Source organism: Misgurnus anguillicaudatus, chromosome 9 (assembly GCF_027580225.2).
Source record: "Misgurnus anguillicaudatus chromosome 9, ASM2758022v2, whole genome shotgun sequence".
Taxonomy (NCBI): Eukaryota; Metazoa; Chordata; class Actinopteri; order Cypriniformes; family Cobitidae; genus Misgurnus; species Misgurnus anguillicaudatus.
Window position 1 is genome coordinate 28,682,923 of NC_073345.2, and position 264,838 is coordinate 28,947,760.

The 264,838-nt window shown below is 36.4% G+C and overlaps 8 protein-coding genes and 1 long non-coding RNA gene across 26 annotated transcripts; 3 read left to right on the plus strand and 6 right to left on the minus strand.

Annotated features, from left to right (window-relative positions):
- The first annotated feature begins 842 nt into the window (after positions 1 to 842).
- On the plus strand, positions 843 to 122,826 carry nedd4l (NEDD4 like E3 ubiquitin protein ligase). 9 transcript variants are annotated; one of them, XM_073871455.1, is made up of 32 exons: positions 843 to 1,204; positions 23,852 to 23,925; positions 35,696 to 35,777; positions 41,878 to 41,916; positions 44,120 to 44,173; positions 62,622 to 62,672; positions 63,215 to 63,265; positions 65,548 to 65,609; positions 66,493 to 66,595; positions 68,522 to 68,682; positions 68,826 to 68,961; positions 71,351 to 71,536; positions 74,337 to 74,417; positions 81,589 to 81,648; positions 83,693 to 83,827; positions 85,328 to 85,493; positions 92,777 to 92,976; positions 96,368 to 96,445; positions 98,880 to 98,934; positions 106,148 to 106,206; positions 106,565 to 106,630; positions 106,924 to 107,153; positions 109,188 to 109,309; positions 109,409 to 109,479; positions 112,979 to 113,072; positions 113,172 to 113,247; positions 113,423 to 113,483; positions 113,628 to 113,687; positions 114,050 to 114,157; positions 116,151 to 116,247; positions 118,106 to 118,178; positions 121,010 to 122,826. In XM_073871455.1, the coding sequence occupies exons 1-32, from the start codon at positions 1,160 to 1,162 to the stop codon at positions 121,110 to 121,112; spliced, it is 3,039 nt and encodes a 1,012-aa protein (XP_073727556.1). In that variant the 5' UTR covers positions 843 to 1,159; the 3' UTR covers positions 121,113 to 122,826. The 9 variants fall into 9 exon arrangements, with proteins under 9 accessions (XP_073727556.1, XP_073727557.1, XP_073727558.1 ...); XM_073871456.1 differs by lacking the exon at positions 62,622 to 62,672; XM_073871457.1 differs by lacking the exon at positions 62,622 to 62,672 and having other exon boundaries at positions 81,592 to 81,648.
- Positions 122,827 to 128,180: 5,354 nt separating this feature from the next.
- On the plus strand, positions 128,181 to 130,293 carry LOC129423822 (uncharacterized). The gene is made up of 2 exons (XR_008637874.2): positions 128,181 to 128,384; positions 129,397 to 130,293. It is a non-coding gene; the product is annotated as an uncharacterized lncRNA (long non-coding RNA).
- Positions 130,294 to 132,799: 2,506 nt separating this feature from the next.
- On the minus strand, positions 132,800 to 149,481 carry alpk2 (alpha-kinase 2). Its single transcript, XM_073871459.1, has 11 exons — positions 149,349 to 149,481; positions 144,872 to 146,440; positions 140,096 to 142,487; positions 139,857 to 140,010; positions 137,883 to 138,013; positions 136,277 to 136,315; positions 135,107 to 135,405; positions 134,944 to 135,033; positions 134,562 to 134,778; positions 133,462 to 133,510; positions 132,800 to 133,368 (listed from the first exon to the last, which is right to left on the minus strand). The coding sequence occupies exons 2-11, from the start codon at positions 146,384 to 146,386 to the stop codon at positions 133,170 to 133,172; spliced, it is 5,085 nt and encodes a 1,694-aa protein (XP_073727560.1). The 5' UTR covers positions 146,387 to 146,440; positions 149,349 to 149,481; the 3' UTR covers positions 132,800 to 133,169.
- Positions 149,482 to 161,498: 12,017 nt separating this feature from the next.
- On the minus strand, positions 161,499 to 177,425 carry oacyl (O-acyltransferase like). Of its 2 annotated transcripts, XM_055180303.2 has the most exons (15): positions 177,176 to 177,424; positions 176,705 to 176,838; positions 174,549 to 174,627; positions 171,849 to 171,984; positions 171,325 to 171,569; positions 170,877 to 171,044; positions 170,702 to 170,804; positions 168,431 to 168,532; positions 168,179 to 168,344; positions 167,991 to 168,070; positions 167,802 to 167,912; positions 166,585 to 166,708; positions 166,296 to 166,482; positions 166,027 to 166,169; positions 161,499 to 161,789 (listed from the first exon to the last, which is right to left on the minus strand). In XM_055180303.2, the coding sequence occupies exons 1-15, from the start codon at positions 177,327 to 177,329 to the stop codon at positions 161,688 to 161,690; spliced, it is 2,034 nt and encodes a 677-aa protein (XP_055036278.2). In that variant the 5' UTR covers positions 177,330 to 177,424; the 3' UTR covers positions 161,499 to 161,687. The 2 variants fall into 2 exon arrangements, with proteins under 2 accessions (XP_055036278.2, XP_055036277.2); XM_055180302.2 differs by having other exon boundaries at positions 170,702 to 171,044; positions 177,176 to 177,425.
- A 1,518-nt stretch (positions 177,426 to 178,943) lies between these two features.
- znf532 (zinc finger protein 532) lies at positions 178,944 to 204,190 on the minus strand. Of its 7 annotated transcripts, XM_055180281.2 has the most exons (10): positions 203,968 to 204,190; positions 203,133 to 203,286; positions 190,105 to 192,396; positions 189,604 to 189,788; positions 189,089 to 189,265; positions 186,288 to 186,450; positions 184,159 to 184,458; positions 181,346 to 181,458; positions 181,122 to 181,263; positions 178,944 to 181,009 (listed from the first exon to the last, which is right to left on the minus strand). In XM_055180281.2, exons 3-10 carry the CDS (start codon positions 192,370 to 192,372, stop codon positions 180,488 to 180,490), a joined length of 3,870 nt encoding a protein of 1,289 aa, XP_055036256.2. In that variant the 5' UTR covers positions 192,373 to 192,396; positions 203,133 to 203,286; positions 203,968 to 204,190; the 3' UTR covers positions 178,944 to 180,487. The 7 variants fall into 7 exon arrangements, with proteins under 7 accessions (XP_055036256.2, XP_073727561.1, XP_055036257.2 ...); XM_073871460.1 differs by lacking the exon at positions 203,968 to 204,190 and having other exon boundaries at positions 203,133 to 203,606; XM_055180282.2 differs by lacking the exon at positions 203,968 to 204,190 and having other exon boundaries at positions 203,129 to 203,606.
- A 3,576-nt stretch (positions 204,191 to 207,766) lies between these two features.
- On the plus strand, positions 207,767 to 211,954 carry grp (gastrin-releasing peptide). The gene is made up of 3 exons (XM_055181195.2): positions 207,767 to 208,335; positions 209,501 to 209,781; positions 211,480 to 211,954. The coding sequence occupies exons 1-3, from the start codon at positions 208,197 to 208,199 to the stop codon at positions 211,528 to 211,530; spliced, it is 471 nt and encodes a 156-aa protein (XP_055037170.2). The 5' UTR covers positions 207,767 to 208,196; the 3' UTR covers positions 211,531 to 211,954.
- A 3,464-nt stretch (positions 211,955 to 215,418) lies between these two features.
- rx3 (retinal homeobox gene 3) lies at positions 215,419 to 219,076 on the minus strand. The gene is made up of 3 exons (XM_055180492.2): positions 217,592 to 219,076; positions 217,075 to 217,301; positions 215,419 to 216,366 (listed from the first exon to the last, which is right to left on the minus strand). Exons 1-3 carry the CDS (start codon positions 217,833 to 217,835, stop codon positions 215,932 to 215,934), a joined length of 906 nt encoding a protein of 301 aa, XP_055036467.1. The 5' UTR covers positions 217,836 to 219,076; the 3' UTR covers positions 215,419 to 215,931.
- Positions 219,077 to 219,275: 199 nt separating this feature from the next.
- Positions 219,276 to 228,378, minus strand: cplx4a (complexin 4a). 2 transcript variants are annotated; one of them, XM_055181257.2, is made up of 4 exons: positions 226,848 to 228,378; positions 224,809 to 224,952; positions 223,009 to 223,096; positions 219,276 to 221,413 (listed from the first exon to the last, which is right to left on the minus strand). In XM_055181257.2, the coding sequence occupies exons 2-4, from the start codon at positions 224,949 to 224,951 to the stop codon at positions 221,186 to 221,188; spliced, it is 459 nt and encodes a 152-aa protein (XP_055037232.1). In that variant the 5' UTR covers position 224,952; positions 226,848 to 228,378; the 3' UTR covers positions 219,276 to 221,185. The 2 variants fall into 2 exon arrangements, with proteins under 2 accessions (XP_055037232.1, XP_055037231.1); XM_055181256.2 differs by lacking the exon at positions 226,848 to 228,378 and having other exon boundaries at positions 224,809 to 225,787.
- A 5,384-nt stretch (positions 228,379 to 233,762) lies between these two features.
- Positions 233,763 to 254,087, minus strand: lman1 (lectin, mannose-binding, 1). 2 transcript variants are annotated; one of them, XM_073871462.1, is made up of 14 exons: positions 253,848 to 254,087; positions 252,731 to 252,885; positions 251,078 to 251,185; positions 249,068 to 249,129; positions 248,536 to 248,635; positions 248,262 to 248,385; positions 246,110 to 246,168; positions 245,793 to 245,929; positions 245,098 to 245,281; positions 242,508 to 242,578; positions 236,493 to 236,652; positions 234,597 to 234,724; positions 234,287 to 234,333; positions 233,763 to 234,153 (listed from the first exon to the last, which is right to left on the minus strand). In XM_073871462.1, the coding sequence occupies exons 1-13, from the start codon at positions 254,038 to 254,040 to the stop codon at positions 234,303 to 234,305; spliced, it is 1,512 nt and encodes a 503-aa protein (XP_073727563.1). In that variant the 5' UTR covers positions 254,041 to 254,087; the 3' UTR covers positions 233,763 to 234,153; positions 234,287 to 234,302. The 2 variants fall into 2 exon arrangements, with proteins under 2 accessions (XP_073727563.1, XP_073727562.1); XM_073871461.1 differs by having other exon boundaries at positions 233,763 to 234,333.
- Between the last annotated feature and the right edge of the window lie 10,751 nt (positions 254,088 to 264,838).

The following is a 264,838-nucleotide window of genomic DNA, read 5'->3' on the forward strand; positions in this document are numbered from 1 at the left end:
TATTTTTAATTACTCAAATCCTGGTATGAAGCAATGAAAGTGCATTGCCCTACTGTAAGATAAAGCAAAAAAGAACTGAATGTAAATGGTGTTCTCCTTTCACAATGCTGTTGTTTTAGCATTATATTGGTTTAGATTAGAAGATTGGTAATTTCTTACATCTTTATACTTACTTTATTATTTAGTTTATGGCTTGGGGAACGTTTTACAATAAGGATGTTTTTTTCAATCAACATGTGGAATAGTGGTCGTTAAATCCCTCCTAAAATATGCCGGGGTTTGTGAGTTTTAAGCAGGATTTAAAAAAAAAATCCTGATCCAAATTGAAACCTCATTTTCTGTAGAACAACACTTTAGTGTTAAAAAGTCAAGAAAAGTTCTGTTGCCCTGGGCTATTTTAAATGTGCAGTAAATCACGGTTTAACAAAACATTTAGATTTTGCTCATTGCGGAATGTTAATTTAAAATAAACACATTGGTAGTACCGATCCAATGACAGTAGAGGATGCCAAAGCACCAAAAATTCCAGTTATTAAGTTCAAGATTTTTTCACAGGAATCCCGCTATCAGGTTAAAAATGTATAAATGTTTTTTTTTTAAGAGCTTACATCATCAAAACTAACATTAATAAACATTTTTGCGTATAAATATACAGACATATATATTAATCAAAATAATGGATCCATATTGTGATTCAGGAAATTACCCATCCCTGATTACTCCAAAAAGTGCAATTGCCTTGCACCGCCCTTAAACCATACCGATTGGCTCTTTTGTCATTCCCGGTGTTCCAGAGAACTATCTGATTGGACAACTAAGCTGTCATTCATTTCTGCGGGGTGTGTTTCGGATCCTGAAAGGAAGTGAATGATTCGCGTATGCACTTGACGAGGGGAATCGTATTGTTGGGGATATTACGCTCGTATTCACCGACTTTCAGCCATTAAGTGAAATTAAACCGGATGACTTACATCTTTTGTTCATCTCGTCGCGATATGGTTTAAAAGGATAATCATTTTTGCCACATACTTCGGTGTTTTGGATCAACTTGTATTGGCAGGAGGCAGGGAGAGGACGCACTTTGCTATTGTTCCAGCTTTGACACGAGCGCGCGTGTGTGTGTTTTGTGTATGTGTGTATTAAATTGCCATTTGGCTTTATGGCTACGAATTATGAACCAATTTATGGACTCTCAGAGGATGAAGTAAGTGTCTTCGCTTTAAATTCATCTGCCTATAGATTATTCAATGTACATACCACCCACTAGATTACAGTTGTTTGGCATACTGTATTTAATCACATGCTTCATATTTTTGTAAGGGTGTCATTTTATAATGTGTCTGGGACAAAACTGAAGGTAGATGTAAAGGTATTAGTTTTGTAATTTTTATTGAATTAACAGTTTTCAGGTATGTATCATCACAACTACACGTTTTCCTGTCTATTTCTATTACGTGCCGGTGATATTAGTGTAACTGTTATATCTGCTGATGTTTATGATTGACAGCTCACATGTTTGTGAGTTGAACAGCATGTTCTTTTCTGTTTTCTTAGGTGAAAAATTATTAATTTTATTATAATTGACATTGCCACCATTGACTACTGTATATATTGTGAATTATGAATATATACATGTATGTATATTATAATATAGTATACCATAGTAATAGTCTTATCACTGTGAGAGCAATTATTTTATGTCATTGTTGTTGATAAATCACATGGGTGAAATCAAACAGGGAAACAGGATAATCTAGGTATTTGTTCATAGTAATGATGTTTAAATGGGCGTTAGATCACCACTTTAATAACCACAACACCATGTTATTAATCATAACATGACCCCGGTGTATTCACAGCAAATTTAGGCCAACTGTCTTGAGAGGATGAGGACCACCTTAGAAAACATGTGTTGGTTACGCTTGAGCCATGATAATGCAATGATAAATGATTGCATTTAATTGGTCTGTTCTGTTGGTGATGTAGTTTAACGAAACTTACTTTTTGTTGGTGTAAATATATTATTGGCTGTGATATTTGAGTCCAAAGGAAAGGCCTGAGTCATGTTCGAAGTACAAGTTGGCAATATTTTGGACATATTTATGGCTGTATCAAATCAATTGGCCACTCAGCAGTTTCTGGAAAGATTCGGCATGCAATGCTTTCCGAGTTTTTGTTGGAAAAGTACTGGAGTATTTTAGTAGAAACCTTACAAAGAGTCACTTAAATGTACTAAAAGTTAATAATTTATTTGTCTTCTTGATATGTTTAACGTAAACAAAGAGAGGTATTTTACTAGCTATAGTCGTTCATCAACAGGTTAAACGGCAGCTTCGACAAGTTTGGAATCGGTTAGGTGTTTAAAATTACTGGTGTTCTGCTGGAAAATTACTTGACATCCGTTGATTAACTTTAAAGGGACACTTCATTTTTTTTTAAATATGCTCATTTTCCAGCTCCCCTAAAGTTAAACATTTTATTTTTACCGGTTTGGTATCCATTCAGCCGATCTTCAGGTCTGGCGATACCACTTTTAGCATAGCTTAGCATAATCCATTGAATCTGATTAGACCATTTAGGATCGCGCTCAAAAATAACCAAATAGTTTTGATATTTTTCCTATTTAAAACTTGACTTTTCAAAATAACTGGAGTGTCCCTTTAAGATTTTTTTTCTTTGAGAAACTCTTAAAGATCCTTATAAAAGATCTGCACCGATTATTTATTATTGATCGATTATTCATTATTGACCGATTAATCATCCAGCGCATAGTTTGGACCCATAACTGTGTCTGCTTAGTCTATTCACAAAAGTGGTACTACCAAAGTGTAGGGCTGTATAATATTGAAGAAAAATACGATATGCAATAATTTTCTAAATAAATAATGCAATATTTGATAATGTTTTAAATTTGTAAAATCCATTTCAAGTATAATACTTAAAATTAATAAAATATATACCTTGCAATGCGCTCTAAATGGCTTTGGATTAAAGCGTCTGCTAAACGCATAAATGTACAGTAAAAGCAAAAAGTTACATATCCAACATGCATATTATTAAAGCAATATACCCCAAGAAGCAGTGGGTTAGCGAAGCGGAGTGCCTAAACCCCCTTAGCTGTTATAATATGCACTGTAACCTCACTGCTTTGCGGGGTTTATTGCGTTTATAAAACGGTTACATCATATGCATAGCAGGGTTTCACAAAATAAAACACAAATAAGTTGTAATTATATTAGTACAAATATTACTCTTCCGCCAAACAAAGTAGTTCCTCAGAATCAAGTGTGGCTGCAACAGAGTGCAGTTCACAACCAACACAGACGCAGCAAAGACACAATGAAAATATGATTTAAGACTGTGGTGTTTATTTTATAAATCAAAATTCATCTAATTTAATTTATACATTAACATTTATATCGTGCAACTGTTGAAGTGATGATCAAATATGCATGGAAGCATGTTTAACTCTTTCCTCGTCAGCGTTTTTTTAAGTTGCCGCCCAGTTTTAGTTTAATGCCTTACAGAAAAATGATCTTCTTTAAATAAACATAAAATATCAAATGAAAGAACAGTACATCCGCTTTCCAACAACAACAAAAAAACGTTCCTCCTACCTTCATTTGTTCTCTTATCAGTTATCACCTCTCAAATTTTCAGCTTAAAGTGGAGATAATTCCATTTTTGTGAAGAACTTTTGTAAGAGATCAGATTCAACGCTGTTATGTCAAGTGAATGCGTCAGTGTTTAAGTTGGGTAAGATTGCCATCTAGTGGATAATAGCGGAAATATCAAAAAGACAAAAACAACTCAGAGAACGTTTTCTCTTTATTGACGAAATGACTCAACAATATTTATTGACATTTATCTGGATATCGCCATAATTGTGCAAAGGTAGAAAAATTAAAATATGATTAAAGACTGTGGTGTTTATTTTCATAAATCAGTACGCAGCAACAGTGGCGCAGTGATACTTGTGATGCGGTCTGAACCGTGGGTTTACCGGGGTATTTTATCACAGCTTGGAACGCGTTTCAACCAATCAGAATGAAGAACCAGAACGAGCCGTTTTATAAAAATGCTTTTTGATCGTCGATCATCTTCACGTCAGAGAATGCAAATGGAATTATAAACACACAAATATTAACATTGCAGTCTGCTATCTGCATAGACAAAACTTTCACATTACATAACTTTGTTTGAAATAATAAAAGGAGCATTCAGTTTTTTAAATCCATTGCGATATGCATACTGTTCTGATATGCGCATTCGCAATATTTTGATGTTCCGATATATTGTCCGGCCCTTATAACAATAAACAATTTCTGTTGCCACCAACAAATCTATTAAGGTCAACTAAAAGTATTTTTTTAAGTTCTTGCTTTTCACAATACACACAGTTTCTCTCCAAATTTCAAAATTTGTATTTCCACCGAGTCCCAATAAACAAAGCGTGCACAGCAGACGGCGCACACATCACTTCAAACAGCATCACTTCATTAGTATTCGACAAACATCTATCAAGCTGGCAGGGGGCCGATGCTGTCAACGGCTCTGTGTACCACAGAACATTTTCTCAATCTTTTGCGACCCCATCATTTGGTCCCTTAGTTTCTGGCCTGAAAATGCCTTTACATTCCTGTTGTGTACAAAGGAATGACAGGCACAACATCTCACGCCCTCAACATTAATTAATTCAAGAAGTCTTGCTGAATTTTAGCAGTCTTGTTAAGTTGCACCTTAAAATTCTGCTTAGCCTACTATGTTTTGCATCTAGCTACAGTATGTCAGTGGCCGTACTGGTATGTATGTGGCAGCATACTTCATATAGCTACATTTCTTTATGTTATCATCATCATAATGTGACGATTTGGCTAGTTGGTGGGTTAAAATTGGTCAGTTTTGCACACATGTTAAGGACATGCAAAAGCATTCTCGCTTACGCACTCACACGCCCAATATCATGCGTATATGAAATGTGATACATGCACATGCTGTCGCGTCTTCATTAAAAATACATGAACTTTAGTTACAGCTTAATCATCCGTTATCCAGCTAACATTCCTCTGTGATGATGTACTGAGCTGGATTTAGAAAACATCACGCCTTTGCAGACTTCATGAAATTTACTGTTACTGTGTCAAATGTAAAAGCATTTGCTCTTGCACTTCTCTTAGTGAAAATAAACATTAATAAGCAGAAGGCAGACAAATGCAATAATGTGCAGTACCAGTTTGAGTCATAACTCTGTACATTCTTCAAAAGGTTTATTGCTTTATTTATACCTGAGGGGAAATTCAAATACACAAACTCTTGTACATAGTTTTCCCACAATCTAGATTGCTTTACTGTAATATGTTCTTTCTTATTGATTTTGATGGCAACCTGATTTTCTTTAGTCTTGGTATTAAAATTGAATGATAGAAAGTAGGGATGGGCGATATGGCCTAAAATCCATATTGCGTTATACATTGCAGCCTCTTGCGATAGCGATATGTATTGCGATATAATAATTTCAATAGACTAGTTTCAGAACAGGTTATATAGACCCTTAGAAAAGCCAAACTGCTAAAAAAGTAAGTAAAAGTAAACCGTTATGGCCAGATTAGTCTTGTTACCTCTCTTAGCTGGAACTTTTCCCTGACACACTCTACAGGGGTGTCCAGACTTTTTTGTGTGGTGATCTACTTTTAAAATGATAAAGCCGACAAGATCTATCTGCTAAAAAACACAGTTAATTATTTTTATAACACTAAACACTTTAAATGCTTGTGGGGACTATACTGCATATATATACTGCATGTTTCACAATTACTAGACCATAATGCCAATTTCGCGCGTGGAGCAGCAGTTAACTTATGTAACTTATGGCTTAAATCCAAAAAATAGATGTTGCATCGGTCTTTTTCACGAGTTCCTCTGTTTCGCTAACACTTTCATCCATGTTTATTCGGCTGCAGCTCGTGGCTCTAAAGTTCGCGAGTAAATTGTGTCATCAACACGCATTATCGCGATAGTGCAATAGACTTAAAATCTCTATTGTATGCCAATTTTCTATCGTTTATATTGCATATCGTTTATATTGCCCATCCCTAATAGAAAGCATTTGCTTACAATAATACTCATCTTTTGCTTTAGTTACAACTGATATAAAGTTGTCCCTGTATAAGTTTTCTTGTGGGAACCAAGTGCAAAAATATAGAAGGTTTGTTCGTAAAGTTTGGGAATGTGGCCTTTGTTTTGCACCGGTTGTGTGATACAATAAAGGTTTTTTTTGGAATTCTGGGCATGGAATGTGTTAGTAGAGGCTCGGCTTCTGTTTGCAACTTGACCGACAGTACAGGAAAATAATGGGATGTAATTAAGCATTCTTTACACGGCAGCACGGTTACAAAGGTTCAGGGGAGCTACGTGCAAGATCTGGGCTTCCCCCATCCCGTGTTCTTTTGAGTTAGTGGGCTATATGTTTTACAGCAGGGAGAGACGGCATGAAGCAACCTGAGATAAAGTTTGCTGTTTAATAGCATTCTTCAAGATAATCTTTTGTAACTTCCCTGTTCATAGTTAACTTATCCCTGTGATTGCAACTTTGTGTCACAAGATCAGATCCTAAAACATACGACCACCACCACCACCTAAACTATTACATCTATAAACTTAGGTTTAAAATATCTTACAGCTGAAACTAAGATTTAAAGGGGCAGTTTTGATTGAACTATTCCTCTAAAGTCCGGGATACACTGCACAATTTTTGGCTGTCCCAGATGAAAGATTACCATCGTGAAAAAACCATACCGATTTTCCTCTTCATCGGTGGTCCTTTTGTCGTACAAACAAGTGGTTTTGGGACGCCCGTTTTCGTAGTCTTGCATCCAAAGATGGCTACGATAGTTTTCTGGCAGTGTCAGAAATTCAGCATGATCAACGCTGTGTTTGCTGCTATAACCTGCGTACAGGTATTTGTTTACCACTACGTAATGCTGATGACGTTGCGCTAACGTGTCGCAGTCGTCAAAGTCTCACCCCCCATTCAGACAGCCAGCGACCAGCAGTAGCAGAGCGACGCGATCTTATTCATTTCAGTGGAAACCGGGCGACTTCCGGCGGCACGAGCGAAAGTGACCGTTGGCGACCGTATGGGCGTGTCCAGCGACGCGAGAAAGTTAAGAAAAGTTTAACTTTATGCAAATGTCGAGCGAATTTTGTGAGCGACTACCAATGAGAACGAGGTAGTGGAGTTCACGTCATCCTTCTCTCGTCAGTTATTGGCGTGAATGGTACTCATTTGTGTATGACAAGCAGATTTAGAAACGCCTCATTGAAAGGGACGAGCGACACACAGCGATAACGTCGCTGTCTGTGTGAATGAGGCGTCAGATGCAATAAGTGTCATCATCCTACAGTCTTCACGCTTGTCGTACCAGAGTTTAAACATTTTATGTCGCACAGTGTAATAAGGTAATGTTCTTACAGGATAGCAAAAATCCTGCAATGTATCCCAGGTTTAAGGGGCTGTTTACACTCTTAGAACGAATGTGTTAAAAACAGCACATTTGTGTTGATTGTGGGACGACACACTAAATGCGTTGTCCCAGAATTCACCCATCACTGTGCTATTATTGAAACAACACATTTTGTGTTACTTTTAACACAACTTGTTATATTTTAACACAAAATCAACACAAAATGACACATAATGTGTTAAAATTACACTGGCGTCCTACAGGACTGTGTTTGTGCTGCTCAAGTTACTACGTTTATTAATGCTTCTCCAACCAGTTTACAAAATGTTAGCGGTTTATAGTCCAGGGTCTCTTGTACTAGTAAACCTAACTCATCGTCTGTCTAAACAAAGTTGCTTGTTGCTGTCTTGATTGTTTGTGTTTATCGCTCTGTAGAAGAATGCATATGTGCGCAGGCATGTAGCGTTTCTTTACAAGGTAACATTGCCATCTACTGGTCTGGCACTATGAAACAGATTATTTAGTGAGGGGGCAACCTTCTGATCTCTCTGATGAAGCCAACACGGAAGTGATGTAAACTGTAATCCATCGACGGGCCGCTAGAGGCTGGCTCCAAAAGAGAGTCAATTCCCATAGACCCCCATGTTAAAATGCCCAACTTAACAGCAAAAAAATATGTTTACAGCCATGTACAAAACGTGTTTGTGGTCTATATAGCTAATTTGCCCTTCATAACAACTGTGAGGGGGGTGAATTTTTTGTAACTAATCTGTTTAAATTAGTGATGCACCGATGTATCGGCCGCCGATATTTATCGGCCGATTTTTGATGAATTTGAAACCATCGGCATATCGGAAATAGCACGAGAAAGGCCGATACCGATTGTTTATTAATTAACTGCAGAAAGAAATCTATTATATGTACAAAACGAGTTAATGTTGTTAATGCTGAATAGCAAAACCCACCTTTGAAGGTTGTCATGCTGTCTTATTATATTTGTTTTAGCTTAATTTGTGCCTCTCTTATTATGTTGGTCAGTTGAATGTTAATTAGATCCAATCCATGTTCAGTAAAAATAATTTGATGCAGAAATAAGCTAGCAAATAGACCAACTGTATAGTATTGTATACAAGTGTTTAATATTGGTATCGGTATCGGCCAGAAGTTGTCTGTTTAAATCTGTATCGGTATCGGCCCAAAAAAACCCTATCGGTGCATCCCTAGTTTAAATTATATTAAGCCTTAAAGGCGGAGTCCACGATGTTTGAAGGCCAATGTTAACATTTGAAATCACCTAAACAAACACGCCCCTACCCCAATAGAATCTGGACCTTCTGTTGATAGACCCGCCCCACACATACGCAACCCAGGCAACGATGACGGTTAGTAGACATGCTCCTTACTGCTGATTGGCTATAAGTGTGTTTTGGTAGTCGGCCCGTCTCCTTTTCCAAAGCGTTTTTCAAACATCGTGGACTCCACCTTTAAAGTTCTGCAAAATTAAGGGCGTGGCCACTTGAGTGACAGGTGAACTGCCACTGCTGTCAATATAGTCGAGCAAGGCGGGCGTAGTTTCAGCAACGAGCCACCTCAGCTTTACCCATTTTCGGTTATCCGCAAGTGATGCACGGCCAAGATGGCGACGGCAGGCTCCGCCACTATTGGCTTTAAAAAAGCTCGTCAAAAACCTATGGGTGACGTCACTAAGACTATGGGGCTGGACACACCAAAACTTTTAAACGCGGCTGAAAACGCCTTGAGGACGCCGAATGCCAGCTGTTTTTCAGCTGAGTACCAGCTTTCTTCAGCTGAGCGCTTTGGTAGCTGTGATACGTCAGCTGCGAGCCGGTTGGTTGCTGTGGTAATGTCCCGCCCCTCCTCCACTGTGATTGGGCAGCCGTGTGAAAACTGACATTGACGAGCGGAGCTTTTCTTCCAAAGTTGAACATTTCTCAACTCTCTGCGCCGGTTTTCAGCGCGGAAAAAACCGCTAGCGGCTGGCTTATTTGAAATACGCCGAGTTTCCATTGAAATGAATTGAAAACATGCGCCGGCCGCGGGCGTAAAAGCGTTGGTGTGCACGCCCCCTAAGTCCATTTTTTACAGTCTATGGTATTTATTCATCTTCGTGGATCCATGTAAACATGGATCTTTTTTGAAATTTTTTAAAATGCAGTGAAAAAACTTTTCAGTTTTTTCACTTCATAGTAGTTGTGTAAACATAGCCTAAGACTTGAGCATGGTACAATACCTATGCAAAACTGGTGGTTCAGCAGGGCGTTGGTATGTGGTTGGATGATTGTTAGTCATTGCTTTGTGAATGCTAGGATGTTCCGGGTGGCTGCTTACTGCCCAAATTGAATTGAATGTAATATTTTGCACCAAGATATGTCTCATGCCTTTCCAACAATTCAAGTCGGTGAGGTCTTACATTTACATAAATACATTTGGCAGTCGCTTTTACCCGAAGAGACATAAATAAATCCAGTCTTCAGAAAAGGATTTACTAATGTTATTATATTAGTGATATAAAGCACGATCATGTTGCATACGCTAGGCTAGATGGTCGTCTAGACCAGTTGTTTTCAAACTGGGGGGCGCGAGATGGTGCCAGGGGGGCCCCAGTTTTATGACATTTTATAAAATACATTAATTTATCATGAATTCTGTGTAATTAAACATAAAAATTAAGGCTACTAACCAAAAGCACTACTTTTTTGTATAATTTAATTTTGTAAAATGTTGAGTTTAGAACAGTTTTTTGTCACAAATTTTCTTTGGGGGGCCGCAAAGGAATGCACCATACATTAGGGTGGCCGCATGCTGAAAAAGCTTGGGAACCACTGGTCTAGACCATACGAGATGACACATGGAGATGTATTAATAGGAACCACCATCATGGCTTCCCTGTCCAGAAACTATCATGGCCTCAAATGCATGTTTCAATGTATTACCTAATTATTGTACTTTTCTTGTACATGCGGTTAAAAATGAGCAAATGAAATAAATGTCAATTCAATGTTACTTGATATGCATTCAAGATATACACTCACCTAAAGGATTATTAGGAACACCATACTAATACTGTGTTTGTGTCTTAATTCTACGTGGCATTGATTCAACAAGGTGCTGAAAGCATTCTGTAGAAATGTTGGCCCATATTGATAGAAAATCATCTGGCAGTGGATGGAGATTTGTGAGATGCACGAAGCTCCCGTTCCACCACATCCTAAAGATGCTCTATTGGGTTGAGATCTGGGGACTGTGGGAGCCTTTTCAGTACAGTGAACTCATTGTCATGTTCAAGAAACCAATTTAAAATGATTCGAGCTTTGTGACATGGTGCATTATGCTGCTGGAAGTAGCCATCAGAGGATGAGTACATGGCGGTCATAAAAGGATGGACATGGTCAGAAACCAGGGCTCTAGACTAACTTTTTGCACTGGTTGCACTGGTGCGCCTAACATTTTTTCTTAGGTGCACCAGCACAAAAGTTAGGTGCACCCTAATTTTTGACCGCATCGTAGGGCTGGGCGGTATAAGCAAAAATTCATATCCCAGTATTTTTTTTAGGAATGCCGGTATCCGATATATATCCGGTATTTTTTACAAAAAGGATAAAAATGTTACTTGAAAGTCAAAGCCTTTATAATCTTTGTGGCTGAAGTTGTTGTACCATAAAGTTGTAAACACTCCCTAATAAACTATCTATTCCACTTCATATCAAAACAAAAATTATATACCATGCAGTACCATATAAAAAATCCTCTTTGATAGAGCCTTTATCTTACCCGAAATGACTGTATGTCCTTGATGGGTGGTAAATGTTTGTCATACCAAAGTTGTTTAGCTGGGTTTAGTTAACTTTATATACAAACCAGTGAAGTTCTTAATCATTTCTCTTTTTTTTACTTTGTTTTGTGCATTATCATGTAATATGATCTTTAATCTATAATGTAATTATGGAAAAGTGTCCTGCCCATACTATTGAAATTATTATTCATAAAATTAGAAACACACAATTCTCATTAATATACTTAACTGTCTGTAGCATTATGATTTGTGTTCACAGAATTTACTAAAGTAGTCAAACCTCTTCATTAGAAGGGGGTGTCACAGTCCTTTTGTCCATACAGTGTATTCCAGTCACAAAAACGGACAAAACTTAAAAACATATGATCCAAAATAATTAAGTTTATAGAACAGATGTGGTTCTGGAATCTGATTGGCTACGTGCAAACTGAAACTATAACGCGCACACATTCAGCACATTTAAAGTGTCTGTGTTTCATTCACACACATCCTCCCTTATTATTTCTTAATAATAATCTCATTAATTCACACTAATAGCTTCACTGAACAGCACAATCATTCGTTACTAATTCTAAAGTGACTTTTAAAATTAAATAACGGAGACTTGTATGTGGCTGTTATACTGGGCTTTGAATCTGAGGAAAAAGTTCACCACACAATAAAACTCCTTCGGAGTTTCTGTTTTACTTGTCCCGTCGAACTAAATTATAAACGCAGTATCACTCACCTGATATTGCTATAATAGTGATGAGAAATAACTGCAATAGCGTATTAGATAAATAGGTGTTGTGATGGAGCGTCAGACATGTTGTTGGGATGATAGCACACACATGCAGCGGTAACTTAATTCCAATGATCTCTCTGTAAAAGCAGGTTGAGGAGACATTTTATTTTAGTCTTGAACTCAATAATTGTAATCCTCCGAGTGCACGCAGCCGCAGTTTTTGAATGTCCACATTCATGAGGCGCATCCAAGCGTCACAGAGTTTCTGCGTGTTTCTCCATGTCGCGTATTTGCTGTGACGGGCGGGCTCGCGCAGAGCGCGTGTATGTGCGCTTGAGTTGTATTAAACCATATCGATATGAACGGTATGGGCTAATTCCGCATCGCGTCGGGAACCCATATCGATATATCCCCTAAATCCGATATACCGCCCAGCCCTACCGCATCGGATTTATATTTCACCCAAATATGAAACTTCTGTCATGGTTTGCTCACTCTCATGTTGTTACAAACCTGTGTACATGTCTTTGTTCTGGTGAACATGAATGGAACTATTTTGGGGAGTGTTGGTGGCCGGGCCGTTCATGAGCCCCATTCACTTCCATAGTATTTTTTTCCTGGGAGTGAGTGGGGCTCGTGCTTGGTTTGGTTATTAACATTCCTCAAGGTATCTTGCTTCGTGTTTATCAGAACGGGGAGATTTGTACAGGTTTGTGGCGAAGTGGGGGAGAGTTAATGGTGACAGAGTTGTCATTTTTGGGTGAACTGTCCCTTTAACACCGCAAGTTTGGTGCCCATGGTGGTTTAATGCAGAATATAAACATGTAGGCTATTTTATAATTTTCCTTATATGAGTCATGCACAGTCCTGTTTGATAACCCGCATCCGCGCGATTGAAATAACACTTGACCCGTTATCCGACATCAGCATCAATTTATTTCATACCCGCCCGTTTTACATAAAGACTGTGACCGGCAGGCACCGCAAATCGCAAAGTAGAAACCTTTAAAGATTTTCATGCAGAACATTGACAGAAATAAGCACAGGACCATGACTGGACAAATATATTAACATTTAATGTGAAACTTTGTGAGGGTCGGCAGATTGACAGCTGAGCGGTCAGCAGTGTTTGAACACTCATAAGCGCTGCGCTTATATTTATACCTTTTAAGTTGATGATATGATTGCAGTGATTCCAAAGAGATGTCCAAAAAAAACTCAAGTAGAATGTTAATGTTTAAAGTTTAATGTATTTTTCTCGCTGCCCTGCGTAAACCCGTGCCGGTGATGGCATGAAACGCGTGATGAGATTGCATAAAAAAGTTTTTTTGTGCTGCATCGGATTTGGAGCGCGTCACACAATATATAAACTCATATAGGCTATATGCTACTTTTGAATTCGTTTTGTTAATTTGCTAATATTTAAGTTAAACACATTTCATGTAGGCTTATTTATTTTATTATTTTTTCACAAAAGAAAGATGTAATCATCATGTTCTATTCATTTTAATGCTTTTTGCGCATAAACTAAACCCTTGGGGGAATTATTTATAAATGAATCAACAACGCAAATCAAGGAATTAACTTATTTCTCTATTTAAGACAGTCTGGCATAATTGTAATAATAAGTCTGGCGATTTGGAAGTAAGGTTATGAAGAAAACAGCGGTCCTGACTCCTGGCTTTTTTCTATAAATTTGGCGCACGGCACGCGACATTGCTGTTCGGGGTTACGTTCAAATAATTTTCTTCAAAAGAATTATGCTTTGGCTCTGACTCGATTGTAAGAGGCTCATTACCTAATTCCATCTTCGGGTTGGGACCTGATGTGACGGGAGGTTGATGTCAGAGCATTGGTTTTGATCTTCGGACGGATCAGGCAACTTAACATTCTTAACGAAAAAGTTGTCAATCGTTCTTTTCCTCTTCTCTTATAATCCGCGGCTACATCCACTCTGTTTATTTGACGGACTCACCTCTCTCTCTCTCTCTCTCTCTCTCTCTCTCTCTCTCTCTCTCTCTCTCTCTCTCTCTCTCTCGAGCGCACACGCATTTTTAAACGTACATACACGTAGATCTGGACCATGGCTTTTTCCCTCGAACTCCTGGTCGCAACAGTGCGACCTGATATTTTTTTAAGTCGCACCAATGAGAAATTAGGTCGCATGTGCGACCAAATTGGTCGCACTCTAGAGCCCTGGAAACAATGCTCAGGTAGGCTGTGGCATTTAAACGATGGCACACTTTAGGCCCCTTAGTGCCAATTGGGCAAGTAAACATCCCCACACCATTACATTGAGAAATTGAACAGGTGTTCCTAATAATCCTTTAGATGAGTGTACATTTATATTATTTGAAAATGTAGACGTCATGATAAAGTCTGGTCATTTTAAAAAGCAAAATAAAAAGAAAAGCTACGATATAATATAAAGTTATCATATCTGTAGCACAAATTGTACAGGGAGCGTTACAAAGTGTTGTCACGCTTGTTGTAATAGCAACTAATATATTTCTATACAGTATGGTTCCCGAAGGTGTTGAATGATGATCAGATAATGTTATTGTTAATGGCCTGCTAGGCAAAATATTTCAAATTCTTTCTCCTGCGACATGCAGACGTTTCACTTTTTGTTGGTTGCAGTGTTATTTAACATACCTTAGGGCCACTAAAAATGTATTGCAAAATGAGCGAGATGACATGCTTAAATGCACTGAAACCCGTCACGAGTCAGTACTAAGACAGACTGTAGTTCTGATGAAACCAGGTGTCATCCATCATAAAGGAAATGTTTTCTCTGAGCTCTTTAAAAGCTGTTTGTTTAGGATCAGCATTCAAATTATGTAACTGCTAACGTTAGCTGGAGTAGCCTCTATACAAATGCTTTGGAAATCGGTACGTTTGGCCGGGTTAAAAGCGATGAGAATGTAACCTGAGATGTGCATTCGCAATAACTCCAGCGTATTGACGTGCAGTAAGAGGCTGCAGCTTTGAAGTGGATTGCACTTGTGAATCCCATTCACGGGTCATCTAAGAATAGGGAGATCTGACTGTGAATTAAAACGTAGTTCATTTAATTTTATACAAATTTGTAATTTCCATTTGGGCTACAATATAAATGAATTATAATACTAAAATCATTTCCCACCGGTATAAGCATGCATATATGGAATGAAATGTTATTTCTTTCTCATGAGAAGTGGTGGTGTTATGCGCTGTTGTCTTTAAATGATATTTAAGTGGAGATCCCATTGCAGGAAATTGAAATTGACCTTCCACTTCAGAGTCCCCAGCAAAGCATGCTTTCCCAATTCGGAGCTAACATGATGATGTATAACTTGGAAATACCAAACCTGTCATGGATTTAATCACTGGGGGTGCGCAGGAAGCTGGTCAGAGCTCAAACAATCTTAATCCTAATTATCTAGCCTGTTCGCCACAGCCTGAGTAATACTTTCCTTCCATCTTCTGTTAAAGCCCTGTTGCTCCGAGACCTCTTATATCAGTCAAGCATGTTAATAGGGTTGTAGAAAAGCCATTTGACTTTATAAATAGAAAAGATGAATGCAGCTGGTAACGTCTTGCTGACGTAGTACACACAGCACTTGATTTTGATTGGATGAGTCACTTGCTGATGTTTACAGTAAATATCATTTGTTAGGGGTGGTGTAGCTTAGTGGATAAAAGACCCTATTAAAATCAAAATCTGCCTTATTCAATAGACAGATTTTGACGTTGCTAGACTGTTTAGGCTGGTTTCCATTATTATTTTTATTTTTTTATATGGAGTGAATGTTAAAGGAATAGTCTACTCATTTTCAATATTAAACTCGACTTGCCTGAAAAGTCCGCTCCCCTTCTCACTCTCATAATGGGAGAGGGAGGGAGTTACTGCGCCGAGTCGAAGTACTCCCAAAAGTGCTATTATGCCATAAAATATAGTTCCTCTTTTAAATCCGCTTAGAAAAGCGCTACGTTTTATTTTGTACCACCAAACTTGCTCGTATAACTACTCGTCTTAAATAGGAAAAACGTTGATGTGTTTGGTCACTTCTAACTTTATCTCTGATTGGTAGCATTGAATGAATGGGGCTAAGCTAAATGCTATCGAAGCGTCGCAGCGCGCTCCAGCGCTTACGTGCACGCACACAGATGATAGAGGGATGTATCAACAATTCTTAGTTAAGGTAATAACATATTTTAATATTGAAAATGAGTAGACTATTCCTTTAAGATCGAATAAAGGGGTTTAGGGGGTGAGAGAGGGGTCGTGGGGCATGACATAATCGAATAAGCATACACTGAATGTTCGGCAACTGAAACTATTCATCCAAAATAGCAAAAAACATCTTCCTCACTGCTGTCATGTTTGCTGCGCATGTGCCTCTCACATTTAATCGCATAATCAAAACGTTACTCTTTGGTAAAATGTATCCAGTCTTTTCATTCATCAAAACGCTGAAAATTATTTTTTTGCCATTTTTGTCCAAATAGTTTCAGTTGCCAGACATTCTGTGCATCCTCATGTAGGGTTCACACTAGATGCGGTAGAGGTGGCAAGCACAAGTTATTTACATGTTAAGTCAATGCAAAGATGCGATTAGGCATCATGCATCGCGGTACGCGTGGTATGCGCGGATGGCGCGTTCCGCACGAATTAAGCATTGTCGCGGGAAACGGGCGACTTGAAAAATCTGAACTTTTGCGGATTTCCGTGCCGCGTTAACCAATCAGGACCTTGCTGTAGTAGTGACGTGATTACAGGAAGAGAGCAGAGTCTCAGCGGAGTCGCAGAAGTCCCTCCCATGACGCGAATTTCCGCGTGAAGGTCTCGAATGACTACAATTTCACGCGTGGCTTTCACGCACGAATAAAGCGAGTAAACTCAAATGTTCAAGCGTCTAACTACGCACGAATAGCACAGAGTTATGCTACGTACACACCAAACCTGGGTCATCGCGTTACTCGCTGGATTTACCTTCGTGTCATGTGAATTTTTCCCTCGACTTGAATATTTTTAACTTGGGCGAAAACGCGTTTGAGGCGAATAGCGCGTGTTTTTGTGGCAAACACAACGCCCATATCGCGTCATTCGCATCGCCCCATGCGAGGATGTGTCTGATCTTTGCATTGACTTTGTATGTAATCTACTCACGCAAATCGTTGAACTCGCATCTGGTGTGAACCCACAGTTAGACTCGAACCTGGGTCCCCATGACCCAACAGCTCTTATATGTCCAGCTCATGTGCACAAACCCACTAGTGTATGCACAACATGTTAATTGGGTGAAGCTATGATGTTGATATACTATCATCATGAAAGCCCACTATCTGCCATATTTCTGACTATCGTTGGTTCACGATAGTATCGTCTATCAGCACAACCCACTGTGCTACAGCTTCGACCTTAGCTGTTTCATTTTTTTATTTCCTTTTTCCAATTTCCTTTTTTAAACACATTTGCACAATAACTCAGCCATCAATTAAAGTTAGCAATGCCTGCCCTCTGATTAGTCGTTCACATTTCTCCACCCGAGGCAGTTCCTTATGTCTTCCCTAGCCCTGGCCTCCATCAGTATTACTGATAAGTTATTATTAGCTCTGCTAGTGGACCAAATCCAGCCGTCATCTCTTTCTGACCAATTTATCTGCCTGCTTGTCTGGAGTCTGTAAAGTAGACAATTTAATGGATTAGGTGAAAATAAAGAGTAAAAACGTAACTCCGGTCTTGGTTGGCTGCTTGGTATAGGGAAGTGATGATAAATGCCGATATGGACTAATAATACCTGGTTGATAACTATTCTGAATTGCCCAGTCAATATTATGCACAGCTATTTCATGTACTACGGCTTTTGATCAGTAAGTCCTTATCGATCTGAAATCACTGTTAGTTTGAGTCATTTATAACATGCATTTGAAAAAGCAACACTCGTCAAACATAAACATTATACATATTCTTTATTATCATGAAAATACCTGAAAAGGTTTGAAGAACAGCAATATAAATATATGCTTAAGCCATTTCCTGGAGCTGCGTGTTTTTTTTTTTTTGCTGCACATATTGAGTTTCTGCACGAGAGCGCCCTCTGGCTTTTTGATGTAGCGGCATTTCACCGTAACCCATTGAGAATCATAGCAAGCATCATTAGCAATATATCGGTGCAACCCTACTGCTTGGTGTTTTCTGTACAAGTGTTTGCTGCTGGAGGTCTTTTAGGCCTTAAATGTCATCGGAGAATCACATGTCAAGTTTTTATTTATTGAATAATTCATATAATTATTAATTTTATATTATTAATTTATGTAAGGACACATTTTTAGATTAGTTCAGCCTGATCTCGTATTTATAACTATTTTACGAGGGTGGCTAATTCATAGGAAGTTGTAAGTTGTAATACACACTAGGCTTGCCGCGATAATCGGTGAAACGGTGATAACCGGTGCTTCAGCCTGTCACCGGTTATATCACTTGCCCACCGCGACACCGTCTTTCACCGTCGTTTTGATATTTTCGTGTAATTAAATCATTTAGTTTCGTTAGAGAGAGCAAACACTTACAACTGAATGTGTCTGTTGTCTGAATTCAGCGGGGCTGAACGCGCGTCACGTCACAGAGCAGCCGGTGTCAGATTTCATTTATTTCTGTCAGAGTTTGCAAGGCGAGCTGACTGACCAGATGATGACAGAAGCTGCGTGCTTTGCTCGTTTTTGTTATAATATACATATATGATGTTTAATATAAGCGAGATTGTTTTGTTGTTGTGTTTTTCATCAAGAAAAATATTAAACCCATCATTCAAGCAGCGCTTTTATGGAGAAGTAGCCGGTTGCTCTGGTTGGGACTGGCGGGTTCTTTGAGAATTACCTGCGCACATTGACTCAAGCACTTAAGTAAACCAGCTGTTGCCCTCACATTGCACGCAAATTCATAGGCGATTTAACGCAGCTTACGCAAGCGATGCATTTAAACAGTTGCGTAATTCAAAAGTGAAAGTAAAATGTGCACGTCTGCATGCGCATTTATAAGCCACTCCCACTCGGTGATACCGGGATCACCGAGTTTGTGACGCGCTGATTAACCGGTGGGAAAATTTGAAACATTTTTCCGAATTAGCCAACTCCGATTGCCATGACAGTGTTCGTCATTTTCATTTATGTTTCGATATATAGAGCACGCTTTTATCCAAAGCGACTTACAAAAGTGAGAAAAATAGCTAGGGATGTACCGAAATTTCGGCTGAAAGAAACAATGGCAATGATTAATCGCGATTAATCGCATACAAAATAAAAGTTTTTGCATAATATTTGTATGTTTTTTGTGTGTAATTATTATATTTAAATAGAATATATATATACACATCATAATTACACACACAGGACACCTTCATATATTATGCAAAAACTCACTTTTGTATGCGATTAATCGCAATTAATCGTTGCCCACCATAAATAACCGACACTCTGCTGCAGCCATTATATTAATGCTACACAGCAAAGTGTGATCATGATGTGTGCAAATAACTTAAAATGACACACAAGTTCTGTGTAATGCTCCACTGCTTGTGATCATGTTTATGTGATTACGCACATTGACTCACAGGTTTTTTAAGGGAACTTCATGTCCTCCTCTGAAAAGCAACAGGCAGATATAGTAGTTAATCGGGTTTGTCAGTAACTGATGATGAAGTACACAGTTTTGAGTAACTCATGCTGGACTCTTATGCGGCAGGTGCTGATGTCACTGAAGCTTATTTCAAGCCTTTTGACATAAGCAGAACAAAAGCTCACTGTCAGGCTGTTTCTTGCCTGTTGTTTTTATTAAAATGATTGTGTATCTTAATTAAACCAGGGCTCAAAATTAACTTTTTTATTTGGTAGCACTGGTGCTCCCAACTTTAAAGAGTTAGGAGCACCAGCAAAAATTTAGGCGCATCCATCCAAAAATTAAAAAGCACCACAACTACAATGTAAATGTTAATAGATTTATTTTATTAAAAATAAACCACCACCACCGGGCTTTACACATCCTATGGCCAGCATTTAAAAGTTGGTCTTCTTTTTTATTTTATTTTTTGCGGCATAAATTCCTAAATTAATACCCAAATGCTGTTGAAATAGTATAGCAGCAATAATAATTTAACAATTACAGGTAACATGATATTAAGATTACATAGAAAATCTAGCAAACACGTAAAACACTGATTAATTGTGATATTACAAAAGTGACCCTAATATAGAAGGCTAATATATATTGGTATTGATAACTGCATTACCAGGATGCTTTTACTACTAAATAGGCAATGTTTTAAAAAATACAACAAAAACATACCATCCGCATTGTCGTATTCCACAGCAACATGGACCACAAGGATGTTTGTCGAATGCCCATTCACCAGCGCATGCGCACATACACCATCAAACACACTTTGACAGACAGGTCGGTGTCTCCATCGTGTCAATAAACACATTGTCATGACACGTCTTGTGTTTTTGGCACTTTCGCCATGTTTAAGCAAGGTACGTCTGGCGCTTAAAATGTTTTGATTCCGCCATTAACGCCGTTTTACAGGATTTACAGTAAACACAGTAAGTTACATTTTCATAGCGGAGACACTCGAAATCTTTAAGCCACTCTCTCTGAAAGGTTTAACGTCAACTCGTATTTTCCGGTGGTGGAGTTACATTTGAATCCGGAGTCGTCTGCTGTCTGGGTTGGCTGTAATCGGCTCGCTCTCGTCATGCTCGCGACGCGTTCGTCTTTTCACATGTCCGCGTTTCACGGCAACAAGGAATGACTGACACTCATATTAGCCAATCTGCAGTCTTCATTAAACGCAAGAACTTAATGGTGATATTTTATTGGTTATGTATCGTTGGAGAGAACACTGAACCTGGGACAGCGCCAGCACGCAGGATCACAGTCAACTCGCTTCACAACAAAATGGGCAGTCGCACAAATGCTCCCAAATATATTTTAAGGTCGCACAGACTAAATTTCGGTTGCATATGCGACCAAAATGGTCGCAATTTCGAGCCCTGAATTAAACGTAGGATTTAACAAGGCGGCCGAGTTGCTGCATTAATGTACTGTTTTGCATATATAAGTTTTCTAGAACTTTACATTATTTCGATAAAAAGCTGTTAAATTGAGGAATATTTATTTTCAAAAAAGGTTAATTTTATTTGTTTGCAGTTATTGGTTTGTAGTCCAACTCAGGTTCATTAAATTAATGAAACTAACAAGTCTAATATTAATACAATGATAAAAAACTAAAACTAAAATAAAGGGCACCTATTTCTTTGATAAAAAACACTATTTTGTGTATTTGGTATAATACATTGTGTTTGCATGGTTTATGGTTCAAAAAACACATTCTTTTCCACATACCGTACATTTTTGTAGCCCCAGATATCATTCCTTCCTCAAAGCATTGATTTTGTACAAAACTCATCAATTTTGAAAGCGCTGTGTCCCTGATTGGCCAGCTAATCTGTACGTTGTGATTGGCCTGAATACCTCTGACGTCAGCAGGAAATGTGACGCTCCTTACCATGTTTGAAAGATTTGCTCACAATGCAATGCTGACAGGAGTTAACTTACAGGCCTGAGTCCGAAGCGGGAGGAATTATGATATTGTCGGTCTTTTCTACATCACCAATCACAGGAAGTTAACGTTGCCTACAATCCGTGTGTTTGTTGTAGTCCAAGAAAAGAGATTTACGTTGGAGACGATAACTCGCGTCATTGTTCTTTGGGGTTTGTACCTTTTGCATTTGGTTAACATGTACTTATACACACTTACACACCAAAAGAAATGTAAAATCGTGAATCGGACCATAGGAGCTCTTTAATTTTCAGCCAAGCGCATCCATCATTTTCTGAATCAGTTTCGGCCCAGAATTTTAATTTTGTTGCATTACTAAAAATAGCAATACATCATAGTTACAATTTACTACAAATGATTGTAAAGCAACCAAAAGCAAGACTTGGAATTGGGTTATTTTTTAGTTATTTATAGACAGTTTCATCGGACGCACGTGTGGTGATGCGATGCACGTCTCCGAACTTTACTTTTGGTTTCAGGGTTTGTTTAATGGTCTGACTCATTGCTAAACTAAACTCTTAAACAAATACCTTGTTGAAAATAACAAATGTTTTGGTTTCGTAGATATTCTGCGTGTTGTTAATTTTGCTTGTTATATAAATAAACTACGTTTAAAATACTTTGTTGTTAATTTTTCTTAGCGGAGTTTACCGGAAGTTACGTGTTGACCACGAAAGCCGCTTGTTTATGTTGTTACTGCTGAAACCGTCTATAATTTTTATGGACTTATTTTTATAGGACAGAATATAGACAAGCAAGAACAGAATAAAGACCGGGAAAAGGGTCAGCTAAAGACCTCAAGCCGTAATTCGAACTTTGTTTAAACGGAGGCACAGTTGTGCTTCATGACAATTTGGGTGCAGAAATGGGTGCAGAACACGGCTGATTTTATTTTTGGTGAATACAAACACGAACAATCTGATTATTTAAATAAACAGCTGATTCTGTTTGCTCTAAAGGTAACTCGTGTATTGATATAAAACTGCAAAGTTCCAGCATAGTAACAGTGTGATGATAAGTCTTTGTGGTGATCACCGAAAGTTGTTCACCATGAAGATTTTGTGGCGATGTTGCGGTTCCTGTTGTTATGTTACTTTTCATAGGAAGTAAACAGTCTGTACTCTTCTTTCAGTTTAATCAGGGTGTATTTTGTAAAGTTGTGTTGTAACATGTTTTAAAGGAGTGATTGGGGTGAGAATGAAGACATTTTTTGGCAAAGATAAAGGAGTGTCTTTAGTGTTGGGCGAGGGAGCTTTGCCTTCAAGTTCCTTTCCTGCAGAGTTGGTTTATAAAGTGTGGATTTTAATTTCCTAGATTCAAAATAGTTGCTTACAGCAGGGAATCTCGTCTCTGTGCATTTCATATTCAAAAACATCCACTGGCGCATCTTATTACACTAAAGTACTTGACATTGATTCTCATCCGAGCTTTTGGCTTTGTACAGGTCAAAAATTGCAGGAAGACTTGTGGCTGGTAGCTGTTTACTTGGGCTAGAAAACTGATGCATATCTTCTAGTTATGCAGAATCACAGGCAAATATAGAAGAGGAATTTCGGAAATGCATGAAGCAGAAGTGGGTAAAATTGGTAAAAGAAAGCCTTTCCCACCCTCTTGTTGCCCTCTGCAGTGGCTCTTTTCAAGGCTAGTTTGGTATAAATGCAGATAGAGCGAATAAGATGTTCATTGTGTAATCTGGACTGGAATGAATGAGCTATTGAGCGGGGGTGATGTCGTGGGTGTGACGCATTTATGCAGAGTGGGTGTTGGGAAATGGTTGTATCTACAGCTAGAGAGTTTATTTATGGGTTGCCAAACTAGTGCAATGAAGTTCGGACGAGTGGTTCTCTCCAAACTTTATATTGGAGAATAAAACGACCAAAAGATTTACGAAATTCAACAAAATTTATGTAGCAGATAACGTGAAGCCAGCTGGATGTTATCGCAGAATAAATCCTGACAGGGTGATCAGGTACCTGACGTGAAGCCGCATACATGAAATATTGATTTCGTATATTGAATCAGCTAATTTATAAGAAAACCTTTATGCAAGGAAATTCTGCTGCAAGTTTCTTTATTTTATTGACCTTTTTCTTCCTCTAGTGAAAAGTGAAGTGAAAAATGCAGATGCTCTTACGAATAAGAACCGATTCTAAATTTAGGCCAACAGACAGGTTTTTGCTTCTAGACTCTTACAAAAGGTATTGATTTATTCATAATGGTGTGTTTGTGTGTGTATCGTGTTTTGCAGAACGAATCTCGAGTTCTTCGTGTCAAGGTCATTGCCGGCATTGATCTGGCGAAGAAGGACATCATTGGTGCCAGGTAAGGAAGAACTACAGGAGGTTTCCAGAGAGATGATGCAGTATCGCACATTTTCAGTATGTTTCTTTATACATTAGCTAATGCATATGTTGAATGTGTATGTGCACCATGTGATCTCACTGGGAAAATTGTTTTATGTGGCGGCGTTTTGTTTGATAAATTTCATACGAAAAAGCATAAATGAGACTCCATCTCCAACCCCACTGTCCCAAAGCAAAGTGCACTTAAACACAAATTATATTATATAAATTCATACAAACTAGCCAAGTCATTAAATAGATACGTATTGCCATGAGATTGTGTTGGTCTATGTGTGTGTTACTTCCTTAAGCTGTGTGCTGGACCGAACGGAGCTGGACTCTGGGGATCTCTTTTATTCTCGATTTAGACAATAGACTTAACCAAACAAATGATCTGTCTGCCACAGGAAAGTAGCACAAAGACACATTCTTGGCTGATTGCTTTTGTGCAATGTTGGCAGTTGTATTTATTTAACTTTGAGGTTTTCAGTGTCAAAAGTCAAAGGTCAGAGAGGGCATTAAATGAATTTTAAGATCGTTCATGCATAAACTTTGTGATGTCTAGCGTCATTAACATATATTTGCGCAAGTTATTTCAATAATTTCAAACTTGTATTAGATTTAATATTGTGTATTTGGGTGATTCTCACGAAAAATGTCAAGCATGAAAATGTAAAAATTGCTTAAATTTACATTTTTTCCCACCAGACATTGAAAAACAAAGTCTGGAGTACATGGGAACATTAATTTAAAAACTTTTACTTATCATTTAACACTTTTTGTAACATAATTTAAAAAATTAGTCCTAAAAAATCTCATTACCGCAACAGTCAGAAAACATCAACACTGACATATTTTCAAAATGACATGACAAACCTGAAAGAACATAATTTGGAGATTCTGCACATGCATTTAAAATCAAAGTATTATGCTTCTATTAATTAAATTAACATTTAATAAGCATCTGTTGCGGTAATGATAATCAAAATGTCGTGTAAGCATTCTGACAAGACAATATTTCAAATTAACTGTAAAAAAATGATCTTACCTGGTAGCCATCTTGAAGTAACTGGTCCATGTGCTTGGTCGCTCAAAATCAAACTTTATTAAAATTCTGTATGTGTGCTTAAACTGTTCTCAAAAAGTGTTGCGGAGGATGAGAACATCAGGCATGGACACATCATTTTCCTAATTTTTCTTCATTATTATTATACATGAATATTCAGTAAATATTTTTTCTGTCATCTAAAGTAGTCTAGCAAAACATTCATTTATTTTTTTTCTTAATATTTTTGTGTTAATTTGATTAAATTACAACATAACGCATGTTCAAACACAGCCGGACACATTGCGGTAATGAGAATTTCAGCAGAAAATGAGATAAAATTTCCAATTCTAAATTCTTATGTTGAAATCACACATTGTGCAAGATAGAACACAGTATTGTGTTAATTCTGATGCTTTTTAATGTTACTATATTACACATTTTAAAGCTAAAATCATTAGTGCCGTGGTGTTTCAATGGTTTCGTGAGAATCACCCATTTACTGTGTGACGTTTTACTACTTAAACATCAGCATATTCACAGAATTATATCTGCAACTTTGTATATTTTAGTCTTTCTCATGTTGGGTTAAAGTTTTACTTTTAGCTCAGTCTTTATGCACCCATTGTAGCCACAATCAGTGGTTAATGTTGTTGTTGTATTTATACCACCAATATATGACATTTAATAACATTAAAAATTCAATCCAGAATTTGATTTTCAAAATGCAATAAATCCATGACAAGTTTTTTTTCAAAATGCTATAAATCTGTTGAATTAATATAAATGTTCATTCATCTTTGCCATGTTATATTCATTTAGTTGACTAGTGGTATACACTGATTTAAAAAAAACATTAATGGAATTAATCAAAACACTTACTTTGTCATATTAAGAACACTTTGTTGTTGCTGTCATCCTTGGGACGTCGTCGCTGAACTTTTTTGACAGCGATCTACTGTAAAATGTTTTGGTCCTGCTCGATTTTCGTTGACTTTGAGAAAAATAATGTAAAGTTTTTCATAAGATCCCCTGGAGTCAATGTGTTAGCATGATAGAAGCTTCATGCTGTCAGGAGAACAAGCAACAGCCGGCATTTTTCCTTTGCCCAAGTGCCTCTTGCGTAAATTATTCGATTTTGACCGCTTGCGTTTCTTTCCCGCCACAGAAAACCACCACAGGTTTATCAATGCTATCAAAAGTATTTGTTTTTGTTTGTTTGTTGATCATGGAGTACAAAGTAGATGAGGAAAAGTAGAATTCCGTGTGTATTCAACGGACCGCCATTATTGTTTACAGTACGTGGAATGGTGTGCTGTGATTTGTTGAGCGGATTTATTGCATCTGCAGAGAAGGAGGGATGGCGTTTATCGCGTTTTGGAAAAAAGGAAGAAGGGGTGACAGAATAATAGGGCGGATACCGGATTTGGCGTAAAATTAAGAATTTACTTTTTAATACTGACCTGATACAATACTGATTTTGGCGGTAACAATTTTTTAAAATAGCGTTGATCGTGTATTGGAACCAAACTCTTCATATAGTTTTGGGATAATATACAAACAAATTGTGATAACATTTGAAGTCATCGCTCATATCGCTCATCCCTCTGCAAGATAAAGAAATAGAAGGAAGTGTATGAATTGGGAAAACAGTTTTTGATGTTTTTTAGATGTCTAACAGCAGTATCAAGTATATCAAGTAAACGCTGAACTACTAGTCTTATTGTATTACATTACATGGTACAATAAATGTGTCAAAACAACATTCAAAGATGTATCAGCCTTTAAATCACCTACAACAGTCATGAACGTTGAAAAGGCTAACAATGCCTTTTGTCTGTGAGTGTACTCATTCAAACCCTTTAAATTACATGCTGCTAAAAACAAGATATGGGATAAACGCTGAAAAAGACAATTAATTGGCATAGTGCTTTTTGTCATACAACATTTTAAGTGTGAATAAAATATTGTTACGCGTTTTAAACATTGACTTATTGACTTGATATTTCCTTATCTCGATGCACTTTCTCGATGATCACGCGATGAGTCGGACTTATACTCGACTTTGTAAAATAAGTAATTTTGCAGTGTTTCCCACAGATATGAAATGTACCTGTGGTGGTAGGTAGTAAAAAAGCAAATCATTACCCACTGACAAAAATTGGATATTTTCATTGTGTCTTTGCTGCGTCTGTGTTGGTTGGGAACTACACTTTGTATCAGCCACACTTTATTCTGAGGAACTACTTTGTTTGGCGGAAGAGTAATAATTGTACTAATATAATTACAGCTTATTTGTGTTTTGTTTTATTTTATGGAATCCTGCTATGCATATGAAGTAACCGTTTTATAAAAGCAATAAGCCCCGCAAAGCAGTGGGGTTACAGTGCATTTTATAACAGCTAAGGGGGTTTTAGGCACTCCACTTCGCGTCGTGCCTAACAACGCCCCTTAGCTGTTATAAAATGCACTGGTAAACCACTGCTTCTGGGGGTTTATTGCTTTATTTTCATATGCAGATCAATATCATTATTGTCAGATATACTTGTGTAGGTGTAAATATACCTGGGCGGTCTGCACAAGAATAAAGTGTTGAAAACACTGTTTTGGCATCTAAAAAATAAAAATGTAAATGTTTTATTGCGATGTACGATTGTTATACATCTGCACAGCCTAATAAATTGCTTGGACAAATAAGTAATCTTGTAATAAGTAATGCTTGTAAATTTATTACTGTTGTATCTGCTTGTAAGGGCCTCCAGGCAGGTATATTAACCTTTGATACCAACCATTTAAAATTCCAAGGAAGCTTAACTATTGACACCTAGTTACAAATCTCTCTAAGAGATTGAACTTCAACTTCAAAGTTGAGGGGTATTGAGTTTGGCTCTTTGTAATGTGCAATGATTATACCCCTTAGAAAAATACGGTCTTATCAGCTGTTGCCTGTTTCTCCCCATAGTGGCCCTGTATTTGTTTTTGTAGCTTAGCTGTGAAATGCGTGCATTTCCTCCCTTTCTCCTCTCGGTCAGCTATGGGTAGAATAGCACCATCACTTACTATGTTTCTGTTTGTTAGGAGAGATGTGATTAGAAAATGATTGACTGTCGTTTTGCAGCTAAGTTAGAAAACAACAATAGCACTATGGCACTTAAACGTTGAGCAGCGTTTCCTTTAGTTTAGCCCGTGTATATGTTTGAAGTTCGGTTATGGTAGGCATAGTTTCTGTCAAAATCCCATTGTTTTTACAGTTATTAGTACTGTGGTAACTTACCATTTGCAACCAGTGTCTGGGTGGGTGCCAGGGCTTTGCTGTTTTGAGGTTTTTGTGCATTGCTATTCTGTTATTATTCTGGGTGTTTGTTAAAGCCACAGCATATAAGATTTTTGTAATAAAATATCCTAACACTACATTCACAGTGTGATATATTTCATGAAACTGTGTACTTGCATTATGCAAAGTTCACAAGGATTTGTAAATCCAGAGAAGTTCCTATTTTAAATAATGGCTCTTCCCTTGTCATTGTTACCTATAAATGAAGTAATATCCAGGGTTCCCATGGGTCCTTAAAATCCTTGAAAGTTTGTGAATCTAGGGGAAAAAATTCAAGGCCCTGGGAAGTTTTTGAAAATATCCATACATAGATACAGGTCATTGAAAGTGCTTGTTTATATTATTATTATCTGTGTAGTGAAGGATAATATCATAAAAATTCTAGACTTTTTAAACACATGTGCTAAACTGTTCACTTGGAATGCTTATATCTTCTGTATGCGAATGTTGATTCATACCAAAATGCTTTTTTGCATAGTTGTGTTTGACACATGAAAACGTCTCTAGTTATGTATGTAACTCTTGTTCCCTGAGAAGGGAACGAGACGCTGCGTCTCTCTTGCCATACTTCCTGCGTCCCTGTAACACCGTCTTTGGCAATATTTCAGATAGCGATATACTTCCTGTCTCCCGTGTCACCTTGTCTTTGTCGTTAAGCCTCACCATTGGTTGAATTTGATATACACTTTCAGACGCACTTACCCCTGGAGGCGTCCCCAAAGTGTCATCGCAGTGACACAGCGCAAGTTCCCTTGAAAGGGAACTGTAACAATGTATCTTAAAAGGTAACGCAATGTAACCTTGATCTCACTTGAAATGTGTCCCCACATTTACTCCTTGAATTTGAGGGTATTGGACCTGGAAGTCCATGAAAGGTCCTTGAAATTGAAGTTAACTAAGCTGTGAGAACCCTGAATATCCATGCTGTCCTCGGACATCCGCTTTTTAGGAACTATGACCAATCACGAGTGGACGCATTTGTTGCCTTAAACCAAGGCATTTTTCAAACCATGGTCTTTGGAAAACTCCTTTTTTATGGAGAAAATACTCAGCAATGGTGTTGAATGATGAATAGACATATAAACAACAATAAAAACTTGATTTTCAACACAGGGATTTATTTGATCTGTTTTGACCTGAGATAACCCACTCACATCATGTAGTGAACCAAGCATGTTGATCTTCATGGGTGGCGGTAAGCATCATGAAGTTTCCCCTTTCTCGTGTTGTTTCAAATTGTGATGGGTTTAGTGAATTAATGGTGATGTTTATAACAAAACTTTTTTTTTTAAAATGGGTTGGCCTTTGTTTACTTTGAGTCTTTGACTCGACTGGTAGAAGTTTTCACATCCTTCCTATGTAGAAAATTGCAATATCAGCCTTTTGTTAAAGAAATAAACCTAACCGGAAGGAACTTGACATCCTGCAGCCTGCAGATTTAAACCTGTTATGAAGCGTGTTTTATTCATTTGTTTTGGCAGAGAGAGCAACAGTTTAAACACAAGTGTGAGTTGTCTAAAGTAGTTTTGCCTGGAAGAACAATTTTATTGTGTAAGTGGTTCAGAAATCCATAAATGTTTAAATTTGATTCGAATTGGATGTGAAAATTTTTTATGTACATTACACAAAACACAGTAACACTTTAGTATCGTGACCTATTCTCACTTTTAATAAGTTGCCTATTAGCTTGCATATTCTTAGCATATTGGCTGTTTATTGAAGCTTTCATAAGACCCATGCGCGTTTTCATGGTTAGTCGTCTGGCCTGTTTGTTACAATTAGCCTCACCTATGGCACTTCTGTCACTTTGGTGTAATTGTACGATAACAGTAAGTCCCACAAACAAACTTTAAGTGTTTATTTGTAGCAGAGATGCGTGTGTTGATTTTGTAAAAAAATATCGCTGTGCGAAGAGAGGTTTGGCAGCCGATAGTCTACTCATTTTCAATATTAAAATATGTTATTACCTTAACTAAGAATTGTTGATACATCCCTCTATCATCTGTGTGCGTGCACGTAAGCGCTGGAGCGCGCTGCGATGCTTCGATAGCATTTAGCTTAGCCCCATTCATTCAATGGTACCATTTAGAGATAAAGTTAGAAGTGACCAAACACATCAACGTTTTTCCTATTTAAGACGAGTAGTTATACGAGCAAGTTTGGTGGTACAAAATAAAACGTAGCGCTTTTCTAAGCGGATTTAAAAGAGGAACTATATTTTATGGCGTAATAGCACTTTTGGGAGTACTTCGACTCGGCGCAGTAACACCCTCCCTCTCCAATTATGAGAGTGAGAAGGGGAGCGGACTTTTCAGGCGAGTCGAAGTACTCCCAAAAGTGCTATTACGCCATAAAATGTAGCTCCTCTTTTAAATCCGCTTAGAAAAGCACTACGTTTTAAAATCGGCCAATTAATCGGCCAGCCGATAAATCGGTCGACCTCTAATCCACAAGATGCATAATTATAAATAATAATAAAAAAGTGAAGCAAAAACAAATGTAAAACTTGTTAAACTTCGAGTATGTTTTGATAATCGTTCTGAATCTGATCTCTAACAAAATTCCTTTACAAAAATGTTAATACTTCAGCCTTTTGCTCAAAATGTGGTCTTTTTGAAGAAACCTTTCCATATTTAAGAGGTTATAGACTGATTCATCGGACACACGTGCGGTGACGTGATTACGCGTCTGAGCGGAACTTAACTTACGGACCGGTCTCTGTTTGTTTAATAAACAAATACCTTGTCGAAAATAACAAATGATTGCTATAATAAATAGAGATCATGGATTACTGCTATTTGAATGGAGGTTTGGCAGCCGATCTATAGTAAACATATAGTACACATTTTACACAGTAACGTTAGCTAAGTGTAGTTTTTGATACGCTTTAGCTATGATTTGAATTGAGGTAATCTATGTGTTTACCGGAAGTTACGTGTATTCCACGAAAGCTGTTTGTTTATGTTGTTACTGCTGAAACGGTGAATGAAGATAGGATGAAACGTTTTTTTTTTCCTTGTTTTGTTTGTTTGAAAGCAGAGGGTATTTTCTTTCATTTGATATTATATTTGTATGTTTATATATTTATAGAAGAAAATTTTCCTGGAAGGCATTTTGTGAAAGAACATTTGTGAAAAAGGCTGGCAGGGAATGAGTACCCCATACCTAAACATTACAACAACAATACGCAGTAAATTATGAGTTTATGGTGGCAAAATCTATAGTTAATAGTAAATATGTGTTTCCTATACTGAAGTATTACCCAAAACATTTATTTTGCTTGTTTTTAATAAAGGCCTAAAACCAGTAAAGACGATGAAAAGTCAAATTGCGTTTGGTTTTTTATTTGCAACAACAGAAAGTTACTTTATTGCATTGCACTAGTCAGAATAAATATTTTGTGGTTGTGAAACAAACAACATGCAGTTGTCTGGTTTTGTTTAGGCTCATTATATTCATATGTTTGTTTCAGCAACTCTCTGGTAATTCAATCGCCTTTACTGCTTTAAATGCAAGCAAGACGTTTTTTTACTGGGATCTGCTACCGTATGTTGTCATTTCACAGCAGATTCCTATCAGCCTTAAAACGTCCTTGAAAATGTCTTCATGTGCAAAAAATTGCATCTTTATTGACCGCAAAGCCTGTAATCTTGATAACCTATAGTTTACCTCACTTTGCAGCATTTAGCTGAAGGTCGGATCAGTTCTCGGATGAGAAATCTCCGAATCTCAGAATTCCCCTTTTGTTTTGAAATTCCCGTGCTTTCCTCTGAAGTTTCTGGTTATTGCACACAATGGAGCACTCAACCAATTCCCTCGTGACATAGAGTCGCCCATCTCTATGGTAACAGTGTGCAGTATTAGTGTCCATGTGACACCTGAGCGGCTCTGTGGCATTTAAGGCGGTAAAAATGGGTCTGTCATACCAACACAGTCTCATGGCAGTTCGTAACTGTTTTGATCGTATACATTTGTACGATCTCATTTGCAATAGTGAGTTGAATTTAGAGATGTGTCTTCATTATTTTTTTGTAATAATCACTTTTTTAAAATTCACATAATATACAAATCACCTATAAAATAGAGATGCCTTTAGCTGCTGTTGAAAATACTCCAGCAAACAGCAGGTTTATGAGTCTTGTCCCATCACGATATTACTAGTCAGATACTGACGTATCTGTTAACTCATATCTTTTTTTCATCTTTTACTATGATTCACTCTTTTACCTTGAGATCATCCATTTCTAATTTGACATTTGCATTGATGCATTCAATGTATGAATTATATAAGTTTGTGTGTTCCCGAATCATTGCTAGCCCTAAACCACTTATGGTACAGGAAAACTAAGATATGTAATGTGCATATATTGTATAAGTTTAAAATACCTTTTGCAAAATCTGCAAAGTGTTAGTATTTAGCAAAAAAAGGAAGGTGTTGTTGTGCATATTATAGTATTTAATCATATTTAGAAAACTGGCTCTTGTTTTTACCCAAGCGTGGGTAGTTTTGTTGTCTGTAAACTTGAGCCGTTGAACGTTCAGGATCGATCGGTTGGAGCGGCTGGTGTTTGTTAGTATTGTAAACCAGCATAAAGCAGCACTAGACCCTTACGGAGAGAGTAAAGCCACCTGGGATTCAGGCAAATCAGCAGTTCTCACACGCAAACAAGGAGTTTTCCGTGTGAGCTTTTGTTTTGAGTAATTTAGTTTCCATCGAGCTCTTACAGTTGACTATGACCAATATGTCGTGTGACATTTTCACGAGCCTTGATGCTTGTCTTGTAAAATCACATGTGAAAAGTATGTTTAAAGTAAACAAGATTTTGGGGTTCTTAGGATTGTCTGTGTTAACTAGATTATCATTATCTCACTTTTAAAGGAGGTGGTGTTTAACGGCTTTTGCATCTGAACTCCTCAAATGTGTATTCTTAAAAAAAAATACACAGGAAAAACACAGTTGACAATACGTTTTATTTAAAATAGTTTGTAACGTTTCTTTTATAAGTGTAATACTAGACCGTTTTCATGGGTCAACTTAAAAAAAAGGGCTGACCTGAGCCCCGAGCGGGTTTGGGTCTAAGGGGTTGTGCACGCCAAAGCTTTCACGCCCGCGGCCGGCACATGTTTTTAATCGTTTTCAATGGAAGCTTGGCGTTTTTCAAATAAGCCAGCAGCTAGAGTTTTTTTTTGTAGCACTGAAAACCAGCGCCCGGCAGTTTTTCCGCGCTGAGCGCAGAGAGTTTAAAAATATTCAACTTTGGGTGAAAAGCTCCGCTCGTCAATGTCAGTTGTCAAACAGCCGTCCAATCACAGTGGAGGAGGGGCGGGACATTACCACAGCAACCAACCGGCTCACAGCTGAAGTATCAGAGCTACCAAAGCGCTCAGCTGAAGAAAGCTGGCATTCAGCTGGATAACTGCTGGCATTCAGCGTCCTCCAGGCGTTTTCAGCCGCGTTTAAAAGTTTTGGTGTGCACAACCACTAAAAGTTTCACGTGTGCCTTGTACACGGGTCGGGTATAATAATAGCGGTGTTGGGTTTTTTGCCAAACGGACCCAAGGCGACCCAAACTATCTCGCATGTGTGCATCGAGTCATTTTCCAACTCTGTTTGCCATGAGCACTCGTGACATCATGTGGTTGGTGGTAGGATAAAGGGAACCTGTGGACCGATTCACGATTTTACATTTCCTTAGGTGTGTATTAGTACATGTTAACGATATGCAAAAGGTACAAACCCCAAAGTAAACGTTGACACAAGTTATCGCCTCCAACGTAAATCTCTTTTCTTGGACTACAACAAACACACGGATGGTAGGCAACAGTTTACTTCCTTGGATTGGTGATGTAGGGAAGACGGACATTATCATAATTCCTCCCGCTTCAGACTTATGCTGTACGTAAACTCCTGCATTGCATAGTGAGCGAATCTTTCAAACATGGTAAGGAGCGTTACATTTCCAGCTGAAGTCAGAGGTATTTAGGCCAGTCACAACATACAGATTAGCTGGCCAATCAGGGACACAGCGCTTTTAAAATCAATGAGTTTTGTACAAAATCCATGCGTTTTATGAAGAGCGTGAAATCTGGAGCTACAAAAACGTACGGTATCTGGACAATAATGTGTTTTTTTACCATAAACCACGCGGTTTTCGTTGAGACAGACCTGTCAATCAATTTTGACTGCACATTTTAGCAGTTACCTTGGTCTTGTCGTCAGATAACGAAGAAAAATAAATGGAGCAGCTAGCCAAATTGGATGCAAGGCTAACGGGGTTTCTTTCTGTCTGTCTGGTGCGTGCGGGGATGCAGACTGCACACAATTCGGTGCTGTTCCGGGTCCAGTCGGGTTAAAAAAAATGCCACTAGTTTGGGTTGGATTTGGGTGTCATTTTCTCGGGTTGGTCTTGGTTTTATGATTTATGCACGTTGGGTTCGGGTAAAAAGGGATTCAGGCCATTTCGGGTCGGGTACATTACTTTGGACCCAAGAAGACCTCTAGACCAGGGGTCTCCAACCTTTTTGTGACCAAGGGCTATCAAAACAATCTAGAGGGCTACTTTTTTATATAGTCTACTTAAAACCTTTTTGTTTTACTTTTTGATTTGATTTGATTTTAATTGTTGATATGTTTAATTGTTTAAAATGTTAATGTGCATAAAAGAAACCAAGCTAATGTAAAAAATATGTAATTAATAAATATTAAAATTGAGTGTGCTTTGTCGGGCAACTCACAGACTCTGTCCGGGCAACCTGGTGCCCGCGGGCACCACGTTGGAGGCCACTGCTCTAGAGCATTCTTACTTTACATATTGTATGGGCCTATCTTATATTCAGATACTAGCAGAATGTATATAAATTTGCATTACGTTGTGGTTCAGGTTGAATATGACTGGGCATTACACACTGCCTATTTGACCTATTGTTCAATTCATTTCCTGGTTGTGTGTTAAATTCTTCCTGTTTAAGATAATGAGTGCTACCACAATAATCCCTTCACGTTTAGGCATGTGAAACTTTTTCAAATTCATTAATGGCTTCCTTTCATTGTCTTTCTCTCATTTCCTTACTCTTTTTACAACTTCACCTTGTTTAACCAATTATAGCACTCTCTCTTTCTCTCTCTCTGTGGTTGGCATCTGTGCCCTTTACCTGCTTGCTTCTCTTCTTAGTCACATTGTTTCCCAATGGCAAGCCTTGACATGAGTTATTAGTACATTTTCAAAGGTTTAACATGAATGAATGAGAAAGAATTTATGTATCTATTTATGAATATTGTTGAATTTCTCTAGTTTGGACTATTTATACTTAATTTGTACATTTATATTCTACAAGTGGCATAAAAGTTTCTGTCTCTTTGTTTCTCTTTAGTGACCCTTATGTCAAACTTTCCCTCTATGTTGCTGATGAGAACCGCGAGCTTGCCTTAATTCAAACAAAAACCATCAAAAAGGTAAGTTTGACTTTTTAAATGTTTTTTTTTTTTTTTTTTTTGGAGGTGTTAGAATTTAAAAAATGAACTAAAAACAATAAACAAAAATTTATTATAAAATAATGAAGGGGAAATTATTATTTAAAAGTTTCTAGAACCACTAGGAGGCGTAGTTCCTTAAATCTGTGCAACATTGTGTGGGCTTTCAAAGTGAAATATCAGTCACTAAATAATACAAAACACTCAGTCATAAAAATTCAGGACTGTTTGAAAGTGAGAAAAATACATTAAATTGTTTTTTGGCAGTGATGCACATCAAGCAAACTGCCTCATGAGTAATGGGTGAATCAGGTCACATTTCACCCAAAGTTCAATAGAATAAATTATATTTGAAAGCCACATTTTTTAGGACTGTTGTAATTTTTTTTTGCTTTGTGACAATTAAGTAGTTTTAATAAATAGGCTATGAAAATATAATTTCATATTTTCTTTTTGATTTTGAGTTAAATATGACCTGGAACCCTTTTTGGCTTTCATCCATTGGTACAGTATGGTCTACCTCAGGCCATAGAAACAGATTGACTCGGCAAAGCGGTCAGCATTAGAGTCATTGAGTGAATAATCAGTAAAGACCTAAGTCTGGAATCTCCTATGCTGGGACTGCAGACTCTTCAGGATATTAATAGCTGACAATGCACTGCTGTGTGCAACATAAGCCTCATTGCTCAGCTTTCAGTGTTGAGGGATGCTTGAGAAGTCCTGCTTTGATAAAACACTCTGAGAACTTCACAGCCTGCGACAAATCACAATACTGAGCATCAAAGGACACAGATATCACATGTTTGACTTAGATTTTCCACTGATAATATTACAAGCTTATGCTATCACTGTCATGAATGTTAATGGATTTGTTTGTATATATGAAAAGCTCAGAAGCATAACCCTCTAATGCTGCGTAGTACACACCAGAAGCTAATTTAATTATTTGCGGAAGTAGATTGCATACACGGTCAATACAAAGACGCAATGCGAATGATGCAATGTGATTGCCGCAAACATGCGCTATTTGCCTCAAACGCGTCTTCAGGTCAATTTGAAAGTATGAAAATTTGCATGACATTTTGTTAAATCCTGTAAGTAATCTAGATTTGTAGGGTGCATAAGTGTGTCTGACATATTTATGCGCATGCACATAACATTTTAACTTAATATTAAGAATCTTATCTTCTATCATTTGTTACTTTGTGTTCTTCCTTTGTACATGTAATTTACACCTAGGTGTGTTTTGATAACTTGAGGTATTTTTACAAGCTTTGGCACATGGGTCACAGACCAATAAATCAAAAGGTTTAACAGCGGCTTGTATGTGTGTGTGCACGAGGGTCATGTTAATAGAGTTCAGCAGGGTACAAAAGTCTGAGACCACTTAAATATGTAGGATTTAAATTCGTATCTAAACCTAGAAATTAAGATTTCCAAAATTGAATGCAAAGTAACATCATTACGAAATGAGAAATGTGTAAGATTCTGTTGTCTCATCCAAGTTATTCATATTAAATCTTTACAACAGTGCAGGGCTGCATAACAACTAATCGCAACTAATTGTTTGCAGAATAAAAGTTTTTGTTTATATAATATATTTGTATTGTGTATAATAATTATGTATATATAAATACACACATATGCATGTATAATTTTAAAAAGAAAAAAATAGATGTATATATCAAGTATTCATATTTATATTTAATATAAATTCTATATAAATATACAGGGTTCCCACGGGTCCTTGAAATCCTTGAAAGTTTGTGAATCTGGCGGAAAAAAAATGTAAGGCTCTGGGAAGCTTTTGAAAATATACACACAAAGATACAGGTCATTGAAAGTACTTAAATCTATTTTATGCAAGAATTTTTCTGGAAAAAAATCCATATTATTCCCTGTGTAGTGTAGGATAATATCATAAAAATTCTAGATTTTTTAAACACACGTGCTAAACTGTTCGCTTTAAATGCTTTATCTTCTGTATGTGAATGTTGATTCATATCAAAATGCTTTTTTTGCATAGTTGTGTTTGACAAATGAAAACGTCTCGGGTTACGTGTAACTGTTGTTCCCTGAGAAGGGAACGAGACGCTGCGTCGCCCTTGCCATACTTCCTCGTCCCTGTAACGCCGTCTTTGGCAATATTTCAGATAGCGAAATACTTCCTGGCTCCGGCATCACCCTGTCTTTGTCGTTAAGCCTCACCATTGGTTAAATTTGATATACACATTCAGAAGCACTTACCACTGGAGGCGTCCCCAAAGTGTCACTGCAGTGACGCAGCGCGAGTTCCCTCGAAAAAGAACTGTAAAAATGTATCTTTAAAGGTAACACAGTGTAACCTTGCTGTCACTTGAAATGTGTCCCCACATTTAGTTCTTGAATTTGAGGGTATTGGACCTGGAAAGTCCTTGAAAGGTCCTTGAATTTAAAGTTAACAAAGGTGTGGGAACCCTGAATATAAAAATGTATATACACATGTAAATATTTCTTAAATATAGCATGTGTGTGTATTTATATATATATATATATATATATATATATATATATATATATATATATATATATATATATATATATATATATATATATATATATATATATATATATATATATATATATATATATATATATATATATATATATATAAATATATATATATATATATATATATATATATATATATAAATATATAAATATATATATATATACAGTCTTGTTCAAAATAATAGCAGTACAATGTGACTAACCAGAATAATCAAGGTTTTTAGTATATTTTTTTATTGCTACGTGGCAAACAAGTTACCAGTAGGTTCAGTAGATTCTCAGAAAACAAATGAGACCCAGCATTCATGATATGCACGCTCTTAAGGCTGTGCAATTGGGCAATTAGTTGAAAGGGGTGTGTTCAAAAAAATAGCAGTGTGGCATTCAATCACTGAGGTCATCAATTTTGTGAAGAAACAGGTGTAAATCAGGTGGCCCCTATTTAAGGATGAAGCCAACACTTGTTGAACATGCATTTGAAAGCTGAGAAAATGGTCGTTCAAGACATTGTTCAGAAGAACAGCGTACTTTGATTAAAAAGTTGATTGGAGAGGGGAAAACCTATAAAGAGGTGCAAAAAATGATAGGCTGTTCAGCTAAAATGATCTCCAATGCCTTAAAATTGAGAGCAAAACCAGAGAGACGTGGAAGAAAACGGAAGACACCATCAAAATGGATAGAAGAATAACCAGAATGGCAAAGGCTCAGCCAATGATCACCTCCAGGATGATCAAAGACAGTCTGGAGTTACCTGTAAGTACTGTGACAGTTAGAAGACGTCTGTGTGAAGCTAATCTATTTTCAAGAATCCCCCGCAAAGTCCCTCTGTTAAAAAAAGGCATGTGCAGAAGAGGTTACAATTTGCCAAAGAACACATCAACTGGCCTAAAGAGAAATGGAGGAACATTTTGTGGACTGATGAGAGTAAAATTGTTCTTTTTGGGTCCAAGGGCCACAGGCAGTTTGTGAGACGAACCCCAAACTCTGAATTCAAGCCACAGTACACAGTGAAGACAGTGAAGCATGGAGGTGCAAGCATCATGATATGGGCATGTTTCTCCTTCTATGGTGTTGGGCCTATTTATCGCATACCAGGGATCATGGATCAGTTTGCATATGTTAAAATACTTGAAGAGGTCATGTTGCCCTATGCTGAAGAGGACATGCCCTTGAAATGATTGTTTCAACAAGACAATGACCCAAAACACACTAGTAAACGGGCAAAGTCTTGGTTCCAAACCAACAAAATGAATGTTATGGAGTGGCCAGCCCAATCTCCAGACCTTAATCCAATTGAGAACTTGTGGGGTGATATCAAAAATGCTGTAAAACCAAGAAATGTGAATGAATTGTGGAATGTTGTTAAAGAATCATGGAGTGGAACAGCTGAGAGGTGCCACAAGTTGGTTGACTCCATGCCACACAGATGTCAAGCAGTTTTAAAAAACTGTGGTCATACAACTAAATATTAGTTTAGTGATTCACAGGATTGCTAAATCTTAGAAAAAAAAATGTTTGTACAAAATAGTTTTGAGTTTGTACAGTCAAAGGTAGACACTGCTATTTTTTTGAACACACCCCTTTCAACTAATTGCCCAATTGCACAGCCTTAAGAGCGTGCATATCATGAATGCTGGGTCTTGTTTGTTTTCTGAGAATCTACTGAACCTACTGGTAACTTGTTTGCCACGTAGCAATAAAAAATATACTAAAAACCTTGATAATTCTGGTTAGTCACATTGTACTGCTATTATTTTGAACAAGACTGTATATATATATGATATATATAATATATATATATGAGAAGAGTTTGGTTCCAAAACGCAATAAATCCATTTTGACAAATTTTGGTAAAAACGTGTTTTCTATACCAAGAAAGTGACAAGATGAAAACAACTATTTTCTGTTACAAACTTTCACACAGCATCTTTAGGTTATAAAAACATAAAAAATTCAAATCCATAAGTTGATTTTCAAAGATTTATTATAAAAACTGATTCTTTTTTCCACAAAATGCAATAAATACATGACAAGTTTTTATTCAAAATGCTATAAATCTATTGAATCAATAGCCTATATAAATGTGCATTCATCTTTGCCATGTTATATTCATTTAGTTGACTAGTTGTACACACTAATTAAAAATATAAACATTAATGTTATTAATCAAAACACTTACTTTGTCATATTAAGATCACTGTCATTGCGGTTACTTGACGTCTTCGCTTAACGTCTTTCACAGAGATCAGCTGTAAAATGTTTTTGGTCCTGCTCGATTTTGGTTGACTTTGAGTAAAATTATGGAAAGTTTTTCATAAGATCCTCTGGGGTCAATGTTTTAGAATGAGAAGCTTGATGCTGTCGGGAGAACAAGCACGCACCCGTCTCCCGAGTGCCTTTCAGGGAAATTATTAGATGTTGATGGCTTACGTTTCTTTCTCATCACAGAAAACCATCACAGGTTTATCAATGCAATTAAATTATTATTTTGTTTTGTTTGTTGATCACAAAGTAGTTGAGGAAAACTAGGACTCCGTGTACTCAGCGCGCCGCCATGTTTGTTTACATTGCGTGAAAGGTGCGCTGTGGGATTCATTGTGTTCTGTAAAAAAGGGGGAGTGGCGTTTATCGCATTTTGGGAAAAAAGGGAGAAAAGATGACAGAATAACACGGCGGATATTGGATTTTGCGTAAAATTAAGAATTTAAAGTTTTTTATATCATATGTGTGTGTATTGTGTATAATAATTATGTATATATATATATATATATATATATATATATATATATATATATATATATATATATATATATATATATATATATATATATATATATATATATATATATATACATACATAATTATTATACACAATACACACACATATGATATAAAAAACTTTTATTATGCAAATGATTAGTTGCGATTAGTTGCTATGCAGCCCTACAACAGTGAAGATATGCTTTTCATATTTCAGATAAAATGCCATTGTTGATGGTATCGCCATATTCTTGTTAAATTTCTACCTAAACTCTTTTTATTAAAAAGTATGCAGTTAGAAAAATGCTAATTTTAAACATTTTCACTTGCTCTCTCAGACTTTTAGACCCGCTGCATGTCTCTTTTGCATTACCTTAAATCAATTAAGGTTCTCTCCTGAGAACATTTAAATTAAACTGTCGGCCAAACAGTCATGTTGACCAAATGATTAAGTTCCTCTACCACTTAACAAGATCAATAGAGTCAAGGGCTTCCACAGTACACTATCAGTCTCTCTCTCTCTCTCTTTTTCTCTCTCTCTTTCTCTCTGATACGGCATACTTGTCGTCTAATAGCTCAATTTCCTACAATTGAATTGTCACTACACAACTGCTGTATTAATCTCACCCACACTACTTAAATGTACTGTCATGCTTGTGTCAGGTGAATCAGAGGGATTGATGCCAAGTTTTATTTTCGTCTGTGCTCATGTTTACTATTGTGCAAGGTTAATTTTGGAAATCGTAAATAATTGTGTTTGTTTCCATTTCAGACTCTTAATCCCAAATGGAACGAGGAATTCTTTTTCAGAGTAAGTTCACTTTTTCCAGTTTTCATGGACACAAACCAAACCTGGCTTGCATAATTCATAAATTCGCCCACTATAGAGACTGAAAAAGCTTTTTATGCCATCTGAATATAGCACCTATATCATTTTTATCTCTGTTTTTTCTTTCCTGAGTATTATTAATGTGTAACTCTGTTCAGGGCTTTTAACCCCTTAAAGGGTTAGTTCACACAAAAATGAAAACAATGTCATTAATGACTCACCCTCATGTTGTTCCAAACTCGTAAAACCTCCGTTCATCTTTAGAAAAACAGTTGTTACAAGATGTTTTATATTTAGTCCCAGAGCTTGTTGACCCTTCACTGAAAATCTATGTACGATATGCTGTACATGTCCAGAAAGGTGGTAAAAAACATCATCAAAATAGTCCTTGTGACATCAGTGGGAATTTGTTAAATCTCTACCCAGATTTTGTTAAGGAATCGAAATTTGTTAAGGCATTGAGACATTTTGGTCCAAAAATGACAACTTTATTCAGCATTGTCTTCTGTCCCGCGTCTGTTGTGAATATATGTTTGCGAAGATTTTCTTTTCAAACTTACAGCTTGCATCTCCCTCAAACTGTAAATGAAGCTTGGGTGCAAAAAAAACTGGGGCGCACCAGATAACACGTCAGCAGCGTCACTGCAATCTCGTGCATGCGGTTCACAACAGACCCGGAAGAGAAGACAATGTTGAAAAAGTCGTGTTTTTTGTTATTTTTGGACCAACATGTATTTTCGATGCTTTAACAAATTCTAACTGACCCACTGATGTCACATGGACTGCTTTGATGATGTTTTTATTACCTTTTTGGACATGGACAGTATACCGTACATAGATTTTCAATGAAGATTTTCAAGCTCTCGGACTTTATATAAAACATCTTAAACTGTGTTTCCAAAGATGTCTTACGAGTTTGGAATGACATGAGGGTGAGTCATTAATGACATTATTTTCATTTTTGGGTTAACTATCCATTTAACTGGTGCTGTACCATGAGTGGGACATTACCTAAATATATCTATCATGACAAACTATATATTGTTGGAAATGTCTTAGAATGCAGTTTTCATATTTGAAAACCTTTTGGCAGTAATAATAATGCAGTGACAGTAATTTATTAATTTGTGACAAGAGTATGCAGCTAAATGTTGACACCTAGTGGCTGTTGTTGGTAAAACCACTAAAACTGTAACACATAAAAATGTTTGTGATTAATTTTATTTATAACACGGGCCTGTTGAATGCTTCATTCTGATTGGCTGAGGAATGTTCCATGAGTGTTTATTATTTTTCAGTAAACCGCACGCGTAACCTTTCAAATGTCTTTGGTCACCATAGTATATAAGGAATAATTGACTCTGGTCCTTTGAATTATTTGAAAAAATGCACACCCATGATGTAACATGCATTACCACATTAGGTGTGCATTATTTTCGAAAAATTCAACGGCCCGTCTTCATTTATTCCTTATGTTTATTTCATTATTTTTTATTTATTGCAGTAAATTTAAACAGTATTTTTTTCACCTCCAGACTCTGAAAGCTTCTGTAAGCGTCGCTTTAAAACAAGATCAAGATTAGGCTTCTAACCCAAACAATGCTAGTTATATTAATTTAAAGGTGTACATCACCTTTCCACCCCCACACTCAAAAATAGCTGTGCCAGTTAAAAACCAGCGCTCTACAATTTATCTTACACATCTGTTATTATACAGCGGCTGGACATACGGTACCCCCACTTTTATAATAATCGGCGCAATCTGTTATGGGTAACAGCGCGTAATATTGCATGTTTCAGTGAATAAGTGTGTTCTCGTTTCGCAGACTACTTTATTTACACTAATGTGATTTATGAGTGCTATTCCAAGCCCAAATAATAAAATCTGTGTTCATTAGTGTGCATTCGCTCGCATTCACAACAGAACCAGGTTTGGCACCTGATTTGCAAAAAACATTGTCGGCAATAAAACGGTTTTATATTGCAGATTGCATGTGCGTGCTTGAGCGCTTGGACAGCTTGCGTGTGTCTGCGAATAGGCACATTCTTGTTTTTTAGCTTAAGTGCGTTTGCTTATTAGTGGTTTCTATTTTCGGTTTATTAACTGCATTGCATTGGTTTTTCTGGTACGTTTGCTAATAATAAGTCGTATAACTTTGCTTTCTGTCTTTTGTCGTATTTGCAGGTCTGCCCGCAAAACCACAGGCTTCTTTTTGAGGTGTTTGATGAAAACCGTCTGGTAAGATCTGTCTTTTCACCTAACGTGTCAATCAGCATTCAAGCAGAGCTGTAACATCACTGTACATTTAACCTTCTTTTCTAAAATGTGTGACTGGAACAGCTTCTGCTAGTTTAATCTGCATGTTACAATGAGTTATTTTATCAAGCTTTTACAGTCTAGTTTTACAGTCTTGCTGTCTAATGCCCACTATTAAGACAAAACCTTATGTGTGATTCTGAGCATCCTTCATATGCAGCAAGTTTTTCTGTGATGTGTGTCATATATTAAGTTTGATTTTAACTTACTATTACCCTAAAGATCTTGGGCAATTTTGTTAGAAAAAACAAAGAGTGTTATTTGGGACTTCCTTTTTTGCAAAGGATATGTGATGTTGTAATAGATTTTGCAGTATGAGATGGCATAGGAAGGGAGTGTGGTTTTAAAGTTCACATAACACACGCTGTTTCTGCATATTTGATGTTAATCTAATCTTAGTTGCATCAGATTTATAAAAGACAGATCCACTGTATCGATTCTTTCCAATAACGTACAAAACAATTCGTAAAAAGGAGTTACGAGCTGCGGGAGGAGCGAGTCACGAGCAAAGCAACACACTGGATGATTCACTATATGTTCTTGTCGTTTACATTATATGCACTTACGCGCCGATTTCCAACATAACACAAAAGTCTTTCTTACCACATGTAACTCATGACCCGGTTGAGACTTTTCAGCGAAATCCAGCGTTAAACAAACACACATCCACAACTCCGCTGCTACCCCGGATGAACAAACTATATCCGTTGTTTCCGTAATGCTGTTTTTCCCCTTGCATCCAAAAACACACTTCTTTTGTGCCATATAAAACAAAACTTTCGCCTGAAGTGATGCCTGTAACTTCTAGCGTCCTCGGTTCTCGCTCTTCCTCTGATTGACATGTGGGCGTGGTTTTCCGGGGGAAATGCTCATAAAAATCAATGATACGTACGGCTTACCACTGATACGTTAGCTGTACCTGCATTTGAAAAAAACTTTTCAAAACTTGTATGAACCCTGACGAAGTGCATTCGGCACAGAAATACTCGATAACACGTCTGACTGCGTTTTTGACACTTTGCCTATGTTTTGCATGAGGAAACCAACTCTTAAACTGTGTTTATAGGTCAGAATGCACGAAATACTGTTGATCCCCCTTTATAGACTGTCTATGTAGACCGCTCATTAGATTATGGAACAGAGCTTGTGTGCGCTCTGGTGGTCCAATTTCTACTGGGTTGAAGATTTACAAAACCTTGTTCTAAATAGCTTGATGTCTTGAAGCTGTCTGGGTTGGGAAGCTTAGTAGCGCTGCATCAAAAATCGTGTACTGCGACAGTACGTACTGAATTATATAAAGCATGTACTGCTATATAGTTAAAAGAAGTAAGTGTTTGTTGGTAAAGTATGACAATTAAATAACAAGGAGTGCATGTCTTGGTACCCAAATCATTTAAAGAGTCACCCAGTTTTTAGATTTCTGGTATTTGTTTATTGAATTTGGTGCACCAACCATTACCAGCTTATTTATTTAAGTGACATTGTTCAGAAGAGTTCAGAATCTGTTTTGTTATTAATGTTTTATTTTAGCACTGCTGTAGCTGTAAAATTTGCTGTAGAAGTAGGTCATCTGGGTACTTTTTCTTACTGTTTTTCATATACTATAAATTCGGACATAGTACTCGCCTCACATACTGTTTTCGCTTATGGAAGTGGGTTATTTTGGAGGCAGTGCAGGTTTTGGAATGAAATGGGTTCTCTTGTGTTTTAGTTTTTATTGGAGCACATTCTCATTAGGAACATCAGAGGAGACCTTACACTTCACACTAATGTTCTTGGTGAATTGGTAGATTAGTTGGAGAAATGACTGAAGAAAAGGTAATTTGATTGTTTTGCATCCCAGAACATTTTGGAGCTATGCTTTAGAGTGAATTGTTTGAAATTGAAAGGTAATGAAAGATAAAAAAAATTTAATGTAATTGTAAAAACAAAAATTCCGCTGTTAGCTAACTTTTTTATTATTATTATTATTTGGTTTATTATTAATTAATTATTTCAACTTCAACAAAACAAACAAGGCATATGATGACAACAATGAATATTTAAGTAACAATCTTGAGCATACCAGTCATTGGAAATTACAAAAATACAAAATAAGAGCACAAGCGCAACATTGATGTAATTGTAAAAACAAAAAAATTCACTGTTAGGTTACTTTTATTGTTATTATTAATAACTTAAACTTTACAAACAATCAAGGCATATGATTACAACAATAAATATATAATAACGATCCACCTAAGGTTGAGCATATCAGTCATTGGAAGTTACAAATATACAAAAAAAGAGCACAAACCCAACATTGAACAAATTATAATAAAAAAAGGAATACTAATATAATATAATAAAATATAATAATAATAATAATAATAATATAATGAATTATAATACATTTATAATTAAAATAGTAAAATATAATAATAACATCACAAAAACACTAAGCGAGGCTTACTCAAATTAGCTTGTATTCATCGAAAAGTAGAATAAATTTAAGGAAACCGCTGAAACATTTTTGTCCTCATTGCAGTGCAGATCAGTTGCATGGCTTTTTATTAGGGATGCACCGATATGGAAATTTTGGCGAATACCGATAACCGATAACTCTTTATATTTGGGGGCCGATAACGATATATATATATAGGCCGATAAATATTCATATTAATTTCACAATGAAAAACTCCCAGACCGCGGACATCTTGTCTTTGCGCTAGACTAGCATACTCTTCTCAAGCCCTACTATAAACAATGCTTGCATTTCTGAGAGAGAGTTACATTTGCATATTATGAATTTAGTATGTTTCTGACTGTCACAATTTTTATTGAACATTATATAAGGAGTTTTTTTTTAGATCAGGGGTTTTCAAACTGAGGACCCCCAGTGGCCTTCCGAAGGTTCTTCGGGGTCCACAGAAAATTGAAGAGAAAGACAAAAACATAAATAAAGACAAAGACATATTCACTTACTGGGGTTTGCAAGGAAAAATTCCTTATAAAGCTGCTATGAAACAAGATTTACATTTACATAACATTACATTTATGCATTTGTCACTTTTATCCAAAGCTTCAGGTTTATACATCCACTCTTAGTATATTCAGTTATATTTTTTATTCATAAAAATCTACCAATGAATATATATATATATTAGGTAGGGGGTCCCTCACAAAAGGTTCATCATATTTGGGGGTCATTGGTAGCTTGAAATCCCCTGTTTTCCTCATGAACTACCCCTTGTAAAGGTACATAAAAATTCACACAAAAATGTTATAACTCATTGAAACAGCTTTTCTTTTCCAGTGATGCAAGTTATTGGATAATGTCAACAATAAATAAACTCTCAAAGTCAATGTACAAAAACTGTCATTGTGTGTTACACTTTCAAAAAATATGCCTTTGTACCAAAAGACTGCATAGACTTAAAAAATGCCTCGTCAGTTGAATGTATTTTAATAACGTTGCAAATTTCCATGTAAAATTATTGGATTAGGTAAACATAAAAAGAGTTTAGTTGTATCCAATAAACATGATTAGATACAGCTATATAAATGTAATGATTTTATGTGGAAATTTGCCACATAATTAAAATGCCTTTAACTGATTAGTGTAATATTAACACATATTAGTACCAAATGTTTAAGTATCTGTACTAAAATGGTACATATTAGGACCTTTTTCAAAAGTACCATCGATTGACAGCTTTGTACCTTTTTTCTGAGATAACTATTCCCACATAAAAATACCATTATCCAATCCATTTGTGATGTATAATATCAAGTCCCGCTCTACAGACTTTACTTTCTTATTTAAATACTGTTTCCCTTAAAAATGCATCACATTCTGGATGCAGACTGTCATGAATGGCATTTATGTTGACCCCTTGTGTGTTTTAAAGCTCTTGATTTTTCTCTGTGTATAGCAGACAGATGTCAGTTAATACCGGTGATGATAGCAAGCCTTGAGCAGTGCAGAGTAAATCTTGTTGTGCGTGTCTGTTTGTGCATGAGTTGTTGCGGCCCATGATAGTGAATATGTTGCTGTTTTCCCTCCCTGATGGATTTTGGCAGCGTTTCAATGCAAAGCTCAACAGAACATGAGCGTCTTCCTTATATGACTGAGCGAGAGCAAGGATCGTACCAATGACCGGACACTGATTTAATTAATGAATTTCACGCTCTCTCGCATACATGTGCTTTCTGTCTATTTTAATTCTTGTTTTCTCTTTGTGTTTCTTGGTTTGTTTTTCCATTGATTCATTTTCTTGCCATCTCTGTTTTCATTGGAAATGCATTGATTTAAATTCAGTCCCATATCAATTAGTTATCAATATTTCCTTAAAAATATTGGTTTTGCAGACATGGAATTTATTTTATGTAATGAACGGATTCAATATACTGTTACATATACGTTTATTTTCGGAATTGCTCACATTTACACTAGGGGTGGGCAATACGGGAAAATATCATGATTGGTTTAGGCAAACTCACGGTTTCACGATTTTATCATGGTTCTTTTTCATGTTGTTTTTTAAAGACAATTTTTGCCATTACTGAGCCGTAATGCAGCCATCCTAATGCCCCCATTAAAAAATGCAGTCCTACAAGGGAGCAAATATATGCGCGGAAAGTGCACAGACAGTACGCGTACAACAGCGTACTTGATGTTTGTTCTAAACTTTGTTTGCAATGGTTACTTTTCTTCACTTATCTTAAATTTTATAATTTACTGTAAATGTTGAATATCAGTGATGCCTTGGCGGCCTGGTAGAGTAATAATTTGAATAAGAAATCATTTGTATTGCTTATGTGTCGGAGCACGCCATCCGCGCGTAGCCGCGGTCAGTATACTTTAAACAAGGTATACCTTGTCCCTTGTCACGTACTTGATGTAGGCACGAATCACGATACAACGATGTTTCTGAAAAAGTGGCTCGTGAAGACATTTTTATCGTCCACGGCCAAATATCGTCATATCGCACACCCCTAATTTACACAACAGACTAAAGGGCAATTTATAGTCGTGCGTAGGTTCTAAGCCGTAGCTACGGCGTAGGCTATCCGTAGCCTATGCGTAGCTCTGCATAGCCTGACGTGCACCTCGCAAATTTTTTAACAGCGCGTCAGTTCTACGCAGACCGCAAGCCCTGTGATTGGTCTACCAGAACCCCTCCCGTCTGGTAAAAAAAATCTACGTCATTGGTATTTCCGTTTGTGACGGTGAGAACAAAGATGAGCCAAATTGAGGAGTGATTTAACTCAAACTGCAGCAAAAGTCGCTGTTTATTTACTTCCATCATTGCTGGTCTTCTCAAATTATACACAACAAGTTGCTGTTTCTTCTTCGTTTGTGGGTTAACGTGCCCGGTTTCTTCTTCTCTGACGGTCGCGCTGCTACTGTGGTTACACGCGTGGATACTGCCCACCAGCGGTCGCGCGTGTGTTTGCACGTCGACGCGGACGACGACGCAAAAGTATAAATAAAAACCGACGCGGAACCTACGCCGTCGCTGCTACGCCGTGGGACCTACGCACGACTACAACGAGCCCTCTAGTTTATGAGTATTATCGTGGCATTTTTAAATAATTTAGTGTAAATATTTTCATTCAAGCACAAGGAAACATGAATGCTGTCTCTGGCTTTCAGATGTGTTTCCCCGGGTGCTCGCTTCAAATGCGCGCATATATAATGTTAACAGCGCTAAGTAGCCCATTGAAATGTGTTTTGCGTCTTCTTTGCTTAAGTATTTAAATTGGCAAGGCACGTGCAAAAAAAGAAAAAAAACTTTTGTAACATTGTAGCACTGGCCCATGTTGACAAGTGACTTTCCCGAGCATCGTTCACGCTTGCCTCGCTCCATTGGACTAACGTTGCAAGCTGTGCTTGAAGTAAAGCATCCACATGAGGAATATATTCCGGGATTTCTGAATTTATATTGTTTTATCAAAATCAGAGAATCAATATTTGCCCATCCCTATAAAAGTACAAATCAGACATAAAATTACATTTCCGCCTCAGAAATGGTTTTGTCTGCCGAGACTTCCTGGTCTTCACCAGTCGGCACCTAACTGACTGAGGTCTGTGGTAAATAGATAATGGCTTTTTTATACTTAAGTCGATCAATGGACCAACAATTTATGTCAACTTTTGCAATTTGGTTTTCTTCTTCAAACCACTGTCATGGAGACACAAAGTCTTTGAGTCTTATGGGTGCACAAACAAATTTACGTTCACCATTGTTAAGCCAAGTGTTTGATTTTTGGGGTATTTAGGCTTATGTCATGTTATGTGCTCATTTTGATTTAAATGTAAATGTAAACACAGTTGACATTTATATATTAATGTATAAATGTTGAATAGAAATGTTGTGTTTTAGTAAATCTTATAAAGTCTGATTGGTTCAGTGTACTGTAGATAGTGTTGTGAAAGCCCCCTTTTTATTCCTAAAATTCCTGTTGACTTAAATCTACCCTTACGTTTATGCATTTGTCATATGCGTTTTTCCAAATCGAATGCAGTGCATTCAATCTTTACATTTTTATGAGATACAACCCATGACCTTTTGCGCTGCCAATGCAATGCTTTACCAATTGAGCTATAGAAACATAACAAACGAATGCTAACGCCATGATGTCTCCATTAATTGTGCCTAGGTCACCCACTACAGGGCATGGGTGCCCTCCAAAACAATACCCCCTTACAGAGCACTCACACATTCACAATCAAGAGCTTTTATTCAGTGTATAAAAGTCAATTGTTGATCTGCTGTTGCTATGGCTAATCATTTGTTGAATGACTTATCTCTGTTCATTGTGTTTCTTCTTATAAGCACCTCATAATATTTTCTGAAGTTTTACAAGTGATGTTACAGATTGATTTTGTTGCTGTAGTTCATTTATTCATTATTCAGTATTATTATTAACTTTATAATGTTGTGTTACATGGTTACATGGTTGTTAGTCTATATTTGATTACTGTGTTAAACACAAGACACATTCATGATTGTTCATCCATGCGGTCCAACTCCAGGCAAGTGAGTCGCCTTTGTCCTTTATTTCTCTCTAGACAAAGTTCTTTTTGTGTCCACTCCAGGCGTGCATACAGATAATGTGGCGTCTTCTCGCTGGATTGTCACTTTGGCCTTAGCAACTTGCTACGCCTGTCATCAGTCTGCCTCAAATTGATTATAATACTTGCACGCCTGTCAGCAGAAGAGGTTTGGGGTTATTGATCGAAAGACTATTTTCCAAATTGTGTTCGATTGGCAAAAGCAAATGTCAGCACAAAAACTTCAGGTGTTACCCTCAAAAGCTTTTGGCAAAGGAATCTGGCTTTTCTTATACAGTAAATAAGGCCAAAGTTTGCCAGCGATTGATCATGTTACTAGACTTTTTAGGGAAAATCCTTTTTATTTATTTTATTTTCAGTTTAGGCAGGGTTTAAAGCTGTGCAAAGTAAGATAAATGACCGTACATGGTTTTATTTTGTTTTGGGAGTGGTCATGATTGTGGATTTATTTTCTCAGCTCTTTTGAAATGGCTCCTGGGCTTCATCCTGAGTCATTGTTATAGTGTTGAAGGGCTTGTGGTTTAAAACATTTCATAAGTACTTTAAATGCAGATGGAACATTTTAACCACGCCAGCCCTGAAGAGGCTTGATGGGAAATTTTGAATGTCTTTACAGATTCCTCAACATACAATATGGTGGTGTTTCTATTTCTATTTTTTAACAGTTGTATTTTCTTATACTTAAATTTTGTCTTTTAAGTCTGTAATGTAGCCTTAAACTTCTTGAGATCTTCTTTTAACTTTTAGCTCCGATAAGTTTACATGTACCACCTTTAAGGTGCTGTTTATCAAAGTTTTAAGAGATGGCTAACACTATGTCCCAACTTGGCTTGACACAGTGTCCACATTGTGTGGGATGAGCACAAAGAATTACGAGCTTATGAAGTGTGCGTTTCCTGAGTCAGCTGTGATCCGTCTCTTTCTCATCCCACCCCCGGCGGTCTACTGGCTTCTGACAGATCAGTAGCAGCTGAGAAAGTTTGGTTCTGACCGGGTGGTGGGGGTGGTTACCATCCGGTCATGTGACTGGGGCCACCCTACCCTCACCTTTGCTTGCGAAGAGCGCCAGGCGTCCTTATCCAATCATGTCTGGAATGCAGCTTGCCACTTGGGCTATTTCTGCTTTCTGTCGCTATCAGACTGCAGCTCTAACAGTTTGACACATGGGTTACGTTTTTTTCTTTTTTATTACCCCACCTCACTCCTCTTTCTAGCATTTACTCGCTCACTCTCTTGCTGAAGTTTGTGGGTTGAACTTTTAAGCTGTCTGGCAGAGCTTCACTGGTAGCTGTGAAACAAAACACAGCCTCTGTCTGTGAGTAAGGAAAACAGAGGAAAAAAGGAAAGAGAGTGGATGAGCAAGAGAGAGAGAGGGAGAGCAAAAGGGGATCAGGCGAACGAATAAGTGGGCGAGACAGATCCAGCAGGAGCTGGACAGAGACAGATCAAGGCAGACAGGAGAATGTCTCACCGGTTGCGGTTGTATTTTGGCTCTGGTCGCAGCAACACTGCGCCCGAGTTGGAGCAGCTGAATTGGGCGGCAGAGAACAGAGATGTGAATGCTACCAGTAACTGGAGAAGCTACAACGGCGCTGGAGCCATGATGTTCCGTACACAGTCGCAAAATGGAGGACATGCTGAGAACCCAGAGTCGGAAACGGCTGACGTTTCTGATGCCTCTCTGAAACGAAGTTCTTCCATGTTTATCCCACAGCTCCAGGGTCAAACTGAACCACGGACAACCAAGAGCACTTCTATGCAGATATCTCTCCAACGTTCATCTGGACCGCAAGATGACGCATCATCCCTCGATCCACCTCCAGGGTATCCCCAGGACCCAGCTCCAGCCTACTCTGAACCTGAAGATGACTGGCTTTTACCTCCACCTCCATCTTACCACAGAGCAGTTAACCCATCCTACCACAGCGTTGAACAAAGTCAACCAGGCACTGATGCCTTCCAACCTAAAAGACGAGTGTTTTGCGTACGACCATGTGATGGGCAAAATGGTTTTGCCAGAATGGGTGCACACAATGAAAATCCACAAGGGATTACCATCAATGGTTTCAGTATTCAAAGAAGATCTGCAGATGGCTCAGATGTCCAACAGTTAAGGATTATGCCATACAGCAAGGATGGTCAAAACGGCCCATGCCACCGCTGGTCTGTCCAGCAAAGCGCAGAAGGAGGTCCTGGCACCCAGAGACTTGTTTTCCAGCTTCAACAAGACCAAGGAAACCACGCAAACACTAAGTCTCAGGCTGAAGGGGCTGAATCGGGCTCTAAAGGTGGTCGTATGATGCGATACCCTCAGATCCGACTGGAGAGGAGTACTTCGCAGCCGTTACAACCCAGAGGGGTTCCTGCGCGCCTCGGTTCCATGCCGGACCTTCATGCCCCAATCTCAGAAATGGAAACCGAGAGTGAGATCGTTCAGAATAGAGCTCAAGGCTGCACATTCAAGATTAAAAAGGAACAGAACTCCCGACAGCCCAGATTTAAGATATATGTCAGCCAGGGAGGTGAAAACGGCCCCATTACTAACCGGGATATTAGCTTTGGAAAGGTGCCTACCTGCATCAGTCCACAGGTAATTACAGCAGGGAAAGCATTCCCCTGAATATGAAGCTATCTATCTTTTTGACCAACTTTTATTAGTGAAAGAATTATAAGAATACATTGCAGTTCTGTAGTGTAACCAATATCAAATGATCATACAGGTTGTAAACAAGACCTAACAAAGTATACGTTTTTGGTTTGCAAGTGGTTGGAAAATGGGAAAATCAGATGAGGAAAACTTAGCGGGATTTGGTGGAAAAAGAGGAGGTGGGTTCGGGAATGACTTATCCACATTCTGGGAAGTAAAAATTCAGAGAAAAGGGGGCCAGAGACCAGACTTAACCACATTGCGTATGATTTCCCAATAACAACCATGCAAACATTCAGTATAATATTCTGAAATATAGGGAATGTATAGAAACTAGCAGCGTTTTCGGATGTAATCTCATTCATGGGATGTGTTCTTGTCTTTCACCCCCTCTCTTAAAGAGGAGCCTGTTCTATCTTTAGTTGTTGTTGGTTTTGAAAACGGCCTTTCTCTTTTGGCCTGGGTCACTGTTTAGCAGCTGTTCTGTGGTGATTGAAGTCTAATATATAGTTACAATCACACTTCTCATAGAAAACTCAGTAACTTGTGTGTAAACAAAGTCTTTACAGGATTGTACCAATGTGTCGGTATTACTCAAAATCAGCAACTTTGAGTTTCAAGGAGTTTCTTCTCCGTCTGGATGTTTTTATTTGTGCCAGATGTAATTGATCAAATTTACTACAGGTTGCCTTTTCTCTAAAGACTTTGCACGAGTGTATGTCAGACCTACTACTATAAATGTTTGGAATTTGCAAATGAACCCTTTTATCACACGTCATAACTGCATCTTGAAGGAGGACTCGGCTTTCACAGCGATCGGCGGTAGAGGAATTTCTGAGCCATTCACATTCTAGAATTTTCTGATTCTTTAAACTGGAATGTCATGCAAATACCTTCCCAATATCCACGTCTGGTAAAAGAGACCCTCGTATTTCCAGTATTCTGTACCTGCTTGTAAGACATTACTGGAAATGAGTCAGTGTCCCAGCTCACTTCAACTCGCACATTATATTTACATTTAGGAACTTGGCAGACTCCAATCTGACTTACAGTGCATTCAATCTATACATTTTATCAGTATGTGTTCCCTGGGATCAAACCCCTGACATTACGTTGGTAGCTCAATGCTTTATCAAGCGAGCTACAGGAACTAACCTGCTAATTTACCTCTAATTAGGATTGCATCTTAGCATTCTACCTTAACCTGCTAAGACCCGAGCATTGGTTTGTCTTTTTTCAGATTTCTTCCAGCTATTTGGGGTTAGGAAGAAGGATTTTGTGTACAACAGGTTCACGTTACACAGAATTAAGTATAATGGTGCAGACAACAAAAAAATTTGATGTCCACGTATGTTTTTTTGATGTCCAAGGTTTTAGGAGGTTAAAGCTAAATTGATACTCTTCACGTTCAGTTAAATTTCCCCTCTTGTATATTAAATTTCATCCGTCATTTACTGCATTCGATTCCTGTGATGTGTATGACATCTGTCGCACAGCATGGATTTTCGGTAGACTTGCGAATGCTCTCAGGTTAATTCATGTGACTGTTTGCCGTCTCGGTTTCAGGGAGCGTGATGAGAACCATGTCGGGGGAAATCTCACTTAATGCTGCAGTGCCAGCGTTTTTATCCAGATGTCAAGATTTATAGCTTTAGAAAGCCTGCGCATGCTCATACTGTGGGCATGAAGATTTTGAACGACTATAAATATGATTACTAGAGTCATTCTTCTCTTAAAAAAGCATTGGCTGTCAATTGATGTTCTGTTGCTAAATTTGTATAGGCTCCCATCTTATTTTAGTGTCTCTGCATGTTGCGGAAGTGTTGTCGCAAGTATTTTTTCAGGCTTAGTTGTTTTAACCCCAAACCGTGACCTCGCAGTCGCTGAAGGTATCTACATGACCCAGATTCCAGTAATGAGCCCCATTTTTCTCTCTTGTTTTTGATGTGTTGGTTTATTTAACTTATGATATTTCCTCTTTGTGTTTACATTTAAACATGGCCTCTGGCTTCTCACTTCCCGGTTTTTATTTTCTGCTGGTGTCTTTTTGTTTCTGAACTTTTTACCCTGTTAAACTGGTTTAAGTTGTGTGCTAACTCATCTCTTTAATGGACAATGACTAAGCAAATATTTATTTTTATCACTCAGGGCATTGTGTGAGAATGGGACGTTTCAGAGTCATAAAGATTATATTAAAGATAATATAATATTTTAATGGTTGTAAAGTCCCTTTGAAGTTGAAGGATGTATGATAAATAATTTATATGACTTTGTGGTTAACTTTTATTGCAAAAATATAGTAAAGTAGTTTCCCAGATGACCGTTGTCTTTGCCAAGACATAAGGGACACCATTTTAAGCTTCTATTTCTTTCTATTACTCTTTATTTTTTTCCAACCATAAAGGGCCGTTCACATTATAGACGGTAAGGATCACTATAATAGTTTAAAAAATTTAAATTAACGAGATGTAATGACAAAGATACAAGGTACGATATTATTGGGATCACTTTCGGAACAATTTTTTCCAACGTGTAAACAATAAACTAACAGCATATCAAATCTATTCGATTTGCTTGCGTATTTAAAATCTGTGCAGGGGTCCATAACATTAAATCACATTAATTTACCTCAAGTATCCAGCGCTGTTGCAGTAAAATTGATTGTTTAATGTTTTCATTCTACTACATTGACTAGTAAATCCAACGAACAGTATATTTACACGTTCAATGACGTAAACAATTGCATAAGGTTTTATTAAAGGTGCATTATGTAACTTTTAGAAGGATCTCTTGACAGAAATGCAATATAATATAATATATAACTATTTTATCAGTGGTGTATAAAGACCTTACATAATGAAGTGTATTGTTTTAATTACCTTAGAATGAGCTGTTTTATCTACATACACCATGGGTCCCCTTACATAGATATCACCATCATTTTTCGACAGTAGCCCTTAACGTACCAACAGCTCTATTGAAGGTGTTTTGTGTCTATGTTGTCTCAGACAATGACGTTTTTGTCCTGTGGTGGCTACCATATTCATTTTGAAATTAACTCTTTCCCCGCAGTTTTAAAAAAGTTCCCAGCGCAAAAATATAAAATTTTGAGCAAAAATCTAAGATTTTGCGTTTTTGTGTAGGACTTTTAATAGAGATCAGATTCAGAGCAGTGATCAAAACATACACAGAGTTTAAAGAGGTTGCTTCTGGGTCTTATAAGTTGGGTAAGAGCGCTACCTGGTGGATAATAGTGGAAATACGGATTGACGGAAAAACTCGTCATTGGCAGGGAAGCGTTTTCTCTTAATTGATGAGTTAACTCCGAGAAAGAGTTAAGAAGTGAGCTTTTGGTTGCAATTCGCCATCTCACCCCTACTAAAATTACCACTCGCTGCTAAAATTTACACACACCACCTTTAAAGGAAGTCTATAGTATTAGTTAATGCCATTAAAGGTGCGAGTACTGCGGCACACCAGCAAATTAACATAGTTATCGTGCAGTGGTGTGGACAGTAATAAAGTTATTGTTACACTGTACAAAATTTCTGTAGAAATTACAGTATTACTGGGTATTACTGGCAACTAGCTGCCAGTAACTTACTGTAGATTTTACATTCATGTTATTTACTGGCAAAAGTTTGTTCAAAGTTAAATGAACATGAAACATTTTCAGTCTTTATCTTCTACAGTAAGTTACTGGCAACCAGCGGCATAATTACAGCAGCAATTTTTTTTACAGTGTATGGTTATCGTAAAAGTGTGAATTGCCTTTAATTCTTATTATTACACGGCTCATTAGATTCTGATTGGCCGGTTGTGACATTTGCTATTGAATATTAAATTGAATATAAATATGCCTTTTAATAACACACTACAAAAATGATTTTCAAGAAAAAATTCTTAGTATTTTTTTCTTGTTTTTAGTAAAAATATCTAAAAATTCTTAAATAAGATGCTTTTTCTTGATGAGCAAAACACCCAAGAAAATAAGTCTAGTTTTTAGACCAAAAATATCAAATTTAAGTGATTTTGTGCATAAAACAAGCAAAAAAAAATCTGCCAATGGGGTAAGCAAACATTTTTCTTAAACACTTAATTAAAAAAAATTGCTTACCAATTGGCAGATTTTTTTTGCTTGTTTTATGCACTAAATCACTTACTGTAAATTTGATATTTTTGTTCTAAAAACTAGACTTATTTTCTTGGGTCGTTTGCTCATCAAGAAAAAGCATCTAAATGTAAGAATTTTTTGATATTTTTACTGAAAACAAGACAAAAATACTAAAAAATGTTTTTCTTGAAAATCATTTTTTGCAGTGCATATATATATATATATATATATATATATATATATATATATATATATATATATATATATATATATATATATATATATATATATATATATATATATATATATATATATATATATATATATATATATATATATGGGTCTTAAAACCCTAAAGTAAACAGGTTTTCCTCACGGAAGGTCTGCATTTGTTAAAAATGCGCAAAACAAATATTTCAAATCAATTTTTAATGTTCCTTACCTTACTTGAGGTAAATAACCGGGATAATGTACAGGCAGCAGGTTGTTATCGCGACATATGCCAAAATAAGACACGTGCTTCACGATGGGTTCTGATCACACTGTCAGGGCTTATTTCTGCGATAACAACCGGCTCTACACTATCCATTACTCCTTGTCCTGTATCATCTGTGCTGTATCATGCATCATGAATGGTACTTCAAATAGAGATTGCTAGAGAGAGATGTACTATTACTTTTGTAAGTGATTAGACCCTTTCCTTTCGGCTTTAGGATAATGCAAACCTGTACAACCTGTGCCCCATCTAAGGAACCTGAATACCATAGGAACAGCAATCAAGAATGTCATGGTTAACATTACCATTACAATAACCCTTAACACTTACTAATAACTTATATAACTTATAGAAACTTTATAGCAATGCCCAGGCAACCTACCTTTAACATTTTTTGGCAATGCCCTAAAATCTGACTAATCTTATTTGTTTCATAATTTCCAGTTCATAAAGCTGCCGTGGTTTACGGTTTAGTTGTTAAAAGTTTGGTGGTCATAACATTCTTCGGCTCAGAAATGTTGAGCAGCTTTTCCGTCATGAGTAGACGCTTGAGAATGTATTTGTGGTCCTGCCATGCACTTGCCACCACTAACCGTGACTCACACTTAACCTTTAGGCGATAAATGAGTGTTGTTATCCGAAGCTTGTGCCCAGTATCGAGTTATGCTACTGGTGTCACTAACTGAGTGTCGGAAGTCTCCTGATATGAAAAGAATTTAAGGCTCCCTAAAAATTTTGTTGCAAAAAAACGATTTATTTTGGTTGCATGTTGAGTTGATGTATGTATGACCGTTGCTGGATACAGATTTCACATTTCTACTTAATTTCTGTACATTTTGTTGGTGGTTGTTGGTCTTGAACAAGGTCTGCATCTAAAGTTTGCAAGGGTATTTTTGGATTGATTGAACAGTTTTGAGATCCTGTTGAGATCTCTGTGTGTCTGTTAAAGGGAAATTCCGCCTTGAAATGATCCTAGGGTTAATAACAAACGTGTACCGAGTTCGACCGTTCACTGGAGTTTGTTTTCATGCTAGTCTAACGTGACCAGTGTTATTGCTAAACGCAAATTAGCATGTTATGGTAGCCTTCGGGGCATCAGTGCATTAAAAACGAAATCGCTATGTCTATACTACTAATAATGCTCAAAATAACCCCACACTTACACTGTAGCACAATGAGGGTCTCTATATGTAAACCGAAGCATTGAGAACTTTGCAAGTGTACAGGCAGTTTATTGGAAACAAGCACTTGCCGTTCGCGTCTGGATCGCGTGTCCGTGCGGGCGCCATCTTGGGAAGGCTAAACTCTCGCGTGAAACGTTGTTGCCCGTTGTTGTGGAACAGGTGTTGTGCTTTCACGCGAGAGTTCAGTTTTCCCAAGATGGCGCCCGCATGGATATGTGATCCAGACGTGAACGGTAAGTGTTTGTTTTTAATAAACTGCCTGTACACTTGCAAAGTTCTCAATGCTTCGGTTTACATATAGAGACCCTCATTGTGCTGCAGTGTGAGTGTGGGGTTGTTTTGAGCATTATTAGTAGTATAGACATAGCGATTTCGTTTTTAATGCACTGATGCCCCGAAGGCTACCATAACATGCTAATTTGCGTTTAGCAATAACACTGGTCACGTTAGACTAGCATGAAAACAAACTCCAGTGAACGGTCGAACTCGGTACACGTTTGTTATTAACCCTAGGATCATTTCAAGGCGGAATTTCCCTTTAACATTTTTATTGTTGTGTCTTATCGCATAATGTCCCCCAATTGTGGTTTAGTAGACCTGTGCGTGTTACTAAAATACAAATTTAAATGCAAAGTAAAATATAATAAAAATAATAGTTTTAAAAGCCATGCCCTAATTTATTGTGTTAACATTTCATTGTAATGTTGTATAATCTTTCACAAACATTAATAAACTGTAACTCATCTTTAAAGTTAAATGCATGGGTTTATTCTTAAAGGATTAGTAAAAAAAAAATCCAGATAATTTACTCACCACCATGTCATCCAAAATGTTGATGTCTTTCTTTGTTCAGTCAAGAAGAAATTATGTTTTTTGAGGAAAACATTCCAGGATTTTTCTAAGTTTAATGGACTTTAATGGACCCCAACACTTAACAGTTTTAATGCAGTTTAAAATTGCAATGGTTTCGCTAGATAAGACCCTTATGCCTCGTTTGGGAGTGTTTAGAGTCCTTTGAAACTGCAATTTTAAACTGCATTAAAACTGTTAAGTGTTGGGGTCCATTAAAGTCCATTAAAATTAGAAAAATCCTGGAATGTTTTCCTCAAAAAACATAATTTCTTCTCGATTGAACAAAGAAAGACATCAACATTTTGGATGACATGGTGGTGAGCAGTGTTGGGCAAGTTACTGAAAATTAGTAATTAGTTACAGTTACTAGTTACTTCTTTTAAAAGTAATTGAGTTACTTTACCAGTTACTGTATATCAAAAGTAATTAATTACTAGGGAAAGTAACTTATAAGTTACTTTTATGTCTGCTTTTTAAATGTAAATATGAACAGTACTCAACAGTCAAACAATAAAATGATATGGATTGGTTATTTTACACGTAAGACTCTAATATATCACATACTGTAGGAGTCTATTTTGATTTAGATTCAGCCGTTGAATATTTTTGTTAGAAATTATCTTAATATGTAAGTTTTATTATGTATATAATTTAGACAAATATTCTGTATGTTTACATTGAAAATATATAGTGTGTTAAAATTGTGTATTGTCTCTTTAAGAATTTGGAGACAATTGTGTCAACATGTCATATTTTCTCAAATAAATTATAATTTTTCTGATTCCATATTTATTTGAATAAGCCAGAAACGTCTCTGATGTGTCCTGCTGACAGGCGCGGTGTGCGCTTGCAGCAGCTGACGCAAATTATGGGTCCTCCAAAGGTTAGACCGTCTTATTTCAGTTCTCTTCGCGAACTTCTGAGGCTTCCACCTTGAAAGACCGAGTGCTCAATTTTTTAGGTCGCATGCTTAGTAGGGTGCAGCCCTTGAATTGGAACACAGCTTGTGAACCTAGTGCGCTCTTTGGTCATATATTGTTTGTATATGTTTTCTGTTGGATTTAAATGATACACAGGATTAAAGGTAGATATTTAATCAGGAAACGGAGTACGTGAATGGTTTTGTCCGACGGATTGTTTTGTCGGATATGGAGCGAGTGAAACTGAAACTGAAACTGCGCACGCACACATATGGAGTTTTAACACGTTTTAACAGTTGTACAGCGCATATTTTTCTGGAAACAACAATCACGGATCGTTCTCTTCCATGAAGGCCGATGTAAACATTTAATATATATATATTAACATTTCTCAGATTTATTGCTTTTGTGGACTACACATGCAAGTTAATGTCATACTGGGATTGCTTGGCAAAGATAATTTACAAACATGAGACCGGATGGATTATGACTTGCGCACAATTAAACAAAGGTATGTTGTCCCGTTTAGATTTTTCACGTTCATTCTATATGCACTGTCAGCCATGATGAAGTTTAATTCATTGCGCCGCCCACCACGGTCATGCGACGTTAAATCAGAAATGTCTTGTCTGTAAGTGTTATTTTTTTTACAAAATAGAGTAACGAACTCATTTAAATTTCAGTAATTGTAATTGCGTTACTTGATTTAAAAAAATACTACGTTACATACTCGTTACTGATAAAAGTAGTGGAATTACAGTAACACGTTACTCCCATCACTGGTGGTGAATAAAATTATTATTTTTTTTAAGAAAATGTACTAATCATTTAAGAATAAACCCACTAATGCATTTAACTTTAAAGATGAGTCACAGTTTATTAATGTTACATGGTGGTGAGTAAATTATCTGGATTTTTTAAGAAAATGGACTAATCCTTTAAGGGTTTTTATACGTTTGATCGAATGTCTGAAAGTATTAGTGCCAATTTTTCACTTTCACACATTTTACCCGCAAATCCTGCGCTAAACATTGTGCGTCCAAGACTGGGATTGTGCACTGGACGTTGTTGTTTTAATACGTTTATTCCACACACAGGCTCACATTGGTCATGATCATTCCAAGAATGGGCTTTTCAACCTGGGTCAGGTAATTCAATGGTCTAGTGTGACCCAACCGCATGACTATCACAGCTGACAATCTCACAGTTTTCCTTATGGGGTTTGATGGGTGGATTTTGAGTGGAATTGGAGGCTTGTGATTGGCGCGTCATGCATTAACACACTCCATCTGACGTTGACCTTTGATCCTCACTTACTGTACAGCTCGTCTGTTGCTCTTCACTGGTTGGTTGTTTTGTTTCCCCTTCTAAATTGACACCTTTTGGAATTAATGTCACCCTTATTTCCTCTCTCGCTCTTTCTCTCTCTCTCACGCAAACACATTTGTTTATTTTTCTTGGGTGACGCAGGTGTGTATTTGTTCTCATTATGGTGGTTTTCCAGCTAAGGCTCCATTATTTGTATTTTTTTATTAAACCTTAATCTAATTTTAAACGTTAATCTAATTTTCAAATCTCAACTGATACATTATTATAACATTATCTCTCTCTCTCTCTCTCTCTCTCTCTCTCTCTCTCTCTCTCTCTCTCTCTCTCCTTCTCTCTCTGTTTCTCTCCTTTTTCAATACAGACCAGAGATGACTTCCTTGGGCAGGTGGATGTACCTCTCACCCATTTACCGGTAAGATTATGTGTTCTTGTGTTGTCTGATTTGCTATCTTTAGGATACTGTACTGAAAGATGGGGAAAGTTATTGGTCGATGATGTCTGCAAATATTGTACCACATGTCCCTGTACGGAGTGGAAAGGGAATCACTTGGAATGTAAACACACATCCTTTGAGATGGCTAAAACAAACAAAAAACACTCACTTCCAGGTCCAATTTTATTTCCAAATAAATATTTAAGTACAAATACATAATTTAAAATGTCTTTTATAAAGCTTCAGGTCTAGTCCTGAATGATATCTGGTCAAAAGCGTTTTAGCCGTGCTAAAATACAAAACATGATATAGAATTTATTATCATGTAAGTTGGTTTGTTTTGATTTAAAACCTTAATAACTTAAAAAATACAGCTAAGTAGCACCATAAAACAAAATAGTAACATGATAACATAATAATAAACATGTTTTGACAAAAATGTTAAAAAATGGATTTATCTCGTTTTGCAACGAAACTCTTCATATATATATATCAATGATATATCAATCACTTCTATATATTATAACTATTAGTGATGCACCGAATATTCGGCCACCGAAAGACTTTTATCACAAACAATACGGCCGAAATGTTGTGATGATGCAAACAGAAACCCTGACCTGCACGTCCTAGTCTGAAGCAACATGTCTGTGGTGTGGACGTATTAACCGCAAAAAGGCGCTAAAGTGAGCAGCTTTCTTTGCGTACATGCGGTTGCATGTGTCCGGTCGAGCTCCGGTCAGATGTGATCATCACTCTTCCCTTCAGAGTCTAGAACTCTTGATCTTGAGAACTTTAGAAAGAGTTGCGCTGTTGTGTCTCATACTGTAGTTCATTAACATACATTTGGCTAATAGAGCAATGAAAAACAACGTATTGTTTTTATGTGGAGCGACTGTATATGTTGCACCATTTGAAATTCGCCCTCCGTCTCTGTGTGCGCTCGCGTTTAAGTGCACTCAGTAGTGCACACACGGAGAGACGCATTTCAAAAATCAAGCGAACATAAAATCTTTCTGTTCTTGACAGGGCACATACAAACAAAATTATATTTTCTAATAAAAACATTTGTTTATGTCTTAAGTGTATGTTTAGATTACAATCAGAAACCAGTCTGTGCTTATTTGGTCTTAAAGAGACAGTAACCTCAATTAACCTATTTAAAAGAAAATAACTTTCGGCACGTATTACAAGTTCATTAAATGATTTTGCTTCAAATCTGCTTAATCCCAGCCTCAGGCCTTTTCGAAATACAGTTTTTTCAGGCAAAATCCGTTGAGAGTTGGATAAAAATTAGCTCCTTTACAAGAAAACATGGCAGACACACTTAGAAGGGTTTGCATCTGAGCTCTTCACACATTTTAATGAAACCTGTGCCCTTAATATTTTAATTATGCATTTTAAAACACTCAAGGCAATGAATTGTGAATGTATTCATGGCAAGCTTTAAAGCTTTAAGATCATTGGTTTTCAATATGGTATTTTGTTCCAGTTAGCTTCTGAGGAAGCAAACGTTTTCCTGAAGTGGTCTTTTATAGGAAATTATTTGAAATGGAAGAATTTTTATGTTTGTCTAAACTATTTCCAGTGGCTATGTGAGAGCTGGATTGCACATTAAGGCGCACACAGACTGTCTGTTTTTCTTGTGGCCGCCTACATATCCAGCGCTCGGTTCTGTGCGGTTTCAGTCCTGACCACGCATTCTTTCTCTGCCTGCTCTTATTTATACGCTTAATATTTAAAAATGTTTTCTATACGTGGATTGTACAGATAGACATTTGCCTATCGATCAAGAGCTCCCCAAAACTTTCCGCTTTCAAAGTTGAACGTTTCTGCCTCTGGTTTGATTCAGACTTGCTTAACAAAAAAAAAAACTTTTTCCTTCGGGGCTTCCAGTCTTTCCTTGCATAGTCTTTGTGTCAGGCCCCAGCTGAGGTGCCAATTTTCATCAATTTCCACCGAATGTTGCCACTAATGACAAGTCATGCTTTGCCATGAGTATCCAACCAGGCCTGTTAAGATGTAAGAGGAGAACAGTGTTATGTAAGACCGATTTGATCACTTTCGCTTGCACCCCCCACCTAAACCAAGACTGTTTAATATGTGACCCTGCCTGTTAAAAACCTTGTGATTTACATAAAATCATTCTACATAATGTAAAGATCATTATGTGAAAATATAACACGTCAAAGATTACAAAAATCTAACTTTGATGCTCCAAATCTCATGTTTGTTTATTCTCCACATTTTGTCTGTTTTAGACGGAGGACCCTGCGATGGAGCGTCCGTACACGTTTAAAGACTTCCTGCTGCGTCCAAGAAGGTCAGTGGTAAGGTAGCACAGAAACGCTAGCTGTTATACGCTTTGCTGTGACCCCTTTCGCAGGACTTGTTGTTAATATGATACAGCACTTCTGAGGCTGAATCCATTCCAGGAGATTTATTTTTTAGAACGAAATGTTCGCCTACCACATCAACACCAACAAATGATCTTTGTACAAGTGCACGTAGGCTGCTCTGTCATATTTAAAGGGGCCATGACACAATCATTTTTTAAGATGTCAAATAAATTTTGGGTGTCACCAGAGCACATATGCTCACATATGTGAAGTTTTAGCTCAAAATATCATATAGATCATTTATTATAGCATGTTAAAATTGCCACTTTGTATGTGTGAGCAAAAATGTGCCGTTTTGGGTGTGTCCTTTAAAATGCAAATGAGCGGATGAACACGATGATGGAGGTTTGTTGCAATTGAAACTCAATTGTGCTGTGAATTATTTTCTCTCTCCTTTTCTCTGCACTAAATGGCAGTTCTGTGATTGGATAGTGCAGATTAAGGGGCTGTATTATAATAATAAGAGCTCCTTATGACATCATAAGGATGGCCAAATTTCAACGACCTATTTTTTCATGTGCTTGTAGAGAATGGTTTACCAAAACTAAGTTACTGGGTTGATCTTTTTCACATTTTTTAGGTTGATAGAAGCACTGGGGACCCAATCATAGCACTTAAACATGAAAAAAGTCAGATTTTCGTGCCATTGCCCCTTTAAAGTATAATGTAATGGTGCTTTTATTATATCTACTATGCTTCTGTATAATACTGTGATGTGGTATAGTAATGTGATTATACTTCACTCTTATCTCTTACTGTACTCGTACTCTGTCATGACATACTTCGCATTTCACATGTCTCTCGCAGTCATAAGTCTCGGGTGAAAGGTTACCTGAGGTTGAAGATGGCCTACCTGCCAAAAAATGGAGGTCACGAGGAAGAGACCACTGAGATGAGGGAAGAGGCTGAGGTGGGTTAGTTTTACTATTGCTGAACCCTGCTTGGTGTTTTTTTTGACTGAGTAAACATACTGGATGTGGTGCCCAGTCTCTCTCTCTCTCTCTCTCTCTCTCTCTCTCTGTATGTAGATGTGTAGAAAGTTTCAACCAAAGTTTTTAACCATACTGATATCTCGGATGTCAATACTTGGTGGCTGAAATACCAATAAAAGGTCTCTCTTTAAAGGGTCACTACACTTTTTAAAAAAAAATAGGCTAAATTTTCAGCTCGCCTAGAGTGGAACATTTGATTTTTACCGTTTTGGAATACATTCAGAAGATCCCCGGGTCTGGCGTTACCAATTTTAGCATAGCTTAGCATAATCCATTAAATCTGATTAGACCATTAGCATCATGTTTTAAAATGACCAAAAGGTTTTGATATTTTTCCTATTTAAAACTTAATGATATTACACAGCACTGAAAATAGTCCCCTTGGTTACTTTTATTAGCAGGGGACTATTTTCGGGCAGTGCGTTATATCATTGCGCCTGCTGCAGCCATGGTACGGCAGCAGGGTCTTTGATTATTACCCCAGAATGAGAGTATAGTTCCTAGCCATTTCGGCCTAGAAAATCGCAACTTTTAATTTTCTGTCAGTCTTGGTACATGATGTAACAACAGAATAGTCAAGTTTTAAATAGGAAAAATATCCAAACTCTTTAGTTTTTTTGAGCGCAATGCTAATGGTCTAATCCGATTCAATGGATTATGCCAAGCCATGCCAAAAGTGGCAGCGCCAGACCCGGAGATCGGCCGAATGGACTCCAAAACAGCAAAAATCAAGTGTTTAACTCGAGGAGCTGGAAATTTTAGCTTATTTTTATTTAAAAGTGGAGTGTCACTTTAAGTTTTCAAAAAAAATATATATATATATATTTTCCATAGTTATATAAGTGCAGCTGTCAGAATTGTCACACCTATAATGGAGAAATGTCACATCCATAACGTTTTTTCATAAATGCACACACAAAATAAAATAAATATTATTTGTTCTTTGAAAAGCTGGCCCTTCTCTATTTGTTTGGTGTTTTTGCTACTGGTTTTTCATTTTAATTCACAAAATTCCTACAAAGTATGTTGCCGCCTAAGAACCAATTTTGTCACACCCATAAAATGTTTATTTCCCTTATCTGAAATAGAAAACATTAGTATAGACTGATATTTTTCTGATGTCTGGATATTTAGGAAAATATAAATGGATGATTTAGTATATTGGTAATAAATATTCTCTGAGAAATTATATGTAATTTTTTTACTGAAAATGTCTGGAATTACTCAAATGTTTCGTCTCTGTTTTTGTTTTTCGCTCTCATACTTCAGTGATTCATAGACGGTCTTTTCATTTTGAAAGGGCTGTTTTATTCTCTCGTCCCTAAAGACTTTTTAACATTTTTGCTTTAAAGTAGATGGCATTTGATTTGAACGGATGACCGTCTGGCATTTCCTCCTTCGGCTCTCCTCTTCCTGTTTTTTGTTCTCTATGTTGAGCTTTAAATTCAGTATGATTATTAATAGTTTTTCTATCTGTGCTACTGGACAGTGAGATTATAGCATATATACTCATCTCCCTGTGTGATGCCTTTATGACTTTATTTTCAAAATGTTATGGCATTTGAATCTTATCATAAATAATTTAAGAGTACCGCAATTAAATCAAATAAATAATCAAATAAAAGTTTGTGGATTTGATCTTAGGAAACACACGTACTGTGTACCCTAAATGGCAACTTTGGATAAAGGCGTCTGCCAAATTAATACATGTAATTTATTGTAATTAATGTTCCTAAACTTGTCCCATGACCTGGTGTCAAAGTTTTATGTTGGTGAGATAGTGTGGTATGTGTTTTGGTGACTAGATAATTTTCTGTCTTTTAATATCTGTGTGTTTATCTGAGGGCTGGGAGGTGACAGATTCCACAGATCCAGGATCACAGAGACCACAGCAGCTCCTGCCTCCTATGCCTCCCGGTTGGGAAGAAAAGGTGGATAACCTGGGTCGCACCTACTACGTCAACCACAACAACCGCACCACGCAGTGGAAGAGACCCAGTAGTGTGGATGTCATCTCAATTATATAAATAAAAAAGAGATCCAGTTGCATGTGAAAAGTTTTATTAAATTTCTCGAGATCTTTAGACGGCCGTGTCCAGACTCAGACTGCAGTGTGGAACAAATTCTTTCTCCCCGTCTGTGCTTTAGGGATGTGGTCTCGGAGACGGAAAATGATAATAACTTGCGGCAGATTAACCAGGAAGCCCACAGAGTTTTCCGCTCGCGACGGCACATCAGCGAAGACCTGGAAAATGAGCAGCTGGACATCAGAGACATAGACGACGTTAGTATTTAAAACCCTGACATCGGCTGAAAGCTTTATGGAAGTTGCTTTATGAAGCTGTTTGCATTAAGTGCCTAACATAAACCGTTCATTTAGGGAAACTGAAGTCATTTCCAGTGATTATATAATCATATTCGTGAGTTTTATATAGTGATTTTAAGTTTATGAGTATGTGTGGTGCTCATTAGTTTACCCACTCATCTTGTCAAAAAAAAGTATTGCCAAGAAACAGAATAATGTTTATTAATATTTATTACATTTATTTAGCATAACTGAAGTCAATACAGCTTAACTGTACTAATTATTTAAAAGATTTTGGTTAAACAGCTTCATAAGGGATCTAAATGATAAACATTTGGCAAATGCTGCAATTGTTTCTTTTGTCTATTGATCTTAAATCAAAATTTTGTTTAATTTTTACGGTAAACTTACAGACACTTAAGGGGGTCGCACACCGGACGCGTAGCTCAGCCCTGCGCCATTCTAAAAAATCGAAAACATTGTTTTCTATGAGTATACGCATACTGGCGCCGTCAGGTGGCCCAGCTATGACTCAGGAAGTTGCTCAAATCCCTGTCGTGCCATAGAGCGCCACTCACATAGTTTAACATTGAATAACATAATATTTGTCCCAAATCATTAACGATTAACATTGGCTGCTAACGTATATTTTGCATTTTGTAGTAGACGCTATCTGACGAAGCTCGCGCTATTTAATGTGCACTTCCGGTTTACAATTCTTCCGAGTTGTCCTAGACGCGGCATGGCGCTGAGCTGCGCGTCCGGTGTGCGACCCCCTTTACGGTATTTTTACAGTTACATGTAGTATCGCTAATGTATAGTACTGCCCAAAAGTCTTATGTAGGGTTCAAACCAGCCCCGGAAGAGGTGGCAAGCGAAAGTGATTTACATGTTAAAGTTAATACAAAGACGCATTCCTTGGCGCGGAAAGAGTGGATGGCGCTTTCCGCGCGAATTAATCGGTACCATGTGACAGAATGCCTATTCGTGTCTTTGCATTGACTTAACATGTAAATCACTGGCGCTTGTCACCTCTTCCGCGGCTGGTGTGAACGCTAAATAAGACTTATGTGATGCCGAAAAATCTGAACTTTGTTGGATATTCGCGTCGTGTGAACCAATCAGGAGCTTGCTCTAGTAGTGACGTGGTTATAGGAAGCGAGCGGAAGCAGAAGAAGCCCCTCCCATGATGCAAATTTCTACATGAATGTCTCGAATGACTATGCAAATTTGAAAAATCGGAACTTTGGCGGATATTCACGCAGTGTTATCCAATCGGGAGCTTGCTCTAGTAGTGACGTGATTACAGGAAGCGAGCGAAAGCAGAAGCCCCTCACATGATGCGAATATCCGCGTGAATGTCTCGAATGACTAGAATTTCGAATGAAAACTCAAAATGTTCAAACGTCCAACTACGCGCGAATGCCGCGTTTTTGCCGCCTTTTCCACGTCTGGTGTGAACGCACAGTTAGGCCACCATGCCACAATTAGATTTGTTGTTTTTGCAGTCGTATAAATACCAAATATAGTTATTTATAAGACATTTTGTGTATATATTTCCTTGGTTTGTATCTTAATAAATATGGATGATCATTAAAACTTTGCTAAAACAACACAACCCAGGCTTGGCTCCACAGGGGGGCCAGAGTGGGCCCACCCAATTAGAGGCTTGGCCCACTCTGGCCCCACACCACATAACAGCCAATCTTTTGACAAAAATCTGTAATGTTATACTATATACTACATGAGAATAATTCTTAAGAAAAACAGCGTTTTAGATAAAATTAACATTTTTAATTTGTAACAAGTTTGTTTTAGTTGATGTAAATGGTTATTTTAAAAGAACTGCTCCTTTTTATAAAGTAACTTAATTGATACAAGATTTGTTAAGAGGTCAAAAAATATTACAAATGCTATATATATATTTATAGTTCCTAAATAGTTCCAAAATAAATTAAAAAAAAATTTAAATTAAGAAAACACAACAATAACAAACAACCATAATTGTCTTAAATATATTTAAAACTATAGACATGTGAGATTAAAGCATTAAAGAACCCCCACAATCCGACCGGCCCACCTGGAATATCCCTTGGGCCACCTTTCATCTCGTATCTGGAGCCGGGCCTGACACAACCCGGTGGTGGCCTAAAATATTTGCACAATACTGCACATCGTTTAAAAAAAAAAGAAATAATACGATGTATTTGATAAATTTTCAGATTTTTTGTTTTAAATATGCTTCTGGTGTCTTTACTAATATGTATATATTGGAAAGCTGTTTTGCAACGATGTCAAATTTTGAAAGCGCTAAACAAATACAAACTTTGAGTTGATTTAATGCACTTGTTATTCTTGCCTCTTTCAGTCATGGGAACCCATATCAGAAGAGGATCCTGCTTTACTGAGCGAAGGACTGAATCACTCTCTGTCCGGTCCTCCTTCACTGGCCATGCCCCTGTCCAGCGCTCCAGAATTCTCCGATGAGATCAGCCTTAGATTATCTCTCACTCCAGACACGAACGGAGAGATCCCTGGACCCAGCTCTGCTGTGGTAAGACACAGATGAATTACAATATTCAATGACAATGATATAGATTTTTCATTGGCCCCAAACAGCATTTGGACATCAGCTGTGCTTTTAAAAATGTATGAATGTTATTGCACGAAAACAAAATACTGTATCACACCAAGTGGCCTTTATTTTAAAATTAAGTGAACGAGCACACTTTTCAACCCAAACATTTTGCTAAAACAAAGTTTAAAATTATAAAATGATAGATGTACTGTTAACAGAAATGACAGAAAAGCATTATTTTGGTGTCATACTTAGTTAAACATATTTATACAGTAGTTGATGTGATGAACTACACATGTGGTTACTGTGCTGGGACAACTGCGTGTCTTTATACATCCACTATCAAAAAACCATGAGACCAGCTGGTTAATAGGCTGTGCATCATGCAGATATCACTTTGCTATTTAATGCAATGACATTCACACATAGTTTTTTTTCCACATTCTTGCGTGTCTATAACAAATTAGCAGGTGCTTTCCAATGATTCTAGTCGTCCAGTAGCAGACTGGTTTTCCTGTAAGTGTTTTAATGAAAGCCACATTGGCGTTAAGTGTGTGAATCTTGTCTTGGTCAGGAAAGTTTTGTTTTTGCAAAGTGTCAAACTAATACTGACTCTCTGACCCATATCCACACGTACACCGCGGTCATTCTGAATCATTCGGTGAGTCATTGTGGAGGCAACACACAAACTCCCTTTCAACTTCTGCTGCCGCTTCAATTTTGAAAAACAACTTACATACTTCGGGTTTGGTCTCACCCAACATCATGCAATTTTCCAATATGATCTTTAGGATTGACTGTTTTGTTTTGCAAGTGATTAAAGTAGATCTGTTTGTTCAGACGTGTAATTGATATCTTGCACATCTACATGTGTTGCAATAGTGATGCAGTATGACCATTTTTTATTCTTTATCTTTATCTAATGGCCCTGATTCACTCTACGACACTCATTTGTGGGTAATAGAAATAAACAGAGCGCCGTAAATTTAATCCTGCATGTCGCCATATCGTCTTCCCGTATAAAATGGCTATTTTTTCCTCTTCCGAAGGATTTATCATTAAGCATGTTAAAGTTTCCCTGTCAGTTCATTAAGTAGCAGACTGTTTCCTCACAAAAGCAGTTTATTTGGTGCTTTCCAGTGCATTAAGATTTGTTTTGCTAACCCCGAAGAAAGAGGTTGTGATCAGGACATTGCCAAACTACATAAGAGAGAAGCTGACATTATGGAAAGACGGAAAGCAAACGTGGAAATTTTTCCTCTCCGCCCATGTCCATCAAACATTTCTTTATAACAACCATGCTGAACTCGCAAGTCACATTAGACAGCATGTGTCAGAAGGTTTTACTGTAGTATTATTTGCACGTAAAAGCAGATGCCGAGTTGGAAACTGCTCTTGCATGACTAAATACACAGTGAGTAAAAATAAGTGAATAGACAGGCATAGACACTAATGCATCATGAGTACAGTAAAAAGCAAATAGTAATACTTGAAATGACCAGTATTGGGGGTAACGCGTTACAAGTAACGTGCATTACGTAATAATATTACTTTTCTGAAGTAACGAGTAAAGTAACGGATTACTTTATAAAGTACACATTAATATTTGAGTTACTTTTTTAAAAAAGTAATGCGAGTTACTTTTCAAATTAATTAACTAAATTTAAAAATAAAATAACGTACTGAATTTAAAGAGACATTCCACTTTTTTTGACAATATCATTTTCCAGCTCCTCTAGAGTTAAACATTTGATTCTTACCGTTTTGGAATCCATTCAGCCGATCTCTGGGTCTGGTGCTAGCACTTTTAGCATAGCTTAGCACAATCCATTGAATCTGAATAGACCATTAGCATTGTGCTAAAAAATAACCAAAAAGTTTGAATATTTTCCTATTTAAAACTTGACTCTTCTGTAGTTACATTGCGTACTAAGACCAACGAAAAATTAAAATTTGTGATTTTCTAGGCAGATATGGCTATATCTTTATATTTAATTATATATTTAATTTTCTGTCGGTCTTAGTACACAATGTAACTACAGAAGAGTCAAGTTTTAAATAGAAAAAATATTGAAACTCTTTGGTTAGTTTTTAGCGCAATGCTAATGGTCTAATCAGATTCAATGGATTATGCTAAGCTATGCTAAAAGTGCTAGCGCCAGACCCGGAGATCAGCTGAATGGATTCCAAAACGGTAAAACTCAAATGGGAGCTGGAAAATTAGCATATTTTCAAAAAAGTGAAGCGTCCCTTTAACTGAACATATTAACGTAGAATTACGCACTCTATGGGCCTGAGCAGGAACAGTTTGAGTCAGAAATAGAGATGGCAGGCCAGAGCTTGACATTTTTGCGATCATAAAAAACACCTTCAAGGCCTGAAAGAGATCAAGCCTCAGCCAAGTAAGAAAAAGTAACGGAAAAGTAACGTAAGCATTACTTTCCAGGAAAAGTAACGCAATTAGTAACTTTTTGGGGAGTAACTTAATATTGTAATCCATTACTTTTAAAAGTAACTTTTCCCAACACTGGCAATGACTTTTGTTATGGTCGCATTACATCATAAATGTAACAACTATACAGTAAATAATGTAATTATTTGTAACACTCGATTTATTCTGATTTGAAATTACATACTTGGTTGTTTGGGTTTCATTTCATGTTCATGTGTGTTTGCTGAATTCAGAAAAGCACTCAGAAAATGGCCACTGAGAAACATTTATGTCTTTATTTATTCATAGCAACATCTCAGGCTTTTTTATCTCTTTTTCTCACAGCAGGGTCATCTCTCCTCACGTCTTCGCTCATCAAGCATGACCGATGGAGTCAGTGATCCAGCTCAACCTCCAACACCAACGGTACTCCTGCTCTTTTTCTCCTCGCCCCTCCTTTACTCTGCGTGTGCTCATTTCTGTCTCTGTCTCTCAGTACTGTTGGTCTATCACTACTGCGGTTCAAATCACTTTAAAACATTCTTAAGATTTCCCAGTATTTCTGTTATTTGTTTCTAATAATTTTGACCTTTTTTAAGAATGTGGTGAAGGGTTATTGGGAATCACTTTATAATTCTTTAAAATCAACTCGAAATCAAATATTAACTAATCTAATTGTGAACTATCTATGCATGTTATCCATTTAAAAGTGTCTTTGTAATCATTAATCAACACGCTGATACCTTGAAACGACTATCACATCATTAAAGGGACACCCCACTTTTTTTAAAATATGCGCACACTGAAAAAAAAGATTCATTGAATTTAATCAATTTTTTAAGGTAAGTGTTGCAATCTATTATTTAAGCTACATTTAAACAAAAGTTTTATATTTTATTTTACTTTACTAATTTTTTTTTGTTTAAATTTAGCTTAAATAAATTGATTGCAACCACTTACCTTAAAAAATGTGATTAAATTCAATGAATCTTTTTTTTTTCAGTGCATTTTCCAGCTCCGCTCGAGTGAAAATTTGATTTTTACTGTTTTGGAATCCATTCAGCTGATCTACGGGTCTGGCGCTACCACTTTTAGCATAGCTTAGCATAATCCATTGAATCCGATTAGACCATTAGCATTGCGTTCAAAAATAACCAAAGAGTTTCGATATTTTCCTATTTAAAACTTGACTCTTCTGTAGTTACATTGTGTACCGAAAATAGTCCACTACTATTGAAAGTAACCAAGGGGACTATTTTCGGGCACTGCGTAATATAATTGCGCCTGATGTAGCCACGTTACTACAGCAAGGTCCTTGATTATTACGCCAGAATGAGAGTATAGTTCCTAGCCATATCTGCCTATAAAATCACAACTTTTTAATTTTCCGTCATTCTTAGTACGCAATGTAACTACAGAAGAGTCAAGTTTTAAATGGGAAAATATCGAAGCTCTTCGGTTATTTTTGAGCATGATGCTAATGGTCTAATCAGATTCAATGGATTATGCTAAGCTATGCTGAAAGTGGTACCGCCAGACCTAAAGATCGGCTGAATGGATTCCAAAACTGTAAAAATCTAATTTTCAATCAAGGGGAGCTGGAAAATGAGCCTATTTTAAAAAGCAGTGTTCCTTCTTTATATTTTTATAACCCCTCCATCCATCCGAATCCATTCTGATACGGATGAATTCACGTCATGCTCCACATGTTTTATAGTCATATTGCAGAAGTAAGATAGGTTGCAGTGTTTTATGTTGTGTTTAACAACCACTGAAGTATACAGTAAGTGACTCATTACGTGATATGTTAAGCTTTGGTACACTTGTAGAAGATGCAGGTTTGAATCCGGCCTGCAACCTTTCATGATCCATTTTTATTCCAGCACCAATAAAGTCCTGTCTCTCCAGTCCCTGCTATATTTGTAGAATAGAAATATTGCCTTTGTGTTTGAGTATATCAAATAATAGGTTTTATTATTGTGCTGGTGAGTCTGACATATGATGTGCTAATAAGATCCTGGAATTGATTTAGCGAAGCTAGTTGTGTGTTGTTTCATTGTGATTTATTGGGAGTTTATATGGTTGATGGTTTATCTGGCAGTGTCAAAGAGCTACCTTCTGTAAAAGATTGGACTTGTACATGGTTACGTTGTTGCGCAGCGAGATTGCAATGTTTTTAAGAAGGCAGCTTGTTAAAATTTGCTTGTCTGCAATAATGTCATTACACGCTTTAAGATCCATGGCTGCAGCTCAAAAACATCTGTCACAGGTCGTAAGAGAGTCTTTTTAAAAGGTTTACCAAATGCTGTTTTACAGCAGATAAGAAACATATGGTAAAATGAAATTACCCATGTAGATGATGTCACCGTGTGAACTGCTCCTGTTTGCATGAATGTGCAGAACCAGGAATAGGGGACAGACATTGGATGTCTTCTGGAAGAAGTCTTTGTTCTCACACAGGAACACTTCATATGTGCTTCATTTAAATGGCGTGATGCTTTGAGACTTTTATATGTTTTTAGCAAATTCAGTTCCTCCAGGAGAAATACCCTGATGGCCCCATCTGCTACTTTGCACGATAAGACAAAGTTTTGGAATATGGTTTGTGGAAGGTTAGACGCCTGGTTAGTCCTTGGCAGTGTTTTGGTGTCCATTTCATTGTTGTATCATGGCCTGTATCCCAGTGCATGCTGGGATAAGGTCTGGCAGTTTGCAGATGATAAATCCAGTAACCTTGCGCTCTGGTTTGAGATCAGTTATCAGTTTTTTTAAGGAATAAAAAAATTTCCTATTTAAAACTTGACTCTTCTGTAGTTACATTGCGTACTAAGACCGACGAAAAATTAAAAGTTGCGATTTTCTAGGCAGATATGACTATATCTTTATATTTAATTATATATTTAATTTTCTGTCGGTCTTAGTACACAATATAACTACAGAAGAGTCAAGTTTTAAATAGAAAAAATATCGAAACTCTTTGGTTAGTTTTTAGCGCAATGCTAATGGTCTAATCAGATTCAATGGATTATGCTAAGCTATGTTAATAGTGCAGGCGCCAGACCCGGAGATCAGCTGAATGGATTCCAAAATGGTAAAAATCAAATTTCAGTTTGCATATGATAAATCCAGTAACCTTTGCGCTCTGGTTTGAGATCAGTTATCAGTTTTTTTAAAGGAATAAAGCAGATCTGATATAAATCACAATTGGGTTTACTTCTTTTAAAGCCTGGTTGTCTTAGTTGTTTGTTAATTTGCAAAGAAAGTTAAAGGGACACTCCACTTAAAATAAATATGGTCATTTTCCAGCTTCCCTAGAGTTAAACATTTGACTTTTACCGTTTTGGAATCCATTCAACCGATCTCTTGGTCTGGCGGTACCACTTTTAGCATAGCTTAGCATAATCCATTGAATATGATTAGACCATTAGCATCGCGCTCAAAAATAACCAAAATAACCGCATGATATCGAACAAATCTGCCGTGTTTGCAGTTAATTTACTTCACTTAAAGGAAACACCACCATTTTTCAATATTTTACTATGTTTTTACCTCAACTTAGATTAATTATTACACACCTATCTATTTTTAATGCGTGTACTTTGAATCCTTGTACAGTGCTTCGTGAATGCGTAGCATTTAGCCTAGCCCCATTCATTCCTATGGCTGCAAACAAAAGTTTTATTTTGTGCCACCAACTAGTCATGTACGATAGAGAAAACGTGTGTTTGGTGGCTTCTAAATTCGTCCCTGTTTGGAGCCATAGGAATGAATGGGGCTAGGCTAAATGCTAACACATTCGCGAGGCGCTGTACAAAGATTATAAGTGCACGCATTGATAAAAGATGGGTAATGTATTAAGCTGAGGTAAGAACATAGTAAAATATTGAAAATATAGCCATAGTCACACTTGCTGATTGAAGATGCCCGTCGTGATGTCATGCATGATGTCATTTGCTGTTAAAACACCATTGGCTCTTGCATATCTCATAACAGATGAAATTATAAACAATCAGTGATAGATTGTCACAAGCATTCTTTAGTTAAGGGATTTCGCTAAAGTCACAGCAAATCTGTTTGATATTAGCATGGGTAGGAGGTGCCGTTCCCCCACATTCCTGTTCCTCTGTGTGAGGAGGATGACATTTCACACAAGTGTACGGTTAATGCGTGATTGGATAGCTAATACGATCAGCTTGTTAGATACAAGGGTATGTCTTTCATTACAGCCGTATAAAAGCGTCGTTTTGTTTCATTGTGACTTTTGCACCATTTGAAATGTAAACTCCTCTTGGGTTTTCGTCCGGGTGTCATTTCCTCACTGTGATTGTAGTAGACGAGTCAGTGGGCGAATGCGAGTCATTCGGAATTGCTACAAAATGTTTTTACCATGCAGATTGAAGCCACTTTGTAGACGCTTTAAACTGTTGTACATGTGTCACTGTGGTTGTAATATCATCCAAGAAAATTAGGATCAGCTGTTATGGATCCCTCGTTGCATTTTTCATTGCTGAAGCACAGAAGCGCTCTTACAATTATGTAATTTAAAATAAACCAACACTGACATTCATCTGACTCTAAACATGTCTGAATTACTTGTATAGTAGGTCAGCAAGATATATCGCAACAAGTGGAATTTCACATGCATGCATATCGCAATACGCACATAGCATCAATCCATAAAATCAAATCCATTAAGGGATACTCCAGCCAAATATCAAAATTACCCTATAATGTACTCGCTCTCAAGCAATCCGAGATACATTATGTCCATCATCAGACGTACACATTTGGAGTTATTTTAGTAAATGTCCCTGGTTTTCCACGCTTACAATGAGAGAAAAGAATGGATCAGGGAACAACTTCTGACTTTGAAGCCCAAAAAGTGCATTCATTCTTCACAGAAGTAATCTACACGACTCCAAAGGGTTATTAAAGGTCTTTTGCAGGTAATCAATGCGATATAAGAAAACAATCCATATTTTAAACTTTATAAACTATAATAACTAGCTTTCGGTAACGGCGCCATCTTGGACTCAAGCGATTCACTAGAGTCACTGCGCAACGTACCCATGGCAATCTAACGCTCACTATACTAAAACTCTCATGTGAATTGCGTGAGTCCAAGATGGTGCCGTTACCAGAACCTAGTTATTACTGTTTATAAAGGCTGAAATATGGATATTTTTCTTACAATATCGCATCGATTACAAGTAGAAGACCTTTATTAACCCATTGGAGCCATGTGGATCACTTTTGTGAAGGATGAATGCACTTTTTTGAGGTGTAAAGTCAAAAGTTGTTTCTTGATTGCCATTATAAAGCTTGGAAGAAGATAGATGTTTGTATCTCGAATTGCTTGAGGGTGAATAAATCATTGGGTAATTGATATTTGGATGGAGTATCCCTTTAACTCATTCCCCACCAGCATTTTTTGTGCTTTTCACAAAAGTTTCACAAAATGCCTTTTTAGGAAAATGTTCTTCTAAAAATATATAAACATACAAATATATCAAATGAAAAACAGACCCTCTGCTTTCAAACAAACAAACAAAAATTTGATTTTTTCATTCTATTTATATATTTTTTTCTCTGCGTATAATCTCTTAAATATGGGTATTTTTCTTTAAAAATACACTTTTTTTGCAAAAAGCTTAAATAAATGCATTTTTGTGAAGGATTTTTGTTAGATCAGATTCAGAACGATTATCTAATCTAGTGGATAATCGCGGTATTACAGATTAATATTAAACCTTATCAGAAACATATGCATAATGCAAATGTTTTCTCTTAATTGACGTGATAACTTGTCAATGGCGGGGAAAGAGTTAATGTTGACACTGTATTAATCATTTTATTGCAAGTAATAATATGTTTTTGGGCAAAAACTGTTACCCTGGACCACAAAAGGGTAATTTTTATTCATCACATGAAAGCTGAAACATAAGCTTTCTATTGGTGTTTGGGCTAGGACGGTATTTGGCAGAGATACATCTATTTGAAAATCTGGAATCTGCAAGTTGCCTTTTAAACACGTATTACTAATGATAAATACATTCCTTATATATTTACGGTAGGAAATTTACTTCTTCATTTTACTTAATATCCTTAATGATTTTTGGCATGAAACAAAATTACAATTTTGACATATCGTCGCTGCCCGATGAAACTCACGTATGTCCAAAACGGTTACTTTTTAGGATGTGGAAAAAACCCCCACCGTATTTTAAAAGCAGTTGAATGTAGCGTTGTCATAACTTGGTACTGGATCTGTACATGTAACCGTATTCTAGCCAGTGTAATGATATAATCCACATTTGACCAAAATTGAGTTTAAAGCAACACTGTGTAGTTTTTTACCTTTAAATAATGTCTCTAAAATTATTTCAGTGATAGAACAACTTTTAACTGGACAAATTGTACTGTTGCTGCAACCTGAGCAGCCTCCTAGCTGCTACAAGCACACTCTGAAAGTGGCGGTGGAGGGTAGAGCACACAGCCCCACCCCTCCCCCTGCCTGCAGAAGAGTGTCTGATACCAGGCACTGTTGCGCTTTTCAACCACATGGGGGAGCTGTAAGTCATTTTTACATGTAAACTACATAGTGTTGCTTTAAATGGACATACGTGCATATTTTACAGTAACGGTGGTCGATACGCATTCTTCCAATCATTAATTAGAATGGCCAAGTCGCTTTTCATTTTGACAGATGAATATGCTCAGTTTATAAAATAGCCTACATCTTAGTTTATTAACTATGCTTAGTTTATTTAATATGAATTATAGATTTATTAAATGTCTCTTGCAAACTCTGAAGGGACAATGAATCAATACACTGACATGGGAATGCTAGACAGATACTTTGTTTGCACAGTCCTACCGTAATTTTGTCACTCCTAGACGTACGTCTGGCGTCAAGGGGGAAACAATTACCTCTATGAAGGAAAGTCAGTGTCTCACCAGGCTATGTTTATTCGGCTATACGCGGCGTGATTGACAGCTTTGACACCAAATGGATATACGTGAAAATCAGATGACATGATTTCACAACTTTTCATTGACCATTTAGATATGTGAAGCATACTGTATACGGAAATGAACCTGGACATTCAATCCGTTGAAAAATCTCAAAATCGTCAAAATGGACATAAGTGGTTTTCATCGGACAGCGACGATATACAATATATTGGTTGTCGTTACAAATATACCCGTGCTACCATATTTTGTGGCCCTGGGTCACACATGATATTTCATGAGCACCTTTGTTTGTTATAAATTTAGTCTTTTCTTAAATCTTGAGATCTTACTTCTAATCATCAAACAGTGATTTCATATGACCTCAATTCACTTCTTCCTGTTATCGTACAATGTTTTGTTTTTGATTGCTGTATCACACCATAAGACTTTCACTGGGCACCTCTCACAAAATCACCCTCAAATGTCAAAATCAACTGAACTATCCAAACTCACTCTAAAATCACTTCCCAAATCACACTCTCTGGCTGACCCTATCCTTCCATTTGCCCTCATTTTACCCCTTTCCCACTGGCCCTAAGTGGGCAATCGTCCACCCCATCTAAAAACAGCTGTTATTGTTCAGCAGAACTCGCAGCCTCGACGAACACGAGCTCAAACAGTCACAGGCGTTGAGGACGCTATGGTAATGTCCACATGTTGTACATTTGTGCTCTCTTGTGTTTTTGGTTTTCCTTTTATTGTTTTAAATTCTCTCTTTTAAATGTTAGTTGTTTTAGCTTTTATGTTCATTTTTCATCGTTATTTTTTAAAAATATTTACAGTATATTGAGGATGACAATAACAAATTTGTTTCAATGATTTTTATATGTGAGCACATTTTCCCGGCTTGTTTTTCTCATTTGTGTTAAACATGAAATTTGTTTACTCAAAACAAGGAATGACTTTGTAAAACATCAGCATGATTTACCGAAATGAGGGACGAGTTAGTAAAATGTATTTGCTTATGTATAAATAAACCATGGTAACAAATTCATGGCCATAATATATAGTACACTAGTCAACATTTAAAGTGGATTAAAACCTTTTATAAAAATTGTCGATGTGCATAACACTGACATGACACCTTCATAATCATGACATGACATGACATGACACGTGTCGTGAACATGAAGGAGATTTTATGCACGTTTATGATAACTGTCATGAAGTGTAATTTGTTATTTGTAAATTGTAATTTTTAATGCAAAGATGACATTGTTTGAGATGTCTTTGTTAAGAAAACCTGACATTTACCAATACATCATAAGTGACTACTTTATACCAGTGATAGAAATTAAAATGTCATTAAGGGTTAATACTCTGTCAAATAGTTTTATAACAGCATCATTATTATTTTTCTTGACCTCAACTACAGCGGTACAAATGTAATTTGTCATTGAAATGTCATTAAGTGTTAATACTCTGTCAAATAGTTTTATAACAGTGTCACGAATATTCTTCAGTTCATAATGTTTTTTTTTAAGTTTCCTCCAGGTGTTAGAGAAATAAAATCAATCATCCAATTATAATAATAATTAAAATTGATAAAATTGTATTTTGTTGCATTTGGTGACCGATTCACCTAAAATTGAATAAAAACAGTAATATTATTACTAATAATAATAGGTTAAGCCATGCAGCGTTGGGTCCATATCGCTGCAAAAAAATAATTTGTTAGTTTTTCTTCTTTGTCAAAAAAAATTTCAGAACCCTCTGTGTGAGGAAAAACAAGTTCTGTTTTTATGCATATACATAACGTTAAGTATAATCTTTTGATGTGTCTGTTGCATTTTGTTGAGGCATTTAAAATTATTTGACATTGTATTAACAGTTATTGACATTTTAATGACAAGTTTAATTGGTACCACTGTAGCTGAGGTCAAGAAAAATGTTCATGATGCTGTTATAAAACTATTTGACAGAGTATTGACACTTATTGACATTTTACTTATAAAGTTATGTAGTTATTTAAGTTTTTATAATTATTCTTCTACGTCATGTTTATGACAGATTTATGACAAATAATGTTGTATTCGTTTATGTCAGGTTCTCGTCAAAAAGACATTTCAAACAATGTCATCTTTAAGTTAAAAATTGACATATTTGAACAAATGACACTTAATGACATAAAATGCACACCCCTTCAGGTAAAGTGTTACAAAACTTTGTAAAAAAAAAGTGTTATGCACTTTAAATGTTGACTAGTGTGTAAACTTGTATTGGGGCTCTGTATGTTTATAATTAACCAATAATTATTTTAAGTTAAATTAATTATAAATCAAATATTTATACTTATAATTAACTTTTATTTAATTTTCGACTTTTATTTAGGAGCACTTTATAAAGCAACGCACACCTTTCCTAAATATTTCTCCTTTTAATGCTAGTTCTCTAATTTGTGTATGAATTTAAAACTAGAAAGGGTTTGGATTGCCTTCACGGTTCATGTAAAGTTGCCCAGCCATATAAATCAGATAGATTTAAAATCTGTATCTGTAATAAAAGACATTTATGTGTTGTATGTGCAGTATGTTGTTTGCTAATGCGTTATCAAATGTGTACTTGTGTTGAGCGTGTTTGTAAAAATGTGGTCATATATGTTAACCAGAGTTTAAGAGTGATCCTGATCTCATGGTGTCAGGTTTCCAAATCTCAAAAAACTAATCTTTGCTTTTATCTTTATTCAGTCTCCATCGGCTAACTACACCTTGACCACGCCGGGCCTTCCTCCAGGCTGGGAAGAACGCAAGGATCCCAAAGGACGAACTTACTACGTTAACCATAACAACCGCAGCACCACCTGGACGCGACCCATTCTGCAGGTAAAGCACGCTGGCGTAACCTAACTGAAGCTAACCGAGATTTATTCTGGCATGTTGTTTTCTCTTTACTATCTGTCCAGTTTTGCAATTTTCCCTTTTTTTGGCTTATTTGTTTTCCCAATGAATCAATGTCATGTTTCTTTTGTTGGCTCATCTGTTCGTAATTTCAGTTTTTTGTGTTTGTGAGTATGTGTTCCCCATTTTTATTTATTGCTTTTTGGTCCCTATCAATCTTAACATATCCTTCTCATCCTTGTACTCCATAAACTCTCTATTTTTTTGTACTTTATATTCTCTCCCATTTTGTATAGCACAACAGTTTGAAGCTCCATTCAGCTGAGCTTTAAAGAAATGCTTTTTAAATTTCTTGAATATTCAGTATCTATTCACAAACCTTTGAGTGTGATGAAAAGTTATTGATCATTTTAATATGTTTTAATCACTTCCCTAAAGTGAACCATTTGATTTTTACCGTTTTGGAATCCATTCAGCCGATCTCTGGGCCTGGCGGTACCACTTTTAGCATAGCTTAGCACAATCCATTGAATCTGATTAGACCATTAGCATCGCAAAAGAGTTTTCAAAGTTTCGATATTTTTCCTGTTTAATACTTGACTCTTCTGTAGTTACATCGTGTACTAAGACAGACGGAAAATTAAAAGTAGGCCGATATGACTAGGAACTATACTCTCATTCTGGTGTAATAATCAAGGACTTTGCTGCCGTAACATGGCTGCAGGAGGCGTAATGATATTACGCAGTGTCTGAAAATAGTACCATGCTATTGAAAGTAACCAAGGGGACTATTTGCGGGCGCTGCGTAATATCATTGCGCCTCCTGTAGCCATTGTATGGCAGCAAAGTCCTTGATTATTACACCAGGATGAGAGTAAAGTTCCTAGCCATATCTGCCTAGAAAATAGCAACTTTAAATTTTCCGTCGCTCTTCGTACAAAATGTAACTACAGAAGAGTGAAGTTTTACATAGGAAAAATATTGAAAGTCTTTGGTTATTTTTGAGCCCCGGTGCTAATGGTCTAGTCAGATTCAATGGATTATGCTAAGCTATGCTAAAATTGGTACCGCCAGTCCCAGATATCGGGTAAATGGATTCCAAAACGGTAAAAATCAAATGTTTAACTCTAGGGGAGCTGGAAAATAAGCCTTTTTTTTAAGTGGAGTGTCCCTTTAACGACTTTCATTTTCTGCAACCCGTATGCTTTTTGACACATCTGACAAGTGCATTTAAAAAGTTTATGCCTGTAAGATTCACAATTTGTCTTATTTTTAATATAAACATACCCATTCTTACAGTAGTAAGGGAGACAATGTTCCTACTAACCTTTTATTGTTGCAGTTCCTAATAAAATTACTGACCAACCTGGCAGTACTGTAAATTAAATTTATTCTTACTTGGTGCCTAGCATGTGTTTGCCTGTGATATATTTCAGACCTTGCTCTCCATTTAGGACCCCTTTAAATCCCCTCTCTCTCCGACAGCTCACAGAAGATGGAGCCAGTACCTCAGCTGCAGCAGTGGGTGGGGCTACAGCAGCCACGCCCCCCTCTTCCACTCCTTCCTCCTCCAGCGGCCATCTAAGTGAACCCCAAGTGCGCAGACCCCGTAGTCTCAGTTCCCCCACCGTCACGCTTTCTACCCCGCTAGAGGGAGACCTTTACCCTGTCCTTCTGTTTATTCAGTCTATCACTCCGTCTCTTCCCTTTACTTTGCCATTGTGTGTGTTTCAAAGAAACTTTACAGAGCATGTTTTAGCACTAAAACTTAAAGAAATCATGAGAAATGATATACAGTATTCATAAAAGGAGATAACACAAGAAAACATGGTACTATAAGATTTATGGTTTAATTCAAGCTTCGGCAGGGCATTAATCTTCTGTCTGAACATTAATATTTATTCTGAACATTATAACCATAATTGCAGTGTTGTATAAGTCATTACAAAAAGATGTATAACAATTAAGGTGATAATTTTTAAAGACAACTAAGTTATAAAAATACTAAGATAAAAATAAAATTATTTCCTACCCACACTGCTTTAGTTTCTTTAGTTTAAAGGAACAGGCCCAGATTTTGGGATTTTAGCTTATTCAATGTATCCCCCAGAGTTAGATGAGTCCATACATACCTCTCTCATCTCCATGCGTGCTGTAACTCTGTCTGACGCACCCACCGCTAGCTTAGCTTAGCACAAAGACTGGAAGTGAATAGCTTCAGCTAGCATACTGCTCCCAATAAGTGACAAAATAACTTGAACATTTTCCTATTTGTGTGTTGTGATTTGTGTGGTCACACCGTGTACAAATAACAAGGTCATATGAGACACAGCCATCTTTTAACAGTATACATACTGGGAACTTTATTCTCAGAAGGCAAAGCACTGCTACTTGGGCAGAGTGATTCCCAAATTGATTCCTTAAGCTAAATTCCCAAAATCTGGGAGTGTTCCTTTAAAGGGACATTCCACTTTTTTGAAAATATGCTTATTTTCCAGCTCCCCTAGAGTTAAACATTTTAATCTTACCGTTTTGAATCCATTCAGCTGATCTCAATGTTTGGCGCTAGCACTTTTAGCATAGCTTAGCACAATCCATTGAATCTGCTTAGACCATTAGCATGGTTAGCATAACTTTGGTAATTTTTTAGTACGATGTTAATGGTCTAATCAGATTCAATGGATTGTGCTAAGCTATGCTAAAAGTGGTAGCGCCAGACACAGAGATCAGCTGAATGGATTCAAAACGGTTTCACTCTAGGGGAGCTCGAAAATGAGCATATTTTTCAAAAAAAGTGGAGTGTCCCTTTAAGCCTAACAGTTGAGGGAAATGATGAGTCCCACTCCTTGTATTATGCATAGATCAGTTTAAATATAAAAACCTGATGTCCTGAAAACCAGTTCAGTCGAGAGATCATTTCCTGTCCCGTCTGCCACAGTCCTTTCAATTCATGGTAATTTAATTCACTTCGATTCACAGTTAAAAGAGAAGAAAGTCTCCCCAGTTACTGTTTTATAGTGCGGCAGTCATTCATCTTTTTTCCTGTGACTGCCAGTAAATTCTTTCGTTTTTGGTTTATGAAGCGATTCGTGACAAAACGAACTGACTAGGCACTGACCTAAAAAAGTCTGTTCCAACTTTTTGGGTCCAATGGTTCTCATCAGAGTCAAAGCCGACGGTGTAGTGGGCAGCGCTCCGACATAGGGTGCAGACGCACTTTCGCCGACCCGAGTTTAGTTCCTGGCTCGAGGTCTTTTGCGCTCCTGTAACCCTCTCTCCACCAAATAAAGGCAAAATGGTTCTGTGCAAGTACAAATTTTTTATATCTACCATGTATGTATGCATGTATGTATATATGTGTGTATGTATGCATGTATGTATATGTGTGTGCGTGCGGGCGTGTGTGTGTATACACACATACATATACACACATACATATACACACATACATACATACATATATAAACACATACATACATACATACATAAATACATACATACATACATACATACATACATACATACATACATACATATATATACATAATGAAACCATCTGGTGAAAATCTTTGAAATATCTTAGGTTTTTGGCCTTTTCAGAAGTCTAGTTTGTTGTGTGATTCTTGCCACACAAAGTTAAATTGCGATTAGCAGCTGTTGTGTGGATCAAGTTTTTATATACTCTGTGTGTCTTAATTTGTATCAGATAATGCTACTGAAAACTTGTATAAAAGCAGCTGTCGGTTTGCGTACCGTGATCGCGTGCCAAAGTCTCACCATTGGCAGATGCCGCTTAACCTCTCAGACAGTCGTGACTTCATAGTTTCCCTCTGTTCTGTTACTCTTAATCCGTTCCTGACCCTACACCTACTTATTTTGTTGTGACTTTTAAAGTGTTCATAAATATGTCAGTAAATCTGGTTTAATTAAATGATAAGCTCTATCAACATTACAATCGTTGGCCTACCGTCAATAACCACAGAAAACTATTTCACTCATTTGCAATGAAATCGTATCGTAAAAATATCTTTTTGTATCAAAAATCATATTTTTTCACGGAAAGGGTTTAGAAATATTTTATCACACTGAAAAATAAATTTGTGAACACTGGTTAGACATGATTGAATTAATGGCACTTTTCCATTGCATAGTAAGTTTGGGTTGGGTCGGGTCAGTTTACTTTTAGGGGCTTCTCCATTGGGTGCAGTATGTAGTACCATATACTTTTTTGTGTACCACCTCAGATAGGGGTTCCAACAGACCCGAGCTGATACCAAAACCTGACGTGAAATCACTGTAGATCACTGATTGGTCTGACAAATCACTACCAGCGTCATCGCTATAATGGAAAAGATTAGCTTTACCTTCATGCTAGCTTGCGCTGTCTCGAGTAAACCTGTTGTTATCTCTGCTCGGCTGTAAGTTCCCAAACATCCACAGGTTGAGCATCCGTAACACCATACCAGTTTTTTCCAGACTTGCAGTTTGTGACAGCACATTCGCGACGTGCACTTTTGCATTTATGCTTAAATTCAACATAAATGAGGCTCAGCGGAGCCTGTTGACCGACGCCACCGGTGTTTGTACAGAAACTGTGAGACAGAGGTAGTGATAACGCGATGTGTAAACATCAATTTGTGGTGGTCAATTTTAATTTTGTGGCGGACTGAGAAATAGATGAATGTATGGGAATGTACAACGACGCTGTCACTTGTATGATGTCACAGCAGTAGGCGGCGCAAATATAACGACACGCCTATAATCCCTCCCAATCCGAAGTGTTACTAAACTCGATGGAAAAGCTAACCAAGCCAAAGTAAGGTGAGCCCCGACCTTACCCAAACCAAACCGTGGGGTACTATGCAATGGAAAAGCACCATAAGTGTTCTTAAAAATAACATTAATTAATCTTAACTACATTTTAACTCTCCACGCCATTGACGAGTTACAGCAATCCATATTTCCGCTATTATCCACTAGGTGGTGCTCTTACCCAACTTTTAAAACACTGAAGCATCCACTGATCACAAAAACAGTTAAACTCCATGTATGTTTTGATCATCATTCTGAATCGGATCTATAATAAAAGTCCTTTACAAAAAATGTAATTATTTCAGCTTTTTGTTAAAAAAAATTATTTTTGAAGAAACCTACCAATATTTGAGAGGTGATAAAAAAGAAAAAATTTTGATAGGATGAAACTTTTTTGTTGCTGTTTAAAAGCAGAGGTTCTGTTCTTTTTATTTTATATAATGTATGTTTATATATTTAAAGAAGATTTTCTTTAAAATAAAATGCTGCCAGAGAAAGAGTTAAGAACTTGATTCAATCATGTAGAAACGGTGTCCATAATAATGATGTAGATCCAACAAGGTTTTTCTTTTATTTCATTTTAAGTAAACTTAATTCAATCATGTGGAACCAATATTTTTTCCAGTCATGCTTTGCATATATATAATGTTCAAGTGTTATGGCTACACCTTTATAACAGTGTGATGCATGCATTGCTGATGTTCATTTTAGTTATTTTTACAAACACAGCAAAGGGTAGAAATTATTTTCTGTGTGCCTTTACACCACAGATTTAGTCCATAGAGTTTTGAAATTGCAATATTGGTTGGAAAAAGGAAAGAAAATAAACCTTATCAGTGTTATTGGGCTTCAGCCAAAGCTAATGGCTTCCACTGAGAAGAATGACTTTGCTAATGGTATAAACAATAGCTGTTGCTAAACTGCAGATGCTGGGGAATAAGTGTCCTGTGTTTGCTCTCAAAGCAATTATGCCTCCTGTAATTATCCCAAACATTTCCATGTGAAAACATGCTAGCAACAAGGCAAAGAGCAGCCTATTGTAGTGTTGCAAAAATCCCACATGTTACTTTCAATGCCAAAGATTGTGTTATTTTAGACACCAGTATTGAGTGAGCGATGTCAGATCTTCTTGCGTTCATGCACTTGACAGACGCTTTTATCCAAAGTGATTTGCAATGCATTTGAGGCTATACATTTTATCAAAATGTGCATTCCGTGGTATGATTGTGAAACTGTGGGAACGTTTCTTTCTTTTTTAGATTTCTCTTTGTTTTGCTTTTTTCTCTTATGGAATAACCAGAAAAATGTAACTACATAGGCGGTTATTAATATTCATGCAATAATCATGCAGCATGTGTTAAATTTTTTCCATTTGAAGTTAAAAGTTATTAGAGAATATCGAGTACACATTCCTGATGTGCTTTAAAGCATTTACAAAGAGCAAGAATGGCAATAATTCCTGTTACATGTATTAATGATCAGGGTCGCATTGGGTCATGAGAACTTTAATTAAAATTTGGAAAGGGAAACGTTTGTTGGAAACTCAATAGAGAGCCAGGGAGTATAAATGGAGGTCCTCTCTGGGTTATGTGTGCTTATTAAAAATTTAATATGAGAAAGCTGCCTTCTCATTATTAAAACATTTCACATTTTCTAAATCATTTTTAAAAGTCACATCGTTTTTTTAAATATAAATCTTAATTTTTTAAAATTCAAATTAAGCATACATTGGTCCTGAAAAAGTATTTTTCTTTGTATTTTTTATATTTATTTATAAAACTGTTAGTTCCAGTCCTAAAAGGATAAGTCAATTTTCTTAAAAAAAAATAAAAATTTACTCACCACCATGTCATCCAAAATGTTGATGTCTTTCTTTGTTCAGTCGAGAATAAATTGTTTTTTGATAAAATCATTCCAGGATTTTTCTCATTTTAATGGACTTTAATAGAGCCCGACCGATTTATCGTTTTGCCGATTTTATCGGCCGATATGAGCATGTCGCAGATATATCTGTATCGGCGTATAAGCCGCAGATATGAAGCCGATATGAACGTCCCTTTCAAAAAACATTAAATGCTTTTGAAAGATGTAAGTACTTGTTTGTCCAGCAGAGCGCGCCCTATTTGTTGCTAATGGCGACCCAGGTCACTCACTGGAGTTACACCAGCCAATCCCCCACCCCCTTCACTTCAGTCAGTTCAGGTGGCGGCAGTCACGCGGTTTCTTTACAACATTATACACCTGGTATTAAGATGCACTTTGGTCGATTGGATTATGAGTGTGCGAGAGAGACACATTCCTGTTTACATTTGGTGTTTTTAATCCGTCGCTTTTGTCCACTTGCGAGTTGTTTAAAACGCAAGCGGAAGAAATGACGCGAGGCGGAGAACGGACGCGTTTAAACTGATGCGCAGTAGCTGCTTGTGTTGTTACTGAACATGCTCATTTCAAAGCAATTGATTTAATAAGCTTGCACAACTTTACACCCTCGCTAAATAAAAGAGGCGGAGAGCAGGCGCTTTATGTTTATAAAAGTTTAAAGTCCCGACAGAACACTGTGGGTTCGTGTTATAAAAACGTTGTGCAGTACATTAAACATAAGCCTACATCAGTATGTTGTCAGTAATTCAAGCATTGTAGTCTGAACGGTAAGTTTCTATTTAATTTGTGAAGTATAACTTACTGTAAAGCTAATAAACAATGACTTTATAAGTTTTTCCATTTTTTAAAATAAGCCCAATATAACATTATTCTCATCAAAACTGACAATGATTTAAGATATATGTGTTTTGTTTTGTTAGTGTTTTAAAGTTATTTATAATAAGTCAAGTTTACTGTTTTGTGCACTTATATCAGAATCATTTTGGATATTATAGTTTATTGTTAACTTGTAAAACACACCTGCCTATATTACATATCTTTATCACGTCATTTTAAGTGTTTGATCACCACATTTGTGGTGTGATCATAGAGTGATCATTGCAAAAAGTATTTATATATAGTATATTCTGTTAATGTATAGTGTATTCTATGTACAGTACTGTAGTAGTATAATATACTGTAGTATATGTGTACTGTACTATAATATGCACATAATGAATATCGGCCGATATATCGTTATCGGTCTTTTTTTACTCCCTAATATCTGTATCGGCATCGGCCCCAAAAAATGCATATCGGTCGGGCTCTAGACTTTAATGGACCCCAACACTTAACAGTTTTAATGCAGTTTAAAAATGCAGTTTCAAAGGACTCTAAACAATCCCAAACGAGGCATAAGACTCCCATCTAGCGAAATGATTGTCATCCTTGGCAAGAAAAATAAAAAACATGCACTTTTAAACCACAACTTTTGTCTTCCTCCGTCCTGTGACGCGCCAGCGCGACCTCACGTAATTGCGTAATGCCGTGGAAAGATCACGTGTTATGAAACGCACATTTGCGGACCATTTTAAACAATAAACTGACACAAAGACATTAATTAGTATTATTCAACATACAACAACTTCGGAACGGTCCTCTTTCTCCACACTTGTAAACTCTGGGGTGTAGTTTCGCATACGTCATCTGTGACCTCTTGACGTGATGACGTATTACGTGAGGACGAGAAGTTGTGGTTTAAAAGTGCATATTTTTTATTTTTCTTGCCAAAAACGACAATCGTTTCGCTAGATAAGACCCTTATTCTTCATTTGGGATCGTTTAGAGTCCTTTGAAACTGCAATTTTAAACTGCATTAAAACTGCTATGTGTTGGGGTCCATTAAAGTCCATTAAAATGAGAAAAATCCTGGAATGTTTTCCTTAAAAAACATAATTTCTTTTCGACTGAACAAAGAAAGACATCAACATTTTGAATGACATAGTGGTGAGTAAATTATCTGGATTTTTTTTTAAGAAAATTGACTAATCCTTTAATTCTGATAGCTGTGATTTATTAAAGATGAAACAGCTATGAACAACCATGTTGCTGTTCACAATCGGTCAGGGACTATTTTTTCCAGCGGAAGGATTTGACTTTATGAAAGTCCTGACTGCTCAATACTACCATGAATAAGTCACAGCTCCTTTTAATGCACTCCACAGCAAAGCATTAAACACTCTGATTTCTGTTTCCCGATCCAGGGAGCCAATAACGTCCCGGTACGGCGAGCCGTAAAGGACACATTTTCGAACCCCCAGTCTCCGCAGCCTTCACCCTACAGCTCGCCCAAATCCCAGCACAAACCAAACCACAGCTTCCTACCCCCTGGCTGGGAAATGAGAATAGCTCCCAATGGACGTCCTTTCTTCATTGACCACAACAACAGAATCACCACTTGGGTAAGACAAACGCTCACAACCTTTGTGCCAGTGCCAACCAAATCAATTGCGAGTTTCCCATGCGTCTCGGAGTTTCCGGATGCATTGCGACTCATTAGTTTTTGAAACAGAGCTGCAGTCTAAATTGCTGATGTAGCTATAGTTTGTACACAGTGGGATTTAAGTGTGCTATCTATTTATATCTTACGTTTATTACAGTGCAAGTGGCTTGTTGGCACTCTTTTCACCTGTCAGAATGTAGTGTTTGACCTGTAGCTTAACCAGCCATTTTTTCGCACCAGTCAGCCAGTATCCACCTGCATGTTTTACTGCGCTATGCTGTGTCCATGTGAAAAAATTCAATCCTGTTGATATGGGCAATGAAATACAGATTAGAGAGCGATTAGAGGGTTTTTTGTTGCCTATTTAAGCAAATGTAATGTGGATCACAGCTTGTCCAAAGAAATAATGTATATTTATTGTATTTATGCATACATGTATGATGTGTAATAAGTGATAGAGGTTTCAAGAAATACTGGTGCATCCAGATCCGCACACACATTAAAGGGGTCCTATTATGCCCTTTAACAAAGTTTTGGGGTGTTGTGTGAAAAAACATTACATTATTTTTCACACATTTTTCATTATTGCAGCACCTGCCAAGTTGTTTTACAGTGGTATGTTTTTATTTTGTAATTGTCTTATACTGTACGGATCAGATGCATGTCGTAAACCTTGCAAAAGTAGGGTTTACACAAGCACACAATATCTGTGCATGATAAAATGCACAGCGGATGAACAAAGAGTTTGTTAAAAAGTGAAGATAAAATCTACATCAACATTCATTCATCTTAGCAAAGCAGAACCAACATTGTCTTTTTAACATTTCAACTCCCTATTTACTCTTTCCCCCCCATTGACGAGTTATCTGTCAATCCGCAATACCGCTACACTGAAAAAAATTATTTTCAAGAAAAAAAAAACTTAGTATTTTTGTCTTGTTTTCAGTGAAAACGTATACAATTCTTAGATTAAAATGCTTTTTCTTGATGAGCCGAACAACCCGAGAAAATAAGTCTAGATTTTAGACCAAGAATATCAAATTTGATTGATTTTGTGCATAAAACAAGCAAAAAAATCTGCCAATGGGTTAAGCAAATTTTTCCTGAATTTTCCTTGTAATTAGTGTTTAAGAAAAATTTTCAAGATTTTTTTGCTTACCCCATTGGTAGATTTTTTTTGCTTGTTTTATGCACAAAATCACTTAAATTTGATATTTTTGGCTAAAAACTAGACTTATTTTCTTGGGTCGTTTTGCTCATTAAGAAAAAGCATCTTAATTTAAGAGTTTTTAGATATTTTTACTGAAAACAAGACAATTTTTCTTGAAAATCCTTTTTTGCAGTGTATTATCTTCCGCAACTTATAAAACCCGGAAGTAGTATCGCCAAGTAGGGCAAACCGCTAAATATCCGTGTAAGTTTTGAGGATCGCTCTGCATCTGATCTCTATCAAAAGTCCTTCACAAAAATATAATTATCTCAGCTTTTTGCTCAAAATTTGGTGTTTTTGAAGAAACCTACCCACATTAGAGAGATGATACACTGCAAAAAATGACTTTCTTACTTAGTATTTGTGTCTTGTTTTCAGTATAAATATCTAAAAATTCTTAATTAAGATGCATTCTTGATGAGCAAAATGACCTAGGAAAATAAGTCTAGTTTTTAGACAAAAAATATACAATTTAAGTGAATTTGTGCTTAAAACAAGCAAAAAATCTGCCAATGGAATAAGAAATTTTTTCTTGAATTAAGTGTTTATGAAAATTAAACTTATTTCAAGAACATTTTTCTTATTCCATTGGCAGATTTTTTGGCATTAATTTACTTACATTTTATATTTATTGTCTAAAAACTAGACTTATTTTCCTAGGTCATTTTGCTCTTTAAGAAAATACATCTTAATTTAAGAATTTTTAGGTATTTTACTGAAAACAAAAATACTACACTGCAAAAAATGACTTTCTCACTTAGTATTTTTGTCTTGTTTTCAGTTAAAATATCAAAAACTTCTTAAATTAAGATGCTTTTTCTTGATGAGCAAAATGTAAATAAGTAAATAAGTCTAGTTTTAAGACAAATAATATACAATTTAAGTGAAATTGTCCTTAAAACAAGCTAAATTATCTGCCAATGGGGTGAGAAAAAAAAAGTGAAATAAGATTTATTTTTTCTTTAACACTTAATTCAAGTAAAATTTTCTCACCCCATTGGCAGTTATTTTTGCTCGTTTTAGCACAAATTCACTTAAATTGTATATTTTTCGTCTAAAAACTAGACTTATTTTCTTAGGTCATTTTGCTCATCAAGAAAAATACATCTTGATTTAAGAATTTTTATATATTTCTTCTGAAAACAAGACAAAAATACTAAGTAAGAAAGTCATTTTTTGCAGTGTAGGCAAGAAGTATTTTTTTGCAAAGAGAACTAATGAAGGTAGGATGAAGGTCTGTTCTTTCATTCAATATATTGTATGTTTATATATTTAAAGAAGAGCACTTTCTGGGAGGCATTCAACTTTTATCATGAAAAATGCTGGTGAGGAAAGAGTTAAAGCAACTCAACCAGGCTTTTTTCCCCTTATTATTGAATTGGACTTTAACCTTTGTAACTTTGAAGACATTTTTTATGGTCAAACAGCAGCATTACACACTAAATACAGGTGAAAATGTGATAAAGCATAACATGACCCCCTTTAAGCTGGAGAGAAGCCCCGTGTGATATATTTTGTACACTTGGACCCCTTGCGACACCTGGCGTCTAACTGAGGTACAGCAGTTTGTATCCAGTGCCCTGTTTTTCCCCAACATAGATCCACATTTGACACAGAAAGAACGTTGATGCTGCTTTGGGTTTATTTTTAATATGTTTAAAATTTTTATTACAAAACATTATTTAGGCAGATGATTGTGTAACTGGATACTATCTACCCATGTAGTGAGGTCAAACCTTATTCCCTTTGGGGACACCGCAACACTGAAACCAGTTTTTACTCACTTTAAAGCAAATTTTTAAACGGATGATCAACCCAGCTTGGGAGTCGGGCATGCTAATCTCTCTAATTACTAATTATCGCCGGTACAATTGCAAGTAAAATGTTATTTAAAAATGGTATCTCATGTTTATATAAAGTATTATCTTCCTATAGAGATGTAAAACAAACACAATTGTTCCCATTTTCCTTCACTATTGGTTGCAGCATTGCTTTTTGGCAGTAGTCAGTGAAAGCAATTTACTGATAAAGCCTTCTGGGAAAATCTGAGCTTTTGTAAGTCAACCTCTCTCTCTCGCTCGCTCTCTTGTCTCTCTTTTTATCTCTCTCTCTCTTTCTCGCTCTCTCTCTGCCTTTTCAGGAAGATCCACGTTTAAAGTATCCCGTTCACATGAGGACAAAAGCATCTTTAGACCCTGGCGACCTCGGCCCACTTCCTGTGAGTATAAAAGCGGACACTGGAGCCATATTTCCCATAAATCCATGCTCTTTCAGCGGCTTAGTACCCTCGTCTTATATACGACCTTGTGTTGAGGCACATTGATGCACAATTGTGAATGAGATCAACATCTATATCACACTAACATAAGGTGTCTGACTACTGAAAAGACAAACAGCTGCAACTGATGACACAAAACAAAGTAATATTTTTTTGTGTGTGTATGCATTGTTTAGTTTATTGCTTTTTGGTGTCTTTATTTAAATTTGGGTTGATGATGCAATATGGGTCTTGCATTATTAAATAATATTTATTAATGCAAGACCCATATTGCATCATCAACCATTATTTTCATCTAGGAGAGACTCTTAAATAGCACCGTTCGGTTCACAAGTTTTCAGTATGTGCCAGGTACCACCCAGCAAATGGGGCTCATCCAATTTTCATCTTTTTTTTCCATATATTTATCCAAAATTATAAATGTGCACATGCATGTAAATTAAGAATGTATGCAAATTTCTAAAACTTATTAACCCTACTAACCTTCATTTCCTGATTCATTTAATTTTGCTTTTTCTTAAGAATATCGTTTTTTTTCTCTTGGTTTCCTGAGAGTATTTTTAAAGCTTTACATTCATGTCATTCATGATTTAAATGACCTCCTTTAACACAGCATTACAGTAGTGCTGTCTAAGCTGCTGGTGTGTGTGATTTCTTTCTGGTCTTTCGGTGGCGTGGGGAAACATGCTGTGATCTGGGCTTGTTGCAGGATCTTCCAGAGGAGGTCGGTCCTCTCGCAGCCTGCGTGATTACCTGCCTGCCCACCAGCCTGTTTGACCTTTGACCTCTCCATCCCACTTATCATCACTGGCATGAATGGCTGTCCCTCGTTTTCCTTTGTACTTTCCTATATTTTTGGGGTTCTCTTTGTCAGTCTTTTCATCTCTTTCTCTTTTTTATTTCTTTGTTGGTGTTAAGTTTTTTTCATTTTTTATATGGCTCAACGGTGACCACCTACTTTTTTGTAGTCTTAGGGGGTGTGCACACCAAAGCTTTTAAACGCATCTGAAAACGGCTGGATGATGCCGAATGCCAGATGTTTTTTCAGCTGAGCGCCAGATTTCTTTAGTTGAGCGCTTTGGTAGCTGTGATACTTCTGCTTTGTTTATCGTTTGTCGTTGTACGATGCGCCGGTTGGTTGCTGTGGTAATGTCCCACCCGTCCTTCACTGTGATTGGACGGCCGTGTGAGAAATGAGCTTTTCACCCAAAGTAGAATCTTTTGCCGCTCAGCGATGAGCGTGGAAAAACCGCCGAGCGCTGGTTTTCAGCGTGGAAGTAAACCACTAGCTGCTGGCTTTTTTTTGAAAAACGGCAAACTTCCATTGGAAAAAATTAAATACAAATGCCGACCACGGGCGTAAAAGCTTTGGTGTGCACGCCCCCTTAGTTTGCAAAATTCTTAAAAAAAAGTTACAAACCTTGACCTAAACCAGCCAGCTTTGAGATCTTTTTTGTTTTTGTATTTTTAAATGATTGAGAAAAAAAATCAATGTACAACCATGCATTTTTTTATTTTTATTTAGTAATAAACTTCAAACGTTTACTTTTAACATCGTTTTTGTTACTTGCTAGACAGTTACAGGTAAAGGTGGTGTTTTGGGGAGGGACATTATTATTTTAGTTTTTTTTTTTTTTTTGCTTAAATCATTTTTTCTGTTTTATTTTTTATTGTTGGGTGAATTCAGGAACATTTTGTCATTTAAAAAATTAAATGCAAAGTTGTCTGAAATGCCCTGAATTGACCCGATACTGCATTTTTCTTTGCATGTATCCTTTTCTGGTTGCGTTGATCATTTGGTTTCCATCTTTTTCTTTCAATCGCCACCCTTGCTGCACAGCGTTTGTCCTGTGCTTCGTTTAACTGTATGCCAGTTTAGTTGATACCCGTATGTGCCTGTCTCGAGCGATGGCTTGGCCTCTCAGTTGTGAGCGACGGTGTCGTCTCTTTTCCAGATCCCCTGTGTGGGTCGTGAATAAAGCTTCCCTTGATGTTGTTGTTTATGAACTGTTTGGATGTCTATCCCTGGCTGTGGTTTGTCAGGCCTGAGAATTGCTTGTGATGTTGGTATCAACGTGGCTTTGGGGGTCTTGGGGTCTCCTATTTCAAGGGGCGTAGGTTGCAGTACATGTTTGTGAAAGTGAGTGTATGAAAAAATGACAGGCCTGCTCTCTTCTGCATGCCAGGTGGAACCCTGTTGTGGAACATCCACCACACCGAACTGAGGAATCTTCATATGTTTATGTTCTTTCCTCTCGTCCTCATGTTTTTCGTTACAGTTTTTATGTTGTTGTATTATTGTATGCTTTTTTATGTGTGCCTGTCTGGTGGTTTCTTCAGGTATTAATCTTCTCTTCTTTCTTTGAATCTACAGCCAGGTTGGGAAGAGCGAGTGCATGCTGATGGGAGGACCTTCTACATTGACCACAGTAAGGACACTCTCTTAATGTTATACAAATATCACGTCAGGATTGTAATGTCTGTAGCTCAGCTGGTAGAGCTATGCATTTGCAGCTTTGGGAACACACATACTGATAAAAAGTACACCTTTGGACAAAGCCATTTTGGATGAAAATCTCTCCCAAATTCATTAATTTAATGATATTTGACTGACAAGACAAATTAGCTTTTCTGTAGAGCAAAGCACTAGCACTGCCAAAGGCATCGGTTCAATTGCAGGGAATGGACATAAAGTACTGTGCAAAAGTCTTAGGCCACCATGCCAGAATAAGATTTGTTGTTTTTGCAATGTTATAGTGATCATATATATATTGTTTCTCAGTCTCTTTAATAGAATGCATCCAGAAAATACAGGAAATGTGTATGTATTAAAAACTGTATGCAAATGTAAACTGATGTGTCAAGTTTTTAGGATAAACTCCCCTTCCACTTGAGCAATAGCAGGAAACTGCAGGATCTCTTAAACCTAAATATAATTAAATCATAATTTCTCATTTTAAAGAAATTAGTCTTTTTACTTCATTCTGCTCAAAAATGCTCAAGATGTGTTTTGGTGATTCTCACGAAAACTTGGTTTTAAAAATGTCAAGCATGAAAATGTAAAAATTGCTTAAATTGACTTTTTTCCCACCAGACATTGAAAAACAAAGTCTGAAGTAAATGGGAACATTAATTTAAAAACTTTTACTTATCATTTAACACTTTTTGTAACATAATTTAAAAAATTAGTCCTAAAAATATCATTACCGCAGCAGTCAGAAAACATCAAGACTGACATATTTTCAAAATGACATGACAAACCTGAAAGAACATAATTTGGAGATTCTGCACATGCATTTAAAATCAAAGTATAATGCTTCTATTAATTAAATTAACATTTAATAAGCATCTGTTGCGGTAATGATAGTCAAAATGTCGTGTAAGCATTCTGACAAGACAATATTTCAAATTAACTGTAAAAAAATGATCTTACCTGGTAGCCATCTTGAAGTAACTGGTCCATGTGCTTGGTCACTCAAAATCAAACTTTATTAAAATTCTGTATGTGTGCTTAAACTGTTCTCAAAAAGTGTTGTGGAGGATGAGAACATCAGGCATGGACACATCATTTTCCTAATTTTTCTTCATTATTATTATACATGAATATTCAGTAAATATTTTTTCTGTCATCTAAAGTAGTCTAGCGAAACATCCATTTATTTTTTTTCTTAATATTTTTGTGTTCATTTGATTAAATTACAACATAACGCATGTTCAAACACAGCCGGACACATTGCGGTAATGAGAATTTCAGCAGAAAATGAGATAAAATTTACAATTATAAATTCTTATGTTGAAATCACACATTGTGCAAGGTAGAACATAATATTGTGTTAATTCTGATGCTTTTTAATGTTACTATATTACACATTTTAAAGCTAAAATCATTAGTTCCGTGGTGTTTCAATGGTTTCGTGAGAATCACCCGTTTAGTGCCAAGAAAGGTCACACTAAACACTGATGATTAGGGCTGCAACTAACGATTATATTAATAATCGATTAATCTGTCTGTCGCTGTCGTCGCTCCATAGAGCATAGCGTGTCGTCTTTGTATGTTTACTTCTTTGCCAGCTAAAGGCCGGGTTATACCTTTTTTCCCCCGTCCGGCTCGCGCGCGCACGCGTCCGCAGCTTTCCAAGTATACTCCCCGCGGCCACACGCGGATGGTCGCGTTCGACACTATACGCAATACAAATGATTTCTTATTCAAATTATTAGTCTAACAGGCTGTCAGGGCAGCACTGATTTGGCGACATTTACAGTACATTAAAACATTAGGATAGGTGAAGAAAAGTATCTGATCCACCATTGCAAACACAGTTTAGAACAAACAACAAGACAACAAAGAACAGGAATAAAACAATATGGTAACAAACATACTCCACAGCTTTCTGTTCTTGGAAGAAATAAAAATTAAAGAAGAAAAACGATAGTGTGTGCGCAAATGCTGTCTATTTCCTTTGTATAATTGTTTGAAGTGGAGTGTCCTGTCTAAATATTTTCATGCGCATGCGCTGTTGTACGCAGACGTCCCTAGTATACTTTCGGCTTAACTTCCAGGTGACGCGCTTACGTTTGGGAGGAGTAAAACACTGACTTGTGGTTTTCCTCTCCCTTCGCTTTTTTTTTATCTTTTCTCCGCCCTGTTTATGAGGCGCCGAACTCTGCAGGCAACAGTGCGCGAGAGAGAGCGACGCTGCGTCCCAAACCGCATACTTCCATACTATATAGTAGGTGAAAAGCACTTCTTCTCGTAATCTTTGCCTAATATATAGTATGGAAGTAGGCGGTTTGGGACGCAGTTCACTCCGCTCCGTGCTTAACTGAAGTTTTTCTTTAAAAAAAAAAAAGAAATGTCTCTGCGTCACGCGACACAACGAATCGATTATGAAATTCGTTTGCCAGCTCTTTTAGTAATCGATTTTTAGCGATTTAATCGATTTGTTGTTGCAGCCCTACTGATGATGCCTAAAAAAACATTTAGTACTGAAAATTAAATGTTGTATTTTTTGTACATATTTCCTTTATTTTCTGTTTGTATCTTAATAAAATAGATTGAAAAATAAATATGGATGGACATTAAAACTTCTAAAACAACAAGTCTGGTGGTGATAGCCTAGGACTTTTGCACAGTACTGTATGTATAATTTAAATGTACTTACAGTCACTTTATACTGTACTAGTGTTCGAAATTGAGGGATTGCTGGGGTGGTCCCGGACCTCTATAAAGCACAAAAATATTAATTAGGGGGTCCTCTGTTTTTTTTTTTTAAATTAAAATAATACATGAATTTAAAATTTTTGTGCTGTGCTGCCACAAAGCAATACTGTCCATTATTTTCCCCAATTTCGCAATAAACTAGTCCAAAAGATTTCTGTCTGAAATAAATATAAACTCTCAAGTGTGCCTCATGCTGTTTTCTGGAGGAATTAACAGATTGTTAGATTTAGGATTGGGTTAGGGGCATTTAAAAAGTTATCTATTTTCTATATTTATTATTATTATTTTATACCACGGGTCTGTCGAATGCTGCATTCTGATTGGCTGAGAAATGTTCTATGGGTGTTGATTATTTTTCTGTAAACCGCACACCTAATTTTTCAAATGTCTTAAAAATAGGCACCAGAGCAATGTTTGTGGTAACCGTGGTATAAGCGGAATAATTGACTCCGGTCCTTTGAATTATTTGAAAATAATGCACACCTGCGGTGTAACGGCACTCCGCTTCGCGTCGTGCCGCATTACCACCTTGGTGTGCATTATTTTCTTATAATTCAATGGCCCGTCGTCAATTATTCCTTACATATTTATTAATATTATATACTATTTTCACACTAACTTGAGGGGTAAAAAATGGTACGGGGGTTTGAATTAAGGGTAATTTTTTTTTTTTTAACGTTGATACAAGACCAACAAAAAATGGCCGGGGGGCTTAGCTATGGGACCCACATAATCTTTGACATAATTCGAACACTGCTTTAAACTCATGGCAGATGCTTCTTTATAATTTTATTTTACAGAACTTTGGGATTACCTCAAACTCTTTGACAGGGACCTATACCTGTCAGAAAAAATGGTCAAATGATGGCCCCTAGCCATCACCGGGGTGGTACCCTTTTAAAAAAGTACCCCTTAACCACCTAAAGAGTTAACATTAGTACCTCAAAGGTACATACTTGTAAAAATGTATACATATGTGTAATTAAATGGTAGGTATTAGGATTGTTTTTAAAGGATACCCCAGTGACAGCCTTAGCATGTTCCAACAACATAATGCTGTAACAAACAAAATTTGATTTTAAAATAGATTTATCTTAATAAAATATCATATGTATACTATCAAGGTCTTGTTTCTGTAACTGTATTCTCCACTGAATGATCAATAGCTATTTAGATGTTCTGAGATCAGTTTTCTCATGCATCATCAAAGACAAATATGTCCTACACATCCATCCCTGCTGCTTTATAAAACACAGGTGCGTTCAGCTACAGCTGTATCTGCAGCAATCAATACACACCTGATGAGTGAGACAGCAGCACCTCACAAACACACTGTTGGTAAAATGTGTAATACTGCATGTTGATTTGGAGGAAAGCTAAATGTTACTTGCAGGGATAGGTTACAGATGACATGACATCTGCCATTGGGTAAGCATTAAGACTACCGCCCCCAAACTCATTTACATTTATGCATTTGGCAGATGCTTTTATCCAAAGCGACTTGCTGTGCATTCAAAGTATACATTTTATCAGTATGTGTGTTCCCTGAGATTGAAACCAATGACCTTTGTGCTGCAATGCAATTCTCTACCAGCTAAGCTATAGAAATTCCCACTATAGTTGAGCCAGTGCAGTCTGACAAAGTCATATTTTGTCACCCTTTTACAGTACACATACGTGTTTCTCTCAGCATATGCTGTAATAAATCATTTTGTATCTAACAAGTTTATATTTGTTAATATTAGTAAATCCGTAAGCTAACTTGAAGTAACAATAAGCAATACAGGTTTCATGCATTTATTAATCTTTGTTAATGCCAATACAATTATTCATGTAAAATTATTGTGCATTAACTAATGTTGAAACTTACTAATGTTGATCAACAGCATTTTACAGATTTCTCCATTTTATACACAAATAGTCTCACATTTTTCTTTATCAATCCCACCACCCACATAACGTATCAGTGATGCTGTAGTCACACTTAGATTGCCATATAAAGTCCACAATAAACCAAATAAATAAATAAAAATTAAAAAAAAAATTATATATTATAATAAATATATCATTCACACCCTTAAAGGTGACAGAGAATAAACAAAAAGTTTTTTTTTACCTTGTCTTAGTTGAATAATGGTAATCTACCCTCATTCATGAACATACAAAAAGTGCTAGACATTTGGAACATCTCCGTTTCATAGAAATTCCTCCTTTATAAATGTCCGCCAGAAAATGGGCTAATCTGAACAACGGATATATATTACGTAAAATGCATCTCAACCCCCCCCCACCCCACTCTCATTCAATTCCCTCCCCTTCAAAATAATTTGCATCATCCGGCCTCTCGCCTCCAACGGGAAGTAAATTGCAGCAGTGTACCCGAAGTTCAAGGAAAAATGTTGAGTCGCGTGGCGAGGTCTGCTCTTCTATCTGTAAAATTTTGGTCTATCCATGTTTTGAAGACGGTGAAGTTTACATAGTTTTAGTGGCAGCAAAGGCAGCCAATCAGCGTCAAGTGCTTGCATTTCACAATGAGGTTGCCAGTTAAGCTCTGAGGGATGCCAAATAGATGCAAAACCACACGTTTAAATAGACCTTTTGGGAGTCGACGTCACACTACGTCACGCGCGCAATGTGGTGGCAGAAAAACAGTGGAAATGAATGAGACACGAGTGTAACAAACAATATAACTCACTAGAAAATGTCTTGTTGTGCTGTTAAGTGTCAGAATAGGAATGCCAAAATAGATGACCTTCATTTTTATAGTATACCGTCGTTGAAGACACCATTTGAGAATAAACGTAGGTGTTTATGGTTGCAAAAAGCCCTCAACCGGACAGACAGGAGTGATGAAATCATCTGGAAATCTTTTAATAATTACAATAGAAAATAATTAGAGAAGATATTGTTCTGTCGAAGTCTGTTCCGTTGTCTCTTATAGCGTTTTTATCACGTTACATTTATAATTTATTTAGAAAGATTAAAGATTTGAATGAGTTCATAATATCAATAATAAAAAAAAAATTCTATTACTTCTTTTTACCTTCTATCTTAGCCTTTGTCTTCTTCCTGTTTGTTCTAAATTATGATGTTTACTAATAAATATATAAACACAGCGCGCACACACACCCGATGTAAAGTGTTAATAATATATAAATAGGCCTATACAAATTAATTTGTATGTAAACATAATAGTTTTAGAACAAACACGTAAGCTAAAAATTTAAGGAAGAAATTAAAAACAGGAAATGATGAAATATTTAATAAATGATATTATACAGAATACATGATAGTATAATAAGTACTTCAGCGATTCATACTGTAAAAATAATTGATAAAGAACAATACATATACATTACATACATGCACACAATTAGTAGCCAAGCCATTTAACTTTAAATTTATTTAAAAAATAAACGTAACTTGGTGAAAACATTATAAGAAACGTTACACTAAAGAGAAATATAGGGGAAACAGACTTCTACAGAACACCGGATGCTTAAAAATCACAGTTTAACGCTAAGACACTTCACACAGCTATTGCAGAGCTGTCACTTTCTGCCACCAGTTGGGCTCCGCCCACAAAAAACGTCATCTCTGTTTGCAAACATGCAAAAGGTCTGTATAGCTTTCTGAGAGAAGTTTTAAGGAAGCTTCTAAGGCATTACAGACCAAACCAAAATTTTGTTTTCTACATGTCACATCACAGAATAAGGATAAATACCCCGTTCAATCATTCGATGTCACCTTTAAGGTGGGTCACACACTGAACAAGAAGCGCTGCGTCGTGCCCATGAATCTAAAAACAAAACACATTATTTTCTATGAATGTACGCACACCGGCGGTGCCTGATGGCATCTGTTCGCTGTGACTCTGGAACGCATATTTTGCATCTTGAAGTAAACGCTAAGCTTGCGCACTTCTGGTGTGCGATACCTACAAGTTGTCCCACACGCGACGCGGCGCTTCTCCTACGGTGTGCAAGCCCCTTTAGGGGGTGTGGACACCAAGGCGTTTACGCCGGCGTATGTTTTCAATGGAATTGTAGTGCTTTTTAAAAAAAATGCAGCAGCTGGTGTTTTTCTTTTTTTCGTGCTGGGTGCCCACAAGCACCCACAGTCGGCATCCACTTGCCGTTTTCAGTCGCGTTTAAACGCTTTGGTGTACATGCCCCCTTTGTATAGCGTCTCACCACTAGGTCATTACTGCAACTTTTATTTTTAAAAATGTATTATTATATGTTTAAAATAACACGAACTAAGATTAATACATGCTGTAGAAGTATTGTTCATTGTTAGTTCATGTAAGCGAATGTGTGAATTAATGTTAAAAAAACAACCTTTTTTGTGAAGTGTTACCAAGTTCTGGTCTCAAATACCAGCAATGAAAGACATTACAAAATGACTGTCCTTCTTTGCAGACACCAAAAAGACGCAGTGGGAAGATCCTCGACTGCAGAGTCCTGCCATCACAGGGCCTGTAAGTGTCTTTTAATCTCTCTCATCATCTTCAGTTTATCTCTTTACTTAATCTTTTATGATATGTGTGCCTTTTGTTATAAACCAGCTGGTGGAAGACACATACAGTAGTGTTTGTCGCTGTTATGATGAAATACATGTCATAAATTGCCAAGAAATCAATAATGTTCCTTTTTATGCATAATATAAATTCTTATTTTTTTTATTTGTGGTAAAATATGAAGCAAGATGTTGACGTATTTTGTGTGATTCACACCAAAGCAAAATTAATTTTTCCAACCTGTTCCAACAATCTTTTTTGAGTGAGTAATGTAACACATCTAATGCCTTGTGCGATTATTTTGTGTCCCCTCTCCCAGGCCGTGCCGTATTCCAGAGAATTCAAGCAGAAGTACGACTACTTCCGAAAGAAGTTAAAGAAGCCGGTAAGTGTTTTCCCAGAAGTCTCTGTGAGCGCTTTCCTCTCGCATGCTGTATTCCTGGACGCACTAATTTATTCTGTGTGAAATCTTTGCCGAGAAGCGCAAACATTTTTTTTCAATCGGGTGTTAAATTGTTCTTCACACGACAGAAACGAAGCTGTGATTGTTTCAGGCAGGATACTGTAATGCAAAGTTGAAGTGTCGGCGTGAAGCTGATCAGTCCTGTTTGTTTCAGTTTTATGATGTAATCACCAAACTTTTGTTTGTAACTGGATGCTATATTTTCTATTCCACAGGCAGATATTCCTAACCGTTTTGAGATGAAGCTTCACAGAAATAACATCTTTGAAGAGTCGTACAGGCGCATCATGTCTCTGAAAAGACCGGACACGTTGAAGGCTCGTCTGTGGATTGAGTTTGAATCAGAGAAGGGTCTGGACTATGGAGGTGTGGCCAGAGAATGGTTCTTCCTGCTCTCCAAAGAGATGTTTAACCCTTATTATGGGCTATTCGAATACTCGGCCACGTAAGTTGCCTCACGTATTTGCGCTGTTTTGTGTTGTGATGATTTTAATTTATCATTGTTTAGCTGTGTGCAAGCCTGAGGTGGTGGTGTTTAATGTGTAATAATATTTCACTTCAGTAACAAATTACTGAGTCATTGTCTTTGTGTACCGTCTGTGTCTCACTTCCCTCTTTCCTTAAGGCCAAACTAGAAACTACAACGACCATTAAGGATATCTGTCTGTCTTTTTTCTTATCTATCTTCTCTATCATTGTGTTTGCTAGCTATCTTTGTGTCTGTTTATCATTTTCTTCTGTCTATTTGGCTGTCTGCCAGTTTGTTTTATAATTGTGCCAAATGAAAGTTTGCCAGTAACCATACAGGGACCCTCTGTTATCCTGTTAGATTTCCCCTTTATTGAAAATATGCTAATTTTCCACCATTTTTACCATTTTGGAATCCATTCAGCCAATCTCCGGGTTTGGCGGTACCACTTTTTAACATAGTTTAGCACAAGCCATTGAATCTGATTAGACCATTAGCATCGCGCAAAAAAATAACCAGAGTTTCAATATTTTTCCTATGTGAAACATGACTCATTTGTAGTTACATCGTGTACTAAGACCGACGGAAAATTAAAAGTTGCGATTTTCTAGTCAGATATGGCTAGGAACTATACTCTCATTATGGCGTAATAATCAAGGACTTTGCTGCCGTAACATGGCTGTAGGAGGCGCACTGATATTACACAGTGCCGAAAATAGTACCCCCCCTATTGAAAGTTACCAAGGGCACTATTTTCAGGTGCCATGTTACGGCAGCAAAGTCCTTGATTATTACACCAGAATAAGAGTATAGTTCCTAGCCATTTACTCACCTTCAGGTTGTTTCAAACTTGTATAAATGTCTTTGTCCTGATTAACACAAAGTAAGATATTTTGAAGAATGTTTGTAATCAAGCTGGTGATTCTCATGAAAACTTGGTTTTAAACATGTCAAGCATGAAAATGTAAAAAAAAAATTCCCACCAGACATTGAAAAACAAAGTCTGGAGTAAATGGGAACATTAATTTAAAAACTTTTACTTATCATTTAACACTTTTTGTAACATAATTAAAAAAATTAGTCCTAAAAAACCTCATTACCGCAACAGTCAGAAAACATCTGACATATTTTCAAAATGACATGACAAACCTGAAAGAACATAATTTGGAGATTCTGCACATGCATTTAAAATCAAAGTATGATGCTTCTATTAATTAAATTAACTTTAATAAGCATCTGTTGCGGTAATGATCATCAAAATGTCGTGTAAGCATTCTGACAAGACAATATTTCAAATTAACTGTAAAAAAAATGATCTTACCTGGTAGCCATCTTGAAGTAACTGGTCCATGTGCTTGATCACTTAAAATCAAACTTTATTAAAATTCTGTATGTGTGCTTAAACTGGACACATCATTTTCCTAATTTTTCTTCATTATTATTATACATGAATATTCAGTAAATATTTTTTCTGTCATCTAAAGTAGTCTAGCAAAACATCCATTTATTTTTTTTCTTAATATTTTTGTGTTAATTTGATTAAATTACAACATAACGCATGTTCAAACACAGCCGGACACATTGCGGTAATGAGAATTTCAGCAGAAAATGAGATAAAATTTACAATAATAAATTCTTATGTTGAAATCACATATTGTGCAAGGTAGAACACAGTATTGTGTTAATTCTGATGCTTTTTAATGTTACTATATTACACATTTTAAAGCTAAAATCATTAGTGCCGTGGTGTTTCAATGGTTTCGTGAGAATCACCCAAGCAGATCTGGGGCACCATTTACTTCTATTGTTTTTTTTAATGCCATTATTCAGGGCGAGAACTGGTTAATCTATATACAAGTTGATCCACACAGACTTCTATAGTAGGTAAAAAGTAATACTGTGGTAGTGAATGGTGGCCCAGATCTATTTGGTTTAATTTATTTGAAAACAAAGAGGGACTGTTATTGTAATTTTGTAATTTAATTTTTCTCTTCTTCTGTCTGTTTGTAGCGATAACTATACACTTCAGATCAATCCAAACTCTGGTCTTTGCAATGAGGATCACCTCTCATACTTTAAATTCATTGGACGGGTGGCTGGGATGGCCGTGTATCATGGCAAGCTATTGGATGGTGCGTAAGCCTGTTTTTATTGAATGACTTAATTTTTGTTTTATGCTTTGGATTTTTTTTTTACAGATAGAGGCTAAAATGTCATTGTTTGTGTTTTAGGTTTCTTCATTCGACCGTTCTACAAAATGATGCTGGGCAAGCAGATAACTCTGAATGATATGGAGTCAGTGGTACGTTTACACACACACATTGTTTCACTCATCGATTTCATATCATTTCAATCTTGAAGCTCACATAACACACTGCTTATCTTATGTTAATCTTGAGTAGGGGGGAGCGGGGCACAATATATAAATATATAAAAAAATATTTGAGTTTGATTAATTATATTTTTACACAAGCAACACACACATCTCTTCTACAAATGAACATTTGAAGTTTGTTTCTAGTACTTACCATTCTTGGACGATTACACCAAACTTGACAGAAGTGCAAACATTACAACTTACCCAACAGGTGGTGTTAATTGTAACAGGCAGGGGGTTAGTTGTAACACTTGCTAAAAATTAAGTTTGCAGGCAAATATTTCAATACTATTTTGTCTGTATACTTGAAGTGGATATTGTTTATATATCTGTCTATAATAGACAGGCATACACACTGCACTGATTCATCCAGCCCTCCTCCAACAACAGTTCAACTACAAATGGACACAAATGTCCAAATACGCGAGAAAAAGCAGCACAATTATGACAAAACATTTTATTTGATATGTGACCCAGTCTGTAATAATCATACTACAGTTTCAAAATCTAATTCTGAGATAATGAGCATTAAAGTCTGATTTTAGCCATTCATTTCATTATGATTTCAATCTTTGTTGTGACCTTATACAATCACTATTAAAGATAGGAACAAAACCAATTTGACACACGATTGTTTATAAGACAGGCACATTTATTTTGTTGGCAGCCAGCAATCATTCGCGTGTAGCCTATTTAAAACAACGGCAAGAGTTACGCTGACGTTAGCAGTTTTCATATTGTAAGTGCTGAGGGGTTAGTTATAACACAGCTTTACAATTAACCCCACTGGGTCAAAATATTTTCAAGCCCACCAAAAAAGTTGCTAAGAGCTGCAGACATATTTCAAAATTATATTTTAGTCAACAAGATACTGATTAATATGACATAGCATTGGATTTGGTATCTTACACACCCAACTTAGAAACCGAAAAAAAAACATATGATGAAAAAATGAAGAGTTTGGTTCCAAAACGCAATAAATCCATTTTGACAAATTTCGGTAAAAACGTGTTTTCTATACCAAGAACGTGACAAGATGAAAACCACTATTTTCTGTTACAAGCTTTCACATAGCATCTTTAGGTTATAAAAACATAAAAAATTCAAATCCATAACTTGATTTTCAAAGATTTATTATAAAAACCAATTATTTTTTCCACAAAATGCAATAAATCCATGACGTTTTTTTTTTCAAAATGCTATAAATCTATTCAATCAATGTATAAATGTGCATTCATCTTTGTCATGATATATTCATTTAGTTGAACAGTGATATACACTGATAAAAAATAAACATTAATGGCATTAACCAAAACACTTACTTTGTCATATTAAGATCACTGTCATTGCTGCGGTTATACTTGACGCCGTTGCTTAGCATTTTTCACAGCGATCAGCTGTAAAATGTTTTGGTCCTGCTCGATTTTCGTTGACTTTGAGTAAAATAATGTAAAGTTATTCATAAGATCCCCTGGGGTCAATGTGTTAGCATGAGAAACTTGATGCTGTCGGGAGATAAGCACCAGTCTCCCGAGTGCTTTGCGTAAATTATTAGATGTTGATGACAATCTTTCCCGTCACAGAAAACAACCACAGGTTTATCAATGCCATTAAAGTATTATATTGTTTTGTTTGTTGATCACGAAGTACAAAGTAGATGAGGAAAACTAGGACTCCGTGTACTCAGCGCGCCGCCATGTTTGTTTACATTGCGTGAATGGTCCGCTGTAATTTCTGGAATGGATTTATTGCGTTCTGTAAAAAAGGAGGAGTGGCGTTTATCGCATTTTGGGAAAAAGGGAGAAAAGATGACAGAATAACACGGTGGATATTGGATTTTGCATAAAATTAATTATTTACTTTTAAATACTGACATGATATAATACTGATTTTGCAGTAACTCATTTTTTTTCAAAGATGGCGTTTATCGCGTTTTGGAACCAAACTCTTCAAATTTACTTGCATGCCACCAAAACACTCATTCATCAATAACTCAAAAAAATCAAAAATCAAAACGCTGCTATCCTGGATAAACAAACTAAAGCCATTGTTTTCATAATGCTGGGTTTATTGGGAAGCTGAACAAACTTAAAGGGATAGTTCAGCCAAAAATGATATTAAACCACTGATTTGCTCACCCCCAGGCTGTCCGGGGTGCGTGTTTCCATCGTTTTTCAGACAGACACATTTTCGGATGTTTTGGAGAATGTTTTGGATCTTTCAGTTGATTGAATGTGAAGTTGCGGGGTCCACGACCTCCAAAAAAGTCCAAAAAAAGTGTGTCCATCCTTCACAAAATAAATCCAAACGGCTCCACGATGATAAACAAAGGTTTTCTGAGGGTAATCCGCGCGGTATTGTTGTAGAAATATTGCCGCCATCTTAGACTCCTCTGTATTCAGGAGAGAGTATTAGCGTAGTGTACGCACTTAGTGACGTATGACAATTTCGGAGGGCGGGGGCACAGAGCAGCAGCAGAGAAACCTCCGTAGGCTGCGTAAGCGCTCATCCTGAGTGCGGACGCGACTGGGATGGCGGCGCTACCGGAAGGTAGTTAATAAAGTTTTGAATGTGGATATTTCTGCAGCAACACCGCGCGGATTGCCCTCAGGGGACCTTTGCTTGTCATCCTGGAGCCGTTTGGATTTGTTTTGTGGGGGATGGACGCACTTTTTTTGGACTTGAGGGTCGTGGACCCCATAACTTCACATTTAATTAACTGAAAGATTTAAAACATTTTCTAAAATATCCAAAAATGTATTTGTCTGAAGAACGATGGACGTGTGCAACTCGGACAGCTTGGGGGTGGGTAAATCGTGAGTTTAATATCATTTTTGTCAGAACTATCCCTTTAACAAACAAAAACACACTTTGCTGTTGATGTTGATTTCATGTCAGCTCTTGGCTTGTGTGTGCATGCGATATTCCAATTAGAAACCCCTTAAATTCCAGCGTAGCATGGGAGGGACCCTGCATTATTTGATAGAAAACTTCATCAAATACAACAACTCAAAAACAAGCTTAACTTGTCACATATCTTTGGAAAGCTGAAATTCTGGTGATTCGAATGATGTAAGCCATTTTAAGATACAATCAACACAGCAGGTACAATTTGTGTCCTTTTTAGGCTTTCTTTTCAGGAATATAGGAATAAAGTGCCCATATAAGGACTTCCACTGTACGTCCTGCACTAAAATTGCTCATAAAAAAATAAAGCAAGATTGTTACATATGAATCTTTTACATATTCAAAAAAAAAACTTTTCGAAACTTATTTCGCAAATATTTAATATCATCATAGCATCATAAGCGTTGAAACGTAATTTGAGGGCACTAATTTTGTTATAATCTATATGTTACTCATATTTATTATTTTTTTTTTTTCATTCCTCTTTTTTGTGTTTGTGTGTGTGTACACACTGTAGGACAGTGAATACTACAACTCTCTGAAGTGGATTCTGGAAAATGACCCAACAGAACTGGACCTGCGGTTCTGCATTGATGAGGACAATTTTGGACAGATAACATACCATAATATTTCAAAATTAAAGCTGTAAATGGCATGTTTATCTTTCTGATTAAAGTTTAAAAGTCTTTTAAATGCAATTTTTTATTCTTAGACGTATCAGGTGGATTTGAAGCCAAGCGGTTCAGACATGGTTGTTACCAATGACAACAAAAAGGAGTACATAGAGTGAGTTACTGTAGTACCCTTTAGTTTTTTATGAAGCTACTCATTGGTAGATTTATGAATTTTAAGACATTAGTACTTTAGTATTTTGCTGCTTTGGAATAATGTGCAGAAAAGTAATAAATAAATAAGGGACTTAAGACAGAAAGTCCTAAGACTGTTTTTTTTTTTTGCACAGCTTGGTGATTCAGTGGCGGTTTGTGAACAGGGTTCAAAAGCAGATGAACGCCTTTTTGGAAGTAAGATCAAGTCCCACACACACAAATATGAATCTGTAGTTCAACGTATGGCCACTATGTGGCAGCAAACTGTAGCTTATCCCTGATTTATAACAACATGACCTGCGTGTAAATGTGTTAAAAAATTGTTTTTCTGTTTCACAGGGTTTTACCGAGCTCATTCCTATTGACTTGATAAAGATTTTTGATGAAAATGAACTGGAGGTAACATTTCACTTCCCACATATTGATAACTTAGTTCCCGCTGTTGTCATGGAGACTGCATCCTCCATGTCTAAGACTGTCATAGGCTTACATATATTTTTAATTTCTCCTTTGTGTTTTCACTGGGTTTTTGTTTGTTTAAATAATTTTTATGTTTATATTAAAATTATTGCATTAAACCTTCCTGTAGATGTGTTTATTGATAGTAAATTGATGTTGACATCTTGTGGCATTTCCATGTTTAATAAAGTCGGGATGTACAGTAAAGGTTGCTGAAATATGCCATGTATAAAAAAGTAACATTATTTTGTAGTCAGTTTTATTTTGTTTTATAAAATTTTGTTTATGTTTTCTGTCTTCAGCTGTTGATGTGTGGCCTGGGAGATGTGGATGTTAATGACTGGAGACAGCACACCATCTATAAGAACGGCTACTGTCCCAATCACCCTGTGATCCAGTGGTTCTGGAAGGTATGTACGGCCCTTTTTAATACAGAAATGATCCTTTCTCATATCTTTAGTCCATTTTGAGCTAAGCTAATAAAGCAAGGTTATGTCCTAGTAGATGCCCTGCAAGGACCAAGGAAGCCTTCAGATCAGCTACTGCAGCCCATTTGCTAAAACATTGCGTTAGTGGTGCAAAGGTTGTGGGTTTGATTCCCCGTGAACACACATACTGATCAAATGTATAGCTTAAATGCACGGATTAGTTGCTGTCTCTGCCAAATCTGTAATCACGAACACTTGAAGAAAATATTGTGTTTAGGATTATATTGTGTTTTTTAATATACCTTGTAAACTCTGTGTGTGCGTGTGTGACCTCATGTTATGTACACATCAGATAGTTACTGATCAAAGTTTGATTTGAGGCTCTTTAAATGTTTGCACTGATGAAAGAGTTAGAAAGAGCATCGGGAACGTCTTATCTGCATTCTGGAACCAGACTCAAACACACAAACTCAAATACATACAAATTTAACCTACAATACAGTACATAGTCCATAAGTAAATCTGTCACACAGATTAGAGCTGAGGCCTGGCAGTTTTGACACATCGAGTCACCACGCAAGTTCTAGCTTTGCTCGCAACACGTCCTGATCCTGTTTGATTCAGTTTAATTTAAGTGTATTTGTATAGTATTTTTCACAGTTTACACCAGCTAAGATTTGCGCAAAACTTTAGCATTATTTTCTAAATGTCGACAAAAAACTATTGCGAAATTACGTTTCCATTTACTGATGTTATGCGACTAAAACGTTATTTTGTTGTCTCGTGATAAGTCCATGGCCCTGTCGCAAATGGCGCACTTTATGTGGACTTTCGGTCTCGTGGCCTTAAATTGGGCATGCTCACTTAGTCTACGAGTCCGTAGGGTGTCCCATCTGTCATTTTTACGCTCCGAAGTGTGCTCAGCAGCGCCCCCTTTGCACCCTTGATGCGTTCTTCGGCGAAGCCCGAACTGCAGCAGGCTTCGAGCACTTTACCAACCCAGAAGTCCTTGCGAAAGAGCAATTAGACAACGGATGGGAGGAGTTCACACTGATGGGCACCTTCTGCCGTGACGCTTAAGTCTGTCCCAAATTACGACTCCGGTGCACCCTCTTGGACTCGCGTCAAGGGTCCCTAAGGTCTGCACTACATGATGTCATCAAAGTGGACTCTGAGGAGGTCCACAAGTCCGGAGTGTGCCATTTGGGACAGGGTCCGTGGCGACGGGTGTGTTTTACTTCATGCGGCGCCCCACAGACCAACATGCGTATGACATCAAAATACAGCGAGAGCGACTCGAAACCATACAGAGCAGTTGACTCCCGAATTGCTCTTGCTGTATTTTGATATCTTGCACTTGACGGCTCTTGGTGACACCAATCTGTCTTGTTTTCCAATCAAACATGCCGCGCCATATCTAAAGAATGATCATGTGATTTTTGCGCACGTCATGTGACCTGTGCCACCCGGTGGATAGTAGTGGTATTGCAGAAAGCCAGAAATACTCTTCATTGGCAGGGAAGCGTTTTATTCATAATTGACGAGTTAACTCGTCAAGGGCGGTGAAAGAGTTAATGATAAAATATGAAATTACGCTGTAACATAGAATCGATAAACATAAACATTTTCTATTCATTTAGTTGAAATATTAATATTCAAATCCGCTTAATCCCGGCCTCAAGCCATTGAAAATAACGCTAGTTTTGAAAACCCGGTTTGTTGGCAGAATCCATTGAGAGTCTGATTAAAAATGCTCATTTACAAGAAAACATGTCAGACGCACTTAGAGGGTTTTGCGTTCGAAGCCATAAAAATTTGCCTTTAAATATGACGAAGCACATTTGTAAGAACAGCATGAACTGCGTCTTTCATTCATGGAAATGTGATGAATATATAGCTGTCTAAAGTGACTATGGAGTGAACACGTAAAAGTATATCTGGCATTAAATCTTTGTTTGATTTCATCTCTGTTCAGGCTGTGTTGTTAATGGATGCAGAGAAGAGGATCAGACTTCTGCAGTTTGTCACCGGAACGTCCAGAGTGCCAATGAACGGCTTTGCTGAACTCTATGGTAAAATATGTTTTCGAGTACCCTGATTAAGCGTCATTATGGTGAATTGCAGGCAATAACTTATATGTGACCCTTTTTGTGAAATTCAGATTAAAGTCTCAGAATCTAATGATGAGATTAAGAGTATCAAAGTTTGATTTCAGTCATTGATTTCAATCTTTGACACAGTCAATTTATCATAAAGATATGTAGGTTATATTTTCACAGAGTGTTATTTACATTATGTTGGATAATTTTATGTAGAAAACAGTAAATCACAAAAAATACTTAAACTAGATTTTCACATAAAGCCACAGAAAAAAAATAAAGAGACCACTACAGATGTATTGTATCTAGATGTATTGTGACCATTTTAGTGCAGAGACTGTTGAATTTCAACAAAAGCAAACCTCAGGAGTGACATAAAGTCACGCAATAGCAAATGTAGAGATCATGAAGATGTGACTAAAAATCAGGGTTTTTCCAAAAAAAAATTTGATTTTTTTCCTAAAATACATGTAAAAACATTAGTATTTTGTTGTTAAGAAATGAATTTGAACTTGTTTTCTCTGCAGTTTTGAAGATCGGAAAACACTGCATGTTTTTTGTTGTTGTTATTTTGACCAGGTTTTCCCCATTTCAATTTTCAGTAAATAAATGCAAATAAAAACTTTTTTTTAATTTTAATTAAGAATTTGGCAGAAATGTTATAGTTGACAGAATGTAACACAAATTATCATTTTACTTAACCCGTTAAAGGTGCAGTGTGTAAATTTTAGCAGCAACTAGTGGTGAGGTTGCGAATTGCAACCACTGCTTACCCCTCGCTTTTGAAATGCATAGGGAAGCTACGGTAGGCGCAACCGGACAAACATGTTATGGTCGGAGACAACTTAGTAAAAAAGTTTGTCCGTTAAGGTCTTCTGTAGAAACATGGCGGCACATATGGCAAATTCCATGTAAGGGGACCCTCGGTATGTAGATAAAAACGTCTCATTCTAAGGTAATAAAAACATAACGGTTCATTATGAATGGTTTTTATACATCCCTGATAATATTGTTTTGTATATTATTCTGCATTTCTGTCAAGAGATCCTTCTACAAATTACACACTGCACCTTTAACTGAGGCAGGACACCTAAGTTAACTTCAATATTTTTTATGTAAATGTTAATCTATCACGACAAACTATATATTGTTGGAAAGATCTAAGAATGTAGTTTTCATATTTTTCAAAACCTTTTAGCAGTAATTATAATGTAATAAACTGTAATTTATTAATTTGTGACAAGAGTATGCAGCAAACCCTACAGCAAACCAACACAAACCTCAGTTTTTTGATAATTTTATGTATTAAAATAATACTATATTGCATTTTTTATTTTATTACAAATAAATGTAAACTGCTATAAAAATATATTTTCACCTCCAGACACTTCCGTAAAAAAAACGCGTTAAAGTGTCTTCTTTAAAACAAGACCAAAATTAGGCTTCTAGACCAAAAAAAGTCAGAGTTATTAACTTGAAGGTGAACATCACCTTTTCAAGCCCCCCCCCACTCAAAAAGGCCTGCGCCAGTTAAAGGGTTAAACATATACATATAAATAGTAAATCTAGAAAAGCCAAAAGGGACAATAGAAATTGTCTCTTATTTTTTCTGTGGCTATATATGTACAGTGTTTAGTTATTGAACTCGATCTGGTTTAGTGTTAATAATAAAGTTGCTTAGTGTTTTGATGATGCAATGAAGACTTAATGTAAAGGAAGATGTTTATAGCAGCTTCCTCTGTTTTCAGCTCTAACCTTTCCCCTTTGAGAGCTATAGGATAAGTTTGGTGTCACCTGATTGGTCCTTGATGAATTATGTGGTCTCTCACAGGTTCCAATGGGCCGCAGTTGTTTACTATAGAGCAGTGGGGAACACCTGACAAACTCCCTCGTGCTCACACGTGGTAAGCCCACCAGGATTTGGCCACTTTATGTATACAAAACACCAATACTTTGCTTTTTTTCTTTCTTTCCTTTTTATAGGTATATAAGCGTTTATGTGACTATGCCATAAATGTTTTATTTTCAATTATAAAAAACATAATTATGGTCCTGGTTGCTAATTTGTTGATATCTGTGCTTTTTCATGATGTTTTTTGTGTCACTACACAGCAGCCATACAATCTTAAAAAAAAAACAATCCTTTATTGTATTTTATTTTTTTGACAGTTTGGTTCCATAAAGAAACGTTAACATCCACAAAAGTTTTTTACGTTTATTTTTTAAACGGTTCTTTTATGTTATTGTTCCAAAGAACCCTTTATAGCACCTTTTATTTTAGAAAATTGGGTTTGATTTATTACTTTTTTAACAGTTAAATGTTTTATCGTTATAAAAATGTTTAAAAAACGTTTTGTGGATGTTAACGTTTTTTTTATGGAACAGAACTGTTGAAAAAAACGAAAGAATTGTTTATTTTTAAGATTGTATGGCTGCTGTGTAGTGATACAAATAATAGCAAAAAAGCACAGCTATTGACCAATCAGCATCTAGGACCATAATTATGTTAACACCCCCAGAAAAAGTTAAAATCCACAAAACGTTTTTTTAACGTTTATTTTTAAACGGTTCTTTTATGTTATTGTTCCAAAGAACCCTTTATAACACCTTTATTTTAAAAAATTGGGTTTGATTTATTACTTTTTTAACAGTTAAATGTTTTATCATTATAAAAAATTTTACGTTTTGTGGATGTTAACGTTTCTTTATGGAACCAAACTGTTAAAAAAACTAAAGAATAGTTTTTTTTAAGATTGTATGGATGTTGTGTAGTAATACAAATAATAGCAAAAAAGCACAGCTATTGACCAATCAGCATCCAGGACCATAATTATGTTTAACATCCACAAAAAAAAGTTAACATCCACAAAACGTTTTTTAACGTTTATTTTTAAACGGTTATTTTATGTTATCGTTCCAAAGAACCCTTTATAACACCTTTATATTAAAAAACTTGGGTTTGATTTATTACTTTTTTTAACAGTTACATTTTTTATTGTTATAAAAATGTTTAAAAAACGTTTTGTGGATGTTACGTTTCTTTATGGAACCAAACTGTTAAAAAAATGTAAAGAATTGTTTATTTTTAAGATTGTATGGCTGCTGTGTAGTGATAGAAATAATAGCAAAAAAGCACAGCTATTGACCAATCAGCATCTAGGACCATAATTATGTTAACACCCCCAGAAAAAGTTAAAATCCACAAAACGTTTTTTTAACGTTTATTTTTAAACGGTTCTTTTATGTTATTGTTCCAAAGAACCCTTTATAACACCTTTATATTAAAAAATTGGGTTTGATTTATTACTTTTTTAACAGTTAAATGTTTTATCGTTATAAAAATGTTTACGTTTTGTGGATGTTAACGTTTCTTTATGGAACCAAACTGTTAAAAAAATGTAAAGAATTGTTTATTTTTAATATTGTATGGCTGCTGTGTAGTGATACAAATAATAGCAAAAAAGCACAGCTATTGACCAATCAGCATCTAGGACCATAATTATGTTAACACCCCCAGAAAAAGTTAACATCCACAAAAAATTTTTTGACGTTTATTTTTAAACAGGTCTTTTATGTAACCGTTCCAAAGAACCCTTTATAGCACCTTTATTTAAAAAAAATTGGGTTTGATTTATTACTTTTTTTAAAATTTACATTTTTTTATCGTTATAAAAATTTTAAAAAACTTTTTGTGGATGTTAACATTTCTTTATGGAACCAAACTATTTAAAAAAAACTAAAGAATTGTTTATTTTTAAGATTGTATGGCTGTTGTGTGGTAATACAAATAATACGTGAAAAAATCACAGCTATTGACCAATCAGCATCTAGGACCATAATTATGTTAACATCCCCAGAAAAAGTTAACATCTACAAAACGTTTTTTTGACGTTTATTTTTAAACGTGTCTTTTATGTTACCGTTCCAAAGAACCCTTTATAGCACCTTTATTTTAAAAAATTGGGTTTGATTTATTACTTTTTTTAACAGTTATATTTTTTAACGTTATAAAATGTAAAAAAAACGTTTTGTGGATGTTAACATTTCTTTATGGAACCAAACTGTTAAAAAAACTAAAGAATTGTTTTTTTAAAGAATTTGAAAAGTTAACATCCACAAAGCATTTTTTTAACGTTTATTTTTAAATTATTATTTTATTTTATCACTCCAAAGAACCCTTTATTTTAGATTTTATTTTGTAGAGCGGGTTTGAATATTACTTTTTTTTTTACATAACTACTAGCACAGCCTCTCGTTCGTCAGCCGCAGTTAAAAAGTCATGCAAATACATAAGTCAAATTCTAATTTGTCATTTAATATATAGGAATGTTTCATGTCTTCATGTTTTGTCTATTTTTAAACCATGGTTGCTTAGAGTTGGGGTTAGAATTGGGGTTTGGGTTAGGATGTCATTTTATGTAACAACAACTTGCTCTAACCCCAAACCCAAGTGATGGTAAAAAAAAAATGAAAAAAGAGAAACCAATAAATAATACGACACTAGTAGATGCGCCATATAAGGGAACGGGAAAGACTGACGTATGATATGCACGCAAAATTGGAATTTGGCGCATGTATTGCACAATTTTTCAATTGTGTGCTATTTATATGCATTTCATGAGAATGGGCTGCGTACGTTGATTAAGTATTCGTAAATGTGCTAAACTACATCAATGTAACAGAATCGTGACGCGTATATTCGTTTATGATCATTTTGTCTTTCTTCTCCTCTCAGCTTCAATCGTTTGGATCTCCCGACTTACGAGTCATTTGATGACCTGCGGGAAAAGCTTTTGATGGCGGTGGAGAACGCCCAAGGCTTCGAGGGCGTCGACTAAGGAAACTCCATTTATATTCACACGATCTCCTAATGCAACCTTCGAGCAGAGACATGTACAACACACACTTATACCCACATACACACACTCTCGAGTTGCCATGTACAGCAAGATCCCAGCAGCCGCAGACGTGTGATGTCACACAGTATATGCATGTATCCGTCTAGCTGGAATGCCATTGGCTGTGAACCTGTTTTGCGAGACGCCAAACAACTCTACGAACCATTTCCCCTCCAACACTTTTCTTTTTTTTAATACTCTCTGAGGCCAAAGTAGTGTTGCATTATTTACAGTAACAGTAAGAATTTGCTCAGATACACTTCAGTGTTCGGACTGGCCTAGGTGGGTGTGGCCTCGTAGTGGGTGTGGCCTTGAATAAAGCATTAGAACCATCGCGACCAATCCCGTTTCTTGCCAACGTAACGTAACGAAGAAGCAACGATGAACTGTCGTCTTATCAGGTCTTATTACCACCAGATTACCTTAGGAATTACAGCCAGGATGAAGGGCGCTACATCATCCTCACCTCAATTCTGTCAACAACGCCAAGTTTCCCCTTTCTTCCTCGAGGATTATTTTTTTATCTTCTTTTGCAATGCGACAGGATGTTGATAATTGTTTTTAATAGTTTATTATCGCTGTTAATATGATCGTTCTTATCGAGTAAACGGATATTTGTACCAACAATGTGGTTTACTATTTTAAAAACAATGTTATCGCAAATGCATCTGTGGCCTGTCCATATCCATATCATTGTGGGTAAAAACTAACAAAATAACATGATCATCATCATGATTATTGTATTGCTATCAAACTGGCATGAACATGTATCTTGTGTTTCAATATGATTACGTAGTAATTATATAACTATTCTAAAAAGTACGATCGTCACGGATAAACATGGACGTGCGTTTGACATGTAAATTAGTTTGTGAGAATGGGTTTTCTTAAACTGTAATAAATATTGTTCTTATCTTAATTATGATTATACCTGTTCATAATGCTGTAAATGAGTTTGTTTTGGGGTAAGGAATGGTTGCATTCTTTTACTGTATGTGTTAAATCTGTCGGAAGTATTAATATGAAATGCAAGAGTGAAGCTATCTTAAAAGCGCTGTGATTCAAACACTGCAAGTCTCGCAGTAAACTTTCTTTCTTAGTTTTTCTTTCTTCTAACACCACTGAACCTAAACGGGCACTTTATTGATCATTTCACCTTTTTTTGTGAACTTGAATGTGATTCTGTTATATTTCGTTTCTTTAATGACACTCGGTTACTTGGTGCAATATCTCTTGTGTTTAGAATCTGCCTGCCGCTAACACACCTGCCATCTAGCAGGGACGTTCAGGTTATAGCTTACCCCTACAGCTGATCTGGAGTCAGCTTGCCGGCTCAACCTACAGTATAATGAGCTGGAATGGAATAGGTTGAGTTGGCAGCTGTTCCTGGATCAGATTGGTAGAAGTGAGCTTCACCTTGAGTAAGACTTCAGACTGGTTCTGTTTATACTTTCTGTTCTTCTTCCTCCCTCCTCACTCACACATTTCGGGCCGCTTTAATCTGAATGTGGCTCCGTAGGTTTGTGATAATATGATTATTGTTATTGCTATAAATTACCCTTTCTTATTTGTTTTTTATTGATGAGGAACATTTACTTTGTCTTGGTTCCTGTTCACGGCAAGACTTCAAAATAAACTGATAAATGGAATCAGGCATACTGTTGTATTACTGTGATTAAAAAGCCTGAAAATTTGGGGCATTTTTAGACCCTTTAAGGAAAGACCTTTGTTTTAAGGATCATTAATAAACTTTGTATATGTAAATGTTTGGGTGATTCTCACGAAAACTTGGTTTTAAAAATGTCAAGCATGAAAATGTAAAAATTGCTTAAATTTACTTTTTTTCCCACCAGACATTGAAAAACAAAGTCTGGAGTAAATGGGAACATTAATTTAAAAACTTTTACTTATCATTTAACACTTTTTGTAACATAATTAAAAAAATTAGTCCTAAAAAATCTCATTACCGCAACAGTCAGAAAACATCAACACTGACATATTTTCAAAATGACATGACAAACCTGAAAGAACATAATTTGGAGATTCTGCACATGCATTTAAAATCAAAGTATTATGCTTCTATTAATTAAATTAACATTTAATAAGCATCTGTTGCGGCAATGATAATCAAAATGTTGTGTAAACATTCTGACAAGACAATATTTAAAATTAACTGTAAAAAAATGATCTTACCTGGTAGCCATCTTGAAGTAACTGGTCCATGTGCTTGGTCACTCAAAATCAAACTTTATTAAAATTCTGTATGTGTGCTTAAACTGTTCTCAAAAAGTGTTGCGGAGGATGAGAACATCAGGCATGGACACATCATTTTCTTAATTTTTCTTCATTATTATTATACATGAATATTCAGTAAATATTTTTTCTGTCATCTAAAGTAGTCTAGCAAAACATCCATTTATTATTTTTTTAAATATTTTTGTGTTAATTTGATTAAATTACAACATAACGCATGTTCAAACACAGCCGGACACATTGCGGTAATGAGAATTTCAGCAGAAAATGAGATAAAATTTACAATTATAAATTCTTATGTTGAAATCACACATTGTGCAAGGTAGAACACAGTATTGTGTTAATTCTGATGCTTTTTAATGTTACTATATTACACATTTTAAAGCTAAAATCATTAGTGCCGTGGTGTTTCAATGGTTTCGTGAGAATCACCCGTTTGCATCTCTTAAAGATGTGCTCTGATTTGATATATAATGTATAATAATGCATAACTCCAGAGTGTCAGCCTTAGATAAACTAGGTTAAGGTTACAACGAACAGGGTGGAAAGTTTCTTTAATGTCAGTGTTTAGTTCCTTATTTGCATATCAGCAAAGTTTTGTTGATTTGACCTGTTACAAAGTTGTGTAGGTAACTGGGTTAAAATCTGGCAACCGCTCAGACTTTTGAATCTAGTTCAAGGCTGCGTTCAGATTTTCTACATGACTAGCCCACATCATTTATTGCAACATTTAAAATATTTTTTAAATTAGCCATTGATATTTATATTATCATGTTTGTTTTATATTTATTTTATAATTAATCTTTATATATAATGATTTGTTTTACATAAAAAAATATGTACTGCTCTTATTTAAAAAAATATGTTGGCTATCCTTTACAGATGCCAAAGAATTATATAAGAATTAAATGTATTTTTATATTGCTATTATTATAATGAAACTATCCCATATAAAAAATACTATAGTATTTGTAAAGAAATGTAGTATAATATATAATGAGGTTAACTGCAGTTAAGTATAGTAAATATTATAGTATACTATAACATACCACATAAAAAAATTAAATATGTAAGTTTTAATTTACACAATTTTTACTATGGTAAGAAGCTTTTATAGTATACTATATACAGTACTTCAGTAAAAAAAACTTTACTATAGTACTAAAGTAGTAAATTATACTAAAAGGTGTATAGTGAAAGTATAGTAACGTGTTGTTATTTCTCTCTATTTTACAACAAAAAGTTTTTGCATCAAAAGTATGTTATTTTTAAATAACTGTATTCTGACTTAAATTTGTTAATATGTCAAATCTTTTAGAGGTGTCATACCGAGCACATGGCGCGAGAGCTCTGCCATGCGGTGAAGGAAACTTAGTTCATTCACATGTGCAATCTGGAAGCTATCAGATTCAAGGACAAGCAAACAGAAGCCGATTGCTTTCCTGTACACTTTATCAAGCGTTTTCTTTGGGCAATCACAAACAGGTCCAACATCACATGAAAAGAACTGGATTCAAGCTTCAACATTCATTGATGTAACGGTAATGTTTGTTATCTACAAACAGGTATTATGTTTGTCAACGCTTCTTAGAAGTCTAGTATGAGGGTTATATACATTTTGTGGAGTTATGAAACAAACAATGTAATCATTTTATTCTCAGGCACAAATAGACGACGCACTGACGACGCTGTTTGGCCTACTGCTTCTTCATATCAAAGAGTCCGTCATGTTGGGGAGGTCAAAACATTCTCCAGTTACTAAATCATTGCCATAAGGAAGCTTGTGCTTGTTAACCAGTGAAAGTTGGTTGGAAAGTAAATCTTACCAGAAGCAGACTGGGACTAAAAAGTGTCCCTGGACTTTCTTACCCAGAGTGGCCCACCACACCCTGTGGTGCTGCAATGTAACATACCCAACGTTGCCATAACGTAATATACCCAACGTTGCCATAGTGTAACATACCATACGGTGCCATAACGTAATATACCCAATGTTGCCATATTGTAAAATACCATACCGTGCCATAACGTAATATACCCAATGTTGCCATATTGTAAAATACCATACGGTGCCATAAAGTAACATATCCAATGTTGCCATATCGTAACATACTGAACACTGCCATAACATAACATACAATATGTTGCTATAATGTAACATACTACACAGTCATAACGTAACATACTAAACACTGCCATAACGTAACATACTGAACATTGCCATAACGTAACATACCATATGTTGCTATAATGTAACATACTACACAGTCATAACGTAACATACTAAACACTGCCATAACGTAACACCATATGTTGCTATAACGTAACATACTAAACACTGCCATAACGTAACACCATATGTTGCTATAATGTAACATACTAAACACTGCCATAACGTAACATACTAAACACTGCCATAACGTAACACCATATGTTGCTATAATGTAACATACTGAACACTGCCATAACGTAACATACTAAACACTGCCATAACACCATATGTTGCTATAATGTAACATACTTAACACTGCCATAATGTAACATACCTAACATTGTCATAACGTAACACCATATGTTGCTATAACGTAACATACTAAACACTGCCATAACGTAACACCATATGTTGCTATAACGTAACATACTAAACACTGCCATAACGTAACACCATATGTTGCTATAACGTAACATACTAAACACTGCCATAACGTAACACCATATGTTGCTATAACGTAACATACTAAACACTGCCATAACGTAACACCATATGTTGCTATAATGTAACATACTAAACACTGCCATAACGTAACACCATATGTTGCTATAACGTCACATACTAAACACTGCCATAACGTAACATACCGAACATTGTCATAACGTAACACCATATGTTGCTATAATGTAACATACTAAACACTGCCATAACGTTACACCATATGTTGCTATAATGTAACATACTTAACACTGCCATAACGTAACATACCGAACATTGTCATAACGTAACACCTGTTGCTATAACGTAACATACTTAACACTGCCATAACGTAACATACCGAACATTGCCATAACGTAACACCATATGTTGCTATAATGTAACATACTGAACACTACCATAACATAAATTACTGAACACTGCCATAACCTAACATACCATACATTGCCATAAAGTAACATACCATATGTTGCCATAACGTGACATACCAAACATTACCATAACATAACATACCGAACGTTGCCATGACCTAACATACCATACGCTGCCATAATCTAACATATCATATGTTGGCATAGTGTGACATACATTACCATAACATAACATACTGAACGTTGTCATAACCTAACATACCATACGTTGCCATAACGTAACATACCGAATGTTTCAATAACGCAACATACCATGCATTGCCATATTGTGACATACATTACCATAACATAACATACTGAACGTTGCCATGACCTAACATACCATACGCTGCCATAATCTAACATACCATACGTTGCCAGAGTGTGACATACATTACCATAACATAACATACTGAACGTTGCCATAACGTAACATACCAAACATTTCAATAACGCAACATACCATGCATTGCTATAATGTGACATACCAAACATTGCCATAACGTAACATACGGAACGTTATGGAAACGTATGGTATGTTAGGTTTTGGCAAAGTATGGTATTTAATGTAATATATACCTTGCCATAAAGTAACGTACCATACAATGCCATAATGTAACATACCATAAGTTGCCATAATGTAACAACCGAAAGTTGCATACCATACATTACCATAACATACCATTCCACAACACAGCATCAATCTTAAACTGGTGGTCTTCTTCGCTCATGGATTTTCTGCCATGTAAACCTGTATGGCGTAAGGGTGGACAGGGACTCAAAAAGGACATAGCAAACTAGCTCATTGATGCACAGACTACTTTTTACACCACAATTCAGAAACTTGTTGCTGCATAAAGTTTAAAGGAAGTCTAATTTATTATAAAAATCTGCATTTGAACTATTTGCCAGTGGCATCTTACTAACCAAAACATAAAACGGAGATAAAACTGAGTCAAAGACTCATGTATTAGAGTCAAGTCTGAGGGTGATGATCTTTAAATTATTTTACAAATGAATTAACTGAAAAGCTGCTAGAAAAGCCAGGTAACCAAAAGTGTTACGGCTGACAAATCATAACATATGTACATACATATACTATAACTGCCCTTTACTTTATAGGACAGGCTTGACCTTCCTAATATGGCAGCGATGTTGACATACAATTCAGCAGTGTCAATGCATGTCTGGTTTTACTGCTATAAATTTCTTGAGATATCTGGGCATTAAAAATGCATAATAATAATGTGTATATATTATTTTGTACTTTATAAAATGTATATGATGATTATTATTAATAATATAAATAATGTTTACATATAACCAAGTACAAATAATATTCTAAGAAGCCAAGGGATGATTACAGGTCAGTGAGCTCAGCAATGCATTTCAGGTGCCCTGTCCCCTAGCTAGTCATTAAAATATATTTGTTGCCATAGTAACAGAAATCTGGTGTTTAAACCATTGAAGTTAAGAGTGAAAGTGTTCGGATAAAATTATCGTTTTTAATGTTTTTTTAAAAGCACTCCCAGGTTTTGGGTTAGTGACCTCGTCCCCACGTCACTGTGGATCAATACCTCTCCAGGCTTATCTCAAAAAAGCACTAACTGTTTAACTAAACCCCCTCTAGGTACATATAGGAAGGTTAAGTGAGAATGAAATGATCAGTCTGTTCAGAGCGACGACTTGTTTCTCGTTCTGGTGGACCACGGGAACAGACTGAGAAAGTGAGTTTTGGTTTATTGTTTTGTGAAATGCTTCCTTTGTCAGTAACCCCATTATAGTTAAAGACACCGAGAGACATGAGGATCAACCATCTTTACAAGACGGTAGTCTGCAGTAAGTTACAACCTATCTACCATAACGGTATTTCTTTTGTTTCTTGTATTTTGACTATTATCTCAATCAAAAGTGATTTAACTTTTTAGGTAGGTACGGTAAGATTTTTTTTTGTACATTAAGGTAAATCCAAATGCAAAATCTATCTGTAACAACACTAGATATAAAAGAAAATCTAGAAGTTGTGTCAGGGATTATATCTACTATTATAAGCATAGCACTTCAGAATATGCTTATTAAATTAATATATTGAATAACGCATGTCTATAAATATATATATTTTATAAAAGCAATAAGGCATTTGAACGCTGTCATGACTGAAGGTGATGCAGGTGCATTATTGTATAATAATAGCTATTAGCAGTGATACTGACTAAGTAGGAGTCTAGGGCAGTGGTTCTCAAACTTTTTCCACGTGCGGCCCCCCTGTGTACGGTGCATTCCTTCGCGGCCCCCCCAAAGAAAACTTATGACAAAAACTCTTCTAAAATTTAACATTTTATTTAAACAAAACATATTAAGTTATACAAAGTAGTACTTACAGGTTAGTAGCCTTATTTTTTTTAGGTTTAATTACACAGAATTCATTATAAATTAATGTATTTTATAAAATGTCATAAAACTGGGGCCCCCCTGGCACCATCTCGCGGCCCCCCTGGGGGCCCGGACCCCAGTTTGAGAACCACTGATCTAGGGCACAAATGGTGGGCAGATTTACATGTCAGTCATGCGGAGAGCAGCTGTACTATTTCCCCAGTTCCCAAAAGATGTAATCTAACTACAGGTGGATAACATTTACACATAGACCACAGTGTCTAAGTTGTTCACATTACTTCATTTTTGTTCGATACAATTTTAGTGAGTGTTTAAACACAAAACAGTACAGATTTTACACTGATTTTACCGTAATACTACCGCACCAGTGTTTGCTTTCTGGGTAACTACTGTCATTGTAGGATATATTTACTAATGAAACTAAATGGTTTATGTGATTTTTTTTTCTTTTTTTTAGGCCGTGTCAGTTTTTGTCCTCCTGAGCTGTGGAGTGTGACAATGGTGTTTGTATCCTGTGTCATCAAACGCCATTATCACACTAAATAGCCACGGTGTGACCTCACAACCACCTCAGCCAATCAGAGCAGAGACACAGAAGAACTCTATGGACTGCTGTTGTGGGATTATGAAGTGTGGATACTTGTGTCTACATGTAAAGGGTATTTTTATTACTGTGACAGTTAATTGATCATTAGCTGTTGAAAACAGATGGCACGTCTGCTATTGGTATGCCTACTGACCCAGTTGTATTTATCAGACGGGTTAATGAGTACAGTATGCACACAACATGTGATGCATATGGCACAGTTTCCTCGTATGGTACAGGGCATGATGACACCTATAAGGAATAATGTACAGTATGGATCTGCTGTAGCAAGTTTTGTTCTTGGTGTATGAAGTTTATTGTAAATGTATTGTGTGTCATGTTTACTAGATACAATTATATCAATGTCACTGATGGATTATGGAAATGTCTTTTTTTAAGTACGTGTGTACAGCAAAAGTTAGACAAACGTTTGGGTGATTTTAATAAAGTGAATTCAATGACCAAAAAATCAAATGTTTACGATTTTTCTCAATATCCCAGGAAGCACAGATCCAATAAACAAAACTATTTTCAGTATACAGATCACTCAACACAGAAGGACTTCTGATAACGCACATATTTCAGTATGCTACAACTACCTGTATAAGGATAAGACTCTAGAGCTATACTATAGATTTGCATGAATTATGCATACAGTGTAAATTACATATCGTGCAACAATTCACAGTTCTTAGGTGATGCATGTTAGCAGCCCAAGCTTTCCAACAGCGAATAAATAAGAGGACATATTCTACATTGCTTTGAAAATGTGTTTGCATTTATATATAGTAATGAGCCAATACTGTAAGTCATTTGACTTTGGATGATGATATTGAGGTGAAGGTGGAGGGCTTGTCATTCTTGCAGAGGCAATTCAGCAGCTGTTTACTGGGCCATGTGTACAGATTGTTCCATCGCATCAGATTTAATACCATATCATACAGACGCCATCATTCTCATGCGAGACATACGGCATAGCTTGACTTTATATACACAAACAAAACATCATATGGTTGACAGTACTGTGCACAAGGTCAATGAATATATTTTTAAGCAAAGTTTATAAAATGCATATTGTTAAAGGACTTTTAATTTAGTCCATAACCATATATTTAAATGAGTATTCACATTGCAATTTCAAATCTAACTCATAGTCAGTAATAGTCATTCACCTTTAACAGTAAAATAGAATTTAGGTAAACTGGGACACTTTCTGACATTGACCTAAATTCTTAGTAGTAAAAGGATTAAGTTTAAATATACTTGGGGGTGGTTTCCCATGCAGGGCTAAAATTCTATCCAAAAATGAAAATTCTGTCATCATTTACGTTTTTTTATCTTGATGAACACAAAAGATGATATTTTGATAAATGATGGTAAGCACAAAGTTGATTGTAAACACTGACTTCCATAGTAGGAAAACAAATATTATGGAAGTATTGTGATAAACAATGAAGAAAATATTTTGATAAATTATGGTAAGCACATCTGTTTTTCCTACTATGGAAGTCAATATCCTCTTTCACACAGTAATTTCGGTAAATTACCATGAATTTACCAGAATTAATTTAATAATACACATGATGTCTTTTTACCATTAGACATCATTCACACATTAATATCATACCGGTAAACTCGGAGAGAAAGCGGAAGTTACCTGTGGCGCGTTGCCGGCAAGCTCAGTGTTGTATTTGTAAACAATGGCGGGTATGCTTTGCTGAAGACCGCATCAAGGGGGCAAAGGAGCCGCTGATGAGTACACTTAAAAGCGTAAAAATGACAGATGGGACACCCTACGGACTCGAACACTAGCGAGCACGCGCAATTCAAAGCCACGAGACCGAAAGTCCACATGAAGTGCGCCATTTGGCACAGGGCCTTTTAAGCTGCGTGTGTGTGGAAACGTCGTCCGTAAACAGTGCGCGGGTAAACGCGTCATCGGTATCCAAACGTTATGATTGGCCCGAAGCTGTCTGTGCGGTCTGACGTCGTCCGTTCTATATGCCGGTAATCTATATTTTTTGTTCACGCATAGGGCTAACCAGTAAATTACTGGTAATCTTACAACCTCTCTTACTGGTAAATTGGCAGCACTGATTTACCGGAAAGGTTCTGTTCACACATGACCTGTTAACTGCAATTTACCAGTAAATTACCAATAAATACTGTATGTGTGAAAGGGACTATGGTTACAATTAGTTGTGTGGTTTTCATTATCAAATTATCTTTTTTTGTTGTCATCAGAAAATGGTTTTTATTTGTAAAAACAGGTTAAATGTCCTAAAATAACTAACTGCAAAAAAATCAAGAAAAAAGTCTTCGTATTTTTGTAAGGTTTTCAGTAAAAATATCTAAAAGTTCCCAAATTAAGATGATTTCTCCCGATGAGCAAAACGACCCAAGAAAGTAAGTCCAGTTCCCACACCAAAAATATCAAATTTAAGTGGTTTTGTGCATAAAAGAAGCAATAAATAAATAAATAAATAAATCTGCTAATGGGGTAAGCAAATTTTTCTTGAATTTTTCTTGAGTTTAATGTTCACAATTTTTTGCTTACCCCATTGGCAGATTTTTTTTTTGCTTGTTTTATGCACAAAATCACTTAAATTTGATATTTTTGGTCCAAAAACTAGACCCACTCTCTTGGGTCGCCCTGCTCATCAAGAAAACGCATCTTAATGTGAGAATTTTTAGATATTTTTACTGAAAACAAGTCTAGTTTTAAAACCAAAAATATCAAATTTAAGTGATTTTGTGCATAAAAGAAGTAAAAAAAAATCATAATAATTATAATCTGCCAATGGGGTAAGCAAAATTTTCTTGAATTTTTTCTTGATTTTAGTGTTTAAGAAAAATTTTCAAGATTTTTTGCTTACCCCATTGGCAGATTTTTTTTTTTTGCTTGTTTTATGCACAAAATCATTTAAATTTGATATTTTTGGTCTAAAAACTAGATCTATTTTCTTGGGTCGTTTTGCTCATCAACGAAAAGCATCTTAATTTGAGAATTTTTAGATATTTTTACTGAAAACAATACTAAGAATTTTTTTCTTGAAAATCATTTTTTTGCAGTGTAAGGCCTAGTCCTGGCCTAATGTAAACCCTGTCCAGGATACCACCGCTTTAAGTACTTTCATTGCACATAACAATGGGCCATCATTAACAAGAATTTCCTGTTCTTTGCTATTACAGTATATAAACTATAATCTTTATCTTACAAAACCAGCAGGCAGCTATAAAGATATTTAAATAACATCAAAAATCTGTCAAAAGATGACACCATAAAAAATTATATTTTACCATTGCAAATGATTGATTGAAAAATTAAAATAACACACTCTATTCTTAAATCAATTACAAAATCTGTTTTAAGGCTAGTTATAACAAAATCATTTTTGTTATAGAAAGAAAGAAAGAAAGAAAGAAAATAAATTATAAAAATAAGCAAAGATCTCTTTCAGAATAGAATAACATTTTCAACAAAACATCAACTTCTCTGATTTCCTTACAGATGAATATCATCTCATTCAGCATCTTGGGTTTAAAGTGAAATTTCAGAAACATATTCGTCCCTGAGCAAAGTCCTAATGCATGTCTTTAAACTCAATTTACCCAGAAAGCAAAAGTTCAGGGTTGCTGTCTGATCAGGATTTGCCTTTCAGCACGGAGCCAAATGGATTTTTCTTGGGTCCAGGTTGTGCTTTTGGTTTAGGTTGAACAGTCTGCTTCGGCTTGGGCTGTAGCGACTTCAAGCCTAATAATTCACAGTATCTGTTACACTGGTGCAATGCTTTAAACTGGTCAATGAAGGATGTGGCACAATTTCCTCGGAATCCTTTATAGCTGCAAAAATACAAAAGATAATTCATGTGGTTGTTTCTTTATTTCATTATTGACTATATTAAAAAACGATATAGCAGTCAAATCATAACCTACCCTTTCTTACAGGTGGCAATGCCAACATCTGTCAGCTTCATACCAACACCTGAGAAAAAGAAAAATATGGGTAAAATCAGTTTAAAGGGGACACAAGTCTTTTTTAAGATGTAAAATAAATCGTTGGTGTCCCCAGAGTACATATGTGAAGTTTTAGCTCAAATATATTATAGATAATATATTAAAACATGTTAAAATTGCCACTTTGTAGTTGAGAACAGATTAAGGGGTGTAATTATCCCCTTCTGACATCACAAGGGGAGTCAAATTTCAATGACCTATTTTTTCACATGCTTGCATAGAATGGTTTACCAAAACTAAGTCACTGGGTTGTGCTTTATTACATTTTCTAGGTTGATAGAAGCACAGGGGACCCAATTATAGCACTTAAACATGGAAAAAGGTTTTCCAGATTTTCATGATATGTCCCCTTTAAAAGCAGATTCAGGGGGGCATTCACACAAGACACAATTCGTCTTCACACAACAAAATTCGGCTTGTACAAGAACATCTTTTCGCTTTATTTCCCAATGGGTAATCGATATTGGAAAGACATCAAATTTACATCTAATATGCAAACAAAACTGACATCAAACATCAATTTGATGTAAATTGAAGGTCTCACATACAGTATTGACCTACATATACATTAATCCAATTTCAGTGTGGGATTCACTATTTTCACCCAATTACCAATTGACGTTCAAAATTGTTTTAAACGTCAAGTCTTGACTAATACACTCTCAAAAAAAGATACAAAAGTTTTGATTGGTACCAAAGTACCAATGTGTACCTTTGAGGTACCAATATGCATCTTTTAGGTACAAAAGTGTACTCTTGAAAAGGTAGCACCCCAGTGACAACTTTTGTACCTTCTTACCCTTTTTCTGAAAGTGTATTTGATGTCAAATTGATATCTGGGTTAGCAGATGCTTTCATTCAAGGCAACTTCTTCATTTACAAATTATATTTTATCTATATGCATCTTTCCAACTGAGCTACAGGAATATGTTAGTACACTTGCCCCAATTTACAGGCACATCTCAGGGATCACACAACCCCATTGGTAACGTTTGGTGAGGTGGAAGTGTGTTATTTACCCTGCATGTCCGTGACGAGCAAGTTTCCTTCGGTCTGAGTGTAAACCCAATGCTGAAACGCACAGCATTTCTGTCCCGCCTCCGAGTCCTTGCGGATCAGGTTAATCTCTTTCCCATCCTTCACTGAATACTTCACAAAATCTCCCAGCAGCTCCTCTTCCAGGGTGGCGTAAGGGATCTCATTGGATGGCCGGTGGACCAGATAAATAGGGATGATCTCTGGGGAATCATGTATTTTCTATTGGTGCGACTAAATAACACTGATGTTTGTGGATGTCAAGGTGTTTTTTATTCTGAGAAAAGCCATCCATAATGTTTAGAGATTTATATTTTATGTCGACCAGTTGAGCTACAGAAACACTATAAAGATCTGGCATACTTACTCTGGCACCTCTCCGAATGATTCTGCAGACTTTGCCACACTATGATACGCTTTTATATATTCCCTGGCAGTATTCTGCACATGACATTCCTGGAAAAAAGGCACAAGTCAGAATTTCCTTTATGTTTTAAGTTTCAACGCTGACAACATTCAACATTCTCACCTCCACAGCTAGGCTGTAGTTCCTCTGTACAAGCTCGTCATTGCTTTTGGTCCCGTAGCCAATGGAATTGTGGACTTTCAGGACGCAGGGATGGCCGGGGTTGAAGCGTGGCAGCTTGCTTGCTCTCAGAGTTGTTCTGAAGGCTTTCCGGTGCATTCCTTCACCGAAATGGATCTTTTCTGTTACAATGCTCGCAGGTTGATTTTCCCCGAAGTACTGATCCGACAGGAAATCTTCTTTAAAGAGAAGCGGGCTACACTGGATGTTTTCTTCATCTCCTTGCACAATCCTGGGCTCGGCTGGGAGATAAATAAGGCGGGATTGTTACTGTAGTACTAAGTGTATAGCTATTAGATTTTACAGCAGTTTGTGATCTATCACACTATTGTACAGTATCTATTCTGCTTTTATTGTACATTCAGTACATATAGAAATGCTGGGTTGTGTCAACCCATGATCGAGTAAAATATGAACCCAACCAATGGGTTTAAAACACTTTACTTGAGGGGGTGTGCATAAGACTGACATGACACCGTCATAATCATGAACATGAAGGAGATTTTATGCACAATTAAGACAACTGTCATTACATTAAATGACATTCGCTCAATTATGTAATTTTTAATGAAAATTTGACTTGGTTTATGTCAAGTTGTCATAACAAAGACATCTCAAACATAAACATGACAGAGCAGATTAATGATCAAACTTAAGAAACTACCTGGCTTTATGGGTTAATATACATAACTGTATGTTTATACAAACATAAACTGTCAAAGCCAACCACATGACATTGGCTCTCATTAGGCCATTATAAGTGTGTCATGAATATTTTTCTGACCACTTTTTACCAGTGATAATTTGTCATTAAAATGTCAGTGTTTATACTGGTTCATGACGCTGTTATAAAACAACTTGAATATTTTTCTTGACCTCAACTATAGTGGTGCATATCGAAGTTAAAGCTAGGTTCTTAAGTTTGATAATTAATTTGCTATATCATGTTTATTACAGATTTATGACTGTAATTTATGACTTTATATTGTCTTGGAAATGTCAAGATGTCATGTCAAATTATGATGTATTGGTTTATATGAAAATGTTTTTATAAGACAGATGTATGTTTAAAAAATGCAAAGTTTAGAAAGGATTTAATTGAAAGCTGTTTACCTGGTTGATCGTGACTTGGGATGACAAGTTCCATAAGAACTGTAATAAAATTAAGACATTTGAGTCAGTGTGTAGTGTAAATTTAATCCATCTGCATTATTTTCTCATTATATTGTACTTTAATGTTATACACTGCAAAAAATGATTTTCAAGAAAAAAATTCTTAGTATTTTTGTCTTGTTTTCAGTAAAAATATCTAAAAATTCTTAAGTTAAGATGGTTTTTCTTGATGAGCAAAATGACCCAGGAAGATGAGTTTAGTTTTTGGACCAAAGATATCAAGTTTGAGGGATTTGTGCATAAAACAAGCAAGAAAATCTGACGTAAGCAAAAAAATCTTGAAAATTTTTCTTAAACACTAAATTCAAGAAAAATTCAAGAAAAATATGCTTAAAAACAAGACAAAAATACTAAGAATTTTTTTCTTAAAAATCAAGAAAAGAAAAAAAATTCTTAGTATTTTTGTCTTCTTTTCAGTAAAAATATCGAAAAATTCTTAAATTAAGATGGTTTTTCTTGATGAGAAAAATCACTAAACACTAAATTCAAGAAAAATTAGCTTACCCCAATGGCAGATTTTTTGCTTATTTTATGCACAAAATTACTTAAATTTGATATTTTTGGTCTAAAACTAGACTTATTTTCTTGGGTCGGTTTGCTCATCAAGAAAAAGCATCTTAATTTAAGAATTTTTAGATATTTTTACTGAAAACAAGACAAAAATACTAAGAAAATAATTTCTTAAAAATCTTGTATACACTGCACAAAAAATGACTTTCTTACTTAGTATTTTTGTCTTGTTTTCAGTAGAAATATCTAAAAATTCTTAATGACCTAAGAAATGACCTAAGAAAATAAGTCTAGTTTTTAGACAAAAGCTATACAATTTAAGTGAATTTGTGCTTAAAACAAGCAAAATTCTCTGCCAATGGGTTGAGAAAATTTTTCTTGAATTAAGTGTTTAAGAAAAAAAGAAAACTTATTTTTAGATTTCTTCTCTCACCCCATTGACAGATAATTTTGCTTGTTTTAAGCACAAATTCACTTAAATTGTATATTTTTTGTCTATAAACTAGACTTATTTTCTAAGGTCATTTTGCTCATCAAAAAAGATCTTAATTTAAGAATTTTTAGATATTTCTACTGAAAACAAGACAAAAATAAGTCATTTTTTGCAGTGTATGGTGGGACTGTTTGCCCAGGCACATTGTGAAGGAGAGGGCATTTCAGTTTACCCCTTTAATTACATGAAATACACAGCTAGACCTGTCTAAAATGCTGGTTTGTGTTTAAAATATGGACAGACCCAACTGTTGGGTAAAAATTAACGTATGAAACGTCCATATTAGACTCCACCGTGGGTTCAAACAACCCAGCATTTTACATTTTTGTTTTTATGATCAAACACACCAAATTTTATAGAGCCTTGAGCTGTGATTCACTCAGTCTCTTTGCATCAATCTATCATTCTGTTAATGCTTCAAAATGTCACCTAAATCTTACACTTCTGCTTAGTCATAGAGTGCAATGCATTAGCTAATGAAAAATCTGAATTTATAGTGTTATTAATGGACAGCTTGGCTCGATGTGTGTGTGTCTGACGTACCCTCAGACGTGAGGTGATACTCTGATGTAGACACAGAGACGTTGGAAGTGCTCAGGGTACATTTGTACAGTCCAAGGTCTTTACTGCAGGCCTTCAGAATGGTCAATGTGAATCGCTCATCGTCCCCTTCACTGCAAAAAAACAAAAAGTATTTCACTGAACTTTAATATACACCATATACAAACTACGCACTTGTATCCAAAATGACTTATGGTGAATTATAAAGTGTTTCATTGATAAACGAACCCTGAGCTTTACCAACTGAGCTACAGGAACATTAAAAGCAATAATAATGGCTTAAGTTTCTAAATTCGGTGTTCTGTTCAGGCATCTTAATCATAAATATATATGCAGAAGCTTGCAAAACAATAAGAACAAGGGTGTATCTGTGACAGAGTCAGCGTTTAGTGGCAATGAATCACACCGTTATGTAAAAGGTTCAATGTGCTCCCACTTCAAATAATGACTGAATCACCAGTGTACTGATGTTAAGTCTGATCTCTGCCAAAATCCACAACAGCTCAGATAAGAGTCGAGCTCCACCAAGTGGACAAAGTCATTTAAATATATCCTCTTATCCAACACTCCTCTTATCCAAAATAAAGGTGCTACATGATGCCACAGAAGAAATATTTTCGTTGTGTCTCTAAAGAACCCCTAACATTTGATGAGATATTTTACCAAAAGTGTCTTGGTAGTGGAGAAAGTTTAGACAGACTATAAAATGGAAAGAAAGATTCTTTTAAGAACCTTGGAATAAATGTTGGAACCAAATGGAGAACCAAAAATTATTCTTCTATGAATCGCTTTTTTAAGAAACTTAAAGGAATAGTCTACTCATTTTCAATATTAAAATATGTTATTACCTTAACTAAGAATTGTTGATACATCCCTCTATCATCTGTGTGCGTGCACGTAAGCGCTGGAGCGCGCTGCGACGCTTCGATAGCATTTAGCTTAGCCCCATTCATTCAATGGTACCATTTAGAGATAAAGTTAGAAGTGACCAAACACATCAACGTTTTTCCTATTTAAGACGAGTAGTTATACGAGCAAGTTTGGTTGTACAAAATAAAACGTAGCGCTTTTCTAAGCGGATTTAAAAGAGGAACTATATATTATGGTGTAATAGCACTTTTGGGAGTACTTCGACTCAGCGCAGTAACACCCTCCCTTTCCCATTATGAGAGTGAGAAGGGGAGCGGACTTTTCAGGCGAGTCGAAGTACTCCCAAAAGTGCTATTACGCCATAAAATATAGTTACTCTTTTATATCCGCTTAGAAAAGCGCTACGTTTTATTTTGTACAACCAAACTTGCTCGTATAACTACTCGTTTTAAATACTAAGCTAAATGCTATGGAAGCGTCGCAGCGCGCTCCAGCGCTTACGTGCACGCACACAGATGATAGAGGGATGTATCAACAATTCTTAGTTAAGGTAATAACATATTTTAATATTGAAAATGAGTAGACTATTCCTTTAATTTTTAAGACTGAATGTTTGCTGTAGTGCATTGGGTGATACATTTTGGCCCTGTCCCAAATGGCACACTCCGGATTTGTGGACTTCCTCAAAGTCCACACTCTGATGTAGTGCAGACCTTAGGGACCCTTGACGTGAGTCCACAAGGGCGCACCGGAGTCTTACTTTGGGGGATAGACTCGAGCGTCACGCCGGAAATAGGAAAAGAAGTTACCCATTAGTGTGAACTCCTCCCTTCCGTCGTCTGACTGGTCTGATTGCCCTTTCGCAAGGACTTCTGGTTGGTAAAGTGCGTGAAGCCTGCTGCAGTGTGGGCTTTGCCGAAGACTGCATCAAGGGTGCAAAGGAGGCGCTGATGAGCACACTTGGGACACCCTACGGACTCGTAGACTAAACAAGCACGCGCAATTTAGGGCCACGAGACCGAAAGTCCACATAAAGTGCGCCATTTGGGACAGGGCCAATATCCTAACAGTCCTAACAGTCCTCACCCTTTCTTGTTCTCTGTCAGTACTGTTCCTTCCTTAGTCCACTTAATAGTAGCATCAGGTGGCACTTGGTTGAACCGGCACCACAGGGAGATGTTTTGAGGTTCAGCAGGGACGGGATCAACCTGGATCTCCGATTGTACATGAGGAACCACAACTACAAAAAATAATACAGAACCTATTATAATCTGTATGCAACTATCAATATGGTCAATAATTAATGTTTGCATTATTTTTTTAACCTTCTTTTGGTGTTGAAGTCTTCTGCTTGGCAACTTCACTGTATGCTCTTCGGGTAACATCTTCATCTTTTCTTGCTTGGCGAAAGATTGCGGGCAGCTGAGGTCTCATCTTTATCAGAACTGTTCCTGACTGGTCGTTTTCGATTCGCCTGCGCTTGATGTCATCATTTATTGTGCCAGTTAAACATATGCTCTGTGGTTCTGAACTACATGTCTTGTTTTCCATCTTAGCCACATTATTTCCACTCGTGTCTGCTTTAGATTTAACAGGGATGGTTTTCTGATTGGTGTGCATATTGGACGTGCCTTTCTTGGCCACACTATTTCCACTTTTATCTCTTATAGATTTAACAGGGATGGCTTTCTGAATGGGGTCCATCTTGGCTACATTAGTTGCACTTAGATCCACTATAGATTTTATAGGGATGGTTTTCTGACTGGTGTCTTTGTTGGGTTGTACCACTTTGGCAACACTATTTTGACTTTTATCTTCAATAGGCTTAACAGGGATAGTTTTTGGACTTGTGTCTGTGTTGGACGTGTCCATCTTGGCCACATTATTTCCACTTGGTTCTGCTTTAGGTTTAAAAGGGATAGTTTTCTGACTGGTGTCCATTTTGGACGTGTCCATCTTGGCCACATTATTTCGACTTTTATCATCTTCTATAGGTTTTACAAGAATGGACTTCTGACTCATGTCCGTGTTGGACGTCTTAATCTTTGCCACATTATTTCCACTTGGTTCTGCTTTCGATTTAACAGGGATAGTTTTCTGACTTGTATCTGTGTTGGACGTTCCCATTTTGGCCACATTATTTCGACTTTTATCTTCTATATGTTTTACAAGAATGGATTTCTGACTCATGTCCGTGTCCATCTTTGCCACATTATTTTCACTTGGTTCTGCTTTCGGTTTAACAGAAATAGTTTTTGGACTTGTGTCCGTGTTGGACGTGTCCATCTTGGCCACATTATTTCGACATTTATCTTCGATATGTTTTACAAGGATGGTTTTCTGACTTGTGTCCACGTTGGACGTGTCCATCTTGGCCACATTATTTCGACTTTTATCTTCGATATGTTTTACAAGGATGGTTTTCTGACTTATGTCCGTGTTGGACGTGTCCATCTTGGTCACATTATTTCCACTTGGTTCTGCTTTCGATTTCACAGGGATAGTTTTCTGACTTGTGTCCATCTTGGCTACAATGCTACAGTTTGCCCCTACTTTGGGTCTCACTGACATTGGTTTCTGTGTGCTGTTTTTGTTGGCAGTGTCCACCTTGGTGGAAATATGAGATGCTAGACCATTTGATGCCACTTTCGCTTCAATGTTTTCAACTTTGCTATTAGCATTCTTCTGAACAGTTCTGTTTCTTACTTCAGCTGGTGGATCAGTCTCATGTTTTGCTGTCCCATTGTGTGCGTGCTTCTTTTTCTTCTTCCCCTGGGTTTTAGGAGTTATTTTCTCCGCTCTGACAACAACTTCAGTAACTTCCCGACCCCCACAACTTGCTTCTTCTGAGTTGAATTGACTTTTCTCTTGTGATGGTGGTTTCTCTTGATGTTTTGATGTATGAATCCCACGCTGCTGGTCATCCGATTTCTCCTTATGCTTTGAGCGACCTTTGCTGTCCGATGAAGTTTTGTGAGGCATTTTGTCTTTTTTCACTTGCGAGGCACAACTGCAATTCTGCCTTTGAGAATTTACATGGTTCGAAAAAAACACACGATTGAAATCTCCGGGTTCATGCAAGTCTAGACTAACATATGCAATGTGGTTTGTCTTAGACACCATAAAATGCTCTCCCGTGAGTAAAATTAAGTTTGAAAGCTCTTTAGTGATGATGTCACATTGGTTTCTCTTAGAGTCATTTATCCCATCTGAATCTTCACAAGATGAAGATAAAGACGGGTCTGGGAAGCGGCCTTTAGAAGAATCATCACTATCATTTGAGATATGACTGTTCTTGATAGATGGCTTAATAATCTCTTGGAGAGGAACATCTACACCAACGTGTGCAATGTCTTCTTTAAATACACCATGATGGAGAAAATTATTTCCAGTACCAAGTGGGTCAAACGGCATAATAAACTCTGTAACTGTATCTTTTCTCTCTTCTGGCTTCACGATAAAGTCCACAATGTTTGAACCCTCAATATAGGAACATGATATAGACTTCTCATCTGTCCCCACACCTTGTGTGTGTTTCAAGAAAGACACATGATCATTGGAATGAGAGGAACATGTGTGAAGATCAGCGTCGGATCTGTGACGTGCCTCGCCACTCACAAACCCAGCCGTAAGATTCTTGTCGCTGGTGTTAGCTGAGATCCTCTGCGCACCAGAACCGCTTTCAAAGTCCAACCCAACCAGTGCATCTCCCTCCGACTAAAAAAAAAATAACAGAAAGAAATCTTCCATATCTTAAAGAAGACGACAGCAATGTAGACACAAGAGATATAAAAAAAAAGTATGATTAAGCATAAGCAAAGCCAAACTCGGTCCTATCTTTGTGCAATCTGGATTTGTTTACATACCTCACTGAGGTGATGGTCACCCTAATCCAAAAACCATTATGCTTTCAGACTAAAGGCTAAAGTCACCTGCAGTTGTCAGTGAGGGATCATCTCTATTATAGTGATCACAGCCGCTGTGTCACATAAGCGAACCAATCAGAGCTCTTCATCTGACCCATAGGACTGTGGGATTGGATGAACTATGGTACAGTGTGAGTTTGTGAGTGAAGGGTCGTATTTCTGGCCCTCAGCTGTGCTCGTGCCCGCCTCTCCAGTTCCTCTTTTGCTCTTTAGGCTATTATCATCCTCCACCCTCTATAATTAGTCTCCATTTCTGTTTATCAGTGTTTTTCCCTTCACCTCACATTACTCCAGCAGCCACAGCTGTCTGTCATAAACACTACCATTTAAAGGTTTAGGGTCACTTATTTATTCATTTATTTTTATTTTTCAACTTTGGAATCCAGACTAAAGTCTTAAAATCTAATAATGAGATTTGAAGCAAAAGTTTGATTTTAATCATTGATTTTACTTTAATATTGACTAATTGACATGTCCGTATTTATGTCAAAAATTTTAATTAAAGTTATCAAGGTTATATATCCTGTATGGTTATATTTTTATACTTAAGTATAATGTACTTAACATTATGTAAGATGATTTTATGTAAAAATCACAAAAAATGACTTTAGCTATGTTTTCACAGACTGGGTCACATTTTAAAATAATAGTCTCACCTAAACTATGAAGTAACTGAGATAAAACTTATTTTGTGACTACAGAAAATTCAAAAGAAATTAAAATTGTTATATTTTCGTATATATATTCATTAGTCACCCTTTGACTAGAATTTTGCTTTGTAAACAGTATTAAGAATCTGGGCTCTTATTTACTTCTTTTTACTTTGTTATTAATGTATTTTTTTATTAATAATTATGTTGAGCTGATTACATGTTTGTTGACAAATGTAACTTCAAACATTTAAACATATGTGTTACGTCTCTAAAAAAATGGCTAAGGGCATGAGGGAACACAACATAAAATAAAGTTATTTAACTCCCGGGTCACTAACCCTATTAACGTGTTTAAGATGCTGGTGCAAAAGGACACGAGGACAAAATGGGATTTACAAGTAAATAAATATATATTTTATACCTTCAAGTAAAAAGATTTCTTTGGCCAAAAATATGTTTTAAATATATGCTAAATACATTTTTATTAAAAGTAAAGCTTAAGCTTTACTATATATATATATATATAGTTTTAACTTTCATATATTAACATATTATCAAAAAATATTTTAGGGGCAACAAATACATTTTTCATTTTACAACCCATACAGCAAAAAAATATATTTTTCTGGCCAAAATATTAAAGTTTGTATGAGATGTATGTTTAAAATATAAAGTTACAAGTATATTTTTTGCAGTTAAAAAAATATATTTAATCTTTTCACATCTGTTATGTTTACAGGTTTGTAACATACAATTTTTTCCAGTGAGATGTGAACATAAATGCTTTAAAATATATTTATTTTAAAAAATATATATTTTTAAAATATACAAAAATATATTGGTGAAAAGTACATTATTGTAAACATATTTCAAAATATATATTTTTGGCCATTTTTAAAAATACAATAAAAAAATTTTGTCGTATGGGTTTAACTGACACTAAACTGGATGGTAAGGTATGCATTTTCATTCACTATTTATTATTAATTTTTGAATATTCAATTATGATTTATGCATAATTATGCATGATTTATGCTTCAAAGTAACTTCAGTGCATTTAAGCTATACATTTATCAGCATGTGTTCCCTGAGATTGAACCCATGACCTTTTGCATAGCTAATGCAGTGCTGTACCACTGAGCTACAGGAACCATAAATGTATTATATACTTTTTTCAATTACTATCATGCTTGTTATAAAACAACTGTAGTCTATTTGATCACTAATATAGTAAAGCATGTGTGTGTGTGTGAGAGAGAGAGAGAGAGAGAGAGAGAGAGAGAGAGAGAGAGAGAAAATATGGAAATCACTCATTATGGTATCACCATGTACACTACAACTTATTCCACCTAAAAAAAATCAATATTTGATTAATTCAGGACAGTTACTACCAAAATCAAAACAATATCGAACTCCTTGTACCTGAATTCAAACAGCAGACGATTTAAAAGCCTTATAAACATTCGGCCAAAACAGCAGAGTTAGTCATACAGACTGTTTTGACACATGCCCGTCATCTCACCTTTGCACTCCAAAGCTCTCCAGAGATGTGCTGACTTCCACATTGTTTAACATTAAACTCATTTTCAGGAGACCTGGAGGTCATTTCTACATTTAAAGCATCCAGTACGGCTTTCATCTCTGGAACGTGAGATATAAGAGGCTCTGACAAATTAACTTCGTCCTCAACAATCACATTTGTCTGTCTGTCTGAATTTGATCGAGAAAGTAAAGAATCATCGTCTCCCTTTTTTACCACTTCTTTATCCACGGCTTCATCATTTACTGGTTTCAGAGACATACATGTCTGTCCACCAAGGTTTGCAATATCTGGGCTTGTCCTCTGCTCCACAGCGGTGTCTTGGATCGCCATCCCGACCAAAGTGTTGGTGCCAGTGAAAGAATCTTCTGTATAGGTGCTAACTGTCTGAAACCAATCTGAAAGTGCACTAGCCCAGCTGTCCGTAGATGACCATCTCTCGACAGATGGAAACAGATCCCAGTTCTCAGCTTGCTGGTCAATTGAAATGTTGTCCCTGTTGGGGACACACGAGGCTTTTGTGTAGTCTGGTTCGGCCTCGGGGGGGCTGGAAGAGAGAGAACGACGGCACTCGTCAAAAATAGCACCACCGTCCTTTTCACCTGCCAGGAACTGGCAAGCATCCAGCCACGTCTCATTGCACACCTCGCCGTCACGTTTTGTCCCTGTGAACTTTAAGCTGACACCCTCGGTACAATTCCCTAAATCTGTGTCAGGTGATTGGAAAAGATTCATTTGGGATGGATCGCTTTCATCTTTTGGAGCAATCCAATGCATCTCCCTCATCAAAGAAACGGTGTTCGATTCATCTACCGGTAGATCATTACTGCATTCGCCAGGTTTTACATTCAGGGCAAAAATGGTGTGAGACTCAACAGTTGGGTAAACAAGTTTATCTTCTGAGGTTTTATTTAGAGTCAGAATGGCGCTGTTGTTATTATCCGGTCCATCAGCTGTTTCCGACACATTGTTTAGCATCTCCAAAGGATCTAATACTGAGGAGGCATGTGTTAAGACTGTTGTGTTTACTGGTGTATTCATTATGTCCAAAGCAGGAGTTTTTATATCATTCGTCATCTCATGACTCGCAGATATGTTTAAAGTGACGTCATGTTCTGCAAACTTGTGCTGTTCTGATAATGCTGGCAAATGAGAGTGAAAAAATGTGTTTGCATCTCTAAAACTTTGAGATGTTTGATGTAGTAGATCATGACTGATGTCATCATTATCTGGATTCATTCTAGGGACTTCTAACCGTGCATTGTGAACAGAGAGGTGTATTAAATCTGATGCACTCTCAGTGCCTCTGTCCTCTTGAATGTTAGGATCACGGATCTCCACGATGCCTTCTTGGCATTGAACTGGGTTTGATCCTGCACATTCTGATGTTAGATGATGGAGATGATCAGGTGCTGGTTTATTGTCGTGTTGGTCATCCCGGGTTGATGCATCGCCAGCATCTGTCTCCAAGAGCACCAGATTGTCCGGAGTGGCCATGTTGACCCTCTCAGCTGTGATCTCGTCTCTCTCAGGATCAATGTGAGCATGTCACTGAAAAGAAGGAAATGAGAAAAAAAGAGCTTTAATAAAGTCTGACATCACATACCACACCTTTTGTGGTCCAACCTTCCATCAGATGCCTTAAGCAAACAACAAACTATACTAATATTCAGAAAAAAAAAAAAAAAAACACTCACATTTTTATACAGAAATCCCAGATTGCCAGAAAGTAACTAATCTTTAATGAATTGCAAATTTTTGTGAACTATTAATACATGATTATGATAACATTACTCACAAAAATGTATTCTTATATACAAACCTCACAGGTAAAAATAAAATAGAAAGGTGCATGAAAAAATGTTTCACAACATTGTGTAAAAAAACATTCAGCAAAAACCAAAATAGATTTTGTTCTTCCAGCTTGAGTTTATGAATCAGTGGACTACCACTACCATTGCCCAATGGATAAACAGATTAACTGACACTTTCCTATACGTGATTCTTACGCCAGAGATATCAAATGAATGTGACATGTTTTCCAACCCACATCATTTTGGTGAGTATCATCATTACACGCTGCAAGCAGCCTCAAGATGCCATATATACTGGAGAGATGTAATAGTAAACAGTAATAGTAATAATAATATTATTACTCATACGAACCACCTGCACATACAGTAAAAAGCTGAGTGAATGCTTGTAAAAAAGTTTTTGTATTTTTTATCAAATTTATTAAATTAAGTTTTTATATTTCGATATTTTTTTTAATGATTTTGGCCATTTACATGATATACAAACATAAATACTATTTATCATTTAGATAGACAACAATTTATTTGAGAGTAAAAAGTTGCCTTAAATTGTTTTATGTTTAATCATCTTGGCAGTGCACATAATTTTAACCTACTACTTAACATTTTGGCTAGTTATGAGTTGCTATAACTGATCAAACTAAAGCAATTTCAACAGTGGTTGCCGGTGACTTCTTTTCAAGGAGTGGGAAATCAAAATATGTGTTCGGAGCATCATGTGAACCTATGTGCATCATGTCAAAATATGTGTTCTGTGCGTCATGTCAAAATATGTGATTTGTGCGTCATATAAACCTATGTGCATCACGTGTCATGTCAAGATATGTGTTTGTTGCGTCATGTGAACATATGTGCAACATGCGTCATGTCAAAATATGTGTTAGGTGAGTCATGTGAACCTTATGTGCATCATGCCAAAATATGTGATTTGTGCGTCATATAAACCTATGTGCATCACGTGTCATGTCAAGATATGTGTTTGTTGCGTCATGTGAACATATGTGCATCACGTGCTATGTCAAGATATGTGTTTGTTGCGTCATGTGAACATATGTGCATCACGTGCCATGTCAAGATATGTGTTTGTTGTGTCATGTGAACATATGTGCATCATGCATCATGTCAAAATATGTGTTAGGCACGTCATGTTAACCTATGTGCATCATGCGTCATGTCAAAATATGTGTTTGGTGTGTCATGTGAACCCATGTGCATCATGTCAAAATATGTGTTAGCCGCGCCATGTGAACCTATGTGCATGATGCGTCATGTCAAGATATGTGTTTGGTGCGTCATGTGAACATATGTGCATCATGCATCATGTCAAAATATGTGTTCAGTGCGTCATGTGAACCAATGTGCATCATGTGTCATGTTAAAATATGTGTTAGGTGCTTCATGTTAACCTATGTGCATCATGCATTATGTCAAAATATGTGATCGGTGCGTCATGCGAACCTATATGCATCATGCATCATGTCAATATATGTGTTAGGTGCGTCATGTGACCTATGTGCATCATGCGTCATTTCAAAATTTGTGTTCGGTGTGTCATGTGAACCATGTGCATCATGTCAAAATATATTTTCAGTGTGTGATGTGAACCATGTGCATCATGTCAAAATATGTTTTCGGTGTGTCATGTGAACCTATGTGTATCATGTGTCATGTCAAAATATGTGTTTGTTGCGTCATGTGAACATATGTGCATCATGCGTCATGTCAAAATATGTGTTCGGTGTGTCATGTCAACCTATGTGCATCATGCATCAAGTCAAAATATGTGTTTGGTGCGTCATGCGAACATATCAAATCAAAATATGTGATCGGTGTGTCATGTGAACCAATGTGCATCATGCGTCACGTCAAAATATGTGTTTAGTGCGTCATGTTTACCTATGTGCATCATGGGTCATGTCAAAATACATGCCTCCGGTTTATAATAAAAGAGATGCTCACATTCACAAAATACTCGCAAGACACTAACTTAACACTAACTAAACTTTTATTATACATGAAATTAAGCAAGTATCTGGCAGATGTGTCTTTTTATCATAAACCCCTTCGAAGCGTCTGCAACAGGCGCGTATTTTGACATGATGCAGGATGCACATAGCTTAACATGATGCATTGAAAACATGTTTTGACGAGCTTCGCAGTCGTGCACCTTCGGAAAAAAGTCACCGAAAATTGTTTTTGTAAGTTAAACTAACATAAAAACATATACTGGCGTAAATTATTGATAAAATATTTTCAGTGTTGGAATAAAAAACAAATAGTAAAATAAGTTATTAAAAATATTTCTGTCGAGAATGCAGTAAGTGCACAGGAAATTTCAGTAAATATCATAAATTATTTAATTAGTAATTAAATAATTTGTATTTAAAGTTAAAAATGACACTCAATTTTTACTAGACGTCATTGTAGTTGCTTTCAGATTTTTGCAATTCCTTTTACAAGTCAAAGTTGTAAAACATGACAACCTTTGGCAGTCCCATTACCAGTACATAGACACATCTGTCATGAGAAAACAGGTTGAATGATCTCACACTACATAAGAGAGAGCTCAGCATTAACTCTCTGTATTTAAAACATAAACCCGATTTCCAAGCAACAGGAAAATCTCAGGAAATGATACAACATACCTTGTAGTCCATCCAACAGGGCAATTATTCTCAACGGTGATGTAGGTCTGGAGAATATGAGGTTGTCTTGGGCTTTAGGGGGAGGTTTTATTTTTAGTAAACATCCCCTAAGTACAACCAGGGTTACCTGATAGCCTGACATGTGCCATGCCAGACCATTTATCACTTTGCGTCTATATTTGCCTGCCTTGGATTGGTCAGAGTCGACAAACATCAGGAAGAAGATATCTGAGATTTCTTTATCCAAGATGTTCTAAGCCAGAATGAGATTATTGCTGCCAGAACAGTGGAAGGGTATTTGACATTGAAAGATATTTTAATGCCTCTCAGGGGTGCTGGCAGGAATGTTTATCCTGTATCACTGTGACGGACACGGGCGGAGGGATTTTCAAGATGAAACCTTTGAAGCTCATGCACACTAGGACAGATCGGAATGAGTGCATAGAAGTAGATCTTGTTTTTAATTATGTAGTCCCAGGTCTTCATCTCGAAATACATTTCTCTGTCTTATTTATAAAGCTTTTCGCTCTGCAGTGCACATACGTGTAATGTGAGGTGGCTTTTCTAACAGGTGCACATGATTCGAGGAACACAGAGTTGTTAAGATCTGGCTTATGGAAACTTTCCCTCTCTGTCTCTGCATCTATTTGAACTGATTCATGACGCTGTCAACAAGTAGCTTGCATGATTTTCTGTTTTTGTTTTCTTGTGCGGTGCATGCATTTTAAATTATGAAAAAAATCTTTTATACACATTTTGCACAGATTAAATGCAAATAAATAAAAAACAAATTCTTATAAATCCATAGCGTGGTTTCTAAAACGGTCTATTATTACATTGAATCTCTCCTTCAGCCTACAAGTGCACCTCTGGATGCAACAAATTTTACAGACGTGCTTCAGCTTAGGGTTGGCACAAGCAATAAAAGCTCTAAGATTCACACACTGTTAAAATAGTGCTGAGGTTTCAATCCCTACAATGTGTTGCCTTAGTGAGTTGATCCCTGCGGGAACGCACCGTCTGTGTCTTAAGTCCTACTTCAAACCTCATAAACTCCAATTTGCGTCACCCAAAATACCATTCACATAAGATATACAGACATGTATTTTAATAAATATATATATATATATATATTTGTATATATATATTTGTATATATATATTTGTATATATATATATATATATATATATATATATATATATATATATATATATATATATATATATATATATATATATATATATATATATATATATATAGTAATGCTTGTGTAATGTTATGCATTTCAAGTTTTAATCTAATGCAATGCTTTTTTAAGTATAACTGAAGTGTCCAAATAGTTTTTGGTGCCACTGTATGCTTATTATGTCCTTCACACACATACAGGTCAAGTGGTGTGACCTGATATCCCCTTTGAGACCCAGTTATCAGATTCTGCGCCAACTCTCAGAACACAAACAGCCACATCAAACATAAATGTTTATCGATGCACTGAATGTATCTGTGCTGGTAAACATTAATAATCAAACAAATAAAACTATTATAACTAAGATAAACTACCGGCCAAAAGTTTAGGATCACTTTAATATTCATTATTATTGCTGTTTTAACATTTTGGTTAGTATCCACATTAAATCTATTAAATATAACAGAAATGTAACCATAAAAATTATGTGACCCAAAGATAATCAAAACAACTTTACCTTGGCCTAAAGTCCTCTGTCAATTCAATGCACAGACATAAATAAAACAATAAATCACATTATACATATACATAAAAGTAATGATTAAATATTAAAGAGTGAAGGTTCAGTGTGTAAATTTTAGGAGGGTGTAAGACCTTACATAATGAACCGTTATGTTTTTATTACCTTAGAATGAGATGTTTTTGTCTACATACACCGCAAAGTCCCCTTATATGGAAGTCGCCATTTTGCGTGCGCCGCCATGTTTCTACAGTAGCCCTAAGCAGACAAACTGCTCTACAAAGCGCGTTTTATGTCGAAATTTCAGTCAACACTGTTCTATTTCATCATAAACAATCTGAAAACAGGGCTTTAAGTGTAAAATACCGAACTTGTCCTTTAACACAATGCAGGTGTTTTTAGTAATAAAATTAGAAAAATTGTCATTGGGAGAAACTTAAACAATGCCAAGATCATATGCCAAACTTGAATAAACTGCATAAAATTAATGATAAAAAATAAATTTGTGATCATCAGTTGTGGTCTTGACCGGTCTTGAAATAAAATTCCGAGTCCTCTTTGTCTGAGACCGAGTAAAAATGCGGTCGATTCCAAGACGAGACCAAGACCTTTAAAAAGTGGTCTTGAGACCAGAACTACAACATTAATTACTACTTAAAAAAAAATGCGGGCCAGAGTAAGAGGGTCAGGGACAATATATATATATATATATCTTTTTGCGGTCCGAGTTGCGGGCGGGTTAGTTGAAAACGTTGATCGGGTGCGGGTTGATTCAGCCCAGTCTCCTGAAGATGCGTATAAATAGCACGAAGTGTAAAAATCGTGCAATACATACGCCAAATTCCACTTTGGCGTGCATATGATACGCCAGTCCCTCCCATCCACTTATTTAAACGGTGCATCTTTTTTTGTCGTTTTATTTATTGGTTTCTCAATATTTTTGCTATTTTTTTACCACTTTCGCTTGGGTTTAGGGTTAGAACAACTTTTTGTTATATAAAAATGACATCCTAACCCAAACCCCAACTCCAAGCGACCATGGCTTAAATATGGACAAAAACATGGAGAAACCTGCATATTAAATAACCTCATTAAGCAAATCTAAAATCTAACCCTAAACCCAAGCGAAAATGGTTTAAAAAACAGAAAAAATTGAGAAACCAATAAATAAAACGACAAAAAAGATGCACCGTTTAAGTGAATGGGAAGGACTGGCGTATCATATGCACGCCAAAGTGGAATTTTTACACTTCGTGCTATTTATACGCATCTTCAGGAGACTGGGTAGGGTTGATTATACTGTACATTGACCCGCGCATCACTGACGCTGTTCTATGCTGGTGAATAATTTTAGCTTCAGATTGGATATTCGACATGCTCCCTGATCTCTGTTTTAGTCCAGTTTGCTGACATTTCTCGTCGTGAATGTTGATCTGCATATAAATCTCTCATTTTAAAGAGCTGTACCATAACTTCATTGTTGCGAAGACACGCTCCTCCTCACTACGGCATGCCACTAACGGCATTATTTCTGCATCTTGTTCAAACCGAGGGTTTTCCGGGAATGTTACTAGGTCCTATTTATGGAAAGTGTTTGCGTTCACACAAAAGTCTGTCTGGCAATTTTACGGGCATTTTCTGGCACCATGAATGAGGTTTAAGTAAAAAAATAAGTGCATTTCTTGCACCTTATGTCAATTCCACCTTTTGTAATTGCTATTGTGATATTGTATTTTTCGTCATCACTTATATGTATAATGCTCTAGTAATACATTATTAGTAACTAATATTATAGGAACTAAACACAATCATGCCAATACAGTTTAAATTGAACTGACAGACAGGATGACATATATTATCTGAAGTTTTGCTACTCAAAGCTACTTTACAAATCCAAACAAACAATGTATAATAATTCAGTGTGTGTGTGTTTGCGTGTGTGTGAGGTTTTTCTTTTGTAATGCCGCCAAATTTATGAGCAGGTCAGTGACAACTTTGTGTTGGAAAGAAGAACAGGTGTGGAAATGCAGGAGGTCTTGTAACCTCAGCGTGACCATTCCCATGTGTTTAACAAGACTTGTTGATGTTCCTCATGTGTGTGCGAGTCTGCATGTCTGACCTGAAGTGTTGCTGGGCAGAAATGGGGCGGGTCGTAGGGGGAGAAACACAAACAGACACACCTACAAACACACGTGGGAATTTTCCGCTGACTGTTATTGTTTTTATCTAATCTTATGACTCTAGCACTACTACTTTATTATTAGCATTGACTATTATTTTAGGTTTTGGTCACCAATAGACCCTTTTACAGCCCACGTGATCAAATAGCCTGCGCGCGCATTTAGGCAAGAGAAGTGGTGTTATTCCCCATTGGTTAGTTTATTAAAACGGTTTCCCAGCATCAAAATGTCTGGTTGTTTTGTTTGGTTGCACTAATATAATATACTAATATATGTAAATATGTATCTGGCCACTTTATATTTGGGCATCTGCTAACATCTCTATCCACTCCACTATAGTACACGGATCTGGTAGCTGTGTTGAAAAAGTTTACTTTTTAAAATAACGTTGTCTGTCTGTGTTGCTTCACTGCTGATTCTTGCCACATTGCCAAACTGCACATGCAAACGCTGCCACGTCATCATTGTGTACAAACAGTAAAAGGGTCTATGGGGACAAAACCTCAATCCATCCCCCCAACCCTCACACAGACACACACAAACACAAACACATGGCCTTTCAGTACTTTTACACTAATAAAATAGCAAACATTGCTTTCATCCTGAAGAAGTTAAGCAACCACACACTCAATGTCCGTCACAAACACACTGATGTAAGAATGTGGACGTCTTGTTCAAATTTCTTTTTTTGAAGGCTTGTCCACAATGTCTTAAAGGGATAGTTCACCCAAAAATAAAAATTCTATCATCATTTTCTCACTCTCTTGTTGTTACAAACCCGCATAAACTTCTTTGTTCTGATAAACACAAAGAAATACATATTGAGAAATATTTGTAACCAAACCGTTTATGGACCCCATTCACTTCCATAGTAGGAAAAAAGAATATGGAAGTAAATGGGGTCCACGAATGGTTTGGTTACAAACATTTCTCAAAATATCTTCCTTTGTGTTCATCAGAACAAAGAAATGTATCTAGGTTTGTTAATAGATCAAAGGGTGTTATTTTAAGAACTGGGGTTGTACTGTGGTATCAACTCAAAGTACAATGGTACTCTGATAGGTAGGGATTAAAATATTTAGACGTCCTGGTATTTACATGCGCTCATTCACAATGGCACAGAAGAACTATTTTTGGCTGAATGGTTCCATAAAGAACTAAACATGTGAGGGACCTTTCTGTTTCATCAAAGGTTTAACTAAAATGGTCCTTGGCTGTCACTGGTTCAGTACCATTTAAAAAGGTCCTAATATGTTTTATGTTAATCTGCAATAACACAATTATCCACTAGCGCACTTACCCAATTAATGAAAAAACTGAAGCCAAAACGTTATTTACTCATTTTAAACTCTATATGTATATTTTGATAATCGTTTGAATCTGATCTCTAACAAAATTCCTTCACAAAAATGCAATTATTTCAGCTTTTTGCTAAAAAAATATTTTTAAAGAAAAATACTCATATTTAAGAGTTTATAAGCAGAGAAAAATATATAGATATATGAAACATTTTTTTCCTGTTTTGTTTGTTTATGTATTGTTTGTTTGAAAGGGTCTGTTTTTTCATTTGATATATTTGTATGTTTATATATTTTTAGAATTTTTTTTCCTGAAAGGCATTTTGTGAAACTTTTGTGAAAAATCACAAATAAATTTCGCAAAGCAGGCAACTTTTGAAAAAAATGCCTGGCGGGGAATGAGTTAAAGGGATAGTTCACTTTAAAATGAAAATTCTGTTATCATTTACTCATCCTCATGTTGTTCTGAACCTGTATGAATTTCTTTTTTTTTTTGATGAAACCAAAAGAAGATATTTTGAGAAATGATGGTAAACACACAGCAGAGAGTGACCATTGACTTCCATAGTAGGAATAAAAAAATATGATGGAATTTAATGGGTATTGTCAACTGTGTGCTTACCATCAATTATCAAAATATTTTCTTCATCATTTATCACAATACTTATTTTATTCCTACTATGGAAGTCCATGGTCACTCTCTGCTGTGTGTTAACCATCATTAATCAAAATATCTTCTTTTGTGTTCATCAGAAAAAAGTTAGTTATTGACCATTTTGAACCCCTTAAAGTTCCCATGTACCATCGGAGGAACACATCATGACATAAAACGACTCAAAAACAAAAAAGCTAAACATTTCACATATCTTTGGTAATTATTTTGATTCGAATTATATAAACCATTTAAAGATACACTCAAAAAAAAAAAAAAGATTCATTGGATTAACTCAATAAAATTGTGGGCAGGATTTCCATCAAATATGAATGTGTATGTGAATGTGATGTTATAAAAAACTGCTTTACACAATAAAATATATTGAGTTAGTCCAACTCAATTTAAAGTAAATGGCAATACTCAATTAGTTGCCTTAACTCAATTTGGTGTAGTCTGAATAACTCGATTTAGCGTAGTTTGTATACCTCAATGTAGTGTAGTCTGAATAACTCAATTCTGTTATTTTATAAAAAAGTTTTTATATCATACTAATTAGCATAAGCATTAGCATGCTATTAATAATAACATATGATACTTTGGATGAGCATGTGAGAAGAGACTGATCTGCAAACAGGCATTAACACAGTTAGTGATCATTGAGAGAAATACACTGAAAAATTTTTTTTAAGGTAAGTGGTTGTAATCAATTTATTTAAGCTACATTTAAACAAAAAAGATTTGTAACGTAAAATAAAATATAAAACTTTTGTTTAAATGTAGCTTAAATAAATTTATTGCAACCACTTACCTTAAAAAAATTGATTAAATTCAATGAATCATTTTTTTCAGTGTATGTCACATCCATCACCTCACCACAAGCGCCACTCTTCTGCACAATGGTAACCAAACAATTTGAAAAAATATAACACAAACGCTTCAAAATCAATAAGATAAATGGACGTTAAACACTATTAAGTCTTTCTCTTTACCTAAAATGCATAAAATAACACTTAATTTAAAAAAAATTCTCCAAAAGCAGGGAAACATGCTGGGAAATTATTTTTCCAGAACCCAAACTCAAACTAATTGTGTTAACGCAATTAAAAAGAAATCAATAAATTATAGTACATATTTATTTTGTGTTAGACTAATTAAATATATATACTGCTCTTAATGAGGTATTTTAAATTAATTGAAAACAATTTTAATGTGTCATTTAGAAGGGCTTGAATCATTTTTTTGAGTGTATACAATCAACACTGCAGGTACAATTAGTGTCATTTTGGGGTGTTTTTTAGGGGTTAACTTTTTTCCTGACAATGTAGGAAAAATTGAAGACATTATAAAAAGGTATGAAAGAAATAGTTTTTATAGGAACCTTTTACTGAATGGTTCTTTGAGGACCCAAAAATGGTTCTATATGGCATCGCTGTGAAAACCTTTAAAACACCTTATCTACACACCTGGACTTTTTAAATATCTTTAGATTTGTAATGTGCAACTGTTAAGGGAAAACTGACAACGCATGGGTCTGACAGCAGTATGCAATGATCACAGTAGTGCTGATGACACTGTTTCGTCTCATAATATAACAGAGAGGCACTTACAAAGCACTTCAGTTTGACAGTGTGAAATAGTGTGACTCTTTGTTCAGGACATCGGCCGGGGCTTTTGTCACTGCTCGGTGCATTCCAACTAGGAAGTGCCCTGCCAAGTGTTCAACCAGTTTGAGTGAATTTACAAAATGTTGTGCTTATTGTTTTATGCACTTACTTAGTAGCATACACTCTTAAAAAATATAATTTTTCAGACATTAAGAAACCTTAACATCCTTAACAACTTGTGGTTCTATCATGGCAGTGTTGCATGCAAAGAAACTTTTATAGCATCTTTATTTTTAAGCACACTGCCCTCTAATGCTAAACTGCTCTTTGATCAGCTTTGCAATGCGAGCTTTAATAACTGATCAATAATATAGATTAATGAATAAAAAGAGAAACCTGGAAATGTTTATTATGTCATTTTTTTCACCCGCACGTTGTCCCAAATCAGTTTCTGCTTAACAAAATTGAGCAGTCTCTATTTACATCGATTTCATCTTTATTTATTTTAAATTTTCTGTAGCTCAACAAAGCATTGTGTTAGCAACGTAAAGATTGTTGGTTTTATTCCCATTAAACACGAATACTGATAAAAATGTGTGCACTGTAAGTCACCTTGGATTAAAGTGTTTGCCAAATGCATAAATCTAAATGTCTCTGGTTAAGTTACACAAACCATAGTACGTTATACGGGTGAGAAACACCATAAAGATGAGAAAACAACCAAATTTTTAGAGTAATTAATGGGTGAACACATATCTATAAATTTTGTTATTGCCAATCCAGACACATGCGCACAGATGTAGCCCGGTTCTGGCACAGACTCTGAAGTATGCATGAGTAGAGATATGGAGAACATCCAGGGTCTCAACTTACCAAAGTTAGTTAAATATAACCTCAGTATGTGTTATTGCATAGGCCATCGGAACGATTTACCTCACCCTCAGAATCAATGTACGCGATATACGTGCGTGGTGGGGGGTGAAAACTCACGCAGAGTCTCTCTACCGCCCATTGACTTCATTTCCAGTCCTGCACCCCAGCTGCTTGTGTGGCTGACCCAAAAAGGATAGACGATTGATGACAAGATTTAGTCACATGTGCAATCAACCTGACTCAAATACACAGCAACCATTTAAGACTCAGAGTTTACAAATGCAATGTCACCATGAGGTCATGGAAGGCCGATGTTATGAACATGACGCATTCTGCCCATTAAAATAGAAAGAGAATCAAGCAAAAATAACAACTTTGAACGATATCTGAAACTAGAGACTACAAAATTGTTCGAAACTGATCACTCATTCGGGCGTAGTGATATAACTACCGTGGTCTAGTGCCCCCCCAAAAATAAATAAAATAAATAAATGTCACGTTAAGAGTCTATTAAGACAATGCAAAGACATAGTATTTCTAAGGTATCAACTTATTTTAAAAACACTGAAAAACATGGTTGGTCAAAAAGTACACCTTTGCAAGAGTTCATATAAGTACATCAAAGGTACATGTTGGTATCAAATGTATACATATATGCATATATGCATTAATGGTGCATTGTGTGACTTTTGGAGGATATATTGAAATACAAAATGCAATATAATATTCACAACTACACTGCAAATAATGATTTTCAAAAAAAAAAAACTTGTATTTTTTTCTTGTTTTCAGTAAAATAAATATCTAAAAATTCTTAAATTAAGATGCTTTTTCTTGAAGAGCAAAACGACCCAAGAAAATATAGTTTTTAGACCAAAAAAAATCAAATTTAAGTGATTTTGTGCATAAAACAAGCAAATAATAATAATAATGCTACTAATAATAATAATACCCCATTGGCAGATTTTTTGCTTGTTTTATGCACAAAATCACTTAATATTTTATATAATATAATAAACACTTTGATATTTTTTATCTAAAAATTAGATGTATTTTCTTGGGTCGTTTTGCTCATCAAGAAAAGCATCTTAATTTAAGAATTTTTAGATATTTTTACTGAAAACAAGACAAAAATACGAAGATTTTTTTCTTGAAAATCTGTTTTTGCGTAAATATTATGTGTATATTATCAGTGGAATGACCTTACAAAATTAACTGTATTGTTTTTATTACCTTAGAATGAACAGCTGGCTGCAATTTACAGTCTCACCGAAAATCTAGAGTACTGTCATAGTAAGAGATTTTTAATAATTTTTTCTGACAGTGTATATTTCATCGGACGCGCATGCGGTGACGCGGTTACGCGTCCGGGTGAAACTTTACTTCCGAACTCTGTGGTCTGACTAGTTGTGAAACTGAACTCTTGAGCAATTATCTCGTCGAAAATTATAAATGTTTTGGTTTCCTAAAGACGAGGGAAGACGGCGATTCCGCTATTTTATGGGAGCCGATCTGTAGTTAAGATTGTATTTATTAGTACACATTTTACACAGTAACGTTAGCTCAGTCAATTAAGAGAAAATTATCAAGGACTTTTCTGCCGTAACATGGCTGCACCAGGCGCAATGATATAACACAGCACCTGAAAATAGTCCCCTTGGTAACTTTCAATAGCAGGGGACTATTTTCGGGCATTGCGCCTCCTACAACCATGTTACGGTCCTTAAGTCCTTGATTATTACGCCAGAATGAGAGTTTAGTTCCTAGACATATCTGCCAAGAAAATCACAACTTTAAATTTTCCGTCGGTCTTAGTACACGATGTAACTACAGGAAAGTGATACCTTTTGATATTTGGTAGCACGATGCTAATGGTCTAATCATATTCAATGGATTGTGCTAAGCTATGCTAAAAGTGCTAGCGCCAGACCCGGAGATCAGCTGAATGGATTCCAAAACGGTAAAAAAATCTAATTTTTTACTCTAGGGGAGCTGGAAAATGAGCATATATATATTTTTTAAAGTGGAGTGTCCCTTTAAAAGATGATGTTAGCGGGTTGTCAAAAAAAAAAAAAACGGATCCAGGCAACAAATCGAAATTCAGCATCAAGATTTGCAGTGTAAATCCGGCCTAAGTGAAACTCCGAAAGTCAAAAAGTTTTTTCCTCGATCAAGAATAAAGCGCATTACGTAATAATATTACTTTTCTGAAGTAACGAGTAAAGTAACACATTACTTTATGTACACATTAATATTTGAGTTACTTTTTTAAAAAAATTTAGTGAGAGTTACTTTTCAGTTTAATTAATTCCATTTAAAAATAAAATAATGTACTGAATTTAACTGAACATATTAACGTAGAATTACGCACTCTGTGCGCCTGAGCGAGAAAAGTTTGAGTCAGAAACCGAGATTGAAATTTTTGTGATCATAAAAAGCACCTGCAAGGCCTGAAAGAGATCGAACCTCAGCCAAGTAAGAAAAAGTAACGCAAAAGTAACGTAAAAGCAACATAAGCATTACTTTCCATGAAAAGTAACTAAGTAACGCAATTAGTTACTTTTTTGGGGAGTATTTTAATATTGTAATGCATTACTTTTAAAAGTAACTTTCCCCAACACTGTATATATATATATAAGTAGTTTTATATTGCAATAACACTGGGCAAAAAAATCCCTAAAATCAGATAAATATAGCACAATATCCAAATATGTTTTTGAGCAAACACAGAAGCAGATGTTTTTAGCCTATGAACAACAATGTGAGATATATTTTGTATGAGTGGGCTATTTGAATTTGTCTTGTGTACTCAAATGTACTCATGTCTAAAAGTCAATATCAAGATGAATCCAAAAAGCTTCGTTCCACAACCGAGATATTTTGAGTAATTGAGTCACCAATGTTGTGTGGACAAGACCACCTGCTACAGAATTACAGCTCTCAAATAATGTTTATATAGGGCTAATGATGTAAGTACAGTGCCAGTAAAACATACCTCACTGTATAGCTCATGTCGACGTCAGGACCAAATCTAGTAAGCCACCCTGATTAATAACTTTAGTCGCCATTCACAGTATGTGCTTCGAAGTCATGTACTGTTTTTGTGGAAACATGTCATTCATTATTGTGTTCAGTAGAGGGCGCAGTATGACCTGTCAGATGCTTATCTGTTATATTGGACTATAAGTTTTACAGCAATTAAGTCATTTTTAAGTTATCAATATCATGTGCTTTTATAGCTATATTAGAATAGTTAATTGTGCTCTTGACATTGATTGCTTTGATGTGATTCATATATGTAGTGGCTTGTATGTACCATACAGCACGTACCATTCAGAACTTAAAAGGTGGACACGAGTTTATATGTTCTTATTTTTGTAAAACATTGTTACCTGAAAATCCCTCCTTTTCAGCATATCAGGATGATTTGCGTAATGTTTTCTTTTACTCATTAACAGCTTCCCAAGATTGTTCAGTGATTCATGGTCCACCTCCTGTTATTAAAACGTGGTCATGTCAGGTCATTGCTTTAGTAAATGTAGTCAACTTTTCAAATACGAAGTTGACATTACACGTCTGCAGCTGAGTCAGATTAACCCTTGAATATTAACTGAGCACAGCTATGGTTATAGTTCATTATATTCACAGGCCCAGCATTATAAAGAATCAATGACAGAACCAAGATATTTCTGGAGATTAATGCTAATATCATCATGTTATTCTTTGAAACATCTTGGATTAAAATATGGTAATCAATACAGCATGGTTTTACCATCCGTTACCATATCAGTACATAAAAAGTAGAAGGAACTGACACTTAAATTAACTTAACATTGATTTGAAACTCTCATGTTTATTCTGTACATCTTTATAGCTTACAATATGTATAACAAAAGCAAAGGTCTAAAACAATTCATAAACAGTGATCTACATGATTCATACCGCACAAAATAACAAATAAATACATGTAACTCTACCTTCAGTCCTTTATTAGACATTTCAGCATGTTTTAAACAGGTCTTATCATTTTGATTTCATCAGGAAGAGATACGGCTTTTCAATTAGCACAGTTAACACAAACCCTAAAGGGAGAGTCAAGAGCAGGTGACCCAGAAACAGGTAAAACTTAAGACACAGAATAAGTGGGTGTGTGTTGTGTTTGTGTGTGTGAGAGAGAGAGAGAGAGAGAGAGAGAGAGAGAGAGAGGGAGAGAGAGAGAGAGAGAGAGAGAGAGAGAGAGAGAGAGAGAGAGAAAACATGAGTTACATGTAGTAGAATCATTTCATCTGATATGATCTGTCTAAGGTATACTTCATTTATTTCTTTAAAACATAAAAATTGTATTTATTTTATTGGCAATACAATCTAAAAACTATTGGAAACCCTATTATGTTACAAAACCTATTTTGATAAACATTAGTGATCATGTGACCTTACATTTTTCTACCTGCATTATTATGATGCTTAGCAGTAAATATTAGTACAGCAACTACCATTAAAGGTGCAGTGTGTAATTTTTAGAAGGATCTCTTGAAAGAAATGCAAAATAATATACAAAACTATATTATCAATGGTGTATAAAGACCTTTTATAATGAACCGTTATGTTTTTATAACCTTAGAATGAGATGTTTTTATCTACATACACTGAGGGTCCCCTTACACGGAGGTCGCCATTTTGTGCCACCATGTTTCTTCAGAAGCCCTTAACGGACAAACTTTTTTACTAAGTTGTCTCTGACAATGAGATTTTTGTCCGGTGGTGGCTATCTTAGCTTCTTTATGTGTTTTAAAAGCGAGCGTTGGGCAGTGAGCTGAGCCGCTGGTTGCAATATGCAACTTCACCACTAGATGCCGCTTAAATTTTACACACTGCACCTTTAAAGGTGCATTGTGTAACTTTTAGAAGGATCGCTTCACAGAAATGCAATATAATAAATATAACTATATTATCAGTGGAGTATAAAGACCCTACTTAATGAAATTTATTTTTTATTACCTTAAAGGGATAGTTCACCCAAAAATGAAAATCCTGTTATCATTTACTCACTCTCATGTAGTTACAAAGTTGTATAAATGTCTTTGTTCTGATGAACACAAAGGAAGATATTTTGAGAAATGTTTGTAACCAAACTGTTGTGGACCCCATTTACTTCCATAGTATTCTTTTTTCCTACTATGGAAGTAAATGGGGTCCACAGACGGTTTGGTTACAAACATTTCTCAAAATATATTCCTTCGTGTTTATCAGAACAAAGAAATGTATGTGGGTTTGTAACTACATAAGAGTGAGTAAATGATGACAGCATTTTAATTTTTCGGTGAACTATCCCTTTAAGATGTGCCATTTTTATCTACACCGCAGGGTCCCCTTACATGGAAGTCACTGTAGACATTATATACGTAGACGCCTCACAACAGGATGGAATCGCTGCCGCGCCGGCGCCATATTGGTTGGTCTCCTCACTCTACGCTAACACCAGAGTCAATCGGAGGCAATAGAGAGCAAGCATGCCCGTATTTTGTGCCGCTTACGGTTGCAATAACCGGCGCAGTATTGAAACCAGAACGCATGGGATAACATTTCACATTTAAGACTGAACAATAATTATTTTACCATTAATAAAATTATGTAAACGTAACTAACGATACTTACGTGTAACCAAACCGTGTGAAAATCCTGTAAAAATTCGGGGACTAATGATTATTGTAGTTGGGGATACACCTTCCTCAGTAGAAATAAATGCGGGAGGCGCATTGGGGACCCATCCAAGATGGCGGCCGCGCTGATACGTCAGCTCCAATAGGCAGCGTCAGTCTACGAGGCGTCTACGTATATAATGTCTATGTAAATCGCCGCCATGTTCCTACAGTAGCCCTAAACGGACAAACTGTTCTACAGAGCAAGTTTCGTCCCTACGTTGTCTTAGACGACGACATGTTTGTCCTGTGGCGGCTACCATGCGTTTTATAATTGAAGGATGGTCCTAGTATAGACGGTTTCATCGAACGCATGTGATACACGTCTGGATCCGAACTTTACTTTACGTTTCGTTTTTTAATGGTCTGACTAGTTGCTAAACTCATCTCTTGAACAAATGCCTCGTCGAAAATAACAAATGTTTTGGTTTCCTAGGTAAGCTATGTGTTGTTTTTTTGCTTGTTATATAAATAAACTATGTTTAAAGTACTATGTTGTTATTTATTATTAGCGGAGTTTACCGGAAGTTACGTCCGGACCGCGACAGCCGCTTGTTTATGTCGTTACTGCTGAAACCGTCTATAGGTCATAAACCCCGCCTCCCCCATGTTATTCAATGGGACAAACTAAACAATTTAATTACATTTAATTTATATTTTTTACGAAGCTGGTTTCTGTCATTTAGGCTACTGTGGTTTTTATAACGCTGATGTAAATTCAAGTGTTTGTTTTTAAATTAAGTTTGTTTTTAGTTAGTTATTTAATTCGATAAAAACGGTGGTGTGACATCATGATTGACAGCTGTGATATGCGCATTCTGTGATTGATAATGACATTATATTAGTTATGTATATTATCTTTTTCATCTTAAATTATTTACCAAAATTTATATTAAATTGTAAACTTGGGCAATATATGACCCTGGACCACAAAACCATTATACAAGTTCATTTTTAGAAATAAAAAATAAGCTGAATAAATAAGCTTTCCATTAATGTAGGATTTGTATGGATAGAATTTGAAAATAAAGGAGTGCAAAAAAAAAAAACATTGAAAAAAATCGGCTTTAAAGTTGTCCAATTAAAGTCATTAGCAACAGGGCCGGTTTTTGCTATGGGCAATGTGGGCGAACGCCCAGGGCGCAAACTATGTGAGGGCGCACGAGCGCCCTAAAAAAAAAAAAAAAAAAAATCGCTCATTTTCATGTCAAGTTAGTGCTGAGAAACACAGTTGTGTGCGTGTCAGAAGAGGCACGGGTGAGGGGGGCGGGGAATCAACTTGCGACTGCAAGTCCCTCGCTCGCCTTAAGGGGGGCGAGTGAGGGATTGACTGATCCCAGGCCAGAGGCCACACAACACAAACTGCTGCGTCTGCTTCCAAGTAAATTGTATTTTTCATTCCTAAAATTAACATAGACCCATATACCTACTAACATGTAATTAATATTGGGTTATGTGAAAATAATTCTGTAGAGTCATCTAACTTACGTGACTCACGTCACGTGACTCCGGTTGATTGACGAGTAAAACGGACGTTGTTGTTGGCAAAATGTAATGCAAAGTTAATGATGTCGAATCTTCATCATCCATGGATCAAATTAAAATACCAAAGTAGCCATCTCAGTTGCTCGGTTCAGGAAAAGAAGATGAGGAGAAACGGGCAAAAGATAAAGGTATGCCGATTTCAATGAGTGACAACGTGAGTGACAGTAGGAAATAGGCTATTTATATTAGCCTCGCACTCTTGCTAATATGTTGCTATTAGCCACAGAATACGACTGTATTTGGTTTTAGTTTTGCTGAACTAGCAACTATTAGAATTGAGGCATCATGCCATGCAACTAAATTCACTCTATAGGCAACACAGTCTTGTGTTTGCAACACAACAAGTGCAAACTCACACAGACCTCCTGACTGTGTAATTTTTTATTGCTTTACGCTATATGTGTCAACTTAAATAACTTCTAATATACATTGACATGGCATTTTGTAAGCTACAGTGATATAGCTTTTTAAATAATTTGTAGTGTATGCTTAGTTTATAGGATGTTAACAAATACTAATAAAATGTGTGTTATGGTCATTTTAATTGGGTAACTGGTGCATGTGTGAAATAAGTGTATCTAACTTACATAATTGTATCTTAATTGTAAATTCAGGGGCACTTCTGTAATATTTTAGAGCTAGAGCACCCACTGGCCAAAGTGAGGAGTCAGATACTTCCACAGCAGCAACTGTGTGTGTGTGCGTGTGCATGAGTGGGTGTTTATACTGTATTACATGTTTTTCTCTGTTCTTGCTACCTTTTTGTATTTAAGATTATAGATAACAAAATAATACATGTTGGTGGCGGGGTTTGGGGGTAAATCTTTTTTTTCTAGGGGCCGCCAAGGGATGGTTCGCCCAGGGCGTAAATCTAGCCAGGACCGCCACTGATTAGCAACACATATTACTAATGGTAAATAATTGTTGATATATTTACGGTTGGAAATGTACAAAATATTAATTGATATCTTAATGATTTTGGCATAAAAAATAGGATCATTTTGACTCATCCAATGTATTGTTGGCTATAGTTACAAATATATTGTTACTGGTTTTATAGTCCAGGGTCACATATCCCAGTCACATTTATTAATGTTTATTATGAAGGAAATACTTACAAAGTTGAGGTCTGTGTAGTGCACCCCTGTCTCCTGTTTGCCATTGTACAGTATAATAATGATGGGGTGTATCAGATAACAGGCAAAACTGATGTTAGACAGAGGAACCCACAGTCGAAGAGACAGGATTTTATCCACAAACCCTGTACAAATAAATATAGTGTTACTGTTCATGGTAAACCTCTTTGATGCATTATTCTTGTACCATAAATGATTCGATTAAAAAACATTGTCATGTCTCTCTATTCATGTAGTTTTTATTTTCTGACCTCCGTAACCTTCCTCACAGGCCAGGATGACCCAGATGAGAGCCAGAGCCCACACCGTACGGTGTGACCCTTGATAAACAGCATGAGGAAGTGATGGGTGGGGCGGGACTTCTCTCAACACGTAGGCCAATCCAACTAACAGAGCCATGATTGACAGGGAGGAGAACCAACCGATGACTGCCTGCCACTAACAAACAGCAACAAATGATGCGTTATGATTACAAAATGGTTATCTTTTTGATGTTTAAAAATTAGTAGTTAATTAAAATGATAAAATATTTTATATCACCTGTTTTTTTATAAGTGTCTCTTTCCTGGATGTCAAGTAAATTCCAACAAGAATGCCCAATAAGTACGGCCCATATCTTGTGTAGGGTTTATTGTAATAATACTGAAAGTAGCTTTCATATGCCCTAGGGAAATGACAAAACAAATTTAACGTTTGTGTAAAATCGTTTCAGAGAATTGTTTTTAAACACATTATAAATGTTAGAAATGTATGCTGAAACACCTTACAAAGACTGTGAACTATGTAGGACTGAATTGTGGAATTACACTGTTCGTTTTTCCTCAAAGTTTCCGGTACAGTTTTTCCACATTTCTGTGTTCAGTATTTGGGCGGTGTTTAAACACGAAGCACGGCCCCGCCCCTAACAAGTTCGCGAGCATCGCGAGTGGGCGTGGTTTTAGCGCCGACAGCAGACACGCCCCCAGCGTTTATTTTCCCTAGAAATTGATAACTTATTTTATTTACTTGGCGGTTTTTTAACATTTAAATTTGGTTGGGTGATTAATAACACATTTATCTGTGGTATGACAAAGTCAAAACACATATTTAATATCACTTTACACAAACATGACAAAGCATGCTTAGGTGCAAAGGTGTGGACTACTTTTTGAGGGGTACCGCCCCGGTGAAAGCTAGTGAACATTTCTTGACCATTAAAGTGCACCTATTTCATTGCTAAAAACAACGTTGTTTTGTGTATTTAGTTTAATACAATGTATTTGCATGGTTTATGGTTAAAAACACATTATTTCCCACATACTGTACATTTTTGTAGATCCAGATATACTGCTTTCCTCAAATTTTGTACAAAGCTCATCGATCTGAAAAAGCGAAGCGCTGTATGTGTCCCTGATTGGCCAGCTAATCTGTACGTTCTGATTGGCCTGACGTCAGCTGGAAATGTATCGCTCCTTACCGTGTTTGAAAGATTCGCTCACAATGCAATGCCAACAGGAGTTAACTTGCAGGCTGTGAGTCAAAGCGAGAGGAATTATGATAATGTCGGTCTCGTCCACGCAACACGCCAGGAGGTAAACTGTTGCCTACAATCCGGGTGTTTGTTGTAGTCCAAGAAAAGAGATTTTCGTTGGAAACGATAACTGGCGTCATCGTTTACTTTGGGGTATGTACCTTTTGCACATCGTTTACTAATAGACACTTACACACCAATAGAAATGTAAAATCGTGAATCAGTTGCTCTTTAAATGATCTCTTACAGTGTGGTGGGCTGGTGGACAGGGAGATGCAGGAAACTGGTTATAAGAGCCCCGGCCGTACACGAGATCATCAGGAGAACTACAGACACTACGATAAGTGCAGTTTTATTCCTGGAAATAAGCAAACACGGATCACTTATGTGTTTACTAAAGCTGTATTCATACACAAGATAAGAATGCTGAACCTACTGTCTATAGAGAAATATCAGAAGAGGTGTTGTTGCGTAGAATTGGAAGTCTATGGAGAGATACCACGTCCAGGGTGCACACTTCAAAGAAAGAGATTTTTTCTTTGTGAAAATAACTGCAATATGCAAAAATATGCAAATAATGCTGCACTAATTTATAATCTCCGAAACTCTTTCATGTAGGCGTACAATATCTGATATAGTGAAGAGGTTGTTTATCAGGAGCAGGTTCGACCACCAATATTTCTTACAGCTGATGATCTCATCCTCAGCTATGAACCAGTAGACTCCTCTCTGGACGACAGAGAATAATCCAATGGTCAGGCACACGATGAAGAGATGGAGAGGCTGAATCCTGGACATATGGCAAGAATTAGATGCAGAAATGAAACTTTAGCTCCTTAGCGTGTTTTGATCTGAAGCGACTGAAATCAAACAGACCTTTTGTATCTCTTGAAGAGGAAATAGACCACCATACTTGTGCTAAAAGTGTTTTCTGATCTCTGAATGGAGTTCAGCAGGGATTTAGCACTGAGGAGACCACTGGCACAACCAGACACAAAAGATACTGTGAATATCCAAGCCCAGGTTCTGGGTAAAAAAACTTCCCCTCCATTCACAGTAATAAACTGACTTTATTCATGATTAACTCTTTCCCGGCCATTGGCAAGCCATCTCGTCAATCAAAAGAAAACATTTGCATGAAAAAAAAACGTGTTCCAATCTATTTTTTTGTGGTTATCTGTAATACCACGATTATCCACTAGATGGATTTATTACCCAATTTATTAAATAAAACAAGCAAAAAATATATATTTTTTAAATTTCACACTGCGTGTATGTTTTAATAATCGTTCTGAACCTGATCTCTACAAAAAGGCAATTATTTCAGCTTTTTGCTAAAAAATATTTAGTTTATAAGTAGAGAAAAAATAAAGATATCTTGAAAAAAAATCCCGTTTTGTTTGTTTGTTTGTTTATTGTTTGTTTGAAAGCAGAGGGTCTGCTCTTTTTTTATTTATATATTTTTATGTTTATATATTTTTTGATTTTTTTTCCTGGATAGCATTTTGTAAAGCTTTTTAGAAAATCACAAAAAAATGCTGGTGGGCAACTTTTCAAAAAAAGGCTGGTGGGAAATGAGTTAATTTAATCCAGTTTCTGTCATGATAAAATTCACTCAGAAATGTGTTAATTTAGGGAAGTTAAATAGGTTGCATTATTCACTTCATCTCGACAAAAAAGATTTAAAGATTCTTCTTAGTGTCCCCCATGAAATAAAAATAGACATTTTTGTGATTTAACTATGAATATGTTAGCTTTAAATACATTTAATATCACAACATTGACGAAACTTGCATTTAGAGGAAACAAAACTTACAGTCTTATTTTCGCTAATAAGGATCAATGGTTTTTTTGACATCATTCTGCTTCTCATCAGATTCCAGGCTTTGAGGTAAACTAAACCCTATTGGCTATTGACTTAACTCATTCCCTGCCAGCCATTATTTGAAAAGTTGCCGCCAGCATTTTTTCTGATTTTTTAAAAACATTTAAAACATACAAATATATCAAATGAAATAACAGACCCTCTGCTTTTAAACAAACAAACAAAACGATGAAAAACAGTTTCATCATATCTATATTTTTTTCTGCTTTTTCTGCTTATAAACTTTTTCTTTAAAAATTTAGAAAAAAGCTGATACAGTTGGACTTTTGTGATCAGATTCAGAATGATTATCAAAACATACATAGAGTCTAAAACTAGTAAATAACGTTTTGGCTTCAGTTTTTATAAATTGGGTAAGTGCGTCATCTAATGCAGGGGTTTTCAAACTGGGGGGCGGGGTCCCCAGGGGGGCCGCGAGATGGTGCCAGGGGGGCCCCAGTTTTATGACATTTTATAAAATACATTAATTTATCATGAATTCTGTGTAATTAAACAAAAAATAATAATAAGGCTACTAACCAAAAGCACTACTTTTTGTATAATTTAATATGTGTTTTAGTAAAATGTTGAGTTTAGAACAGTTTTTTGTCACAAATTTTCTTTGGGGGGCCGCGAAGGAATGCACCATACACAAGGGGGCCCGCACGCTGAAAAAGTTTGGGAACCACTGATCTAATGGATAATCGCGGTATTGCAGATTAACATAAAATTCTTCAGAAACACGTTTTTTATGCAAATATTTTTTCCCAATCGATAAGTCAACTCGTCAATGGCAGGCAAATAGTTAATATGCCATGGCCAAACTTTCTGTTACAGTGAAAATTACTTCAACACATTGAACAATCCCTAATGTCAATGATGAACACACTGTCCGAAAAAATTATCGAAAAATGGTCCCTAGCTGCCACTCGCTGCGGTACTAATATGAAATCTTTATAGGTACAAATGTGTACTTTTTGAAAGGGTACTGCCACATTGAGGTAAAAAAATTTTCGGACATTACCGGTATCTAAAAACAAATGGTGCTATAAGGCACCAAAAGTGTTCCCCTGATCGCAATCATAGAAGAATCGTTCCCAGCGCCACACAGCACCGGTGAAGCACCTATCGTAGAACCACACGGGGGCCATATAGCACCATGTGGTTTTACACAGGTGCTTCACCGGTGCTATATGGCACCAAAAACGGTTCCTCCATGACTACAAGCAAATAACCACTTTTGGTGCTATGTAGCACTGTTTGCTTTTAGAGTGTGATCTTACCCCAACAGCAGAAAAGAATCAACAGCTAGATACACCGGCCCACTGAAGGCCAACACATAAAAGGGGTTTTTCTCCACCATCTCCTTCCATCGCTTATCATTTTCTACACAGAAACAAAACAGGTGAATTATTGAGAAGGATAAAACCTTTTCTGTTTGTAGCCTCATGTTCTCACCCAAGTTGCTCCAAGCACTGAGCTGCACGGTGTGGCCTGAGATGATCCAGAGCAGACTGAGGATACGGATGCCGTTTAGAGAGGAATAACTGTTTCCAGAACCTTTTGTTGCCAGCACCCCCTCACTGCTCTTCTGCACAGAAAAAGCCTGCAGGCACGACAACACAGCTGATGGAGAGAAGGAGAAATAGGGAAGAGAAAGAGAAGTGGGAATGAAGGAAGAAATAGGCTAAGTTATAAAATGGAAAGTTCGGTATCTGGATGCTGATTGGTCAATAGCTTCTGCATGCATCACTGTGCAACATCCATAGTGGACCATTATTTAAGTTGCATAGCAATATTTTTCAAATTGTCTAACAAAGGCATCAGCAGTGACTAGAATATTTATCAAATCAATACAGTCACTGTTGTTTTGAATGCCAAGATGTGTTTTCATGTGTGTACTTGCTCTTAGTGATGCCCTGTTGCTCATTTTCTGCATTCTGATCTCTAGCTTGAGTGGTTTCTCGGACGACACTGCGTTCTTTGTTCTGATTGGCTGAGCCGTTAGTCAAGACAGCTCCGTATTGGCTGGGTTTTGAGGTAAGGGGAAGTCCCGCCTCTGGCTTCACCTCTCTCTGTCTCTTCCTTTTAAGTAATGCCACACAAATGGAAGATAAAAGAGGAAGAGCCAAGACCAAAGCACACACAAACCTGAGGAAAAATACACTAACTTATTTATGAAAGCACTGATATAAAAATAGAGATGAAGATATTTTTAGGGAACACACATATTGATAAAATGTATACCTTGTAATGCACTGCAAATCACTTTGGATTAAAGCATCTACCAGATATGTACTAACAGCAACTAAAAATATTTTCCTGAATAGCTTTCCAAACCCTATTATAACCTTAAAATCTTTAATAAGGCCATGTCAAAGATTAAAATCAGTGTGAAATCAAACTTTGATTTGTTTGTGTGTTACTCACAGACAGACCACAGCAGATGGATCTGAATTGGGGGAATCTGTAATACACTGAGTCATAAAGATTCCCAATGTAGAATCAGGCAGTAAGACCGAAGGCACAGGAGGAAGTAAAGAGATTCGTCCCTGCTCAAACGCCTCTATAACACACACACATACATACACTTATACATATGTCTTTAAAGAAAATGCCAATGAATACCTATAATGCAGTGTTTCCAATCCTGGTCATCGAGGACCCCCTCTCAAAATGTTTTAGATGTCTCCTTAACACACCATATTTTAGCTCCCAGCTTGTTAGTGAGACATGTTTACCATTTTGGAAAGAGGCTGATCAGGTGTTTTAAATAAGGAGACATCTAACTTTCTGGAAAGGGGTCCTCAAGGACCAGGATTGGGAAGCACTGCTATAATGCAATGACTTATATATGTGACCATGGACCTCAGTACCAGTCATAAGTCACTGTATATAACCAACAATAATTTGTATGGGTCAAAATGATAATTTTTTAATGCCAAAAATCATTAAGATATTAAGTAAAGATTATGTTTCATTAAGATATTTTGTACTGTAAATACTGTATATCCAAAACGTAATTTTTATTAGTAATATGTGTTGCTTAGGACTTTTAAAACATTTTTAGACATTTAAACTTTTATCGATCCGAGCCCGGACGCGCTAACATCAATAAGATGCGATTGTTTTGTACAAAGCAGTCTCTTAACACTGACGCCCATCGTCATGTTAAAGGAATAGTCTACCCTTTTGCCATATTAAACTATGTTATTACCTCAACCAGGACGAATTAATACATACCTATCTTTTTTCAATGCATGCACTGTACAGCGCGTTGTGAATGTGTTAGCATTTAGCCTAGCCCCATTCATTCCTATGGTACCAAAAAAAGTTTTATTTTGTGGCACCATACTTACTGGTATAACTCCTGGGGCCTCATTTATAAAGCGTGCATACGCACAGATTTGATCGTAAAGTTTGCGTAAGCAAAAATCCACGGTAAAGTCCATATTTATAAAAACCGTCTTTGACGTGGAAAAGTGCTTAGCGCCACGTCAGGTCTGAGCAGACGTACGCACTTTTTGCTTGTCTGATTGCTGCAGGTTTTTGGAAATATAAGCCATTCTTGCTGTTTGAAATTGGGTTTAAACCTTGACAAGCGCTTTTTTATATGTCTGACATTAATTACGCATCATTTGAAGGCGGAGATTTGAAACTGCTCGGCTGCGCGCACAAGTTCAAGTGCGATTTATAGATTTGAAAGGGGAAAACGCGTTTTCTGCGCGTACGTTCGGTTTATGAATCACACGTACGCATTTTTGTTAAATGATCGTAAGATCAAATGTAGGATGGTTTTTACGCAGCATTTTATAAATGAGGCCCCTCATGTAACAGTCTTTAAATAGGGAAAACACGGAAGTGTTTGGTGGCTTCCCTGTTTGGTACCATAGCAATGAATGGGTCTAGGCTAAATGCTAACACATTCATGTCGCGCTGTACAGTGCACGCATTGAAAAAAGATAGATATGTATTAATTCGTCTAAGTTGAGGTAATAACATAGTTTAATATGGCAAAAGGGTAGAGTCTGTGTTTTTTATTCGGAGTCATTTGTTGCGCAATGACAGACAGCCCTCTCGCAGCTCGGACATTCACGTGACCCTGCTGTGCGCATCAAAAGGTTTTTACGGAGGCAGATGAAGGTGAGTGGTTACGCAAATGACGTCTTTCCTTTTGAATCATGCTCAGGCGCGATTGTACTCACACCATAGCCTTCGGCTAGCCTGGTTAGCCAGACCTACATCAAGATGTAAGGTCTGGCAACTCTTCACACAAACGGTTCAATGCAAGGGGCGGGATATAAGGTTGTCCCTCAAAATGCCTCTGTACGCAATAGGATAGCGCTATGACCAATCAGAGCAACGAAGAATGTGACGTATGAGTCCCATGCGTTTCCCCACCAGTGGAGCTAATTGGTATATCAAACTTTTACCGTAACCAGTCGGCAAAACTCCAAACACATCTTTCTTGCTTAAAAAGGACTTCAGTAGGGTATATTGTCTCTTCACTCAAAGAAAAACATAAGTCTAAGTCCTCCAGAGTCGCGGCCAAAGCCGCTTCAAAAGAAAGCTGTTCGCCAGCAGCTGCAGCCATTCTTTGTTTTCAAGTAGGAACCGTCGCAGGCAGCTCTGTCGTCATCATGTTAAGCCCGGTCCACAGACGCTACACACGATGTGATTGGCCTGACCAAATTTTGGTTTTTGGAGCTGTTAAGTGTATTGTGAGTGCCTAGACTAAACCCTGGCAGCAAATATATTTTGCGGCCGCTATGGTGCGTCTAGATTTCTAGGCTAGCCTTCGGCGCCTGAGCCCAAGTGAACCGCACTCCAGCCCATCCTGCAACCAGGCCCGGGTGCGGTACAGAGTGATCAAACTAGTCAAATGAACCAAGCTTTGGGGGGTCAAACGCGCCTGAGCATGTGTTGGTTTGGATAGTGTGAGTGCACCCTTAAAGGTGATTTTCCCAATATTTTGAGTTTCTTGCACCTTCAGATTCCCAAATAGTTGTATTTTGGCCAAATAAAAATTAACCCTTATGACTAGTATTGTGGTCAAGGGTCACATCTTTTAAGTGTCCAAATGCTTTTTTGGGGATACCCTGCAAAGTGCTAAACAGTGGGGTCACTCACCATAAACCACAAGTGTCTGAACCTCAGAATCCTCACATGAATCCGGTACACAGATACCCACAAAATATTCCACCGTGTCCTGTGGATCACAAAACATCACCAAAACTATCTAAGGCCTTATCCACACGGACACGGGTATTTTTATAACCGTGACTTTTTTTGAGGTTCGGGCATTCGTTCACATGGAAGCGCAGTATCAGGTCATTGAAACCGAACATTTTTGGAAACCCCTGCCAGGGTGAGGATTTTCAGAAACAATGATTGCAGTGTTGTCGTGGAGACAGTAAAACCAAGGTTTTTGCATCTAAATGAAGGCTTCTGATTGGCCAACGTGGCTTTACGATTAGGTTTATATCACGCCTGCTGGTGTGGCATGCTCTTGACAGCACGTGATAGCGGGTTTTCATGTAGTGGGAGATTTCTTTTAAACTGTTAAGCGTTGCCGTCCCGAATACGGGACACCTACGTTTGCATTAATATTGTTGATGTAAATTTTAATCTATCCCTACAAACTATATATCGTTGGAAAGGTCTAAGCCTCCAGAATAGACATTTCAACAGTGTTTTATAAAATAAATTATGTAGGGAGAGTAATTGATTCATTTATGAAGAGAGTGTGCCTCAAAACATTTATTTTCTGCTAAATGTCACTGTCCCACCAGCAGGACGCCTACATTTACTTCAATGTGTCACGGTTAATCCGTGTCATGTCTTGTCTCTGTTCCCATTGTTATCACCTGGACATTCATTGATTAATTACCTGCCTCATCACACCTGTTTGTCATTTAGTCTGTGTGTGTATATATACCTCTGTCTTCTGTTTGCTCACTGCTGGATCATTGTCATTGATACCCTGTCTGTTCCTGTGTTCATGTTCATGTTCCTGTGTTCATGTTCCTGTGTTCCTGCCTTCACCATGTCTGCCCTCGTGTTTTTATTATTAAATGTTATTTATTTTGAACCTTGCATTTGCGTCCTGTCCTTACAACCCTTCCGTGTCGTGACAGAATGATCCAGCCCAAACTGGACGCAGCAGGTTCACGGAGGGCGGCTCCCCCAGGAGTTTCGTCGAGGGGGAGTAGTGACATCGGGGTACATTCCCCATCAGCCCCGATGTCTCTTGGGGACCACCGTGAGCGATCGCTCGCTCCTGCGGGAGGAGGATCGGCCCAGGCGGTCCCCCAACGGTTGAGTCGTCGTCGACAGTCCCTCGGAGGACCACCATCCTGCTCGCAGGGGGATCCGGAACGGACCACGCCCGATCATTTCCCCGGGGTGGCTACCGAGGGTCTCCGTTTCCGCGAGGGGATGGGAGATGATTTCCGGGGGCATCTGATCGTCGACGATTCCCAGGAGGGGGGTAATTCGTCTGCCTCGGTTCTCGGAGCGATCGCTCCGGTTCTCCTGGCGCAGTCCGGCCAACCGTCCTGTTGGTCTCATCCCGGCGGCTGTTGGCTTCGCCAGGGTCCCCAAGCCCTCCACTCCTCCCTTGGACTCTCGCTACCAGACTTTGTTTTTGTTGTGTTTTATGTGAGTGTCTGGTAGCCACTCGTAGAGGGGAGGGTAATGTCACGGTTAATCCGTGTCATGTCTTGTCTCTGTTCCCATTGTTATCACCTGGACATTCATTGATTAATTACCTGCCTCATCACACCTGTTTGTCATTTAGTCTGTGTGTGTATATATACCTCTGTCTTCTGTTTGCTCACTGCTGGATCATTGTCATTGATACCCTGTCTGTTCCTGTGTTCATGTTCCTGTGTTCATGTTCCTGTGTTCATGTTCCTGTGTTCCTGCCTTCACCATGTCTGCCCTCGTGTTTTTATTATTAAATGTTATTTATTTTGAACCTTGCATTTGCGTCCTGTCCTTACAACCCTTCCGCGTCGTGACACAATGTTTGCATATGAATTCTTATCTAATCATGACAAACTGTATATTGTTTGAAAGCTCCAAGAGTGTAGATTTAACTCAATAGGGTGGGGTGACGCTTAAAAGGTTAAACCGAGTTTGTGTGGAGAGGATTTTTTTAACCAGTAGGAGGAAAAACTCCGGTTATAAAAATACCTGTGTCCGTGTGGACTATGCCTAAGCTTACATCCATAGCGGTTTCAGTCTCAGTCATAAAATAAAAAACACGGTTTGTGCAAGAATACCTGTTTGAGGAACACCTGACAGTACTGACCACCGAAATCCGGACCCCTCACAGACAAACACTCTCTCAAAGATCCCGGTCGATTCACATTGCCTCCCTCCACATCACTTCCAATCTTTCCAAATGCATCATACACTACAGTACGTTAAAAAGAAAAATAATTTTAAACAGAGAAATAACATTTATATTAAACAGTGAAAATATAGAAAATATTAGGATAAAAATAAATCAGTGATACAATGGATGATAATTACTTAAAAAAATGAATTAATAATTTTTATCCCTTATAAAAAGCAATTATTTGCAATTATATTTAAATTTATAACACAAGAGCACAAAAAAATGTGCCTTCATAATGGTATCTTGAATTATGAGGCAAAGGTTTTTTAAGCAAAAGATGATTCCATTTATTATGTATTAGACACAGGCCTCAATCTTTACAACATTTAAAATCTATGCAAATGTGACTTACTCTGTACTGCATATTTGCTAGGCGTCTCCTTCTCTAACTCCGTAAGAAACGCTGTTGTGTCCTGCATGCATTTTAAGGACACATTCCAGGAACATCCGGCATGGCATAAAAACAGCAACGACAAAGTGACAGAAGTCCATCTTAAATGTAGCATTTTGTAAAGCTTTTGATTTTGGGGTGTTCGGCAGTTTAAATAACCTGGTACGGGTCACATGTTCATGTGACTCTGCAGGTTTTGGTCATGCTTTCTTACCGTCCAAAATGACCATGAAAATTGAGACATCATGCTTTAATGAAGGGCTAGTTATTACGTCATATCCAAAGACAATCAGCCCTTTACCAAACGGAGGTCAGTAAAGGACTGAAACAACTGCTCAATGCAAGATATGTTTTTTAGGCAAAAAATAAGATTTGATTTCGAGGAAATTATTTGTCAAATGTTTCCTATCAAATTCTGCAAACCATGTCACTCTTACAATGGTCTTAGTTGTTGCTATATATGTCCCCTAATGCAAGGAGAAATTCTTCATTTATTACTACTTAAAATAAAAACATTAAGAAGTCTCATGAACTAATTGACCATGAGCAATAAAATGTTCTATAGAAAACAGCTTGTGACTTTAAAAAAAATTGGGTTGTTTTTAACCCAGGGTTGGGTAACTATAGGACAGAACATGTCTGGGTTAAAATGACCCAAATAATTGGTTGTTTTAACCCAACTGCTGGGTTGTTTCAACATGGTTGATTAACAATAACCCAGCAGTTGGGTTAAAACAACCAATTATTTGCAGTGTGTAAATTTTTGCGGCATCTAGTGGTGAGGTTACAAATTGCAACCAACGGCTTAATCCACTGCTCACCCCTCGCTTTTGAAACACATAGAAAAGCTACTGTAGCCACCACCGAACAAACATGTCATCGTCAGAGACAACTTGGTAAAAAAATGTGTCCGTTAAGGGCTTCTGTAGAAAAATGGCGGCACAAAATGGCGACTTCCATGTAAGGGGACCCTCTGTGTACGTAGATAAAAAGGTCTCGTTCTAAGTTAATAAACACATTACGTTCATTATGAAAGGTCTTTATATACCCCTGATAATATAGTTTTGTATATTATTTTGCATTTCTGTCAAGAGATCCTTCTAAAAATTACACACTGCACCTTTAAGCTAATAGTATACTTGAATACTTTCATAGACTTTTATCTGTAAACAAAAAAGATGGTGTTTTAATCCTTTAGGGAAAAGTTCACCCAAAAAATCCTGTCATCACTAACTCACCCTTATGTTGTTACAAACCAATATATAAACTTTTTTGTTCTGTTGGACACAAAAGAAGATATTTGTAATGAAGCAGAGGCACCATTGACTTCCATAGTAGGAAAATAAATACTATGGAAGTCAATGGTGCTCAAAAATGATTGTCCTTTGTGCTCAGCTAAACAAATAAATGTATACAGGTTTGTAACAACATGAGGGTGAAAAAATGATGACATAATTTTTGGGTTAACTATCCCTTTAAACAATATAAAATACTTTCAGGAGACATGCCTGTAACTTGACATACTTTTTACACGGCCAAAAAACAAGAAATTAAAGTAAAACATAAAGGTTCCTCTATAAGATGATCAGCTTTTCACACCGGGGCGCAAATCCTGACTTCCTCGGTTACCACGGTAACTAAGATCAGCATCCAGCAGATAAGTGCTTTTAAGTTAATTACAAAAAAGGAAAACCCTGAGACCAACACATGCATGAAACACAACTCCATACTTGTTTAAACGTTGAATATTTTATGTATCATTTATTAATGATAACTTTTTATGCACAAACATATCTACCGAACAGCAGCAAAGACATTCTGTAAAATAGAACAACCACCATTAATGGCTTCTCTCATGCACGTATGCATACTCACAAATAAAAAAAAGGGTAAACAAACCAAAAAGATGTTGAGGATAAACAAGAACATTGAAAACAAAAAAGAATTCTTGGAACGGCAGAACTAAAGTTTCAATTGTTGAGTTCATCAAAGTAAAAAACGCTGCACTACAGCCAAAACTTTGATGGAAAAAATATGAGAAAAACAAAGACAAAGAAACAACTTGTCTCAAATTTGAGCAAAACATTCATTTATAGTGAAGGCAGGACTTACTGTTCCTCTTTCAACACAGTTTCTGAGTAAGTGAGTCAGAGGAACTCCATACTTTTAAGACGTTTCCATGACGCTTCGCTTGGTGATTGACTAACCCATGAACTAAACTAGAGACGTCGAGGTCTAATCTACGCTTGGCTTTCAAGCACCACAGGCACTTGAACACACAGTAGGATATAAGCGCTTACAATTGACTCATTTCAAGAATGAGAAAACACATAACTAAGTGAGGTGTCTTGCATTGGAACGCACAAATAATAGGGAAAACTTTGGTTTAAATTAAACATCTATAAAGCTAAACTGAGTGGATACTAGATACATTTCATTGAAATTGTCACAAACTGGCCGTGCAAAGTCATTTCTAATCCCATAACTACATAAGGGACATTCGAAATCTACCTCAAAATAATAATTGTTGTTCTTGATAAAAGTGCCAAATTTGGCATTGTGTAGTCGAACATAACCCATAACTTAAGTTATGATTTGGCTGAGGAATAAAATAAAGGATACCAAAAATTTTCTGTGCATCACTGTTCAGCACCTTAAAGTTTGAAAGCACAAATATTTAACATCACTTCTGATGGCAGTGGTTGACATATTGAAACTCTGTAGCATATATTGTCAACGGACGACTAATTCACAAAACGGAAATGCATTTAACGCACACACCTGCCATTTTCGACTGCTTCGGGAAATGCAATTCCTACTTGACGTGTAGGTTTTGGAGTGATTGTCTCACTAAGAGAAGTTGTAATGTGACATTCCGGGCATTTTTAGCAGCAATTACTCGTGTATCCCATTTGTACGACCCACGAAAAAACAACGAGAACCGTCTAAAAGTGAAATAAAAAGGATCTATAAAAAAGATCTATCCAACACCCATACAAACATCTATCATAAAGTATACAAAATGTGTTCTCATAGATAATTAAATACACATAAATCAGATTCGAATATATTACACATCTTTAAACAAACACACACGTTCTGTGTGTATAGATTTATACATTTCATATATATGTATATTTGTATTTATATATATATATGTATAGGTATGCACAACAGATGAGCATACAAAGAGGCAAGAGTGAAGAAATACACAGTCTCTACAAACATGTAACTAATAATTTCTTCCAGCCACAAGGTGGCACCACCTCTTTCTCATTTCTCTGCTGCGCTCAACCGTTTGGACTTTATGAAGGCCATCCCATGTGTCCGCATGTGTGTGTTCAGGGCTCCATCCGTTTCGAACGTTTTCGAGCACACTTTACACTGAGTATCCGGGATTCCGTCGTTGACCTCGGGATTGGGCGTGTTTTCCTGTTGACCGTTGTGACGTCCGATTCCTTGCGGTTCCTTCAATTTGTGCACAATGAACAGGTGTCGCGCGAGGGAACGGTGCGAGGTGTAGCACAGGCCACACTCGCGACACTGGTGGGACGAGACGTCGGTCTTGTGCTGGGGAATGTGCTCGTGGAAGCGCACAATGTCTTCGGTGGTGAAGCTGCAGACTGCGCATTTGTGCGTCTTGAACACGTTGATCTTTAGCTTCTTTAGAGGCTGCGGAGTTGAGGTCTTGGCACGCTGTACGGGTGCTCCATCATCTCCGGGCCCATCCAATTGTCCATCTCCGACTTCATGTTCCTCATCTTCAGAGCGAAGCTTGCGTTTAGGACTGGGTACCTGAGGTATGATACAAAGGTATGATTATTTAAAGACTTGTAGTGGACACACATACTGTCAAAATGATGATGTGAAAAGGCATATATAATGTGATGGTTTGCTTGTTGGTTACCTGCTCTTTGTCTTCTGTGGCCTGCGTGATGCCGGAATCTGCCGGAAGCTTGACTTCCGAGTCTTTGATGCCGTGCATCAGCTGGATGTGTTTCTCAAGCAGCAGCCTTTTTGTGAATGTGCGACTGGGTTCTGGACAGTGTCTGTAAAATTCAAGAGATCTGCTTGATTTGTTGTACTGGAAATGAATTTAGGAGCGGGTCAGGAGACAAACAAAATACTCACGGACACGAGTAGACCTTCCGGAGGCCCTTGTGTTTGATTCTGTTGTGTCTGCATAAACTGTGAGAGGAGCTAAAGGACTTTTCACACTGTCGACAAGGATGTTTTTTGAGTTGCTGAGACAGAGAGAGAGAGAGAGAGAGAGAGAGAACAATGTACATTTTGTGAAATCATGATGAAATGATATAGGAATGTATACCCGTGGGTTCACACCAGCTACGTTTGAGGCGTTAAAATCGTGTGTACAGCGTCTAGTTTGCCGCTTGAATATTTTGAGTTTACTCGCTTCAATTCTAGTCATCGAGACATTCATGCGGAAATTCGCGTCATGGGAGGGGCTTCTGCGACTCCGCTCTCTTTCTGTAATCATGTCACTACTAGAGCAAGCTCCTGATTGGTTAACGCGGCACATTTTTCCGCCAAAGTTAAAAAATTTTAACTCGCGTGTTTGCAGTGTTGGGCAAGTTACTGAAAATTTGTAATTAGTTACAGTTACTAGTTACTTCTTTTAAAAGTAACTGAATTACTCTACCAGTTACTGTATATCAAAAGTAATTAGTTACTAAGAAAAGTAACTTTTAAGTTACTTTTATGTCTGCTTTTTAAATGTAAATTTGAACAGTACTGAACAGTCAAACAATAAAATAATATGGTTGGGTTATTTTACACGTAAGACTCTAATATATCACATACCGTAGGAGTCTATTTTGCTTTAGATTCAACCTTTGAATATTTTTGTTAGAAATTATCTTAATATGTAAACTTACTTTATTTATGTATATCATTTAGATCATTTAGACAAATATTCTGCATGTTTACAAAAATATATAATGTGTTAAAATTGTGTAGTGTCTCTTTAAAAATTTGGAGACAATTGTGTCAACATGTCATATTTTCTAAAATAAATTATCATTTTTCTGATTTCATATTTATTTTAATAATTTAGAAACGTCTCCGCTGTGTCCTGCTGACAGGCGCGATGCGCGTGCAGCAGATGAGGCAAATTATGGGTCCTCCGAAGGTTAGACCGTCTCATTTCAGTTCTCTTCACGAACTTCTGAGCGCCTTGAAAGGCCGAGTGCTCACCTTTTATCGCATGCTTAGTAGGGTGCAGCCCTTGAATTGGAACACAGCTTGTGAAGCTCGCGGCAGGGACTGCGCTCTTTGGTCATATACTGTTTGTATATATTTTCTGTTGGATTTAAATGATACACAGGATTAAAGGAAGATATTTAATCAGAAAACGGAGTAGGCTACGTGGATTGTTTTGTCGGATGGACACAGAGGGAGTGGATTGTTTTTTCGGATAAGGAGAGACTGAAACTAAAACTAAAGGCGAGCTCACACATACTATGGAGTTTTAACACAGGGGGTACAGAGCAGTGTGAATATTTTAGTGGAAACAACAATCGCGGATCGTTCTCTTCCATGAAGGCCGATGTAAACATCTAAGAATATATGAACATTTCTCAGATTTATTACTTTTGTGGACTACAAATGCAAGTTAATGTCATGCCGGGATTGCTTGGCGAAGATAATTTACAAACATGAGTCCGGATGGATTATAACTTGCGCACAATTTTTAAACAAAGGTATGTTGTCCCGTTTAGATTTTTCATGTTCATTCTATATGCACTGTCAGCTATGATGAAGTGTAATGAATCATTGCGCCGCCAACCATGGTCCTGTGACGTCAGATATGTTGTCTATTTTTTACAAAATAGAGTAACGCGAGTAACGAACTCATTTAAATTTCAGTAATTGTAATTGCGTTACTTGATTTAAAAAAAAATACTTCGTTACATGCTTGTTACTGCTAAAAGCAGTGGAATTACAGCAACGCCTCATTCGCGCAATTCCCCCGACCTACACACGTGAATGAGGCGGAATCACTTCTACGCTGACACGTTATGAAAAAACGTCAGTTTGAAGCCTGGGCATGCGCAGAAGGAAGGAATTGTCCGTGGAGCTTGGAGGCGGAGCTGCGGTATCAAACTTCCGCCCAAACGCTTGCATGCCCAATTTAACCACGCCCCTTGAACATTTAATTTGACTGGCTTGCTAAAATAAGGTAAGTTAAATACAACTCATTTTGTAGGTTAGAAATAACAAAGAAATCGAAAATTAATAGTTAGTTATATCTTCAATCGTCCCTTCCATCACAAAAATAAACAATTGAACATATATCAGCGTGATAACAACTACCTTAAAGGACCAAAACCATCTTTCGGAAAATTTTATTGAAAGTGTGATTTATTTTTTATCTTGACCTGAGTCCCGTTCGTTTGCATGACTTGTACTTCACCCAGCCACCAGGGGGAGATCAAAGAGCCAGCAGCTTCAATTTTCAGGATGTAGGAAGGCACACCAGATTGGATATAAAAATTAGGCGTTTCATTCAAAAATAGGGGGCGGGGTTAAGGGATGTTCCCGCCCAAGCCGCAATTCATTTTCAGACTTTGATCGAAGTTTATGAGGTCATATGAATTAAAAAAAAAATTATGATTTACACGGATAAAATTTTTAAAATAAACACTGTAATATTACATTAAAAAAAATAAGAAGTCAGATTTGACTTCATTTGGACTTTCCCTTTGGATTAAATAATCCGGCAATTAAGTGTAGCTGTTCAGTCCCATACAATATGTCAGATTGTAGTTATATTATAAAAATATTATTACAGATTATTATTTGTAATTATTATTATTATAAGGCCTAACGTTTTCATGTTAAAATGTGCTTAAAAATAATATACCTAATGATACCTGGTAATGCTACTATTAACCTAAAAGTCTAGGTCAGCAATTAGTTTTTACCTTCCCATGTTCCCTTTTCATGTGTGCGATGAAGACTTCTCTCTGCGTGAACAGGCGGTCACACTCCGTGCAGGTCCAGCCAGGAGAGGAAGAAGAGTTTGGTTTTTTTTTGGGAAGGTCTGTCCCATTACTGTTCTTCTTTGTAGGTGATGACAGCTTCTTCTCTCCCTTCTCAGGGTGGTTGACAGAACCGCCTTCCTTGTTGTTGGGGCTCATTGAATTAGTCGGTTTGGAGCTGAGAGGGAGATTAATGCCCAGGTTGGGAGGGCCCTCTACTGTCTTTAAGGTCCCATGCGTGGACTTACAAAAAAACAGGTGACAGAACCATATTATGAATATAAAAAATCCAAGGGATAAACCATGATTCATTAAAGAACCTTTAAAATTGTAATAACTTTACTTCTACAGAAAAGTATATTTGAAGAGTTTGGTTCCAAAACGCAATAAATCCATTTTGACTAATTTGGGTAAAAACTTGTTTTCTATACCAAGAAAGTGACAAGATAAAAACCCTATTTTCTGTTACAAACTTTCACATAGCATCTTTAGGTTATAATAATATAATATTTATTATAAAAACTCTTTTTTTCCACAAAATGCAATAAATCACTGCGATCAGCTGTAAAATCTTTTGGTCCTGCTCGATTTTTGTTGACGTAAATAATGTAAAATAGCAATAATGAAAAGTTTTTCATAAGATCCCCATGTGTTAGCATGACAGAAGTTTGATGCTGTCGTGTGAGAACAAGCAACAGACGTCTTTTTTTTGTCTCCCGAGTGCCTCTCACGTAAATTATTTGATTTTGATGGCTTACGTTTCTTCCGCGCCACAGAAAACCAACACAGGTTTATCAATGCCATCAAAATTACTATTTCGTTTTTGTTGGTTTGTTGATCATGAAGTACAAAGTAGATGAGGAAAACTAGGATTCTGTGTGTATTCAACATGCCGCCATTATTGTTTACATTGTGTGGAATGGTGCGCTGTGATTGGTTAAGCGGATTTATTGCATTCTGCAAAGAAGGAGGACTGGTGTTTATTGCGTTTCGGGAAAAAAGGGAGGAAAGATGACAGAATAACACACCGGATATCAGATTTTGCGTTAAATTAAGAATTGACTTTTTAATACTGACCAGATACAATACTGATTTCGGCGTTTTTTTAAAAAAAAGGCGTTTATCGTGTTTTGGAACCAAACTCTTCATTTATAGATTATAGGAAGGTAAAAAAGAAAGGTTCTCTTCAAGGCTTTGAACCAGTTCACGGAACGAAAACCAGCAACTTGATGTTTTCCAAGGAACAGAAACGAAACCAGAAACTTTCCAAAAATATAAGTTCAGGAACAGAAACGTTTATTTAAAATATCAATTGAAAGTTGATAATTTGCACGTGTTTCAAAGGCTTGCAAATGTTAACACTTAAGTGATTTTAAACAATTTAACCACAAAAACGCGCTAAAGTGAGCAAATTTCTTTACGCACAGACGCACATGCGGTTGAATGTGTCGGGTCCAACTCTGCCCTTCAGAGATCAGAACTCTTGATGTATAAACTTTAGAGCGAGTTGCACTACTGTGTCTCATACTGTAGTCCGGTAAAATACATTTGGCAAATAAAGCACTGAAAAACTACTTATTTTTAACTTTATATGGAGCAACTGTTTATGTTGCATCTTCTTCCCGAAGCGCCATTTGGAATTTGTTTGCCGTCTGTGTGTGTGCACGTGTTTAAGTGCACTCAGCAAATGTAGGCATGTCAGAATTACAGTTATGCCGCTTAAATAATGTAGCCTTTTTAATGTTTGATGACAAGATAGAGACTTAAGTAAAATTATGTAGACTAATAATTTAAGTTCAATGTCCTAATGATCAGCCTACTTATTTGTATGTCCCACAGCTGGCATGGAACATTATTAACCGGTTCTGGAACTTTATTTTTTGTTCTAACCGGTTCAGGAACGTCAATTTTAGGGACGGAAACGTTAAAATACTGTTTCTGTTCGGAACGAACCAACTGGGGAAAAAATTTGATTCAAAGCCCTGGTTCTCTTTTTGACTAAATGTTTCTTTGGGGAACCAAGAATCTATTTCTATTTGGGACATTTTCCAAAAATGATGTTATTGACTTACTTTGATATGATCCAACATGAGCTGCTTTTGGGCATAGTGCACCGAACAATCAGGACACTTAAAGACAGACACTTTCTGATTAGATATGTGCTGGTCGAAGTGTGTATAAAGCAGGGTCTGCTGAGTGAACACAGTGTCACACATTGAGCACTTGTAGATCAACCTGTAAGGTAACAAATGCAAGAAATACATTGTTATTAGGAGAGTATTTTCAAACATGGCCTGTGTTTGTTCAAAAGGTAATGCATGACGTATGCAAAACTACCGATCCAGTGTTTACAAGTCTGGAGAAAGAGGACCATTCCGACATTGTTGTACATTAAATGATACTAAGTAATGTCTTTGTGTCAGTTTATTGTTTAAAATGGTCTGGAAATGTGTGTTTCACATATAAAACGCATGACCTTTCAATGTGAAGTTGTGGTTTAAAAGTACTTTTATTGGCAATAATTATGATCGTTTCGCTAGTTTAGTCCCTTATGCCTCATTTGGGATCGTTTAGAGCCATTTGAAGCTGCATCTAAACTGTAAACCGTTAAGGTTGAGAACATTTCTGGAATGTTTTCCTCAAAAAACGAAATTTCTTCTCGACTGAACAAAGAAATATCTTGGATGACATGAGGGTAATTTATCAAGATTTTTTATGAAAGTGGAGTATTCCTTTAACTTGAATGCATTTTTTATACTAATAATGCATTGCTTGAATGCACAGTCATTTGTGCCAAATCCATATATTAAAATATTTTTCCCGTTACTGGGGTAGAAGTTCAGGCTCAGTTTAGAACAAACATTTTCTCTTTCCAATATAAAGCCGGTGGATCAATGTTTGTGTTGAAGGACTTATGTCAGGCTGTTGAAAGTACCATACTAAAGTACATCTGCTTATTAAAAATCTGCATTAAATGCTCACATTGTCAATGAGTTAGATCATCATTTCCCATACGGTCACAGGTGATACAGGAAGTGCAAGCAAACCATCTGGTCTTTTCATTAACAGGTGATGACGAACACGACAGGCCTCATTTGGAACGGGTGTTGGGTTCAAACGTAGGACACAGTAATTAAAGTCACCGTGAATAATTTCGTTCAGCACCTGATAAGGTCAAATATGTTCTGAAGGAACCAATCCGACACACTTATTGAGTATCCATTCAATGTGCTACAAAAATTAAAGTGAGCTTGTTTATAAATAGGGAAGTGTTTAGCACAAAGCCTATGGGTTATTATTGTTAACTAAAAAATTATGTGATAAAAACGTCTGTTTAATGTAATAAAATAAAATACAGGCATAGATGTTTACAATTTTATAATGATGTTAAAAAAACTAAAGGTAAACGAAAATTAGAAAAGTTATGCTATAAAAACTAATGCAATACCTGGCAGAAAAAAATATTAACTGAATACAGTAAAACTAAAATGGAAATAAAATACATTAAACAGCATTTTAGTTCATATTAAGCTAATAAAAAAAACCTAAAATGACAAAAGCTCATGGCAAAATTATTAAAACTGACACTAAATTTAACACAAAAACTTAAAATTTAAAAATAAAAGCTAATATTAATATTAAATAAACTGAAAAAATACTAAAATAACTGTTAAAGGGATCAAAGTTTACCCAAAAATTCTGTCATAATTTAGCCACCATCATGTTTTTCTTGGCTTGTATGCATTTCTTATTTCTGATGAACACAAAAGAAGAAATTTTGATAAATGATAATAAGCACACAGCTGGTGGAAACCATTGACTTCCTTAGCAAAAAAAAACAAACAAATCCTATGGAATTAAATGGGTACCCTTCATTCTATGCTTGCCATATTTTATCAAAATATCTTCATCATTATCATCAAAATACTTCCATACACTGCAAAAATAGATTTTCAAGAAAAAATAAAATCTTAGTATTTTTGTCGTTATCAAGAAAAAAATGTTTTTAGTAAAAATATCTGAAAATTCTTAAATTAAGATGCTTTGTCTTGATGAGCAAAATGACCCAATGAGTCTAGTTTGTTTACCAAAAATATCAAATTTAGGTGATTTTTGTGCATAAAACCAACAAAAAAAATCTGCCAATGGGGTAAGCAAATTTTTCTTGAATTTAGTGTTTTGAAAAAAAAATTCAAGATTTTTCTGCTTACCCCATTGGCAGATATTTGCTTGTTTTATTCACAAAATCACTTAAATTTGATATTTTTGGTCTAAAATCTAGACTTTTTACAAGAAAAAACATTTTAATTTAAGACTTTTTAGATATTTTTCTTGAAAATAATTTTTTGCAGTGTAGTATTTGTTTATCCTACTATGAAAGTCAGTGGTTTCCACCAGATGTCCGCTTATGATCATTTATCAAAATCTCACCTTTTGTTTTCATACAGGTCAACTTTATTTTTTTAGAAAGAATGTGAATTTTTCAGTTTTTAAACATATTTTAGTAAGTTCAAAATGATTTTACAAACCTAAAGCATTATTGTATCGGATATCGTCACATCTAGTTATCACATATCGCATTTAACTTCAATACGATGCAGCTCTGCTCTGAAGCACAGTATGTAAATGTGGAACCTGGATAGTGTTTAACCAGCCCAAAACAACCCTAAAAAGCTTAAGTATCCTAAAGAATGTCTAAGCTGGTCAACAGCAGTTATATCTGCAATAAACACATCACATCGCAATTACACACAACCCTCTAGAATACTTGATTTTGAACTCCTAAACTGCATGTTTAATAATAACTGATAAAGCTAATAGCAACCCAACAAGTATGGCACACTTTTCAAATAGACCATTTGAAAGGACTTACTTGGGCTCTCCGATTTTAACTCCTGGATGCTGGGTATAGGCGTGGGAATGTGTACCGGGGGCCGATTTGAAAGCCATGGGGCAGATGGGGCATTTGTAGAAGATTTCACAGTGGGATCCCTGAATGTGCGACTTGAAAGCAGCAACATCAGCGAAGATGACGCTACAGTGTACACAGCTATGACCAAAACGGGAGAAAAAAGTTACTTATTAAAATGACTTCTAAAATCAGTGTCAGACACTTTTAATTGCGACATCAATCATATATAAATGGCGGAATAATAACGGTAAGTAGCTGTGATTGCTGTTTTAAAAGCATGACAAGCTCTTATTTTATGCTATACTTAAAACCAATTAAACACTTAGCAACACTTTATAGGCTGAAACTTTGAGGTCAGTAGAAACTACACAGAATTCACCATTTTATTCATATATAATGCCAATAACTATGTATTTCTAGGAAGCACAATGCTTGTTTTGGGCTTAATGAGTCATAGGAAGTGATGCTGTACTAACCGGTAACCAACTCGGCGCGTGTAGTGCAGGCAGTTCTTGGTCACATGAGACTGGAAATGTACAGATCGACAAATAGCTCCACACTCTGGGCAGATATATGGAGACTTATGCTGATGGATCCGTTGGTGGGAAGCAAAACTACACTGGTTTGGCAGCAGCATTTGGCAAATGGTGCAGGTTTTCTGCTTTGGTTGAAGAAAAAGAAAATGCAACAATAAAGTCTTTTACAATAATTTTTACACTAATTTTGTTAAATGAAAGACTATGTGCTTTTTATAACAACCCAGCTAAAGGTGGTTTGCTGATCACCCTGCCTTGCTAAGCTGATGTTTACCCGTTTTAGATGGGTGACCTGCCAAAATGTACACAAACCAGCAACCTCTAAAACCAGCCGACAGACCAGCACACCAGCTTTAGAAGGTTAAAGCCATTTTACCAGGTATAATAACAAAAAGAAACAGATTAAAAGATGAAAACTCTCTTAAAATCACCAATACCCACCTGTCCACCAGACTCAACAGCCTGCTGATAGTGCATTGCAAGTGATGACTCTTCCTGAAATGCCTCATTACACTCCATACACTTTAGACTCGATCTGCAGACCTTGGAGGCGTCCTTATCCAAGGGCATGGCAGCCACAACTGGGGCCGAGGAAGGAGCAGAAATCACTGTGGTTGTGTTTCCTTTCCCCTGACTCCCCCCTATGGAGGATCCAAGGTTAGCTGAAGACGTGGGAGCACTGGAGGTTACGGATGGTGCCAAGATCATCTGGTCAGCTGGAATTGGCTTTAAGATGAGATGCGAACACTGCATGACCACACCTTTGTCTTTGTGGCCCCTAGCATGTGACAAAAGGCTACACTTGTTGTAAAAGACCAGGTTCTTGGCGCAGTGGTTACAAGTGACTTCTATGCGGACACTTCTACGATCATAATGCTGAGTGAGGCTTTTTTCTAGAGCAAAAGAATCACCACATTCCAAGCATTTGTAGCCACGAGATGGTAAAGATATACAGGCTGCAGATGGAGGGCTGAGATTAGGTACATAAACTGGCACGGGGTTAATGCTACTTAAAACTTTGTTGAAGGCCTCCACCACTGAGCTCTGGGAGCTGGTTAAAACTTGAACCCGAGACACCTTCTTCTGCTGTTGTTGGGCCAACATGGATTGCTTGATGGGTTGCTGGGGCTTAGTCAGTACCTGGTGGAGGTCAGCCGCTGATGCGTTCTGGGGCAGGAGATTTAAGTTGGTTAGGTGCACAGTCTTTGGCACAAGTTTGGTGTTGGCTAGGCTGGAAGCAGGCACCATGACAGTTTGTTGCTGAATGGCATTAGCCGCTTTGAGGATGGCACTGCTGGCACTCTGAACGGATGCTGCCGGTATGACAGTGGCTTTTACCGTCGTATTGTTGGCAAGTTTCAGGTTGATCACTTGGGAGCCTGCCGTCTTGACGGCTGAGACTGGTAAGAAGGCAGTGGCCACTGGCTTGATGGTCATTTGTTTTGTAACCTCATTCGCAGAGCCTGCAGAAGTTGCTACTACTGTGGTGGGTAGAGATATTTTGGTGGGAGATGAGAAAACAGAGGGTGAGGTTGAGGACAACAGGGATGAGACAACATTGGATGGAGATTCAACACCTTTGTTTAAGCCTTCAGGATCAAACTCTGGCAGAACTCTGGTAACTGTCCTCTTGATCTGCCCTGAAGACGTCTTGATAGTTTTAATGCGGACTTTAGGAATGACTGGGATGGATCCTGCTGGAGATGAAGGAGAACCTTTGCTACTGCTTTCACTCGTAACACTGCAAGGGCTTTCCGGCTGTTTGGAGAGCACTTTCTTATGGAGCTCCATAGCTGACTCCTGTTCTGGGGGCTTCTCTGTAACTTTTGGGATCTCTTTTGCTTCTCGGGGTGAATCTTGAGGTGCGGCAAGGGATTCTGGAGATTTTGATTCTATGTTAGCTTTTTTTGCACTAAGGGCAGCAATTGCAGCAATGCAGGACGAGAGCTTTGATGATGATTTAGCCTTGGATGCACTCAACCCAGTCACTGGCTCTCCATGCTGTTTTGCTTCTTGGGATTTGGAGTTTTCTCTGGGTTGCTCCTGTGATTTTCTAGTCTTTTGGGGGTTACATAGGTTTGAGTTTCCCAAAGAGCCATTGGCACTATTATTTTCAACTTTCATATGATTGTGGGTGCCATTTGTTTTAGGCCGTGATGGGCCATCTGCTATGGCAGGTTTGGTGTATTGACAACGGGGCTCTTCTGTCTTTGTGCTCAGACCTGTTAAAGGGTTCGGTCTGAAAGGTAAACTATTTTGTTTGTCCACAGGGTCATCTACTTCGATCTTGTCATCGTCGTCAAACTCCTCAGCACTAGAGATGGGACTAAACTGATTAAATGTGGAGATATTTCCCGCCATTCCATGAATTTCACTCCTTTGAAGCTTATCGCTTTCCTTACTATATCTGTTGTTGGGTAACATGGGCAAGAAACCATTGTGCAGTCCATTTCCAGCAGGGGGGTGGCCATCTTTTTCTGAGAAAGCATGTTCACTAGCATCAAAATTTCGGATGTTCTTGACAATAACACTAACCCCAACGTCTGCACCAGAGGTGACATGGGAGTCTTCTTCATGGTGAACATTGTGTTTGAGCTGTCCATCATGGTCATCATGGCCAGACTCAATAGCGGCCTTAGGGTCGACCATATCAGGTATGTCAAAGGCTGCAAGCAGGTCATCAAAGTCTGGGGTTTTCATGTCACCCATGGTCTTGTGAAAATGAGCTAAAACCTTTGGGAACAAATGAAACAATACGAATTAGAAAAGCAAAAGGAACAGAACTAAGAACTTTTGTTTTAAACCTTTATCTTGACCTAGTTTCGGTCAGCCATTTAGTATAAAAAAATGCCCATAAGAAGGTGGTTTACCTATTAAAATTCACTCATTATTTTGTAGCTAAATGCTTTTTTTTCATTTTTAATGTTTGAATTTTTGAAATTATTATTAACCACAAACCTTTACATTTTTAATTAATACTTTTATCTGCTTATTAGTAAATAGGCTACTCAAAATATCTGACAACCTATTTATGTAGATGACTAATGTTGTCATTTAATGCTATATTTAACAATATATTAAAGGCATAATGTCATTTTCATCACTAGAGGTTGCTAAGAAAACAACAAAGGCCTCTCAAATCATGTTCATGGATGAAATATTAAAATAAAGTTTTATAACCATAACATTGTAACCCTTAAGAGTTCCTAGGGACATTTTGTGCCATTTTGATTTTGATTTTTTAACCATCTTGACTGTGATGATTGAATATTGCCCAAACTTGCCAAAGGTTAATCATTTTTGATACATTTTAGAATATTGGTTTCAGTTTTTTAAATTAGCTTAAAATGGCTAAGCTACGCAAAAACCGACTAATGTGTTCCTTCGGACAAAAAATGCCCCATTGAAAACCATTATAACTACCATTTTTGACCCCCCATTTATCTTAACATAAACTAATACATACCTTTATGTCAATATATCATTTTAAACTACTGACCTTGAAGTTTTAATTTTTATACTTGTCCACCAGGTGGCGCTACTTTTTACCATTTCATGCATTCATCAAAATGTCACAATTTTTGCTGTTTTCTGCGGACCGCATAGCTGCTGAAAAGATAAACCTTTAATGTTGAAAATTGGTGTGTGTGTAAAAAAAGTGTGTCTGAGTGGTAAGGGGGTGGGGTGATGTCGGGGTGGGGTCGGTGATGAGTGGGGCAGGGGGGCATATTCAACATATCCAAATTCTTCTCTCTTTGAAAGGCACATTCTGCGTTATAAACTAATTCAGTAATAAAAACGATGAGAGGCCAGAACCGAAACAAAATCAATCTTCATTTTGTTTCTCGCTCATGTTGTTTATGCAAATACACTGCTAGAAGTATGAACAGTATAGCAGAAGTAGTGAAAATGGCAAGGCATTACAGCACACATAAGGCTCCTGAAATAATCATGCACTTCAAGAGCGAGGATGGGTCCTCATCTTCCTCCGAGGATTCTGAGGTCGACACGGAGGCCTCAGAGGTAGAAGTAGACCAGCTGGAGTCTAATTCATTAGAGAGATCTTCAGAAGACTTGTCAGAAGGTGAGAGAGAAGAGGAGATGGATGAAGTGGCGGCAGGATGGACGTCAAAAATTGAAAAATCTTCTGGTCTCCCACAAACATGGAGACGCTCCGCTACTTTCCAGCAGCCAGAGATTTGATCCCAGCGCTCACACTCTATGCCACTGCCCGAATCAGCCCTGACTTCAAGCTTTTCATTGATGCTGATGCATGAAATCCTGCAGCATATTGGGGCCATGACAAACCTACATGGGAGACAGTCACAGACTGGAGAGATCTTGAGACAGAGAAACTGCAGGCTTATGTGGGGCTGCTCATTCTGACCGGTGTTTACAGATAAAAAATGAATTAGCTCTCAGTCTCTGGAGTGAGAAATCAGGACAGGTCACTATTTGGGCTACGATGTCCCACAAAAGGTTTTACGACATCAGCTGAACACTGTGTTTCGATTAACGTTAACATATTGGCATTTAAAGGGTTAAAATTTCCACAAATTTAATTAATATTTGACATGTATGTTTCAGGAAGAAGTAGTGTTAAAAGATTTAATAGTTTAAAGTGGAAAAAAATATTGATGTATGATATTTTTAGAGCAGGTTTTGGGAAGGTGTCATTTTGGTGTAATTTTGGCCTTAGGATCACAAGTGTGAGTTTTGTATAAAATCTGACCCTGTTCAAAAAATAACAATGCATCAAAATCAATGTTGCTACCAATCTTTGACCCATCCCAGGGTATAATAATAATTATAATCAAATGGTAGTTCAAATGTTTTTTTGTGGGAACATTTTTAGTTTTTTGTTTTTTCTGTTAAAAAAACATGGACTAATGTAAACAAACAGGCATATAAAGGGTTAAAATTTCCACAAATTATATTAATATTTGATATGTATGTTTCAGGCAGAAGTAGTTCTAAAAGACTGCATCGTTTAAAATGAAAAAAAAAATTCACGTATGATATTTTTAGAGCAGTTTTTGGGAAGGTGACATTTTGTGGCCTTAGGAACACTAAAGGAAGTTTTTTATAAAATCTGACCCTGTTCAAAAAATAACAATGCATGAAAATCAATGTTGCTACCAATCTTTGACCCATCTCGGGGTATAATAATAATAATAATCAGATGGTGGTTCAAATGTGTTTTTTGGAAAATATTTAGTTTTTTTGTTTTTTCTGTTAAAAAAAACATGGGCTAATGTAAACAAACAGGCATATAAATGGTTAAAATTTCCACAAATTATATTAATATTTGATATGTATGTTTCAGGCAGAAGTAGTTCTAAAAGACTGCATTGTTTAAAATGAAAGAAAATATGGACTTATGATATTTTTAGAGCAGTTTTTGTGAAGGTGTCATTTTGTGGCCTTAGGAACATTTAAGGAAGTTTTTTATAAAATCTGACCCTGTTCAAAAAGTAACAATGCATGAAAATCAATGTTGCCACCAATCTTTGACCCATCTCAGGGTATGATAATAATAATAATCACATGGTGGTTCAAATGTGTTTTTTGGAAAATATTTAGTTTTTTTGTTTTTTTATGTTAAAAAAACATGGGCTAATGTAAACAAACAGGCATATAATGGGTTAAAATTTCCACAAATTATATTAATATTTGATATGTATGTTTCAGGCAGAAGTAGTTCTAAAAGACTGCATCGTTTAAAATGAAAAAAAATATTGACGTATGATATTTTTAGAGCCGTTTTGGGGAAGGTGTCATTTTGTGGCCTTAGGAACACTTAAGGAAGTTTTTTAAAGGAACTCTTGAGGGTTAACATAAGCTCCACAGTGTGGCTCGATAAAAGCCACAACAGAACAATGTGCGCTACACATTACTACTTTCGCATACTTCTGCATGCAATCTACTACTACTGCGCAGATCTATCTGCCTATGACATCAAACTATCGCATATACAAATTTATTAATGCCATTAAATAAGAAAAGAATGTACTTTCTAAATTTCTAGTAAATAGAAAGTCGATCCCTTTAAATCTAAACTTAAGACTTTTTTTCTTTAACAAAGCATTCACATAATTTGTCTAGTAAATTATACTTATCTCGCAATAGGAACAAAGCATTCACATAACTCGTCTGGGTAATATACTAATGCCGCAATAGCTAGCATGTGTAGATCCGAGCATATATTAAAACACAACACTGTGTGACACTTGCATTACAGGCAAACGACCCCTACGCTAATAGGATTTTGTTTCTCTCTCCCTGTCTCGTCCTCGAACCCAAGGACATTGAGACAAACAGACTCAGTTCCGGTTGCCGTTGAGGTCAACACATCACTTATCTACTGGCCGTCCTTCAACGTGATGCCTGACCAACGACCACCGACGGAACCCGTTAAATCTCCTTATCCATTTACATACTATTTACATTCCATAAAATATATATATATATATATATATATATATATATATATATATATATATATGAAGAGTTTGGTTCCAAAACGCAATAAACGCCATTTTTGAAAAAAATGAGTTACTGCCAAAAGCAGTATTATATCAGGTCAGTAGTTAAAAGTAAATTACTAATTTTAAGCAAAATCCAATACCCGCCGTAATATTCTGTCATCTTTTCTCCCTTTTTTTCCAAAATGCGACAAACGACACTCCTCGTTTTTTACAGAACGCAATAAATCCATTCCTGATATTACAGCCCACCAGTCACGCAATGTAAACAAACAATGGCGGCGCGCGGAGTACATGTAGTCCTAGTTTTCCTCATCTACTTTGTACTTCGTGATCAACAAACAAAACAAAATAATACTTTAATTGCATCGCTAAACCTGTGATGGTTTTCTGTGATGGGAAAGAAACGTAAGCCATCAACATCTAATAATTTCCGTGAGAGGCACTCGGTTGCTTGTTCTCCCGACAGCATCAAGCTTCTCATGCTAAAACATTGAGCCCAGAGGATCTTATGAAAAACTTTACATTATTTTACTCAAAGTCAATGAAAATCGAGCGGGACCAAAACATTTTACAGCTGATCGCTGTGAAAATGTAAAGAGACGACGTCAACTATAACCGCAGCAATGCGTTCTTAATATAACAAAGTAAGTGTTTTGGTTAATGCCATTAATGTTTATTTTTTAATCATTGTATACCACTAGTCAACTAAATAAATATAAAATGGTAAAGATGAATGCACATTTATACATTGATTTAATAGATTTATAGCATTTTGAAATAAAAAACTGTCATGGATTTATTGCATTTTGTGGAAAAAATAATTCGTTTTTATAATAAATCTTTGAAAATCAAGTTATGGATTTGAATTTTTTATGTTTTTATAACCTAAAGATGCTATGTGAAAGTTTGTAACAGAAAATATTGGTTTTCATCTTGTCACTTTATTGGTATAGAAAACACGTTTTTACCGAAATTTGTCAAAATGGATTTATTGCGTTTTGGAACCAAACTCTTCATATATATATATATATATATATATATATATATATATATATATATATATATATATATATATATATATATATATATATATATATATATATATATATATATATATATACACCAGGGTTTTTTTCCTCCTAGGACTTTTTGTTCCTCCCTGAGGTTTTTCTCCTAGGGTTTTTTCAACCCCGGGGCAGTCAGCCGACATTGACTTAACTTAGCACACTCTTGTATACGAGACATTATATACGCTCGTTTGTAAAGTTTATTCATAACCGCTGTATTTTGCTACTCATATTGTCTGATTTTTCTGTGTTTCACCAGCTTCTTTTAACGTAAAGCTGCTTTGAAACAATTACCAATTGTAAAAAGCTCTACATAAATAAAAATGAATTTAACTAAAGGCACTGGTGGGCCGTTGAATTATAAGAAAATAATGCACACCCAAGGTGGTAATGCGGCACGACGCAAAGGGGAGTCAATTATTCCGCTTATACTACGGTTACCACAAACATTGCTCTGGTGACTATTTTTAAGACATTTGACAGCTTAAGTGTGCGGTTTACAGAAAAATTACCAACACCCATTTCTCAACCCATCAGAATAAAGCATTCAACAGCCCCCGTGGTATAAAGTTTAATAACATATTTAGAACATAATAATGTACATGACCATATCTGTTATTAAATACATAAACAGTAAGCAACACAAGCATATTACAGCCTTACTTAGGGAAAGTCACCATGCTGAAACGATTAAGCTCGGATCTGTTTACATTTATTGCAAAGGCAGATCCTAAAACATGACCACTGTCTAAATTACGGCAAGATATAAACATCACTATTTTCTCAAATGGAGAGTGGTTAAAGAAGAAAATAACAAATTGCAAGGCGTGCTGTGTGTGCTAGCAGGAGTAGTCACCCCCATCTGCGTCTGCTGCTTCTTTATTGAAATGGAAGAGTGCAGTACAGCCCTGCCTCCATTACAGACCATAACATCTGCACGCACAGGGTACGCTGGGCCAAGACGGCCTTCCCACCACACAATTGAGACAATATGGCAAGGCAAGTAAGCTGAGGAGCAGCAAACAAAAGGACGGAGAAAGAACGAGAGAGCAAGAGAGGATGTAATGACAGACACAGAGCTGTCGAAGCAGGCACGAGGCCTAAACACATTCACAGCCGTGCAACCTCACCAGGCAGCTGATTTCAGATGAGGGTGTCACAGCAAACTAAATCAGGTTCATGTATAAAAACAACACAGAACAGTGGGCCTTAGTCACAAAACACAAGCAGAACGAATGTGTGTGTAAACCATGTCTTGTTCAGTTAAATATGTACAAATGGATGTTTTATGAATAAGGCCCAATAAGAGTAAACGAAGCAATGCAAAACATACAGATGTGGAAACATGCATACGAGCCACTCCTCACCCTCGGCGTCCCAAACAAACCAACGGCAAAGCAATCTTGTTTCCCTTCTCTCTTCCTTCCTTTCTTCCTTCCTTTATTCTTTATGTTTCTCTCTCTTCTCCACCTCCACAACAAAACACCATCACCACCTCCCTCCTCCCTTACAGCAGAGGAAAAAAATCCACTTTTTGCACAAGGAAGGGCCCATCAAGAAACACTCCACCAGAAGATACGGCACTTCACGGTCATTTTGGATGGTGACCAGGATGCACAACAGTATAAAGTGACCCAGCACTGCAGCCGGTCACCACATTTCTCCAAAATTTTCATGTTAGCCCCGGTAAAGGCTGCCTTCCCTTATGCATTAACATGTGCAAAGACGGTGAGGTGGGCCGGATCACACCACATCACATCTGAAGACCCGTTTGCCATTTTGCATGCCATGAAGCAGTCGGCTATCTGCCTGTAGCACAGTGACTGTATTGTTTCCCAGCCTCCTCGTCTGCCTCAAACCGGTTTCAACCGGTTCCGGTCACCCTGCATAATGTGTGTGCTGCAGTGCAGCCACACTGGAGACCCAGGAGCTGCCCGATTCTCTGCCTGTTCACCGGTAAATCTTTAAAATTCCTGCAAAAATCTGACTTGGAGGGTGTGTTAGTATTGCGGGTTGCCGTTTTGAAGAGGTTTGTGCTTTGTGATTTGTAATGTCGAGCTGATGGTAGAGCTAGGCCTGAAAAACAGAGACTATGGAGGGTGTTTATACAAAAAAACATGCACGTCAGAGGATCACAGCTTGTTTGGGTGGATGGATGGATGGACGGATAGACAGATGAATGGCAAAGACATAAAATGAAAGACAAACATTCCAAAGGAAAACCACAAACATTGTGGATGCCACAAGCACAGCAGATGACGGCGGCTTCCTGATACAAGAAAACAAGACAAATAGATAGCAAGTAAAATTTAAACAGGCTCGGTACCTGACCTCTCTTTGACTGTGCCTCTCGGTTTTACCCCATTCTGCAGCACTGAATTGGTTGTATTTCCTTCACTGCCTACCCTCTCTCTCCCTCCCTCTCTCTCTCTCTCACAGACAGACACACACTCTCCATGGTCCCTGTTCTTCTCTTTTATCCACAGTCCCTACATCCTTCTCCCGTTTTTTTCCCAGGAAACAAGCGAGAGAGGAAAGCTAACGTATATTTGTCGATTAAAATCAACTGTTCCTCACTCAATTCTTTAACATTGGGCTACCGCATCCGATCTGTGCCAATTGAAATGGGTGACACATACAAGAACACACAGACAGAAAAAAGTTACCCGGGTACTCCATTCGCCCACTACCAGGAAACTCCACGGAAAGGCTTACGCAAGAAGTCAATCCAGCCAGGCCCCACTCTGTGCGTTACTTTTTTCTCTCTCCACTACATGAGCCTGGTTGCTGGAGCCTCCGCAAAACGGGGAGGAAGGGGGCAGTGTGTCGACAAGCAACCCTGGCCTTTGTCTTTGCATGCAATTTGGGGGAGGGGACCCGGAGACGAGACCCTGGCAGCCACCGAAACAGATTTTAGGATGAGGTTGAGCAGAGGTGGAAAAGAAATGAGGAAATATGAGAAGGGACAGGAAGGAGGGCTGTAGGGGAGGAAGGATGATCTTTAGGAATGACGTTTGCAAGCTGGAAGAACAAAAGCCTGCGATGGCGTGGTTGGCTAGCCCTGTGACCCATGTAGTCAAATCATGCTTGTGTGGTGCCTTGCCACGCAGTTACATAGACATCCATGTTATTTTATTACATAATCCGTAGAAATTTGCACCGGTCTATTCTGAACATAAATCGGATTTTATTGTTGTGTAACATTTTTAAACATGTACCCTGCATTGTGTGCATTTTGAAATGCTATATTTAGGGTAAAACACGATGTTAGAAATGAAAATGAAATAATTGCATTTTTGTGAAGGAATTTTTTTTAAAAATCAGACTCAGAATGATTATCAAAACATACAGAGAGTTTTAAAAAAGAGTAAATAACGTTTTGGCTTCAGTTTTTTCATAAATTGGGTATGTGGATAATCGCGGTATTGCAGACTAACATTTTTTATGCAAATGTTTTCTCTTAATTGACAAGCTAACTCGTCAATGGCGAGGAAAGAGTTAAAGGGGGGTTAACAGTATTTCATGCATTCTGACTTAACACAGTTTAAGAGTTGGATTCCTTAGGGGTGATTCACATATTGCGTCTTATGCACAAATGTAGGCGCGCAATAATATGCACGCTCATAATGAAATTGCACATGCAGTGCGACGTGCTCGTTTTTTCCAGGTGCGTCTGCACCACATTTCAACTTTTCATGTGACAAAAACCTACGCGCCTAGCGCTTTCCACTCGTTTTAGGCGCGACATGTGAACGGTGCCTAGTTAGACAGGTGACAGTGGCTCTGTCCTAAATGGCACACTCCGGACATGTGGTCCTCCTCAGAGTCCACACTTTGATGACATCATTTATTGCAGACTTGAGAGACCCTTGATGCAAGTCCACGGTGGTGCACCGGAGTCGTATTTGGGGACAGACTCAAGCGTCACGCCGGAAATAGGTAGAGAAGTTGCTCGTCAGTGTAAACATATCCCTTCCGTCGTCTGATTGGTCTGATTGCTCTTTCGCAAGGACTTCTGGGTTGGTAAAGTGCGCAAAGCCTGCTGCAGTGCAGGCTTCGCTGAAGTCCGCATCAAGGGGACAAAGGAGGCGCCGATGAGCACACTTCAAAGCGTAAAAATGACAGACGGGACACCCTATGGACTCGTAGTCTTAGCGAGCACGCGCAATTTAAGGCCACGAGACCAAAAGTCCACATGAAGTGCGCCATTTGGGACAGGGCCAGTATTTCTGTGCCGAATGCACTTCTCCAGGGTTCGTACAAGTTTCAAAAAGTTTTTCAAACATGGGTACGTACATCTTACGTTCCATGAGTAGACGTTATGCATAATATTTCTTTTGGAAAAGCATGCCCACATGTCAATCACCATGAGAGCAGAACTACGAGGATGCTAGAATTCATTTAACATCTTTGTTTTATATCAAGACTCAACAATGGCACGAAAAAATAAGTGTGTTTTTGGACGTAAGGAGAAGAAAGCCTCGTTCAGCTCTCCAAGTAAGCCAACCTTATGAAAACAATGGATATAGTTTGTTTATCCGGGGACCCAGCGGAGTTTTGCGTGTGTTTGTTTAACGCTGTATTTCGTTGAAAGTCCCATGAGTTGCAAGCGCTAAGACTTCTGTTTTATGTTGTAAAACGACACATAAGTGCATATAATGTAAACAACACGAACATGTAGTCAATCATAAGTTATCCAGAGATAGTGGGTTTGTGTGTGTTGCTTGCTCGTGACTCGCACCTAGGCATGGGCCGGTATAAGATTCTGGCGGTATGATAACCTTTAGCAAAAATACCACGGTTTCACGGTGTTGCGGTATTGCCATTGCAACACTAAAATGTGTTACTTTCAAATGCTGGGTAAAAATAAAGCCTTTAAATTATAATATGCTTTCAAAAAATATATAGTATTTTCGTAATGTATATTAAATGTAAACATCAAATCAATCACATGACTTAATGATTTAATGAATTTTGTATAAACACAGCTCATACCTTGGAGACGGTATCACAGAACATTTTAGTGGTTTTGAAACCTTGACTGTTTAAAACCTCGGTATACCTTGAAACCGGTTATCGGCCCATGCCTACTCGCACCTTCTTCGGCACGCCCGAAGGGGGTCGTGTTTTTCCGGAAAAAATTGCTAGAGCTAATTTGTCTTTTATAAGTCTGATATAACTAAAGATTCGGAGATATGAAGGATGTAATACTACTCTATAGGTACACCAGATTAACATGAGATAAACAGAAACAGCGTGTGTTAAGTGAGTTAAATCAAACATTTATGCTCCTAATTTCATCATTCGATTATTATTTTACAGTAGAGGTTCAAATGTGTTAAACTCAAGGCTGGAGAACAATAAATTAGGACATCAAACACTAGAAAGAGCAGCCAATAGAAAGCCAGTCAAGAGTGAACTTATGAACTCTGACCTAGCTCAGTGGTAGAGGGTCATGGGTTCGACCCAGGGAGCACACATACAGATAAATAATATAAAACATTAAGTCGCTTTGAATGAAAGCGTCTGCCAAATACGTAAATGTGACACAAAAAAAATATGCTTTAGGAAAAGTAAACATTTATTTTTCTTAACCTCTCCCTGTATGACATAATAAAAAGACTGACAATGGTTGTTGTTCAATGTGGCCTACATGAGATGTCTTTAGCCCGGGCACCTAAATCATTACAGGACCCTTATGAGATGACTTTGGAAAACTGTAATGAGAAGAATATGAATGCATGCGGCTATTGCACAATAAACTAACATTCTCCAAGCACAAAAATCCATACTGGAAGCAACACTATTACCATGCATGCATCCCCTTACACGCCATTTTTGCAACCAGGCCTTGTGCAACCAGCTGACAGCTATCTGAAATATCGATTCAAACAAAGAATAGATGCTGACCTACCTGCCGTGGGTTACTGTCTGAAAGGGCCGTGTCTCAATTAAAATGGCTCTTCTTCTCAGCAGGGCAGCGTAGGGAAATATCAAACGCAAGCAGGCCGGCCATGATTCTTGCTGTACCACCAAATTCAGCTATGCTTTCATCAGAACAGAAGAACCTAGAAATGACAGACAACATCAGTGTTTATGCAAAAGGGACTAACAAGAGGGACTTTGCAAAACATTGCTCGTGACAGCACAGCTCTGTATGATCGAGAATACATGGCTTTCCCTCTGTCTGTCTGCCGAATACAGCAGTAAGACATGGAGAGGCTGCTGCTGCCCACCCCCCGAGATGGGAGCGCAGTCACGTGACCGGCTGTGTCCTACCGATTCTTCATATATCGTGTTCGTGTCATAATACCGCCGCGTGTAACATCTTTAACGTTCGAGTTTAGAAACACGTCAATCGCGAAATTCCCGAAAAGCGCGGATTTTATCCACAAGGAATGACCGGGGATGTTGTTTTGGGCATGTTTGGAGGCTTTCTCTCAGGGTTTCCCACAATGCAGTGCTGCCGGGTTCGGTCTGGAAATAATATGCGCGTTATATTTACGTTATATTTCCGCTATAACGGCTTTTTTGCAGCACCGTCGCGTTTTTCGCAAATGCTATGAAATCGTCGAGGGGACAGAAAGTGAAATTATTCGCCGGTAGGCTACAAGAAGATCGCATAACAAAGTACATGCAGTGTATTTTGGTGTTACCTTATTAAAATGACATTTTGGTAGTTAAAACTACTGAATGGAATATATTCACTGTTCTCGGGAAAGTTTGTGGATTGTTTGTGCCACACTTACCCATGAGTCATTGCGGTGATACCGAGATTCCTTCCTTTATCTTCAAGGCGGATTTAGATCTAAACGCGCTCCTTTTAATTCGGTTTTATTATAAAATGCAGCTGTTTCCAGATATTTACAATATATTCGGATTGTAGTGCATCGATGTCGATGTTTATCATGCGTTTATGAACTTGGTGTGTGTGTTTGTGTGTGGTAGCCACCCAGCTTCTCTTAGGATCAAACCTGATTCCCAGAAGTCTTTGCTGCACACATCTGTAATAAGATTGGGAATGGGATAAACAGGAGTCTAAATAAGCCACACAATCACATACAATTATTTTTAATATCACATGTGACATGTTCACGCTCAATATTTAGAAACTGTAAACAACGATATAATACATAAAAGTATGTTTGGCCTAAATATAAATTTAATTCAACTTTATTTGTATAGCTTTACTGAAAGATGAATCTTAAAGGACAGCCATAGCCTAAAACTTGTCTAAATAATTATAAAGACATAAATCTTTATGTGTTTAAGAGCAGAATTATGTTGGCATCATTTAATTTCTGACCTTTTCATCTTGTTCCTCATAAAAATAACCGAGCCAGAGGCTTTGGGAGCTTCCTTTAATAACATATCTAAAATATAATTTTAACGTCGTTGTTGGATAGCCTATGATCTTTTTATTTTTGCAATGACATAAAGCAAACACATTAGGGCTTTTACAAACGTAATCGAAAACATAATGATTAATAATGTGGAAACTCATCTTATGTTTGATGATCAAATTATGTTGTTTTAAAAGCATGTGAAGATAATTCTGCCTTCAGATGGTCATTAACCTCTCATTTAAAGGTCAAACCAGCTGAATTTCCAGCTATTCAATGCAGATAACTGACAGTTCGAAAGCCATTAACTGAATGTGTCTTAAATACATATTTAAGGCAACAATTTTCAGACAGTCATTTTCATTTAACCATTTTAATGATTGTAGAATGGCTCAGTCACACTGCCTGTCTGTATTTTTGTAGCAAATTTTTATGTCTTTATTATGCGTTCTTGAATAAATCCTTGTCAATGTAATATCACAAAGTGTAGTTATAATTATGAATCTATGAGGGAATCTATAAGAAAATAAAAAATTGAGGGATTGACTAAAAATAATTTAAAAACCATGAGAAACTGAGAAAAAAATATTAAAATTTGTAAGTAAATTTATTTTATATATTTTACATGGGAAAAAACAAACATAATTTTTCATAGATGTTACTCAGATGTTACTGAGCTTTTTTGTTATGATAGTTTACCTCATGAGTTTTGAGCCTCTAAGTTTAGTTTTGAGCCTGTAAATTGATCTTGTCCACACTGACAAAAATGAAAAATGAACTGTGGTCGGTAAAGTTTCAACTGAAAAGAAATAGCTCCATCTAGTGGTGATTTGGACGCATTTGCAAGATTCACATACACATTATATTCTGTCGGAATATAAAAAAGTAAAAAAAAAAATTGAAAATCGTGTTTATTTAGGTACAGTGTCAATAATCAGAAACACATTACAGTAGACTCTATTTTGCAATGAATAATTAATTAGCTTGAGACTTATTTAATGGATAGTTCATACAAAAATGACATTTAATTTTGATATTTACATGTTTATTACATCATTTATTACATCACTCTAAATTCGGGTTATTTTTAACCCAATGGTTGGTAAATATTAAACAGAACACATTTTGGGTTATAAATAGATTTATTTATGAACCCAAAATGTGATCTGTCCAATATTTACCCAGCATTTGGTTAAAAATAACTAATTTAGAATTTAGAGTATTTACTCATCCTTATATTGTTCAAAACCTGTATGAAAGTCAACTTTATGCTTATCATCATTTATCAAAATATCTTATTTTGTAAATAAAGAAACTCAAGATTAGGGTGAGTAAATGATGGCAGGATTTTCATTTTTGGGTAAGCTATCCCTTTAATAGGCCTAAATGTAATTTTAATTCCTCTCCCAGCTATCATTTAGTACAAACTTACCACATAAAGTTTTATAAAAATATAATTCCAATATAATTTTTTTTTTCAATTTTAAAAACACAATATATATATATATATATATATATGACAGTTTTAGCGGCTTCTAGTGGTGAGGTTGAAAATTGCAACCAACGGTTCAGTCCACTGCTCACCCCTCGCTTTTGAAATGCACAGAGAAGCTATGGTAGCCGCCATCGGAAAAACATATCATCGATGTAGACAACTTAGTAAACAAAATTTGTCCATTAAGGGCTTCTGTAGAAACATGGCGGCACAAAATGGCGACTTCCACGTAGGGGGACCCTCAATGTATGTAAAATCATCTTATTCGAAGGTAATAAAAACATAACACCCCATTACACCCCTGATAATATAGTTTTGTATATTATTTTGCATTTCTGTCAAGAGGCCCTTCTAAAAATTACACACTGCACCTTTAAAAAGCATAATTTATAAATAAACACTACTTGCATCTTAAGGCACAACAATCGCACTGATATATTTTAAGATATGAGCAAGTTGTTGTCAATTAAGTTCAATACTATAAATAGCTGTCACTGCTACCCTTTCAAAAAGTACACCTTTGCACCTAAAAAGTTCATAGTAGCACCTCAGAGGTACATATTGGTACCAAGAAGTGCATATTAGTACCTTAACGGTACATATTGGTACCAAATGTATAAAACATGCTGGGTTTCTGGTACATATAAGACCTTTTTTGTGGTTTGCTCCAATGACAGCTATAGGGTCCATTTTTTGACAGTGTACACCTGTAATCCAAAAAGGCAGCTATGCACTTCTTTTCAGGCTTTGTTATGCATGTCACGATATCCCAAAATATTTCCATAAAAATATCTCCCATTATTAAATCACTCATATTATGGAAATTCGTCGAAATGCTCACATATCAGCTCCTTTCCGTGCATGTATTGTTCAAATGTTGATTTTTCCATCCAAGTAAAACCACACGAAGCCCATCTGTTCTTTCAGATGTACACAACAATAAAGGCTTAAGGGAGGTTGCCATGGACAATGTTTTAGTTCAGTGCCAATGAATGCAGGGATTAAAGAGCAGTGTAATGAGAACATTACTTTATTAAGATTTCTTTTCTTCTTCATTGCTCACGTCAGGTGTTTGTTTGTGGGGCTTTGCAGAAACAATCATACTGCTTTTGTTTGCTGGCCTAAGGGTGTGAAAATATCTGATACGTGATATCAGGGATGCGTGTCAAGCAATTGTAAATCACACCGGAAACAATATGGAGTAGGTGTGCCCCAAAAAGCCCTTAAGATAAATCAATTGTATTTTCTTCTTGATTTGCATATTATAATACTAAAGCAATCAAAAACAGTATGGATCACTTCTTTAGATCACATTGTTTATGCAAAGTGTCACTTCCATTAAACTTAAAATAAAAAATAATCATCCTGGTCTTTTTGGAGAGCGAGTTCTTGAGCACTCTAAAAATGCTGGGTTGTTTCAATCCATGGATAATATGAACAAACCATCATTTGTTTATATTAACCTATAAAATGTCCATATTTGACCCAATCATGGTTTGAAACAAGCCAGCTGCTGGCTTTAGGCCACCCCGTCCATTATCAACTTAATTTGTTTTTTAGTGTTGTATATCTCATATCCATTCATATTAGAATATTATAATATCAATGGGTTCATGTAACTGGAGAGCAACTTGGGTCAGTGGCTTCAGGCTATCCTGCTGCTTATTATCAGGCAAGTTTTTACTGTATTTTACCATTTTTAAATAAAATAGGCGCACTCATAGTGCGCCCAGTGGCACAAGAAAACAATGAGTAACCATTAACAAGCTATTTTTAGCCTTTATCTAAATGAAATACCGATGACACTCACATTCAATAAATCTTTGGGAGCATAATAGCCCTTGGCTGAGATAATGACAGGTTAGCTCAACATGACAATCTGTTTTATGCTAACCCACTAACTGACGCACAGCGCCTGACAGGGCGCATTAAATTTCAGCGCATTTCCCTGCACCCAAATAATCCAAACATTTGCACGACATAGCACGCGAAATTATTGCGTCATTATCTTCTCACTTTTAAGTGTTTGGCGTCACGCGAGCATATAAATTAAGCCATTATGCGCATGCACCGTTAAACAGGACCTGTGCTCTTAAGTGGACAAGCTATTACCGGAATATTGATCAAGAGAGGAGAGTTTATGGGCGTTATGTGCGTCGTGTGGAGATACAGATTAGCAGTTTCAATAATTCTGGTTTTGGTGCTTTGTGATGTGCATGCATCAGATGATGCAGAAACAGGTGGAAAAGTTTATCCACGTGGAAACCACTGGGCTGTAGGTGAGCAAAAATCATTTTAATTTTAAGAAAAATGTTTAGTAAATGTGTTACTTTGCATTGAACATAGCCAATTTAAATGATCAGTTAGAGCTACTTCATTTTTGTTGGGAAACGTGAAGTGTTGCATAACTGTGTTTGTGGGGAGAATTTTGAATATTATGCATTTCTGTTGCCGTGCATTTAGTTTCTTTTAAGGCAGTTTCTGAGCAAAGAAATTATGATTTTCTTACTTTGCATTTGTCAGTTAAAATGCGCACTTACTACGATGGCATAGAATAATTACTTTTGGCTAAATGGTTTCATAAAGAACATTTAACATTTTTGCTTCACCAATTTCATACAATTTCATTGTAGTGAAAAAATGTTTCTTTATAAAAAGTACCTTTGACTGAATGATTCTTCAATGGCATCGCTGTGGTTAACCCTTTAAGCACTTTTATTTTTTTTATTAATAATATAAACGACTGTATATTTGAGAAAAACTAAATGTTGGTTCACAAAGTGACCATGCAGCCAAAGCCTCATAAACCCTGATAGGTGCAATCTGTAACACTAGTTATGTGGCAATAATATCCCATGCAACGGGGCTCCATTGAAATCACTTTATTAATTACATAAGTGGTCATTTATAAGATATGTGAAGTGATTGCAATTGTCTGAAGTGTCACTTATACTAACTCAAATGCACAGCAGAAACTGGATGGCAATAAATGCCATGCAGCTGGTTAAGTTTGTGTGTGTTATTTGATAATGTGAAGGGCGAAATAAATGAGAAAATGTATGTAGATTATAGTTATGTAGATAAGAATGTTGATACTTTCATTGTAAAAGCTGACTTTATTCTGAGGAGATCAGAATGATCGCAATATAATGTTATTCTATTCAAAATGAGATACATAACAGAAAACTTCCAAACTGGTATTCCTATTTTCTATGACTTCTTCTTTTACATCTCTACAGTTTGTTCTGCGTATTTTCTGTGAAGCTTCTTTGCAACAACGCAATAGACGCTATAGAAATAAATCTGAATTGAATTATTCTTGAGCTTTGTTTAGTAGGCTATTAAACAGTTTTCGCATTTGCTCTTATATTAATTCATTTATTTACATAAAATTGTCAAAATTTTACATATTTTCTAATCTTTAACGCTCCATATCCGTTCAAGGTCACTTAATGGGCAAGAAAAGCACAGATGAGCAAGGCAGACTCGAGGATCCAGGCGGCGATGAGGAGAGCGTTTTAGCGAGCACTGGTCAGTACGATATGCAACCTGGCTTTGTGCGCGCCCTGGAGGCGCTCATGAGGGAAAAAGCTGAACAGAGGAGCGCGCGGGTGAGCGCGCGGGTGAACGCACAGAAGGATGATGCTGCGCAGCTGCTGCATCGGCTGCTGTCACCGACGCGTGAGTTGGTGGAAGGTCGCAAGAGAGACAGTCAACGTGAACAGGTAAGTGAGAAGTAAATAATAGGTTAACCGGATGTGTTAATGCCTATGTGCATGCAAGGTGCACGATAAAGTGGTTCTAGTGTAAGTGCAAAGACATCGTGAATAAAATATATATTTGCGTAAATCCTCTACATCTGTGGTTATTCTCTTATTACAAAAGGCAAATGTGCACTCTTTAAAATAAAAGTTCTTTAGAGTTCTACAGAGCAATGCCATAGAATAACCTTTTTTGGTTCCCCAAAGAACCTTTCTTAAACATTTTCCTAAACTTTTGTGCAGCAGAAAGGTTCTGTTGCTGCTTTTATGAAACAAATAACCGTTTGTTTGGATATCTGGAACGCATATTTTTAAGAGTTGATTTTTTTTCGTGATACTGTCACGAATTTCCCCGTTTTTTCGTGATCGTATCATGAATTTCCACGTTTTTTTGTGATCGTATCACGAATTTCTTTTATGTGTCATTGTCACGTATTGGTTACTCAACTGTTTTGTTGTATTTTCTTACCATTGTCGCTTCGGTTTAGGGTTAGATTTACATAAAATGACATCTTTACCCAAACCTAACTCTAACCCTAACGCCAGGCGACACTGTTTTAAAATTCTGAAAATATAAAAAATAAATAAGAAAAAATAGTATAAACCAATACTTAAAGTTACATCCTAATGCAAACACCAAATCTAACCCTAAACCGAAGCGAAAATGGTTTGAAAATAGGAAAAAAGCAGTTGAGTAACAGTATCACGAAAAAAAGTTTCCGTTTTGTACCTTTACAGGTACAATGTTGTACCTTTTGGGGTACATTACTGTACATTAAGGATCTATTGTGTACCTTTAAAGGTATGTTAACTGTTTTGTACCCCTAAAGCTTAACTGGTACACCTACCCGTTCTCACCAAGATGCGTACAAATCGTGCAATAGGTATACGCCAAATTCCGATTTTGCGTGCATATGATACGCCAGTCCTTCCCATTCACTTATATGGCGAATCGTTTCGTGACGTTTTATTTATTGTTTTCTCATTTGTTTTCTGTTTTTTAAACCATTTTCTCTATACAGGTTTCTCTATGTTTTTATCTATATTTAAGCCATGGTCGCTTGGAGTTGGGGTTTGGGTTAGGATGTCATTTTTATATAACAAAAAGTTGTTCTAACCCTAAACCCAAGCGAAAATGGTAAAAAAAAACAGAAAACAAATGAGAAAACAATAAATAAAACGTCACGAAACGATTCGCCATATAAGTGAATGGGAATGGGTTGGGTACACAATTGTTCCTTAAGGTACACAATACTGTATAGGGTATAATATTGTACCCCAAAAGGTACAAAATTTCAATGTGTTCTATTGACGGTTTCATCGGACGCACATGCGCTAACGCAATACATGTCTGGATCCGAACTTTACTTCCGGTTTCGTTTTTTAATGGTCTAACTAGTTGCTAATCTGATCTCTTGAACAAATTCCTCGTCGAAAATAACAAATGTTTGGTTTCCTAGGTAATCTATGTGTTGTTTTATTGCTTGTAATATAAATAAAATACGTTTAAAGAACTTTGTTGTAATTTATTATAAGTGGAGTTTAACTGAAGTTACGTGCGGACCACGACAGCTGCTTGTTTATGTTGTTACTGCTGAAACCGTCTATACACCCCAGCGACAGTTTTGTATCTTTGCATTCACAGTTTTTCTTTATATGCAGGTGGAGCAGTTGATGTCTCAAGCTTTAGATATGAAAGATGAATCAAGCTAAGGACAAAGTCTACAAAATGCCTCTAAGACTGTACTCTGAAGTTCTACAAAATGACATCGGTCTCTGTCAGATACATTATTAATAATTATTCAAAACACTATTTAATTATGCATGTTATATTTTTCTATGTAAATCTATATAAAATATGCTTATAAACTCGGTGCCATTATTCTGTAATATTAAATGCTATTGTTTTATATAAATAAATTTATCTTGTGATAACTTTTACTGTGGTAGCCATTGTAGTCCCAGTTTAGTCAAAAACTGTTTAATAAACTTTGATCATTGGGCTATTTGCTTTGAAAGTACTGAGGTGATTCCTTATGTGTGTACAATCTATGCATAAACAAACTGAAGATCAGTCAGTGTACTGGGCTTGTACACAGTTATGTGTCAAATGAATAAAAGACTCTTTTTATTTTTATTATTGGTTATGATTGATTTTTCAGGTTGACTGACCATATTAGTCAAGCAATCATTTAACAGACACGGGCAGGTGACAGAGGAGCACTTCAGCACACACTAATGACTATCTGAATGACTAAATCACAACCCTTTGTATTGTCTGTGACAACTGACAGGAAACTGTTGATGGTCTCTGCTGTCCATGCACAATAATGGCTCCAATCATAGGCCCTGATGTTTCGAACAATGAAAAATGTCAATTGAAGCCACTTTCATTTGGTTAAGCTCATCTGTTTAAACACAGCCTGAGTGAATGTTTCCTTTCTGATGTTTGCTTTTGTCACATATGAATAAATAAAATATAATTGAATTTATGCGTGCGACCTCCATCAACCTGAATCATATTATTAATATGTTTAATTAACTCCACAAATGCCAGAATATTTTCCAGATGTCTGGTTAATTGGTGTGGTTTTTATACCTGATCATAATTTTACTTTATTTAAATCATCTGGTAATTTCAGAAACTGTATGTGACCCATTCGGTAAAATCCCATTTTTGTGATTTACTAAGATCATTTCAATGGTTGAAATCAATGTGAAATAATTGACTGAAAACAAACTTTGATGCTTTTAATCTCATCGTTAGATTATGATCTTTAGCCAGGATTTCACAGACAGGGTCACAAATATTTGTAATTTAACATTAGTTGTGACAAAGTGCCTAAAAATATTTTAAGGAGTTCTATTAACCAATTAATGGAATTTAACCAGCGATGTAGACTCACCTAAAGGATTATTAGCAACACCTTTTCAATTTCTCATTAATGCAATTATCTAATCAACCAGTCACATGGCAGTTGCTTCAATGACGGTCTGAGTATTTCACAATCTGCTCAGTAACTGGGATTTTCAAGCACAACCATTTCTAGGGTTTACAAAGAATTAAGTGAAAAGTGAAAAACATCCAGTATGCGGCAGTCCTGTGTGCGAAAATGCCTTGTTGATGCTAGAGGTTAAAGGAGAATGGGCCTACTGATTCAAGCTGATAGAAGAGCAACTTTGACTGAAACAACCACTCGTTACAACTGAGGTATGCAGCAAAGCATTTGTGAAGCCACAACACGCACAACCTTGAGGCGGATGGGCTACAACAGCAGAAGACCCCACCGGGTACCACTGATCTCCACTACAAAAAGGAAAAAGAGGCTACAATTTGCACAAGCTCACCAAAATTGGACAGTTGAAGACTGGTCTGATGAGTCTCGATTTCTGTTGAAAAATTCAGATGATAGAGTCTGGCGTAAACAGAATGAGAACATGGATCCATCATGCCTTGTTACCACTGTGCAGGCTGGTGGTGGTGGTGTAATGGTGTGGGGGATGTTTTCTTGGCACACTTAGCCCCCTTAGTGCCAATTGGGCATGTTTAAATGCCACGGCCTACCTGAGCATTGTTTCTGACCATGTCCATCCCTTTATGACCACCATGTAGCCATCCTCTGATGGCTACTTCCAGCAGGATAATTCACCATGTCACAAAGCTCAAATAATTTCAAATTGGTTTCATGAACATGACAATGAGTTCACTGTACAAAAATGGCCCCCACAGTCACCAGATCTCAACCCAATAGAGCATCTTTGGGATGTGGTGGAATGGGAGCTTTGTGCCCTGGATGTGCCTCCCACAAATCTCCATCAACTGCAAGATGCTGTCCTATCAATATGGGCCAACATTTCTAAAAAATGCTTTCAGCACCTTGTTGAATCAATGCAACGTAGAATTAAGGCAGTTCTGAAGGCGAAAGGGGGTCAAACACAGTATTAGTATGGTGTTCCTAATAATCCTTTAGGTGAGGATATTTCACATCAACATACTATGCAGTTACATTTAAACATCCTTTTTGAAAAAATTGCCCTGGTTACCATTACAATAGGAAAGAAAACACTACAGACACTTCTCAATGTTTATGGAGGGACTGAATTCTTGCCTGGGTATACTGTATGGTGGATGGCCACTATGAAGTGATCTATTATCACAGTATACTAAATTGGAAACAGAAGAGAGTATTCCAAATATTTCCACAAGGGGATGCAATAACTATACTCATTACAGTTTTTCTGAATGGCTAAAACATATTTTTTTGAAACCATCACTCATTTTCTCAAAATCCATTTTTTAAAACAAAATTCACAAAACCTGACTCTTTTTGAACAATTCTTTCAAAACCATTTTACCTGTACTCAAAATCAAACTTCTGTATAACAACACATTTGATAAATACTGTTAAAAATCTATTTTACTCACAAGTTTAGTTCATATATTTACTGTAAGTACTGCAAGTATTAGTCAGTTTTCCATATTACTGTAGGCAGCACTTGTATTTTGTAAAAAACTCAGCAATCTAAATGGCAATTTTGCCAATGGCATCGTCTCAGGTGTCCTGTTCTTCATCATTTTCTTCATCTGCCTCTCAGACTGTTTCCAAACCACACAATTGGTAAAAAATAGCATTAGAAAAAGTGTGTAGAATTTCAAGATGTTGTTGTGTTTGCTTAATGACCACTGTGTTGTAGTTGTTACAATTTATAAAACAAGTGCATTGCAGTGTAAAATGTGTGTTTTAGTGAAAAGTTTGTGTTTAGAGTTTTGCAAAAAGAGTTGAAAAATGGGTTTAGGCCAATATGAATCTGGCTCAGAGATTGGGGTTTAGTGTTTTAGAAATTCAGAAAAACTGTTATAACAAAAACCTTACAACTAAACAAAAATAAAATAGAATTTAAGGCGCTTTCTTTTCTGTTGTTTGTCAAGATTTGACAAAAGAATAAATTAATTTAAAGTTTTTTTGTTGTTGTTTTAAAGAGAGAACCCTTTAAACGATTTTCTAAATATTGCTCAGTACATGAAGGTGCTAACCTACATGATGCCATAGAAGAAGCATTACCACCTTAGGATGTAATGTATAAAGTAAAAAAAATGTTTTTTAGACTCAAAGAAACAGTGATTTTTTTCTTCGAGGAATCAAAAAGGGTTTCTCTATAAAAACTTTTTGTAGCACTTTTATGTGTCTGGCAATAGGATAAACTGAAAACATTCCTTGAACTTGGTCACTGTAACATAAATATAAGCCTTAAATCAAAACTAATAAAAGTAGTCCTGAAAGAGATAAAATAGCATTAATATCCGAGGAACAAAAGATCTTTAAGACTTATACCATATATGTAATGCTGAGTGTGAAAACCCAGCACATTTTTTGTGATTTACTGTTTTTGACAAACATTTTGTGAAAATATAACCTTGATATCTTGAGTAAGGTCATGACAAATATTGAAATCAGTGATACCTTGATGCCCCAATTTCATTATTATATATTAAGTTAAATCAAAATATAATATGTAAAAAATTCACGTTTTCAAATTTAGTTTGACAGTCCTGTCCTGTGTCATGCCAGCAATAACTTTTTGGAGACAGGTTGCATTTAATGTTTTTTAATGAATTTACTTTTAAAAAATACAAAATTTATTTGTACAATGTGAAAACAAAAATCCAATTAAAAGTGGCAAGCTGTACTGTGCATTGCTGAATAAAAAATAAATACCTAGCACAGAATGGGTTTTGTAGACACATGAATGGATTTTAAATGGAAGACAGATTAATCAAATGCATTAAATTAAATTAAATGCAGGTATGATTTCTCTAAAATCTCTATGCTTTTTGTGGTCACACAAAGGGGTTGAATTAGCCCTGTTTGGCTATTTGAAATGTATATGAACATGTTTAAATACATTCATGAACTTTTAAATACAAAAACAGTTGTAAACTGATCTGACATCCACAATGAACACTTTTGATCTGTGGGGTTTATAAAGATACTAAAATGTCTGTCACTCAGGGTGACTCGAGTGTGGATTGATGGTCTCCAGTGTCTTTGACATCAAAGGATGTAGCATATTTTCCAAAGTCTCTGGTTTTCTCAGTCCTACAATATTCAACATCTACCACGTTTTCCCTATAGACTGTATGTGCTCTTTAGCTTTCATTCTTAACGATGCAATGCTTGTGTTTCGTGGATCTGCCTCTTCCAATGAAAATTTATCCATAAACCCCGAGCACTGATATGCCTGTGGAGGTGGGCACACCGCCCCTATGTGTGGTAGATGGTGGTTGAGCGTGGATGAGCTGAGAAACTGCTGAGGCGTGTAGCTGGCTGGCACACCATGTTGAGGGGTGATGAAGCTGGGTAGGGATTGTAATGAAGAGGAGGAGGAAGAAATTGATGCAGTAAGCCAGGGCTCCAAGGGTAAACCACTACCCAGAGACAGTGGCCCTGATCTGCTGATGGAAAGCATGGATGACTCCTGCAGTTTGATGGAGCTCACTTCCAGTTTCTCTTGACGGCGCCACTTGGCACGCCGGTTTTGGAACCACACCTGGAATACAGAATATTTGAGGAACTTAACTCACAATGCAAAAGCAGCACATATATTTCAATGTCCTTAAGATATTAAACAGTTAAACATTATAAAAGTTTAGATGGTACTATCTAAAAACACAGCTTTAAATGTTAAATGCTTGCTCATTTGTAAGTTGCTTTGGATATAAGTGTTTGATAAATTAATGTGTGTAAATAAGTGTAAATGTTTAAAATTTCCATATTTGACCCCACCATAGGTTGAAACAACCCAGCATGTATGCATTTAACCCCACAGTAGGGTTTACGTTTCCCAAATTTGGAACAACTCAGCAGTTTATCCAAAAACACTTCAAATACATACTCATCTTAAGCATTACAATAATGTGTTAATTTCAATATCTGATTATTTCACATGATCCAATATCTGAATTTAACATCATTGATCATTTAAGATTTAGATGTTAATATAAACGAAACTTAAATTACAATTGAAAAGAATTAATGAACGATCTGAGGCTCAACGAATAAAAACGAATATAATATCTGAGTTTGTTTTAAGCTACAAGAATATTTATTTTTGAAAAATCACTTTAAAGATGATTCAATTAGACACTAAAATGTAAGTTATAGGGCAAGAAATGTACAAAAATTGTATCTACATCTGCGCAAAAACATTTTAGAAGTAGGGTGATCCTCATTTGTGTATAGTGAATATTGTGCTCACCTGTACTCGAACCTCAGGCAGGTTGACTTTTAGCGCGAGCTCTTCTCTACTGTACACGTCAGGATAATGCGACTTTTCAAACGCTCTTTCGAGCTCGTGCAGCTGAAATGTGGTGAACGTAGTCCGGTTACGTCTGTGTTTCTTCTTGGGATTTTCATCGTCCGATAATTTACCACAATCTCCGTCCGGTAAATCAGGACTGACCATGGTGACAGATCTACATACACCTGCAAACGAATAAAATTCGAAATTTACATCTCCATATTTTAACTTAAATATATAACTTTCGATTTTTTTTAGCCTACTTTAAATTTAATAATAACGTAACATTGCAATAGGTCATCTAAAATGCTACGAAACGTTCATTCATACACTTTTCATAATTTGATGCACATTTAAATTTTCATTTTGTTTCACATTAATGATTCACATTAAAGTAGCCTAAGTTTACAGTGTTTTTTACAAATTAAAATAATCAGATTTAAACTCTAAATTAACTTGCTGTTTAGTTACTCACTTTCAAAGTTTTTGGAGTTAGAAGTATCCTTTTTAGGGGACAAACCCTCGTTAGGGTCTTCAATTCCTTTGACTGGTCTTCCTGAGCCAAAGGAAAACGCCGGGTGAAACATATTTTCTCCTTTAAATCCCAAAATGGATTCGATGCTGTGGATTCGCGTTTGGGAAGCAGGACTGCGAGCCAAGCGCGCAGTTGGAGAGAGACGCTCATCCATGTCTTGGCACTGTGATCCAACAAGTCGCATCCAACTTTTCGTTTAAAAAAGAAAAGTACAGAAAGTCGCACCCTGTGCCAAAGCAAAATTTTTCTTATTTTCAATATTTTTTTGTAAAAAAAAAATGTTTTCAATATTCCAGGCTGTCCCAACAGAAACAAATCACGCAACTTTCTCCAGTGTTTGAGCCGCACTCAGTGAGGATACAGTGACCCTCAGGGGTCTTATATGGATCCCCTCGACCGGGGTCCTATTGTGCGAGTGACTTCCCCTTCGACACGTCAAGAAACGTCAGAATGACCAAAATGAGGGATCTTGTATTGTCTATGGCATTTAACTCCTCCCAGAGATCCTTAATAAAGAAGCTTTATAAACCGTCTTATGTAAATCTTAAATCATCTTTTCCCACTCCAGATGTCTTGAGCACGATGGCCTACAGAAATAAAATAAACTGGGGTGGGATTACATATTCAATCAGAATTCCAAGGCCCATTTGATTTTAAAATGTCAATAAAATTGTGATTTTAGTCACCGCTAAAATAAATTTCCATTTACGTTAAAATTAATTTTGCATTATTAGTTTAACCATAACAAGTTTTTGTAAAAGATGTAGTTTATATAAATATATGACAGAAAAATATTATTTGTATACATAAATATTTGTATAAATAATTAATAATTTGAACAAAATTAAACGTTTAATTTTTAAGGTTCTTGTCAACAGCAGAACGTGGCAATTAATTTCAATTGAGTTAAGTGTATCATCGTCGATGCTGTGAGAGATTGATCAAACTATAACGTTATTCTTAAAGTTTTATTGATTAAGCCCAAATCTTAAGTTGGCTAGTCTAATTAATAGAAAACGTAACAGCTGTAAAGCATACAATTCTGACGCGTAAAACTACTTTAACTGTAGTGGTTTGGGCCATTAGAGGATTTTGTTACATGAACAAAACATGATCTCAAACAGCAAGCGCGCGACCCCTGAGAGTTACCCTACAATTGAGGTGCAGTTAATTGGAAGAATTTGCAAACTTCCTCAATATTGAATGGATACGTGTAATTAACTGTGAACAAAGACTGACAGCAGTCTGGTAATCCACAGGACACACGCTGGCTTGAAGGGATTACATACTTTCCCCCCTCTATCCAAAACAGTGGAAATCCTTTCAACTGCTTGGCTTTTCCCTAATTACAACAGATAATGTTTGTATTCCCAGATTTATTCCGAGACACACACACACACACACACACACACACACACACACACACACACACACACACACACACACACACACAATGAATAACTTCTTATAAAATATGTACTATTTTTTTATTTTTAGCTTGATATTTTAATATTAATTTACCTATTGAATTTGTCAGATTTTGTTGTTGATTTTTTAAAATGCACATTATGTTTTGGAATGAAACATCTCAGAAATATGCATCACACACAACAACAACAAAAAACAACAACAGACCAACAGTTTCTAAATTGTGATTTATTCATGTGTTCATCCTGTTTACAAATACATCTTACACATGAGATATTTATGCCTATTTATCTCACATACAAAGTTACTGTTAATACATAGAAAGACTACATAATCCGTGAGCATTACAACATTAAACGTGTCAATTCTAGATTGTTTGCTGTCAAACCAAGAAAAAAATGAACAGCATCAAATTAATCTCATTCTGTATACAAAAAAGGAGAAAAAAGGGGGAAGGATTAAAGAGAGCTTTTCTGCCTATTTATTATAAATAAAAATAAACTATGAAAATACTGGGTTATTTTCAACCCAGCATTGAGTCAAAAAGGATAAGCCCAAAATGTTATTGTTAGGTCAAATATAAACATTTTCTGGGTTAATTTAACCCAACGGCTGGCTTTCTCCATTTTGACCCAATGGGTTGAAAATAACCCAGCATTTTTAGAGTGTACTTACTTCTTATTAGCCTCATATTTATATTTAAATCTGGCAATGTACATTACATTGACTATAAGACACTAAAAGAAGATTTTAATAAACTTAGTACTTTAAAAGAGAAAAAGGAAAATGAGAAACTAAATAAAAATCATTTGTTCAAACAACACATAAAACAGAAAATAAATCTGTGCAATGAAGCCATGCAAATATCATCTAGATGGGGGAGAAACTGATAAACAGTGAAACCCAAACTGCAAATTCAACACCCTAAATTAGGGAAGAGCGGGGCAAGTTGTCACACTTTTACACTGTCTTAAAGGGATAGTTCACTCAAAAATGAAAATTCTGTCATCATTTACTTACTTTCATGTTGTTACAAACCCGCAAACATTTCTTTGTTCTGATGAACACAACGGAAGATATTTTGAGAAATGTTTGTAACCAAACCATTCGTGGACCCCATTTACTTCCATAGGAAAAAAGAATTCTATGGAAGTAAATGGGGCCCACGAAAGGAGCACCATATATAACAATGGTATAAATCTCATACCAAATGAAAGAAGGAAGTTTTGGGCACATATGTTGTATTCATTACATTTTCATATCTTATCTCATTATGGAGTTTTAGACTGTTAAATAGAAAATGTTCACTTGTGACAATTTGCCCCATCAGCAGGTAAGTTGTCACACTAGATTGTCTAAAAAGAAGAACACAACTTAATTGTAATTATTGATTTAAATTTTTAAATTCAAACCAGAACTGGAAATATTAACTCTGGGGCTTTTCACATGGCGCTTAACCCCGAGTTATCTTCGTTCTAATCCTGCTTTTAACCCTAGGTTAAAGGAATAGTCTACTCATTTTCAATATTAAAATATGTTATTACCTTAACTAAGAATTGTTTGATACATCCCTCTATCATCTGTGTGCGTGCACGTAAGCGCTGGAGCGCACTGCGACACTTCGATAGCATTTAGCTTAGCCCCATTCATTCAATGGTATCAATCAGAGATAAAGTTAGAAGTGATCAAACACATTAACGTTTTTCCTATTTAAGACGAGTAGTTATACGAGCAAGTTTGGTGGTACAAAATAAAATGTAGCGCTTTTCTAAGCGGATTTAAAAGAGGGACTATATTGTATGGCGTAATAGCACTTTTGGGAGTACTTTGACTCGCCTGAAAAGTCCGCTCCCCTTCTCCCTCTCATAATGGGAGAGGGAGGGTGTTACTGTGCCGAGGGATAAGAATAACCGGGGTTAACTATTTTGAGTGTGAAAAGCATGTGACGACTTGCCCCAAACCCCGCTCTCCTCTATACACTGAAGTGATTTTTATTCACACTTATTAAACAAAATCAGCAGCAATGAAAATTAGGGAGGGATTACAATGAAGATATTTATTTGAATTAAAAAACAAATTTGCACAATCTATGATTTTGTTAAACCATTACATGACAGAGCACTTCTCCTCAGCTTTGGACTTTATCTCGGTAAATGTGGCACTCGCCTTCTCTTTGATCTGATCCATGTCCATGTTCTGTAAGTTTTGCATTTGCCCCAGGATGGAGTCTTTCTCCTCTTCCTCTGTGGCATCTTCATCTACCATCTTCAGAAGTTCCTCAGGAACATCAACATCATCTCCAGCTATTTGGATCATGTTCTCATCCTGCTCACTCTGAGAAAACCACAAACGGAAGGTCAATTACGATTCAATCAAGTATCTCAGTATCTAAATAGTATAAGACAGAGTAGTAGATAATTGCAGATGTGCTAGACCTAATGTAAAACCTTTTCAGCAAAATAAGCATCTACTGAGTAGACATCAATCTCGATATAAAGTAAGAAGTGTATTTTGTTATATACTAGACAAAAGCTTAGATTGGGTCACATTTTATGTTTAAAAGCACACATCAACCAATTCAAATAATGTGAGATATACACAGATCAGAAAAAGTCAGACGACCTAAATGCATTACTTTGTCATACCACTAAGGATTTATAAAAGACTAAAGGTGTTCAAAAGATGAACAGATGATGTGGAAATCCAAGACGGATGGAGTCAGTTCAACTCAGGCAGCTGATTTCCTAATCTGATTTTCAAAGAGCTCAGCTTTACAGAGAAAGTACAAATTTATCCAATAAAGCATTTGTATGTGCACTCAGAAAAAAGTAACAAAAGTTTTAAAAAGTTTTGAACTTTTAAAAGATCCTAATATGTGCCATTTTGGTACAGATATGCACTTTTAACTTATTCCCAGCCAGGCTTTTTTTTAAGTTTTCTGCCAGCATTTTTTTGTGATTTTCAAAAAAAATGTTTCACAGAATGCCTTCCAGGAAAATTTTCTTCTACAAATACATAAACATACAAATATATCAAATGAAAAAACATACCCTCTGCTTTCAAACAAACAATAAACAAACAGGAAAAAAACTGGATTTTTTTTCATCCTATCTATATTTTTTCTCTGCGTATAAACTTTTTCTTAAAAAATACAAAATATTGATCAAAAAGCTGAAATAATAGCATTTTTGTGAAGGAATTTCGTTAGAGATCAGATTCAGAATGAATATCAAACATACACACACTGTAAAAAAAAATGTTTTTGTTAAATCAACTCAGATTTACAAGTCATGTCAACAGAGATGAGTTGTCGCAACTTATAAAATTAAGTTGACTTTTCTCAACTATATTTTATAAGTTATAACAACTCACCTGTAGTTAAACAACTCATCTCTAGTCAAGATAAATAATAGTAAGTTGAAATGACTTGTAAATTCGAGTTGATTCAACAAAAAATTAAGGCAGCAAAGATTTTTTACAGTGCAGATTTTAAAATTAGTAAATATTTTTTTGCGTCAGTTTTTTATACATCTAATGGATAATCGCAATATTACACGTTTTTTTATGCAAGTGTTTTCACTTAATTGACAAGATAACTCGTCAATGGTGGGGAAAGAGTTAAGGTACCAATATATAGGCACAGTGTAGGCCTACTTTTTGAAAAGTTACCTAGCAAGCTTTGTACCTTCCTGTACCTTTTCTCGGAGAGGGTTTTCCATGTTTATTTCTCCACAAGGACTTTAAGCCCAATCATACACCCGGCGCAATGCAGCGCAAGTGTTTTTTGCTAGTTTCAGCCTGACGTAGTTATCATTTTAACTTCTAACATCACATTGTTTCAATTCGCTAAAATTGCTACAATAAATGTACTATTGAATGTTTGTATATTTTGTACTTGAGAATGGAGGGCGTAGCATGAAGCTTCTTACTTTAGGAAGTCGATATTTTTCTCGTAGACACACTCTTAAAGTCGCTCTCTCTGCTTTTTTGTGCAAGAAATCTGCATCCCTCTCCATCCTGCGGGTCAGAAATAAAGAGCTGCTTATTACATTTATAAGGGGAAATAATCTCTAAAAGCCATTTTCTTAACTAGTTTGTCGTAACATTGAAGTTACACAAAGATCTTTAGATGTTTAGATGTAATCTCACAGCTGACATGTATGTTTGCTTAGGTTGAACCATCTGTTTGCAATCCGGTCATATTTCTACTGAGATTAGACAGGTGGTGCTTGCAGATTTTTTATTTTATTTAAACATAAAGAGTATCAAATCTTGAGATTAAGCTCACAATTGTTAAACATTTTCTTCAAATGGGTTATTCTGAATAATATAATCCACATAGTGTTAAACAAGTAATTGTTATGTAGTAACACTTAGGAAATATTATGATGTTTCAACCCATAGTTTGGTAAAATATGCAGTTACCTAACCTTCCCAAATTATGTCGCTATTTGACCAAATCATGGGTAAAATTTAATTCAATTCAAAATATTTTAAAACTTAATTAGATTTGCAACAAGAGCATGCTGACTGAATTTGAATCTTCAATCTGAATTTTTGTAAAGGTTGTTTCAAACATCATATGCAAAAACTCAACTTTTAAATCATCATACTGTGCATTATCTGAAAATCTTTGAATCCAGAGTAAACTGAAATGTCATCATTTCATGTAGGTATTAATCTGGTTATGTAACCACTTTCCCTGTTTAGGTCCAGCACAAAATAAACACTGTGAATTTCTGTGCATCGGCAAAAGATTTGACGATGAGCCCTGACTTCATAAGTTGCATTGTTTATTTCAATAGTGAATAAAATATTATAATATAAATAAAAACAATTAAACAAACAAACAGCTAATGTCTTAATAACAGCAGAGCAAAATGGCCGCCAACTGTCCCTGCTGATAAACACAATAAAACCAGTACAGAAAATTCTAATGGTTTTATTGGTAATTTTATTGGTTCTAATGGAATATGGCCCAAAACACACTACAGTGTATTGGTTTTTGTTGGTCTCTAATGGTATGTATTGGTTCTATGTATTGGTTCTAATGGAATACGTATTGGATCTAATGGAATATGGCCCAAAACACACTACAGTGTAGTGGTTTTAATGGTAAAAGCTAATGGTTCCTATTGGTATTTTAATGGAAACCATTAGAATTTTCTGTAATGCTTTTATTGTTTTTTTGTCAGCAGGGTGTGGCCTACAACAAAAAATTATTTTAAATTTTATACAAAACTAAATTCTCTGATACCTTCATTACTTGTTTACTGCTATGACTGTTTCTAAAAATAGTGTTATCCAGCTCAACAACAAGGTCAGGATAACCTGCTTTAACGCTAAGCTAAGCCCTGCTCTTAAAACTGATTAGCAGCTAGCACACATGACGTTTACTCTCTGATATCAACATGTAGTGTGTTCATCTTTAATCATTCACACTGTCATAGTTTTCATATCCCATAAACCCAACGGTGTGTCAGCTTGAATACAAGATTATTATAAAATACGGAGAATGACAAATGCTTTTAAAATTAATTCATGGTGTGCAATGCACCTTGTTAAGCACTGACATCATTGATATCAGTCACACACCTGGGACTAATGTGAATATTGCATTAATTCCCTCTAAAAACATAACAAAAAAGTTACAAGAAAAATATAAAACTTAATGCACTTAATATACTGCATGACTAAATAAACCTTAATAATTAATAAACCTTACTTACTTTTCCTCCACCAATTGTTTCTGGTACTCCTCATATTCTTCTCTGGTCATACCAGCGGCCTTTGCGGGGTCCTTGGGGGTCTCCTCCTCTGCCTTCTCTTCTCCTCCTCCAAAACCCATTCCTTTCAAAGGGTTCCCCACCATACTTTTAATTAAGAAAGCCATTTGTAAATCCAGCGGATTTCAAATCTTTCAGTTAAATTCCTTGGTTTCCAATATGTGGATTGTTGGTTGAAGCTAAGCTAACCGACCTATCTGTCTGCGTTATCAAGGACACACTGGTGACTACAAATGGCGGCCAAAAAAAGAAAAAAGCATTTATGCCGTGGCCATAATCTGGATTAAGATACGGCCGTCTACACTGAGGCAGATGGCATGTGAGCTTTCTCTTTCTACACAGTAAAAGTAAAGAACTCAATGCATTTGTCTCTTATCACAGTCAAAGGAATAAATGAATTTGGGGTTTTGGATGTATTAAGTTGATCTTCTGTGTATTGTTGTATCGCTTTACTTTAAGGGGAGATGATTGAAGTGCTATAATTGGGTCCCCATCAACCTAGAAAATGTGTAAAAGATCAACCCAGTAACTTAGTTTTGGTAAACCATTGTCTACATGCATGCACTCTAATAACGGGTTATTTTAGAACACATGCTGGGTTAAAATTGACCCAATGCTGGGTTGTTTTAACCCAACTGTTGGGTTATTTTACTCCATGGTTGCATAACATCAACCCAACATTGGGTCATTTTTTACCCAGCACGGGGTAATTTTTAACCCAGCATGTATTCTGTCCTATATTTACCCATTATGCATCAAAAATAACCCAGCCATTTTTAGAGTGTGTAAAAAAATAGGTCATCGAAATCTGGCTCCCCTTGTGATGTCAGAAGGGGATAGTACCGCTCCTTAATCTACACGAGCCAACCATGAAATCATTTGCATTTAAAAGGACACACCCAAAAATGCCACATTTTTGCTCACACATACGAAGTGAAATTTTTACATGCTATAATAAATTATTTATACACTGTAAAAAAAAATCTGTAGAAGTCACAATGTTATTGCAGCTGGGTTGCCAGTAATTTACCGTAAATTTAAATTTATGTTATTTACTGGCAAGAGTTTGTTCAAAGTTAAATACATTTTAAATATTAACAAGTCTTTATCTTTACAGAATAAAACTATACAATGACAGCCTCATGCAAAGCATTCTGGGAACCAGAAATCATCATCAACCTTTTTCTGTTTTTTGCTTCAGATTTTGTTTCCCAGAATATTTAGCTTGATGCTGTTTTTTTAGTTTTACTCTGTAAAGACAAAGACTTGTAAATGTTTAATGTTCATTTAACTTTGAACAAAATGTTGCCAGTAAATAACATAAATTTAAATCTACGGTAAGTTACAGGCAACTCAGCTGCAATTTCTACGGATTTTTTTTACAGTGAGCTACTCTACACTGTAAAAAAAGTCCGTAAAAATTTCAATGTTATTGCAGCTGGGTTGCCGGTAATTTACCGTAGATTTACATTTATGTTATTTACTGGCTAGAGTTTGTTCAAAGTTAAATAAATTTTAAATATTAACAAGTCTTTATCTTTACAGAATAAAACTATACAATAACAGCCTCATGCAAAGCATTCTGGGAATCAGAAATCATCATCAACCTTTTTCTGTTTTTTGCTTCAGATTTTGTTTCCCAGAATGTTTTGCTTGATGCTGTTTTTAGTTTTACTCTGTAAAGACAAATACTTGTAAATGTTTAATGTTCATTTAACTTTGAACAAAATGTTGCCGGTAAATAACAAATTTAAATCTACGGTAAATTCCCGGCAACTCAGCTGCAATTTCTACGGATTTTTTTACAGTGTAGGGACACCAAAGATTTATTTTATATCTTTAAAAATCTGAAGCCAGAAACAAAGAAAGAGTCGCATAGAAAATCCGACAAATATTCAGATGTTTTTGCAGTTTAGTATTTCTGTACTGAAAAGATTCAAACATTGCAGCTATTAAACAGAATAACAAAAACAAACTCAAACCTGGTCCATCGAGGTTTAGCTGGTCTTTTAGTAGTCTGGCCAAGCTGGTGTTTAAATGCTTCATAAACATCCCCTGACCCTGTAAATAAACTAAAAGTAATTACAGCCAAGTCCCTTTTAATTTCATTATTTTGTAGTTTGACAAGTACTTACCTCTATTCACGTTCGTCTCACAAAACCCATTGAATGATCAGCTCTTGTTCTGTGAGGTCATTATCTCCCAATAAAACTGTCAAAATGGAGTCTGACCAAGGTTAAGACACTTTGACTAATAAAGACACCATTGTGGTCCCCAAATCCTATAACTGTTCCATTACGAGGCTATTCAAAGCATAAATGAAGTGAAAAATAATTTCTAAAGAGAAGGCCGTTTCAAGACCTTAGTACCAAATTGTTAATGGCATTTACATAATAGAAAGGTTTTGTAAACAATACTTTTCATGCACACAGGCATGGAAATAATTAGTCAAGTATCCAAGCAGACTAAAGATTTAACACACTGTCACTTACAGTATCTTTCACTTCCATAATGTGACATTTTTTCAGTATATGTATGTTGTTATGCAAAACAAAAACTGACTTGATTTGACCTATGGGGAATTGATCATGGAATTTGGTGTAGATATGACAAGAAAAGGAAAAGATAACAGTGAGACCTATTTTTCAAAATACCAGTCTTTTACCAGTTATTTACATAACTTAGATTTTATGATGACATAAGTGACTGGTAGTTTTATAATACAACACTGGAATCAGCTGACAGAGCCGGTGAGCTCATGGGATAGAGTGGGTTTGGAGTGACAGATGGACCACACTTACACTGAATTTCCCAGTATAATCCTTTGGGGTGGGGTTGGGGGGTGAACAGAGAAAAATACAGTATGCAATCTCACAATCCCAAAGCACAGAACAATGATACATAGCAGAAACCAGAAAGAGAGAGAGAGAGATTTTGGCATGTTGTTATGCAATTTCCAGGTCTTGGATTGTGCCTTTCCTTTAGTGCAAATCTTGGAGATTTTTCAAATGATCTATAATCACGTTTCACATTTACTCATCTGGCAGATGCTTTACAAAGGGACTTACACAGTGCATTACAAGATAACCAGTATGTGTGTTTCCTGGTTTTGAACCCATGTCCTTCTTTTATGTTGATCCAACTTTTCACTTTTTACAGTGTAATACTCAAGACTAATCCTGACTCTAAAGGAAAATCTGACTTTTTTCATGTGTAAGTGCTATAATTGGGTCCCCAGTGCTTCTATCATCCTAGAAAATGTGTAAAAGATCAACCCAGTAACTTAATTTTAGTAAATCATTCTCTGCAAACATGTGAAAAAATTGAAATTTGGCTCCCATTGTCAGAAGGTGATAATACCGCCCCTTAATCTGCACTTTCCAACCACGCCACTGCCATTTAGTGCAGCTCATTTGGATTTAAAAGGACACACACAAAAATGGCAAATTTTTGCTTATACCTACAAAGTGGCAATTTTAACATGCTATAATAAATGATCTGGTATTTTGAGCCAAAACTTCACATATGTACTCTGGGGACACCACACCAAAGATTTATTTGATATCTTAAAAAAGTCTTGTGAAATGTCCCCTTTAAAGGGACAGTTCACTTAAAAAAATAATAATTTTGTCTTCATTTACTTAACCTCAAGTTGTTACAAACATATGAAGAGTTTGGTTCCAAAACGCAATAAATCCATTTTGACAAATTTCGGTAAAAACGTGTTTTCTATACCAAGAAAGTGACAAGATGAAAACAACTATTTTCTGTTACAAATTTTCCAATAGCATCTATAGGTTATAAAAAAATAAAAAATTCAAATCCATAAATTAAAAGATTTATTTTAAAAACAAATAATTTTTTCCACAAAATGCAATAAATCCATGACAGTTTTTGTTTCAAAATGCTATAAATCTATTAATTCAATGTACGAATGTGCATTCATCTTTGCCATTTTACATTCATTTAGTTGAACAGTTCTAAACACTTACTAAAAAAATAAACATTCATGTAATTAATCAAAACACTTACTTTGTAATATTAAGATCACTGTCATTGCAGCAGTTATACTTGGCGTCGTTGCTTAGCATTTTTCACAGCGATCAGCTGTAAAATGTTTTGGTCCTGCTCGATTTTTGTTGACTTTGAGTAAAATAATGTAAAGTTATTCATAAGATCCTCTGGGGTCAATGTGTTAGCATGAGAAACTTGATGCTGTCAGGAGATAAGCACCAGTCTCCCGAGTGCTTCGTGTAAATTATTAGACGTTGGTGACAATCTTTCCCGTCACAGAAAACAATCACAGGTTTATCAATGCCCTTAAAGTATTATTTTGTTTTGTTTGTTGATCACGAAGTACAAAGTAGATGAGGAAAACTAGGACTCCGTGTACTCAGCGCACCGCCATTGTTTGTTTACATTGCGTGACTGGTCGCTGTAATTTCAGGAATGGATTTATTGCGTTCTGTAAAAAAGGAGGAGTGGCGTTTATCGCATTTTGGGAAAAAAGGGAGAAAATATGACAGAAAAACACGGCGGATATTGGATTTTGCGTAAAATTAATTATTTACTTTTAAATACTGACCTGATATAGTACTTAACACGTTTTTTTCAAAAATGGCGTTTATCGCGTTTTGGAACCAAACTCTTCATATATACATTTACAGGTCTGTAACAACTGTAGGGTGACATGATTTTTGGGTGAACTATCCATTTAAAGGTATTGCGGAGGATTTTCTTTTTCCGGGTGGATCATCAAGACTAATAGTCCTTCTAGTTGTCAATCAGGAGTGTTGCGCAATTGCATTTTTTTAAAAAGTGGAGAAGGTGGTTCTTTTCTAAAATTCGAGAAAATCCTCTGCTACACCTTTAAAGGAGCATTTCACCCGTGGAAACATTATTCTTTATTAAAAGTGGATCACATTTGTAGTCGAAATTTAACATAAATTTAAAATTTGGTGCCTATTTGACCGAGAAAATGAGTGTTTGTAGTCTCACCACCTCTACAAAGATATAGGACTTCCTTCTTTCAATGATGCAAAATGATGATTTTTACATAATTGAAAGAAGTGCAACACTGAAATCCATATATCTCCTGTCTCAGGGGAAACAGAGGGAACGATGCATGACCATTCAAAAACATGACTGGGTTTCTAACTATACAAAGCTTAATGCAAATGGGTGAAGTGTCCCTTTAAGTATTACCAATTTTACTAATAATGATGCATTAGCAATATTCACAGTGTTAAAGAGAGACATACCTATTTTTTAAATAATTGCACTATTCATAGAGCAGTGGTCTCCAACAAGTCTGTGAGGTGCCCGCCAAAGCACATACTAATAATAGTCTCAATTTATTTATTGCATACTTTTTTATAACCTTGGCTTCTTTTATGTATGTTAACATTTTAAACAATGATATCAGCAAGTAAAAAAAATGGAATCAACAAGTAAACCAAAAATGTTTTGAGTAGATAAATATCAAAAAGTAGCCCTCCAGATTGTTTTATCCATCATGGTAGCCCTTGCTCACAAAACGCTTGGAGACCCCCTGTCATAGAGACTATCCTTGTAATTGTGAATACTTACAAAAGGGCCTTAATATGAAACACAGTTCCTGTAGCTCAAATAATAACTTGTGTTAGTGCTAAAATGTATAATGCACTTTAATCAGTGGCAGCTCGTGCTGCTCATCCGAGGGGCTCAAATTCAAAATATGTGTTTGGAGTGTCATGTGTGTTGCTTGTGTCTTCAAAACACGTGTTTGTCGCGTCATGCGAACCATGTGCACCACGTGTATTGCCAAAATAAGTGCCTTCTTAAAAGATACGCTCACGTTCACAAAATGCATGCAAGACACTCCCTTAACAGTAAACTCTGATTTCGTATAAGATTATGCAAGTATCTGGCAAACGCGAGCGTCTCTTTTATCATAAACCCTTTAGACGCACTCATTTTGACAAGACACGTGACGCACATAGGACCACCCGACGCGCCAAACACATATTTTGAAAAGACAAACCACACACATGACGGGCTACATACTTCGCTTTGAGCCCCCTTGAAAAAAGAAGTCACTTGCCGCCACTGACTTGAAGTCACTTTGGATAAAAGCATATAACAAATTGTGACCTCGACTATTTCACATTGTAGTTACATTTTCATCACTTTAATTAAAAAAGAAATCCTACAGTTTACATAGCGTTAACTTGTGGCTGTCAATCACTTCTTTTACTTTTGACAGAAAGCCTTTAAATCAAAATACAAACAGTCATTTGTGATGACTGGAGCTGAATAAAGGTGGAGAAAGTGTGTTAAAGCCCTCTGATCTAATCCCTAACAATGACTGGGTCCTAAAAGCCTCCATACAGCAGCACTATGACTCTCAGCTGGGTTCCTCAAATAATCCTCTGCATGAAACTGCCCGTGTCAGACAGTGTTACGTCTGCATCCAAGAACACAAAGCTTCCATCTGCACCTCTGACTCTCATTTGGACATTTAGCCAGGGGCGAAATAGCCCTTATAACAGAGTGGGACATTTCCTCTTTACTTGTTGGCAATTAACTCTTACCCAACAAACATTTAAAAAAAAGTTGCCAGTCAGCGCCAACATTCTTCATGATTTTCACAAAAGTTTAATGCCCTCCAGAAAATGTTCCTCTTCAAACACACAAACACACAATACATCAAATGAAAGAACAGACCCTCTGCTTTCTGGATCATCCTACTTTAATTAATTCTCTTTTTATCACCTCTCAAATATGGGTAGGTTTCTTCAAAAACAAAAACTTTTTAGCAAAACGCTGAGATAATTCAATTTTTGTGAAGGACTTTTGAATGAGATCAGATGCAGAGCGATCTTTAAAACATACACAGAGTTCTTTCTCTTTCATGTGAGGCGTTACTTCCTGGTTGTATAAGTTGCGAAAGTACTGGTGGATAATAGCGGTATTACGGAAAACTGAAAATTCTCGTCATTGGCAGGGAAGCGTTTTCTCTTATTTGACAAGATAACTCGTCAATGGCGGGGAAAGAGTTAATAAGTAAGAGTTTTAGGCTAAGTTTACACGTGGGCGGCTATTTTCATAAACGGACATTTCAACCTCTCCGGTTTCAAAAATAATATCGTGCTCACATGTCAGTTTTTAGAAAAGTGTTTATTTACACGTACCCGTGCATATATGCCGTCAAGAGAAGCTCAAGCCCACGTAAGCCAATCACCGGCAGCGCTGGTGGTGACGCAAACTGGTTCTTCATGTTGGAGGGAGGTGTTGTTGCAGTAGGTAATCGATGACCTCAAAGTACCGCGAGAGCGAGTTGAGGAATCACACGTAGAGGTCTAATTTCGAATAGCTCTCGCGATACTTTGACATCATCCGTCTGTCGGTTCTTGCAGCGCCGCATGAAGTCAAACACGCGTAAAATTGCTGACCTCCGAGCACTCGTCTCTGCTCCTCGACATAATGGAGCAGCTGTATTTGCAAATACAAACACACGAAACGAGTTTGCACGAACATAAATGTGATCTTGGAAGCGTTCAGAGTAGCAGTCACATGTAAACATAGGTCGCACTTTTGACGTAGGTGCGAGCTCTGGCGCATACTCTGTGACGTTGCCTGCTTAAACATCCGTTTGTCTCAGTGTACATGCAACCGTGCAACCGAAGATTTTCAGGATCTCCACTCTGGCCGAAGTTTTTAGAAACAATCGTTTCAGAGGCGAGTTCTCCGTTTGCGTGTAAACGAGGGGCACAAACGAAGGTAAATCTCTCAGTTTTTAAAAATAACCATGTACGTGTAAACAGGGCCCCAAGCTCTTCCCACTTGTACCTGGCTTTCGAGACGTCTACATTGTTAAACTTTTAAGTTTATTCAACTTGAATTTACAATTTATTTCAACATTTCTTGACTAGTAAGGGGTTGGTAAATTATAAAATTAGTATAAGTATATAAGTTATTTCAACTTTATTTTTATAGCAACTCCTCACTAGTCAATAAACTAGTCAAGAAAGAATGATTAAACTTAAAAGTTTAAGTGCAACAAGGAATTTTTTTACAATGTAGGGTTAAATATTACATCACCTGATAAACTCTTTCACCGCCATTGACAAATTATCTCGTCAATTAAGAGAAAACATTTGGATAAAAAACGTGTTCCTGATAAATTTTTATGTTATGCAATACTGCGATTTACCAATTTATTGGGTAAAACCAAAACCAAAACGTTATTTACTAATTTTACGCCTCGTGTATGTTTTGATAATCGTTCTGAATCTGATTTCTAACAAAATGCAATTATTTCACCTTTTTGCAAAAAAAAATATTTTTAAAGAAAAATACCCATATTTAAGAGTTTATAAGCAGAGAAAAAAATATAGATACAATGAAACTTTTTTTGTTTAAAAGCAGAGGGTCTGTTCTTTCATTTAAAGCAGCACTATGTAGTTTTTTACCTTTAAATAATGTCTCTAAAATTATTTCAGTGATAGAACAACTTTTAACTGGACAAACTGTACTGTCGTTGCAACCTGAGCAGCCTCCTAGCTGCTACAAGCACACTCTGAAAGTGGCAGTGGAGGGTAGGAAACACAGCCCCACCCCTCCCCCTGCCTGCAGAAGAGTGTCTGATACCAGGCACTGTTGCGCTTTTCAACCACATGGGGGAGCTGTAAGTAATTTTTACATGGAAACTACATAGTGTTGCTTTAATATATTTGTATGTTTATATATGTTTAGAAGAACATTTTCCTGGAAGGCATTTGTGAAACTTTTGTGAAAATCACAAAAAATGCTGGCGGGCAACTTTTAAAAAAATGGCTGGCAGGGAATAAGTTAATTTTCATGCCCCAAGTTCTTTAAATGTTCTGGTTTGTAGAAAGAATGAGACACACAGGATGTAATTTGATTTTTCTTTTATGTAAATTGTTTGAGAAAAAAAAAACATTTTCCATCTTTTGAAGATTCAAAATACACATTCACAACCTTTGGGTGCTTGCAACCCCCAGTACATTTAGGCTCTAACACTTCTGGAGGACAAACAGCCTTCACACCAAAGGAAATGTGATCAAATTCTTTCTCCTATTGCATCTTTTACCACAGTTCAGAACGTTCTTCGGACAGTGATTGAGTTCTTGAAATGACACCTGGACCGTTATTCAAAATGTAAATATGTCAATCTTCTAAGGAATATATTACATCATATTCAGCATTATTCAGTCAAAACTGTCACACACACTTGGAAAAAAATCAGCCATTCAATCCCTGTACAGCTCTGATCAAATTAAAAATCTGGAATTAAAAAGAAAAGAGAAATCCTCAAACAAAATGCTTCCGTTTTCAAGTACAATAATTTATAGTTTGCAAACAAACTGGAAATTAACACTAATGGACAGTTGCTCATTTACATATGTGCTGTGTTTACCAAGAGCTAAACGTCATCAAAAAAACTTCTTAGCTGCTGCTTCCTGCTGACTCCTGAGAGAGAGAGAGAGCGAGAGAGAGAGATTTAGCAAATTATGATAATCTCTTGCTTTTACATTTACATTTTACTCCACACACCCACTGAGGTCCATTTTAGTACTTCACACTTTACATAACTACTGAAATATCATTTTAGGAACATAAAAAATAAGTAAGGTTTTTGGAAGCCCAGTAAGGAAACAATGATTCTTTTAAACAACTGTCCCATCATGAACTTTATAAGTGATGAAGAACACTGCAACACATAAGTTTGACTCTTGTACATAATGTAGCCAAAGAAAAGGAGGGACTGAACGACGATGAAGACCAGGAAGTGTGTGAAGGACAGGCAGTTTGGTAATGGAGGAAGTTCAGGACATTTTACCGTCTCTGCAGGATTCTAAAAACAACCATCATCATCATCAGTTTTGTTGTGGGCTCTTTAAAGGCATTGGCAATTAAAATATTAATTTTTGGTATTTGGGTCAATGACGTGACGTTAATTATTTTGTGTCCGTATTGTTCAATTAAATGTAAAATAATTCAAAATAAATTTGCAGATTACTTGCATACATTCTCTTTTTTGAGGACCAAGTCTAAAATTTCTGGTTTTATTTCATTTTAAAAGAATATTGGGGTATAATTGCAAAAATGTCAATGTGGTGTAACCGGTCTGTGTCAATTGGTGTAACTAGTATTTTTTGAAATATAAATATATTCGTAAAAATTGTGGAATAAAATATAATTATCTGTTTTTTTACATACATTTTTACATAATTTATCAAAGATTATTTAGAAAACTGAGCTGTTTTCAGGACAAATATTACAAAAATGCATTACAATTAAAATTTACATTTAGAAATAACTAATAAAATTATATTTTTAATTTTTTTTGATGATTACGCTTACATGCCATCAAGGTGGATAAAATATTTTATATTTCTAATTCTATGGTGCAATTTGGCGTTTACACCACTTGACATTTTCAGGTCCATTCCGTCTTAACTCTTATAAAAAAAAATGTGCATAAAATTAACATAAATACACCAAGTGCATTGAAATAAATCTGATGCATGCTTTTAAACCACGTTTTTTAAAAAGATTTTTGAATTTCTCATCTTGGCAAACTGTTTTTGTCACTGACCCATGAATAATATCAGTATAATCAGTGTCACAAACATAAACTGTATATTTTTCAACATGGCTGTGAACCATGCTATTGGTAATGGTGGCTTATTGTGACCTCACCGCATTTTTCTGAATTATCAGCATATGTCAGGACAAATATTACAAAAATGCATTAAAATTTACATTTAGAAATAACTAATAAAATGATATTTTAATTTTTTTTGAGGATTACGCTTACATGCCATCAAGGTGGATAAAATATTTTATATTTCTCATTCTATGGTGCAATTTGGAAGTTACGCCATTTGACATTTTCAGGTCCAATCCATCTTAACTCTTATAATTTTTTTTTGCATAAAATTAACATAAATACACCAAGTGCATTGAAATAAATCTGATGCATGCTTTTAAAACAAGTTTTTTTAAAAAGATTTTTGAATTTCTCATCTTGGCAAACCGTTTTTGTCACTGACCCATGAATAAAATCAGTATAATCAGTGTTACAAACATAAAATGTATATTTTTCAACATGGCTGTGAACCATGCTATTGGTAATGCTGGCTTATTGTGACCTCACCGCATTTTTCTGAATTATCAGCATATGTCAGGACAAATATTACAAAAATGCATTAAAATTAAAATTTACATTTAGAAATAACTAATAAAATAATATATTAATTGTTTTGATGATTACGCTTACATGCCATCAAGGTGGATAAAATATTTTATATTTCTCATTCTATAGTGCAATTTGGCGGTTACACCATTTGACATTTTCAGGTCCATTCCGTCTTAACTCTTATACATTTTTTTTTGCATAAAATTAACATAAATACACCATGTGCATTGAAATAAATCTGATGCATGCTTTTAAAACAAGTTTTTTTAAAAAGATTTTTGAATTTCTAATCTTGGCAAACCGTTTTTGTCACTGACCCATGAATAATATCAGTATAATCAGTGTCACAAACATAAAATGTATATTTTTCCACATGGCTGTGAACCATGCTATTGGTAATGCTGGCTTATTGTGACCTCACCGCATTTTTCTGAATTATGTGCTCGATGTTCCTCTTGACCCCATGCAAATGTTCCTTGATGTCATTGAAGTGCTGGACCGCCTCATACGAGCCGATGCCGCCGGCGTGACCCTGCTGCTGACCCACTGCTAACTGCTTTAGCGAGGCTGACAATGAGTTTCTGTGAACCACAACACAACATCAGTGTGATTCTTCATTAAATGACCACACGCTGAGAAATAAACTCACAGAGGAGAAGCCACAATGAACAATATCAGATACTGAATAAGGAAGATGACAGTCAAATGTATCAAGGCCGTATGTTTGTTTACAAATAAAAAAACTTTAAAGGATCTATAAACAGCCATCAAACCAAGGATCTCTTAATCATCTTCACATTTGATAAGCTGATGTACAGTACACCTCTAGTGGTCGCTATACAACATTGCATGCCAACACTGCTGGCCTGATTTTGCTGGCAAATGACACTGACCAAGTTCTTTAGGCTAGAAAATCTTAATATTACAGTGAATTGTCGTGATTTAATCTTTTAAGCCTCCCCCAAAAGGCCATATATCCTTTAGCCTCATGGAAAAAATGAAATTACCACACAGATCAAGCAGGATGATTGCTAAATTAATCTTCTTAAAAACATGCGGCCTTTCTTAAACATATTTCAGATGATTAGGACATACCCATTTAAGGCTTTCTATGGGAGGATGTTTTTATTTTGCTATAAGCAACTTTAAAAAAAGTAATTAAAGATTAAATACTATACATATATATGAAATTATATTATACAGAATATTAAATACAAACTTTTAAATATGCTACAAAAGTTTAGAGCAGGGGTCTCCAACTTTTTTGTGAGCAAGAGCTACAAGCTATTTTGAAGCTACTCAAAATGTTTTTGTTTTACTTGTTGATTTTATTTTATTTGGTGATATGTTTTATCATTGTTTAAAATTATAGTATGCATAAAATAAGCCAAACTAATATATAAAATATGTTATAAATAAATATTAAAACTGATGCTATTCGTATATGTGCTTTGGCGGGCTACTCATAGACTCTGTGTTTAGAGTCTCCAGACTAAAATGTTTGTGATCTTAAAAACTTTTAATTTAAAGGCACGTGCATCAATTTTTGAATTGTTTTTGTAGATAACAAGATCATTATGGCAAAAATGCCCTTAAAGCATACAACTTGGACATAATAAAGAAGAAAAAGCAGCCATTATGAGCCCACTATAGATGGGAACTAATTCATTGCTATGGATGTGTAAATAATAACAAGTGGGTATTTTTAATAATTTAATTTATTAATTTAGTTTATTACAAAAAAAATCAATACTGAAGTTTCAAATAATTTTTGTAATAAATGAATTTATTAATTTAATTAATTTAATTGAATGTATTAAAATACTCCGGACTCTGGAAAAAACTTTTTTCAATATTTTACTATGTTCTCACCTCAACTGAGATAAATTAATAAATACCTATCTTTTTTCAATGCGTGCACTTAATCTTTGTACAACGCATTGTGAATGTGTTAGCATTTAGCCTAGCCCCATTCATTCCTTAGGATCCAAACAGGGATGAATTTAGAAGCCACCAAACACTTCCATGTTTTCCCTATTTAAAGACTGTTACATGAGTAAGTATAGGTGGCACAAAATAAAACATGGCGATTTTGAATGAGAACTATATTGTATGTATACTTTGACCTCGGCGCACAGTAACATCATCAAACATCCGTCAACATTACTGCTCCCGAGGTCAAAGTGCTGCAAACCAAGTCCTCTTCTGCCATACAATATATTTTTTAAAACTTGCCACGCTTTGTTTTGTGCCACCATACTTACTGGTGTAACTACTCATGTAACAGTCTTTAAATATGGAAAACATGGAAGTGTTTGGTGGCTTCTAACTTTATCCCTGTTTGGATCCTAAGAATGAATGGGGCTAGGCTAAATGCTAACACATTCATGACACGCTGTACAAAGATTAAGTGCACACATTTAAAAAAAGATAAGTATGTGTTAATTCATCAAGTTGAGGTAAGAACATAGTAAAATATTAAAAACTGTGGTGTTTTCCTTTAAAAATGTGAAAGTTTTGAGTTTCTTTCGAATACACAGAGAAACATTCAAACCTTACACTTAAAACCCTTTAAACCTAAATCATTTTGTCTCTAGCATTACACATTTTAGGCAAAACTTTAATACTTTTGAATTTTTTTTACTGAAATAAGACCAAGTCTGCACATTAAAAGAGCACCGCATGGTTTAATCAACAACACATCTTAATACTTATAACTTGCATTTTTATTATCATGAGTGGTTGAATCCTATTTCTTTGGTGTCTGCCTTCAAAATTTTAAGATGATTACTGGGATGAAATAGAAATATGAGGGCACTGATGAAAAAACACAAGTCATAAGTACAGACTCCTCGGGGAATTACAAATACAAGACATCAATCAGAGGCAAAGCAGGTTTTAGCTGCTGTATGATGGATATATTTAAAGACTTGCATCTAATCCACCAAACACAGGTCCCATAAGGAGCCTAAACAAAATCAAATGTATTTCTTAAGGGAAAAAATAATATAAATCTCCCTTGAGGCACAAAGTGAACATTTAGAAACGCTGCCCATAATCTTTATCCACTTCAAATGACCTAGATGTGTTTTTTCTCTGACAATTTTTTTGGGCTAAGATGAGTAAAATGAAATTATGATAAAAGGGTCCAAATCTGAATATGTGCATAATCTATCAAATTAATTTGATCAATTCAAAGCATTTGATCTGGACTAAATGTTGTTTAAGATTCACGCAGCAGTAGGATTAGCCCAAATGAACAATCGGCACAGATTACTAATCTGTTTTGTTGACAATAGGAGAGGAAACGCGACCTCAACGCTGCCCTTTATTAAAGACTATACACTGCTTACAGGCATATTAAAAAATGCAATAATCGCATATATGATAAATCCCAAACCGCTTGACCTTGTTACGCAAAAAAAAAAAAAACAGCAGAAAGAATATGTTGCATGTCTTGAATGATATAGATTAGTTATTCTAACATTATTTTCACATAGGTTATAGTTACAATAGCCACAGTCTGGAAAGATTTTTTTTTGTTATACCTATATACTGTAAAATAAATACGTATCTACACAAAAATTATTTTGTGCTTTGTAAGAAAATAATAGGCCTGTAAAAAGATTCAACTAATAAGAGCAAGAAAACACTATCGGTTCAGTATTTTAATAGGTGTGGATGACACTTACAACGAATCATATGTGCATTTAAATCACAAAAGTAATGTTTTGTCTTAAAATTTACATCAAAATTGATATTAAACGATGCAGTTTTTCGCATATTGCTTCAGGTAAAAGATGGAAGGGAGCTTCAGCATTACTAATGGGGACGACAACAAAAAAAGGTCGGAAAACACCGTTCTAGAAAACACTTAAAGGAATATTCCATTTTCTTAAAAGAAAAATCCAGATAATTTACTCACCACCATGTCATCCAAAATATTGATGTCTTTCTTTGTTCAGTCCAGAATAAATTATGTTTTTTGAAGAAAACATTGCAGAATTTTTCTAATTTTAATGGACTTTAATAGAACCCAACATTTAATACTTAACTCAACACGTAACAGTTTTTTTCAACGGAGTTTCAAAGGACTATAAACAATCCCAAACGAGGCATAAGGGTCTTATCTAGCGAAACGATTGTCATTTTTGACAAGAAAAATAAAAAATATATACTTTTAAACCACAACTTAAAGTCAAGGTCCAGTCCAGCGCGATCTAACGTAAATGCGTGGTGACGTAGGGAGGTCACGTGTTACATATCTAAAACGCACATTTGCGGACCATTTTAAACAATAAACTGCCACAAAGATATTAATTAGTATCAGTTGACATACAACAACGTAGGAACGGTCCTCTTTCTCAACACATGTAAACACTGGGGTGGAGTTTCGCGTTCGTCCTCTGTGACCTCTTGACGTGATGACGTATTGCGGTGACGTAGTGGGGTCAGCTGGCGCATCACGACCGGATCTACACGACGAGAAGTTGTGCTTTAAAAGTGTATATTTGTTATTTTTATTGTCAAAAATGACAATCGTTTTGCTAGATAAGACCCTTATGCCTCGTTTGGAATTATTTATAGTCCTTTGAAACTCCGTTGAAAAAAACTGTTAAGTGTTGAATTAAGTATTAAATGTTGGGTTCTATTAAAGTCCATTAAAATTAGAAAAATTCTGCAATGTTTTCTTCAAAAAACATAATTTCTTCTCGACTGAACAAAGAAAGACATCAACATTTTGGATGACATGGTGGTGAGTAAATTATCTGGATTTTTCTTTTAAGAAAATGGACTAATCCTTTAATGTTTTTACTTTATTCACCCTAATTGTATTTATGTCATGTTTAATGAATGACACAAGCCAAATAAATGTGACCTTACAAATAAATGAAGAGTTTCGTTGCAAAACGAGATAACCACCATTTTTTTAATTGTTCAGAAATTTCATTTTTTGGTTGTGCATTCCAATTCATTTCAATGCAACTGCAGTTGGTTTGTTTTGATTTAAACCTTAATAACTTAAAAAATACAGCTAAGTAGCACCATAAATCAAAATAATAACATGATAACATAATAATAAACATGTTTTAACAAAAATGTTAAAAAATTGATTTATCTCGTTTTGCAACGAAACTCTTCAAATTATGTGAAATATAATCTGTTCATTAGGAATTAAAATAAAACTTAACAATGCACTTCTCTACAACAAAACTTAATACAGTCAAGCCTCTCTGTCCCTCCCGGCAAAAAAGCATCGCCAACTTGTTCGAAAAATCGGTTTAGCCATCATTATAGTTTGATCACATCCATGTAAAAAGGGTTGTAAAAACACTCTTTTGTTGGCTAATCCTCTACTTGCACACTAAAGGACTTTTGAATAGTGCAATTTGTGGCGTCTAATCCAGAGCTTTATTGTTTGATTTTGTCTTTGTGTTTTAATCCCTGTTCGTCTACACATCGCTTCAAAAACACCTGGGGTAAAACAAACAACTTCTCCCGAACGCAACAAAAACAAACAATGCTAACATTACCAAATGCAAAACAGAATAACAAACAGATGCAACTAATCTGGATTAAACAATGTAGATCTTTAGATCTTCATGTAAAGACACGACAACACAGGAACAAGAACCTAATCTGTCGCGTTGTTCAGTCGGATAAAAAAGGGCTTGTAATGCGACAAGACCTCTGGTTTTGCAAAACACTACAGGGCAGCGTTTAGATAAAGTCAGGACATCTTGAGACAAAACAATGGCATTTTTAAGATACGTCAGTGCAAGGCATTATTAAAGGTCACGTTCTTACTGATCCCATTTTTTAAACCCTAGTTAGTGTGTAATGTTGCTATATTAGCATAAATAATACCTGGAAAATGATAAAGCTCAAACTTCACTGCCAGGCGATATATTTTCTTTAACAGAATTCGCCTTTAAAAGCCTACAACGAACGGACGGTTTGGACTACAGCCCTCTACTTCCTGCTTTAATGACGTCAGTAGAACAGTTTTTTGACTAAACTCCGCCCACAGAAATACGTCAGTCGTCAGCTAAGCTAACGGCAAATTAAACCGCTATTGAATCACAACACACAAAACAAGCTACACAATCAGAACTCGTTACGTATTTCTGAAGGAGGGACTTCACTAAACAAAGAAGACATCAGCCGGTTTTGAGGACAGTGAAAACAGCGCTATACAGATAAGTAAATTGTGTGAAAAATACTGCGTTCTTGAAACAAGAACACGTGTTATATTGCGCACTGTAAACACAATCAAAGCTTCAAAAACACAGAAAGAACGGGACCTTTAAATTAAGGCAGCTTAAACATGCATTTTAGTCTGGGACTATGATAAGCCCTGTCCGAGAAACCGCCCCTATGAGACACTTTATTGGCTGGGAAGTGTTTCTGAATAACAGTATTTTCCATTACTTACCTTATTTCATTAATGTTCCTCAAAACCTCCTGTTGTGTGGTTATAATAGTATCCATTTCATGGGTGGGAGCCTAAAAGCGAGTAAACTTTTGGTTAGACTCGAACATTACAGTTTTAGTGCTCCACAATTTTATAAAGACACTTGCTTTTATCAAGAACATAACAAGGAAGTTTAACATTCATGTCATTTTATTAACTATACTTTAGGTGCCAATAAAAGTCTAGTACTTTTAGCATACTAGAGTTAAATGTAAAGACTTCAGCAGATTTTTAAAATCAACAAAGAAAGTCTGCAGTTTACATTTGGGTCTTCCTCAATTTAAAGGGACACTCCACTTTTTTTAAAATATACTAATTTTCCAGCTTCCCTAGAGTTAAACATTTGATTTTTACAGTTTTGTAATCTATTCAGCTGATCTCTGGGTCTGGCGCTAGCACTTTTGGCATGGCTTGGCACAATCCATTGAGTCTGATTGGACCATTGGCATCGCGCTCAAAAAAATAACCAAAGCATTTCGATATTTTTTCCTATTTTAAACTTGACTCTTCTGTAGTTACTAGGGGTGTCACGATTCTCCAAATCCTCGATTCTATTACATTTTCAATTCTAAGGCCACAATTCGATTTGATTCTCGATTTTTCCTTTTTTTTTGAAAGAACAGGTTGCTATGCCATTTTTAGACTAGACTTTTATGAAATAGAACCCGGAGATGCCCTGCCATGTTAGTCGTGCTGCCAGTGGAAAAATATGGTACACGCACATACCTGATAAAACAAAACTTTCTGTCAGATGAACATTCCCCGCACTTTTCAGTTCGGGCGGCCCACCTAAGCTGGGAAACCCTACCGCCTTAACTAGGTATTAGTTTAGTATTAGTCTATAGTTTTTGCAAATTTAAAGTAAATTAGCAGGTGATTTCAGCAACCTGCGTGAGGCGCTTGCTGTTTTTTTGTTTCCCATGTAAAGAACAGCTTGCATGGTGTCTCTTGCATCTGCCATGCTATCTTTTAACTGGCTGTAGCTAGCAAAGTTAGAGGAGGTTGACTCGACGTGTGTTTTTTTCCACTTGGCAAGTACACCGGATGTGACATGGGGGCGCGGCAGGACCAACGATTCCATTTTTTTATTTGAAGTTCGAGGTTGTGACTTAATTTCAATCAATTTCGATTTAAAATCGAAATTGTTACACCATTGGTAGTTACATTGTGTACTAAGACCGACGGAAAATTAAAAGCTGCGATTTTCTAGGCAGATATGGCGAGGAACTATACTCTCATTCTGGCATAATAATCAAGAACTTTGCTGCCGTAACATGGCTGCAGGAGGCGTAGTGATATTACCCAAAATGATATGCCAGAAAATGTCCCCTTGGTTACTTTCAATGAAAGGGGACTATTTTCGGTCGTGCGTAATATCACTACGTTATTTTTTAGCGCAATGCTAATGGACCAATCAGATTCAATGCTAAGCTATGCTAAAAGTGCCAGCGCCAGACCCGGAGATCAGCTGAATGGTTTCTAAAACGGTAAGTATCAAATGTTTAACTCTAGGAGAGATAAAAAATGAGAATATTTTCAAAAAAAGTGGAGTGTCCCATTAACTTTTATTTACATTTTATTTACATTTACTTTCAGCAGATGGGTGATTCTCACGAAACCATTGAAACACCACGGCACTAATGATTTTAGCTTTAAAATGTGTAATATAGTAACATTAAAAAGCATCAGAATTAACACAATACTGTGTTCTACCTTTCACAAATGTGTGATTTCAACATAAGAATTTATAATTGGAAATTTTATCTCATTTTCTGCTGAAATTCTCATTACCGCAATGTGTCCGGCTGTGTTTGAACATGCGTTATGTTGTAATTTAATCAAATTAACACAAAAATATTAAGAAAAAAAAAATGGATGTTTTGCTAGACTACTTTAGATGACAGAAAAAATATTTACTGAATATTCATGTATAATAATAATGAAGAAAAATTAGGAAAATGATGTGTCCATGCCTGATGTTCTCATCCTCCGCAACACTTTTTGAGAACAGTTTAAGCACACATACAGAATTTTAATAAAGTTTGATTTTGAGTGACCAAGCAGATGGACCAGTTACTTCAAGATGGCTACCAGGTAAGATCATTTTTTTACAGTTAATTTGAAATATTGTCTTGTCAGAATGCTTACACGACATTTTGATTATCATTACCGCAACAGATGCTTATTAAATGTTAATTTAATTAATTGAAGCATAATACATTGATTTTAAATGCATGTGCAGAATCTCCAAATTATGTTCTTTCAGGTTTGTCATGTCATTTTGAAAATATGTCAGTGTTGATGTTTTCTGACTGTTGCGATAATGAGATTTTTTAGGACTAATTTTTTAAATTATGTTACAAAAAGTGTTAAATGATAAGTAAAAGTTTTTAAATTAATGTTCCCATTTACTCCAGACTTTGTTTTTCAATGTCTGGTGGGAAAAAAAGTAAATTTTAGCAATTTTTACATTTTCATGCATGACATTTTTAAAACCAAGTTTTCGTGAGAATCACCCGGATGCTTTTATCTAAAGCAAAATCTGTCCTACCTGTCCTGACTGTGCGTTCACCACACGTTTGGACATCTCCTCTGTGATGAGCGACACGTAACGTCGCTGTTCATCCAAAATCATGGCCAGTTGCCGGTTTAACTGCTTGATTTCCAAGTGGATTCGGTTCTGACCTTCAAACACCTGACGGATCTCTCGATCGTTCACGCTTTCAAACAGGTCATCAACTACAAAAGCAAATCAAATGCAGTAGATGCTAAAGGTCAAACAGATCTTTGATTTTCATATATTGTTTTCTTAATATGTGATCCGGTCAGTGAACCCTCAGCTAAAGTAATTTTTTTGTGATTTACTGTTTTATACATACAATCATCCTATATAATGTAAAGTACATTCAGTGAAAATATAACCTTGATATCTTTAATATTGACTGGGTAAGTTCATGTCAAAGATTGAAATCAATTACTGAAGCCTGGATTTCACAGAGAGGGTCACATATTTAATTGTATTTTATTATAATGGGAACATACTATGGATATCAAATGTGAAAGTAGCAAAAACAGTCTGTTTAGCTGTGCCTGATGACGTTTATTTCTGACTAACTTTACTTCATTTAAGTCACTTTAATCCTCTCATTTGATGCTACCAGCAGATTCCTATCGACTACACACATCACGAATGCTCAAAGATGCACGCGAGCCTAAGGTCTAAACTTCAGACGGGATACGAGGGACTCAATGGGCTGCCCCTGGACATCAGGGTGCTCTTTCTGAAACTCCTCTTTCCTTTTGTCCAGCTCTTGTTGGAAATTCTCAAATTCTTCCTGGTACTTGTCCTTCTCCTCTTTGGGAATCTCTTTTTCTGGGGGAGGCTTTGTGGAAAGACACAAAACACACATTCAGACCTGCTCACGCACACAGACGCACTCACGCACACTCCAATTATAATGAACAAGAGCAATGGAGTAAGAGGTGGACACTTATGAAATAAGTATGGCGGATTCTTTTGAATCAAACTTAAATGCATGTGTGTGTGGGGAGGGATTGTGTACCAGATTCTGCCCAGGCTCGGTGAGCCTGAACACCAAAAATGACAGCACATCATGGTCATCTGTGAAAAAGACATTCATTTAGCTTTTTGTTTAATTATCGTTACAGCCATATTTGCTGGAAACATAATTTATTCAGTTAAAAATAAACAGAAATCAGGGATTAAGCAAATATATAAACATTCAGCGGTTACGATTCACATCACTAAGCTTATAATGATTTTTAAGCTAAGCTACTGGGTCAAATTTTGTAAAAGTACGTAAAGCAACCTGCAATTTTATGTTTCAACCAGAGATGGCTATAGAGAGACTAGTTACAAATTAAAGGGACACTCCACTTTTTTGAAAATAGACTCATTCTTTAGATCCCATAAAGTTAAACATTTGATTATTACCGTTTTGGGATTCATTCAGTTGATCTCCGGGTCTGGTGGTACCACTTTTAGGATAGCTTAGCATAATCCATTGAATCTGATTAGACTATTAGCATTGATCTCAAAAAATAACCAGAGTTTCGATATTTTTCCTCTTTAAAATGTATCTCTTCTGTATTTACATCGTTTACTTAAGGGGGTCGCACACCGGCCGCGCAGATCAGCGTAGCGCCGTGTCGAGTTGCGTCTAGGACAACTCGGAGGTATTGTAAACCGGAAGTGCACATTAAATAGCGCGAGCTTCGTCAGACAGTGTCTACTTCAAAATGCAAAATGCAGGTGCCACCTGGCGGCGCGGGTGTGCATATACTAATAGAAAACAATGTGTTCGATTTTTTTAGAATGGCGCGGCGCTGAGCTGCGCGGACGGCGTGCGATCCCATTAAGACCGACGGAAAATTAAAAGTTGCGATTTTCTAGGCCTATGTGGCTAGGAACTATTCTCTCATTCTGGCGTAATAATCTTAGACTTTGCTCTAATCGCAACTTTTAATTTTCGGTCTGTCTTAAAGGTGCAGTGTGTAATTTTTAGAAGGATCTCTTGACAGAAATGCAAAATAATATACAAAACTATAATATCAGGTGTGTATAAAGACCTTTTTATAATGAACCATTATGTTTTTATTACCTTAGAATGAGGCATTTTTATCTACATGCACAGAGGGTCCCCTTACGTGGAAGTCGCCATTTTGTGACACCATGTTTCTACAGAAGCCCTTAACGGACAAACTTTTTTATTAAGTTGTCTCCGACAATGACATGTTTTTCCGGTGATGGCTACCGTAGCTTCTCTATGCGTTTCAAAAGCGAGGGGTGAGCAGTGGACTGAGCTGTTGGTTGCAATTCGCAAACTCACCACTAGATGCTGCTAAGATTTACACACTGCACCTTTAAGGGCTATTTATAGTCGCGCGTAGGTGCGACGGCGTAGGTTCCACGTCGGTTTTCATTTATACTTTTGCGTCGTCGTCGACGTGCAAACACCCCCGCAGACCGCTGGTAGGCAGTAACCACGCGTGTAACCACAGTAGCAGCAGCAGAAGTCACAGAAGAAGAAGCTAAGCAAGTTAACCCACAAACGAAGAAACAGCAACTTGTTGTGTATAATTTGAGAAGACCAGCAATGATGAAAGTAAATAAACAGCGACTTTTGATGCAGTTTGAGTTAAATCACTCCTCAACTTGGCTCATCTTTGTTTTCACCGTCACAAACGGAAATTCCTATGACGCAGTTTTTTTTACCTGACGGGAGGGGTTCTGGTGGACCAATCACAGGGCTTGCGGTCCGCGTAGATCTGACACAGAGCTACGCACAGGCTACGGATAAATCGACCTTTAGCACACGATCTAACTACAGAAAAGGAAAAAAATTAAACTCTTTGGTTATTTTTAGCACGATGCTAATGGTCTAATCAGATTCAATAGATTATGCTAAGCTATGCTAAAAGTGGCACCGCCAGACATGGAGATCGCCTGAATGGATTCCAAAATGGTAAAAATCAAATGTTTAACTCTAGGGGGGCCGAAAAATGAGCCCATTTTATTTTCAAAAAAGTGTAGTGTCCCTTTAACTATATAAAACACTCAAATTTGTTTTTGATATTTTAGATATATTCTTTTGCTTTCAGCCCAATTTTGATTCAGATGAACGCTAATAAGAACATAAGACAATGTCTGCTTCTGCACACGTGAATCAACAATAGCCTTTGTTGGACTCGTACCTGCCAATCCTCCAGTAGCTGCAGAGATGCCAAAAAATCCAGTTTCAGGAAGAATCATGTTTTCAACTTTGGTGCAGTACTCATAGTCCTCTTTATCAGGAGTGAAGCCATTATTGATGTATACCTAAAGGAATCGACAACTGAATCAGTGTTCATTTTGCTTCAAATTCATCTCTAATAGGATGAATAAATTGGATTGTAACACAGTGGCCTACTGTATTTATGATTATTTGTTATAATATATGATATAGCAGATATAAACATGCACCAGTACCGATAATGTTTGCTTGTAGTAGGTGATTTTGGCGCGTACAGGGTAGGGTTTGTTTCTGAAGTCTCTAAGGCAGGTACCCAGAGACTGAGTTGTGCCATCACTAAAGGAAACAAATTTGGATCAAACAAACAAATACAAACAACAAAAGTACAATGTTCGCTTTACAAAATAATACATTTTTGAATAATGTTTCTCTTAAAGGGACAGTGCACTCAAATTGAAAATGACTTACCTTGAGTCATTCCAAACCTGTATGACTTTCTTATACAGATAAAAATGTCTATGAAACATATATGTGAAATACTACAAAAATATGATAGCTGATTATATGAAGGCATGTGGTTAAGTCACTATTTTGTAAATTTTCGACCACATATGCTGGTAACAGTTCTCCCCCGCTGGCTTTCACTGTCATACTCAGATTAGGAATGATGGAGGATTAGACTCTCTCATAAATAATCATATTTCTTAATCTCCTTTGAGTTGCAAAAATGAGAGCAGTTATGTTATCAAGGAGGATATGTTTACTTACTTTTGATGGTCATAAACAAGTTTTCCATTGTTACCCACCACTAGGACAGCAGGGTTATTTTTCTACAATGGAAAGGTCAGTGAGAAGAGAGATAATCCCTATTTAGTACAGAGCGAACATAATATAGATCTAGAGGTGCTCTGACATTTGTTCGTGAGACAAAAGCACGACAGATAAACATAATCCTTTCATAAATAAATATTGAGCTCTACCTTAAGATGATTTGTCCAAAACACACATTGTGAAAACATAATTGGATGAATTTAGACATAAACAAACATTACATTTTCAAAATTATTTTAACATTTTCTAACTTAATATCTTCCTCTAACTAATAAAGAATACTTAACAAGTTGAAAAGGAAGATTCACCATATATAGCGAGACAAAGAAGATAAATCTAAAAGCTTTGATAATAGAAATATTATCTCTACTCATTATATGACCCTTGACCACAAAACCAGTCTTAAAGGGATAGTTCACTAAAAAATGAAAATAATATCAGTAATGACTCACCCTCATGTCGTTCCAAACTCGTAAGACTTCGGAAAACACTTTAAGACGCCCCATATCCAATCCGAGAGCCTATTGACCCCTCATCGAAAATCCACGCAAGGCCCACTGACCATGTCCAGAAAGGCAACAAAAACATCATCAAAGTAGTCCATGTGGCATCAGTGGGTCGGTTGGAATGTGTTGAAGCGTCGAGAATACATTTTGGTCCAAAAATAACAAAAATTTCGAGTTTATTCAGCATTGTCTTCTCTTCCGCGTCTGTTGTGAAGCGCATGCGCAAAACCAAAGCCACATGACTGCAGTGACGCAGATGACGTGCCATCCTCAGACATGTTTGCGAAGTTTTTTTCCAAACTTACAGCCAGCATCTTCCTCAGACTGTAAACGAAGCCCGGGCACACACACAAAAAAAACAGCTGGGGCGCACCAGATAACACGTCAGCCGCGTCACTGCAGTCACGTGACTCCAGTCTCGCGCATGTGCTTCACAACAGACGCGGAAGAGAAGACAATGCTGAATAAAGTCGGAATATTTCTTATTTTTGGACCAAAATGTATTTTTGATGCTTCAACACATTCTAACTGACCCACTGATGTCACATGGACTACTTTGATGATGTTTTTATTACCTTTCTGGACATGGACAGTTTACCATACGTAGATTTTTAATGAAGGGCAAACAAGCTCTCTGACTAAATGTAAATCATCTTAAATTGTGTTCAGAAGATGAACGGAGGTCTTACGAGTTTGGAACGACATGAGGGTGAGTCATTAATGACATTATTTTCATTTCATCATTTACTCATCCTTAATTCGTTCCAAAAATGATTACATTTCTTTGTTCTGCTGAACTCAAATGAAGATATTTTGAAGAATGTTTATAACCAAGCAGATCCGGGGCTACATTGTCCTCCATAGTAGGAAAAAATAACACTATGGAAGTGAATGGTGCTTTGGTTATAAAAAATAATAATTCTTAATTTGTGTTCAGCAGAACAATTTTTTTTTTTAAAGTTTGGAACAACTTTTAAGTAAGTAAATTACAGGATTTTTATTGTGGGTGAACTATCCCTTTGAGTAGCACATATTTGTAGCAATAGCCAACAGTACCCTGTATGGGTAAAAAATTATCGATTTTTATGCCAAAAATCATTAGGATATAAAGTAAAGATTATGCTCCATGAAGATATTTTGTAAATTTCCTACCTTAAATATATATAAAAATGTATTAATTACTAGTAATATGTGTTGATAAGGACTTTATTTGGACAACTTTAAAGGCGATTTTCTAAATATTTAAGATTTTCTGCACCATCAGATTCTTAACAAACCTTACAACAATGGAAAGCTTACTTAATCTTATTTATAGCTTTTACATGATGCTTAATTCTCTTTTTTAATGACTGGTTTAGTGGTCCAGGGTCACATTTAGTTTAAAAATACAATTGTAACAGTGTGTATTTTAAGAAATAAAATTGCATGTGTGTGCTTTCACCTTTCCATCATTATCAAATGAGTCAAAGAAAATTCCCACACCGTTCCACTGATCCGCGGCCCCATACACAGGACCATCGAGACCTTGACTGGTTGTGAACCATATGGCCTGCAAAACAGACACACACACACACACACACACACAGTTCACTGAACATGGGTAATTTGGTAAGTGGTGCTTGAGATCAGTGTGGTCTGCTCCACAGGACTGTGGGACAATTTTAAGAAAAGACACGACACTACACTATAATTACTTGTTCTACATTGCAAATATGCTGAAAGACTCGCATGAATTTATCAAGATTGACCTACGGACACGTGTCCTGATAAATTTATTTATGATGTACAACAGAAGCCCCTCCCACTCGTGATAAGAGGAAATATATGAAACTTGTGACTGTGAACAAACTAATGAAGGTCCAATGAATTAAGTCCCATTAAATGAGCTTTCATAACCAGTAAGGGAGTTGTTTACACAACAACACTGTTTTGGGGTCCTGAAAACACAAACTTTTGAACATGGGTTTCAAAGCCCAAGTTTTTGAGAACAACACCTTGTTGTCTCCGTGTAAATATTTATAATAATATATGGAACTACAAATCTGTGGTAACAATGATTTCATGGGCCTATGTCCAATCAATAGCTATGCTTGACCATAACAAAAACAAATAATAATAGCGGCCTACAGGACTGTGTTTGTGCTGCTCAAGATACTGAGTTTATTAACACTTCTTCAACAAAATGTACAAAATGTTGGCACTTTAAAGTCTATGGAGCCCTTAAAGAATAGTCTACTCATTTTCAATATTAAACTATTACTATTTGTTATTACCTTAACTAAGAATTGACCAAACACATCAACGTTTTTCCTATTTAAGACGAGTAGTTATACGAGCAAGTTTGGTGGTACAAAATAAAACGTAGCGCTTTTCTAAGCGGATTTAAAAGAGGAACTATATTTTATGGCGTAATAGCACTTTTGGGAGTCTTCGACTCGCCTGAAAAGTCCGCTCCCCTTCTCACTCTCATAATGGGAGAGGGAGGGTGTTACTGCGCCGAGTCGAAGTACTCCCAAAAGTGCTATTACGCCATAAAATATAGTTCCTCTTTTAAATCCGCTTAGAAAAGCGCTACGTTTTATTTTCTACCACCAAACTTGCTCGTATAACTACTCGTCTTAAATAGGAAAAACGTTGATGTGTTTGGTCACTTCTAACTTTATCTCTGATTGGTACCATTGAATGAATGGGGCTAAGCTAAATGCTATCGAGTGTCGCAGCGCGCTCCAGCGCTTACGTGCACGCACACAGATGATAGAGGGATGTATCAACAATTCTTAGTTAAGGTAATAACATAGTTTAATATTGAAAATGAGTAGACTATTCCTTTAAGGGGACATGGAGCAAAAATTAAATAAAGTTTAGTTTCACGTGCGCCCGTGAAACTATCGCGTGTGCAACCGAAAGTTTCACGTACGCATGCGAAAGTTTCAATTAAAAAAAAAAAAACTGCACATGAAGGTTTCACGTGTACGGAAGAGGTTTAGGGCCACTGGTGAAAAAAATATTTGAATTCTGACTTAAAACTCAGAATTCTGACTTTAAGCTTTCCATCAAAACCAAAAGGCTCACACATTTCATTTTTTTCTCTCACCAATCCATCTGCTCCCATCCGGCCTCGTCCGGACACACGGAATGCCACTTCAACTTCCCAGTTTTCAAAATGCACAGGTGATTTTGTCCACACTGAACCCTTTTGGCTCCGCAGAGAGGGAGTGATGCGGACTTGATCCGAGCTTGGAATGGCATCTGGAGATAATGAGGAAATTTGAAAATGAATAAATAAACAACTCTAAGAACATTTAACACACACATACAGGAAAATATGAATATAATCATGAATGAACATTTTATTTTCAGGTTGATTTCAGTCGTAGGACCACAATCTTGCCCCTATACACACTTCAATCCAAGTAAACTGAGGTAGGGTGTTTTGAGCGTTCCATCATTAACTGTACAGCTTCTCTAAAAATGCTTCTCAGACAAAAAAGTTAGGTTTTGTGACATACATTTTTTTTAAACTAAAAATCTGTGTGCAACAAATTTGGCTATTTTATAACAGGACATATAGAAAGCATTTGCAGTGGAGTAATAAAGGGTATTATTAAGCAATTGGTGACAGTAAAAAGTTACACAATATAATCATTATCAGATACTCTTTATTCTGAGTCAAATCGGTTTAACCCTTCGGTGGGTGTTTAGTGGAAAAATAAACTGTGTGACACTTTCAGTATTGAATGGCATTGATTTCCAGGAGGCTTGACAGATTACTATAAATAACTTGGATTGGTGTCATCACTTTTAGAAGATACTGACAATGCTGAATTTCAGTGTTAGCAGCAACATGGATTAAAAGTAATTTGAATCACATTGATTTTTGCAGAAGATATGTCACAAACCACAGTTTTAATTAAACATATTGCTGATGACTTCTCAATAAATCATGCAAAAACAACAACCAAACAGCAAAGCACCAAAGAAAACAAAGCAGGGGTAGTGCACTTGTTTAATAAAAACGTTTGCACAATTTACTTCCACACGATTGCATTAATACAAGAAACCTTAAATGCTCAATGCAAACCATCATTCACATAACGACATTAAAGCAACACTTTTTTTGCCTAAACCTGCATTTAAACCACACATCTAAACATGCTGACAGACAACGGTAAGTGATACAGATGGAGGAGAGAGCAGATGCACAAACTTACTCCCAGTATGAACCCAGAATGGGATTCGTCCATCACTCTGTGTCAAATGAGGCCCTTTAAAACTGTATTTATACTCAAAGCGCCGATGCGGCAAGTCACCGGCGGTGTTGTCGGCGATAACGGATTGAAATATTAGTGATATTAGTAATAAACAGACACGAGCTGCCAGACACTTTGCTATGGGGACCGCCATGTTTCAGTCTGAGTGCTGACGTAGCGCAGAGAGGGGCGGGACGATGGAAAGAGCTGAATGGCCAACAGGGCGCTCTCTCATTGGTTGAACCGTTTGACTGACAGGCGGAGGATTTATAAGGCGACGGCTTTTTGCCTCGTTTTCAGATTCTGATGACTGGATCCGTACGTGTCATCGCGTACAGCTGCTGTTACCATAGTAACCGTAGTAAATCTAGTAAAATACCGGCGTATTATATATTTTTTAATTGTACAAGGAAGAAATAAGAATAAAATAGTAAGATTAAGAAATGTTATACTAATCAAATTGTCTTTGCAAGTCTTTTCAATTTAGCCAACTATTTTAAGTTTTGACTACACTCATCAAAATAAGCAAGCAATTTCAGCTTGTTTTAGCCATCCATCTCTAGTTGAAATTTAAATGTTAAAAACCAGTAAAACAATTTGCATGCAACAATGTACTAACTATGTAGTATGCTATGCAGTATACTCGTATTTGAGGATATTATTGCAGTGGTTCTCATACTGTAGCCCTGAGATGATGCCAGGGGGCCCCCAGTTTTATGACAGTTTTATAAAAAATATTTAAATTTATCATAAATTCTGAAAAATAGAAAAATCAGAAAAATAAGGCTCCTAACTAATTGTATAATTGAATATGTTTTGTTTATTTAAAATGTTAAGTTTTAGACTGTTTTACGTCATAAAATGTCTTTGGGGGGCCACAAATGGGTGCACCATACATAAGGTGGGGCCACATGCGAAAAACCTTTGAGAACCACTGTATTATAATAGGCTAGTTCATTTTTTTAAATTTATCATAAATTCTGAAAAATAGAAAAATCAGAAAAATAAGGCTCCTAACTAATTGTATAATTTAATATGTTTTGTTTATTTAAAATGTTAAGTTTTAGACTGTTTTATCTCATAAAATATCTTTAATGGGGGGGCCTCAAATGGGTGCACCATACACAAGGTGGGGCCACATGCAAAAAAAAGTTTGAGAACCACTGTAGTATAATAGGCTAGTTCATTTTTTTGTACATAATTTGTGTGACTTAATATGACAAGGAAACTCTGTCAGGGTTTTATTTCACATTTAAACTATAGATACAGCAGCTAGATTACTTTTTATTACGACTTGTCTTAATGTTTTAAGTCTATGAACACTAATAAGGGTGAATCATGAACTTTGAGCAGAATACATAACCAGGAGTTACTTCAGATGCCCTTTATTTAATGAAAATACCATACTTACTTGTCTACCAAATACCTATATACCTATATCAATTTACAAAATGAAAAACAGTTTTAAACTGCTTGTGGGAAAAAAATGAACAATAAAATATAAATACTTATTTAAATAAATATTTATTTATATAAATATGTATTTATATAAATATAAATATAAAGATATGAACATATAAAAGATTCTTTGTCAGATTTTATGGTTCCATAAAGATCCTTTAACATCCACAGAACCTTTCTGTTCCTCAAACAATTCTTTGTACTGGAGAAAGGTTCATAAAAAGATATTAAAGAAATTTGGAAAACCAAAAATAATTCATGACCCCTTTCTAGCACATTTTTAAGAGTGCTGCATTCAACATACACTTTTTAAAACAGGACTTTCTGTCACTTGATCTCTGAGTATACATGCACATACACATACATAGACAAACACACCTGGATTAACAGAACAACATCCTTTTATCTGATTACTGAACCTGTAATTAAGGTCTTAATGAGTGCTATCTTTATTTCTAGATTGTATGGCTGGAGTAACCTGTCACTAACAGGTAGATGATTCCCTGTCATTCTGTCCAATGATCAACCCCCTGGTCTCAGGTCAGTACCAGCACCCTGTGGAAGGGATCAGAGCAGAATGAAGAGCAGGAGCTCCTGAGGTGTCATTCATGGCAGAGCCTCGAACCCTCAGAGGGGTGGTCATAATCCCCGCCATTCACTTTCTATGCTAATTGCTGGGGGCTAATGAGGGAATGACCTCACTCTAAGGTTAAAGTCAGCTGACCCTGTCACAACTGAAAAGCTTTAGAGAGGTGCCGTGGGTGACAGCCAGTGTAATTTGTAACATATGTCAACCATATAGGATTGCTAAATGTTATTTTTACGTTAATGGTTTTGCGTTTATGGCACATGTCAGAGTTTGATATAAAAAGCATTTTATAAGTGCTGCTTTTCTTTCTGATTTTATAGTTTTTGTGCTCAAATATTTCCTGTGAAACCGCCTTGAATGCACCATAAGTCATTTTGGATAAAAGCATCTGCCAAATGCATAAATGTAAGGCTATTTGTGTGGCTTTAAAATCTTCTTACCAACTTTGTGGGTTTCAGATTTTGGGCATCTTATGCCTTAAAACCCTGTCATGTTGCATTTTCAAAACTAGTGCATTACCCCTAGACAGCCCTAAATGTCATGCCTCGTTGTTCCAAGCTGTATTGCCTTTCGGCTTGTGCGTAATCCATCAGCCAAACAGCATCACTCCAGCTGGGGACTTCCTGTGGCCTTTTCTCCAGCTCACGATACTCCCTTAATCATCACAAGTGTCTCTCTTGTTCGCATCATTAGTTTAGCCCGAGGAGAGAGTTTGTAATTGAGGTCCATTCTCCTTTATGTGAAGTTCATTAGGAAGTTAATTCTCACAGTTTGGAGGAAATGCGCGATTTAAATGACAAAGGAAATGCAAATACCTCATTTGGATCGGAGACAATGGCACCTGATGAGAGCTAATGGATTACACACTGGAAGAATACTTGTACAAATTAGTCAGCGCAAATATTTGGCCATCTTATCTAATCTTATGCGCTCTTGGTTTGTTATTTTTGGAAAACAGTTCTGGATAGCTAACACTAGTGACTAAAAAAAGCACAAAAACGGGAACAGTTGTATAAACGCACGAATTATGATGTAGAGTGTCTCCTAAACAATATTCGTGTGTATTTTAAGCGTTTTGCGCTTCGTGTGCGCAGCTTGGACATCTGGCGCGCGCCTCGCGTCTTTAAATCAACGTTTTGCTAACGCAGTTAAACACTGTTGATATTTTCAACATAAACTATTAAAATGCATGCGTTTTTTTGAATCTATAAGCGCCGTGTCTTGTGCGTAAAAGCCACTCTAAACATGCTTTGCATGTTGTGCAGCTGCGCGTTGGTTTCGTGTCTCAGCTGGGTTTCCTTTTCTGTATTCAGTGCGTCTTTTGCATTGAGTCACCAAACTAATGCAAAAACAACAAGTATTTACACAACAAAACGTGAGTAAATAAAAACGGCTTGAGAGAAAAGCAGCGTGGCGCATTTATTATCCATCACCTGCAGGGAGTTCACATCGCTATGGTGACCACTTCAGTTCTAGATGAGCTATTCATTATACCCTAAAACTAATAAAAATATTTGACCCCTTTTGGATGGGCTCATTTGTAGATATATTTCTAAATAGATTCGTCATCAGGGATTTATAAAATATTGACTTCTTGAGTGTAAATATTTAGTTAAATCTGTGTATCTAATCCCTTGTTGCTCACATTTAAGAGTTTTTAAAATATGTGGCAATTACGCAAAGTGTTAGTCTGGTTCTTGCACGTCACGTGCTTCGCTTTTGTGGCACCTATTTTACTTTGGAGTGTTTTGCGAGTGTGTTCAAGTGTGTATGCCCACATAAAGCAATAGTGCCCTTTGTGTGCGCATGTGTGTGCTGTGTTTTGGGCACTCAACAGTGCCTTAAAGTGGCTCGACGCAGTTTTGTGTCCGTCTGTGTGTGTATGTTTGGAGTGTCCTCTCATTATCTGTCCGAACTAAAGAAGTTTCACCGTAGCGGCCGTGCCCGGCTCTTATTTACAGACACACGAAAGCGAAACAATATCGAATGGATTCCTTTATCGTCACAAGTACCCCACATGTCCACCTTTGAATTTTCCCCAGCCCGCCTCCACCTTTCAGATACCTGCACGGAAAGAGAAATTTATGACAAAAGAATATCCTCAACTTTCTCTCGGCGGCCCCCCTAACAGAGATGGAGGGCCCAGTTTAAGACCTTTATTTGTGTAAAACCTCTCATTAACTTTGCTCATGCTGTCTCTCTCGGCCTGTCGTGGCTTAAGTACCGTGCTTTGTAAGAAAGCTACCAATTAGTCACCCATCAGCTCCAATTAGAAGAGACAAAACCAGTATAAAGATAACTCAATGAGAGATGGAGAGAGGCTGTGGCGTAACACCGTGTGATCTCGGGCCCCATTCAGAGGCGCTCGCTGCTCCGGGGCCTTTTTAGCGAACGTACCCTCCTCAACCCGTTCCTTCTTCTCCGAGAGTCCAGTGTTGTTGAGATGGGAATCCAGGCCTCCCAGGAGTCTCAGAAGGAGGGCTATTCAACCCCTCTACCTGTTTACAGCTTCTAAAGCGTTCGGTTTGCACACAATCGCCCTTTGTTTGCCCAGTGCTTCCTTTAACTTAGGCCTCAACAAGAGCAAGCTTTCACTAGCACTCGCTTTTCTTTCCGTGGAGTGGAGAGGAAAAAAGAAAAACCGAGCTGAAGGAGTGGCTTTCGCCTCATTAAAATTGAATTTGCACTGTCCTGTAATTACATGGGAGGGCAACAATGTATTTCTTTCTCTCAATGAAGGTTTTTTGGGGCAGCTTGCATTTAATCTCTTAAAGGCATTAATTAGCGCGGAGTGAAACTCTAATTTCCTCCGCCTATGCCGTGAGTTTCCCCTCTCCGGTCTTATATCGCGGCTGGACGAGCAAGTACCGTTAATAAAATTACCTCATTTATGACTTTTATTTCAGCACAGTGAGCTGCCATTAAGCATTAGCTTGATGCTGTTTGAACGGGGCCCAAACCGGGGACCCGGGGGGGCCGCATTCACTCTCGCTTGTGTGTTTTCTGCATAGTGGGCAGTTCTAAATAATGAGGGAAGCACCCAGTGAGATATAATTAGGAACAAGGGGCACTTCAGCAAATATTTGAAATCTTTTAAGGCTGGTACTTGTACACAGTCCATTAATTACTTCCAGATGGGATTTTGCAGAATATTTCTGCCCAAATGTCACCTCTTCCTCCTCCCTTACCTCCCTGAAGACCTTTGTGTTTGTTTCTCAGATCTTTGAAGTATGGTGCATGTTTATTTAAAAGACTGATGGTTTTGCACAAACTTCATTAAGATCATATTTCTTTCAAAGTAGCTTTTAATTGAATTTCTTTATGTATTTGAATGTGATTGTGAATATGTCTTTGGCAGTCTGATTAAGTAAATAAAGAAAATTATGTAATAAATGCTGATATTATGTGTTATTTATTTAACACATGGAAATGAGAAGATCATGCTTTGTGCATACAATTTTCTGCACACATTTTACAAAAAAACAATAGTGCATGCAGTAGGATATGTAGTTATTGCAGGATTATGCACTTACATTAAATATCAAATGTTATTGTACATTTCGGCAGCTTAATAACACATTTGTTGTATCTTCATGTGGCTTTATTTGACAAATATGTTTTTATACACATGTAGTCTTAGATGTCCTGTAGCCTAGTTGATAGAGCATTGTGTTAGCAATGGAACGGAAAAAATAATAAAAAAGTCACTTTGGATAAAAGCGTCTACAAGATGTGTAAATGTAAATTTTGTCATCTGAATAGGACTCATAGGCCTACAGACATTCATCACATGTGAAATAGTAGAACAGATAAGCTGTAATATTAGACAGATCACATGATTTCATTGCACCTGTATGTACTTACTGAGGGCCGCAGGCAACATTATATGGGTGATTCTCACGAAACCATTGAAACACCACGGCACTAATGATTTTAGCTTTAAAATGTGTAATATAGTAACATTATAAAGCATCAGAATTAACACAATACTGTGTTCTACCTTGCACAATGTGTGATTTCAACATAAGAATTTATAATTGAAAATTTTATCTCATTTTCTGCTGAAATTCTCATTACCGTAATGTGTCCGGCTGTGTTTGAACATGCGTTATGTTGTAATTTAATCAAATTAACACAAAAATGAAAAAAATGGATGTTTTGCTAGACTACTTTAGATGACAGAAAAAATATTTACCGAATATTCATGTATAATAATAATGAAGAAAAATTAAGAAAATGATGTGTCCATGCCTGATGTTCTCATCCTCCGCAACACTTTTTGAGAACAGTTTAAGCACACATACAGAATTTTAATAAAGTTTGATTTTGAGTGACCAAGCACATGGACCAGTTACTTCAAGATGGCTACCAGGTAAGATCATTTTTTTACAGTTAATTTGAAATATTGTCTTGTCAGAATGCTTACACGACATTTTGATTATCATTACCGCAACAGATGCTTATTAAATGTTAATTTAATTTATAGAAGCATAAAACTTTGATTTTAAATGCATGTGCTGAATCTCCAAATTATGTTCTTTCAGGTTTGTCATGTCATTTTGAAAATATGTCAGTGTTGATGTTTTCTGACTGTTGCGGTAATGAGATTTTTTAGGACTAATTTTTTAAATTATGTTACAAAAAGTGTTAAATGGTAAGTAAAAGTTTTTAAATTAATGTTCCCATTTACTCCAGACTTTGTTTTTCAATGTCTGGTGGGAAAAAAAGTAAATTTAAGCAATTTTTACATTTTCATGCTTGACATTTTTAAAACCAAGTTTTCGTGAGAATCACCCATATTATCAACACTACTGTGAAAACTCTTTACTTGCCAAAATGCACACACACGCATGCACGCACACATCTGTATGCACATGAACAACCATATTTATATATTTTTATGTTTTTATTTTATTTTTAACCTTCAATATACTTAGCATCTCATGTATATTGTTATGCTAAGATCTAATAGATCTAACTAAATGTGTGGTTGTTTTATATGGTTGGTAAAATAAGGACATCTAGGTTAATTTACCCCAACTATTGGGTTTGTCCATTTTATACAACTATGGGTTGAAACAACCAACACTACCTTATGAAAATTAACCATGGTTTTACTACAGTTAAAAAAAACATGGTTACTGTAGTAAAACCACACTGTAAAAAATACTTTGCTGCCTTAAATTTTTTTGTTAAATCAACTCAGATTTACAAGTCATGTCAACAGAGACAACTTATAAAATAAAGTTGGGAAATGTCAAATAAATTATAACAACTCACATGTAGTTATAACAACTCATCTCTAGTCAAGATAAATAATAGTAAGTTGAAATTACTTTTAAGAAATTTTTTTTTAAGGCAGCAAAGTATTGTTTACAGTGCATAGTTGCTACAAAACAACCATGATTTTGACAACCATGGTTTTCAAAAACCATAGTTGAACCATGGTTAGTGTAGTAAAACCATGGTTTGCTTATAGTAATCAATACAATAAAAAACATGGTTATTACACTTTTACCACAATCAAACATGGTTAATTTTTGTATTTGGTTTAACCAGCTTGATATGCATGGAAATTTATGCTGGTCTTAGCTGGTCTATAAAATAGTGATAATAATAAACAGACTTTGCATGTCTAACTACACAAATTCTTGCCATCAGCATAAAACAAGTGCGCGGTTCAGGTTGATTTTGCACACAACACATTGTCCATGTTATTGCTGTGATAATTCCTTCAGTGGAAACAGATCTAAACGGGGTTAGACGTTAATTACAGAGCGGAGAACTGGAGCACAAAATCTCTCAAAAGAGGGACATGGAAAGGGTGTCAGGCTTTTGAGAGGGGATAATTGGGACCAGAACGGATTGATTTTGGGGTATTGTGGCACTCGGAAAGCAAGCCAAGGTTCTGAATGGACTTTGCTATGGACTGTTTCAAAAACCTTACATGCAATCCACCATCCAAACTAACCAGAGGCTATCCCACTGAACACTGGACGTCGGATAGACGTGCAAATCATGTCTATACTGGGTCCATCGGTCCATGACCAATTCTGGACATCTATTTGACGTTCAAACTAGGTCCACTATTTGGACGTCCAACCATGACCCCTAGGACATCCAAATACTTAGACGTCATATTTAACATTTGACCTTTGAAGTTTTTTGGACGTCATTTGGATATATATTACATGATTAGGCCTATATGTGTTTATTTACAAATATCAACATTGTTGTATCAACAGAATTAATACATATGAATAGCCTATATTATTTATACAATATTTTTCCTGTTTTCTGGAATTACACACAAATTTATCTAAATTTACAATAAAAAAAATCTGAAGTAAGTTCGTTATATTAAAATGATATGATCATACTAACAATTTAACATGAAAAAGCACAAATTTATCAGGCTTTGATCAGATTGTTGTGAATGCAAATTTATGGACTGGTTGGTGATGGTTTGGTTTTGTCTAATGCAGACCTCACTGTCAGGCACTGTATCGATGGTGTGCACAGGTCCACCAGTTAAAGAATTGAAGACAAAGTTTTTGCACAATAGACAATCTGCCAAATGTGTTTTGCTGCCACCTTGTGGACAAACCCCTAACAATGATCTTTTCTAGTGCATGGTTTCCCAAATATTAGCGGTTCGAGAGTTGCTAAAAAAATTTAAAAGGTAAATAAATAATTAAAAAATGTACAAATGTAAACAAAACACTAACAAAATATATATTTTACTTGTTTAATGTCATGTGACCATTACACAACTCTACAATATAAATCAGAAAACTGAGACTCATGCATAATGGACAGATACGTGTAATGTAGCAATAAAAGAAAATTACCTGATGAAGATACAATACCAGGTAATATAAAAATAACTATGTAAAAGACTACAGATAAAAAATGTTATTATATTGTTGGAAAGCTCAGGGAATGTAGTTTTCATATTTCAAGGCCATTTGATGATGGAAATTTAGTAGGGACAGTCATTTTGTTATTTGTCACTGACCCTGTAGGAGTCCATATGAATTCGTATATATTCATAATTCTAATATTCTTCAAAATGAATATATGAATCTACAAAAATCGTGACAAACTATATATTGTTGGAAAGCTCTAAGAATGTAGTTTTCATATTTCAAAACCTTTTTGCATTAAACACAATGCAGAGAAAGTAATTTATTAACTTGTGACAAGATATTGCAACTAACCGTTGACACCTAGTGGCCTTGGTTGGTAAAACCACTAAAAGTGTGACAGAAACTTCATTTTTTGTTATTTTCACACAAAATTTGGTTCAGAACTAGTTGAGACTTGTGTCTTTATTGGTGTGGTGTTTTGAGAGTAAAACATTTTAATTTTTATATTCATTTGATTAGAGAGTATATACTTTATTGCATTATTTTTATTATTTAAAATAATATTTACAACTTCAAACACCTCAGTGTAAAACTATAAATTGTCTTCTTAAAAAAAGCGACCAAGATTTTGCTTCTAAACCAAAGAATGCCAGAGTTATAGTAATTTTAACCTGCAGATCACCTTTTCACCCCCCCACTCAAAAGGGGCGGTGACAGTTATAGGGTTAAAGTATTTTACTTCAAATAAATATTGTAGGGCAAGGGAGTTCGGCTGACAAAAATGTTTGAAAACCCCTGATCTAATGCAACAGCAATGAAATATATCAGTTTTTGCTGCCATCTCGTGGTTGAGAAGTAGTATCACAAAATGTGATGTTGCAATTAAGGATAATTCAATAAAATAGCACTGAATAAACACCAACAAAACCTCAAGATTCCCCTTCACAGTATATTTCATTTATATGTTTTCAATTGCATTTTTTTATTGAGTTGGCCAAGACCTTTAATTCATATATTCATAAAGAAACACTCATGATTTGTGTCTGTAATTGCAAAATGTGTGTGCTTCGTGGTCTCCAAAACCTAACCCAAAGGAAACATTAGCTGTGGTCAAATAATAAGTTTAAAGCACTGTGAACTATTTTGCTTCATCCTAAAAAAATGTAAGATCTAAAATGGCAAAACATGCCTAAATCAACTCACAGTCCAATCTAAACCCATTTCTTCAGTTGAATTTATTTACTTTCTGTTAACTATTTTAACGCTACTGCTGATGCCAGTTGTTTTATTTTTAGATAAATGTGTTTAAATCAAAGTGTAACTGCAGTTCTCATTTTACATCCATACTGTATATACTTTAGGCTATATGTAAGACAAACTGGCACAGGATTAGAAATAAGTAATATTTTGCAATTAAATTGTGTAATGCACATCTATTACTTTCACTTTTATAATGGAGATTAAGTTCTATACTAAATATTCATCAGTTTCATCTTACATTTCATCCCAGACTCACTTCATACTGTACACAATATAAAGGTAACATAAACCTCTCCAGCCGTATCCAAACTTACATATTATTTTCAACCAGCCGATTAATCTTTTCATTTGGTCGAATCAAAATATTATCTTCCCCAACATGAGCCAAAGTTGTTCTTCTCTGTGGAAAATGGTGTTTTGATGAAGTCTATGTTTAACAGGCCTACAGGGTGAACTGGCCGCAGTTGTTGGCCGGTTACATCAGACAGCTTCCTTTCACGGGCCACTGCTGTGGGATTCTCACAGGGATCCGTACAATTTAACCGTGAAATGTGAAGGAAGAAAGTTGTTAGAATCAGACGGGCACACAGTGATGGGAAGCTTATTCACACGGTGATGGGAATCTAATTCTCTGTAGGTTAGAGGTCAGATTTAGTTTTACTATAAATCTTCAAAAGGCAGATTTAGCCTTACTATAGGGGGACCTTTACCAAAATACAAACATAACCTAAAGAAATGTAACACACAGTAGATTCTACAATATTGGAGTTGTG

What these genes read in the sequence shown, in the direction of transcription:
- oacyl (XM_055180302.2), bottom strand. Translation starts at nt 177,329, where the DNA reads ATGCTACATTTAAGATGGACTTCTGTCACTTTGTCGTTGCTGTTTTTA. An exon ending in TCAGACACTTGTGGTTTATG is followed by an intron (nt 171,985 to 174,548) that starts GTGAGTGACCCC and finishes TGTGTGTTATAG; the next exon opens with AGGCGTTTGAGCAGGGACGA. An exon ending in CCATCTGCTGTGGTCTGTCT is followed by an intron (nt 171,570 to 171,848) that starts GTGAGTAACACA and finishes ATTTTTCCTCAG; the next exon opens with GTTTGTGTGTGCTTTGGTCT.
- alpk2 (XM_073871459.1), bottom strand. Translation starts at nt 146,386, where the DNA reads ATGGCCACTCCGGACAATCTGGTGCTCTTGGAGACAGATGCTGGCGAT. An exon ending in GCTCGTCACGGACATGCAGG is followed by an intron (nt 133,511 to 134,561) that starts GTAAATAACACA and finishes TCTTTTTCTCAG; the next exon opens with GTGTTGGTATGAAGCTGACA. An exon ending in ATTGCCACCTGTAAGAAAGG is followed by an intron (nt 133,369 to 133,461) that starts GTAGGTTATGAT and finishes GTATTTTTGCAG; the next exon opens with CTATAAAGGATTCCGAGGAA.
- lman1 (XM_073871462.1), bottom strand. Translation starts at nt 254,040, where the DNA reads ATGGCGGTCCCCATAGCAAAGTGTCTGGCAGCTCGTGTCTGTTTATTA. An exon ending in ACATAATTCAGAAAAATGCG is followed by an intron (nt 234,725 to 236,492) that starts GTGAGGTCACAA and finishes GGTTGTTTTTAG; the next exon opens with AATCCTGCAGAGACGGTAAA. An exon ending in TACATTATGTACAAGAGTCA is followed by an intron (nt 234,334 to 234,596) that starts AACTTATGTGTT and finishes TCTCAGGAGTCA; the next exon opens with GCAGGAAGCAGCAGCTAAGA.
- znf532 (XM_055180281.2), bottom strand. Translation starts at nt 192,372, where the DNA reads ATGGGTGACATGAAAACCCCAGACTTTGATGACCTGCTTGCAGCCTTT. An exon ending in ACGCGCCGAGTTGGTTACCG is followed by an intron (nt 189,266 to 189,603) that starts GTTAGTACAGCA and finishes TTTTGGTCATAG; the next exon opens with CTGTGTACACTGTAGCGTCA. An exon ending in TCATGTTGGATCATATCAAA is followed by an intron (nt 184,459 to 186,287) that starts GTAAGTCAATAA and finishes TTTTTTTGTAAG; the next exon opens with TCCACGCATGGGACCTTAAA.
- nedd4l (XM_073871450.1), top strand. Translation starts at nt 52,774, where the DNA reads ATGTCTCACCGGTTGCGGTTGTATTTTGGCTCTGGTCGCAGCAACACT. An exon ending in CTGGACCCAGCTCTGCTGTG is followed by an intron (nt 71,537 to 74,336) that starts GTAAGACACAGA and finishes TTTTTCTCACAG; the next exon opens with CAGGGTCATCTCTCCTCACG. An exon ending in GCGACCTCGGCCCACTTCCT is followed by an intron (nt 96,446 to 98,879) that starts GTGAGTATAAAA and finishes TTGAATCTACAG; the next exon opens with CCAGGTTGGGAAGAGCGAGT.
- cplx4a (XM_055181256.2), bottom strand. Translation starts at nt 224,972, where the DNA reads ATGGCTTTCTTAATTAAAAGTATGGTGGGGAACCCTTTGAAAGGAATG. An exon ending in AAACAATTGGTGGAGGAAAA is followed by an intron (nt 223,097 to 224,808) that starts GTAAGTAAGGTT and finishes TCTGACCCGCAG; the next exon opens with GATGGAGAGGGATGCAGATT. An exon ending in AAAAATATCGACTTCCTAAA is followed by an intron (nt 221,414 to 223,008) that starts GTAAGAAGCTTC and finishes TGGTTTTCTCAG; the next exon opens with AGTGAGCAGGATGAGAACAT.
- grp (XM_055181195.2), top strand. Translation starts at nt 208,197, where the DNA reads ATGGGCGTTATGTGCGTCGTGTGGAGATACAGATTAGCAGTTTCAATA. An exon ending in TGGAAACCACTGGGCTGTAG is followed by an intron (nt 208,336 to 209,500) that starts GTGAGCAAAAAT and finishes TATCCGTTCAAG; the next exon opens with GTCACTTAATGGGCAAGAAA. An exon ending in GAGACAGTCAACGTGAACAG is followed by an intron (nt 209,782 to 211,479) that starts GTAAGTGAGAAG and finishes CTTTATATGCAG; the next exon opens with GTGGAGCAGTTGATGTCTCA.
- rx3 (XM_055180492.2), bottom strand. Translation starts at nt 217,835, where the DNA reads ATGCGACTTGTTGGATCACAGTGCCAAGACATGGATGAGCGTCTCTCT. An exon ending in TAACTCCAAAAACTTTGAAA is followed by an intron (nt 217,302 to 217,591) that starts GTGAGTAACTAA and finishes ATTCGTTTGCAG; the next exon opens with GTGTATGTAGATCTGTCACC. An exon ending in TGCCTGAGGTTCGAGTACAG is followed by an intron (nt 216,367 to 217,074) that starts GTGAGCACAATA and finishes TCTGTATTCCAG; the next exon opens with GTGTGGTTCCAAAACCGGCG.